At 39.4% G+C, this 245004-nt stretch overlaps 11 protein-coding genes, 2 long non-coding RNA genes and 1 pseudogene across 47 annotated transcripts in view; 7 read left to right on the top strand and 7 right to left on the bottom strand.

The window, feature by feature from the left end:
• Nucleotides 1–4586: 4586 nt before the first annotated feature.
• Nucleotides 4587–7761, bottom strand: LOC122662609 (zinc finger protein GAI-ASSOCIATED FACTOR 1-like). Of its 2 annotated transcripts, none has more exons than XM_043858286.1 (4): nt 6963–7761; nt 6468–6864; nt 6169–6347; nt 4587–5585 (listed from the first exon to the last, which is right to left on the bottom strand). In XM_043858286.1, exons 1-4 carry the CDS (start codon nt 7102–7104, stop codon nt 4729–4731), a joined length of 1575 nt encoding a protein of 524 aa, XP_043714221.1. In that variant the 5' UTR covers nt 7105–7761; the 3' UTR covers nt 4587–4728. The 2 variants fall into 2 exon arrangements, with proteins under 2 accessions (XP_043714221.1, XP_043714222.1); XM_043858287.1 differs by having other exon boundaries at nt 6468–6887; nt 6963–7084.
• Nucleotides 7762–24649: 16888 nt separating this feature from the next.
• On the bottom strand, nt 24650–58942 carry LOC122662397. 3 transcript variants are annotated; one of them, XM_043858018.1, is made up of 16 exons: nt 58804–58942; nt 57950–58164; nt 41616–41752; nt 41429–41539; nt 41210–41311; nt 40899–41007; nt 40273–40473; nt 38762–38930; nt 38471–38552; nt 38289–38382; nt 37851–37947; nt 36078–36171; nt 28654–28726; nt 25622–25795; nt 25377–25499; nt 24650–25032 (listed from the first exon to the last, which is right to left on the bottom strand). In XM_043858018.1, exons 1-16 carry the CDS (start codon nt 58814–58816, stop codon nt 24871–24873), a joined length of 1956 nt encoding a protein of 651 aa, XP_043713953.1. In that variant the 5' UTR covers nt 58817–58942; the 3' UTR covers nt 24650–24870. The 3 variants fall into 3 exon arrangements, with proteins under 3 accessions (XP_043713953.1, XP_043713955.1, XP_043713954.1); XM_043858020.1 differs by having other exon boundaries at nt 38289–38379; XM_043858019.1 differs by having other exon boundaries at nt 57950–58161; nt 58804–58896.
• Nucleotides 58943–63296: 4354 nt separating this feature from the next.
• Nucleotides 63297–64063, bottom strand: LOC122663421. Its single transcript, XM_043859130.1, has 2 exons — nt 63969–64063; nt 63297–63373 (listed from the first exon to the last, which is right to left on the bottom strand). The coding sequence occupies exons 1-2, from the start codon at nt 64051–64053 to the stop codon at nt 63297–63299; spliced, it is 162 nt and encodes a 53-aa protein (XP_043715065.1). The 5' UTR covers nt 64054–64063.
• Nucleotides 64064–69204: 5141 nt separating this feature from the next.
• Nucleotides 69205–95359, bottom strand: LOC122663418 (splicing factor U2af large subunit B-like). Of its 29 annotated transcripts, none has more exons than XM_043859118.1 (15): nt 93806–93927; nt 93503–93609; nt 77220–77345; nt 74967–75049; nt 74610–74687; nt 73296–73359; nt 73022–73089; nt 72887–72931; nt 72740–72799; nt 71923–71983; nt 71715–71827; nt 71112–71558; nt 70165–70300; nt 69786–69853; nt 69208–69482 (listed from the first exon to the last, which is right to left on the bottom strand). In XM_043859118.1, the coding sequence occupies exons 5-15, from the start codon at nt 74679–74681 to the stop codon at nt 69345–69347; spliced, it is 1272 nt and encodes a 423-aa protein (XP_043715053.1). In that variant the 5' UTR covers nt 74682–74687; nt 74967–75049; nt 77220–77345; nt 93503–93609; nt 93806–93927; the 3' UTR covers nt 69208–69344. The 29 variants fall into 29 exon arrangements, with proteins under 29 accessions (XP_043715050.1, XP_043715049.1, XP_043715046.1 ...); XM_043859117.1 differs by having other exon boundaries at nt 74610–74684; XM_043859115.1 differs by lacking the exons at nt 73296–73359; nt 74610–74687; nt 93503–93609; nt 93806–93927 and adding exons at nt 78640–78712; nt 80106–80200; nt 81949–82034 and having other exon boundaries at nt 69205–69482; nt 73022–73094; nt 74969–75049.
• LOC122663422 lies at nt 69784–79489 on the top strand. The gene is made up of 3 exons (XR_006333111.1): nt 69784–69894; nt 76667–76673; nt 79480–79489. It is a non-coding gene; the product is annotated as an uncharacterized LOC122663422 (long non-coding RNA).
• A 3169-nt stretch (nt 95360–98528) lies between the features above and the next one.
• On the top strand, nt 98529–110038 carry LOC122662571 (COP9 signalosome complex subunit 4). Its single transcript, XM_043858237.1, has 14 exons — nt 98529–98813; nt 98909–99060; nt 102279–102382; nt 102503–102563; nt 102877–102969; nt 103988–104088; nt 105142–105250; nt 106619–106663; nt 106785–106853; nt 106954–107045; nt 107164–107206; nt 108460–108519; nt 109473–109532; nt 109796–110038. The coding sequence occupies exons 1-14, from the start codon at nt 98684–98686 to the stop codon at nt 109868–109870; spliced, it is 1194 nt and encodes a 397-aa protein (XP_043714172.1). The 5' UTR covers nt 98529–98683; the 3' UTR covers nt 109871–110038.
• Nucleotides 110039–113163: 3125 nt separating this feature from the next.
• LOC122661844 lies at nt 113164–125766 on the top strand. Its single transcript, XM_043857351.1, has 14 exons — nt 113164–113826; nt 113911–113965; nt 114169–114268; nt 114412–114523; nt 114681–114776; nt 114981–115088; nt 120573–120626; nt 120725–120861; nt 122034–122601; nt 123611–123725; nt 123835–123884; nt 124379–124522; nt 124816–125166; nt 125585–125766. The coding sequence occupies exons 1-13, from the start codon at nt 113164–113166 to the stop codon at nt 125062–125064; spliced, it is 2451 nt and encodes an 816-aa protein (XP_043713286.1). The 3' UTR covers nt 125065–125166; nt 125585–125766.
• A 3272-nt stretch (nt 125767–129038) lies between these two features.
• On the top strand, nt 129039–142503 carry LOC122662183 (pseudouridine kinase). Of its 3 annotated transcripts, XR_006332987.1 has the most exons (11): nt 129039–129182; nt 129287–129412; nt 130427–130529; nt 130974–131021; nt 131572–131669; nt 131793–131907; nt 132018–132100; nt 140546–141113; nt 141983–142106; nt 142197–142219; nt 142251–142317. XR_006332987.1 is itself a non-coding variant. In XM_043857753.1 (10 exons), exons 1-9 carry the CDS (start codon nt 129096–129098, stop codon nt 142039–142041), a joined length of 1284 nt encoding a protein of 427 aa, XP_043713688.1. In that variant the 5' UTR covers nt 129039–129095; the 3' UTR covers nt 142042–142049; nt 142320–142503. The 3 variants fall into 3 exon arrangements, 2 of the variants coding, with proteins under 2 accessions (XP_043713688.1, XP_043713687.1); XM_043857753.1 differs by lacking the exons at nt 142197–142219; nt 142251–142317 and adding an exon at nt 142320–142503 and having other exon boundaries at nt 132021–132100; nt 141983–142049; XM_043857752.1 differs by lacking the exons at nt 142197–142219; nt 142251–142317 and adding an exon at nt 142320–142503 and having other exon boundaries at nt 141983–142049.
• A 4360-nt stretch (nt 142504–146863) lies between these two features.
• LOC122662068 (probable serine/threonine protein kinase IRE4) lies at nt 146864–204605 on the top strand. Its single transcript, XM_043857629.1, has 18 exons — nt 146864–147043; nt 147090–147361; nt 150249–150343; nt 150457–150675; nt 150906–152237; nt 172477–172649; nt 172760–173006; nt 183123–183215; nt 183471–183611; nt 183687–183779; nt 184303–184510; nt 184588–184673; nt 196780–196868; nt 198403–198454; nt 198584–198640; nt 201070–201219; nt 203750–203824; nt 204440–204605. Exons 2-18 carry the CDS (start codon nt 147118–147120, stop codon nt 204533–204535), a joined length of 3450 nt encoding a protein of 1149 aa, XP_043713564.1. The 5' UTR covers nt 146864–147043; nt 147090–147117; the 3' UTR covers nt 204536–204605.
• A 9057-nt stretch (nt 204606–213662) lies between these two features.
• Nucleotides 213663–214487, bottom strand: LOC122662517. Its single transcript, XR_006333048.1, has 3 exons — nt 214379–214487; nt 214275–214279; nt 213663–213893 (listed from the first exon to the last, which is right to left on the bottom strand). It is a non-coding gene; the product is annotated as an uncharacterized LOC122662517 (long non-coding RNA).
• LOC122662514 (indole-3-pyruvate monooxygenase YUCCA6-like) lies at nt 213866–227445 on the top strand. Of its 2 annotated transcripts, none has more exons than XM_043858168.1 (5): nt 213866–213974; nt 214381–214996; nt 216041–216289; nt 216958–217080; nt 227141–227445. In XM_043858168.1, exons 2-5 carry the CDS (start codon nt 214382–214384, stop codon nt 227429–227431), a joined length of 1278 nt encoding a protein of 425 aa, XP_043714103.1. In that variant the 5' UTR covers nt 213866–213974; nt 214381; the 3' UTR covers nt 227432–227445. The 2 variants fall into 2 exon arrangements, with proteins under 2 accessions (XP_043714103.1, XP_043714102.1); XM_043858167.1 differs by lacking the exon at nt 213866–213974 and adding an exon at nt 214197–214293 and having other exon boundaries at nt 214333–214996.
• A 1199-nt stretch (nt 227446–228644) lies between these two features.
• On the bottom strand, nt 228645–230027 carry LOC122661843 (annotated as a pseudogene).
• Nucleotides 230028–232874: 2847 nt separating this feature from the next.
• LOC122662515 (outer envelope pore protein 24A, chloroplastic) lies at nt 232875–236580 on the bottom strand. The gene is made up of 3 exons (XM_043858169.1): nt 236334–236580; nt 235870–236229; nt 232875–233067 (listed from the first exon to the last, which is right to left on the bottom strand). Exons 1-3 carry the CDS (start codon nt 236529–236531, stop codon nt 232987–232989), a joined length of 639 nt encoding a protein of 212 aa, XP_043714104.1. The 5' UTR covers nt 236532–236580; the 3' UTR covers nt 232875–232986.
• A 7637-nt stretch (nt 236581–244217) lies between these two features.
• LOC122662674 overlaps nt 244218–245004 on the top strand; it is a 9788-nt gene continuing 9001 nt past the window's right edge. The window contains exon 1 of the mRNA XM_043858373.1: nt 244218–244278. The gene's annotated coding sequence lies outside the window, so the exon portion shown is untranslated. The remainder of the gene's footprint in view (nt 244279–245004) is intronic.

The raw sequence follows: 245004 nt of genomic DNA, 5'->3' as shown, positions 1-245004 counted from the left end.
TTGGAGTTCACCTTGAGGAGATGTTGGCTTTAGGCCAGGAATCATCAAATACACCAAGGAAGGGCAACAACAAAGGCTTTAAAGATCTTTGACTGGGAAGAGGTTGGATCTTTATCCCCTCCATTTGGCTGCCCGGTAATTTCCTCAATTTCATCTAATAGGGGGTTGAAAATGACCACTCTACCTCCTACCCGGGTGGGGTCCACCTCCCTCTATTAGAGGGAATTGAGGAAATTGACGGGCAGGCAAATTGAGATGATAATTTTCCGGAAGAGCTTACTATGAATATCTCTCATCTGCCTTGGCCCCCACAAATAGCTCCATATGGGTTTTCAGGCTTCAACAGAAGATCAGTAATGAGCCCCAAAGGCCAAGCCCAAATCATAGAAGGCTTGGCCTCAAATAGGGGTGCAAGTTTGGCATGGTGAGCCTGAGACCGCTCAAGCTCGCCTGAGCCTGACTGGGCCTGGGTTGGGCTTTTCAACATGCGGTCTGGGCTAGGATTGAGACTTGCAAGTCCAGGTAGGACTGGGCCGGGTCTGCGCTAAAGCCTTGGGTTGACTCTGGTCCGGCCTGACCCTGTATATAAAACTATAAAATTTGCAGTTATATGTAATAATATCATACATAAGCCAATTTCTTCAATTTCTAATCCGATTTACCAAACCATGGAGGGATGGAAGTTTGGCTATTCATGAGATGTTGTCATTTCCTTTTTAATTAAATTAAAATTTTGGACAAATTTATTTCTATTAAGAACCGTTCCACCGATATGGATCGACCAATCTGATATCGATATTTGAAACCATCACAAGGATGTTAACAGCCTAGCCCATGCCTAAATGTAATTTGGATCAAGCTCATATAAATCTTAAGAGGATCGGGTTTTCTTCACCCACAGTGAAAAGAGAACCTCTTTAACCATGATATTTAAGCGTTGGATTAGACTAGGAAAGGGCATTTTCGTCTATAAATATCAAAATCGAATCGACCATTTAAAATCGCACCAAACTGAACCGAAAAAGGATCGGTATGGTTTTGGTATCTAGAAAAAGAATCTTCTTCGGTACGGTACGATTTTGGTATCTAAGACAAAACCATTTGGTACGAACCGAACCATATTGAGTTATTTATTTCCGAACCGAAGGACGGAGAATACATATGAATAATAAGTATATACTATGTATCTCAACATATATTATATATGTATCTCAAGTATCTAGATTTAGAATTTAATAAGCAATAGTGGGAGACAATTGCGTTGGCGATAGTTAATTTGATAAGAATACACATGTATAATAATTATGTGAAAAAGAACTCTGTCGGGAGTATGACCTACACCAGTATTCCCATGAGTCTATCTCTCTCCTCCACATATTAAAAAACATTTTTCATAAAATGTTCTCTAATGAATGTCTCATAACAATATTGTTCATTTCCTCTATCACCTGGGTTTCATCGAACGATCGAATGAAAATTTATTTGATGATTAATTTTTATCATCATGTTGTCCACACCACCAACTACCCATGATATGTTTAATTACAACACAGTTTGCCATTTGATTGAGTGAGCTCCAGAAAGATGGTGAGAAGTCAACAACTAACAATGGTTTTTCAATGGTTTAATGGTACTATGACATAAAGATCTTAATACCAATTTGTATACTTAAAAATAAGGACAGAAAAAAAGGTTGAACATATGTTGAATTAAAAAACTTGTAAAAATAATCCCAACACATACTGCAATTTGATGGGGTAATCTCCTGAATGATGGTGAGAAGTCAACTACTAACAATGGTTTCAATGGTGCTGTGGCATAAAGATCTCAATACCTATTATACATTTTAAAAAAAAAGGCTAAATATATATGTTGAATTAAAAAACTTGCAAGAATAATCCATCCAAACATAAACTTAATCATCCAACAATCTAAATTTTGAATCAATCCCCACAACAATGTGGTATGCTTAATCCCAACATACACTGCCATTTGACTGGTTAAGCTCCAGAAAAATGGTGAGAAGTCAACTACTTTTTTTTTTTTTGGGAAGAAAAGAAGTCAACTACTAACAATGGTTTAAATGGTGCTATGACATAAGATCTCAATACCTATTGCATATTTAAAAAAAACTTGTTTAAGTTAGTCAATCAAAACATAAACTCAACCATCCAACAATCTAAAGGTTGCTTTCGTTTTATTGTGGAGTCTGATAACTTGAAAGTGATCAATATCGTCGCAAGAGATCTCATCGATCATTGAGGATATTCGATGAGATACATAGTATCTCAAAACAATAGAGAATACATTTATAGTTAAATCACCTTTGATATATATTTTGAAGATTGCAATGGTGGGGGCACAAAGTAATGATTTTGAGTTCTCTATAAAGAAAGAACTTCGTAGAAACTTTTCCTACCTCACTTTAAATGCCGATAACTGTATCCTCTTGTGCTGTTCCTGTGTATCCAAAATCTGTTGGAGCAAAGATAAAAGATTGGTGATAAATAGCAATACAGGCCCATCCTGCTTCACCAGATTCAACAATAAAACTTCCATCACATGTTAAGGTAAGTACATCAGTGTGTGCAAACCCAAGGAATCCACAGGTTTTGAGTTTGAATCTAGAGTAGTTGATAAGGTAGAATGGGGGAAAAAGGAAAGAAGATTCTAATCCGATATCCATCGGTTAATGATAAACATGATTACATATGGATTAGGGGGATGCATGATGAGAGAAAATACATTGGTTTCTAGCTAACCAAACGAAATAACAGGTAATAGAGAAAATGGAAAAAAAAAGGCTTTTTATTAGTAGGAAAAGGATCACTAGAAAAAAAAATAGTGTTCAAAAGATCAAAAAGATAATGATCACTGAGGCATTCTATTCTCAATACTAAGAATCCAGTTGCCCGGATTCTTTTAGAAAAACAGCAAGACAAGAATAAATGTCAATTCAATTCTCATTTAGTTTTACAAAAAAAATACAAAGATTTTCAATATCAATGAAACGATTAACGATATCCTTAGTTGCAATACCCTTATTCAACAGCTGCCATAAAACAATTTAAATTTTGGATGAAACGTTAACTTCCAAAAGAGATTCTAAAGAGGTTTCCCACAAAGCTGAGTGCAAGAGCTAGATATAGTATAATCAACACAGAAACCTAGGGTTAAAGTTCTGGCCACCACCTTGGTTGTAAGAATCCCATTTTTTGCATAAAATTTTACTTGAAAAAATTCACTTCAAAAAAATTGAGATATAAAATTTTACTTGTTGAAAAGTGTTCCAATGTTTTTTTTTTTATGGAAAAAAGACATTGAAAAATTTTTCAACACATAAAATTTTACATTTACAAAGTAAAATTTATCAAGAAAAATTTTCTAGATAAACTTTTACGCCGAAATAAACGGAGCGGGACAAAATACAAAATCACTATGCTTTGCGGTGGCCAAGGGAATTTTGGAACTTAAAGAAGACATCCTTGGTGGAAATTAAGCATAGAAAGCGAGGTATTCCAATATCTATTAATCATCAACTCTGAAACCTTTGAAAAAGAAGGAATGGGGTGTATAACCAACCCAATGTAGATGCGTGGCCACATAAGAATCCACGAATCATCCAAACCGATATCGACATCCTAGTACCAATTTTCCAACAGGTCATCCAATGACAAAGAGAGAATGAAGTGAGATTTACTCTCCCAGATCCAAGAACCCCTGTTTGGGATAAGCTCTTGACTAATAATACTAGAATGAAGAAAGTATTTAGCTTGTAGGACCCTAGTCCAGAAGCTATCAAGATTAGTAGTAATAAGTCTCCATCCTACCTGTAATAAGAGGGATTTATTATGGATATGATTCATGAAACTGCATTTATTTTGGTTACATCAACCTGAAATATTTCAAGAATAAAATATCTATTAGATACTTTAATTTCTAATAATAAATTTTGATTGCAACGGGTGGGGGCATGATGATAGTAAGAGCAGCGAGAGAAGGATGGGGTTTTATTTTTTAACATGAAATTACTGTTTTACTATTAAAATATATACGATTAAAGAGCAAGAGTGAAATCAATTTTAATTTTAAAATTAAAACAACTCCTCATTGATTTTAAAATTTCTATTTCACTGAAATAAGATGCAAAAATCAAATCAAACAAGTTTCAAACTGAAAATCTCCTCATGATATTGAAATAGAAATGATACCAAGCAGTGATCTCATCCTCCAAATAACAATATCTTTATGTATAAGAAAAGAAAAACTGCCCTCCTTTGTACGCTTGTACCACATAGTGGAATAAGAAAGGAGGAAAAAAAAATTAACACTTTCCCAGTTCCCACACTCCATGTGTATCAGTGTAAGAACAAATAAAACATAAAACTTCATTTTGATTTATTTTCAAAAATTAAAAAAAAAAAAAAACTCTCCCTATCTCTCCCTAGGTTCTACCTCCAATTGCATACGAGCCTACGAGGGAACCCAAAAGAAATTCCCTAAAAAGAGGATTTTCTTTTTTAAGGAATAAAAAAAGAAAAAAAGGAACTGCCGAGGATGAAATGGAGAGAGTACTCCTACTACTACACCTACAGTGTCTCTTCTATAAAAATAAAGCTAATACACATATTTTCTTCCCTTCTTTACATCGTAATTCGTAAAAGTAGACGTGGATGTAATGATGTATACGAATACGAAACCACCCTCACTCTCCTCTACACCGAAATTCTACAACAAGGCAGGACTAGGCTTCCTCTCCGTAGCTTCAGGTCCCCACGTCTTTCCTGCCGCGCTCCCTCCTCCACCAAAAGTGGCGGCCGCCGCTGCCACGTCCAGTCCACCACCGCCCATTGACGTTATCAGAGCCGAGAACCCTCCCGTAGGTGCACCACCACCACTACCAACTCCAATGCCAAGCCCAAGAAGGTCCAGTGTCGTGGGTTTTGGCCCAAACATCGACGATGGGCCCATCATTAACTCCGTCAAGGCCGTACTACCATCGCATGGAAGCCTAAGTCCAAGCCCACCACCAGCACCACCACCACCTGCCGTCATCGTCGAGCTTCCGGGCTCAGAATCTAAGCGTCCACTACTCCACTGCAACCCGTCTTGATGCCCAGAAGACGACGATGAAGTCAATCCTAACCCACGCAGAAATGAAGAGCTCGTCGAGGCCGCCCCCATTTGGGCTGCCTTCTGAAGTAATGCCGTGGCGGACATTGCTGGTGAAGCAGCATAATGCCGGCGTTCTGTTCCCACCACTGTACCAAAGATCGTGGAACCACCGCCGCTAGAAGATAAACAGAGAGAAGTAGGCTCTACCGCTGACACCGTTGCTAGCGCTGTTGAGCGCTCCGATCGTGCCATGGCGCATATTAAATCTGAGAATGTAGATGTTTGGGGCTGTAAGGTTCCTGCACCTGTCGATGATGCGAATAGACTTGGAAATACACTCGTAGTGGTACTGCCATTGCTATTGCTGGAAATGCTGCTGCTGCTACAGCTACTGCTACTGCCAATGCTCCCGTTTAAGCAGGTAGATGGGGGGATTTTGGTAATGATGCCGCTTGAATTTCCGGGTAAATCTGTAAACCCAAAAGCACAAAAAATTGGAGAAATTCAAAGTATAAGAAACACATAAACCACCACAAACAGAGAAAGAAAGAAAAGGAGTGAAGGAAAGTAAGCTTTCTGCAAAATTTTCAGGAACTTTTTCTTTGAATAGAAAGTAAAGCCAATCATGTACCCTTTACTGCTTTCTCTCAATCACCCACATAACACAACCCCTCCCCACACTCTTTTGCTTTCTTGCTTACAGGGTTTCTTTATCGATTACAGAGATTGAATCTCCCGACTGAAACACGAAATACTCCAGAAAGTTTTTATCAGAGAGAGAGAGAGAGTTTTCTGGGAAATCCCGGTACGTGGTGTGTGTGTGTGTGAGAGAGAGAGAGAGAGAGAGAGAGAGAGAGAGGGAGGGTGTAATCCAAATTACCAGATCTCCATATAAAACAAAGATCAATACAGACAAAAAGATGGAAAAAATCGAAAGACACTGAGAGGAGATTTCGTATTTTATTTTATTTGAACAGAAACTGAGAAAAAGATTCACAAAAAAACACAACAGAAGCATTTTGAATAAATATCCTTTTCTTGACCTCTGTTTACCTGGATTTTGAATTGGCAAAACAGCAGAAACGACAGTAGAAGACGAAGGAGGCGGCGAGCAGGCAACGATCTGACGCTTACAGTCGTCTTCTGAGTTAGAATTCGGAACAGTGTGAGCTTTCGCGCTCTCCTCAGCTAAAGCATCGCAGAAAGCCCGGTGAGTGATGAAGCTATCCCTCCTTCGATAAAGAGAAGAACAAAGAAAGCAAAAAAATCACCACCAAAATGCCAACAGAAAGGGAAAAACAGTAATTGAAAGCCGAACTAAAAGAATTAATTAATTAGAAAAAGTTAAAGACCTTGAAAATAAGGTTCCGCAATCGCATCTGTACTCTCTTGTTCCACAAGTCTTCAAATGCGCCTTCCAATCGGACTGAACTGCGTATTTCTTCGAACACTTATCGCATTTCCATTTCTTCTCGCCGTGTTTTCTACAGTAATGCTTTTTAATCCCCGTGAGATCACCCAGAGCTCTAGAAGGATCGTTATGAACACAAGAAGGCTCGGGGCAGACGTAGACTCGCTTGCGGACCTCTTTGCTCGATCGTTGCCGGAGCTTCCACGGAAGGTTATGGCCGCGGCGGTGGAGTTGTAGATTCTGGTCGCGTTGAAATCCTTTGTTGCAGATCTCACAGACGAACCGGTTCGTAGCCATTAGAGTCTTCGGCGACAACGCGATAACCTCAGCATCTGGATCTGCAACAGAGAAGAAATAAACACTCAAATAAATCGGATAGTAATCTATTTGTTTCCAAGAAGCTAAGACCGCTAGAATATTCATCTATCAACCTTACCAGGCATTCCAGGAAGGTTCCGCTTCTTCTTTATCGTGGTCGTCGGCGGTGGAACCACCTGGTTACCAGAAGAAGAGACGCTAGCTTCCCCAGAAACCGTAGAAACAGCCATGGCGGAACTATTATCCAATTCAACAGGCATACCTCCCAAAATTCTACTGGAAAATCAAAATTAAGGCTGAATCTGGAAATACCGGGCCCTTTTGGAGTTCAACTTTCAGAATCCAAAAGAATTCAATAAACAAAACTACCTGCGCAAGGTTTCAGCTCTGCTCTCATCTACCAGTCGCAATCCCTGTTCTCTCCACCTACCAGTTCTTGAGTTCCTATATTCTTCCGATCAGAAATCAAAACCAAAATTAGAACTCCAGCCGTAGATCCAAGTTTCCAAAATCACCAAAACCCTCGCCAGCAAAACCAAACTCACAAAGTACCCAAAGAGCAAAAACCCTACGAACACCGAAAAGTAAAGAACCACCACCAATCTCCCAAAGCTTGAATCGAATCAACTGAATACCCAAGAAGTGAAAATCAGCGGCAAACACAGTCTGCTCAGTAAGGAAAAAAAACAAAAGTTCATCACGTTTCCGACATTTTCGATCGAAAAAACCCTGCAGCTTTGCAAATAACAACTCTAACAGACATTTGGAAATGAATCCGAAATCCAAGAAGCAGCTGCGAACAATCCAATATAACTGCCGGACATGATCGAGTTCTGGTGACCAATTCCGTTTAGTCCGTACGTCATTGCCGGAGATGAAAGCTGTAGACGGTCGGATAAGGCGGCTTACGAGTTTAGTAAGTAGCTAGCGAGCGAGCGAGCAAGCGAGAGAGTCTCCGTTTTGAAAGAGTGAAAGAAAACCAAAGCGGCGGAAGTTGACCATGGTTAAGATTTAACTAGGGAAAGTTTAACCTTGGTTAGAATGTCCAGTTTCTTTGCTGCTGGTCCAGACCCTAGAAGAAGAGGGGAAAATCGTAACCGTCCACGTGTCACTTGAACCGGAAGTCAGGAAATTTTTTGGCATCTGTCCCTAGTCACGACAACGTATGCGACTGGTGGTGTCGCTAAGTCTTTGTTGTGTAGCGGAATTTTGACAAATCCGGTTTTTTTTTTTTAATTATATAAATTGTTTTTTCTATTTAAGAAAAATGAATAAAAAAAAATGTAAAAAATTTCTTTGACTTCTGGTGAGAAATGTGAATATATGCTTTATGGTCCTTTCACCTCCTTCCTCAATTTACTGCAATGCCCTTTTAGGGTTCTTAAAAATGAGACCGGATCAATTTAAATTATCGAAATTAATCAAAGCAAATCAAAATCAATCGATTAAATAATTTATAAATTTTGGATTTTTAAAATTGTTTAGACTTTAGAGATAAAATTGACAAGATTGATTGAAACCAAAAAAATAATCGAAAAAAATTTAATAAATATGTCTCTATTGAATACTCCCTTCACGCTCGAAATTGCACCCAGTCGTGGAGGAAGGCCTCCACCCATAAACATAATTGAATCCAAAAAATTATTAGCTTTACCTTTTTATATATGAAAATTTTGATTAGGTTAGAAAATTAAACACCATTTTTTTTGTTGGTAACTGAAATTTCATTTAAATAAAATGCATGAGATACAGAAGGTTTGGGTACGATGTATCCAAAACCAAGGAGTGAAAAATTGAACACTCCGCCTTGGAATCGTCGGTGACGATATTGACGATGCCGACGATGATGACGATGAACCCACCCCTTTTTTCATGGTTCATCATTGCCCCGCCTTTTCCGTTTTCTTTGTTTGTCTGTTTGCAGGTGTTGTTGACACAGGTGCTGGTGGCACTGAGTTTATCGTCTACTCAGAAATTTCAGCTGCCGTTCAACCTTTACCATACCTATCCTATCGCCGAACGAATCTCCACTCGTCGATCCAGCAGATCCTTGTAAATCTGTTCGAAAGTAGGCTGTGGCAACGTTTCAGATGGTTTTTTAACTGTCTATCGAAGCTCCACTCGTCGATCTAGCAGAATTTTGTCTCTCTAGCAAGTCTGTTTGAAAGTAGATTGTGGCAGCGTAGCGACACGCATGGGAAGTCTGGTGTTTTTGGTCTGTTCAGCAAATATGGGCCTCCCTCTATTGGCACGTATGTGCATGCGCTTATCTTTGACTGTGTCTACAGCTTTTTCTCTAGGGATATGGTTGTAATCCATCCCCTACTTTGGATGATCCAGTCAATGGCATGTAAGATCGGATCAATTTGCACTCCTTGGTTTTGGATACCGTATATCCATACCTTGTGTTTATCATGTTCTCTATCTATCTTATGTATTTTGTTTTCCTTTGTTTGGCTTTGGGCGCGCTTTGGGCGCGCATGAATGAATAGCCTTCTTTTCTACCAAAAAAAAGAAAAAAAGAAAATTTTAACACTTTATTGGTTTGGTTTCGGTTTGGCCCAGTATATGAAAAAAATAAAATAAAAAGGAACGATTAACTTTGTCGTGTGACACATGACCCTTTTCATGGGGGGGAAAATCCAATGCCCTACACACAACAATTTTGATTCTCTCACATGTGGTGCACTGCCCAGTGCTTCCCACGCACAGCAACTCTAAATTAATTTATCTGCTCGAAATGATAAAAGAGCCCTTGATCATTTAGTGGAGCATTTTGAATTTTTTTTTTTTTTTTGGTTAGAATCAACAATTTTATTACGGATAAATCCCAGACTAAAGGATTACAAGAGGTAATGAAGGAGGTGGGGTGGGGTGGGGGGGGGCGGGTGGGAGAAAGCCATCAGAAACGGAACAGAAAAAAAAATGGAGGCATCCTTAGTTAAAAGGTGAGCCTCATGCACAACAAAACGAGAAAATAAAGTAAAGGAAACATACGTAAAAGAACAAGATACAACTAAAATATCATCTACAACGGTTATAGTGGCCCAATCCAAAGAAGACAAAAAATGCCTTAGGGCCAACACAACAAGACTACAGTCCGAGAGAACCATCAGGTGGAAAATCTGCAAGCTGCATCCTATAAGCAAAACATCAAGTATAGCCTCAACTTCAAACAAAGAGGCCGATGAACCCAAGCTAGCCTTATACCTATGCCAAAGAAGCGACCACCAGAGTCACGTATCAAAGAACCACGACCACCCCTGCATAAAGAGAGAAACCATGAACCATCATTAAAAGTAAAATAACAAGATGGGGGCGGGAGGCAGTCGGATGGGATGATTGGAAGACCACGAGGAATGCCATTAGAGATAACGGTAATCCCCAAATTTCTTTCTTGACTGCCAAATCCCTAATTAAAGATGTCCACAAAATATTAATAAGGTAATTAAAGGATAAAGAAGTGAAATTATCTTTTATATATATAATTATTTTAAAAAAATAATAATTTCACTTTCCTTGCAACCAAAAGATGCCGTCCTCAATTACTTAAGTGATGGACATATATACATATCTGTTTGAATTGGTAGAGACAAGGGAGATGCGGAATATCTTTCTTAATTTCTTTTCTGTTGGCTCATCTTTGTATTGGATATCTCAGTTAATGCTTTCTTAGGTAAAAGGCCCACTTGTCTTTTGATCCAAAAAGCCCATTTAGATAAATTTTATTTTTTATTTTATTTATAGTAACCAACGGTGACGTCGATGGGCATGTAAAGACACCATCCTTTTCTGGAAAGATGTCCCCACTCGACACACCCATTAAGGGTATTTTAGCCTCTTTCAATTCAAAAACCTACACGACCCAGATTCGAGTTGGACTGGTGAAGGATAGAGATAGTATCATAGCAATACTAATAACTAATAGGATAAATTACACATCACCCCTGGTTTTTAAATGAAACTCAGATCTCTCCTTGGTTTTTGAAAAAACTCAAATCACCCTCTCTAGAGTAATGGTGTTAGTTTGCTGTTAGTTATTGGTAAGGGTATCAAAACCTAGCTCGAACTGTTAAGACCGATCGAAACTGATCGAAAAAACCCGAGATCGAACCGAACATATCCTTATTGGATTGGTTTTGGACTGGAGTATGACGGGACCGGTTGAAAACCGGACTGCATTAGATCGATCGATAACAAACCGAAAACCGAACCGAATGAAACCGATAAGAAAATAATGAGTATAAGGTTATGAATCATTGAATTGATTTCAATATTAGTGAGCAAATTTATGGTTGTAAGATAAATTATTACAAATCAATGAGTATAAAATTATAAAAATAAGGAAATTGATTTGTAACAATGCTTGTTCCATTGATCTCCTTTTTAAATTTGGGGTTAATGATATATTTTATATAGTTGAAAAGAGAAAGAGAAGAAAATAGGCACAAATCGAACCCAATTTGTTTAAAAAAACCTGGTACCGAACCGAATCCAAACCGATATCAACCTGTTATCATAAATCGAAATCGACATGAAACCAAAACCGAGCCAAAATCGAAAAGTTCTTATTGGATTGGTCTCGATTTCTCTAAAAGCCACACTGAAATCGAAAAACCCAAATTGAAACCGGACCGAACCTACCCATTGACACCCCTACTTATTGGTGTGAAAGGACTATTTTATCCTTGTACTAAAACATTAGAATTAAATTTACAATACTACCCTTCCTTCATCTTCAACATTGGTCAAGGGTAGTTTAAGGATTTAAATTTATTTAACTGGCTGACATCATCACTTAACAATATAAAACTAACGGTAGGGATTAAATTGTCATATTGGGGTCTAAACTAGGGGGTGATTTGAATTTTTTCAAAAATCAGGGGATGATCTGAGTTTACTTTGAAAATCAGGGGATGACGTGTAATTTACCCTAACTAATAAGGTAGAACCCGATTTTTTATAGATCGACCCGGTAGGAGATTGGATCGGACTAAAAAACCATATCAGATGTCAGCACTAATGTGAACGCAGCACGTTTTTTTCCCCATCTCGAAGAAAAAGTTTTTCTTCTTACATACAATTAATAGGAAATGTCTATTTCCAACCTCCCAAGTTTTCTTACTTTCAGGTCAAAAGTTTCACTTTAGTTTGGAATTGACAAAAAAAATTGGTAAAATAATTGTTCCATAAATAAATATAGATTCTAAAATATAAATATGAGGAACAGGATCTTTTGCAGTACCCGTGGGGCGGCGGTGCACATCCAACACCACAACAGAGGCCAGGTGGCACACATGGCCTCTGCTATGCCGCCGAATGTGCACCGCCACCCCGTCAGTACTGTAGAGGATTTTAATACATAAATAAGGTAGAGGGTATAGAGCAAGATATAAAAGGGGAGTGCACCAATGAGGAATGACGAAACGGTTTCATACATAGAGAACAAATAGATCATTTCATGTGAAGAAAAAAATATGAAGACAAATGGTGTTCTGTACTGTCCCACCATCTTAGGGTTCGCAAAACCTATAAGGTTTGAGTATTTTCTCAAAATACACCGATGATACTCTCTTTTGCCAATCCATTTCATTCATTGTGGGTAGAGGAAAACTTGATCCAAACAAATATTTATAAAAGATAAACGTACAGAATGGTTTCTTGGACAATATAATTACAATAGTGCAAGTTAGATGAGACTGAAATTTTATAGATCGAGGGACCATCCCCCCTCATATGTGAAATTTCAATCTAAAGATAAAATCAATCAAATGACAAAATAAAGTTTAAAAAACCAATGAATAAAATTGTTTGTTTTTTTTTTTTTTTTTTTCCCGATAAAGAACCAATGAATAAAATTAGATTTACTGAGAAGAAATCCAAAAAATGAAAACATCGTAAAAATAATGAAAATATAGGTGGTAATTTAGTTGGAACTCGTCCTTTTCAAATTCTAGTAACTCGAATGAGTCAAACCGATTTACGACAAGTCATTTAAAAAAAAATAAAAAATGAGACCTATCATTTAGGAATTTTAACAAACAAGGCGAATGCATTTTGTTGAGCTTCTTTCCCATCAAATTCTGGCAATTGAGGGTTTCAGATTTCTGACTTGACTCAGTGAGTTTCTTTTGACTCGGGTATAAATACCGAGTCTTCTGTGATTCGGACAAACTCAAACTCAGTCTAATCATTTTTTATATTGGTCAAATCTACATTACTTTTGATCAGGTTTTGCCATATTTTGATTCAACTTGATCGACTCATTTGAGTCAGAACCTAGTTTTTCAATCATGAGGATATATGATTGAATTTGAGTACGAAAATTTTATTATGTAATTATTTCTAAGATACCAAATGACCAAATTTCCTACATCACCATTCCCTCTTTATAAATTTCATATAAACAAAATTTATATTTACAAAAGTAAGAATCAAACTTCCCCTTCTCCAAAAATCAAAAGGAGTGTACAGGGTTGGCTTCAGGTTGTTTTTTGTTTTAGGGCAATATATTGGGTTAGACTGAAACTGGACTGATATTTTCTACCCAAAAAAAAGCTAGACTGATATGTGTTTGGTTTACAAAACCTGAACCGAAACCGATAACCATCAGTCCGTTATCAGTCCCTTGGTCCTGTCTCTGTTGTTCATATATATAATAAGAAGAGAAGTAATAAAAAAATTTGAATTTTATCTATTTTCCATTTTTGTGCAAACAGTCTGTTTTGATCAGTTCAATCAATTTCGATTTTCAAAAGTTTTTCTAAAATCTAAAACCAAAATCAACATAGAACTGATAAGGTGTTCGGTCGATTTTAGTTAGGTTCAATCAATTTAATAGGTCTTGTCTCATTTTTGACAGCTCTACTTAGGAAGCAGATCCTCTCTAACGCGCATCCAACGGCTGAGAGTGCTTTGGGATGCATGTATAGAAAGCATAAGGTTGAAAACTCCAACATAATACATAATCAATTGTTCAAGTTGAAATTCACAAGCCATCTATTAGCACTCTACATCAAGACATTAACAAAGACAAAAAAGGGTAAGCAATGAACTCTGGGATGAAGCCAGGATCATTATTTGGTCCATTTCAGATGGGACTCCTCTATAGCGCAATAGGGTGTGTAGTGCACATCCAACAGCCTGTAGCGCATGGGCACACAGCCCAACACCCCCACCCATGTGTTGGGCTGCATGTCTGTGCACTGTGGGCCGTTGGATGTACGCTACATGCCCTATCACGCTACAGAGGATCCAGGCCCCTCCATTTTCCTACCTTATCTATTTCCCCAAGTTCCTCTAGTAGGGGGACGGAAATGATCACCCTACCCCCTACCTGAACACAATGTCTAGGTGGGAAAATGGACCGGGCAAGAAATGGAGCCGATAATTTTCTGACAAAGGCAAATAGTACTTGATTGGTGTCTTGCTAGTGGAGTATAGGCTTTTAAGAGGTCATGAGTTTGATTCTCCTGTCTTCACCTTAGTGCCTTAACTCCTTAAGGTACCTTTTTCCATTCACTTTCCCCCTTCTTCTAGTTGTAGTCAAAAGTCTTATGGCACAAGATAGATAGGGTAAAACAGTCAAAACCCATTTTTTACAGAAAACCAAACAGGATGGGAGTGGGCCAGTGGGGAAACTTCAAAGGGCATTCATAAATTGGAATTGGACCCCAACATATGTAGTATTAGGACTCTAGAGAGGGAGCTTTCAACAATGGTTGGTCAGCTGTAAGTGGACAAATATAGTTCAAATTTAAACATGTGGATGGCAAGGTTTAAAAACATGGAATTGGATATGATGTCACTTTCCTTGAATCCGATTCAAATCATGCCAGGACTCTAGAAATTGTTATAGAGAAGAAGATCAGTGATTTTTTTGAAGTTTTTGATGTATAACATTTGTATATATCTATTGCAAGAGTTGAGTTTCATTGATTTTATATTATTGGGAAAAAGATCTCTGTCCAAGAGTGTGGCCTACGCCAGCACTCCCATGAGTCTATCTCTCTCTTTCCCATGTGAAAAAACACATCTATCCCCTTGTTTTAAGGAGGAGAGAGATAGACACATGGGAGTGCTGGCGTAGGCCACACTCCTGTACAGAAAACTGCTTCCCTATATTATTTTAATGATAAAAAAAGAGACAATATGATTCAAAAAATGGATCAAGTGCATTCAAAGCCGATTCAAGAGAATGATTCAATAATGGGGCTAATTGGAATAAATCATGGCAGCTGGATTATCAACTTATCCAAGACTGTCTTTGTTAATATTCTAATATATGGGTGTTATCTTGGGCCAGCCTAACATGAGATAGGTTAAAGAGTTTGATTTAACTTGTTTCAATAACTCTGGAGCATTTGGTGTATCGTTCAAATACATAATATATAATTAATCATGTGACAATTATTAATATGTCGACCTGCCAGGTAGTCAGATACTAATTCTTACCTAATCTGGTATCTGTCTAAAAAATAAATTTTTAAAAAAAATTGAAGGCAAAACTGTCCGATACAGCCAGATTCGTATTAGTATCAAAATCGACATCTATCGAGACCAATATGGATCTCCATACCAATATCCATAACCATGACTTAAACCCATTTGGAGAACCGTTTAGGAAATAAAAAAAATAAATAAATAATGGGAGAATGTTCTTTGTGCTGTAGCGCAGGTTGTGCCTAGGCACATGGGTATATAAAGGGAATGCAGTTGATAAAGGAAATGCATGTCATGGTTTGAGGAAACGGCATAGGTTGCCCTGAATTGTGTGATTTGTATTGAAATCGGCAGATGACGATAGCAATTACCGGGCCATTTCACGGATCCGACCCGATTCCAAATTTCTAAAGGAAAACAGGGGTGAATCCATTCGATCCAACTCAATTCAGGGTTATTTGGATCGGTATTGAATCAATATCGGCCGAGACCATCCCGATCCTGTTACCGATTACCAAATAAAGGTGTAGGAAACTAAGAAGCTTTTCTTTTTTAGTAAGAAAACTTAGAAGCTGAATACAACCATAAATCAGGCATGTCTTACTTATCTCTCCACACTCCATCATTAATTTCATTGACTAAAAAGAGGACAACTATTTTATCTTCATCACCTATATTAAATTTATTAGGAATATTCTATCCAAAATTCAATGTTTTAAGTTTCAACCATTACTATCTTACTACATTTATATTCCACTCTTTTTTCTACCAAAAAAAAATAAAATATATTCCACTCTTTCAACTCCTTAGCTTTTGCTATTTTTGACTATTTTTTCTTTTTTTTTTAAAAGTACCAAATGTCAAGCTTTGGTCTTGATTTGCCTAATTAGCACATACCTTCCCTCATCCTCCTTTTTTTCTCTTTTCTCACCTCTAACCACTTCCCTCCTAATGCCCTATGTATTCTATTCTCTTTTTAAAGAAGAATCTAGCATATTAATTATTTTAGTCGGAAGATTAAGTGATATGCATAAAACTAACCTACCTATGGGTAGTAGTTGAGACGTGGTTCAAATCAGAGCGGCCACAGTGCAACTGCTATCATGATACCTGGTACCTCGATCTCTTCATCGCCATAAAGGGAGGACTCTCCATTGCTGCCACCATCCATTCTATATATAGGAGGGCACTATACGAGGTAAAGAGGTCAGTTAACAATTAATCACCAATCATCCTCATTTATACACCTTAACTGCTCGTTTAATTCCTAGCATATACTACTGTTGTTCGGAGTTCTAACGTAAGCATCAAAGAGCCTTCCTCGGAGTTTGCTCTGACCTTCTTTGTTGCTCGGTTATTTGGTCTTTAATGTGTAGGTCTCCCTACCGGTGTGATAATTTGGATTCAAGCAACAACATAAAGTATAGAATGAGACTTACAAATAAAATGTTGTACTTATATGGCACAAGTCCCCTTTCAGATTTATTGATTACATTGAGTGCAAATAATTAGTCCAAACTCCGAAGATATTTGTTATGTGTGTGTGTCTCGAATTCATGTATCTGTTTCGAAGATTAACTTGCTTCGAAATATTTTGGTGGCGACCTGAATGGGATTATTTCTGAGACCTATGAAGGTAGTAGAGGACTTGACCCGATGAAGGAGTATTTACATGCCTTACCCATCTTGTTGTAAAGAGAGTGAGTTTTTTAGGGTTTTTCCGACTTCGGATTTCTGGGTGAGAGTTTGTAGCGCCGTTTTGAATGTTCTTGAGAGATCTCCACATTGTATCTTTCTTCCATTGCATAGTGAAACATCTTCCGCTTCGCCCGTAGACGTATCACATCATATTGGTGTGTGAACCATGTTAAATCTCTGTGTCGTCTTGCTTTTTTTTTTTTTTTTTTTCTATTCATGTTTGTTGGTGTTTGTTTTAACAATAATTATACTCGAGAGATGCGGATTCATTAATAGCTTAAAAGAATCGCATGTTGGTCACTTCATCAATTATTTATGTGGCAAACTTCAACCCAAAATCAAAATTCCATGTGGTAAAAAAACATCCTTAAATTTTGTTGCAGACTAAATATGATGGTGAAAATTTTGTATGAAATAATATAATTTATGACATAATTAATTTGATTTATGAGACTATATATGACCTATTCAAAGTGTCCCAGATTGATGGATGGAATAGATCTACCATATAATTTATTTAAATGATTGATATCATAAATTGATGGTTGGACTAAATAGATCTACCATATAATGTATATAAATGGCTGATATCAGAGAGATCACCTAGCAAATAGATTTAAGTCTCCTGCTTAAAAAAATATTTTTCTCATATTATTAAATAAAAATTGTGTTTTTTTTATTCAAAACATCAATTATCTAATAAATTTTCACTCAATTCTAATACTATCAATGACATTGGAATAGAATTAAACTAATAATAATAGTTGTAAATATTTTATTGGATTTCTTATCAATAGAGAAATTAAGAATTATGCTTCTCTAGATGAGTAATATAAATCTCCAAAACCATAAATCCAAGTCCTAAAATTGAGTCAATGTTCTTTTGATTGATCCATTGTAAGGGTTAACTCCTACATGTCACATTCATTAGGAAAAGAAAAAGCATCTAAGAATATTGAAGAAAGTTCTCCTTCACCCAAGATGAAGGGTTCACCTACAAGTCATGGTTACTTGCCCCCCCCCCCCCTCTAGCATAATACACTTCATTGTCCCAGACACACAAGTGCAATGATGGTCATCCTTCACCGTGGCTTAAGGAAAACTCGGTCCAAGAATATTATGGTAAGTAACATTGGAAGTTTACAAGTTTATTTAAATGGTTGTTTTCTAAAACCAAGGGCGTCAATTTTGGACCGGTAAGAACCGCTTAAGAAGATCTATCAAGAATCAAGATTGTTTAAAAGCCATATATAAACCATAAAGGAAAGAAGGAACAAACATAGATATACGCTAACTCTCGTTAACAAGCTTTGTGAAGACGAAAGAAGAGAGAAGCAAAGAGCCACCAACAATCAACATTCACATTCAACAGCCAAAGAGGAATGGGGTACTTAGGGCTAAAAGCAACTAATAACTTTTGTCGATTTATATCTTCTTCCCCTGAGGTTCCTCAATAGAGATTAAGGATCCCTTCGCAGGTGCCACATTGAGGTACTAGAGGGGCCTAAAAAACAAAAGGAGAGCTGTTCTCTGTGCCGCAGCGCAGGCTGCGCTCAGGCACATGGGGGTGGGCGCAATGACCACCTTGCTCCCCTGAATAGGCTGCCCATGTGCCTGGGTGCAGCCTGCGCTGCTGCACAGAGAACATTCTTTCAAAACAAAAGTAAGTCATCAGCAAAAAAAGAGTGGGTAATCATCGGGCTTTGCCTTCTAATCTTGATCCCTTGTATACGATCCTGGTCCACTGATACTGAAATTAAGAAGGTTAGGCATTTTGAGCATAATATAAACAAGTTAGCCGAGAGGGGATCACCTTGCCTCAACCCTCTAAATGAGATTCTCCTTCTACGACCCATTAATGAGAAAATAAAATGACACAGTACTTGCACTTTAAGATAAGTTGAACTCATTTCTCTCACATCCCCAACTTAGTAATCATAGTTGAAAGGATTTCTCATTCAATTATGTCATATGTCTTCTTCATATCAAGTTTTGCTAACACCAAATTGGCCCTACCTTTCCTCTTACCCTCCATATAGTGAAATATTTCATGTGCAAATAGGACGCTCTCAGAAATGCTTCGACTTTCAACAAATGTGGTCTGCTTCTTAAGTTTAGAACCGATTAACTAATTGGGCCGATTTTGAACCTAACCCCAAAGTCTAGAACCAATTAGGAAACGTTCCAATTACACATAATCATCCCTATTTACATCCTTACCTAAAATGTCCCTCGGATGCCTTTTCCTTCCTAATGAATATACAAGAATTTTTTTTAAAGCACTTTTAATTCTCAAGAATCAAGGCTCCTCTAGATTTCTTATGTGTCTAGTGTTCTAGTCCACATTGTTTTTATAGTAGACATTGTGTTACAATTTTAAATTGCCTATACTAAAAGCTATAGTTGCAAATTCATTAGTGATGTGGGGACCTATTAAATATAAATTCTTTAATAAACTTTTGAGAATTTCTAAAAATTATTACTCAAAAGAAGTGACGAAATAAATACACCTAGTTGATTGGAATTGAGTATTATTTCAAACACAAAATTCAAGAGGAGAAAAAAAAAAAAAAAAAAAAACCTAGATCAAGCGGAAGGGAACCTTTTGTGTGCCCTACCCTTCAAAGGGAAGAGGAAAAATTACAAATTAAATTCCACACAATTAGCTATTGTATAAATTGATACAATATTACATGATTACATAATAATTATTAAAATATTATATTTTACATTGATTAACACTAAAGGGCAGATGGAAGCAACATGAACGTGTGCAAGTACACCCCACCATACCTTTATTTACCTATAAAATTCAACTGATTCTGAGTTTTATAGGTGGAGAAAAAACAAGTCAACATGAGTTTTGGCCACTAGGCCAAGTGACTGACTGAATAAAAGCCTACTTAGCGCACGAGACTCCCATTACTGTGACGTCTAAGGAGGGTCATATGTTCGTAGTCTTATCCCCGTTTTATGAAGAGGTTATTTTCCAACTTGAACCCACGAGGTTGCAATAGAGCAATTTTATCATAACGCGAAGACCCACCATCCAAATGATTGAGTATGGCCAAAAAAATTGACATGTGGCAAATCCTAAAGTGGCCGGCTTTACCTATCTATATGGTTGGAATTAGCCACATCACCAACCATGTGGCCCAAACTAATCTAATGTTTTGCCACCTTTTGCCCAACATTAGGGATTTAAAAACTAACCAAATTAATAATAATATATCTATTAAATATAAAGTAATCTACATATAAAATATGTTTTTTGGGCAAATGGTTATGAAAGATGACTTTTTTCTTCTTAATCCGATAAGAATTCTTATCCTCTCAAGCTAATTCTTATCTAATCAGTGTTCTAGGTGGGGTTCATTGTCTGGTTTCTTTAAATCTTACAATTACAAGAACTATAGCAAAGCCAATAAGACCTAAGTTCCAAGGTACCATGTGCAATTTGCCATGAGGGGAAATGATGCACCAAGCACGTGAAACCTATATATCTTGCTTTAATAAAGGTGTCAAACGTTTACCTCAAACCGTTTGGCCCGGCCGGTTCAGACTGGACCGCATTGAGCCGAACCTTTGTCAGTTTGGTTTTATGAAACCATTAGAAAGTGAAACAAATCGGACCGACCGAATCCGCTAAAAAGCCGAGACCGGACTTATAATAACCCGATGCAAATTTGAAAATAAAAAAAAAAACAGAATTTTCCTATTGATTTCCTTATGTATACTAGTAAAATCAAAATGGGACCGAAACCTCCTTAGCAGTTTGGTTTCAGTTGGATAGTAACAGATCAAAATTGATTCAACCTCATCGAAATTGGACCAAACCGACCGATTGACACCCTTATGCTATATGCTATAATCCAAATATCTAAAACAACCCCCTCCCCCCCCCCCCTCCCACCAAAATTTGGCAAAAATTCATCGGGTAGGCCATGTTGATAAGCTTATCAGGGTGACTCACCAATTCGGAGCCAAATGGTCGGATGATGTGGCAATTTAGTATTTGGATAAATAGGTCTAGGATTGGATTACTCACATGTCAAACAAACACCTTCCCATATATTGTTATACATCTTTATATTTTTCAGTCTCGTTCGTGTATGTCCATGCGCCCTCTTATAATTCTTCGATTTTCATAGTTTTATTATGACATTTGGCAAACTCTGTTTGGACTGATACTTAATATCTACGTCAAGGACCTTGAGATCTACTTATCCACAAAATTTGAATTCCATCCAATCGATATCACATGGTTTTGTCCTCGATCACAAGATAACTTAGCCCTTTTATTTCTTTATTTATAAAACAGAGACCTTTTTCCTAATGTTTAGATATGGGGTTTTTGTTCATGTGGGGGACAAGTTATTTCCCAATCTAAGAGCAAGGAAAGGATGGGTCATGATTTGTACTTGCAATTATGTGCTGGAAAGCTCAAATTCTAAATTTGGGCTTTGTTGGCAAGAACAGAGGTTATCCCATTCTTCCTAAACCTGAGAAAGAGTTTGAATGTGAGGACCATTGGAGACAACATATACAATAGGAAGGCAATGGATTGAGAGAATCCAAATCAATATAACAAGAAGACAATGCCAAAATGAAAAGAAATGAGTGAGTGAAGTAGTTGTGTGATCATCACTGAATTGATTCTCTCTTTTTTTTTCCTCTTGCTTTTTCACTGTAACAAAAGCCTGTAAGTGAGAGATTCTGGATTTGATGTATTTTTACAAGGTACCCACTTTTTGAATCACTCCATTTGTTAGATATATATATAAAAATACCATTAACCCACATTTTCTTAATCCATATGACTTAAACCTTTATCTTCTACACATAAATATGTTTCTTTTCATCATCAGGAAGACCATGAGATCTTCTCATCATGTACTTTAAAAACCTTTCTTCTCTACCTTTTCTTCCTTTCTCCCATGTTATTATGATACAAAGGTGTGGGGCCTAGATGTGCTACCTTGTGAATGTATGGGTCAATGACTACTCATTTATTTGAGTATGTTCTTCTCCAGCTTTTTTAAAAGGGCTTAGAAGCTGTGAGAGAGAGAGAGAGAGAGAGTCTTTCATATTTCCATTGTCTCTCCATTGAAAAGACAGTGACTCATCTCTCCATAGTTCATGCATATTGATAGGGACAAGGGTAATTTACTATGAAGATGAAAGTGAAATATATATATATAGCCTTCTAACCACAAAAGTGACTCCAACTAGTCACTGGTCCTATCTCAATGATTACATGGATCTCTGCCCTCAGATTCACACTTATTTTCAAATTTTCTATAGCCTCGGATAGATAGATATAAAGTAAATATATATGGTCCTGTGACCACATGATCACTTTCAGTTATGTCTTAGAAGATCTTTGAACTGATAAGGGAGGACCCATGAGGAGGCAAAGTTTATTAAAACCCCTCATCAGGCAAAATCATACATACAAGCTTTAAGGAATATCCTTAGGAAAAGAAGACTCTCAAAGACCCTAATGAAGGTAAGAAATTGCTCATTTAAAAATGGCATGGGTAACAACATTCTCATATCTACTTACATGTATAAAAGAGCAGCGATCAAAGCAAGTCTAAAGAAGTTGAATGTCCTCACAATAGTGGCTATCTTTGACGGTGGCCGCCGGGAAGAAAAATCAGAGACACACTGAATCAGAATTTGACAATCTGAGTGAAATATCAAATGCCTCAAGCCAACTAAAGCAAAGCAAAGCAAAGGAAGAGATGGTTCACTGGCAACCAGAATAAGCTTTACATGGCCTCCTCAGACTACCCTTGAATTCTATTGCTTCTAAATCTCCCAAACAATGATAGCATGCACCAAGAAACTAATACATTGCTCTTTCTTTGTACCTTTCAATAATTGATATTGCACTTCTTTATACTAGACACGTGTACCCCAAAGCAAAGCTTCTTCTTTCCCTTTTTATAACCAAAAAATAGGGTTTACTTACCCAAAAAGAAGAAAAGAGGAGCTTAACTATTAAGCAAGCTAAAAGGTTTTGCTAAGGTTGGTATATTTTGTGATTTGACATGGTAATTAACAAGAGAATGGGGTTGGCAAACATATTTGTAGGTTGGTATGTTTGCAACTAGACAATGGGGTTGACTTAAGATTTTAAAAGATTGAAGTGGACAGGTTTCAAATTTCCTTTTTAGTGAATCAGGCCCATTAAGATGCTAATTCTAGTTAAGCCAACCAGTCTGGTTAAGTTTATAGAACCATTTCCAAATCTAATCAAATTTATAACTAAGATACCTAACCAATGAAGAGAAAGCTTGAGAGTTAATGATTTCTGTAGACATGAATTAGATCATTGTAAGTCTTATTTAATTAACACTAATCACATCACTTTTAAAACCGAAATTATGTTGGATAAGATGGATCATTTATTTTTTTTATTTCTTTTCTTGTAAAAGGGTATTTCCCTACCAAAGAAGAAGAGCAAGGCTTATTATTAATCTGGAGGTCCCACCCAAATCAAAAAAGTTGTAACACCTGAATTCAATCCATTCCATTCCAGGTGGTTACTCACTTGCTCTAATCTTCTTCTTTTTCTTTTTTCTCTTTCTTTCTTTCTTTGGTAATAATAGTTTACTTTAATAGAATACCCAGAACAAAATGATCAGCATACACTAACCTCAATCCATAAAGGTGGGAGTCCACCCATAAAGCTGTTTTTTGGGCTGCTTCCCACCATGCTGAGATAGAGTGAGCTTCTCAATTGTCCCTTCTAAGGGTATTATTTAATACATTCCAAATAAAAAATCAAAGTAAGTTAGAAATGTGTAAGAAATTACAAAACAAAATCCATTCCAATCAGGGAATAGGGACCAAATCGGTCACCACTGATTCCAATCCGATTCCATTCTGGATCGGCTAGAATAGGTAAAGAAAAGCTGTCTACAAGTGACTCTAAAATCCTATTTCACACCGTTTTGGATCAACTGGAATCAGGTTCGGTCAATCCGATCTCGATTACTCAACCCCTGTTGCAGATTTCTGTAATCTTCGTCCTGAAGAAGAACCACCAGCTAGCACCTGTTTTACTGCATAAGCTTCTGCATTTTCACATTGGCCGCTTTCTGCTGCTGTAAAGTTACCTGTGCTATCTCTAGTAACCTATCCATAACTTGCTTTTGATTATCAATGTTTCTAGTCTCCATGACATATTATATCAACTATTTCTTCAGGCACTTCTAAGGCCAATGCTCTTTTGATGGTATCCCTTTTTCACAGTAATTGTGTAGAATGAACAAGAATTTTCAGATTCCAAGACTTATTTCCGACTAGCAACGAAATGAAATTGCTTTCCAAGAACTTTTTCTCACGTTTCAGGCATTACTGAAGAAAATATACGACGATCAAACAGTAGGCAATAAACTCTGCCAGAGGTAATTTTGAAAAATTCTTCCAGAAAAAGAAGATAGCAGCACACAGAATAGACAACAGGGTATTATGGGAGGAAATTGTCATGGTGACCTTGGATGGAATAGATGAGTTGGGAATATCATCAGATATAGAGTTTCAGGATATAACCAATTTGGACGGTGCAAGTATTAAGATCTGCAGATGGGAGTTCCGCATTGGATCCTGTTAGGGTCAAAAGATAAAAATCTTGGGCATTGAGACTTCATCTTAGAGTCGTTTCTTAGAGAGCATTTACTGTTAGATTCCATATCTTAATTGATTTCTGTTTCTAATTTAGGCTTTCAGCTAACTGTTTACAAAAGAAACATCTAATGGTATACAAAAATTCCATTAAAAAATAAAGGAAAAAATATAACACTATAAAAGAGAACAGATAATCATTTTTACTCAAAAACTTAAATTCAGGACCTGCATGTGCAGAGTATCTATGTTCAGGACCGGCATGTGCAAAATATCTCACCCCGCATCATATCAATAGGCGTATGCTCAAGTGTGTATCGTTCAGGACCCAGATATACACCAGTCTTCTCCAAAAGGGCGAGCCCCTCATCTCTACCATATATTGAAGCATACAGCTTTAGGTACTCGATGTCCTACACAGCACAGAGAAACAGTAAAATATAGAACATTTCTTGCATCTTTTCCCTTGCTAAAAAGTAAGAACCATCAAGGGAAGTAGGCGAAAGAAGAGGTTTTCGTTACAAGGTGAAAAGAAAATCTCTTCATCCAAGGTGATTCGATGCTAATAACGAACTCCTAGAACAGTGAATCTCATCATTAATTCCCACCAATCGAAGGGTCAGATCCCTTAGATTAAGATCTCTCTCTTCAACATGGGTGAAGGAAAATTCAGTCCTACATAAAATGTAATAAATTGGCTTTTCTTTCGTATAAAATTGACAATGTGCCCAGCCTACTGGGAACTGCTAAGGAGTACCTGTAAGCCACTAAGAATGCGCTCTAGCCTAACTGAAGCAACCGGTTCGTGTGAAGAAGAAAATACTTCACCAGGATAAAACAAGACGCCATCACCTGGGGGAAGGCCACGTCTGAATCGTATCTGCATCAGACAATTTTTAGTGGAGATGAGGCAGTTCCTTAAGGTTGATTTATATACTTATAGGCTCTTCTTTTAATAAATTACTAATCAGAGATATATTAGGAGGGAAGCCAAGCATATACCTCTGCACTAGGAACCGTTGCCTTCTCGTAACAATTGGCACCCCAATAGAGGAACCCTGTGCCACCCTCTTTCCATACTCGCCACATTACTGCACGGTGTTGTGTACCCCGCATCCCAAGATGCCAGTTAGGTTGGGGATCGGATGGGCCCATGCACACGTATGTCCACCATTCCTGTAGGAAAGAAACTCACTTCCCTCAGATATGTACATCGTACACGCTTGCACAGATTTAGAAAATGCAAGCGTGAAGATGCATGCATTTACACTTGCAACAAGCAAAATGTATCAAAAAGCAGGTAACTGTTGTACCTAAGAGATGAACAACAGTTGGGGAAGAAAGAGTAGTACCATTTGAAAGGCATGCTGACTTCAATCAGAACACCAATCAATACGTATCTCAATACCATGCATAATCAAATAAAAAAGCAACCATTTTTAAATAACAAAAGCAGTGGATTTCCAACAATGGTTAGGAATCCACTTAACAGACACACTGGCCATCTATCCCCACAGATCCCAATGTCTGAAACCATTCACATGAGGGCACACTCAACACATAATCCTAAGCAAGTTGATTGAACTGAAGATCGGATAAAAAGATCTGTAGGACACACAAAAACAAGCATAACATAAACATATATATATGTACTTTTTCTTTCTTAAATTCACAATTTTAAAATCTGATGTCCCCATGCACAAGTTTAGAACTAGCAACGTAAATATGCAAAGAAAACCCTGTTACTAATTTTCTGTCCCGCAATATTACATGCGAATTGAAAAGAGTCATTCTGTTGGAATACTGTTGTAAGGGTATGATGGGACTATCATGTAATATGGGTACTCTAAGCATACATTCTGATTTCTGATATGTAAGGGCATGCTTGTAACTTCAAAATTTAGAGATAACATAGAATTGAGTGGGGTTGATACTCCTCTAACTCATTCTCCCGAACTCTTTTCTTCTCTCCTCTCTACTCTTCTCCTCCTCCTCTCTTCTAGTTCTGGTTCAACCCAACCGACAGCAACTGTAACTTGGTATCAGAGCTTCAGGACAACAGGTTTGAGAGTCGACTTGGGAAGCTGCTTTTGTTCCCCTTCACTCTAGAAGCCTAATGGAACATAAGGTTCCGGAGAAGAGAGTAACATGTAAGATTCAAAAATGAGGATCTAAAGTTCACCGTAGGAGAAGATGTTAGTGGGATTTGGAGGTGCAAAGCACAGATCAATAGAGAGAAGCTCACCCGAAAAGAGTAGGGCAGCTCTGGGAACAAGCTCATCTCTCCCTCTGCCTCTGCAACCTCAATATCCTGTGACATTTTCTACTGCAAGAATCGTGAAATTTTTCTGTTTTTCATGCTTGGAGAATGTTATATTGGTTATTAGATGATTCTATGTAATGAACCAGCCTATTCCATTGAATGATCGGCTCATTAATGATACCCTTAGCAGTGAGTTGATACCAGATTCTGTTTCTACCAATGAAGATGTTGATACTGCTATTCCAAATGGACAAGGTGGACATCTTCAGCCAGCTCAGCAAATAAGAAGAAGCGCCAGATCAAGGAGAGAGCCGAACTGGACAAGAGATTACAATATGGCTTAGCAAGTTAGTGGGTTCCAGCTGGGATTCTGTAAGTGAGTTAGTGGGTGGGATATTGTTAGAAAAGCTTCTAGAATTCTTGATTGTTAGTAGTGAGTCATAAATAGGGAGATTGTATTCGATGAAAGCATGAAAATGAATAAAAGTTCTATTCTCTTCCTTCTTCTTTCCAGGAGTTACTGAAACTCGAATTCAGAATTTAACCTTCTATTTGTACTTCATTACAATCTATTTGCCAAGCAATGATGTTTGAAGATTGAAAAGTGTAGCAGTTTTTATTTCTACATGGAAATTTTTATCAGGTAGTAAGTTCTCTATGTTTATGGTACATTTTGTTATCTGTACTTAAGTATTCTATTGTTGGGAAAAAGATTGGGTTGAGTGTGAACTCCCCAACTGGTTAGGGTATCTAACTGACTAGCCAGCTCCCGTCGTGTACTCATAGACAATGTCTGAAATCAGTGGACCAATGAAATCTTCATCTGGTGGTACAAGTTATGTTAACCCCAGCTTGTTTGCTCCAGAGAGAAAACACCTAGATATCTTTTGTTAAGTTGGATAACAAGTATCTAGTCTGTGCTTACTCTGAAATTATCTTTGAGAAGCCGTGGAAAGTTGGGATACATAATGAAGAAATCAAGGCTTCAAGGCTCTAAGTCCCACTTATCCTACATACCAGAAAAAGGAGAAGGAGAACTCAACAATGATGACCTGGGTGATCTTTTCCATGAAACCCTACATACCAGAAAAAGGAGACGGAGAACTCAACAATGATGACCTGGGTGATCTTTTCCATGAAACCTGAAATAGGTAGACGATGGTTGATGAGGAAATCCACAGCCTAAGTACATCTGGATAGTGTTCAGAAGACATTTGACCAAGTAGGTGACTCAGCCAAAGTCTATCTACTCCATGTCTAAAACTAAAATAAAACGGAACTCTACCAATAAGACTGCCCAAAGTAAAACAATATATTACAAGATAAATCAAGTAAATAAACTACTACCAGAATTTATTAGAACAAAATCCCGGGTTGGACCGGATCCTACTGGGCTTGGGTTTCCAAACCCGGTTTTGTTGGTCCAACCACTCCAGTGCCACTGCATGAAATGGCCATTACCTAGTGCTAGTCCTGCCAATGCAGGGGTCCTTGGAGGGGTGAGTTCTTGAGTCAGTCCTAACCTTTGGCAAATTTGCGTAAAGTGGCCACCCTCAAGACTCGAAGTTGGGCATATGCCCTGGTTCAACTAACAGTATTTAAGAAGCCAGGGTAGGTGCTTTCTACTGTTTCTCACTTACAGGAGGGAAAATGTCAAGAGCCTGACATGAAAATATGTGCGTAAATAAATACCCTAGGATAAAAAAAAGCAAAACACAGCATTTGTGAAAAGAACAGGGATAAAGGGCAAAATATTTCAAAGAAAGTTTACCTCACCAATCTCTGGTTGTAATTCGGCAATGATATCTTTGGCCAAGTCCTCTCGGTTACCAAAAACCCACTCACTGCAAAGGGAAAAGGAGTATATCATCTTGTTGTAGAGGCAGATGACTGTTTTAGCTAGTATTTTAGTTTTAGCATATTAGCCTCTCCCCAAGTGAGAGAATTGACTTCCCAAGCAAGACTAACTTAAAAAGATGCATCTAATAAGGCGAACAAACAAAAACCATCTCAGATATAATAAATATTCAAAAAACTGACGCATTCATTAAAGAAAAGTATAAGATATTAAAAAATGCAACTCCCAGGGCTTCCTCAAGCAAGGAAAGTTCTTCACAAAAAATTCTTGAAAGAGGGGTGATTTTTTTTTTTGGGATAAGTAAAGTAGAAAGATTTATCAATAAGAGAGAATTTACAAGTTTAACCGAAACCATTCAAGAAATAGAATGAAAATAACCTGAGATGTACAAGCATAGCCCTCTCCCTCAAAAAAAAAAAAATAAAATAAAATAAAAAAAGGACAGAACTGGACAGAAGATAATCACAAGATGAACAAACCACGTTACCCCCCACCCCTCTCCAAAGACAACTTTTTTTTTTTTTTTTTTGGGGTGGGGTGGGGTGGTGGGGGAATTGCACCTACCTAAGCTACTAGAGCAAATTGCACCTTGAAGCAACAATTTCCTCAATTCCACGAGGAAAGATTTCCTCCCTAATCCAACAGCTTTCTCACCTCCTGCCAAGTGTTCTTTCTTTCCCTCTCCTTGGGATAGATTCCTTGGACTGCCTAGTGGGAGTTTTCTTCTTTGGAATTTCTGTTTGCTTCTGATTTTTTAATTATAATATTATATACTCTGAAAAACTTTGTGCATATAGTTGTCTCAAACAGGAAAAACAAAATTAGAAAGATCACTCACCTCTACAGCATCTTGAATCACTTTCTCAATAGGTCAAACTTCACTACCACCTTCAACAGATTCCAAATACCTGACCATTTCATCCAAACAATCATGGACGACCAATGGTGGTGGTTGAACATTCACATCTCCAGGATCTTGCAACTCAAGAGCAACAGTAATATTATCATTCTTGGAATTCTGACGTACAGAAGGAAAATTCTGAAGGACTGTTGACATTGGAACACAACATGATGAAGGCAGAGGGTACATTAAACTCTCCTACTAGAGCTCCCCCCCACTTTGACATAGATAGAACCAAAAGACAGCCATTTAGAGTATAGTAACTCTTTGATATTTCAAGGCAGGGCCCCTAAAGTACCCACGTTTTCCTCAATATCTATCTATATCCATCAGACCAAGTAACACAATCGTATTAATTGAACCACTGATCCCACATAAATCATTACCTAAATCTCCTAACATTTGGACCATATGCATCAAAACCAGTCTATTTCCTCCAATAATACCAACATCTGCAGGAAAAAAGCAAATTTAAATTTAAATTTAGATCCACAAAGGGAATATTCTTATAACCAACTCCCCCAAATGAGTTCCCTACCCAAGTAAACCCAATGTTTAAAGTATCGCACCGTCTCATCTCGGCCGATACGTATCGGTATTGCAGAGTATTAATACAATACAATGAGATATCTCTCTTTTAAAAAAAAAAAATATGGTATTGACAGTATCGCATTGTATCGGCCGATACGACGCGATATGATACTATACAATCGATACATACCGATACGATTGATTTAGGGGTTGAAAAAAAATTAAGTATCGGTACGTATCACATTCATGGAACGAGGTCTCGGTAATATCTCGTTTTTTTTAAGGTCTGAGACGAAACCTTATACGAAATAAATAATAAATAAAAAAAGACATCAAATCGACCTAGATTTCGTGTCTCGGTCGGGATCTTGGTTCGAGATCTCAGTTTGACCGAAACCAGACCAAACCTAGTTATAAAAGGCCCGTATCTCAACTGAGATCAGTCGAGATTTCAATAGGTCTCGGTAATTTCGGTGGGAAAAGCTGTGGACTTCCAAAAAATTGATCTCTCTTCCCATTTTTTTGACGGAAAATCGCCGGATTACTCCAAGAAACTTGTGGAAACATCGATCTAAAACAAGATTGCAGTGATTTAAAGAAGATTGATGTATTTACATTCCTAATGCTTACTTAAGTTGTTTTAGATTAAGTGTATGCTTTCTACTACTAAATTATGTGTAGAATAGGGCTTATTAGAGAGTGTGTGTACGTTGTAGCCTACCAACCTAGGGTCCGAAGTCAAACTCCTATTTGGACTTTGATTTTTCAAAATTTGATAGTGCCACTATGTTTAAATGGCCTAAAATAGGTTGTATACGAAGATTCATGACCTAATTACTAGGTCAAAAACCCACCAAAACCAAGCAACGAGCTCAACCAAAAAAAAAAAATGCACCAACTCGCCGAGATCTCGGCCCAACTCGATTTTCTACCTGGCCAAAACCCGGTCCAAACCGAGACCTTGAACCATGATCGCATTGTATAGGCCGATACGGTGCAATACATTGCGATACGCACATTAAAAGGCACATGTGACTTCAGAATCGTGATTCCATAAACCAGAAAGCATCAACAGCACCTGGACTAGCAAGTTTTCACCCAAAACTTCAATTTTGTGACATCTTTCAAATTTCATGCTTGGGGTTTTGATTCCTTGCTGAAAAACGAATCAAATCAAGGAAACAAACTGCACATTGGTTGAATCAAGGAAACAAACAGCAGTATTGCTTATTTATATTGTTTTTGCTCCAAAAGTGTATTTCTATGCGTATCTTGACCATTTCCATGTGACTCTGTAGTGTGTGTGATTTGTAACTCTGATACAATATGATACGTCTCTTAAAATATGTTGGATTGTATGGGCCAGAATACCATGGGGGTATTCTGGACTTTTTCCCTTTTTATTATTCTCTTTACTATGTACAGCCGACTCATTATTAGAGTCAGCTATGATGGGGCAATTCTGTCCATGTAATGTTTTATTCTTTATTATAAATATACAGCTTGGGATCAGTCTTTGATCATCCAAGCATTCAGCTCTAGTTTTATTCCTGTTAACAAAATAATCCCACCAATACGATACACGATATTGATACTTTAACCTTGGATTTTGCAACCACGAGAATGTCTAGAATGAAATCTGACTGCTAATTCTAGAGCTTGATTTGTAAACTAAGATGTAATCACTGAGAGACAAAATTCCAGCAACTAGAATATGAATAAGAACTGGACAGAAAACCAGAAACTACTAACTTGAATAAATGATAAACAGACTAGAAGAACGGAGGAATAAAAAAAAAGATATGGACCAAGCATCTTACCTGGACCCGGTTCTCGGTATGGGTTTCCAAATAGGTTTGGGATGGTTCAAGGTAGTGCACTTGCATCAATTCCCTAGTGTTGAGAAAAAACTCGTGAGAATGGAAGAATTAAAAGCTCACGAGCGCATGTAAAAAGGATGTAGGATGCACAAGTTTCCGTCACGATCAACGATGCCTTTTCGGTCTTCCAACCATTCTCAACCCAATTTAATAATGCGCCGAGGAGAATCAAACACTTCAAAATATGAACAGTCCAATAATAAGAAACTGAGAATTCAACAAATACATAACCCTCAGAGTGAATAATGATCTGGTCGTTCTTTGATAACATTTCTACCACAGATTGCGAGACAAAATTGTTGTTTTGCCCTTCATCAATAAACAACATAGCAAGCTTTCCATTGGGCAATCAAACTCTAAACTTGAACACAAAAGAATCCACAACCAGACTTGTAAGTGGAATTTCTATGGGCCCACAAATAAGAGGATGCTCAAATCGAGGGAATAATGGCAAACAGTAAATAAATAGAAATTTATGACATTAATGGTAGAATTGTAGTTATGGGAAGTTTAAATAAGAAAAACAAGGTAACAAATGGGTTGGAGGACAACTTGAAAGTTAATAAAAAAAAAGGGACAATTAAGAATATGGGTAGAGGGGGTAATTCTGGAAAAAGGAAAAAAAAAACTTAAAAACTTAAAAGAAAATAGGACGTAAGGGGGAGGGCACTATGGGAATAATGGGGTGGAAAAGGGCACTAAACGTAATAGAGGGGCAGACGACTTCGACTGGGAGTCTGCTGCCTCTGGAAAACCAGAGAAGAAACTTAGGAGGCCAGCAGGGACTTCAACTTCGATTAGGAGTGCGAACCAGCGGTCACTGTGAGAAGTTGGGTCACCTTCGACTTCCGGAGAGTGAGAAGGGAACTGCGACGTTGGAAACCAGGTATGATTCTTCCTCTTCTTTTTTTTTTGCTTCTCTTCTTCTATCTTCTTCTCTTTTTCTTTTTTCACTCGATGAAGTCCTAAGAGGGGAAGGGGAGATGGTGGGTTGGGGTTTACTGTGGTTCTTCTTTTTTTTTTTTTTTTTTGAGGGGGGGGGGGGGGCGGTAACCAAGAAGGTTACCTGTGGGAATCAGAGGGAGGGGTTTTTTATGGGAATTGACGGGATGAGGCTGGTTACTAGAATCAAAGGAAGGGGTTAGGGTAGGGTTTCAGCGAAGGGATAGGGCTGGCGGGTGATAATGCAAGGGGAGGTGTTGTGTGTTGACTGCTCTGTTCTAAACAGTGTCGCTTTTTTTCTTTTTTCTTTTTTTATAAACTGCTGGTAGATACTGCAGAACAACAACGGGAAAAAGAGATTAGGGAAGAAGAAGAGGTGAGAGAGATTGGCAACGAAGGGAATGAAAGAGGTTGATGGGGAAGGAGACGGATCCTTCGGCTCCGATACCAAATTGGTGGTGGGCTGGATTGGGGGAGAAGGGGAATTTGGGAAGAAATTAGAGTTGCAGAGGGAGAGAAGAAATCGCACAAGAAGAGAGGGGGGGGGTTGAGAGCTCACACAGACGCACACAGCCCGCAGGCTACTCCAACCATAACTGAACTATTCCATTCTATTCAATCTATTCTCACGTTGGTTACAATGCAAGTATTTAAAGGGGAAAAACAAAGATAAAAACCAATGATTCAACGGCTACTGGTTAGATTCTAAAACTGAAACTGAAATAATTTGCTATCTATCTCTTACGTATCCTACACAAATTAAAAGATTACATAATACTTTCCCAAATAAAATAAACTTCCTAAAATCCTACTAGAATAAAATCCGTATTTGGACCTGGTTCTCGGTCTGGGTTTCCAAACGGGTTTGGGTCAGTCCAAGGTAGTGCACCTGCATCATTATCATCTCACCAAGGGTTGCACTGCATCCCACAGCAGTATTTGAATCTCACAGAACATATGGAGGCAAAGCCAATTTTATTCAACTTGTAAAAACCATGGGGGCTTATGAAACCTTACAATACTTATATAGAAACTGAAATAAGAAAGAAATAGGAAACTTTCCAATGTAGGAATAGGTGTCCCACATGACTAAAACTCTTTCTTATCTAATTAGTTGGAAGTCAGAATAGGTGTCCCACATGATTAAAACTCCATCCAAAGTAAGAATAGGAGTTCTATTCATACAAAACTTATCCATCCTGAACAAACCAGGAAATAACAATAATAACATAATAAATAAACAACCCAAACTGCACTAAGAAAGTAAATCCCGTATTCCTACCTTCAACCCATATTTTAGGCCCAGTAAAGTGGTATATTTCCACTAAAATAAGCCCATCCGTGTTTTATCTGTGTCAGTTTCAGTAGGTTCTTCTAGGTAAAATATCATTAAATATGCTGAAGTTGCACAACATACTGATGAGATCAGCCCGTTCCTTGGCTGATGAGCTATCAAGGGGTTGGGCAGTTAGACAGTCTAGGCAACCTCCGGTAGTTGTTTTTTTTTTTTTATGAAAAGGAAAAACTTTATAACTAAGAAATAAACAGAGTATTTACCCTTCTGTAGTTGTATATATATATATATATATATATAGAGAGAGAGAGAGAGAGAGAGAGAGAGAAAGAGTTTTCTGTCCGGGAGCATGGCTCTTTTGCCAGCGTGGGGGCCAATGGGAGTGCACGCAGAAACATCAACAGGGGTGGGATTCCCCCCCCCCCCCCCATTCCCTTTCAGTTTTTCCCAATGAGTTGGAAGCAATTTAGGATGGCCTAGAAGAGACTTCAAGTAGAGATTATAAGGATCGCCACACAATCAGATTCAAGAAACTGGGTTGAATACATAACAGGAAGAAAGCAGGCTCTTTGGCAGACTTGGTTCGTCCTTAGTGAGATTGGTAGAAAGCTTGCTCTGTTACAGGATTGGTTGGTCAAGTTTGTTCACAAAGAAGCCAATCGGCTGGCAGTCTCCTATCGAAATTTCAGGGTAGCATTGGTAGGGTTTGCTACAATATGGATGATGCACCCAATGAGATTCAGCAATATATAGTAGGGAACTCAGGTCACGTAGATATCCCAGGTGTAAACAGGGGGGTTTCACCCTTGCTTCCCCCCCTCCCCCTCCTCCCCCACAACAGGTAGTTTTAATTTTTATTGATATAAATATAGTTCCTTCCTCTTCCAAGGAAAAAATGACGATAAAGATCTACCAGAGTTTGCAACTAAATTTAACCCTACAGAACAGGTTAGGGAAGGAGGGATTGATTAATAGAGTATCCATCTTTTGGGAAGACCTGTCCCAAACATAGTTCAAAAACTCGCCAAAATTACGTAAATTTCGATACGTCCGAGACAAACCAGGAGGCGAAACCCAAAATCAGCACTGTTTCGACGAAATTTCGGACATTTCGGCTGTGCGAAACTCAAGGAAAAATATACTGTTTTGGCGAAATTTCGGTATTTAGCTCAAACAGCGTAGCAATATGGGGGCATGAGGATCAGAGAGTAAGCAATTCTTTAATTCACCGTCTCAAGAAGATATTTATTCACCACTATTGTATCTGCATAGCTTTCATGAGATGGAAATTCAACCAAAAACAATATTTGTAAAAGCAAAACAGCCACAAATCAAGGCCTGCCAACTGATAGTCCAAACGTTTTAACGGTCTAACTCCTGTTCTGACCACACAAAAAATGGGGGGAAACACTAAAAGAGACAAAGCAGCAACAACAATCATCAGTTGTCCGGAAGCCAGGCTGCTGGCTGTAAGTGATCTGAACAATTTGACCACCATCTCAATCGCCAACCAACAATGCTTAGAACAGTGGGAAAAAGATAATCAAGCAGTGCATAGAAATGAACAATTGGAAGCGCTTAGATATAATCAAGCAGGTAGTCTGATAATCAAAGAAATAAATAATAGTGCATAACAACAAAAAGCTTTCTTCCATTTATTTTCCTCAAATTTCAATTCCAAATTCCCTTGCAACAAGAGCGTACAAAATCAAATTCAAATTAATGTATCTCTCTTAAAGAAAACAAGAATCGCTAACAAATAGAATTGTGAAAATGGCAAAAAAAGTACCTTGTGCAATATATTTGAGTATGTGGCCGCAGGAAACTTGGAACTTTTACAAAAGCCTCAAAAGCAGTAGGTGCAAGAGGTGCATCACTTGGCCCTACATGGAAGAAGAGACCCGTCTGAGCATACCAGAAAAAGTAACTCCAGTATCAGATCATTGCTAAACAGGAAACATCCCACAACTAAGGTACACACCTAAAAACCCAAAAAGTAAACAATCAAAAAATAAACAAAAATAAAGCCTCAACTAAACTTATAGTGAGAGACAACATATCCAGTCAATCCAGAAAGAGCATGCAACGTTGGCACCTAATTAGGGGAGGGCCGGTTCAGAGGAGAGAGGAAGCTGGGAAAAGTCAGAGTTGCAGGGGGAGAGAGGAGAAATCGCATAAGAAAGGGGGGGGGGGGGGGAGAAGTGTGCACACGCACACAACCCTTAGGCTAATCAAACAATAAACTCAATTCGTTCTTCAAATCTATTCAATGATGGGGAGTTACACCATATATAAAGAGAAATAAAAGAATCCTAAAAATAAAGACTAACTTTCTAACTAGGAAACTAATTCAAATAAGGAAACTAAGAACAATTGGGAAACTAAATACCCTACGTAGCTAACTTCTAAAATAAAGAGAATAAAATAAACTAAAAGACATTATTTCCCCAAATAACACAAATTCCTAAAATCCTAGGTGCCATTGCCCAAGAGCAAGATTGGAAGTCAGTGCTCTTGATTTAGTAAAGGAAACTCACGGATGCAACTAGTATGGCTTTTGTGAAGTCTACGAAAGGCAAACATTTTTTACAAACACAACAAGAAGTCAACAACAACTAAACCTTGTCCCAACCATGGTACAAAATTTCACGAAATATCGCCGAAATTTCGGTATATTTCGGTAATTTCGACACTACCGAGACGAGATGGGCTTCCGAAATGAAAAAAGTTCAAATTTCGGCGAAATTTCGGTATATTTCGTAGAAATACTGTGTATTGAGTAGTATATTTCGGTACATTTCGGTAAATTTCGTAGAAATACTGTGTATTGAGTATTGAACTATTGACTATTATGAAGTTTATGAATTATGACTTATGCACTTATGACTTTATGAGTTTAAACTAAAGGCTACATTTGACTTTATTTTTGTTTCATTACTTTGTTTAAATTTCTTATTATGTCTTTTAGTACTTAAACAATATGTATTTAACTATTTTATACAACAGGGTCCGAACATATACAGTCAATCAAAGGTGCAAACCCAAAACACCAGTTTGAGTTCATTTTTTTTGCAATATGAAGGTTTAAATGTGTTTATTTAGCTTAAATAAGGGTGTCCATGAAGTATCAGGCCTAGATATGGCCAAATACCCACCGAGATGGACTCCCGAAATATTGCAGAAAAAATGCAATATTTCGGCGAAATTTCGCCAAATTTCGGATATTTCGGATATCTCGGTAGGCCCGAGATACCGATATATCGCGAGATATAGTACTATGCTCCCAACTAAGCCTTTTTTACAAACTATCTACATTAATTTGACAATAAATGCCAGTATACTTATCATGCAACCAAGCTAGCCTTTTGGTTATGCAAATCAAAAGATGGTAAATAGAATTCATGCTTCAAAACCCCTTGCACATGCATCACATGGATGCTATATGTGCAAGGATCCTAAGGGTTCAATAAATTTCAGTCAGCCAAAGAGAGGTTTGAAGTTCAAAAGAAAGGGGGAGGGTACTGGTGCTTATAGTTAGACACATATGGTAGAAGATTCTTACCAGAGTAATAAGTAGTTAAAACACGGGCATCAGGAGCATACGTCCGTATCTCATTTGACAAGTTGCGTACAGAATTATAATTATCCAGGTTCAATGGCTGAAGAAAGTTGTACAAGTTAGATCATCAAGAAAAACATAAAATGACAGATTTAGAGTTGGAAGGTTTTGCATAGTCCCTCCCCCCCCCCCTCCCCCCTCCCCCCTCTTTTTTATTTTTTACATGCTATAGCAATGAAGTAAAAAGTATCAAAAAGGTACAATCAGAAAGAATCACCAAAAAAAACAGTACATTGGTTCAATTTTCTGGGTAACATTAATTGTCAATCAAACCAAGAAGCCACAGAAACTTCTCCCAGGTATTGTGGTCACAAGCACAAGGTCATGGATACAACATAAAAAGAACCCTTTAGGGGGCAATGTGCTACAGCATGCTCATACCTCGTCCCACAGGTAGAAATAAGCTTTCTTCCAGTGAGTTTTTGTCTTCAAGATATCGACTTCCTTCCTCAAGACATCCTTTGCTGAATCACTACTGTTACATGTCAACAAACCGATGGTAGCTCATCAAGATTCATAAAAATAAATATCATACAGTATTGTGTGTGCATGTAATTGCATACCCAGATAGTACTGGAGCATATGGCACCGCATATGCTGCTAATCTTGGGTCCGAATAATATTCTTCTGCTTTTGGGTGATCAGCTACAGAAGCACCAAAAAAAAAATTATGGCAAAAAGAGAATACAACTGAATACGTATGTAGACAGTCCAGAACAATAATGTCTAAGGCAGCATGAGTTCACATTATTATCAGAAGCTTCTAATGAGCAGAAAAACCAATGCCTATCATTATATCAATAAAGTAGTGTGAAAGTCAACCATCTTAAAGTAGAACTCTTTCACCTACTCACCAGGCCATGGGCAGGTGTATGCCAAGACACGCATGCCATCACCCCATCTGCAAAAGTATGGACTAATTCTATATTGAAGAAGCCACTTGAAGTGCTCATCCAATGCTTCATACCACTCATCACTACCATGTCTCGCACCGAAACGATCCTCGATCACAGTTTCAGATATCTTAAAGTTCGTTAAAGAAACAGACACAAGCACCTTTTTTTAACTAATAGACAGATATACATTATGACCCTCTCCAGATCCTGCAGTGGAGGGAGCCTCGTAGGGTACGCCCTTTTTTTAGACAGATATCCTGGACAATTCATCTTTAGAGATAAGATAATCGATGCAGTGATAATCATCATAATGTGTCTGAGAAACAGCATATGTACTAAGAATCCAGAAGACTGACAGTGGCCTCCAACAAGAAATAATTCAAGCAGTATCAACAGGAACCAATGGGGATAATGCATAATTATAGTCCTCATCCAACAGCATATTAATGGACAAATTTTGTCAGATGGAGACAAAAGTAATGGGAGAATGAAACTTCCTAAATCTGCATCTGTTTTCCATGACCACTATAGTGCCCAGCCTTGTTAATATTGCCACTGATATGGAAAGGACATCGGGTCAAGAAGACTGACTGGAATTTCCTAGTCTTCTACTAGTTGCAATCATGAGATTGACTCATTCAAGACCTAAAGTAGAAAGAAAGCTCCTCTATCTTTCACTATCAACATAAAGAACACAAATTTGTTCTTGTCAGTATCTTTTCATGAGATATTATTTCTTTATCCAATGAGTTTCCCTTTCTTTTACACAATTTAGTAGTCTTATGAAGATACCATTGTAAATCAACCCAGGTCTTGATCTATATAATGAAATTCATTTATAGTTTATAAGTTATGAAAATTTCTGTTAGTTATTTTCGAATCAGAGGTAACTGTTAAGGCTGTTAGTTATTTTGGTATCAGAGCTAATTGTAGAAGTTTGGGGAGACTTAACATTTCATTTATGTAGGACCCAGGCATGGGTTGATTACAACTGTATCTTCATAAGACTGCAACCACCAAAAAACCCTGACAGAGGAAAAATACTTCAATCGAGAAGGCACAATACATGGACAGAACATTTATACACATAGAGGTGGAATTCTTTTCATGAATGGAAAAGATATAGGAGCAGTCTTTCTATTTTGGATCATGCATGAATCTATCTCCCAATTGCAAGTCATAACTGGAAGAGATCAGTCAGTCTTCAACCAGAATTCCCTCCCTTATCAGCCACCTCGTTATCTCCCATGATGACCCATGAACTCCAAATAGCCTGTGTAATCCAGATTACACATGTGGATGCACAAACATATAGATGTAGAACTACTAGTTCAAATAACCTATCTGCAAACATTAACTAACAAAATTTCAGTTAAATGATCTACTTGTGTAATATATAACTTTATGCAGCATCCCTAGTAAACGTTTTTAATTCCTTTTGAATCAATAAATTTAACGATAAAAGATACACCAAATACAGCTGGAAGTGACGGTGTCCGAGGAAGAACAAAGTCCCAAACAGTCACACTTAATCTCAAATTCACTGAAAGGCTTGTGAAAGCATCTTCTTCCATCATATCCATTGGCCCATTGTCTGAAGAGATATCAGTAAATGTTGGAGACAGAATAACTCTCCTTAAAGCTGTACTTATAGATTTCAATCTTTCACCCTATAAAAAGAAGAACATTACTCCTTTCAGCAACCAATAATACCCAAGTACCTGAATACATGATTAGCAGATCTCAGACAACACTCAAAAAGATGGGATACTTAATTTGGCAAGATACACACATTTTGCTTGCGGCATCTCTAACTATTCGGTTAGCATCTTTCACTTAATGAATCATGCGTCTTCTTGGGATTGAGAAGCAAACATTTTTCGCTCTAAAAAAACTGCTCCACAAGAGCAAAGGGAGGGAAATCAAAGTATCACTCCCATAGATAAAATTTTGCTTGAAAAACACTCTTAGAGAATTTTAAGAGATTGCAGGTGATTGCTTTGGAAAAATAGAGTGACAGCAGATTCCCTTAGTTAGAAAACCCAAGGTCCAATAAGAAATCATAAGTTTAAAAATCAATAGTTTCCAAACCCACCACATTTTCCACGGGTTTGTGTTCTATAGATTCCACAACATCAAGACAGTTCTTGAGTTCTCCAAATATCTGATGTTTCTCGTCTTTCGCCAGGAATGGTGCCGAAGTCCTGCAAGTAGAAAGATTGCATAGAAGTAAAAACCCCAAGCATACATAAGTGGATGGATGAACTATGAAGAGAAGCATAAAGACCTTCTTAACAGATGTTAACCTTGAAATTTCAAAATTCTATGAAACCATTAACAAAAAAAATAATTTAACAGCTTCATGGTACACAATAGAACTAATATTTAACTAAAGTAGAGTATCACTCTGCTTCTGCCTTCACAGCTGTAATGAAGAACTCTCCTTCATATTGACCAGGGGGTTGTTCAGTAGGAACATCAATTGAAACCCAAATTGCTGTTGTTTCTCTGCAATAAAGAAGCTGTCTTCATTAGTATCAGCAAAAAAACACAGTTCAGTAGAACTCAACTCATCTAAATGGTAATACTACAACAAGAATTCTCAGACCATCACTTGAACAGTACCCAGGGAATAGGGTGATTTGACTGACTGGCAGATCAAGGGGTACAAGAGCATCAGGCACACCTAAGATTGGAACCACACGCCGCATAATCACTGATTGTCCAACAACCAACCTGCCAATAGACACAATCAGCGATTCTATGAAGGGAGATAACAAAAATAAAAATAATGAACCCCCAAGAAACTAACCTCTCACCAGAAGTAGAGCATAGATCAGTACAGCGAACTAGTACAATCCCTGCAATACCAGGACGGCCCCAAGAAACTTTGGGGCGTACAGCAATTTGAATGCTTTCCCTCTCATTTCTAGCTGCCAGTAGAGATATCTACAAGGCAAATCAAACTACTAAAGCTTGAAACCATAGACAAAGAAGAAAAAACTTACAATAAACAGAAAGAAGTTTATAAAGGAAAAGGACAAAACTTTACACTGTAACACTGTATATCGTACTATTTTGTATTTTCATCAAGAGTCTTCAGCTTTTACATGCTTACTATATTACGACCCCCACCCAACAATCCTCTACAGTCCACCCTCCCCTCTTTGAGTACCAAGTGGCAGGTCACCTGTGTATGAAATATCTTTTTGTTTGTTCCTTAAGCATTTTCATGACTAAAATAACCTTTTAAGATCTTTAGTTTTGTCGTATTTAAACCCACACATTTAACTACGAATGTTTACTGAATTTGGTACTGATGAGAAAAAATTGATTCTCACGTTTTTCTCCTTAAAAACTTTAATTTCTCAAAATTAATTAAATTTAGAATCTAAAAGAGAAACGTATGGGTCTTACATTTAATATTTCAGTCCCTACATTCTGTTGGCCCTACCTTCCTAACATTCCCGTCAACTTATATGTTTCCTAATATAAGTGTATCCATTGATAATTTACAATAAAAAAAAAACAACTTAATATTTCATTCAAAGCATTGAAAATTAACATACAATATTTTTTAGGGAAAAAAACCTCTATATTTAATAAAATAGTTTCAATGACTTTACAATAAAAAAACAACTTAATATTTCATTCAAAGCATTGAAAATAAAAAATAAAATAAAAAATTTTAGGGAAATAAACCTCTATATTTAATAAAATAGTTTCAATGACTGAATGCATAATTGCATACTGTCAAAAAATATGGACACCTCATACTGCATATTATGGTCCATAGTTTCCCATCGGTTGCTACATATCCAAAGTTTCTAACAGTATGCATTTCAGTCATTGAAAGGTCATTGAAACTATCACTTTGAATATTTCCATTTTCCTAACTTTTTATCCTAAATTTCTATTCTAAAATGCAATACTTATTTGTCCTTTTTTTTGGGTTTGGGGGGGGGGGGGGAAAGGAAATCAACACAAATTAAGAAAAGAAAGAAAAACAAAACAGAACCCCAATACCCCAACCACACCACTCCAGGGACAACAAACCAAGTGAGGAACACTACAATTGCTTGCAGCACACGTGCAAGCCAAACCCACTTCCAAAAAGCAACTCCAAACCAACCCGCCCACCCTCCCCTAACCAGGGAAAAAACAAAGAATACAAGAGAAAGAAACCTGGAAAGAAAAGGGGATTAAGAGCTAGCTTTGTTCCCCCGCCCCAACAAAAAAAAAAAAAAAAAAATTCTTATTCAAACCACCTCCCCTTTTCTTTCTCTCATACATTTTTTAAATAGTTCTAAAACTCACCTCGGAAAACTCAAGAATCTCAAGCTACTCGAGACGAGTTTACATACGAGACACAGAATATGCACTAACTCAAATATCTCGACCGAAATTTAGGTGAGATTCGGTACTTTGTATTGTCTCGCCGAAATTTCGGAAAACTACTACATTCCATAGTATAAAAAAGCACCAACTCGAGAGCACACTTCGAAATTTCGAAGTGACTCGACAAAGAAGGGGTTTTTTGTCTAGAGAAGGGGGAAAACCTTGTTTCTTAACTTTTTGGCCACATTATCACTCAATAAAATTGGGATACACTGCCACATCACTATGAAGAGATCGATTGTATTGTTGAGAGTTGGGACATGGAAGACGAATAAAGTAGGGTGTCAATGACTAATGTAATGTTCATTGTTGGGTGTCTATGTAATATGCATTGTGAACACTTCACATGGAGGAGTTTGCAATAGAAACTTTAAGTATTTAACTACTTCCTTAATAATTATTCAATATTATGTGTCTTCATCCATTATTGCATAATTTACTTGTTTTACTGGCCAATTATGTCTCATATTATTCAAACAATGTGTAGAATAGGCAATATTACATTAAGAGTTCGGCCTTTACTGCCAACCAAGGGTGCAAATCCAAGACACCAAATTGGGTTTTTTCTTCAATTTGAAATTTGAAATATGTTTATTAACCCTAATACAAGCTTCCCTTAGCACGGGGTAAGAATGAACAAAAGGCAACTAACCAATCTCTCTTTGCTTTGAAACTAGATGCCCGGAGATGTTTGATTCGTAGGGCGGGGAAGAGGGTCAAAAAACGAAAACCAGGCCATAAGTTCAAGATTCGGAGCCAACTATGACCATTTGCCCACCGAAACATCATTCCGAAACCTCCTCCCCAAAAAAACAAAGCACTGTCCCAACAAGATCTCGACCTGGTCGAGACGAGTTGTCGAACTATGATGTCAATCAACCGTATTTTGTACTTACAACAGAAGAAGAAGAAGACCTAATTAATTCCCATAAACCATTGACACAGAAAGAAAGCAGATTAGTGTTTGTGGACCCTAAAATGATTGTACTTGTGCAATTAATAGTCGGGCACATTATACTATGTCAGAATCTTAAGTTCAAGTAGAGCATAAGACTAACTACAAGAAAACTATAACCACTGATGAATCTCTTAACAATCTCGTTAAAAAGATACTGATGGAGTTTGAAGCATGAAGAAGAGAAGAGACAAGAATTACTGTTCATGTGAACATTGTCACAGCCCATATTGCCTTGATGGGAATCCTTCTAGAAGACCCAAGTTGAAGACTAAAACACTGTTCACGTCACTGTTCAGCAGTGTCAAAGCCAAAATTTGCCTTGTTTGGGATTGATTTTTAGAAGATCTTGTGGACCCATCAAGTGGAGGAAGATTCTATATAAATGCTGCCATAGTTTAGTTTCTATTTTCGGTTTATATTAGGTAGTTTCTAATTTTTACCAGTTTCTAATTTTGTTCTTTGCATGTTGGCTGAACTATAAAGCCTAGTTTCTATTTTCATTAGGTTTCTATTTTTATAGAAGTTGCTATTTCTTTAGAAGTTACTATTTCTTAAGTTTCTAATTTTGTAAGCTGACCTATTCCATTAAATAGGCAGCCCCCCTTGTAATAGAAACAGATTTTGGAGAATAGAATTTTCAGGCTATGTAGCCATCAATTATGGGAGAATATCCGTATTTCAACAGTTGGGATACCTGTGGGTGAGAGACCCAGTAATGTAGCTCTAAATAGGAGGCAGTACTACTAGAAGGAGGCAGTCCTACTAGAGGCCAGGTGTACAATGGTTCTGAAATTGACCAGCCGATTGGGGCAAAGTAGGCTGATTTGGCTCAAAATTAGGGTTAGGTAAGGGGAATGAGTGAATGTGATATATGAAAATGATGGGCAGGTCTAAAGGAACCTAATGGTATAGGTTTTAAATAGGTTTAAACAAAAAATTAAAATTCTGAAATGCTAGGGTTAGGGTTTCGGGTTTTGGGTTTTAGAATTTAGGTCAAATTTGGGGTTTTGAGTGGGATCTAAGGGCTCGGGCTGAGGTCGAGTTTTCTAAACAGGGAGGAGGATGTTCGACTGTAATATGAAGGTTTTCTGATGGCTGAATTGGGTTTTACAGAATTTAGGGTGTTTTGGGGTTTTATGTGAATGAGGGGAATTAGGGTTTGAGTGATGGGAAGGAGCAGCAGCTTGGATCGAGTATAGGGGGTGTTGAGGAGAAGCTGCGGTCAAAGAATGAGAGGATTCTGATGAGGAATAGGTCTGGACAGAATTAAGACTAACTAGGGTTTATGGGAATTCAAATTAAAAATAAAGGGATCAATTGGGGGGAAGATGCTGGTTAGGGTTTAAAGGATTCAATAAAATAAAAGGGGAATGATGGGGATGGACTGTAGAGGGCTAGGAGAAGAAGGGAATGACTGTAATTAAATAAATAATTTACTTGTTGAAGGAGTTCTTCAATGGAGGCAGCAACGATGTGATAGAAAGATAGAACCAACTTCCAGCTGAAGAAGATCCTCCCAACCGTCACGGCGTAAGGAGTCAACCGGATTCCACCAGTCCCTTTCCACCTTGAGATCCACAAAGATGCACACTCACAAAGGAGCAAGAAGCAGCAACAATGGCAGCCAACAAGCAAAGCTCCATTTTTTTAATTCAAATAAACTGTGGGGGAGCCTCCCACGTTTTCTAATTTTATAATAGAGGGCCAATAGCCAAATCCTAGTATAAAATAACCTCTCCCTTGATAAATCATGGAAGGGAAGGAATTAAAATTAAAGCTAATAACTTAAAGCAGTAAAATGACCTATCTACCCCTAATAACTTAAATTTAAAGACACTTAGCTAAAAAACTTAAATTGACCCTATTGAACCAATTGGATGCAACCAATTTAAACTGGTTCAATTTAACTAACAGAAAATAAACTAAGTATGGAATGGAAATACTAGAATGTAAACCTAAGCTATGGCTCCCTAACTAAGCCCTAATGTGAGGACTTCTTCTTCTTCTCCTTCTTCCTACTTGGTGCTGCATCAACTCTCCCCGACTTAAAAGCATTCATCTCCGATGAATGGTTGGAGATCATAGAATAGTCATTCAAATCAAGATCAAGTCTCTTAAGATCATCCTCAGTAGATGGCTCAAGCTTGTAGGTGGACAGCAGCTCTTTGACGGATGGAGAAGGCTGGAATTCTGGCTGGACAGCAGTCTCTTGAAGCATCACATGAACAGCTCTTGGATCATTACCTTCGTCTTCAAAATAAGCAGCCGCATCTTCATCATTATCAGCAGGATAAGCATCGAAACCCTTTTCTTCATCATCCTCGTGGGCTCCTCCTTTTTCAGCCACGTTGATGGACTTCTTCTTGTGTGGGCAGTCCCTAGCAATATGCCCCTTGTCTTGACAGTAGTAACAAGTGAAAGGGTCATTACATCCCATAGAAGCTTTGTCCTTATCATCAACACGTGGTGGAATAGCAAGGCGAGAGGTGCTGCCTATAGAAGGACCCTGTCGTGAGGTGTTAGTGTTGATGTAGGCCGGCTTGGAAGCAAAACCCGGCTGTTTGCTTGAAGCTAGTAGCTCCTCTGCTTTCAAGGCCTTCTCAAAGCAATCTCGAATGTCTGTAACTTCAACCACCCCAATTGCCCTGTTGATCTCACTTGTCAAACCCAACCTGAACCGGGAAAGCATCAGGATGCCCTCCTCCCTAATGCCAGTGCGAGAAGAAAGGGCATCGAATTTCCTCATGTACTCAGATACAGTCATGGTCCCTTGGCGGAGGGGGTTGAATTGATCCTGTAACTGAGACCTGAAGTGCCTTGGCAAATATTTCTTACTCAGGTCGTATTTCATGTCTTCCCAAGTGCGGGGTGCAATACCATCAAAGTCTATCTTTCTTTCAGTGGTTCTCCACCACTCATGTGTTGGTCCGACAAGTTTAGTACGGACTAGCTTCATTTTCCTCTCTTCAGACAGATCATACCAATTAAAATAATCATCTAGGGCAGCAATCCAATCATAAAATACCTAAGGGTTAGGATCACCATCAAATTCTTTCAACTCAAGCTTCACCTTCCGATTGTCACTATAGCACCGATTAGGACCCTGGTCTCCAGTGAAGTAGGATCTCATGTACTCCTCAAAAGTAGGCCGGCGACCTCTATTCCTGTCCCAGTCTGCTCTATCTCTGTCTCTGTAACCTCTGTATTGATCTATGTATTCCCGGAAAGGCTCACGGGTACTCTGGTTCTGTCCCGATGTTCTCTGTAACGATCTCTGTCATCTCTATCATCTCTGAGTCTACCTCTGTAATCTCCGGGTTCATCTCTGTGAACTCTGTATCCATCTCTGTGATCTCCGTAATCTTCTTTGAGATCCCCATCTCTATCAGGTAGTCTCTGCACCACTGAATGGAGTCGGTACCTGTCTTCCTCAATGGGTAAAGTTGCTTTCCCTATCAGGAGGGACTCTCTGTTCTTCCAAGTGTTGTAATCTAGTCATGAGTGCAACAGTTGCAGCTCGTTGGTCAGCAACAAGTTTCTGGAACAATTCTAGCATTGCTGCCATAGGATCGGGTGGGTGTGGCAGCACTGTATTGAGCACTGGATTGCCATGTTCATCCATGGTTCTGATACCAAGTTAATATAGCTCTAAATAGGAGGCAGTCCTACTAGAGGCCAGGTGTACAATGGTTCTGAAATTGACCAGCCGATTGGGGCAAGGTAGGCTGATTTGGCTCAAAATTAGGGTTAGGTAAGGGGACTGAGTGAATGTGATATATGAAAATGATGGGCAGGTCTAAAGGAACCTAATGGTATAGGTTTTAAATATGTTTAAACAAAAAATTAAAATTCTGAAATTCTAGGGTTAGGGTTTCGGGTTTTGGGTTTTAGAATTTAGGTCAAATTTGGGGTTTTGAGTGGGATCTAAGGGCTCGGGCTGAGGTCGAGTTTTCTAAACAGGGAGGAGGATGTTCGACTGTAATATGAAGGTTTTCTGATGGCTGAATTGGGTTTTACAGAATTTAGGGTGTTTTGGGGTTTTATGTGAATGAGGGGAATTAGGGTTTGAGTGATGGGAAGGAGCAGCAGCTTGGATCGAGTATAGGGGTGTTGAGGAGAAGCTGCGGTCAAAGAATGAGAGGATTCTGATGAGGAATAGGTCTGGACAGAATTAAGACTAACTAGGGTTTATGGGAATTCAAATTAAAAATAAAGGGATCAATTGGGGGAAGATGCTGGTTAGGGTTTAAAGGATTCAATAAAATAAAAGGGGAATGATGGGGATGGACTGTAGAGGGCTAGGAGAAGAAGGGAATGACTGTAATTAAATAAATAATATACTTGTTGAAGGAGTTCTTCAATGCAGGCAGCAACGATTTGATAGAAAGATAGAACCAACTTCCAGCTGAAGAAGATCCTCCCAGCCGTCACGGCGTAAAGAGTCAACCGGATTCCACCAGTCCCTTTCCACCTTGAGATCCACAAAGATGCACACTCACAAAGGAGCAAGGAGCAGCAACAATGGCAGCCAACAAGCAAAGCTCCATTTTTTAATTCAAATAAACAGTGGGGAGCCTCCCACGTTTTCTAATTTTATAATAGAGGGCCAATAGCCAAATCCTAGTATAAAATAACCTCGCCCTTGATAAATCATGGAAGGAAGGAATTAAAATTAAAGCTAATAACTTAAAGCAGTAAAATGACCTATCTACCCCTAATAACTTAAATTTAAAGACACTTAGCTAAATAACTTAAATTGACCCTATTGAACCAATTGGATGCAAACAATTTAAACCGGTTCAATTTAACTAACAGAAAATAAACTAAGTGTGGAATGGAAATACTAGAATGTAAACCAAGCTATGTAATGTAGCTCTAGATAGGAGAAAATCCCACTAGAGGCCAAGCAATAGGATCTAAAAGGGCTGCTGGCTTGATTGGGCAGAATCACGGTTTTTAGGTTAAATTCTAGGGTTAGGTATGGGGGAATAGGGTAATGTACATCTGATTTTAATAGGCATGCTTAGGGAAGCTATTAAAACAGATTTTAATAAGTTTTGAATCAAAATTTAAATTTCAGAATTTTAGGGTTAGGGTTTGGGTTTGAGGTTTTAGGATCTAAGTTGAAAACTAGGGTTTAATGGAATTCAAGCAAAAATAAAGGGGGATCAATTGGGGAAGGGAGTAGAGGATTAGAAGAAGAAATTAATGAACAAGTTGCAGCAGAAATCCACTAGCAGTAGCTTGGACAGAAATGAAGGATAGAACCACCTTCGAATTGGGATCCTCTCGGCCGTCACGGCGCAAGAAATTGATTGGATTCCACCAATCCCTTTCCACCTTGATAGAACCACAAGGATGCACACTCACAAGGAGCACAGGAGCAGCAAAAATGGTAGCCAACAAGTAAAAGCTTTTTTCATTAATCAAATTCGTGTTCAATGCTGGTCTCCCTTACAAACTTACATAGAAGATTCAAAAATAGACTTAGACACTAAAAAGGAATGGCCTAACCCTATCCCTAACCTACTAACTAACTTAAACTGACTAGGAAACTAGAATACTAAAGGAAATAGACTCAAAACATGGCTGGACTTATAGAGTCCTAATCCAGCCCAACTTACACCACATGACCACTTAACCAAGTCACATGATCACTTAAATTGAACCAATTGGATGCAACCAATTTGAATCGGTTCAATTAAAAAACATAAAAATAAACTAAGTATTGGGCTAATCCCGTATGCAACCTATATACCCCTAGTTTAGGCTCATTAAAGTGGCCTATTACATAGAAAACCCTTGGGATCAAAGGCCCAACATGTATATAACCCAACCCTAGACCTATTTCTAAAGAAATAGGCCAATTTCTATGATGAACCTGCATCACTATGGCTCCCTAACTAAGCCCTAACGTCAGGACTTCTTCTTCTTCACCTTCTTCCTACTTGGTGCTGCATCACCCAGTCTGAGAAAGCCATCCCCTACCCCCTTCTTCTTCTATCTTCTCTGTCTTCTTCTCTTTATTTTCTTATCCTCCCTACCCTGTTCGATCCCCTTTATTGCTGCTGCCATTCAAAGGATATTGCAAGTGCTGTGAGGACCTCTTGAAGATCAGAATCAGGAAACAAATAAGGTCCAGACCTGTTGCGGTTGTGACCAATCAATTGAAGGCTACTGGTGAACCTGCAAGTTGATCTGTTGCTGCAACTTCTGAACCCCATAACTCCACAACCCCCCATCAGAACCTGCTGGGTTTTGGAGCATAACATCACACCATCAATCCCTCCATTCAATCCCAATTCTGGCCCATTCTGTTGGCTAGATTGTTCCATAACCCAAAACCTTCTATTTTCATTCCACCATCATAACTTCACACCTGTCCATCAGAACCTCACCAAACTTGCAGCAAAGCCTTCCCTCAATAGGCCCTATACTCGATCCAAACTTGAGCCTCAAGTGGTGGCAGGTTTGGCCTGCAGAATTTTAGCTTCTAATTTGGTTTTGCTGCCACATCTTCCAACTCAACCACCAGAATCAATTGAAACTTTCAGCAGTGCTTCTCCTCCATACAAGCACCCGATCCAAGTTTGGTTGAATTCCATTGGCTGGTTTGGCTTGATTTCCTAAGACTTTGAATTTTGCCTTTGTTTCTAATTTGGCTTGTGGGTGTTACTTGGGACTAGTATTCTAGTCATACATTAGATACAACAACAACTCAGCCTTATCCATAGTTGTCATGGCGTCACCATGGCATCCTGGCGCTGGAGAAGCATGCATATCGACCTACGCCATGGCGTCTTGTTTCTCTTTTCCTCTTCGATTTCTTCTTCCTGTCTCTCTTTCCCTCTTCAATTTCATCTTCTTTTGCCATTGATGTTCTCTCTGTTGGTCGGTGACTGCAACCCTCAATAGAATTGTTTTGAACCCTTTGAGAGAGAGTCGATTGGGCTTGAGTTTTGGTGCATTGAATCACCACCCTAGGGCGATCCTTACCTTAGAGGTTCGCACCCAAAAGCTTTCCTTGCCCTGAGATTCAAACCTTTGAAGATTACTTGCAACTAAGAAGTCGCCAGATCTGATTCCAGGGATTAAATACTCCTTGTTTAGTTGATTTCTGTGATGAGTTCTTGCTGGAATTGATAGAACATGATGTGGCGATGCTTCGCCTGAAGATTTAGACTGGACCGAGAAGAGTTGAAGGAGTTATCTCCTTCGTACTGCGCTGTTTTCCGTCCCAGGCTGAAGTCATAAGGTTGAAGACAACCATAATCTGATCGTGGGTTATTACAAACCCTTATTTTTGTCTTTTTCCTAAAGTACCCTTCTCTTCTTTTATTCCCCTTTGTCCATACTTTACACATCCCTCCAAGTTTACCCTTAGTCATTAAATCAAAACCCTTTTATGCCCTTTCTTAGATTCTACTGAATTACAAGATTTCCATCCTTAAAACTTGAGAAACAATAGAGAAAAAATAAAACATGGCTTGAGTATACATCTATTAAAACATTAAAAAATAGAGAAAATAAAAAATAAAACATGGTCGACATGATCGCCATGGCGGGTGTCGTGTCGATATATCGATCAGACACCCCTCCACCGACTTGGACCGCCATGACACCGTGACAACTATGGCCTTATCCCAACTATGGTCCACATGATCGCCATGAATACGATTGATACTTATCGATACCATGAATACGATCGATAAATAGATTCGTGGGTGCATTAATACGTATCGATATGTATCGATACATACATAGTTGTCAAGGCGTCACCTAGGCGTCCAGGCGCTTTGGTTCCCTTGGTCGCCTATGCGGGCGCCTTGGTCCCCTTGGTCGCTTGGTTGGTGTCGCTTTGCTTTTTTACCCTCTCCACCGCCTTGGGTCGCCTACCGCCGTGACAACTATGGATACATATCAGCCTATATGGTTCGATACATACCGATACCATTGATACATTCCATAAGAAAGCCCTTTTAGTGTTTATGAATGATACTTGTTATATATTGCTTATTTATATTGTTTTTGTTCCAAAAGTGTATTTCCATGTGTATCTTGACCATTTCCATGCGTATCTATAGCGTTTGATACGTATCTCTGGTACGATACAATATGATACGTCTCTTATAATTACCCTACGATACGCAATACATAATCCCCCTATTTGGGCCTGCGGCATCCTTGTTAGCTGTTATTCCTGTTAATCATTGACTCTTTGCTGGAACTGTTACTAGCCTATTGTAGATAATATTGAGGTTAGTTTACTTTGTATTCTAGGCTTACATTACCAAGTCTCCCTAGGAGAAAGACGTTTTCCTTTCGATTCCCCTAGTACCTCTTTAGCCACCTTCTTAATACATGTAGACATCTTGTTCCCCATCAAATTAGTATCTCCCTCCAAGTCCCACTTTCTTTGTTTGACCACTTTGTCAATAAATGACTTTAAGGAGTTTCCTTTCAAGTTCCACCACCTTACCTTAGGGCAGATAGGCTCCCCTATCTTACGATCCTGCATGATGAGCCGCATATCCATGACCACTAATCTATGTTGGATGGTTAAGCTCTCCCGTGGGATAACTTTCAAGTCCTTACAAAACAATCTGTCAGACCTTCTAGTTAGGAAGAAATCTATTTGGCTATTATGATGTCCACTTCTATAGGTGACTAAATGTTCCTCTCTCTTTTCAAAGTAGGTGTTTACAATGGACAGATCATAAGCAACCGCAAAATCCAAAACTAAGATACCCTCCTCATTCCTCTCACCAAATCCATAACCTCCATGCACACTTTCATATCCTCCCTGATCTCTCCCTACATATCCATTCAGATCACCCCCTATAATAATCTTTTCTCCTTGACTAATATCTTACACTAATCCATCCAAATATTCCCAGAATTGTAACTTGCTACTTTCGTCCAATCCTACTTGGGGAGCGTAAGCACTGATAATATTGACTCTCTCTCTTTCTCTAACACAAGTTTGATAAGTATAATCCTATCTCCAAGTCTTTTAACATCCACTACATCATTCTAAATTTAAGAAGATGATACAACTAAATTTACAACAAAGCCTGTTTAGTAATAGGCCAAATAGAAAGAGAAAGAGAAAGAGATAAGCTCATGTTCACCATGAACAAAACACTTGGAAGAGAACCATTCCCGTAACCATTATCAAAAACAAAATCACTCCACCAATGACTCTTTGGAACACAATAATAGAACCCCCTAATTCCCTACCCGAGACCGACTTTTCTGACTCTTTAGAAGACTAGCTAACATGACTAAAGTGACGTTTTGCAACTCCCTAAGTGCTTACCCCTTTGAACAAAACTACAAATTCAAGAGAGGGAAAAAGACCAAAAGAAGACTCGTAATCTAACTAGAATTCTAAAACAAAATTCCATCAATGACTCAAATCCCTTCAGAAAGTTGGTCATAACTTTTCAAATATAGCTCAGAATCGCAAGAACTTAGTCTCATGGAACAGGGCAACTCAATAAGCTATCAAACTGCACCCAAATTATGCTAAAAGGATGAATTTGATAATAAAAAAAATTCCTAATTAAAAGTGAGAAATAACTAATTTTCTATAAATCACCAAAACAGATCATCCAATGGTCTGTAATCAGCGATCAAACTATAGCAATTTTTCTCTAGGATGTTCCCACATCACAAGGATCTTTAAAGCTTGAACTGATCCAGATGACTGGGTCCAGTTGTGAGAAGTTCTGAATTTAAGAGCAAAACATGTATTAAAAATAGAACTGATCGCAACTCCATAGTTGTCAAGGAAGGGCGACTTGGTCGCCTGACAACTATGCACAACTCACATTACCAGTGATTAGGATCATTCACATAAACTGGATCCAAGAGAAAGAAAATTTTAAGTATTGACTTTTCTGCATAATTATTAAGCTTCCCACATCTTGATACTTTCTCCTGTTCTATACTTGCTAAACCATAAGTCCAGCATAACAAAAAACAATATGTTTACTTTCATTTGTGATTCCTCCTGTTCTATACTTAATGGGGGGTCAGAAAGGAGAAAAGAGAAGCTTGGAAGAAATCAGAGTTGCAGGGGAAAGAGAAGAAACCATGGAGAAGAAGAGGGGGGTAGGAGTGCACACGCACACAAATTCAAACTTCAATTCATTCTTCATTATCTCCAATGATGGGGAATTACATCATATATAAAGAGAAATAAAAGACTCCTAAAAATAAGACTCACTATCTAACTAGGAAACTTATTCAAAATAAGGAAGCTAAAAACAATTGGAAACTAAATTCATAGTAGCTAACTTCTAAAATAAAGAAAGAATAAAATGAACTAAAAACATTATTTTCCCAAATAACATAAATTCCTAAAAATCCTACAAGATCCAAACACACAAACTGGACCCGGTTCATCTCCATCTGGATACGCAACTGGGTTTGGGTCGGTCCAAGGTAGCGCATCCGTTGGGTCGGACCGGTCCAGGATTCTCCTACATCAACTCTCCCGGAGTTCAGAAAAACTCGTCCACGAGTTTTGTAGAACAATAGAATCAAAATCGTGTGATCGACGCCAACTATCAATCCATGCTCAACTTGTATAAAATCCACGAGCCGAAATTCTTGGTTGAAGTAACCATGGGAAAGCACATAATCAAATGGATCAACTACGCAATCAACCGTCACGATTTTCTTGATGTTCATCAGCCAACGGCATTGCCTGGATTAAAATCTGATCATGGAATTTCAATTCTTCGATCGGACCGTTGATTTCATTGTGAGCTTCAACTACCTGGGTCGAAATCTGATCATGGAATTTCAATTCTTCGATCGGACCGTTGATTTCATTGTGATCTTCAACTGCCTGGGTTGAACTCTGATCATGGAGCTTTAACTCAGCCTTCAACAATTTATGGTTTGCTTGAAGGGCTGTTATGGCTTGGTTGTTGAAGTATACTGGGCCACTGTTCATGACTCATTGAGGTAGTAGATTTAAAGAGAAGAAAAGAAGTGTGGTGTAACGATGGAAAGGGAGGGGTAAACCTGGAAAGTAATAAAATTAAAGGAGAAAAGTGAAATGAGAGAGAAAGACGGGGTACTTTTGGAAACAGAAAGGACAAACTAAGTAGGAACAGAATGGAGGGTGTTTTTTATGGTTAAATTAAGGACAACTTAGAAATAAAGGAAGTTAAGGGGTATAATGGGTAAAAAAGGGTCTAGAAAATTTTTTTTTAAAAAAAACCTATCGTTAAAGTGCAATGGGAAGGAGTAGAAGTCGAGTTGAGGTTGTCTTCTGCCAGTGACAACCAGCTGAAAACCTGCAGAGGAATCAGTGGAGAGTTCGACTTTGACAAGGAGAGGTTGTGACTTCGAAGATGAACGCCGATGGAGGAGATGACTGTGGCCAGGAAGAGGAACCAGGTATGTAATAAATTTTTTTTCTGTGGATTCTGTCTCTCGCTCTCTTCTTTTCTATTCTCTTTTTTTTTTTTTTTCGGTTGCTGATGGAACACTGAGGTGAAGGGAAAATCAATTGGAGTTGTGGGGGAAAAAAAAAAGAGGCGGTGGTGTAACAGAAGGGGGTCTGGGTTTCTGGTTCATGTTGAGGGATGGGTGGGAATTGAAGGAACGTTTCATAAGGAAAAAGGGCGGCGGGGGTGTCGCTGGAAATCGACAGTGGGGTTTTTTTTTTAATTAATATGGAAGTGAAGGATGGGGTTGAAAGGTCACGGACAGAATGAGATGATGACGACAATGATGGGTGATACGCGGATGATTTGGGGTTTTACGGGAATCAAAGGGAAGGTGGGGTTGCTGCTGGTGTTATTCGGTCACAACCGCAGAGAAAAGAAATTAAGAAAGAAAAAAGAGGACGAAGAACAGAATGAGGAAAAGAGAGACTGAGAGGGTGACGAATCAAAGAGAGAGAGATTCACCCAGGTTTGGGCTCTGATACCAGATAAAGGGGGTTCGGAAAGGAGAAAAAAGAAGCTTGGAAGAAATCAGAGTTGCAGGGGGAAAGAGAAGAAACCGTGGAGAAGAAGAAGCAGTAGAAAAGGGGGGGGGGGGGGGGGGAGTGCACACGCACACAAACTCAAACTTCAATTTATTCTTTATTATCTCCAATGATGGGGAATTACATCATATATAAAGAGAAATAAAAGATTCCTAAAAATAAGACTCACTATCTAACTAGGAAACTTATTCAAAATAAGGAAGCTAAAAACAATTGGAAACTAAATACCCTAGTAGCTATCTTCTAAAATAAAGAGAGAATAAAATAACTAGAAACATTATTTCCCCAAATAACATAAATTCCTAAAATCCTATTAGATCCAAACACTCAAACTGGACCAGTTTCATCTCCGTCTGGATACGCAACTGGGTTTGGGTCGGTCCAAGGTAGTACACCAGTTGGGTCGGCCCGGTCCAGGATTCTCCTGCATCAATACTTGTCAAGGAAGGGCGACTTGGTCACCTGACTCACCTGACAACTAGGCACAACTCGCATTAGCAGTGATTAGGATCGTTCACATAAACTGGATCCAAGAGAGAGAAAATCTCAGTTGTGGCTTTTTTGCATAATTACTAAGCTTTCCACATCTTGATACTTTTTCCTGTTCTATACTTGCTAAACCATAAATCCAGCACAACAAAAAACAATATGTTTAATTTCATTTCTGATTCCTCCTAACCACCCTCCATTCAGTGATACCACATATGACAACACAGGCAAAACTCTTTCAGTAATAGTTCTTCACTTCAAATTTTTCCATATTGTGGGACAGAATGTAAACTGTTAGACCATTCTTTGGAATTTACTACCATTACTTTGATTCTCCAATGCTTAAAATAAACCACCTCCTTACCCAACCCTTAAAATAGACTCTTCCCATAATTAATTGTCATTGCCTATTCTAATCAGTTACCCACCATGCAAGCTTTGCCTTTCATTTTGTTGTGGTTCATGCATCATCAAGGCACTGAATGAAGTGCAAAATCACCCGCCTGGGGAAGCAACTTGATCTGCTATGCAACCACAGGATTTTATAACAAACTCAAGAACTTCTTTTTTACCTTTGGGGGGGTGGGATCAAGAAATTCTTTTTACCATCCAAACATTATCAACTAACACATTCTCACCCATCAATTCTTGTGGACACACCTCAAAACAGGTATTGAATGACTAACAGCATAACTTCCATAAACACTAGATCTACTAAGAAATCACTTAAGTACTCGATCTTCACAGAACAGGTAGAGAAATATCTAACATGTTAAAAGCACCAAATCCTTTTCGGCTAAGCTCCCTAAATATTGTAGAAATGCTGAGTTTCTGTAAGTCCCTGGGAACAACCAAGTAATGTGGACGACTGAGGTCCTACATGATGTAAGGGCCCTACAGAGTTCTAATGCTGATAAGCGCAGAAACACCATATTTTCACGATGTGCTTTCTATGAATGTGTATGTCCATACAATGAGCAAAGTCAGCTATGTGAATGTCCATAGAGTGACCAATGCATAGACAAATTGCAGTCCCTCCCCCCCCCCCCCCTCCTTCTTAAGCATGCAGCTTGCTGCTTGTAAACATGTGAGCATGTGAAGCAATTATGCAAAACCACTATGTTTTCTGATCATAGGCTGGTTACAAGTTCAGGCATATATGAAAATAGGATATATCTGGATACCAACAAATAGACATAACATTATGAAATATTAACAAAAGGTCTGAATTGGAGGAAAACTAAATTGGATCCTGCCAGGTGCAAAGGAAAGAATATGCAGACAAACTTACAGGTTCCAAAGATCGAGGGGTTTCTTGTTGTCCAACATTTGCGGTGCTAGGCATGCACCACACATGCAGTAAATCACCAGATGGGACCTTTGTAGGATCAACTGATCCACCGAGAAGATTTGAACCATGTAAGCCACCATCATTCCATCCATAACCTGTCCCTCCTCCAGCAACGCCTTCCACTGGTGGTACACCATCCTGAGGATTTCCTCCTCCTGAGTAGGACAATAAAACAAAACATAGATTCAAATTGGTCCTCAGAGTATTCAACCCAGGCTGCAATAGAAAGCATGAAGAATTGCCCCAAAAATATCAGAATCAAAATTTGACCCTCCAGCATTATGAAAATAAAAGTGACGACTGTTTGGTCAAAAATGGGTTAGAATATACTTTGAGCGTCACATATTGAAAACCACTTGGTCATTTTCTCACCTCAAAACAATTGAACAACAACTGAGTTCCACGACTACTTGTTCAACTAGCATCAAAATAAACCCCCCGAAAATACACAAAACGCTTGAATAATATATAACGGCACATACTCTTAAGAGCACAGGATAACATTAACTGATAAACCAGGGAGCTGTCAACGGCTATCTAACGAAACCACGTTAACAGAAGATCAAACATTACTGTGACCGGTGAATTATCAGATTCCATGACGAACAAATAAAAAGTAAGGATCAAATCCTACAAAGAATGATAATAACAAGCAAAAACCTAAAAGGCCAAAACCTTGAGAGACAAACGATAATCGGAGTGATTATTAGTGTACAATGACACCAGTAACGCATCATTAACCAAAATACTGGATTCTAATACAAGCACAGGAAGGTAGGGTTGTACTGACGGACCTGTGAATTCCATTTTTTATTTTCTGCTGGTTTTTTTTTTTCCTTCTTCTTCTTTTCGAGTTCCCTCAGTTGCAGAGTAGCAGCTTCCGACCTCCTGTTTTGATGCCGGCGATCGGTAAATGATTTGTGTAGTTTTCAGATTTTATAATTTACTTAAAAAATTGGACAAAAAGCTTTCGACGGTTTTTTATAATATGGAGTTTTTTTATTTATTTTTTTAATATGGAATTGGAGATTGGAAGTGGGCCATTAGAGCTTGAATGGGTGACGGCGTGATTGCTGTGGAGGGTCCGGACTCCCCTGTCTGTGTGGTTTAGTGGGAGAGGGGGTGGGAACCTCCCCTTCACAAGAACACATATGGTTAAAAATTGGTTCTCTTGTAGATAATAGGGTTGGAAGGTATGTAGGAATCAACTGCTCCTCTTTGGACAATTCTACATATTTCTAGATTGAATTTTGTGAAAGAAATCTTAGAGTGTAGGGGGTAGCTGGTTACTAAAATCAGTTTTTTGTTTTTAGGGAGCTGATTAAGAATAAGCGTTTTAAAAGTTGCGCTTGTGATTATACTCTATTAAATGCATACCGATCCGTACGTTTTGAGCGTTAAAGATTATTCTTTTAGTCCTATTGGGGGGGGGGGGGGGGGGGGGGGGGGGGGGGGGGGGGGGGGGGCGGGGGGGGTGGGTTGGGTTTGTTTTTTTTTTTTTTTTTTTGGGGGGGGGGGGGGCGGGGGGGGTTTGTGGTGGGCCCCATTCCAGAGTCTGAAGACTGGACATAGAAGTGGTAGTAGGGAATAGGGATCACCGTCTGAAGACAAGTGTCAAACAGAGCAAAGGATAAAAAAAAAGCACCAAACCGGAGATTTCATTAGGGTAGTAGGCTCTGTTTGGTTGGCAAGAGAAAAAAAATACCAATTTTAAAGAGATTGAGTTTCATGTTCGACTAAGTAGCTTACAATAACACCTCCATTGGTTTCTCTCTCCTCCCATAATAAGGAGACAAATATGTAATTTCATTGAAAAAGACCGCTGCTTGGTCGTGTAGCATATATATTAGTGTGGGGATCAATGAGAGTATATGCAAGGGCATCAACATGGGTGGGATTTTTTATTTCAATAGGCGGAGCAATAATTTCGCATGCTTTTGTGTCTGAGTACAGGGACAATCGACCAAGCAATGTTCTTTTCTCATTTAAATATATATTGGGAAAAAGATCTTTGTCAATGCAGCCTACACCCAGACACGTGACCACACGAAATGACTGTCCCTTCCTCTTGAAATGAGAAAATCACACCACCATTGATGCGCCAATGTGCACTCTCGTTGGCCCATGTGCTTGTGCAGGGGCCACACAACCTAGCAGCGATATTTGTATACATATATTTGTCATCAATATAATTCAAAAAAGAGGGTTCCCTCTCTCCATGAATACATAGTGCAATCCCCTTGTTATCCTTTATGTACGCTTACATAAGTGTCAGAGCTTATTACTTCTATTGCACAGTGGGACATTTCAAAGTTAAGAAATCTTTTCCATCATCATGGAGTGGAGGCAATTCTGATGATCACATCCAATGGGCATTTTCTTTGTAAAGTATGCCTATAGACTTGGTGCAACCCTCTCCCCCTCCTACTCAATGTCAAGCTCCCGGGTTGGGATGATCCCCCAAGCTACTAGTGCAGAAGATTCTATGGAACTCTGAGGTCCCCCGTAAAATTCAAAAGTTTGTGGTGGAAAGACTGCATCAATGATCTTGGAGTAAATGTCAACATGAGGCACCAAAAATATTGTGATTTCATATTTGTGCTCTTGTTGTGATTCTAATACAAAGACTCTGGAGAATGCTCTTATCTTTTCTCCTCATGCTTAATAGGCATGGGCAGCCTCATGTGCATCCATGCTATCGACAACTTATCCTGGGTGGACTTTCTTTGATTGGGCTCTTCATTGAACGCATCCTCTAGATTTGAAAAAGGGAGTAAAATGTATGTTTCACAATTCACTTTGTGGCTGAGTGGGAGATCTGGAAGTTCACAAATACTATGTTCTTCAAGAGCTCGGTCCTAGCTTTTCAGCCTGGGATTGTTGTGGTCAACCGTTTTGTGTATGAGGTGGTATCTGTTCTTGTCGGCCACTTGCCTCCTCTTCTTGCCCCTCTAATGCTCCCACCCTTATTAGGGTTGTGGGATTACCTAGCTCAAGCAGTTTTCATGTTTTCATTGATTCCTCTTTCTCCCAGCATCCCCGTGCTATACTTTGGATGGTGATGGTATGCTTGTGCTGGTGTTCCTTAGTTCACCTGTTGTTGGAGAAGCTTTAGCCATACCCTCATATGGGTATTTGAATGTCCTCTCTTTCATGAGGATCTTCTTAATATTGTCGCTACTCTTTTGCTCAATGATGCTTACTCTCGTTCTCGAAGTTTTCAGTGTAAAACGAGAAGAGGAGGAGAAGGTTCCCATGACGTTAGTGTGGAGAGAATTTGTATGCCACACCAATGCTAGTGCGGAAAGCAGTATCTTTAACATAGGCCTACATAGTTAGAGAACTTAAGAGAAAATAATAAAGAACCCTATGTAGAGGATAATAATACTCTAGCTCCGTGACAATTACCTAAAGACCCACAATAACCCTATAGGGTTTTAATATGTTCCCCAAAATACCCTATTGATACCTTCCCATGCATATCTAAAACCCCATACTAAATAAATTCCAATTATCCGTGGCTGAAGGAAAACTCATCCTCAGTTAAATTCGTCTTGTTATATGATACTAAACTCCACTCTTAGTACATGTTTGGTAAGCTTCCAGATAGCTTCCAAGAAGCTTAGAAGTGTAAAACCAAGTAAATTACAATGTTTGAAATCTTTACTGCATAAGCCCAAGAAGCTCCGAAAATGCTACTTCGGAAAACCCCAGTAACATTCTTGTGCTTCAACCGTTGAGAATCCAGAGACACATTTTTATACTTGTAAAGCTGACTTCTCAAATCCCAAAAAACAAAAAACGAAACCCGCTTACCCAAATGTGCCCTTAAAGAATCAATCCAAGTTCATAATATACTATCGAACATAGGACAGCTACTTCCCAGGAAACTTTTAATTGGAAAAAATGTATCCTGGTGCGGTTCTCAGTTCTCTTCATGTCATTGTCTAACAATTTGGTAAAATATTAACAAATCCCAAAGACTGGATCCTGATGAAACCAGATAATACAATAAAGGGGGGTAAAATCGCCCTTCCATTCTAGCACTAGCTTCAGTGACCAGGATTACCCACCCATTCCAAGCTGACCCTTGAGATGGCTGAAAATAATAAAAGGGGTTAATCAGACAAGAAGAAACCAAGCACTAGCTATCACAAATTATTGGGAAACACTGAGATAATGATAACATGGCACATAATGGAAGCTACAGGATGCAATGAAATCATACAAGTGAAGCACATAAAAGAGGTTTAACCGGAGTAAAGTTTAGAGTGAAAGCTGAATGGGAAAATAGCAAGTCTAAATGGCTCCCGCAGACAAGATATTAAAACATTTGCCTTTGATTCTGTTCAACTATCTAAGTGTTTGTTTCAAATGAGCACTGTAGACATCTACTTTACCGCCGCTGGCGTGGGGGGGGGGTGTTGACAATTTCACCAACTAATAGGCCATGGTTATATTTAGTTGTTGAGCATATTGTTGACATTAGTATCAATGTAAATATGTAATCTCATCCGAACAATACAGATTATTTGGTTTCCACTTGCCACAAAACAAGGATATGGAAGTTCAAACTCAGTTACATAACAGCATCCTTTTCAGGGCTTATGCCATCAAGTGTTTTAGATATTCATTCCTAGTTCAGTAACTCGTTATTTTTCTCATTTATAACTCAACTCCCAAATAGAAGCATCAACCTCTGTTACTTATAAGTGGGATATTGAAAAACAATCAGTACCATCCAACATCCTTAGAGGTCTACAGATGTTTGCTTTTAATTTCTTGGAATAACTTGTCGCTGACGGGTGGTCATTTCCTGTCATAAGAAAAGACAGGACACCGACTTTGATCAAGGTAACATCGATTCCAGTTCTCATTGAGCAGAAAGAAATTATTTTCATGGACTCAAAGTTTTCTTACTTGATTTAGCAAAGAACATGCATACTTAAATGCCCACCTCATTCTCCTAATCATTCTAAAGCATTCAACCCCACCTTTCTTACATTTAAATCATCCAAGCATGAGAGTTACTTCACAGGGGGAAAATATTCTCCCAAATAGACTTCTAATGAGATCTAATGTGTTTGTCCAAGTAAAGAAATCTTGGCATTAGTGGAAATCCAGAAGTCAAATAGAATGATACAAGCTTCATCAAACCCATGGACTCGCATTTCAAAATCCTAAACTGAAAATGACTCCATGAAATTAATAGTTGTAGCCATAAAACCCGAAAAGGAATATGTAAACTGACCTCAAGGAATCTAGCAAGGGAAAAAGGAGTAAAATATTACCTTCTGTAGAACTCAGCTGCGGATCGTGATCCATTGTAGAAAACAAACCATAGCAGGATGATCACCAATAAATCTACAGTAGTTAAGAGCTCACAACCATAATAACATCAAATCCCCAACTCCCCCCCCCCCCCCAACAACAAAAAAAAAAGGTTTTATTCTTAGACAATTGTTGGCGACCAGAAATGATGAGTCATTCATGACATTAGCCCTTAAAACCTACAATTTCTCTCAGATATCTTGTGCATGATATTTTTTATAAGTTATAAAAAATCCAAATTAAGACCTCAAAATGATGCAACAGTTTAGGGTTGCCTTGCTAAATTCCAGCTAGGCGGTCGTGTTCAATTTCATTATGAGGGATCCTTTTTGTGTTTTTCAATAAGAGTGGGCCATTAAAGTGAGTTTAATCATATAAGATGTATAGTTTCACTCAGGGTTAAGTCTGAGCTTGAGTAAGCTGTGAGTTATTAAAAGGTGGGCCTCATTGTGTTTGGATCATGTTATATATTTCTGCACTCCCCATGGGAACAAATTGGAAGTTCTATGAAGGAGGATTTCTGAGAAGTACCAAATTTTGGTGCTCTCAATCCGAATACTAGACTCAATTGAGCAATTATAAAACCTTAAATAACTAATTAAAAAGAAATTTTAACATTGAAGGATACTAAATAAGTAACGCTCCCACCTATCCAACATGTACATTCCAAAAGTAACATTGTACATGTAGATCTTGCGTTGAATCCAGTTCATGGCTTGAAACCTAGAAATAAACATATAGATCATAGAAAATGTTAATGAACTGTTATAAGAGAAAAAACCTACAAACATGAGGATCCACAATCCTAGACTAGAAACAACGGAAAAGAAAGAAGGACCAAACAGATAGAAATCGATGACTAGAAAGAAAGAAAAAAAAAACAAACAAAGAAAGAAGTTACACATACTTGTGCTATATCTTTTGATGTCTTGTTTAGCTGCATGAGATCTATTAGCCTTCCAGTTTTCATTCACATAATAAATCTACTCCTCTATAAACGATGTTTACAGCCTTCTTTGTTAAATAAGCAACATTTAAATTGGAAATGGATGTAGTGGCAACAATGATTTTATAGTGCTAATATGCAATATATATATATATATATATAGTGTGTCTAAAAAGAAAACAACAAATCCTCGCATAAAGAAATATATAGCTGATGAAAACTAAAATTGTAGGTAGCTACATTCCTTGATAGATTTTTAAAGGTCACAAACCTAAAATACAGATTCAGTACAAAGCAATGCACCACCAATTCAGCTCACGCGACATAGACAGGTTAAAATCTATTCTCCATGGTTCAATTATTTAATTATACCTTTTACACAATGGATCTGTCATACAATACCACATAAACACCACATGGGGGAAAAAACCAATAATAAATCAAACATGTGATTCCAATCTATCAAAACATACATTTAATGCACCTCTACTTTCTAATTTCATCATTTCCTTCATGAGTAGCTATTGGTCTATGTTGAAGGGCACATGCTTGAGGTCTCTATTGAATAGAACATGCTTGAGGAAATAGAGGTGAAAACTTATGTTTACTCCTAATTCATTTTAAAGAAGCAAGACATGTTTACAACAACAAAAACAGCAATTCAACCTTATCCCAACTAAATGGGATCAGCAATGACAACATGGAGACTTATATACAAAATATGATTTTGCAATCCCATTACATGATGACAGCTAGGGTCATATTCCATTACATTAGATGCCTAAGTAACACAAATATTAAAAAAATTACTCTGTCAAGCAGCTATTCATCCATTTTACGAATAATGTTAATGACTTGTTAATATTTTGCAATTTTACAGAAAATAAAAAAAAAGAGAGTAAATGGCCATCAGAAGTGCTGGTAAACATTGATAACCATTTAATACCCGTTGCTATCAGAAATTCATAATTGATAGGAAAAATAAACTCCACACCAAGCATAAACCAGAGAAAGTATTTGCAAGTTTTTCATTGCTCTCTCTCTCCAAAGCTATTTTTCATAGCATCTTAGAAGTAAATCTAGTATGCAGAGTATAAAAGGGTTAATGCAAATAACACCAGTGATGTTCTTCTCTAATATCAAACGAACACCACAGGTGAAATGTGGAATAAAAACACGGTACAAACGCCGAAACAAAAACAAAGACAGGTAAATTACTAGGTCAGCCACCAGAATCTATTCTTACTACTTTTGTCTTTGATCAGATGATCAGATTCGATCAAGTTTCAAAAACTTGACTGAAACATACCTACTACTCGTATGATGCATAAATTGAATGAATAAAAACAAAGAAATATTAATATCAAATCAATAAAAACCTAATCAAAAAGGTGATCATTTTCAAAACAAATGACACCCAAGCAGTTGAAACTTGAACAAGAAACAAATTCTATACCCAGGACTTCGTCTCGATCTCCCAATTCTTCTTGTTTCCCCTTGTACCTCTGTCTTCTTGCTGTTAGAGATAATCTGAATGAGTGAATCAAATGAGTTCGTGGAGTCGAGAGAAGCTAGAGGAGACAGAGAGAGCATAAACGAAACGAAACTTTCTCATTCGGATTCACGCTTTGAAATGGGACATGGATCCGACAATTGGAGAGAGCATGAGAGAGAGAGGATAAGAGCAACAACACGATCTCGGCGGTCTGGAGGTGGAGTGAAAGCGTGTAAAATGATTCTTTGGAAAATGAACATAGGTTTCCGAGATGTTTCAATAAGGCTCCGTTTGGTAGCTCTCATTCAGAATATTTTAGAGGAAAAATAAAATTTTGAAAAGTAAGCACTTATACAATTCTTTGACAAAAAAGCCTGTTTCATTAAATTTTATGGGAGAGAGGGTTGAGCACGCCGCTCGCTGGCTTTGAACTAACAACTGTGTCCAATGGATAGAGCGGGAAGGGTTGAACACAATGCCGGCTTTTTTTAAAGCATGTTATGTTTTAACTTCTTTATAATATCCAAGTGTTGTGGGTTCATGTGTTTCATTTGTTTAAAAGGAAATTGACTTATCATTCTCCAAAAAAAAGAAATTGACTTATCATTTCCACTTTTGGTTTTCCGTGTGGTGGAGCTTCCCACCCCCTCTTGATCCTATCTTGGCCAAGCTTTGCAACCTCAATTTGCTTTTTGAGATTAAACTCTTTTTATGGTGTTGTAGTTCAAATGCCTTGGCACTCAATTCGTTATTGTGTTCTTGCCATCTATCTTCTAATCTTTTATGTCCATTATGTAATCTTGAACTAGCAATGGTTATCTATATTTTTGTTTTATTGATCCTTCTTAGTAGCATGTTGGCAAGCCTCCACTCTTTGCTTGGATTCTTCAAAGTTTCATTGTACCTAATTCAAAATTTGGTTAATTTTCATATTTATGAAGCTTTAAAGACGTTCTTGATCTTACTAATTTTAATATTCAATGGTCATCCTTGTCATGTAAAATTTGGAAAACTCGGAGTCGAGCTGTATTTAGTCATGTTCAACCCTGCCTATTAGTACTTTGACTGTACCCAAGTGATTAAGATAGCCCTTTTTGCTATCAGATGAAGTAAAGATTTTGTACATACCAAAGACAATGTAGATATTTCTATCTTCTTCTAGTTAATTTTTTTTTTTTTTTAATCAAGAAAAAAAAAAAAAAAGTTATTGAAGGACGATATTCTTTCCTTGTACACTTTTTATATGTTCTTCATACTACTAATAGGTTAGCACATTTTTTAGCCAAGGGTGCCTCCAAATTCAAACTTTGTTAAATTTGGTGACCAAACATGCCTCTATTTTTCGTATTTCCTTCTCTTGTTGGCAAGAGTTGTTTCTTTGCTGACTTCCTTTAAATAAATTTTTTCTCTTGTTGCTCTCATTTTTTACCCTAGCTTTGGTATTTACTTTATTTTTTATTTTCTTTATTCTCTATTTTCTTTATTCTCATATTTATTTTCTAAGTTAAAGAGAAAAGATAGCAAATATGATGCTTGCCGTTGCCGGCCTTCTCGAAGACATGATTCTAATGTTTTGTGCCGAGGACATTCAGGTTGGGCATTTCAGACATTGAGACACCTGGTAGTTCCCTTGACTCTCCTGAATTGAGATATATTTTTTAATTGAATTTGTCAATTTTAATGTTTTTTTTATTGTGGAGATGAAAATTGTATTTTAAAATGAGAGTGTATGTGTGTGGTGGGTGTACACACGCCTGTTCCTGTCCTTGTGTGCATGTGCATTGCACATTTACACGTGTGCTCACGTGCATTACCTGGTCGCATGACCCCTGCACTAGTGAGGGTCTATGGGAGTATGCACGCAAGAAGCATGGGAGATGGAGTTTCAGCCTTTCCATAGGGGCAGGGTGATCATTTCACGCCATGTGTCTAAACATAGGTGCCACACGTCCAAGTTGCGTTCTTTTTTCCTTTAAACAGTGTGTATGTGTGTGCCTACTTGCATGTGCATTTGTGCGTGTGAAGCAATGTAAATTGGTAGATTGTTTAGAAATTGGACCCCAATCATTCCAACCCATTTCACACCATCCATTGGATGTAGTCCCCACATCCCATGGACGGTGTGAGATGGGTTGGGGTAGTTACCTGCAGGGGAGGGGATCTAGACTCATGTTTATCATTAGTTCTTTACATCCAAGATTCGGCTCGTAATTCCGACTTTTTCGATGTTTTGGATATTATTGAGTTCATAATATGATTACTTATTAGTGTCAATATTTGTGATGTTTCCAAGAGTCACAAGACACTTCTAAATCATGAACATTTTCATGATGTTTACTATCTAAACTGTTAGTTTCTGCACAGAGTTGGGAGAATGCATAATGATGATTAGAATATACTAATACACATACATGGACATTCATAAGATACTTTAGATGCCAATACAAAGGGGTATTTAATTAAAGGGAGAATGTTCTCTGGGTTGCAGCGTAGGCTGCGGCCAAGCACATGGGCCTGCCACTCAGGGGGGCAGGGTGGTCATTGCGCCCACCCCCATGTGCCTGGGCGCAGCCTGCGCTGCGGCACAGAGAACAACGCCCCTTAATTAAATTAGCATCTTAAAATATTTTACCTTATAATATTTCATAATTGTGGTATTTATCATCTTCTCAAGACCAGACTAAGACATGCAATATCTCAAGATACTAGATTTGATCATGCATTAGGGCTTACTTCCAGTTAAACAAATTATTTAGGCTCCATATCAAGTGGCCATTTAAGCACAGATGATTTAGCTCTTTTTCTGACCAAGCATCTCACCCCCAAATGGATTCATGAAAAGGAAAAATTCCAACTGAAAACCACAATGTTCTCCACTTGCACACCTGAGTTGCAACATATTGTGCCTCCTCCACTAGATTAACGCTTGACCGCAAGTGTGTTTGACATTGCCTACAAGAGATGTACAACTTCACGAAAGAAGCTTGACCGCCATCACCATCCATGTGTGCTTCAAAATATGTTATAAGAGACTGAGTTTTCAGTTGGAGATAATCATTTACGTAGAGGGTTTTCTAAAACCCTGCACCCTCTGTTTTATGAAAAGAAAGTACTAGCATTATATCTGGGCAAAACCACCATAAAATACCAAAACGAATGGTAGATTGGTTTCTGAAAGAAACCTTCATACAAAGTTGACAAAAATTGACAAAGGCACCTCTTTCAGACCTGTAATGTTCGAAAGTAGTTATACAATGCCTCCTAAATATTCAGTGTTCAACCTGCCAAATCACCAGTTCACACGACTAAATAATGGTGGGTCAGTGGGTGTTCTGAAAAAAGACTCAGAAACCTAAGCTGCACAAGTTTTGCTCAAAAAAATCATTTACTAAACTATCGAGTCTAGCTAACAGAATTCAGAAACCAATTTACTAGTTGAAATAATATGCTTATCTATCCAAACAGGAAAAAGAAAATTATGTCTTTAGATCTTATGTTACAGTAACAAAATTTGAGGGAAAGTGAGTTGCAAATTCTAGAGAGAATGTTAGAGTGAGCAATAACTATCCATCATAGTCTCCCTGGGAGAACTTGTCCTCTGCATAAAAGTTGGCGGTGACTAAATTCCTGCCAAATCTCCTTCCATTCAACCCTTGCCTGGCTTTTGTGGCTCCATCTGTATCAGTATACTCCAAGAACACCTGTGAAGCAATAAAAACTAGTAGTCAGTATTATTTCTTTTTCTTTGCTGAGGCTTCAATAAAATGACTGCAGTTGAGACCCCTCAGAAACAAAAGGAGAAATGCACCCTTTCTAATAAAATATAGCAGCGTCCTCTGTGTCTCGGGATCATGCATATAGATCAGGATATTTACAATAACATACAGCATCTTCAATGCTATGCTATCATAGCCCATCACACAAAAGCGAATGGACCAGGATAGCAAATGTATATTACTGCAATTATGAAAAAGAAAAACTACTAACAAAATCTCTCCACGAACCTTCCCAACACCTGGAGATAACTCGCCATTTGGTCCTGGACGTGGAATGACTACATTCACCAGATTCCCTGCAGAAGCAAAATTAAAAAGAATTTTCAAGTAATCCCAAGTCACCAAAATGAATTTTGGGTGGGCGGATGGGTTGGGTTTTTTTTTTTTCTTTTTATTTTTTTGAGGGGGGGGGGGTGAGAACCAATTTTAGATAAAGACGGAAAGATTGGATCTTCAGCATGTGGGTTAGGCCTGATTCTCTATAGTAGAATGTGGTACAACAAAAGGCTGTAAAACAGACAGATATAAGATAAAGAAGATTAATATCTGGGAAATGATTTTAAAAAAATATATACAGAAAGAAGTGATCAGAATCATGAGAATTCACCATATTTTCCGCCTTCTGTTCTCATGTCCTCCATTATGTCTTCATATTCCTCATCATCCTTCAGTTCATCTGGACTAACAACCTCTGTTAAGCTTATAACCTTGGTAGGTAGTGCACCACCTTGAAAAACAAGTCTCTGCCAAAGTGAAACCACTCATTAATAACCCCAAAGACCGGAGGCTTAAAGCAAGTTTCTAAATGCACTTCTACAAAAAGTTATAACCCAACATGAAGAATTAAAAAGGCTTAGACCGTCCATAATAATGGATAAATATGAAAGACAATTGTTCCTTACCTGCAATGCTACCAGTTGCTGCGCCTGCAATAGTATACTCTCCAGCTCAGGTTTGGGCTGAGCAGCACCCTGGTTTGCGCGTCTAACAGTGAGAGTTTTATCACCCATCTTTATTCCATTGAGAGCTGCGCAAACAATGTCAGTCACTGACAGATCTTGATACACACAAAAAGCATAGCCTTTTGAGTTCCCTGTTTCCCTGTCCTTGACAAGATCAAAACCACGAAGAGGTCCAAATGATTCAAAAATTTCCCGTATCTGTGCTTCCGTGAAATAGTATGGAAGACCACCCACAAAGATGCGATCAGGACCCTCGAGTCCACCAGCAGAACCTGGTGTTAACCCAACGGCAGCTAGGTTGAGATTGGGATTGGGTTGACTTGGCCCAAGTGCTGCAGCAAGAGAAGGGTTGTAATCATTTGGCCTCCTCACCTTCACTGGGGTGCCCTGTCAACACACAAGGATCAACATAAAGAAGTCAAACTATCAGGTAAATGAAAACATGCACGGTTTGAAGTCATTTTGACTTCACCACGGGGGATATTCCAAGTAATGAAGTGCTCTTATGGATTGTTGATTGAGACAGAAACAAGTTAAAGAGGCTTCGACCGTCCATAATAATGGATAAATGTGAACAACGATTGTTCCTTACCTGCAATGCTACCTGTTGCTGCGCCTGGAATAGTATACTCTCCTGCTCAGGTTTGGGCAGCGAAGCACCCTGGTTTGCGCGTCTAACAGTGAGAGTTTTATCACCCATCTTTATTCCATTGAGAGCTGCGCAAACAATGTCGGTCACTGACAGATCTTGATACACGCAAAAAGCATAGCCTTTTGAGTTCCCTGTTTCCCTGTCCTTGACAAGATCAACACCACGAAGAGGTCCAAATGATTCAAACATTTCCCGTATCTGTGCTTCCGTGAAATAGTATGGAAGACCACCCACAAAGATGCGATCAGGACCCTCGAGTCCACCAGCAGAACCTGGTGTTAACCCAACGGCAGCTAGGTTGAGATTGGGATTGGGTTGATTTGGCCCAAGTGCTGCAGCAAGAGAAGGGTTGTAATCACTTGGCCTCCTCACCTTCACTGGGGTGCCCTGTCAACACACAAGGATCAACATAAAGAAGTCAAACTATCAGGTAAATGAAAACATGCACGGTTTGAAGTCATTTTGACTTCACCACGGGGGATATTCCAAGTAATGAAGTGCTCTTATGGATTGTTGATTGAGACAGAAACAAGAATATACTACCTCAAAAATAATACCATCCAAGGCCATTGCATTACTAGCCTCCTCAACAGACCTCATCTCAACAAATGCAAACTTCTTCTCATGGTTGATGTATACATTAACGACAGCATCTCCTGAAAAAAACAGGTACCAAAATATATGAATTCAAAGTAATCTACCAAAGGGTGTGGGTGGGGGAGGGGGAGGAGGAGGGGGCAAGAATTCAAACCTGGTCCGGCAGAGTTTCCTCCAATTGCAGCCATAACCTGGCTGAAGAAAGTTGCCACTGACTGAGGAAACAACAATATAAAGATTCAGTAATCAATCATCCAGCTTGGATAATCTAGACTTTGAGCTATCAATAAGTTTAACAATGCTTCAAACAAGAACTGTTAACCATGCTGAAAAACCACTGATGCTTTTGAGAGTAATTATGCAGATAAACTGAAAGTGACAATCGTAAGTGAACAATAACAGGTCACAACATCTGGCTAAAATAGTAAAGAAGATTACAAGTTCTGGGAACTACTGTTAAGTTCCAAAGGGACTCAACAATATGTTCCAGGACAGTCAACCATCTAGCTTCCTCAACCTTAAAATCTGAAGTTTAAATGGATGAGATGCTGATTCCGAAACAGTGACAACTATCCACTTTCTCAAAATTTAACATATTATTGTTACGATAGAAAAACGATACTGATTTCACAAGTAAATAAAAGACTGAACTTATTACAGAAACAATGACATAGGAAAATGCAAATGATTCATTGAGTCTTAACATACAACAACAACAGCAACAATTCACACAAACTATTCAAACTATCTTGTGCAGTTTGACCCTCAGCAGTTTATTATTTCCTTTAACAGAAACTCTGCACCCCATTAAACCAAACAACCCCCTCCTATCCACAACCACAAATCCAAAAAAAAAAAAAAAAAAAAAAGAGAAGAAGAAGAAGCCAAAACAACCACAACAATTCACAGAAAAACAGCCACAATACAAGAACAACAATTGGACTAATGGCAACAGTCAAAGGATGAATCACCTGTTCATTTGCAGAGGGAGGAAGGCCACCAACATAAACCCGCCGAGCATGTCTCGTTGCCTAAGAACAAAAGAAAATTTGACACTTAGCCATCAAATGTTTCAAAGAGGGGATGAACTACACCCATAAAGTACTAATACATCATACCTGCTGAGTCATTGCCTGAGGGTGCATAAAAAGTGGGGTTGCCAGCTGGACACATCCAGAAGCATTGAATAAGAAGTTCACTGATCTGATACATTAATATAAATATCACAATAATGTTAAAAAAAATTGACTAACCTGTCCAGGAAACTGTAACATGTTTGGAAACGTTCCAGGGATGGCTGGAGTGGCCCCAGTCAATTGACCTGAAAAGGCCAATTAAATTAAATAGTAGTGTAAAGGAAAAATTAAGATCTATTTGATTATGAGTGACAGATCAATATGCACCTCCTCATCTTCATATGTGCTCAACAAAATAAGCATGTTCTAGCCTCTGGTAATCAAAATATATCAAGGAGATGAAATGAATATAGCATTTTCAGGTACTGGAGGAAATATTCGTAAAGACTACCAAAAAAGGCAATAGGTGCCGGTTCAAGACGAACAAGAACCATCAAACCGGTGCATTGAATCCTCCTGATGCAGCTCCAAGTAGGAAGAAGAAGAAGTCCTGAACTTAGGGCTTGATTAGGGAGCCATAGATTAGGATTATTATTCTCCATACTTAGTTTATTTTCCTGTTTTTAGACTGAACCGGTTTAGAATTGGTTGCAGCCAATTGGTTCAATTCGTCTAATTTAAGTAAAGTGTTCCTATTGGTTAATAGGTCCTTAAATCCTATTGGCTAATATGAAATCTTCTATTAAATTAGTTGTTTTAAGTTAGATATCTTTTAACTTAAGTTAGTAGGGTTAAATAGGTCTTTTACTGTTTTAAGTTATTAGTTTTAGTTTTAATTCCTTCCCTTCCACGATTTTGTGAAGAAGTCATTAAGTTGTATTAGGATTTGGCATAAAGCCATATTACAAATAAAGTAAATCATGGAGGCTCCCCCACATTGAATTTTGAATAAAAAAAAGACTGTTTTGCTGCTGGCCGATTGTTGCTGCTGCTGTTCCTGCTCCTTTCTGAGTGTATATCCTTGTGGATCTCAAGGTGGATAGGGTGGGTGGACTTCTGCGACTCCTTGCATCGAGAAGATCGGGAGATTCCTTCAATTTTCAAGCTGCTGCCGGTGGATTCCTACTGTAAATTTGAAGTTTAATTTTCTGTTCCATCCATTTTTCTTCCCCCCATTCGATCCCTCTTATTTTCTGTTTGAATTTGTAAAACCCTAGATCATCTAAGCCCTATCAGCAACAACCCCTTATCAGAATCTTACCAAATTCTGATCACAGTTCCCCCTCCATCAGTCCTACACTCGATCCAGACTACTACCCCCATCCTTAGTTCAAAACCCTAAAATCCCCTCATCCCCCATAAACCCAAGAAACCCTAAATTCCTGTTTAGGCATAACCAGCCATCAGAAACCCCCCCCTGCTGCAACCGAACCTTCCCCCCAGCTCCTCTAATACTCGAACAAAAGCCCTACTCCAATCTCCAACTACAAACCCTAAATTCAACCTATTTTCTAAAACCTAAAACCCGAAACCCTAACCCTAAGATTTCAGAATTTTAAATTTTTGTTTGAACCTATTCAAAACCTATCCCATTAGCTTCCTTTTGACCTGCACACCATTACTAAATAGAACCCTAGCTCAAATCCCTAATCCTAACCCTAATTCTGCCCTAGTTTACCTATTCTTCCCATCAAACCAGCAGCCCCTTTTAGATCCTATTGCTTGGCCTCTAATAGGATCCTTCTCCTATTTAGAGCTACATTACCTCCTTGTACATAAAAGCTACAGAAGTCGGCTCACGCCCATTGGCAGCACAGTGGGACAAGTAGCCCAACATTGCCTTCTTACAACAAAACATAAACATAGAAACAAACACCAAAAACAAGAACCAACCCAAAACCATTCAGTTTCAGAATTAGTTCATGAATATAAATAAATAAATAAAACAACAGACCCCAATCAAGAGATGGCAGCCTGGACTTGCTACAACTATCAATGTAAAAGCAAATGAATATGGCTTACCAACCGATACCAAGCAACTTGATACGACTCTCCAAGCTAAAGGAAAGAAATAGATAGGCAGTGAAACAAAGGCATAAGTTAGAAAAGAAAGACCATGCACCTGCAGCAGCGGCGGCGGCGGCAGCAGCTCCTGGCATCAATGCAGTTGTTGGAGGTGTCATGTCAAAACCACTAATCCGTTTGCTTCAATGACAAGTTAAATTATCTAGTTAATCCAGAAAAGAGTTTTGATTACCATAACGATGAACGGAAGTGATGCAGATTCATCATCAAATAGGGCTTGTTTCATTGGGAATAAGTGTAAGGTTGGGATATATATATGTTGGGCCTTTGTTCCCAAGGGTTTTCTATGTATTAGGCCACTTTAGTGGGCCTGAAATAGGGGTATATAGGTTGCATACGGGCTTAGCCCAATACTTAGTTTTTATTTTGTGTTTTTAATTGAACCGGTTTAAATTGGTTGCATCCAATTGGTTCAATTGGTTTAATTTAAGTGAAGTGATCCTATTGGCTAAGAGGTTCTTATATCCTATTGGCTGCTAGGGAATCTTCTTTATTTTAAGTAGTTTAAGTTGTTTTAAGTCATTAGGACTCTATTTTGAGTCTATTTGAGTTTCCTAGTCAGTTTAAGTTGCCTAATAGGTTAAGGCTAAGGTTAGGCCATTCCTTTTTAGTGTCTAAGTCTATTTTTGAGTCTTCTATATAAGTTTGTAAGGGAGGCCAACATTGGACACGAATTTGATTAATGAAAAAGCTTTTGTTTGCTGCCATAGCTGCTGCTCTGCTCTGTTAAGTGAACCTTGTGAGTAATATCAAGGCTACCTTGTGGGTAATATCAAGGTGAAGGGATTGGTGGACTCCGACTCCTTGCATCTTGTAGATCGGGAGGTCCTTCTTCTAGTTCTTCAAAGCTGCTACCATTGAAGATTTAATCTTCCAAGTAAGTAGTTTATTAATTCAGCATTTAACCTTCTTCTTCTAATCCTCTAACCTAAGCTCCATCTACTCCTATTATCACCCCTTCCATTAATCCATAGATCCATTAGAACCCTAAAACCCTAAATCCAATTCTGCCCTAAATTGCAGAATTTTGTAACTCATCCAAACCCTAACTTCTTTATACCAAAATAACCCCCTAGACCTGCCCATTAATACCCTATAAACCTCTTTCCTAAAATCTGCCCCTAAACCCTAGATCTTACAAACAGTCCATTTTCATAAGGCATCCTACCCAAAACCCTAGAATTCCAACCTCAACCAAATTTGATCCAACTTATACCATTAGACTCATAAAATTCTGCAAATCATTACCAAAAAAACCCTAAGTCGAAACCCTATTTATAACCCTAATTCTGCCCTAATTAGCCTAAGCTGTCCCAATCGGCCAGCCTTGTTAAGAGATCCTATTACCCTGGTTCCTAGTGGGATTACTCCTACCTAGGACTACATTAGGAAGACTACTAAGATACATAGATAATTATTACAATTTAAACTTAATATCATAGGTGTTGGTCCTAACAAAATATATCACTTTATCCTTCAAATGCATCAGACATACTCATCCCCCCCCCACACCCACACACATACTGCACACAACCCCAAAACAAAGTTTTTGGACTACTGGATGGTAAGTCAAACCATAGTCAAACTATCCGGTCAACAGTCTGCACTGCCTGAAATGAGTATTATTTCAAGGACCAGAGGTGTTTTGAAATCTAATGACTGATCGATAGACCATCAAGTATGTATTATTTTTCCGGACAACAGGACCACAAGTCCTCCTTCAAACCAGACAGATAGACCATCAGTAAGTGGACCGAACCGGACAAAATGCGTTCAAGAAGGAGTAGTAAGAGGATTTGAAGCTGAACTATGCACTAATGCAAAACTCAAACCATGAGTGGACCACGAGATGGGAGAAACATTAGGCTAGAAAAGGCAAATGGCTGGCAGAGTTTTAAATAGATTAACCAGAGGTAAAATTATACCAACCTCGAACAGTTACAATGGGAGTCTTTATCAGAAGAAATGGTAAAGGAAATAATGACAAGTGCATGCATACAAACTCTCTCCAGGAGCTCAACTAAATTAGCTAATGTATTTCTCAATCAACACAGCTGCTAAGACGTAGTGTAACACAGACTAGTTTATCATGGAAACCAGTGCAAAGATGTCAACAATGGGGCCCCGGGTGTCACAATAGTCACGATTGCTGAACCACTACAAATCAGTGAAGGTTGGATACAAAGTACAAAGCTTATAGAATAACATACACTAAATTGGGTAACAAAGAGGCATAGATCCATGCTCAACCTGAATCAACAGTGAAATGAACTGTGACATGTAAGGTTACCTCTTTGATCTTGACCAGGATCGAGATGGAGAACCAGATCTTGATCTATGATGAGATCTACCCTTTGAGCGAGATTCAGATCTATGCTGATTCCGCCCTTCTCGATCTCGATCATAGTCTCTACGCCTGCAAGATATATTTAAACAATAAATCATAAAAAGCATTAACATAGCATTTGACTAGTCAACAGACTAGGATACAAGGAATGATTAAAAAAAAATATTAAAGGAAGAAGATAAGGAACTAGAATGGCAAAGTCAAACCAATCAAATCTACTTACATACTACGATCCAAAAACTTCATACGTATAGACATACGCCTTGAGATTTTCAAAAATGCATATTTGGAAAATACAGCTACATGGTATTCTCTAAAATAATATAATGCTCAAAAGTTGTTCAGCGAAATTTCTAATAGCAACATAATATTCAAGCACGGAGGTGTACCATAAGGAGAGGAGTGGTTATATTTAGTGGTTGAGCTCATTGTTGACAATTTCACCAACTAATAGGCCATGGTCATATTTAGTTGTTGAGCTCATTACCTATCAGTTGACAATTTCACCAACTAATAGGCCATGGTTATATTGAGTTGTTGAGCTCATTGCTGACATTAGCATCAATGTAAATATGTAATCTCATCCGAACAATACCGATTTTTTGGTTTCCATTTGCCACAAAACAAGGATATGGAAGTTCAAACTCAATTACACAACAGCATCCTTTTCAAGGCTTATGCCATTAAGTGTTTTAGATATTCATTCCTAGTTCAGTAACTCGTTATTTTTCTCATTCATAACTCAACTCCCAAATAGAAGCATCAACCTTTGTTACTTATAAGTGGGATATTGAACAACAATCAGTACCATCCAACATCCTTAGAGGTCCACAGATGTTTGCTTTTAATTTCTTGGAATAACGTGTCGCTGATGGGTGGTCAATTCCTGTCATAAGAAAAGACAGGACACCAACTTTGACCAAGGAAACAACGATCCCAGTTCTCATTGAGCAGAAAGAAATTATTTATAAGGACTCAAAGTTTTCTTACTTGATTTAGCAAAGAACATGCATACCTAAATGCCCACCTCATTCTCCTAATCATTCTAAAGCATTCAACACCATCTTTTTTACATTTAAATCATCCAAGCACAAGAGTGACTTCACGGGGGGAAAAATATTCTCCCAAATGGACTTCTAATGAGATCTAATGTGTTTGTCCAAGTAAAGAAATCTTGCCATTAGTGGAAATCCAGAAGTCAAATAGAATGATACAAGCTTCATCAAACCCATGGACTCGCATTTCAAAATCCTAAACTGAAAATGACTCCATGAAATTAATAGTTGTAGCCATAAAACCCGAAAAGGAAATATGTAAACTGACCTCAAGGAATCTAACAAGGGAAAAAGGAGTAAAATATTACCTTCTGTAGAACTCAGCTGCGGATCGTGATCCATTGTAGAAAACAAACCATAGCAGGACGATCACCAATAAATCTACAGTAGTTAAGAGCTCACAACCATAATAACATCAAATCCCCAATCCCCCTCCCCCAACAACAAAAAAAAGGTTTTATTCTTAGACAATTGTTGGTGACCAGAAATGATGAGTCATTCATGACATTAGCCCTTAAAACCTACAATTTCTCTCAGATATCTTGTGCATGATATTTTTTATAAGTTATAAAAAATCCAAATTAAGACCTCAAAATGATGCAACAGTTTAGGGTTGCCTTGCTAAATTCCAGCTATGCGGTCGTGTTCAATTTCATTATGAGGGATCCTTTTTGTGTTTTTCAATAAGAGTGGGCCATTAACGTGAGTTTAATCATATAAGGGGTTTAGTTTCACTTAGGGTTAAGTCTGAGCTTGTGTAAGCTGTGAGTTATTAAAAGGTGGGCCTCATTGTGTTTGGATCATGTTATATATTTCTGCTCTCCCCATGTGAACAAATTGGGTTCTATGAAGGAGGATTTCAGAGAACTGCCCTGAACATGTACTTCTTTTCTTCTCTCTAAAATATTCTGTAATTCCTTCTTCACATCTTTAATGTGTTTTCTAATTCTCCTATTCTGTCTCTACACCAACCCTCACATCACCCACTCTTCTCATACTGTTCTAGAACTTAGTACTGCTATCCTCTATTTCCCTTGTACTGTTCTGTGCTTCCTGTAGACAGTTCTGCTGTTTTTCCTCTTCTTCAATCCTGTTCTCATGAACCCCTTACTCTCCAGTTTCCCCCATCCATAACCTAACCTTAGCAGACATTAAAATCTGCAACCTTCTTGTAATGATTCAAACAATTGGAGAAATCCATATCCAATTTCACCATCCTATGCCGCAGAACCCAAACAAAACCCTTTTTTTTCCCCCTTTTATAGCCAAATCCTCATTAAAACCCTCATTACTGATTTCAATTACTCTATTTCGGAATTCCAGAATGGCAATAGAGCAGTCATAGCTTTTATTCAATTTCTTTGATCTCTTTAATTCTCTATATTATCAAATTCAATGTATTGTTATCTCCCAATCAAAATCTTTCTTCAAATTGCAAGTTTGAACCCTAATTGTCCTAATTTTCTACGACCCAAGCTATTCTGCAGGTGTTAAAAGGATAATCCTCAACCATAGACACTTTGTGATTCCCCAATCCATTCAATATCACCAATTTATGTTGAACACAAAAGACAAACAATAAAGTTGATAATAAATTCCCAGAAAAAAAGTAATGGAAAGGGAGGAAATAATAAAGAGTTAGATATAGCTCTTATTTTAACTATGAAGATTCAAATATCAAATTTTGGTGCTCTCTATCCGAATACTAGACTCAATTGAGCAATTATAAACCTTAAATAACTAATTAAAAAGAAATTTTAATATTGAAGGATACTAAATAAGTAACGCTCCCACCTATCCAACACGTACATTCCAAAAGTAACATTGTACATGTAGATCATGCGTTGAATCCAGTTCATGGCTTGAAACCTAGAAATAAACATATAGATCACATAAAATGTTAATGAACTGTTATAAGAGAAAAAACCTACAAACATGAGGAATCCACAATCCTAGACAAGAAAACCGGAAAAGAAAGAGGGACCAAACACATAGAGATCGATGACTAGAAAGAAAGAAAAACAAACAAACAAACAAAAAAGTTACACGTATTCGTGCTATATCTTTTGATGTATTTTTTTGCTGCATGAGATCTATTGGCCTTCCGGTTTTCATTCACATAATAAATCTACTCCTCTAAAAACGATGTTTACAGCCTTCTTTGTTAAATAAGCTACATTTAAATTGGAAATGGATGTAGATGCAACAATGATTTTATAGTGCTAATATGCACTATATATATATATAGTGTGTCAAAAAAGAAAACAACAAATCCTCGCATAAAGAAATATATTGCTGATGAAAACTAAAATTTTAGGTAACTACATTCCTTTATAGATTTTTAAAGGTCACAAACCTAAAATACAGATTCAGTACAAAGCAATAAGCCACTAATTCAGCTCACGTGACATAGACAGGTTAAAATCTAGTGTCCATGGTTCAATTATTTACTTATACTTTTTACACAATGGATCTGTCATACAATACCACATAAACATCACATGGGGGAAAAACCAATAATAAATCAAACATGTTTTGTTCATCATGTGATTCCAGTCTATCAAAACATACATTTAATGCACCTCTACTTTCTAATTTCATCATTTCCTTCATGAGTAGCTATAGGTCTATGTTGAAGGGCACATGCTTGAGGTCTCTATTGAATAGAACATGCTTGAGGAAATAGAAGTGAAAACTTATGTTTACTCCTAATTGATTTTAAAGAAGCAACATGTGTTAAAATAAATAAAATAGATAATGACAACATGGAGACTACAACAACAAAAACAGCAACTCAGCCTTATCCCAACTAAATGGGGTCGGCAATGACAACATGGAGACTTATATACAAAATATGATTTTGCAATTCCTTGACATGATGACAGCTAGGGCCATATTCCATTACATTAGATGCCTAAGGAACACAAATATTAAAAAAATTACTCTGTCAAGCAGGTATTCATCCATTTTACGAATATTGTTAATGACATTTTAATATTTTGCAAATTTACAGAAAATAAAAAGAAAGAAAAAAAGAGAAAATGGCCATCAGAAGTGCTAGTAAAAATTGATGACCATTTAATACCCGTTGCTGTCAGAAATTCATAATTGATACGAAAAAATAAACTCCACAACAAGCACAAACAAGAGAGAGAAACTATTTGCAAGATTTTCATTGCTCACTCTCTCCAAAGCTATTTTTTTCATAGCATCAACCTCTCTCGATGTTAGAAGTAAAACTAGTATGCAGAGTATAAAGGGGTTAATGCAGCCAGTGATGTTCTTCTCTAATATCAAACCAACACCACAGATGAAATGTGGAACAAAAACACGGTAACAAACGCCAAAACAAAAACAAAGACAGGTAAATTACTAGGTCAGCCACAAGAATCTATTCTTACTACTTCTGTCTTTGATCAGATGATCAGATTCGATCAAAAACTTGACTGAAACATACCTACTACTCGTATGATGCATGAATTGAATGAATAAAAACAAAGAAATAGCAATATCAAATCAAGAAAAACCTAATCAAAACCTAATCAAAAAGGTGATTATTTTTAAAACACATGACACACCTAAGCAGTTGAAACATGAACAAGAAACAAATTCTATACCCAGGACTTCGTCTCGATCTCTCAATTCTTCTCGTCTCCCCTTGTACCTCTGTCTTCTTGCTGTTTGAGATAATCTGAATGAGTGAATCAAATGAGTTCTTGGAGTGGAGTGAAGCTAGAGGAGACAGAGAGAGCAGAAAATGTTACGTAACTAATTACGGTTATTTATTTATATTAACTAGAGTAAATTACACAGACGTCCCCTGTAACTGCTTAATTTAAGGGACACCCCTGTTTTTGCAAAAACTTCACAGAACTCCCCTATTACACAAACTTGGTTACACTTGACCCCACTTCGTTTGAATTGTTGTTAAGTGATGACATCATAGAAGAAATAAATTTATAATAACTAAGTTAACCTTACCTGAAAGTTACATTACCCTTTTACCCTTATGTTTACCCTTACCTCCTCCTCCTTCTTCGCGACCGCCCATCGTAAGACTCCAACCACCCTTGCAGCCCAACCCCAACCCCAACCCCTGTCAGCGCCATCATTGCAAGCACCAGTACCCACCCCTGTGAAAAATGCTTCTCTAGACAGGAAAAAAAGAAAGAAAGAAATGCTAACATGATTTTCGTGTGAATTTCCTATCTTCCAAAGCCTGTATTACTTCCACATCACTACTAATTTGCAAATCAAGAACAGATGCCCTAAGAGTTCAATATCTCTATAAGACCTGGATAAGAAATTCGTTGATGAATTAAGGCCAAGTATGGGAATAAACTATGAAAAATGTAAACTCGGTTCTTCAATTTCTAAACAAACTTTGATGTTAATGTCTTCTCAATTTGGAGATTCCATATAATTGAACTGTTTAAGAGCTGAATTGCAGTTTAAAAGTTAGAGATAGAGAGGGAGAGGGAGAGAAGGGAGTCACATGCTAGAGGACGAGAAAGGTCTCTGAGAAAGAGCTTCGACCCTCTCTCGTTCATGGCGTGTTCACACCCTAAATTGAATTATTTTTTTTTTTTCAATCTCTTCTTCCCAAACCCTTCCTATGTTCCATTAAATCACCTTTGGACCTTTAAATCTATCTGGATTTCAGAGTTGCAAGGGAAAAAGAAAAAGGGTAAAAAGAAGCCCAACCCTTATCTATTGATTATGCTGCGAATCATGGAACAGGAGGTGAATTGGGATGAAAGGGATGAAGAACAAGGGTTGGGGGTGGAGGTGGGGCGATGGATTGCACCATCATCGTACCAATACGGCAGTTCCCCGTCATCAATTTCTTCCCTTTCAACTCTCCTGGCCAACGACGAAGATCTCCACTCTCATTTCACTCATTTTCACTCAAGTGAGAGAAGAGAAAACTTGGAGAGGTGGAGAAGGAAGGAGAAGACCCATTGCTGTCTTCTCCTTGTTCTCTCTGTCTGTAATCTTCGACATCGACAACTTTAGTTGCGTTTTCGGGAACTTGAGGAGTCGAGACATTTACTTTTGTTGTGCCTTAACGGAATTTGAAGAATGGTTCTGTGAAACCCTTTCCATTCTCACGGGAGGAACGTATTTCTCATCTGTTTCATCCTTCTGATTCTTCTTCTTCTTCTTCAGAATCTTGTGCTAATTCTACTAACTCTGGTGTCACTGATTGCATCGTCTTCTATCCATCCAGAGTTGGCAAAGTTGTACGGCATTTGGGTGCTTTCTTTCTTTACTTATGAGTGGGTTTTATGTTTCTGTGTTGAAGGAAGACAAAGGAAATCAAACCGTGAAATCGTATGTGCGTAAGTCAAAGCAAAGAAGGAGAAAGGTTTTAGATGTTTTAAGTGTTTTAGGTATAAGGGTAGTAGGGTCATTTCATTATTCAACTTAATAGAGTCTAACGTTCTTTGGTCGACTGTAGTTTTTAAAGCATCAGGGGTATCCCTTGAATTAGGCATAATTACAGGAAAGATTTATATAATTTATTCTATTATTAGTTAATATTGAGTGTGAGTTAGATAGGATAACTATCATTGTTGGTGGGTTAGTTATTTAGATATGGAAGGAATCATGAGTTGTAAGTCATGTAACGGCTATGCAGTCCAATTTAATAGTGATTATGAATGAAAAGCCAAACAGATTATTAGAAAACCCCATATTTATCTCTCTCTCTCTCTCTCTCTCTCTCTCTTTTCCTTTCCTATATTTTCTTTTTTATTTTATTTTATCTTCAAATTATCTTGCACGTATCAAATGACATCAGAGCCGCGACGGTGGATTCATCCACTGTCGCGGTGCTATACAGGAATATCCTCCTATGTTCTACGGCAACGAACGTACAAGATGAAGAAAAGACTCTCCATCTTCCTTGAAGACAAGGACAATTTCAAGGGGAAAAGAATTGTTAGGTACCTAATTATAAGGTTATTTATATATATATTAATTATTATTTTATATTTATTAATTATTATGTGTGTGTTGTGCGTGAGTTAATATTGAGTGTGAGTTAATTAGGATAACTATCATTAGTGGATTAGTTATTTAGATGTGGAAGGAGCCATGAATTGTAAGTTATGTAACGACTATTCAACCCTATTTAATAGTCCTTATGAATGAAAAGACAAGCATATTATTATCTCTTAAATTACCTCTTAAGAGTTATCTTGAGAAGAGGATTGACAGTCTCCTAATTATCCATTATGTAATCTTTTTTCTTTTTTTTTTGGTTGGAATCCATTATGTAATCTTGAACTAGCAACGGTTATCCATATTTTTGTTTTATTGTTTCATCTTAGTAGCATGTTGGCGAGCCTCCCCAATTTGCTTGGATTCTTCAGAGTGTCATGATACCTATTTAAAAAATTTGTTAATCTTCAAATCTACGTACTTTAAAGATATTATCGATCTTATTGATTTTAATATTCAGAGGTCTCGTGATCAAACCTTTGCCGCTGCATAATTTCTTGGGGTCACCCACCTGAGGCTCACTAGGGTCTAGAAGCTCCCGGTTCGTGCGTGGCGCGGGATTCATGTACGAGCCCAGGGAAGATTTAGTCGGCCTAAAATCGGATACCCCTCCTGTCTCCAAAAATAAAATAAAATATTCAATGGCCATCCTTGTCATGGAAAATTTGGAAAATTAGGAATGAGGCTTGACAGTTTTCCTACATCTCATGTTGTATGTATTCTGATGGGGCATAGCCCTTTTCTTCACATGTTGTGGATGATTTATTTTCCTTGTTCTCTGACTTTTCTAGTGTACATTTTTTGTGTTCCTCGTACTATTAATAGGTTAGCATATTTTTGAGCTAAGGGTGCCTCCAAATTCAAGCTTTGTCGAATTTGGTGGCCTAACATGCCTCTGTTTTTTCGTATTTCCTTCTCCTGCTGGCAAGAATTGCTCCTTTAGTCACTTCCTTTAAATAAATTTTTTCTCTTCAATAAAGGAAAAAAAAATTTTCTCGGCCAATTTCATGTCTTTGGTATTTACTTGGTTTTCTTATTGGGATGCATGGGATCCTATGACCGTATGATGGTGGAAATCAAAGAAAGATGGTCCCATATTTTGAATCTCTTTTTTGCTAAAATAAATAACTATATAATTTTTATTTTTATAATATTTTTTGCCAAGGAGATTCAGGTGGGCGTTTGAGACATTGAGACACCTGGCAGTTCCCTAGACTCTCCTGAATTGAGATATATATTTTAATTGAATTGGTCAAATTTGATGTTTTTTTTATTGTGGAGATGAAAATTGTATTTTAAAATGAGTATGTGTGTGGGTGTACACACGCCTGTTCTTGTCCTTGTGTGCATGTGCATTGCACATTTGCGAGTGTGCTCACGAGCACTACCTGATCGCATGACCCCTGCACTAGTGAGGGCCAATGGGAGTATACATGCAAGAAGCATGGGAGATGGGGTTTTAGCCTTTCCATGGGGGTAAGATGATCATTTCGCGCCACATGTCTAAGCTTAGGTGTTATACGTTCAAATTTCATTCTTTTTCCCTTTAAAAAATGTGTGTGTGCCTACGTGCATGTGCAAGGAAGCAATAATACTGGGAGGCATAAATTGTAGATTGTTTAGAGATTGAATCCCCTCCTCCGCAGGTAACCACCCCAACCCATTTCACGCCATCCATTGGATGTAGTCCCCACATCCCATGGACGGTGTGAGATGGGTTTGGATAGTTACCTACAGCCTACAAGGTAGGGGATCTAGACTCGATTGTTTATCATTAGTTCTCTACATCCAAGATTCAGCTCGTAATTCCAACTTTTTCAATGTTTTTGGATATTATTGAGTTCATAATTCGGTTACTTATTAGTGTCGATTAGTAATTCCGACTTTTTCAGTGTTTTTTAGATATCATTGAGTTCATAATAGAGTTACTTATTAGTGTCAATAAATATTTTCGACTTTTGGATACCATTGAGTTCATAATATGGTTACTTAACAGTGTCAATAAGTAATTCCAACTTTTTCGGTGTTTTTGGATATTATTGAGTTCATAATATGGTTACTTATTAGTGTCAATATTTGTGATGTTTCCGAGAGTCACAAGACACTTCTAAATCATGAACATTTTCATGATGTTTACCATCTAAACTGTTAGTTTCTGCAGAGAGTTGGGAGAATGCATAATGATGATTAGAATATACTAATACACATGCATGGACATTCATAAGATACATTACATGCCAATACAAAGGGATATTTAATTAAATTAGAATCTGAAATTTGACATGTAATTAAATAAACCATATCTTCTATACCCAACAGTCGGAAAAAAAAACAAAACCCTGTAACATCAACTTACATGTGATTGCTAGTGAAGTTTTATTTGTTTAATGAAGATATCATTACAACCTTTAAATAAAAAAACCCCCAAGAGTAGTGAGAGCATTGACCAGATTAACAAATTATTTAGGCTCCATATCAGGTGGCCATTTAAGCACAAATGATTTAGCTCTTATTCTGACAAAGCATCTCACCCCAAAATGAAAAGGAAGAACTCCAACTGAAAACCAAAATGTTTAACACTTGACCGCAAGGGTGTATGACGTTGCCTGCTAGAGAAATACCAACTTCACGAAAGAAGCTTGACCGTCATCACCATTCATCTATGCTTCAAAATATTTTATAAGAGACTGAGTTTTCAGTTGGAGATGAGCCTTCACGTAGTGGGTTTTCTAAAAACCTGCACCCTCGGTTTTATGAAGAGAAAGTAGTATCATTATATCTGGGCAAAACCACCACAAAATACCAAAAGGAGCGGGGAATTGGTTTCTGAAAGAAAACTTCAAACAAAGTTGACAAAAAATTGACAAAGGCACTTCTTTCAGACCTGTAATGTTCATAGGTGGTTATATAATGCCTCCCCAAATATTCAGTGTTCAACTGCAAAATCCAGTTCACAAGACTGAATAATGGTGGCTGTTCTAAAAAATTGTTTCCACATGTGATAGAAGACAAAGGAGGGGGGGAAGGAGGACGCTCATATTTGTAGCATCAGAAACCTACCTAAGCTGCACAAGTTTTGCTCAAAAAATTCGTTTACTAAACTATCAAGTCTAGCTAACAGAATTCAACCACCAATTTACTAGTTGAAATAATATGCTGATCTATCCAAACAGGAAAAAGAAAATTATGTATTTAGTTCTTATGTTACAGCAAGAAAATTTGAGGGAAAGTGAGTTGCAAATTCTTGAGAGAATGTTGAGTGAGCAATAACTATCCATCATAGTCTCCCTGGGAGAACTTGTCCTCTGCATAAAAGTTGGCGGTGACTAAATTCCCGCCAAATCTCCTTCCATTCAACCCTTGCCTGGCTTTTGTGGCTCCATCTGTATCAGTATACTCCAAGAACACCTGCGAAGCAATAAAAACTAGTCAGTATGACTTCTTTTTCTTTGCTGAGGCTTCAATAAAATGACTGCAGTTGAGACCAGTCAGAAACAAAAGGAGAAATGCTCCCTTTCTAATAAAAAAATAGCACTGTCCTCTATGCCTCGGGATCATGCATATAGATCAGGATATTTACAATAAGATACAGCCTCTTCCATGCTATGCTATCATAGTCCATCACACAAAAGCAAATGGACCAGGATAGCAAATGTATATTATTGCAATTATGACAAAGAAAAACTACTGACAATCTCTCTGCACGAACCTTCCCAACACCTGGAGATAACTCGCCATTTGGTCCTGGACGTGGAATGACTACATTCACCAGATTCCCTGCAGAAGCAAAATTAAAAAGAATTTACAAGTAATCCCAAGTCACCAAAATGAATTTTGGATGGGGGGGGGATGGGTTGGGTTTTTTTCTCTTTCTTTTTTTTTTGGCGGGGTGGGGGGGTGGTTTGAGAACCAATTTTAGATTAAGACAGAAAGATTTATGGGATCTTCAGCATGTGGGTTAGGCCTGAATCTCTATAGTAGAATGTGGTACAACAAAAGGCTGTAAAACAGACAGATATAAGATAAAGAAGATTAATATCTGCGTAATGATTTAAAAAAAATATATACAGAAAGAAGTAATCAGAATCTTGAGAATTCACCATATTTTCCTCCTTCTGTTCTCATGTCCTCCATTATGTCTTCATATTCCTCATCATCCTTCAGTTCATCTGGACTAACTACCTCTGTTAAGCTTATAACCTTGGTAGGTAGTGCACCACCTTGAAAAACAAGTCTCTGCCAAAGTGAAACCACTCATTAATAACCCCAAAGACCGCAGGCTTAAAGCAAGTTTCTAAATGCACTTTCTACAAAAAGTTATAAGGCAACCAGCATGGTATTATAACCCCACATGAAGAGTTAAAGAGGTTTAGACCGTCCATAATAATGGATAATAGTGAAAGACAATTGTTCCTTACCTGCAATGCTACCTGTTGCTGCGCCTGCAATAGTATACTCTCCTGCTCAGGTTTGGGCTGCGAAGCCCCCTGGTTTGCGCGTCTAACAGTTAGAGTTTTATCACCCATCTTTATTCCATTGAGAGCTGCGCAAGCAATGTCAGTCACTGACAGATCTTGATACACACAAAAAGCATAGCCTTTTGAGTTCCCTGTTTCCCTGTCCTTGACAAGATCAAAACCTCGAAGAGGTCCAAATGATTCAAGAAGTTCCCGTATCTGTGCTTCCGTGAAATAGTATGGAAGACCACCCACAAAGATGCGATCAGGACCCTCGAGTCCACCAGCAGAACCTGGTGTTAATCCAACGGCAGCTAGGTTGAGATTGGGATTGGGTTGACTTGGCCCAAGTGCTGCAGCAAGAGAAGGGTTGTAATCACTTGGCCTCCTCACCTTCACTGGGGCGCCCTGTCAACACACAAGGATAAACGTAAAGAAGTCAAATTATAAGGTCAATGAAAATATGCACGGATTGAAGTCATTTTGACTTCACCACAGGGGATATTCCAAGTAATGAAGTGCTCTAATGGATTGTTGATTGAGACAGAAAAAAAGAATATACTACCTCAAAAATAATACCATCCAAGGCCATTGCATTACTAGCCTCCTCAACAGACCTCATCTCAACAAATGCAAACTTCTTCTCATGGTTGATGTATACATTAACAACAGCATCTCCTGAAAAAAACAGGTACCAAACTATATGAATTCAAAGTAATCTACCAAAGGGTGGGGGTGGAGGAGGGGCAAGAATTCAAACCTGGTCCGGCAGAGTTTCCTCCAATTGCAGCCATAACCTGGCTGAAGAAAGTTGCCACTGACTGAGGAAAAAACAATATAAAGATTCAGTAACCAATCATCCAGCTTGTATAATCTAGACTTTCAACTATCAACAAGTTTAGCAATGCTTCAAACAAGAACTGTTAACCACGCTGAAAAACAGCTGGTGCTTTTGAGAGTACTTATGCAAATAAAGTGAAAGTGACAATCGTAAGTGAACAATACCAGGTCACAACATCCGGCTAAAATAGTAAAGAAGATTACAAGTTCTGAGAACTACTGTTAAGTTTCAAAGGGACTCAACAATATGTTCGAGGACAGTCAACCATCTAGCTTCCTTAACCCTAAAAACTGAAGTTTAAATGAATGAGATGCTGATTCCGAAACAGTGACAACTATCTACTTTCTCAAAATTTCATATTTATCATAATGAAGTAATTAGACGTAAGCTTACTTAAAAATTTCCCAATTTCATATTCTTTGGTTATATATCAAAAAACCGCATGCTCAATTGCCGAATTTGGTTTTCTACACTAGCAGAGTTTCGCACATGATGGCAAAAAGAGAGTTTAATATATCATTGTTACGAAAGAAAAACGATACTGATTTCACAAGTAAATAAAAGATTAAACTTATTCCAGAAACAATGAAATAGGAAAATGCAAATGATACATTGAGTCTTAAGTTCTTAACATACAACAACAACAATTATTCACACAAACTATTCAAACTACCTTGTGCAGTTTGACCCTCAGCAGTTTATTAATTTCTTTAACAGAAACTCTGCACCCCATTAAACCAAACAACCCCCTCCAACCCACAACCACAAATCCAAAAAAAACGAAGCCAAAACAATCACAACAATTCATGGAATAAACAGCCACAATACAAGAACAACAATTGGACTAATGGCAAGAGTCAACAGGATGAATAACCTGTTCATTTGCAGAAGGAGGAAGGCCACCAACATAAACCCGCCGAGCATGTCTCGTTGCCTAAAAACAAAAGAAAATTTAATACTTAGCCATCAAATGTTTCAAAGAGGGGATGAACTACACCCATCAAGTACTAATACATCATACCTGCTGAGTCATTGCCTGAGGATGCATAAAAAGTGGGGTTGCCAGCTGGACACATCCAGAAGCATTGAATACGAAGTTTACTGATCTGATACATTAATATAAATATCACAATAATGTAAAAGAAATAGACTAACCTGTCCAGGAAACTGTAACATGTTCGGAAACATTCCAGGAATGGTTGGAGTGGCCCCAGTCAATTGACCTGAAAAAGCCAATTAACTTAAATAGCAGTGTAAAGGAAAAATTAAGTCTATTTGATTATGAGTAACAGATCAATATGCACCTCCTCATCTTCATATGTGCTCAACAAAATAAGCATGTTCTAGCCTCTTGTAATCAAAATATATCAAGGAGATGAAATGAATACAGCATTTTCAGGTAATGGACGAAATATTCGTAAAGACTACCAAAAAAGGCAATAGGTGCCGGTTGAAGACGAACAAGAACCATCAAACCGGTGCATTGAATCCTCCTTGTACATAAAAGCTACAGAAGTCGGCTCACGCCCATTGGCAGCACAGTGGGACAAGTAGCCCAACATTGCCTTCTTACAACAAAACATAAACACAGAAACAAACAAAAAAACAAACACCAAAAACAAGAAACAACCAAAAACCACTCAGTTTCAGAATTAGTTCATGAATATAAAAAAGTAAATAAAACAACAGACCCTAATCAAGAGATGGCAGCCTTGACTTGCTAATTCTATCAATGTAAAAGCAAATGAATATGGCTTACCAACCGATACCAAGCAATTTGATACGACTCTCCAAGCTAAAGGAAAGAAATAGATTGGCAAAGAAACAAAGGCATAAGTTAGAAAAAAAAGACTATGCACCTGCAGCAGCGGCGGCGGCAGCGGCGGCGGCAGCAGCTCCAGGCATCAATGCAGTTGTTGGAGGTGCCATGTCAAAACCACTAATCCGTTTGCTGCAATGACAAGTTTAAATTAGCTAGCTAATCCAGAAAAAAGTTTTGACTACCATAACAATGTACGGAAGACTACTAAGATACATAGATCATTATTACAATTTAAAATTACTATCATAGGTGTTGGTCATAACAAAATATATCACTTTATCCTTCAAATGCATCAGACATGCTCTTCCCCCCCCCCCCCACACACACACACACACTGCACACAACCCCAAAACAAAGTTTTTGGACCACTGGATGGTCAGTCAAACCATAGTCAAACTATCCAGTCAACAGTCTGCAATGCCTGAAATGAGTATTAGTTCAAGGACCAGAGGTGTTTTGAAATCTAATGACTGATCGATAGACCATCAAGTATGTATTATTTTTCCGGACAACAGGACCACAAGTCCTCCTTCAAACCTGACAAATGGACCACCAATTAGTGGACCAAACCGGACAAAATGAGTTCAAGAATTTTGCACTAATGCAAAACTCAAACCATGAGTGGACCACGAGATGGGAGAAACATCAGGCTAGAAAAGGCAAATGGCTGGCAGAGTTTTAAATACATTAACCAAAGGTAAAATTACACCAACCTCGAACAGTTGCAATGGGAGTCTTTACCATAAGAAATGGTTAAGGAAATAATTACAAGAGCATGCATACAAACTCTCTCCATGAGCTCAACTAAATTAGCTAATGTATTTCTCAATCAACACAGCTGCTGAGATGTAGTGTAACACAGACTAATTTATCATGGAAAACAATGCAAAAATGTCAACAACAAGCCCCCTGGGTTTCACAATAGTCACGATTGATGTACCACTACAAATCAGTGAAGGTTGGATACAAACTACAACGCGTATAAAATAACCTACACTAAATTGGAAGGAGGCATAGATCCATGCTCAACCTGAATCAACAGTGAAATGAACTGTGACATGGAAGGTTACCTCTTTGATCTTGACCGGGATCGAGATGGAGAACCAGATCTTGATCTATGATGAGATCTACCCCTTGAGCGAGATTCAGATCTATGCTGATTCCGGCCTTCTCGATCTCGATCGTAGTCTCTACGCCTGCAAGATATATTGAAACAATAAATCATAAAAAGCATTAATATAGCATTTGGCTTGTTAATAGACTAGGATACAAGGAATGATAAAAAATAAAAATAAAAGAAGGAAGAAGATAAGGAACTAGAATGACAAAGTCAAACCAATCAAATCTACTTACTACGATCCAAAAACTTCATACGCCTTGAGAGTTTTCAGCAATGGATATTTGGAAAATACAGCTAGATGGTATTCTCTAAAATAATATAATGCTCAAAAGTTGTTCAGCGAAATTTCTAATAGCAACATAGTATTCAAGCACGGAGGTGTACCATAAGGAGAGGCGTACCACTTCTTCTAAGCCTCACCAGTGCAGCACAAGACCCACAAGGATGGCTTTTTGATTAAAACAAAAATTGATAAATAAAAACCCATCAATATTAGCCAAACTCAACTAAACTGCATGTTGAGTAGCAATGTTATCTTAAATTTGTTACTGTAAATACTGCATCAGTTTTTAAGACTCTTATTCCACAGTGAAAAAAAATTTAATTTTATCTCTTCCGCATTTTCTATATATGCAAGTTGAAACATGTTGATCTCTAAGATATCAGACTGGAAATGTAACAATGGATCTGACATAACAGAATATAATGCAGTTAAAAAAAAATTCACCATCTCCCCCACCCCAAACAAAAAAGGATCATTATCGTAAGATCATTTTGTACCAAATGTCCGGCATTATGATGGACCAAATGCATAAGGCCACATGCTGCCAACTTTTCACAGCACAAGGCTGCATCTCACAAACCTCAATCATCTACCACAGGCCTTTTAAAATCAATTACCCAGGTATTTTTCTTTAATGCTCACCTCAAGGATTAAGGCTTTTTGAAAGTGAAGAACAGAAAATCATAATGAATCAAAACGTAGAATTTCATCATGTACTTCTCATATTTATGTTATTAACAGACAGCAACCTACAAAAAGAGAGAGAGAAAAGAGAGGGAAAGGGGGAATCAGCAGAACGCATGGATGCCTTCTCCCACTTAACTATCGAAGGGTCAGCTGCACAAAAGAGGGTTCCAGAAAATATAACACCAATTTCAGTCACTAAAATAGCTAAAATACTCCATGGGAATGGATATGAAACTGGAACAAGGTTCAAAATCATACCTCTCATAGTCTCGGATTCGGTGATGATCATCATCGTCATCTCTATCTCGACCACGGTCCCTTCTGTCACTCCGTTCCCTAAAGTGGTCTCTGTGCTGACGATCACGGTCTCTGTCTCGATCCCTTTCCCTGTCCCTGTCCTTTTCTGTGTCCCTTTCCCTGTCCTTATCCCTCCCTTTTTCTCTTTCCTTGTCCCTACTTCTTGAAGACTCTCTCTCATAATCACGTGAACCATGCTGCAATGAACCAATGCATTTGTCTTGTAGCATCAATAAGGGTCGAAAAACACATGGCAAAATGATTATGTTCTAACATTAAATGAATGGAACAATTCAAATCAAAAAGTATAATCTAATAATTCAGATATATGGTTTGACATTCAAATGTTTCTTCAGAACAATGAACTTACTTCAGAATTGAAAAGAAGAGGGAAAATTAAATGTTAGATGAACACACATCTAATACATGTTACATGTAATAAATACAAGAGCGCCATATTCAATAGCAGGTACAATAGAAATGGATAATGATTGTAACACTCTTAGGAATCCTGATCGAGGTTCCCTCAACAACAATACCTACATGATTAATGTGTAGGCAGTATGAGAATCTGTCATGTGCTAACTTAAACATGTTTGACAAATCAGTTATTTTACTCCGTAAAAATCCGACCCAAAAATTGGTAAAATGTGAAGAGACTAAACAACAAGTCTTCCCCTTCCACAAAAGCTCCTCACTCATTCATATAAAATAAAGATCAACACCGTTCTCGGATTTGCTAAATTGAAAAATCACAGTTTTTTCCTTGGTATTCCCACGAAACATTAACAGAAATATAGGGTATTGGAGAACAGGAGAAATAACCAAAGTCCGAATCCAAAAATTCTAAACCAAATTGTGACCCTATTGGCAACCCTAACTCTTGTAAAACGTTTTTACATACAAACTTTGTGGGGACAAAAAAAAATATCTTGCTCTGGTTATGCCAAAAAACCAAATTATACAAAAATTAGCTCAAATAATTTGACAAGTTAAACCCTATGTTCTGATTAAACTGTACACATAAAAGAAACTATCATCCAGAAAGCAAATCAACAGTTCAGTCGAATTACGATAAGAAATCAGCAGTGCCGACTACCGAGTACAATCCAAAGAAAATACCCCAGAATAAAGAGAATAACAACCCTATTGTGATATAATTCCTTTAAGATCCACTTTTTCATCCCTCCGCAGGATGATGGATAAGAGGGAGCACCATAGAGATAAAGAACAAAAATTACGAAAAACTACAAAAAAATAGACGAATAGATGGAGATACCCGAGACTTCGAGTCACTATAATCGTCCGCACCGCCGTGACTGCTAGTCTTCTGTTGGGGTGACGAACTGTAATCGTTGAGCCCTTCGCCATTACCGTCGTATCTTCCCCTGTAATCCGGCATTTTTAACCTTCTATTTCTCTTCGACTTCTCTTGGTATGATCGCTGGTGTTAATCACAGAGCGAAATCTGGCGGAAAAACCTGAAGAAATTTTAGGGCTTCGGAGAAGACAGTGCTTTTACTTCTTATACGAATGGAGGTTTCAACAAAGTTACCCTCTTTATAGCAGGTGTGTAACTTCGAATTGAGCCCGGCTCCACCCCCATCGTAACTTTTTTGTTTTTTAGGTGCAAACCCCCACCGCAACTTACGCGCTTATTGGATGATGTGAGTTTGTGGAATAATTATCACCTCCAATTCCCCCAATTCCTCTAATGGGGGAGTGGACCCCATGTTGGGCAGTGTTTTCGGATAGAGGTAGGATGGTCATTTCTACCTCCATGTGAGAAATTGGGGGCAGAGAATTGGGGAGTGGACCCCACCTTGGGCAGTGTTTTAGTTAAATTTCGAAAGCAAAATCTAGTAGTGAGAGGATGGTTCTAAGTATTGGTATCGTATCGCTCGTATCGGGCGATACGTATCGATTTTATTATATACCGATACCAATATCGTGTCAATACTGTATTAGTATCACGGTACAAACAATGGGTAAAATGGTCATAAAACTCATTTTTTAAGGAATTTCAATGGTAATTTGTCCGATATACTATCGATCCAGGCCGATACCATATTGGTTTTACGTGTTGTCGATACTCATTCCGATACTGTGCACTAAAACCATGAGTGAGAGAGTGTTGTCAAACGATCAGTTAGATCCGATTTCGGTGTAGGAATGTGAGATAAACTCAAATCGTTAAGAAATTTTGGTTTTCAGTCTGATACAGTTTTGGTTTATTTCAGTTTTTCAATATCAAGTTACTAACGATTTACATTGATTTGTTTTCAGACTTGTATCAAATCCTACATTCATAACCTTTAACCTTTAAAGATTTGGTAAATGTATTGCGAAGGGAGGATAACTAATATTGAAAACAATGGATAAATACAGTTTGTAGTGAAATCATTCTTACAACTCAAATCATTGTTTATCATTGTAAGAGGATAACTAAAATTGAAATCAATGGATAATTAATTGGTGAGAAGACAACTAACATTGAAATAAAAAACATAAGTCTTATTATTGCATCGTTTATTTAATTGTTCAACTAATTTTGTATAGTCAACAACAAAATCAATGGAACTATTGTTAGAAATTAATTTTTCTATTCATAATCTTATAGTCATTGATTTGTAACAATTCCCCTTGTAACTATAAATTTTCTTTGTTTTTGTAACTAGAAATTTGCTCACTAATATTGAAACCAATGGATAACCAATTCACCAATTCATAACCTCACACTCAATGATTTTTTATTGTTATCATTCAATTCGATTTTCAATTTGGATATTGGCCAATTCAGTGTGGTCCGGTTTTAGTCAATCCCATCATACCCCATCGGAACAGTTTGATTCGGTCTGGGTTTTTCCATTAGTCTTAACAGTTTAGGCTACGTGTTGACACCCCTATTCTCTGTAAGTGGACAAGGTTTTCCCTCACCATGCGGTGAAGGAAAATAACACGTACACATCATCTTAGGGTTCACAACCCCCTTACAAGGTTTTAGTATGTTTCCTAAAATGCCTTTCCATGCAAATCGTAGTCCCGCGGTGAATGAGAGGCTTAAGAAAACTCAATCCCATGTAATATGAATTTAAAGTTGGACCAAGTTTTCATTCAACCAATTTCAATTCACCGATACAGGTTTAGATGTAAGGGATATCGGGAGGGTATTATTGGTATAACATACTTAAACCTACAAGGTTTACGAACCCTAGAATTTTGGGGGGATCAGACTCCTCTACGACACAGTGGTACACCAAACATATTGTGGCAGGTACCACAACTCGCCACGTGGATGAGCTCTCATTTGGACGGCCTGGATCAAGTTGGAAATCTAGATTTCAAAATCCACAAATCCACTTGTACATCGCATTTGCACCACGCTTAGTTTTCCTAGCTCGATCTAGGCTGTCCAAAGGGGAGCTCATCCACGTGGCGAGTTGTGGTACCGTATCACAAGATGTTTGATGCACCCTTGCGCGTAGAAGAGCCCAATCCAACTTTGGATGGTGGAGGAAAACTTTGTTCTTTTGTCCAAAGTTGTAAAAATATACAATAACCCCAAGGGATCAACTCAGTTGGCAAAAAGCCAACTCCTCAAATAATAGGTCATGAGTTCAAACCACCCTGGGGCATATCCCCATCCCCTATCCCCCCCCCCCCCTATCATAGCTCTCCAATTCCAAAAATAAAAAAAATATACAATAAATACCATTATATTGCATGTTAATATTACATTAAAGCAGCATATTATAATGAAAATCTTTTGGAATAAAAATCGAATATAGGTAAGTCAATCCAAGACTTATTTTCACTGAATAAGCACACGCTTGTGTTAATTTTCTATATCACTAGTATATATGAAAACATAAACTCTATTTAGTTGCAAGAAAAATTGAAAAGGAAGGAAGTGAAAAATTTTAACCTAGAAAGGAAATTTTTGTAATTGATACCAATTTTCATATATGGTTATGAAAATTCCTTTTACTTTGTAAAGTTAAAAAAATATATATATCTAAAGTGTATCATTAATAAACACTAAAGAAAAAACTGAAGTAGTTTCATCCTATGATGTATATTCTCGTAATGAGGAGAAGCTAATATTGTCTACCTTTTTTCATCTGCCAAACCTCAATTTTCATGGTTTAATATGTGCAGGAAGTCAGATTCTTGGAGTAAATTTAACAGGTTGATCTTATATTTTTTTGTTAGAAGGCAAGTTTATTTTGTTTGTTAGAGGATATATTAAATCGTCCCGTTGCCTAGAACCAGAGTTAGTTAGTATTCGTACAGGTCTTTAGCTTGTCTCCAGTCTAAGGTTGAAGGTGAAAGAAATGTGGTGCTCGAATCAGCGGATCGCCGATCATCTTCCATCTCCAACTACTACTCCTTGGCCTGGGTCTATAATAAATGACTTTTTGTATATAAATACTATAAGACAGGACATAATGTTTAGTACTAAAGGGGATCCTTTCTGTTTTGCGAAGAACTATATATCTATGTATCTTCTTCCTAGTTTAATATATTTTATTTTCTCATAAAAAAAAAAGATAATGGTCCTCAAAATTTTCTTTTTAGGTTTAACTTTCATTGCAACCAAACGGAACCGTAAGGATCACGATATGAAAGAATGACACATACCGTAGGTGGGTAGCATCTAAACGCCTTCGACGTCTGGGTATCTGGAAGGCAGAGAGAGGAAGGCCGGAAATTATAGAGAGTTAATAGGGACTCTACAGCTTCACTCGAGGTTTTGAGGCAAAAGCGTCACCATAACCGACGGGTATAAAAACTAGGGTTTCGAGTTGTACGACCTCGACGACGATCACTCGGCAAGCCATGGAGAGTGCCCTCGCGAACGCCTCTGCGATCGGTGACCAGAGGCAAAAGATCGAACAGTACAAGCTTATACTATCGTCTGTTCTCGCATCCAACGACATCAAACAAGCAAAGAAGTTTATCGATCACAGTAATACTTTCAATAGCCCATTTGGAGTTGGTTTTCAGTTTGTTGATTTCAAGTTTCTCACTAGTTTATTCACGGTAATATTCATTGGGTGACAGTGGTATCCGACGACGTTCCCCTGGTGGTGTCCCGACAATTGCTGCAGACTTTTGCGCAGGATTTGGGAAGGTTGGAACCCGAGACCCAAAAGGAGATTGCGCATTATGCTCTTAATCAGATTCAACCTCGAGTTGTTTCGTTTGAGGAACAGGTCGGTATCAAACCCTTTTCTTCTCTCGTCATTTATCTAGTGATAAGGTTTATATTGTTGCTTGAAGTCTATAACTATGCATACATTGTTGTAATTCGTTGTCCAACTGTTTATGTAATAGAGGTTGTGGGTGTTAGCTAAGTTATTTTTCTCTTCCCCGTCTCTTGGTTGGGCTTGCTTTGATAATACATGCACTTTAGTCAAAATATCCATGCTCAGTCGATGTGCTGGCCTGATCACTTGGGCAATGTACGGTGACTTACGATGCTCAGAATTTTAAAAGATGAAGAATCGATGCTTTTACAACCTTTAAAAGTTTTTGAAAAAAAAAATCTCTAAAATTGTTCCGAGGTCATGCAGAAGAAGTCCCCAAGTATAGACAGGAACATGAAGATTCAGGAGAAAAGTAAAATAGAAACAAAGAAAACTGGGCGAAGCTATCCGTAATATGACGACTAATTCAGAAGGGAAGAGAAAGAAAAATGTATGAACTAGAAAGGTATACTCTTTTTTGAGTTTAAACTGGAAAGGTAAATGAAGAAATAAAACAGGGCTCACACGATTCTGGGAAAAGTAAAGGTTAATTAAGATATGTCGTACTCAAATGGTCACTAGAGATGAATTTCTCAAGATTTGGTCTGTGGACATGTACACCAGTGTCCTGTATAGGTACAGATTGAGGTGTCTGCCATGGGCACTGGTTTTAGTGATGAAATGAAAAACTTTTTGGTCTTCCTCACCCAGAAAATATAGACACACGTTGCTTTAATTGGTGAGAACAACCCCCACATCCTGGCACTTGAAGGAAGAAAAGTTATTTGCTTAACCTTAAAAAATGGATCCCTCTGAAGTTTTATTCATAGTTTAATGTTATGGTTTATATTTTCTTTTTCTCTCGGTAGTATTTTGTTTTATTTATTTATTTGCATGTTGTATTTATAGAATTTATTACTTCGGGGAGACATCATGAATGGGAAAAGGGCTATGTAAAGTTTATTGATCAGTTATTAATGGTATCCTAATCCCCTGACAGTATTGACCCGGAATCCAAAGGAAAACCAGAACTACAGGGTTAGGAAGAACCGGATTTAGAGGGAAAATATGACACTCATAATCTGCTGGTCAGATGGACCAGATATTCTTGTCGAAGGGTCTATATTTGGAACAAAAATATAACCTTAACATAGGAGAATCCACTGGTCAGATGGTAAGTTATAGCCAGATATTATTAACTTACTAAAAGAGTGATCCTCAGTCCTATAACTATTTGTGCAGAACAATATGTAGGGCATGATGTGATCAGGAACCCATTATGCTGCTGGAAAGAGTGTTGAGATGCTGGGCTGCAACTTAATTAATAACTGAACTCAAGAAGAATATCAGAACCAGAATAAAACTTAGTAATGATAAAGAAAGCTGAAGTTGTAACAATTTTAGCATTCATTGTGTGACAATATCAATTCTAATAAACCAGCAGTATTGCAAAAGGAAGAATACGATGGAGGAAGAAGAGAGTTTATGTATTGGTAAAAACAGTACCGTGAGTGGAGGATATGCCCCCCTTGTTTACTTAAATAATAAGAGATTACAACCAACAGAATAACTAGAAGCTTCCTATCCTAGTTACAATAGGAAACTACCACAAACACAGAAATAGAGACATAAGCCATCTAAAAGACTAATAAAAGAAGCAAGGTAGTAGCATAAGTTACCGTCATCAGTGTTCTTGACCCATATGTACCCCCATGGTACATATGGGGCATGTACCCCTTACAACATAAATTGGTAATTTAACACTCCCCCCAAGCTGGAACGTATAGGTCACACCCATGCCTAGCTTGGAACAATTCTTATGGAAAGCAGGTCCAAATAGAGGCTTGGTATATATATCACCAAGTTGATCAGCGAGGATACAAAGGTGTAATGATGAGTTTCTTCATGACAACACTCCACACAAAGTGACAATCAACCTCGATGTGCTTTGTCCTCATGAAAAACCGGGTTATTGGCGATGTAGGTAGCAGCTTGGTTGTCACAGAACATCTTCATAGGTTGGTTGACTAGAAAACCCAACTCTTGAAGTAAAGATTTTAACTGCATCAACTTAACTGCAGTATGAGTCATAGCTCTATACTCAGCCTTAACACTAGATCTTGCCACAGTGGTATGTTTCTTGCTACGTCAAGTGATTAGATTACCACCCACAAAAGTACAAAACCTTGTGGTAGACCTTCTGTTACTATTGGCACCAGCCCAGTCAGCATCAGAATATCCTATCTGATCAACACACTCTGATGAGGACGATAAATGAACCCCTTTTCTGCAGCCCCTTCAGAAATTTCAGCGGGTTTTCGAACTATGATCCCATATTGAATGAGCCCCAAAAATTTTCTTGTTTTTAAAGAAATTTTAAAAATTGTCAGAACTCATATCTTTCCATGCCCAAGGTGCATATTTTTAAGATTTACTGCTATCATGATTCATGCATTGATGTGTTTTGTTTTCTCCTGTCCCCTTTTTTGGGCCCAGTCTTATTCTTTTAACTATATTTCTTGTGTCTATTTACGTTTGTAACAATTTGTTGTTACGTGTTAGTTAATATGTAGGTGTTGTAATACTTTAATGATATGTTGTAATGCATACATGTATGCATGAGTGGTAGCTAAGCTATTGTATGAGAGTCATCTGTTGCATGGGAAATTATGTGCGGTGGTGGTGTGGTTATCTAGTAGTGAGTATGAGATAGATGGTTAGTAGAACTGTAGAAGTGGTGTCATCGTGTAGGTTATGGTAACTAGGTAGTTATGGTCATGATCAGCACTAAGTAGTTATTGTATTCCTATTTAATCTATTACACTGAGAAGAAGATATAACCGTTGAAATCCCTAAATTATCTCTTGTGAGATGAGTTAGGCTTCCTCACTCAAGCCAGACGTCTGGCTTCGTTTGTGAAGCCCTATTTTCTCTCTTTCCCTATTATCTCTCTCTCATCTCCTCTCTCACTGCGTGTAACTCTTGTTCATTTCAATTGATCAAGACATTGATGGAGCTGAATGTATTTATTTTGCTTCTGGGCCTCTGCCTTAGGGATTATGATATTACCAATAAAATATTTCATAAAAAATGAATAAACATAATTTGTAATAATTTGATTTGTTTCCTTAGTAAGCTGAATGCATGTCTGTTTCAGAGTTTTTCATCTATTTGTAAACCTGCAGGTGTTGATTATCAGAGAGAAGCTTGCGGAGCTGTATGAATCTGAGCAGCAGTGGTCAAAAGCAGCTCAAATGCTTAGTGGCATTGATCTAGATTCTGGAATCAGGTAAGAGAGTAAGCTTCTTGTTTTTATTGATCTTGGGACCAGATATATTGTCTGTCCCTGTTGCAACCAGGTAACTTTTAACCATCTGGTCTAATTTACTGTCCTTATATGTTGTGCTAGGATGCTTGATGAGGCCTACAAGCTATCCAAATGCGTACAAATTGCTCGCCTATATCTTGAGGTACTTTGACATTGTCAACCGATGAGAATTTCTTATCAGAAAGATATTTTAATCAGACTAAGCCAAATTTTAAATATGTGGCTTCTTCAAGAAAATGGTGTGTGTTTTTTTTACCTCTTCAATGTATAAAGAAATTTATTAAAACTCGAAGGTCGAAGCATACATGTCAAGGAAGAAGAGAACTAGAATGCCTCCAAGGAAGGATTGCAATACTAACAATTGTGATACCGGAACATCTGAATTCAGGCTTCTTTTTCTGAATTGATGATATCAGAGTGCGACTAGGTTGACTGTTCTTTCTTCTTTTTTGCAGGATGATGATGCTGTAAATGCGGAAGCTTTTATCAATAAAGCTTCTTTCTTGGTTAGCAATAGTCAACATGAAGTGTTGAACTTACAGTACAAGGTCAGCATTCTTTCTCAGCTTGTTTTGTTTATTTTTGCAGTTGAAAGGCCTCTATTTTTTCTTTAGGGGAATGGAGGATTATGATCACCACCATTGGATGTGGCTTGATCCTCTATTTTGGACCTTTGATTTGTATGCTGTAACTTAGTTGTATTGTAATAATGTAGGCTAGACGCATAGCATAGACTGATAATTAGTTCAGGTATTGTTAATATTATAATATTTTATTGAAGTTTTTATTAGTGAGGCCATTGATATCCCGTGTAAAGGGATTTTTTAAATATTAGATCTTAGCTAGTTAGTTTTGTTTTGAGTAGCGCGAAAGAGTCCTATCAGATTTCGTTTCTGTTTTGGGGTTTTATTTGTTAAGAAAGTTAAGAGCTCTGATAGTATTTTCTAAGTTAGTTTACTTATGTAAGGAAGTTGAAGTTAAGTGAAATAGAATCTGTTTTCCTTTGAAGAGATGGAAACCTTCCAATCATCAGTTTATGAATGAGATATTTTTTTGAGAATTCTTCTCCTCTATTCTCTTTCTTCCACATTACTGTTCATGGTATTGTTCACTCTCCTTTTTCCTGCCAGATCGATCTTCTGCTCTACCCCTGCTATCGGTCTGTTTTCTTTCTAGGCAGCAGCTTAGTTGCTTTCTTCTTTTCTCTCATCACAAGCTGCTGGAGTATACAAACTAGCAAGATTCTCAGTCCCTGCTTTGTCAGGAAAATATTTCAGATCTAGGCCTGTGGAGCAGCCAATCAGATCTTTGATTCTTAATAATTGGAAATCTAGGTTGGGTCTGCATTAGGGGGGGGGGGAGGATAAAATCCTTGTATTATGTTTGTAAAACACGTTATTCCTTTTTTCCCTCTCCATTTCCAGGTTTTTTATGCAAGGATTTTTTTATCTGATCTTTGATTCTTAATAATTGAAATCTAGGTTGGGGCTGCATTAGGGGGAAAGATGAAATCCTTGTATTATGTTTGTAAAACATTTTGTTCCTTTTTTCCCTCTCCATTTCCAGGTTTGTTATGCAAGGATTTTAGATTTAAAGCGGAGGTTCTTGGAAGCTGCTCTACGTTACTATGACATCTCTCAAATTGAAAAGCGACAAATTGGAGATGAGTATGTACTTGTGCATGTAGTTCTGAAAAATTTCTTTCTAATGTTTTTTATGTTAACAATTGAAGACTGCTTTTAATTCTGAGTTGATTTTGATGTCACATCAAATGGACATTGTGAGAAACAACACCTTCCCCCACCCCTGATAAAAGGGGAAGAAGAAGGGTTGTGATGTCTTACAATGGAATGCTTTTAGTGTTTTAAGTCCTTTGTCAGCTGCATCCTCCAACCCCTTTAAGAATGTGACAACAATCTTCTTTCTTGTTCCTTAGTAATAACATTATGCAATTGCTGAAATGAATCGACTTCGAGAAACTATTTAGATATCAAGGGAATAAAGGAGAAATAGAAATAGAGTGCATGAAATAGATGAAGCTGAAGGAATTTGTTTTCCTTATTTTCTGAGAGAAAAGTAAAACCGATTTTTCTCTTTGGAGAACACCCGATAAAATTGGAACAATATAGAGAAAATCCAAAGGATTTCATATTAATATTTCTCAAAAAAGCGAACTGTTCACTGAGAATGCTGAATACTTTACCCATTGACTCTACAAAACTATACACCCATATTTACATTCCAATAAGACCTGGAACCCAAAAACCCACTTTTCCTATTTACAAATTACCCTCAGTTATAAGGAAAAGAACAGAAGTATCCATTTTTTGATCTTATACTCCATGATTTTTGCCCTGTTCACCCCTTCATCCATAAGATATTACTGTTACCTATTGGATTGGAAATGGAAACTAGAACTACAACAAAACAAAGAAAAATAACTCTTTATAGAGAATACTAGAATAGGATGGTGGGACAGTTATTTTATGGAGAATTATGAGTGTTGACATGTGATGGAATTAGTTTCTTAAGGTGGATAGGGACTCTATCTGGGGTCTAACGCTAGGTTCATCTCCTTTAATGCATGATTTTCTATATTCAGTGAAACAGCATGCAATACCTTTATTGTATTAATGTGTACACTATTTGATTATTTGTGTATAACTGTATATGCACATATGTATATATCATATGCCTCTTTTTCTCCCCATGTACCATAGGTGGATAGATGAGGATGCTTTGGAGCAAGCTCTGACCGCTGCTGTTACATGCACAATTTTGGCTGCTGCTGGTCCCCAACGTTCTCGTGTTCTTGCCACTTTATATAAGGTATACACATTTCAGAATATTGTTGACAAGTCAAGTTTGCATTCCATTTCTTTAGAATGTTCTGAAATCTGGAGTTAGTAGCCTAATGCATGATGTGGTACTTGAATTGCTTCTTGGCATGTAATAAATACAACTCAACTCAGCTTTATCCCAATTAAATGGGGTTGTTGGCTGCATGGATCTTTTTTCTCCAATCAACTCTACTCAAAGTCATACTTGTTACCAATCCAAAGCTATGCATGTCTTTCCTCACCACTTTTAGTGTCATTTTAGGCCTATCCCTTGCTCTTGTAGTTCTTCCAATCTGAATCATCTCAGCTCTCCTTACTGGAGCATTCAAAAAAGAAATTTCTATGTCCTCTATTTTTCTCTCCATTCCCCCAATGTAAATTCTCTATGATTTCATAATTTTATGTAGTTACTTAGTGTTACCTCCATGCATTCATATATCTTTTACTGAGTTAATGTGTATTTTTTTTATTTCATAGTTCATACAAGTTAGATTCTCCTGTCGTGCTGGGTTGTGCCTCTTTCCTCTTACTATCTTTTATCTTTTATTTCCATCTCTCATTTGGCATTTTCTATTTTTCATTTCTCTTCTCTTGTCCCATCTGTTCTTTCCTTTTTTTGTTGGAACTCAGTTTTCCTTAATTGGTTTTGTTTGGATTCATGTAGCCAACCCCATTAAGTTGGGATAAGGCTGAGTTTGTTGTTGTTGTTGTTTTTCATACAAGTTAGAATTCTCATGAGTTTGCTCTAATCTCTTGAGCGATAATTTGGTTTCTTCTCAAAGATGAAATGAATGCCACCACCATGGGCACTCTCTGCCTTGAATGAGAAGAAACTCATTAGTGGTTTGCATAGGATTTGTTTCTAGAACAACTTTAAGCTTGTAATTAACCTATCTTTGCACCCATACATGTCCTGTCACACCCATGACCATGTCTCAGTTTTGCTATTATTAATTATAGTTGGAGTCAATGCCCATAATCTCTAGAACACTCCCTTTTTATGGTTAATTGCTGATTTGTGCTGCTCTTTTTATTATTATTATTGGGGGAAGAGTTTTCTTTCTGGGAGTGTGGCCCCTGCGCCACCATGAGGGCCAATGGGAACGTGCTTTGGAACATCGACAGGGGAGGGATTTCTGTTTTCCATGGGGCGGGGTGGTCATTTCGCCCCACAATGTCTCTAGGTTCTGGAGCCTTGCTCCTGACAGAGTCCTTTTTCCCTTATTATTATTAATTTGATTTCGATCCACCCATGGCTTTTGAAATTTAATTGTACAATATATTATGGATGCTTTGATATGTGAAATGTAGACACCTCAAATGAGATATTGATGCTGAAATTGGGCCTTATTGCCAGGATGAACGTTGCTCAAAGTTAAAGATTTACCCAATATTGCAGAAGGTATAATCTTGCTTGTATTCTCAAAACTATGTACTGTTGCAGTTTCTGTTTCCCTTCATTTGGTTGTTATCTTTAAGGAATGTTGAATGTGGAATATGATACCCTTATATGAAATCACCAGGTGTATTTGGAGAGAATTTTGAGAAAACCAGAAATTGATGCATTTGCTGAAGAACTAAAAGCACATCAGGTTTCCAATCTTTTTGGCTTCTTCAGTTTCAGCTGCTTTATTATTGCTTTGACCTTTGAGAGCAAGATATGGTAATTCTCATGTTGTAGTTTTCCAACAGAAAGCACTTTTGCCAGACAATTTTACCGTGTTGGATCGTGCTATGATTGAACATAATCTTCTTAGTGCGAGCAAACTTTACACAAACATAAGGTTGGAAATATTATGCTGATGCTTTTCATCCTTTGATCTTTTCTTAATACTAGTGGTTGGTATAAATGCATTTATAAGTCCACTAATTCTTTTTCCTTTTTCATTTTGTAACTGGTAGCTTTGAGGAGCTTGGCACATTGTTGGGTATTGCTCCTCAGAAGGTAGCATTTTTACCATTATGTTTTGTTGATTATCTGTTCCTTTCTTTGAGGATTTTTATTTGAGGGAGAGCAGATGCAACACTGTCATTAATGTGATAAATGTTGATCACCTATACTGGCTAAATAAATTTTGTTTTATTTTCACTTCCATTCGGGGTTAGCAACACACTTAGACATTGAAAAGTCAACATGTTCACATGTAATTTTAGAATCTGCTATTAATAATTTTGCTTTATACCTTGTAACCTATCAGTCTTCAGATTTTAAAATTTTTATTATTGTTATTATTCTTTATTTGATCGTTAACTTGACCACATGTAGGAGAGGGGATATCTCCCTTCTCTTGGTCTACCAATAGGTAGTGTAGAAGTAGAGCTCTATTTGGTTATTGGCTTATTGCAGACGTATTTATGTTGTCAGATACAGCTTCTGTGGTTTTTGTTAATCAAGAGGGACATAACTTTATAATTCCATCATTTTACCTAGATATCTTTAATGAGAAACATGGGTGCAGAACCAATAAAGATTTTAAACTAACAAATAGTTGGCTGTCGCTCAAATTAGTTTGGAGGGGCTGAGGATCCATAACCATTCCAAAGCCTAAAAGATATTGTGGCTAGAAAGAAAATCAAAGTGGTCTTGCATTTCATTATATTCATGTTCAGAAGATTGTTTGATGTTGAAGCATGGCATCCGGGGGAACGGGTTTAAAGTTTCTTTGCATTGCTTAAACTTAAAGGCTTCACTTCTCTTCAAAGTTTTTTTTTTTTTTTTTTTTTTTTGATGAAACACTTCTCTTCAAAGTTGAAGCATCATGCAGTCTTGAAGTCTGGCTCCGGAGCAGTTATTGGAATTTAAGCTGGCCTTACAAATAGACATCAAGTTTGTGCATTCTGATTCTCTGAATGAATGAATCATTGAGTTGTGTCCCAATGTCTTGATTCTCTTTATCGTTTCTTCAACTTATGGGGTTTCAGTTATCGCTAAAACGCTGCTCTCAAAATATTAGATGGAATCTAAAATCTTATTATCTGATTGGTCTTTTAGTTAATAGAACTGAACTACCATTTTTATTTTTGTGACAATTTGAACTGTATTCAAGTACCTACTATGCATACAATTTTTGTAACACGTGTAGGTTTCCTTTTACAAATATATGTCAGAAATCATACTTGACATGCCAGAAGCTGTATCTGTATCCAATTTCTAATTTCTATATGATCATTAACTTTTCATCTCATTTTTCTTGACAGGCTGAAAAGATAGCTTCAAGAATGATATTAGAAGATAGAATGAGAGGATCAATTGATCAGGTTTGACTTGCTTCTTATGATTGTAGTGCAATCTTTGCGGTTTTGAATCTTGAACATGGATTCGTTTTGATGAGGGAATTGCCATCCACAAATTTTGGGAACTCTCGGATGTTGTCTCATAGGGGGTGAGGTTCCAACATGCCCGTGGTGGGCAGCATTTCCGACATGCCCCAATGTGGCCGTTGATTTGAGTCTGGGTTCAATCTGTTTATCTTAACCGTTGGGTTTTTTTCTGCCCTAAGACGTGCTTCTTCTTCCTCCTATCCAGTTCCCCTAAAAGAGTGACTCCAATCTCCTTTTTTTGTTTTTTTCTGTCTTCACCGGCAACCTGAAAGCCTGTCTTCGTCCTCTTCTCTGGCGGCCTGAAACCTTATTCCTTAAGCGTTGAACCTGAGATTGTTTTTGTGTGTGTATTGATGACCATGTTAGGGCATGTTGTAAGCCTTCATATTGATTTTTTTTTTTTTTTTTTTTTTTGGGGGGGGGGGGAAGGGAGTGTAGGAACCTTTTTCATATCTGTTATTGAAGAAGGATAGGGGATGAGCTGCCCCACAAGGCCACAATAACTAACTCGCTGACATTTCTAAGACCAAACATGGAGCCACATACTAAGATGCAGAAAAGAAAAAGAAAAAAAAGTTTCAAGCACAAAATTAGAAAAGTGAGACAGCTCTTCCCTTAGTTTTGCTGATTAAGGCCCCTCAAACTGGCTATTGATCCCATTAAAAGCAAAAGGATGGCCAAAAATGAGGACTCTATTAATCAAATAGAGTATGAGAGGTCGAACAATGATCCTGTTGAATCAACAATTGATTTTTTTTCCATGCTGTTGGCCAAATGCCCCATAACTGGGTATTGACCTGGAAGCCTCGAGTACCCTACTGACTTTCCTTTTCCCGTTATTTTTATGCACAAGAGCAGTATTGATTGAGTTGACGAATCCCCAATTTCAGGTTGAAGGTGTCATACATTTTGAGGATGACACAGAAGAGCTGCAACAATGGGACCAACAGGTATGCCCTTTATTTTTTTTTTTTGAGGGGGGAGGGGTTGGTGTGGGAGGGTGGGGTAATTTGCAGTTTGAAGGGGTTTAGTGGGGGATTACAATAAACTCTCATATCTAGTCGATACCATGTTGGTCTCACTTGGGGGGTTGGGGAGTGGGTGGATTGGTAAAATGAGATGAATACTTTGAGTGGAATTGAAGTCCATCAATTTTCATGCTTCTTTCTTCATTCTTTTCTGTTTTACTATAGTTTGCCATTGGATGTTACAGATTGTGGGACTCTGTCAAGCCCTTAATGACATTCTGGACAGCATGGCGAAGAAGGGTCTGCCAGTCCCTGTTTGAACTGCTTCAGGGCCTCAGTGGTGCCAAGGGAACCAAGGGAAGATTGATAGGATGAGTGCCTGGCTTGAGATTAAACTAGATATACATGTGTAGTTTAAGGACGTCACATTTTTCTTATTTTTTGTAATTATTTCAGTTTTGCATCTTTAATCTTTCATGACAATGCGAGATCCTCCGCCCTCAGTAGCTTTTGTTTTCTTTATGAAGCGGATCCAAGTTCATGAACAAAAACAATCACAAATGCCGAAATTCCATGTTTTTTTTTTTGGTATTTGGGATTGTCTGAAAGACTCCTCTATAGGTGTATTTAGAACTTGTACTTTTTTCTTGATTTTCTGTTTTATTCCCAATAGTTCTGTAAGTTACGGGTAAAGTAAGGTTTTAAAATTATTTGAAAGTGATTTACCATCATGTCACTTATGAGTTGTCATTGTTTTGCATTTTTTTAAAAATATATATGTGAAGTAACATGTTTTACCGGCACTAAAGGGAAATAGTATGGTGAATAATGAGGGCAAAATAATTTCACCAAAGTGGGTTAGTAACCAATTTTATCAGTGATAAACCAGTCGATTTCTCTACCCTTCACACCAACCGGCTTGATTTGGTATGATTTCTTTTTCAATTTCTTTGATTGATTTTTATTTTAGAAATTGTTTGGTTTGATGTTTACACTTTATTTTAGTGAAATATAAATCAAAAGAAATACGTTTAGGCCTATTTTAGAATTTCTATTTTATTTGATTTCTATCTTGCTCTTTAATGAACTCATGGTCAATATGATGGGTGAAGTAGTGATTTCATGTAAAAAAAGTAGAATACTACCGTTCTTCTCTTAATGGTTGCACTACTGCCACTACCTTTGCCATTGCCACCAACTACTGCTACTATTACCATCACTCTCTTCGAAAGAAATATGGAGAATCCATTCTTAGAGATTCTACTACCAAATAGATTTCTTATTCTTGAAATATTTCAAATTGATGCAATTAAATCAATTTCAAATTTGTGATAAAAAATCCATTTGTTGACTATTTTCTTGAAAGCAATTTGAAATTGAAATAGAACTCATGCCAAATGAGCCCTTAATTTTGGTCTTTGACCTAGGGATGTAAATGGATAATTGTAATCTGAATCCGCAACCGTACCTGTGTAGGGACATCCATATTCGTTTAGAGTTATCTAGAAAAAAACTGTCTAGAAAAAAAAAAAACGAATACTTAAAAATAAAAAATTAAGTAAATAATGATCTTGAGGATTCAACAGGTTCTAGAATATGAGGAAAAAAATTGAATAAATATAAAAGAATAAAATTAAGTAGCATAAAAATAAAGTAAAAAGAAAATCATCTATATAAATAACCAACTCGAATTAACATCTACGACAAAGAGAAAGCTGTGTGCACTTAAAAATGCAAGCATGGTATGGGGAGGGAATTTTTTTTTTTTTTCAACAAGAAAATTATCTACTCGATCCGACCAGTTTCGGGTTCAAATCCCAGGCAACCCATTATTATTTGGAATTTTTTATTAAAAAAGAAATCCAATCTGTGGTCTGAAACACCATAATTGAGAAAGTCAGCTTCTGCATTGACAAATTAATGGACCCAATGCCGATTCACCAAAGCTCTGTTGAGCAACCTTCTAATGAGGTTGTCTGCCTGCCGGTTAAACCAAATGAACAACTCCATGAGCTCCACTTCAGTTATGCAGTTGCGGTCATACTTCCTTCACCTAAACTATAACTTAATTTAACGGCTCTTTCCAAAAGGCGTGAATGCAAATAAAAAACATCTCTTGGATAAGCTTAGAGAATCATGGTCTAAGAGAGATGGATTGAGAGTGAATTGTATCCGCCAGGAGGAGGAAGGTCCGGGTTACATAAGGCAGAGATGTAAACGGATGGTCGAAAAATCGAATACGATCCGCATTTGAATCCATCTGAATCCGTTTAGAGGTATCTGTATTTAGCTAGAGAATATTCGAATCCGATCACATCCGATCCGTATCCAAGCCGAATCCGATCCATTTACATCCCTACTTTGGACCAACAAAACTATTTCTCATTAACATGATGATTGATGAAATAGCAGTTGAAGGACAAATATGTAATTCAATGCTCATAAAAATCTTTAAAACTCCTCCCGTTAGCAACTAACCGAATTTACTAACAGCAGAGTTTAAGTGTTAAATAGTTTGGAAAGTAAGGTAGTCCGTGTACTTTTAAGAAACACATGGGGGGAAGTGTAATTTAGCCATTCATGAAGGAAGGTCCGTGTAATTAAATGATGATTTAGCCAATTTATCTATCAAATTTAGACTTGGCAAATAAAAAATGAAACCCTAAAAGATGTATCAAATTGTCATGGTACCCACTTTTAAAGCACCACGGAAATTTGTTCTGAATGAATTATTGTTTGGACCAACGGTTTCAAAATTGGGAATCGAATCAATGAATAGATTCAGAATCAACTATGATCGATCTCAATTCTAAACGATTTGACATAACTGATTCATACCAAGAAACCCTAGAATCTCTGTGATTTCAGATTGGAGGATCGATTTTAGGCTCCTTCAATTATGGGAATCGAATTGGAATTCACAGGGCTGATTCATACCAAGAAACTCTAGCGGATTCGTTTAGTTTTCAGATCAGAGAGCTGATTTTAAGATCCTCTAATGCCAAAATCGGATTGAAATTATGGTTTTAAAAATCGGGAATTGGAGATGAATCGGTTAATACCTATCCTAACCGTTGCTTTCTGAATTGGAATTGGATTTGAATCAGCCGAATCCTAGTAATTTTCTTTGTAATTCATCTTGAATTGGATCGATTCCTGAATTTGACTCAATTTTCACCATAAAACATCTTAGATTCCCGATTCCTAAACCGCTCCAGGCCGAATCTGAATCATCTCTAGCCCATTCCGATTCCGATTTCAAGTTTTAAAACCTGGATTGAAATTAACAGGGCCGATTCAATCCCCGATGCCGTGTTTGAGATGTAAATGGTCATAGACTCATAGGCGCCTCAAAATTCCAAAGGAATTCAGATCGTGCCATGGACAGCCCAACTCGGTGTTGCGCAAATTCGAATAATTTGGCGCCAAATTCACTCCGTTTTCGCTCGATTTGTTTAAAATATTCAAACTTTTTCTTTCTCTCTCATGGCCTCAATGCCTCTTCCCGCATCTGAATTCTGAATACAAGATCGGGCAATTCAGATCTCCGAAGCATCAGTTTTTCTTCATTTCCACTCTAGTACGTTTTTTTCTTTAGTGTAGGAATACAGGGATGGAGAGTGATGATGAGTATGATCTCTTTTCCCCTCTTGAAGGATCTCCATCTCCAATCCCTCCAAGTAAATTTAAGCGCTTGAAGAAAGCAGTCAGGGTTTCGAATCAGAAGCGTGCTTTAGAAGAGCAAACTAATCTTGTCTCTGCTGTGGATTTTCTAGGTGGGGTAGATACCGAGTCTTCGCAAACCCTACATGGCGGGACGTCAGTGGATCCAACGGCGGTTGCATTGGAACCTGAGGGGTTTGACGACCAAGAAGATTTAGATTCTGGTTCGGATGGGGTAGATATTAAGTCTTCGAAAACCCTAGATATTGGGAAATCAGTAGATCCAACGCCGGTTGCATTGGAACCCGAGGGTTTTGACGACCAAATGGATGATCGTTCTGAACCTCTTAGAACCTTTGACGCTGGAGAGGGATCTTATTTGGGCGCTTCAGATGCTGACATCGAAGAGGTTGACGAAAAAGGAGATGAACGAAGTACGGGCTCGGGAGAGGAGATTGGAGGAGAAAAGCCCTTAGAGATGAATATGGTGAAATCTTTGAAGAAAAGGCCCAGTATGGGTGGGTCGAAGGAGAAGAAAAATAAGAAGGCTAAGACTGTCGGTGATGCTGGAAAGTCAGAGGCATCCACTCGGGCCAAGAGAGGGCTAGAAAAGGTACGTACTGCAAATCGAATTTTCATTTATGTAAGGGTTCGTTTTGAATCTCGCCGTTTATATGAGCTGTTTGTAATTTCTCAGGAAAGGAATGCCCTGCTTGGGGAGCTTCATGCCGAGTCTCAGAGAATATTACGAGGTATATGATGCATTTACAGTTTTTTTAAGTTTTCGGAAGTTTCCGTTTTACAGTCCCCTTGTTTGAACTTTGAACCTGGAAGTTCGCAATTAAAAAAATAAGGAAGATGAAAACTTTGATCTCGAATTTGTTTATCAACAAAGGTGAGTATATTAAATTCTTTGCTTCATCTATACGGTTGGAAATTTTTTTTTTGGTTCCAGAAACTAGAAATGCATCGTTTAAGCCAGTGCTGCTTGTACATAAGCCAATATCTTCAATTTTGGAGAAGATCCGACAAAGAAAGCTAGAGGTGTCAAAAAAGTGAGTAGACTCAACCTAGTAAGCTTTACCCTGAGCTACTTAGGATTGGGTGCTTGAATTCTACATACAAATTAATTTCCTCAAAAGCTTCCAATCACTACACTTACGTTTTTGTTTTTTTTTTGGTTTTTTTTGGGCACCAGAGCTTGTTATATGAACAGTTATGAAATTCTCGCTGATGCTACTGATTATTCAAGAGATAGTACTCTGGGTCCTAATACAAAACGTGTTAAGAGTGATGCGGGAGAAAAAGGGGTGCGCCTCCTAATTTTATGCTCAATCATTTAGATGTTGTCTTGTTTCCTCTCTCTCTCTCTATATATATATATATATATATATATATATACATATACACACACACACATATTGTCTTCTCCTTATTTTATGATTTCATGGCTCGCCTTTGCATCAGGTGAATGTAGAGAGTAGCTTGGATGCTGATCATGCGAGTAGATCCATTGACCACATGACTCTGTCAGGCCAATGTGAACATATCCTCCATGATGTGGTGAGTATGCTTCTCATATATGTATCCACAGTGAATTTCAATAAATTTTGTTCAATCTCAACAAAGTGAAGATGGCATGTCTCCAGATAATAGAGAAATATTTCATCATCTTTGTCATTTGTTTGAGATTTATTATACCACTACAACTGTTATTATGATTATTATGATTGTTTATTTAGGAATATTTTATCATTAATGTTTCAGGGTACAGCCACACACCTGACTAATGCAGGGGGTAGTCTAGATTCTGGTCATATGAGTGAGGAAGGGCTGACTCCTTCAGGGCAATGTGAAAATACCCTCCACACTGCGGTAAGTAAGCTCTTTTTTTTTTTTAAACTTAAATTTCAGGAAAAAAAAGGCAATGGTATTTGATACACCAACTCAATATAGTATTCTTATGAGGAAGAGACTTGGAAGCGGTTTCTTCTTTTCATTTGCATAGTTTTTGCAGCTTGGTTTTCTGGGCACAACCATGTTGCATGCTGTAGTTTTGATGATAATCATGTGAATGGATCTAGGAATCTAGCATCTGTGTGACTTTTTAAGTTCCTTTTGAAAAATATCCTCCCCTAGGACCCCCACATGTCAAATGAGGCACTGTTAGTTGGATTTGGTTGCCAAGTGAAGCATTAAATGTCTATTGTCACACCCCGGCCTGGTTAATAAGGGCCAAGTGTGACTGGATGTCTCTGACATCCAACCAATCCCCTAGGATCGCAAGTGTAGTACTCCATTTACAAACATGTCTCACAAATACAGTAATCAGAGGCAGCGGAAACAATTTAAATAATAGAGGTAACATCAGTAATAAGAGAAGTCTAAGTGATATTTCATTGATATAAAGGATAAAGTTTGTGATACAACTATACAGTTTTCAAAATTATCAGAAAGTAAAACTATACAAGAACTATATTATAACTATACAAAAGTGTTATAAATACAAAAGAGTGGGGAGATAGCCTGGTCTGTCAGGCCGAGATCAAGAGAATGCGCAATCATCACATGCGCACGAAGCATCGTGCACTCCAAACTCCAGCGCCGCAATTCTACCACCAGAATTAACTAAGTCATCTAAAAAAAAAAAAGGTAATGTAGTCCTAGATAGGTAGGAGACCTACTAGGAGCCAAATAACAGGATCACATATCAAAAGGGGTTGCTGGTTCGAATGGACAACACTAGGATTTAGGTCAATTCCTAGGGTTTGGGTTGGATATTGGGAAAGGGGTTTATAGGGTATTAATGGGCAGGTCTAGGGGGTTATTATGGGATAAAAATAATTGGATTTGGGAAGGTTTTAAAATTTTGTAATTTTGGACAGAATTGAGTTGCAGGTTTTGGGTTTTAATGGAGTGGAGGAATGGAGGGGTTATAGTGGAGACTAAGGGCTAGGGTTAAGGTCGAGTGTAGGGAATGATGTGGGGAATGTAGGTTGGAAGTAGGGTTTGAAAGTGAAGGCTAAATCTGGAGTTATGGGGGAATCCTAGTGGAGGTAGGAATGCAGGTTTAATGGAGAATTAGGGTTTGATGGATGGAGGGGACTGTGGATTAGGTCTAAGGAAGAAGGGAATAACTAAATTAACAAACAACTCACCGGATCTGCAGATCTGCAGTAGCAACAAGTTGAGGAAGCTTGATTGAAGAAGAAGAAGGACCTCCCGATCTACAAAATGCAAGGAGTCGATCGGAGTCCACCAATCCCTTCACCTTGATATTACGCACAAGGTAGCCTTGATATTACTCACAAGGTTCACTCAACAGAGCAGAGCAGCAGCAATGGCAGCAAACAAAAGTTTTTTTATTAATCAAAATCGTATCTAATGTTGGCCTCCCTTACAAACTTATATAGAAGACTCAAAAATAGACTTAGACGCTAAAAAGGAATGGCCTAACCCTATCCCTAATCTATTAGGTAACTTAAACTGACTGAGAAACTAGAATACTAAAGGAAATAGACTCAAAACATGTCTGGACTTATAGACTCCTAATCCAATTCAACTTACATCACATGACCAATTAAGTTGTCACATGACCACTTAACCAAGTCACATGATCACTTAAATTGAACCAATTGGATGCAACCAATTTGAACCGGTTCAATTAAAAAACATAAAAATAAACTAAGTATTGGGCTAATCCCGTATGCAACCTATATACCCATATTTTAGGCCCATAAAAATGGCTTATTACATTAGAAACCCATGGGATCAAAGGCCCAACATGTATGTAACCCAACCCTGGACTTATTCCCAATGAAACAAGCCCTATTTGGTGATGAATCTGCATCATAAGGATATCCACAGGGGTGAGCTCCACTGAGCCCAGCAAGGGAAACACACAAGCAAGTGTAAATAGTCCATGATGCATGTCTAGGTCTCATGAGGTATAAATGCTACTGTAGTAGGTATGATATTCCCAGTCACGGAATGAACTCATCGGTCTTCCCAAGAATACTACTCTACTACGGTGGGGACCCGCCAGTTCCGGAATATACACATCAGACCTTGACGAATCCCCAGTGATAACCCTACTGTTGTTCCCGTTTCGGTATGTATTCATCAGACCTGGGACAGTGAATGACATTCCGGTATTAACCCTTCAGACCTGCCACGGGTTATCCAACAGCTCAACCCCTGTTGGTAAAGGTCGTAGCATTGCGTTCATGCCAATTCTAACCATATGCATACTATCATGATGACATGAATCATAATAGATAATACAATAATTTTGTCCAACATCATCATCATCATAATAAATTCCAAGAATTAAGTAATAAATGCAATGCAATATGGAAATGCAACCTAATATCATGCACATCTAATGCAAAGAAGTTAAAGCTAACAAAAATACATGATCAGTGTTATTAATATGATGCATGACATGGCAATCATAACAAACCGAAATTAAATATCACAAACACGCCGAAATTAAAGTCAAAATCCCCTTACTTGATATGATTGACTAGCCTAGGGCAGTAAAATTCCAGCAATCCAGTCAGAAACAGTCAAAGACAGGTTAGAACAGTCCTAAAATAGAACAAAATATCACATATTAAGGTCAGAAGTAAGCTCAGGTCAAACCCAAGCATTGAGGGGCATTTTGGTCCAAAAATATTGGATCGGATTCAAAGGGTAGAATTGGGGGTTTTGTTTGTAGGCCCTGGATCTTGACATGCAAGGGTCCAATTTCACTTTTTAGACAATTCCTAAGGTGGGTCAATATAAATTTCAGGTTAATTCCAAAAACCACAATTAATTTGGGGGTTTGGCCAAATAAACCCAAATTACCATCCTAGGGTTTAATGGAATGTATAATTCAGCTGTAATTTGGTATGTAACATGTAACACATAAGTTATAACAATAGCTTAACCATAATTTGGTTCGAATCAGGGTTAAATCATAGGATTTGGCTAATTAAACCTATTAATATATGGTTTAATGGCTGAAATGGGTTTAGAACCCAAGTAGGGACAAGAGAATAGAGAAGATGAGGAAGAGGACAACATACAATTCACAACCTAATTTCATGTCTGAACCACCATTGGGTCCAATTTGGTGTTCTAGGCCTATTCTAAGATGGGTCATGTCCATTTAGTGAATCAATTTCAGAATTTTGGTTCCAATTTGGGGATTTTTGTTATTAATTCCAATTACACATTTAGCGTTCATGAATTAGGCAATTCAGCCAAGAATTGGGTTCCTAAGATGGGGATTTCAGGTCACATCCACATCTGAACCACTAATTGGTTCAAAACAGAATTTGATTGAGCATAATTTAGTTAATAAAGCATGTTCCTAAGCTTTAATGGCAGAAATGAGTTTAGGCTGAGATTAGACTGAAATTAGACTGAAATTAGAGAAGAAAGGCATGGGAGCAGCAGGGATCTTCAAGGTTTACCTGAAATCAGCAGTTAGAACAGTGTATAATCAGCTTTGGAATGTGCAGCAGGGTGTGCAATTGAACTTCAAAGCTCCAATTTCAGGTAGAAGATCAAAGCCCCATGGTATAGCCCTCTCTTCCTTTCTTGTTTTCTTTTTTCCTTCTTTTCTAAGCTTCCCAAGGCTGGATCGGTTTTGCCCAATTTGGTTTTATGTTTTGTGATTTATGAATAGTGAAATGACATATATATATATAGTGCTTAAGTGAAGGGCTGTTTGCTTAATTAAAGCTAGAATCAGTTTTTAGAAATTAGTTTTTAAATCTGATTTTTAATAGAATTTTGTACCTAATAGTTTATTCTAATTATATAATGATGTCATATGACATCAGTGGTAGTCCGGGTACAAGTAACTATTGGAAATAGGATTCCCCACTGGGGATGTGGGTCCCACAGAGATAAATTACTAAATTGCCCTTATAAACTCTATTTGGTCAATACAATACATTATAAAATACAAACAAATCGTACTTACAATAGGTTTAATTGACAGAGAGGTTCTACATGCTGTCCAGCCAGTAGATCCAACATAGGTAGCTTTGGTGCGGGGTACCAGCGGGCTCCTCTGACTCCAGAAGAGCAAGGTAGTTGGCTGTTCGAAATGCCCTTTATAGACGAGTCATGAGATTGGTCTGAATTTCTTAATTGAGACAGCCCAACACTTAGAGACTAGCTTGGGCAATGAACCAGAACCTGAAACCACACAGGTTCCAAAAGTTCAAATTTATTGCGGGTTTCACATCTATTATAGTAGGACAGTTTTAAAATCCTGTCCTTGTGGGCAATGGGTTCTATGGATTACAAAGTGAGGCTTGATCTACAGATATGAAAGCTTGTCTCACATTTATTAGGACTGACAAGTAGAAAGTAGGTAGAGAGAAATAGGGATTGGAAGATAAAAATCTTTAAGTCTAGGGCAGGATTCAAGAATTAGAAATTTAGGGAAGGGAGGAATCAAACAAAAATGAAATTTGAAATGATGCAACAAATAGATGAATTATAAGGAGGGTTGAAAAATCTGATTTGCATCACCAAATAAGCAGGTAGATTTCATTAATTGTAATTCTGAAGAAAACTCGCACGTTTGAAAACCAATCTGTCACTCTTGAGTTGAGAAATTTTTAAGATTTAAAAAAAAAAAACAGAAAAAACAGCCACATGCCTGAAAGATCTAACCTGGAAATTTGAATCTAATTCAAGAAACTCACGAAGAACTTGAGTAGAAATAGAAACAACATTGAAGCTTTTGCAGCAGTAGCAAGGAAAGCAAAATAACAGTGAACATCTATATCAGACCTGAGGTATAGTGTGCATTGGATTTTTCCTATGAAATGTGGCCGTCAAAGTTGAATATCTTCCAACAAGACATTCAAAAGAATCATCCTTATTTCCTTGGGCTGGGGAGTGGAGGGACCACATTTCTGGGATTTTATTTTGAGTCCTGCCACTTGTAGTAACGTGATGAATAAGTGATAGCCTCTTACATCAATATAAGCTGCCATATGTAAGGTACTACAGTAGCCCAAATTGGACTTGAAATCCTGTTCTGTAGGATTAAAATGGAAATGCATATGAGCAAATAGCCTTTATTGGGGGTATCGTTGCATGTATTACGAACCAAAGTCAGGATGGATTTGGTTTATTTCAGTTTGTCACCAGTTTTTTATTTTTGTGTGCTTTGAGCTCCTACTTGTGAATATATATGTTCCTTGCTAGAGTATTTATATCCTGATGCTGCATGAGTTCAGGATTTTTTTCAATGGATTAGGTTGGGTTGGTTTGAATAAGCCTAGCAGCTATTTGGCTGTCAATGCTTCAGCTTAGTTCTGCTAAATGGTTGTATCTGTGTAACTGCAGGCTTTGGATGAAGGATCTACACATGCATTTCGTCCTCCTGTAAATGACACTCAGGTTTGCTTCACTCATTTAATTGTTTGAGGCAATTGCAATTTTAACAAATGGATACAGAAGAAGCTTATATTTGGGATATTTGCATGTTTTTGTTACAGGATATTTTTTGTGAATCTCAACCATGTGATGGAGATGATGAACAACCAATGAGTCAGTCTGCCAGTCCTCTAGAAGAAGCTCTTGCATCGTCAGTGGTTCCCATGAACTTAAAGCTAGATTCTGTTCCTGATGATCTGTAAGTGTGGACTTTTCTGTAGGCTTTTTTAGTTATCTTTTCTTCGTTGCAAACAATGAATTGATGATAAATAGATTTCCTTCGTTATTTTACTGATACATAACCCTGTGAAGATGCTAAACATCACAAGTCTTCCAACTTTTGTGCTGTTCTTATGTGTTTGAAGTCAATCATTGCAATGAAATCTGATGTTGCTCTGCGGAGGTACAGCTTATTTTTTGTTTTTGTGGGAGTTTAGTTTATGCTGTCTAATTTGTTCTGAACTATGGAGCCACAATTGAACCTGCTTCATTTTGCTATTATGTTTGATCATTCTTGTTACTTACACCTCAATTTTTTTAATTTTTTTTTTTTGGAATTTGTGTGGTTAGTAAGGCTGGTTTGGGCTTTACTAAAAAAAAAAGAAGTAAGGCTGGTTTGGGATCATCCTGGAACATCCCAACAGTGAACATTGTACCGTTTGGGATGTTCAGGGGATGTTTCAGGGACAATCTTGAACCAGCTCTAAATGATTGATTTATGAAGAAGAGTGACACATACATGGAAATGTAAAATGCGAGAGTTTGGAAACAGTTGACTTTGGCAACTTTATACATCTACTAAGGCTCCATCTGGCTGGAAGAACAGGGAAGGGACGGAAAATGAAATTTAAAGTTTTAAACCAAAGTAAATGGATATTTTTGTAATCATTAGAAACAATGATTGTGTGACTAACTCAAGGTCTTACTAAACATAGTAATTTAACATTTCAAACTAATTTCTTGGATTTCAATTAGATAATATGACAAGGTTATGGAATCTATTTGAAAAGTTTAATAGCGTATTTGGTGGAATTTTAAGTTGCTTACCGTCATTATTATAAAAGGTTTACCTCTTACAACCAAGAGGAGCCTAAATGTTTTTTTTTCCCCTGCTGTTGATTTGGACGTCATTCTACATTCTCGTAAAAAAAATATTTTTCCTGCTGTTGTATTGGAAGTCATTCTACATTATCATAATAATCTTTTCATTATTTGTTGTTATCATTGTTACCAGTTTGTTGGTTGTACTGATACAGAGATTCCCTATATAATTTTATTACTTATCTTTTGTCTTTATGTTTGGTAAATTTACAAGTGTGCTGATTATTCTAGTCTCCATGAGAGTCTATGCTGATTGCTAACTTTATGCAGTTCTGATGATGATGAGGATGACAACAAGGAGAACATTGAACCTTATCCACGGAAACAAGTTACTGTATGTTTGTCTCCAAAAGGAGATCCTGTTAAAGCCTTTGTTGATGAAGAAGCAGAAGTGGAAGATGATAGTGACAATGACCTTATGCGATTCCAAGAAAATGAAGAGGATGGGGAAAATGAAGATGAGGAACTCAATGATCTTATAGTAAGAGGATACCGAGAGAAGCCAATAGATGGTGAAATGCGGAATCAGCTTCATCAGAAGTGGCTTGAACAACAGGATGCAAATGAAACAGATAATGTTTTGCAAAGGCTGAAAGGTGGATGGAAACAGCGAGAACCAATAATGCTTGAAGATGAAGAGGAAGATGAAGAGTTTGGTGAGGATTCTCTGGATGGTGTACCGGATGATCTACTTCCATCTAATGTTGTCAAAGCAAATTCAAAAAAATTGAAGCAGATGATTCCCGAGATGTTTACTGATAAGGATGATGTTTTTTTGTCCTCTGATGATGAGGAAACAGAGCAGAGTTTACATAAACAGCGGCTACTTGAAAAAATTGTAAGTTGTTGACAGCCTTTAGGCATTGGATTTATTGAATTTTGCACTCCATTGCATACATATTCTTGATTGAATAAGCCTTTAATATTCTCACTGTTTATAGATAGTTTATCATGTCTTAACAGGTGTAGCAAGCTTGTCCTTTTTCAGTATACAGTAAATGATATGTGAGGGGTTGGCTAGTTGAATTGCTTGAGACTCTTTTTTCTCGCTTTCTTGTTGATGTTTTCTATCCCTTGGGGTTGACGTATGTTACACATTTTACCCTCACAATACCTGTATACCATAATGTTATGGCATTTCGTACCCACCTCCAACTTGCTTTTGGGTCTCAAACTGTTCAGGAAGATGGAAGTGTCATACTCTCACATGGAGCCACCCATGTGGCAGTGTTGCACTTTAAAGTTAACCTGAGGGTTCCTTATGGGCCTCATACTGTGATCAAGTTGCCAAGTCTTCACTCAGCTTCAAAAGGTAAAATTAGGATCCATTCAGTGTCAACGGGTTTAGATTTTTGACATTAACATGCCATTTTCTTTACATAACCAGTCATAAACGTCCACTGAGAGGTAGTAAATCGATTTTTGTTCTTGTCACCTAAACACCAAGAAAGTATTGCAAGCAGCCAAGATATTCAATTTTAAAGTAATTGGCAAATGGGCATTCAGATCAGAGATGCCACTGCATTTACTCTGAAATTAGAGGAGTAAGTTTGCTCATGAAGTGTGGAAAACAGTTCTACATGACTTCTAAAACCGTAACAAGCTTGGAATGAATGATATTTATGTTCCTGATTGAGTAGTGCTAAAGGTTGTTTATCATGTGTCAACAATTTAAATGAAATTGAGGGGATGACCAGTTGAGTAAACTATATCTTTTCTCACTTTGTAAATGTTGATTCGTCCCCCCCCTCCCCCTCTCCCTTTCTTCTTTCCACACAACTTAAAACTGTCACTCTTTTTTTTAATACTGGTTTGGAAGACTAAGTGAAATTTATGTTATTTAACAGGAAGATCAGGCCTCATTTTTGTCTCCAGCGGAGGATGAGAGTTCCAGAGAAGTTTTTGGTCTTATAAAGAAGCTGAATATCGCTCCTGAAACCAAGAAAAAGCCTAAAGCCTCATGTATAAGCTTTTCACACGGGATTTCTGTTTTTCTCTTCCCCCCTTTCCCTACATCTTGTAAATTGCACTTGATCATCACTTAATGTTTCTTATCATATTTCATTTGCAGCTTCCTTTGATATGCTGGTCACTGGAGGAAACAGAAACAATTCTTCAAAGGTCAATAATCTGCACCAATTCGTATTGAATTAAGAATTAGTGTGTCTTAATGCAATCAGTTGAATTGATCAATCGAAATCTGACAACAGTAAGGTTGAACTAAATGTCATATATCGAGTGCAACTAAACAGATTTTATTAACGCCCAATTAGAGCTTTTCATCTGCCTGATTACAGTGATAGTGCAAGTGCTGGGCTGGAATTATTGAGCTTTGGTGAACTCCCTTTTGTTTCACTTTTTGCTTTTTTCTCCTCGGGGAGAGGGTCTGGAATGCAGACTGGTTAGTGGTGAATTGTTGTTAAGAGGGTGGATGAGGTGATGATGGGTCTTGAGCACTAATTCCCACACCACCCTCCACTGCTCTCCTAAGTAGGGTACAATCTTAAATTTTGGAAGAGTGTCCGTGGTACATGTTTTTACTTAGTTCACTCATAACACAACCTGTGCTTATTCCTGCTGGTATTTTTGCAATTCTGAATTGACATACGTTGCAGTCATCTTTCTTGGGGCGAGCGCCGAGCATCTCTTCATCATCGTCCCATAAGCATGGATCAAGCACTAGCCGATCTTTTATTTTTGGACGGGATGACAGCAATAGTAGGAGTGGAATCTCATCATCAGAGGTTTCTTCAGATATTGTAAGTTCCATTAGCAGAAGAAGATTGAGCTACAACTTATTTTAGATGGTTTTCCCACTACTACCTGGATTCTGGATAATTGAAATCATAATCTGCAAAATAAATGGGTGAATCACTTGAAATTTCTTCTAAAGGCGTGCTAGCTCTCTAAGACTCAGCCTTTGTTTTCCATAAATTGATCTGCTTGTTCTTGATTGCATTTCTTGCTGTTTGCTGAATACTGTATTATATTTTCATCTGCACATCTTTTCCATTTTATAATGTTATTGTTCTTTCCAAATTACGATCTGCAGGGTCTGAAAGAAAAACAGTCAACTACAAATGCATCAGCTAAGTATAGTAGCTCTCAATCCAAATCCAGTTGGCAAAGTGTAAGGACTGTAACCGAAACAGTATCAGGTTCTTCACTTTTTGAGATCCTGAGGCGCTCCTCCATGGAGTCAGATCACAGTAGTAGGAATAATTTGGTTGGGCAAACACAAACTGTTTTTGCTGCATTTAAATCTGGAAAGAAGGCGATAAAGATAGAAGGAAGAACCTAATGCTGATGTAAATCTGTATGTGCAATGTCGTTAAGGTGGGGGTTAAAAGGCTTCAATGTCTGCACTTCATGCTTTGAAGTGGGTTCTATCCTGTGTATTAGTGGAATTTAATCTAGTGATGTTTCTCCTTAATGGATACATGTATTTCATATGGTTTAATGTGAACTTTTGTTAATGAATAATTTTTTTTTTACCATCGTCGATTAAATCTGCAATTGAAGTTGAAAGCAGGTTAAGTAGTTGGCCCAGACTACCAAATTGTGCCAGACCATGATTTTGAGGGGCTAAATTACACTGTTTAGGCGTTAGGCAGTTCTTAGAGGTATTTTTTCTTTTCCTATCTTCTGCTTATACTTTTAATGTTTAGTTCATGTTGTCTTGTAATTGTGGCGTGGGTTCATGCCGTCTGCCCTGTAGCCAATTGCATGCCTTTGCTGGGGTGTTTGTTGGGTCTAGTTGGTGATGCATAGATTGTTTGTTGCCCATCCAACCAAACTCTGATTAATATAGACAACAAAAACAAGTCTTCAGATTTTGGGAGAAACAAGCAATGGAAAATCAGTTTTTATGCTAAAATTTCACTTCCGGGGGCCTTATTTACCATAAAATAGTTGGAGTCTTTCCAAGTTAAATCCAAGTAAAATGCTCTGTTTATTTCTCAGCAAAACCCTTTTTAAGTAGAATCCTCCTTTTTTGCACTAATATTACATAAGAATTTTCCTTTTATATGATTTTTACTTGGAAATGAAATGGAGTGAAAAGGAATTCAAATAAAACCTTACTTCTGTACTAATTTTGATTGAGAAATTTCCTTTTACATATGGTATTTACTTAAAGAATCCATCAGTGCAAAAATGATTTCTGAAATAGAATGTAATGGATCTACAAAAATGCATTTCTCCCTTTTAAATTTCTAACATTATCCCATTTTATATTTTCATGTGTAGGTTCAATTATTACTGGTAGACCAGAGTACTTATGGGCTGAGATCTGCTTTTTTCAGCTAATCCATAATTCAGTCAGTAGTCTTTGGCATCCTGAATTGAGCTCCTTTCCAGAGAGCCCAGCACGCCCAGGGAGCATCCAGCCGTTGGGCTGTGCCGCACACATCCTAGGCGTGCGCCGAGATGTGTGCGGCACAGCCCAACCCTTGGATGCCCATTGGGCACTCCCTGGGCGTTGAGGTCCCTGGAGAGGAGCCGGATCCCAGGAACAGGAACCGAGTCCAGCAAGCCATTTGCTGCACGGTTGATCTAAAACCAATGGGAACTAGTTTTCTGTCCAGGAGTGTAGCTTATGCCAGTCTCCCATGTGTCTATCTCTCTGCTCAAAACAAGAGGGCAGATGTGTCTTTTCATATGGGGAGGAGAGAGAGATTCATGGGAGTGCTGGCAGAGGCCACACTCACGCACAGAGTTCTTTTCCCCAAAACTAATTAATCATTATTTTCCACTGAAGCTGAATTCGTCTTAAGCTGATCACTACACAAAAAGATACTATAAACCAGAGTACTCATGGGTTGGTCCTGATTCTGAGTGAAGCCTCAAACTTTTTTGATTCCCTAAGAACCACATTGCCTGATCTTGACATAGAAAGCGTGGTTTCAACCTTAAGCAGGGTTTTAGTAATCGATATTGGAATCAGTCTTTGCTGATATCAATCCGATACCGATCCGGATCAACTGATCCAGATTGGCTGTTTTAACTTTGTTTTCATCAAAAAATTAGTTTTTCTCCATTTTACCCCTACCTGTACCGATCCACTAATATAGGATCGGTCAGGGATTAGTAGACCGATACCGATACCTTTGCACCTTTAGGGTTATGAGTTCAACTCTTAAGCACCTTTAGGGTTACCTACTGAAAGTGGTTTCATTTTTCTCTTAGACCCAGTTTTTCCTGGTTCATGTGGATTGTGGGGTTTCTACCAAAAAAAATAAAATGTGGATTGCGGGGTCGTGCATTGACCCATGGTTTACCTAATATATCTATAAAATATAAGGGAAATTGCCTAGATATATGAGATCAGAAAAATAATTACAAAACAAGTAAATTTGACTTTGGTTTACTTGTTTTGTAATTCTTTTTCTTATTCCATAAATCTAAAGAAATTATCGCCCCCAAACAAAAAACCTGTTTGATACCTTATTATACTCATTAAGTTGGTCGGATGAGTCGTACACAATTGTTCTCCTTTGGGATATTGGGTATCACTTGTATCGGTCCAACTTATACAAATAAAAGACTCAGCAGGTGGTGGAATTTTTTTTGGAAATTTTCGATTCTTCCAAAATTTAAGACTTTCTTTTGGCGTGTCCTTATTGCAGGTTTACCAACTAGAAGCATTTTATCGAAGTGGATGTCTATCAATCCTAATTGTGCTCTGTGTGAAGCCCATGAGGAATCCATCTGGCATATCCTTGTTACCTGTCCGGTGGCAAAACATATTTGGGCTAGTGGAATGTTGGGCCTCAGAACTGAACTTTTCACATCTCGCTCTTTTGAAGCTCTTTTGAAGAGCTATGCGTCTCTTACACCTCTAGCCATTTTCTGGATAAAGCCTCTCTTAGATGGTTTTTCTCGATTTTTATTATAATTTGCTATTTTATTTGGGAGTCCATAAATAAATTGATCTTTCGAAAAGAAAAAGTGAATCCTTATAAAACCATAATTCTCATCAATAGGTGGATCAACAACCTTAATATCCCCCCCCCATCCTGATGATTTGGTTAACATAACCTCCCAACCATTGTACTCAGTAGTCTCCTACGGTTATCTACTCTGATGATCCTATCTTATGCTGTGCAGGAACCTTCACCCCAGCTCTGAACAAGTTAGCATGAGTGTTTTGTGTCATTCTGCAAGGGAACATCATTTTGGCAGAAACAAGAAGAATGATAGCACACCACGGTCTCGAGCCAGAACTCACGGCAATCAGGAAAGACATGCAAAAGGCGAGAGAGTCACATTACGATCCTTAAGAAATTTGGACATCTAGCCAGGAATTACTCCTTTTTGTTCCTCAGCCAAAAACTAAACCTTGGCCTTTGGCTTTTAGTCCCCCACCTTATGAATAGTTTGGATGACGTAAAGAATTATAAGTTTGTTTTTTTGGCAGGGAATACCGAATGCCCATGTTCTTTTGGGGTTATCCCAAATGCTCTGCTTTAATTTTGCTGACGTGGACCTGGTTGTACCTATTACACCTATTAATTAATTAATACATTTTCTTTCTTCCATTAAAAAAAAATAAATAAAAAGAAAATTCAATCTTGAATTTTGCAACTCCCATTGCATACAGAGAGTAGTTACTCTTCGTCTACCGTCCTCTCACAAATATTTTTTATTTGGATTGGGGATTGTAGCTAGACTACGTGGTCGCACTGTGCATACATGGCCGTTACTATGCTGCATGCTGCACACAGCAGTGCTCTAGTTACAGCAAGGGATAAAAATTCCCAATGAAAATCCACACGGGGGCATCAACAGGGGTAAAATTTTCACATTTCATGAGGTAAGAGCGCTCATCAAGGTATTGGTTTCGGGCCCATTATATGTAACTGATCCCGTATCAGTGGAACAATACGGTTCAAAGGTAAAACTGTCAAAACTAATTTTTTAGAAAAATCAAGGGCAAAACTGTCTGATTTGGGGCCAATTCGTATCAATACATAGCGTACCAATTTTTAGATGACCGGTTCCCAATCTGATACCGTGCATTAAAACCATGTCTATCATTTCATGACGACTTGATAGAAATTGTCAGCGTAATAACAGGAAACGTATCCGGATCGGTACAGTTCATTTGCCCAAAATCAATAGAAATGGGCAAAAACAAAGCCCTTAACGGCTTAACGCCAAGTTTCTGTATAACTTGATCTAAAATTGGCTGAAATCAAAATCAGTGATTTCGATCCGAATCGGCCGATCCGATTTTCAAACCTGGCCATGATGGATCCATTTTATGAGTGACCAGTGCTCAGTAGTGAAATTGCCACTCGGAACTTGGGAAGCGTTGCAAGAGAGAGGAAGATGGAGAACAGTGCAGGGAGGCGACTGAACACTCTTATTCGACATCTCTTATTGCAAGATAAAGGTTCTGTTCAGGTTCTTCATCCGGTAAGCTTCGTCGTTCGTCTCCCAAATCTCACCCCCCCCTCCCCTTTTTGTTTCTTTGTCTACTCTACTTTAACCTTTTTCGTTTTTGAATATTTTGTTTTCAGAATGGATTGAGTGGGGAGCGATTGAAGCATGCGAAGTCAGATCCAGTAATCATAGGAGGGATGGTTTTAGACATCCATGCTTATCCTTCTATCCCTGCCATTCCCAGAACCACCACTCCCGGCAAGGTATTCTTTTCTGTTAATTTCTCCTTTGAATATTTTGCCCATTTTCTTGATTGCAATTACTAGTTAATCTGGTTCATAAATACTGTACATTTAGAGCAAGCCGTAAGCAATGATATAGATTATTGTGATCTTAAACAAAAGAGGGTGGTGAAGAATTATTTTCGTATCCAATGTGAATTGATGTTAGCTGAAAACCTAACCCATTCACATAAATCCACAGGTGATTAACGATCTTCTCTCTCTTTGTTTTTCTGAATAATACTTCTTTCAACATCCCTCCACTGGTTTAGACTAGAATCCACGGACCCTTCCACCACTTGAACTGTGTAAAGCTCACTGCTCTCTTTATATGGTGTATGAAACGACCGTCTGAGGAACCAAAGGACTACCCTAGTACTCTGTCGATTCTCTCTCGTTCTCCACTAGACTGACAATGCAGTGATACAGCTTGATTCCTCGCATAGATTCTCACAATCAAAAAAGCTAGCTTGACTGCGTTTGGAAGTAGAGATTGATCCTTGAATCTTGCTGAGACTTGATTATTAGATGCTTCTTTGGCAAGCATGTCAGCCACCTGGTTGCACTCTCTACATACATGAGACATCGTAGCATTTAGAATATTAATTTTGATCTTTAAGTTCTGGCTTTTTCCTGGGATCATTAGACGAATAAAATTTGGTCTTGTGGCACACATACAAAGATGGGAGATAAGTGGGAACACTAGAAATGCAAACCCAAGTTGTCCCCTCTGTTTTTTTGTTTTTCCGTTCGGCATCGGTACGGGGCAACACTCATTGGTTTTGTGGTGGTTTCTTCCATCTGATGAATGCCTATTCTCGGGATTCTGATGGCTTCAATTTCTGAAAGGAAGTTGATGACGAATAATCCAGATGTGAGATTCAACTTTCACGCTGCCAGGAAAAAAAGGTGGTGGGGGGGGGGGGGGACAAAAATGGATGGATTATTTGTTATACATCTTTGTTGTTATTCTTACTCTCAGGCTTTGCTGTTCAGGTTCACTATGTAGTTGGTGGAGTTGCAAGAAATGTTGCTGAGTGCATGTCAAAACTCGGCACTAAGCCTTTCATGATTAGTGCCATTGGACCAGATATGGCAGGTGACGTAATTTCATTGTAAGCATCATTTAACATTTTTACTTTTATAGCACTGCACTACAGGCAGTTCATGTGGTGCACGTGTGCCTGATGGTAGTCATTGTTCAATAGTTCCCACCTTGGTGATCTCCCAGTCCATCTTCAGATAAATGCAACCGTCATCTATTTATTTTTTGGATTGCGGAAAAAAATTGTTGAACATTCAGGACAAAGCATAATTTTTTAGTGTAGGATCATTTCATTGGTTTAAAAATTGACCTAGAATATCTCTCAGGTGGGACAAAGGTTGATCCCTCTAACCTGCATCTCTGCCACATATACAACCATGTGTTGTCAGATGGTCTGGTATCCATGCATTACTGGTCCATTATTATATTTAGCCTATTGTATTATTTTGTTTCCCCATTTCTTCTCAAACTGACAAATTTGATTATTATTTTAAATAGGAAATTTGTTATTGGAGCACTGGGAATCTGTTGGACTTTGTACAGAAGGTAAATGCTGTCTCTTGAATATAAAACTTAATCCTGTATCCCATGAGCTTAATGCTTACTGAGTCTCTTAGCCATCAGGTTGGAACTGTACCTTGTGATTTCCAAGTTTACTTGGCTTAGTCTTTGATTGGTAACTTGTAGATGAATGTAGCTACTTTCATTGATGTTTAACTTCCGCAAAATTTGGTTGAATAGTAGAAGTGTATTCTGAGCTGCTCACCAGGAAGCCCACACTTCCCACTGCTCTTGAAATATTGAAAGAAATATTATTAAATAAATAAGAAAAACTACCAAGAAAAGGAACAATTTCATTTTAAGACCTACACTACTATAAAGGGTTTGTTCTACATATTCTTCTGCTGAAGAAACTTTGTATTTGACTGAGCTTTGATGAGTGAGAACAATGTTCTTAATGAAGTGCCTGGCTCATTGGCCATTGTTGCTCCTGAGATGAGGTTATGAGCTCAACATTTGTCAAAGAGTTGATCTTTATATGCCAAGTTAATATGGGAGTTTATGAGCATTCTTCTGTTATGTTTTCTTTGAACAGGCATTCTAAAGGGTCAAGGTATTGAGACCCCTGTTGTGTGCAATGTATTTGATGTCAATGGAGAGTTGGCAGCTGCAGTTGCGAGTGTTGAAGCAATTGTAAGATGTCTTCAATTGATTATGCCATTGCATTATAGGTATTGGTTAATTTTCATGATGCAATACAAGCTTGAAGATGTTGCCTAAAACTCTTAATTTGCTTATCGTGTGGCATTGGTACAGGAGAAATTTCTTGCTAAAGAATGGATTCATCAGTTCACTAGCAATATTCGTTCTGCTCCCATATTGATGGTTGATGCAAACTTGAGTCTGCGGTCACTTGAAGCTTCCTGTCAAAGTGTGTACTACTATCTCTATCATAGAATTATCTACTTATATTCTTGTTTTGGTAAACAAATTGTAGGATAATGATAACACGGTCTTCATTTTCCTGGTAACTTTTCTCAGTAGCTGCTCAATCTGGCACTCCTGTGTGGTTTGAGCCTGTATCAGTTGCAAAATCCAAAAGAGTTGCCTCTATCATTGAGTATGTGAGTGCTAAGTTTCTTGCATGTGATTATGTGAATTCATTTTCTTTTATTAAGGTTGTGCTAGAGGAGAAACATGGTCAGTTCTTGGGAAGATTGAACATTTCATCTTGTGAGCCAAACTTAGCATGGGGTCTATGACCCACCATTTGATGGGTCCATCATTGGATCTCATACTTTTGATTTAACAGCAGAAAAGAGTGAAAATTCTATTCTGAATTATTTAGATTTAATAATTGTGATGCTGCAATCCCGGGTTCGAAAACCCCGTTTGGGATCGCTATGGGTCCACCCAAGTATTAAACAACTCAAATAATGAGTTTGATGGCAATCCTGTAAATAACTCTTCAGTTTGCAAAGGGGAATGGCAAGGCTGTAAATAGGCAGAATTTTAAAAGGCAGATTGGTAATTAGATAGAGGAATGGACAAGAAGGAATTAGGAATTAATAGGGGTAAACCTGGAATAAAAATAAAATAAGGGAAAAAACAGAAATAAGAAAGGAGGGGTAATTTTGGAAACAAGAGATAAGTAAGGAATAAGACAACCACAAATTGAGGTTGTCTTCATCCTCTCAAGAGCAACCAAGGCGGAAGGGCAGATCTGGTTCTACGGGAGAGAACCCACTCAAGAAAACTCGATTTGACCTGAAATTTGAGGCACTGTATCGCAACACCAAGGGTTACTGAATCCAACAATATGTCCCAAGAGATCATCTAGGGAGTTGAAGGGATGATTCTGAAATCAGCCTGGGTGGTAGAAGATGAACCAGGTCTGAACTTCTAGAATTAAAAAACCTAGCAGGCTTTCAGACACAGATTCAGCAGTCTGATTCACCCTTGTATGTATGACTTCTCTGCAAAATTTTAGGTTCAAAGAAGAAAGGATGAAGGAGTTTGGTCCCACCCTTTGAAGCCACATATAATCCCAGAACAGAATAGAACAGGGGACATGATTGTAGTATCGCAAGAAGAGAGGAAGATGGAAGAGAAAGAAGGAACTAATATAGGAGACAGCCAATAACTTGGTGGAGTGGAAGAAAGGTTTGTATCGTCCTGACCTTCCCTTCCCTGTCTGCCGGCCACCATGGCTGGCCGCAGGCCTCCCTGAGGTGGTGCCTCCACTGCTCAGGGCCCCCAACTCCCAACCTTCTCTCCCCTCCCTCCCTCTCCATCTCCTTCCAATCCCCCTTTGTCCCCCCACCATGCTACCCATGTCGTCTCCCCCCTTCCCAAGGTGGGGGGGGGGGGACTTGGTCTGATCTTTTCTGTCAGGCCCAAGCACTCTCTGGAGAGGGTCTTCAGCTCCATTTTGTTTCACCCTCCATTAGTGGAAACTTAAAAATTGCAAGCTGCCCATATGAACTCCTGGACAATGAAGCTAACCTTTCTATCTCTTTGGACGACCACTTCATCAGAAGCCGACTTCCATTCAATATTATGAAGCTTTCTCTCTAAATAGTGGAGAGCTCAAGGGCAAATGAATAGTTGCATGTGAAATAATGGATTCTTCATTTTCAAATTCTCTGGGGAAAGAGACAAGCTGCGCGTCCTTGAAGGTGGTTTATGGCAGGTTAGCCGCAAACTGATCATCCTCAGACACTGGGATCACCGTCTGCAACTTCACAAGGTTGACCTAACATCCATTCCCCTTTGGATCTCATTATCAAGGCTACCCTTGCACTTTTGGTACTCTGAGGGTTCAGCCATGTTGGGTCAGTTCTGGACACCCTACTCTATTCAGACGGTAGAACCAAAAAGAAAGTTGCGTGTATCTGTGTAGACATACCAGCTGAAGAGCCCCTTCCTGCCTCGATTATTATCTCTGATGGTAAGGGCTTCATGTTTGAGCAAGATGTTCGCTACAACTGGAAACAACCGCACTATGCTGTGTGCAAAGTCTGTGGGCACGATTCCACTCGATGCCTCCCTTAAAACCCCCGCCCCTGATGACCACCCTTCTGCGTCTCCTATGGGGGATACAACCCTTGATAGTCATTCTTCTGTGCATAGAACCCTCGTCTCCATTTCCTCAACCTCTAACCTTGTATTCAATTTCATACTCTTTACCTTGCTCCCCCACCCCCTTCCTATGATCATGGAATGAGATCTTGGTCGAAACCATCCGAAACCACCGAGATATCTCAGTTTTGCAAGAAATCGAGACGAGTTAAGGTGGGAGTTTAAAAAGTATAGGGTTTCAGTTGGTTTCGACTGGTTTCATTCGAAACTGGTCAAAACCAGCTGAACCAACCTGAACCGGCATTTAAAAGTGACAAGTTTCGATTGAAACACATACTGTCTCGGTGGGTTCGACATAGGGAGTGGGAGTTTGGCTCAGAAGTGTGGATTTCTTCTTACTGTTTATTCGTTTGGTGCATCTACAAGGTACATTAAATTTCTTAATCCATTGTTTGAACCTCTCTTCTCAAAGGTGATAGTGTTTTCTACCCAAAAATCAAAACTTTTGTACAACACTGCTGAATACATGGTAGAATACATTGTTAGCACCAATGGCCTGATCTACGACTCTACGGAGTCGGATTTTTTTTTGGTAGGCTCCGAAATATTCAGTGGTACGCAGCTCCTGGATTGGACCCACCAAGAAACTCCGCATGGAATTGAGCGAGTGTTGAGCACCTTATTGTTTTATTTGGATAACATGTATTATTCATTGTTCTTGTAAAATTTTATGTGAACTAAGTATTTATGATACCAGATTTAGTGTATCCTTCAACGTATACTAGTAAACTTGGGTCAATAACAACAAGTACTGTTTTGAGGTTTTATTTTTTGGGTGAAATAGTTCTTGCATTGTGTTTAGAATGTCAAAAATAGGTTGTGTACAAAAAACCATTTTTGGGCCTCGAAACCACAGTCTCGAGTTGGCTGGGAAAAAGTCCAAGATTTCAACTTGTTTTGGCCATATCTCGGTTTCAGGCTGGTCCAAACCAGGTCGAAACCCGATATTTAGAACCTTGGCTATGGTTATCCCCTCCCATTCTCCTATGCGTGGCCGTCATAAGAGCAGAAGTTGGCTTCCTCTTTGTCTTTGGGAGCAGCCTACCTCAGGTTCTCCCAATGGTCATGATGTAGATCCAAGCCTCCTCGAGTTGAAGAAACCACCCTAAGCATAGGGTCATAGTATGATAGTAGGAGCCTTAGATTAGTTCTATACTTAGTTTTATTTTTAAGTTTTAATTGAACCGGTTCAAATTGGTTGCATCCAATTGGTTCAATTTAAGTTGGTCTAGTTTAAGTGATTTGATTAAGTATCTTTTATTTTAAGTTATTAGGGGTAGATAAGTCTTTTAACTCTTTTAAAAATTTAAGTTGTTTTAATTAGGTCCACCCCTCCATGATTTAGTGAGGGAGTGTTTTGTTTAGATTGGGATTTGGCCTATGGCCTTCTATTATTAATATAAAATCTTGGGAGGCTCCTCCACAGTTTAGTTTTGAAAAAAAAAAAAATTTGTTTTGCTGCTGCTGTTGACCTCTACATGAGTTTGCCTTGTGAGTAACACCAAGGTGAAGGGCTGGTGGATCTCCAGTGACTCCTTGCCTCTTGTAGATCGGGAGGTTCTTCTTCAAAGCTGTCTTCAAGGTTGCTGCCATTGAAGATCTTCTTAGATTAGTAAGTTATTTACTGTTTCAGCATTCCCATCTTCTTCTTAATCCTCCCACCTAACCCTAATCGATCCCCATAAACCCTAATTCTTCTAAAATCTGTCCAAACTTATTCCTCCACTCAAATCCATTCAAACTTCAACCACAGATCCATTACAACCTCTCCTCCACTCGACCCAACCTACAGCTCTAACTGTGCATCAAAACCCTAATCCCCTCATTCCCACTAAACCCAAAAAAAACCTAAAATACAGAATTCATACTTAGCCATCCATTCCTCATTAAACTTCAATCGAGTCTTCCCCTCACTGTTTAGGAAACTCGATCCCAAGCCCAGGTCCAAAACTCCACTCTAGACCCTAATTTCAACCTAAATTCTAAAACCCAAAACCCGATACCCTAACCCTAATTTCTGAAAATTTTAAATTTTGTTCAAACCTTGTTCAAACCTACACTATTAGCTTCTCCTAGACCTGTCCATTAAAACCATATAAGATTTAACCCCATTCCCATAAACCTAACCCTAGATTTGACCCTAAAAACCCCAATCTGTCCCAATCGGCCAGCACCCTTGTGAGGTTCTGATCTACCTGTCTCCTAGTAGGTCTTCTACCTATCTAGGACTATATTAGGTCATCCGGCAGTCCTCAGCATCCTCCATCGGTCCCCCTTCTATAGGGACCGATGGTCCATTCGCCTCCCCCTCTCTGCAAGTTGAGGGCTTTTGTCCCAAGGTTGCACAAGTCTCCAGGATTACCGTCCCTCCTCCCCTTGGTCCCCTTACCAGTCACTTTCAGCCTGATCTATTTGTTTCCAGGGAATAAACGCTACAATTCTCCTCGTCACCTCAAGTAGCTGATTCCCCTTCTCTCTCCTCTACCCCCTGTTGTGCTTTGCTCCTCGTTGGAGTAACCCTACTGAGCCTATCATCTTGCAATCAGACGGTCCCATCCGCTGCAGCTCTCTTCTGGGCTTTTGACGATTTCTCTTACCTCCCATCCTCCCTCTGCGCCTCCCTCTCCTCCCATTGACTTTTCGAATACGGGAGTTAACTCATGTTCAATCCCTCGATCCTCCCTCACCCCTCTTGTCTCTTCCTATCGCAAATCCTAGGGTGGGTCCCCCTCCTATCTTTCTTCCCTCTTTGGCCATCCCTTGTCCAACTCGTGATCATGCTGGCCTTAATGGGCCAGCCCCTTTGCTCGGCCTGCTAACCTCTTCTATTATCCCTCCCAGCCCATCGACCTCTTCCTTTAAACCATCTAACGTGGCCTGTCCTTTTTTGGCCCTTATCTCTGCCCCCTGGCTTGATCCCCCCAGCATCCCAGCCCTCAGCCCATCTCTCTCCCTCCAATCCCCTCCATCCTCCAATTGTCCTTCAGAGGCCTCACTCCCCCTTCGTGTTTACATCGGTGTGACACTAGCTCCCCTCCTTATCTGAAGAAGCGGCCCTACATAGACTATTCCTTGCCCAACAATGAGAAGATTTTGCCTCTAAGCATGGTTATCAAAGATCATGCCCTCTGCCGGGACATTTCAGGTCTTGCTACTCCTAGGTAGCATGCTTTTGTCATGGTTGGGTCTGGTTGTCATGTTGTGGTCAGATTTTTCCATTTTTTAGTGTGTTGTGATGGATTGGGGCTCTTCCCCTTCCCCTTTGCTTGCCCTTGCCTTTGTAATGGCAGCGTCTTGTAGCTTGTGCCCGTATGTTCCCTCCCTCGTAATGCAGGTTTATCATCAAATTGGGTTTCTTTCCCTAGAAATAAGTCTAGGGTTGGGCCTTTGATCCCATGGGTTTCTATGTTACAGGCCACTTTAATGGGCCTAAAATATGGGTACATAGGTTGCATACGGGATTAGCCTAATACTTAGTTTATTTTCATGTTTTAGTGTTTTAAATTGAACTGGTTGAACCACTGTCCAATTTAAGTAATTTTAGAATATTCTCTTAGGATAAAATCTTTTTAACTTAAGTCATATTTTAGGGTCCACACCTCTACACGAATTTTAGAGGGATTGTTTTGTATTAGGAGTCAGCCTAGTGATCAAACTCCTAGGCTGAATAGGCTGAATAGGAATTAGGCCATTGGCCATATTATAAATAAAGCAGATCGTGGGAGGCTCCCCCACAATTCAGAATTCAAAAATTAATCTTTTGCTTGCTGCCTTTGCTGCTGCTGCCTTGCTCTATTGAGTGTTGCCTTGTGAGTTATATCAAGGTGAAGGGACTGGTGGATCTCCAGTTGATTCCTTGCATCTTGTAGATCGAGAGGACCTGCTACTTGTCTTCAAGCTGTTGCCATTGAAGACCTGCAACACCAAGTAAGTGGTTATCATTAAGCCATCCCCCCTTCTTCTTCTAATCCTCTAAACCTAGCCCCATCGATCCCCCTTGTCATCCACCATTAAAACCCATCGATCCATTAAACCCTAGACCTTCACAAATCTATCCAGCATTATTCCACCATCAGAATCACTTCAAATTCAACCCACAACATCCCTAGTACATCCCCTCCACTCGATCCTAACCCCAGGGCCATTCCATCAGCTAAACCCTAATTCCCCTCATCTCCATTAACAACCTAAAACCCTAAAAATCCATCTAGACAAATCCAGCCATCAAAACACATCCCAACTTTGGCCGAGTATTCATCTCTACCCTTAGATGACTCAACCTGAAGCCCTTGCTCTAATTCCGCCTCTAAACCCTAGATTTCTTAACTTCCCCCTTTTCAAAAACCCAAAACCCTAACCCTAGTTGCTGCCCTAATCCATGTAACCTACTTCTAACCATTCAAAACCTATAAAACGTAGTTCATTAGACTCCCTTACACCTGCCTAGCTTTACCATATAAGATACATCTCCATTACCCTAACCCTAAAATTGACCTAAGACCTCAATTCTGCCCCCATCGAACCAGCAGTTTAGTAGGTCTTGGTTGTCTGGCTCCTAGTAGGTTTCCTACCTATCTAGGACTACATTACCTCCCCCCCCCCTCTCTCTCCTTTGCTTCCCTTTTGAATTGAATTATTTATTCATCCAAAAAAAAAGGGAGACAGTAGGGAGCTGGAACGGAGAAGAGGGGGAAGGGATCAATGTGAAGAGAGACGGAGATGGGGACTGATTCTAGAAAGAAAAGAATCGTACCTGAGAGGGGAGTTTTCTAGTAGTAGGGAGGAGGAAGGAGCTAGAAGACTTACTGATGCCAGGGGAATTTGAAACACCCACAGGAAAGGAAAACAGGCCTTAAGGGGCCTTGGAGGCAAATAGGCCTTAAAAGGATTTTTCTTATGCTTTTCCAAACAGGCCTTAGTAGCCTGTTTAAGTGAATAGCTGCTGGGTCCACCAGTCAAAACCTTGGGCTAGCGGTTGGCTGGATAGTTAGTTGCTTTTAAGTTCTTTTAATACCTTTTTATTTATTGTTTTAAATTGTAATAGGGCTCCCCCACATTAAAGAGTCCTTTTTTGGCTTTTAATTTATTGTTCAATTTGTTGTTTTAAGTTGTAATATGAGTTATGACTCCCCCACGTTAAGTTGTTTTTACTTGCTTTTTTTAAAGACTTGTAAGACCCAAGGTTCCCCCACGATTTTATGAATACAGAAATTTCTTGTTTTCTTCAACGTACCTGCTGTGAGACTCAGTGAAGGGTGGGAAATCCTTAGGATCAGTGGGATTCTGGTCCAGGTTATTGGTGGTAAGCCATTGGTTGCTTTATCCTCTCTGTACTCGTTTGCTTCAAGTAAGTACTGTTTCTTGCTGTTAGTGTTCAAGTTTGCTGGAGGATTATTTGATATGGATATTTAAGGGTATTATGCTACTGTTATTGCTGATTCAATACTGTTGATAAAAGCATTAAAGTTCTAGCAAAAGGAACCACCACAAAACCCGGTGTCAGCCCTGTTTTGGGCTTGGTTTTGCTGAGATTGATTGTGGGGATTAAAGGGTATCTGACCATTAGATCATCCCCATCCTTTGAGGCTTTAAAGGTCACCTTAGAAGAGCCCATCGATCTTCAGGCAGATCAGAGGGTCAGAGCCAGGGTGAAATTTCTCCCAAATCTGTACCCTTGTGTTTCCAGGTATGGTTCTTTTCTTTGTGACTTCAATCCAACCATTCAAACCCCGCAGTATTTTGGGGTTTGGTTAGTCTATTGATTTGTGAATCTTGGTCAAAATCTGAACTCATCAGAAAAGGTTGACTTAACTTCTGTTTGGGGCTTACTTGTGATCTTGTTACGGGTGTGTGAAATTCTGAATTTAGGGTTCATTCTTGAGCTATCTCCTACCACTTACCGGAGAAAGAAGGAAAGAGGAAGATAAAATACAAACACGATGGCCAGCAGGCCCAGGCCCATGCCACACCAAGGCAACTCTGACCAATTTCGTTAATTCATTCAATCTTTATTCTTGAGAATACCGATTACAATGTATGAATTGGATGCTACCAACTGACATTGAATCTACAATGAAACAAGAAAACTGGAAGATAACTCAAACAAGGGAACAGAATAAAGACTCTGCCATGTATCTAACTCTATCTAAAATTCCCATATATAAAAAAAAAAGTAAATAAAAGTTACAAAGTAACCCGAGTCATGTGCATGGCCTTGTTTGGATAAAAATTGGTTCAATGAAGAACCAGACCCTTTCCTCTCCTTCTTTCTACCTGCATCATGTGATCAATAGATCACTCAAAAATTGTGGCTAGGGGTTTTTTTCATTGTCAAATGGTTTGTGGATCTTGACTCCCCCTCTTGTGCAAAACTTTGTTTTTAAGCTCCTGCCTTTTGTTTTGGTGATTGATTTTGAGTTATGTTACAGGTAACTTTCACTTCACCTAATGAAGATGAACTTATTGCAATGGCAAATGCTGTGTCCAGTGAGGATTTGTTTTCTCCAATTCAAAGGGTGGATAATGATGGAAGTACACAGTCTATAGAATCTTTTTTCTTATTACTTAAGCCAGCAATATGGGTCTTACTTGAAAAAGGTGTTAAATTAGTTGTAGTGACTCTTGGATCAGATGGAGTGTTCTTATGTTCTAAAGGTGGAGCAGAGTTTACGACTGTTGATTTGAAGAACACTGAACCAAGTCACTTTGGGAAACAGCTGAGTGAAATGGTGACCTTGAATTGTCGAAATCAGTTTGTTAACACTGAGAAGTTCAACAAGAGTAGCTCTCATCTTTCTGTTGTGCATTTTCCTGCACTTCCTGCATCAGTTATGAGGCTTACAGGGGCTGGTGATTGCTTGGTTGGTGGAACTCTAGCATCTCTTTCTGCTGGTTTAAACATGATGCAAAGTATGGCAGTTGGTATAGCAACTGCAAAAGCAGCTGTGGAGACTAGGAAGAATGTACCTTCTGAGTTTTGTCTAGCTACAATCGCAGGTATTTCTTATTTTAGTAGTTTCTGTTCCATAAACTCAGCAGCCAAGAAATACAGATATCTGCAGAATTTCCATGCAGCCTTGCTGCCAAAATCTCTTACATAAGATTGTTTCTTTTGAGATCGTGAAGAGACTCTGCAGTTAAGATAAATCATGCCTGTGTACCAAAATCATTCTCTCGACATGCTTCTGTTATATTAATGATATCTAATTCAAACTGCTAACACTTCCCCTCAGATTTAATATGCCCAATTATAGCCACTGTTGACCAAATGTATGGATTAATCTTTTTCATATTAGAACAGATTTCAATGGATTACTTGATTTATTAGTTTATAATAACCTCAAAAAACAAACACGAGTTTGGTACCTCTAGGAATCTGGAAGAGGAATAAGACCATATCTACCATTATCTAGGCTTTATATTGCTTGGCACTTTTAGCCGTTGAGTTACCTTTGGGGTTTGAGCCCTTTGAGTGAAAGAAATGACAGCTTACAAGTTTTTATTTGTCTATTATGTTTTTGCAAGACAACATGGCTTGATAAAATGGTGGGAACATGAATTAATAGCAGAGTGTAAGAAGAAATAATTTTATAACCGACTGAAGTGCATTATTAACTATTGCAATTATGTAAAATAGTAATGGGGTGCAGGAGGGAAGCCACGTTCTATTAAATATTGCTGAAACTTAAAGAGAAAAATAGCTAGTTATTTTGGTGCTACAAACTGTTGATTGAGAATCTTGTTGTGGACTTGCTTGGTCAGGATGTTGATGGTTGATCCAAAGGTCCCAAAGCAATTTTTTTTCATTTTGTTCTCCTGTTTTGTATGTATGTAGCTGAACTATTGCTTGATGTGTTTTGATGCAGATGATGCGAGGAGAGTATATTCTTCGGCAAGGGTTGTGTTTGATCAATCAGTTGTGTAAATTATCAGGTAATGCATCAGCTTGAACTCTTGTTTTAATTTAAATGTCTGCCATGTAGGTGTTAGCCATTATCCCTGGCCACTTTTCCTTTTTTTGTTCCCCTTTCTTTTTGGTTGGGGGGAGAGAGAAGAGCATTTTCATCTGTCTGTGCACATGTAGCTAGCTGGGTTGGGCCTCACCATTTGAGGTTTCCTGTGTAGAAGCTCACCCGAGCCAAAAATTGGCCTGACTAAGTGAATTATTCTTTCTCTTGATTAGTTGATTTATTTGCTGTGTAGTCTTTGTGGTCCTTGAGAATGGAGAAATGGATGCTAAATTCATCTCAGGAGAACCTTTCGCTGAGTCTGCCTGGAGAGCTCTGTGGTGAGAGGCATATAATGGTGGATCACAATCCCTTGTCTCATTGTATGTGAACTATGTCTTCCATCTATAAATATAATCAAATTTTAATATTTATGATAACTCTCCTTGGTATTTGCTTTCTTGGCAGTTCATATTATTGGTTTTGAATCTCACTCATGTTAACCACAAGACAGGAGTTGACAGTAATCAGAATCATGAACTTGACTCTTTTTAACTCATTTTTCGTAATTCGCTGGACGAATTACAGAATGGCGGACACGAGAACTGTTCACCTACTCTCAGGTTTTTGTTTTTGGATCAACAGATAAACTTCAAACATGCTGGTCATGGTGGATGATGACCTGCCACTCATACTCTAATTTTCATATTCAGACTAGGTTCCAACAACCACCCACCATTACAGAAAGAGGGTGAAGGGGCAGAATGCAACACGCCTTATTAGAATGGAGAATTTTGGATTATAAGGTGGTAATGTCATGACAGGGACCTTCTCATAATGTAAAGACCAAAGTATTATCAATCGTCAGGACAAATGTCATGGTTTAAGTGGCTGATCTCATGTACTCATTGAACTGGCTACGTCACCCAGTAGAAAATAAACATTAGGGCACAAGTGGTGGTGGTGGAACGCCCAAGTGTTGAACTTATTTTTGAATATTTCTTGGCCACCCAATTCCAGATACACGCATCTGGTTTGTGTTAGGTATGATGATGCCTTTTGGAATAGATTTGATAATGAAGTGAAAATATATTTAAGGTAAGGTTTGAAGAATGAAATGATCGGGGTTGATAGATTCAAATCTGATTCGATCTGAATCAATGATTCCATTTTGACTTCTCAAAGCATGTTGATGTATTATATATATATTTGGGAAAATGTTCATCAGGGGGGATGCAGGCCATGCCAGACACATTGGGGTGAAATGACTGCCCCGCCCCCATGAAAGGTGTAAATTTTACCTTAAGGTATCAGCAAGCACGCTCTCCTTAGCTCTGTCGAACGTGTGGCCCTTGCGCGCCCCATAGAGAACGCTCTTTCATTATCCCATATATATATAAATATTTTTTGGTTGAAATGGACATATGGTGTGATTGGTGACCATTTGAGGAGAATCTGGAAGTATCACTGGAAGGGTATTATATTTAAGGGAGAATGTTCTTTATGTCGCAGCGCAGGTTGCACCTAGGCACATGGGCAGCCTGCGCAGGGGGGCAAGGTGGTCATTGTGTCCACCCCATGTGCCTGGGTGCAGCCTGCGCTGCGGCACAGAGAACAACTCCCTTATATTAAAATTGAGCAACGCTAAAAGTATATTAGCTTTTGGGTGCACTCATGTCAGGGAGAGAATGTGGGGTCATTTTCCCATTATTTTTGTTTTTCTTTCTATTTAATGGGATTCGCCCCAAAATCTGTTGAAGGAACTAAAATAGCCATGTGCATACCTAAAATGACTTTAAGGAAAATGGTGAGGAAAGACAAATATAGAGGAGGCTTTTTTTTATCAATTATGATTTCAAATAAAATTGATTGGAGGGTAAGGATTTACGTAGCTGATCCCATTTAGATGGGATAAAGTTGAATTATTCTAGTTATAGTTTTGCGAATCACCTCTGGATTGCTTCAATAGATAAGACGATTTGTATCGGAGTCAGTGGAGAGCGATATCGATTCTAGGGTGATCCGTATCTATGCATGGTGAAAGTTAGATCAATCCAGTGTCTCTATGCGTTCACATAGGGTTTAAAGAAGCTTGAAAAGTCACTCGTGAAGAATATTACAAAAAAATTAAGATTAAATGTATGGTGTGTACACTTGGGATATCAATGGGAGATGACTTGCAAAGGAGATTTCAAACATATCCAATAGTTAACTTGTCAAATCATCAGTCCATTTGACTAAAATTACACGTTGATTAAAGAGACTCTGGTCAACATGTGATAGAAACATTCCTTGAAGTATTTACTTTTTTGGCCCTTATTATGAAGATTTTATTTACGAAAGAAAGTTTTTTGTCTAGGAGCATAGCCTACGCTAGCGCCCCTTATGTCTATCTCTCTCCTCCCATGCCCTAAAATGACCTATCTACCCCTGAAATAATTCCCTTATGGGAACAATCATTTGGTGTTTCCTGTTAGCGTAGGTTACGCTCTTAACAGGAAATACTCTTATTTTATTAATAAATTTTATTTTTTGATAAGAATGTTGTTTGGTTGCATGGAGTTTGCGGCTTTGCACTCAAACACAGGAGCACACAAAATTACCGACCCACCCCCATAAAATAAAAAATCTCATCCATGCTCTGCGCGTGCTCTCATCAGCCCCAACATGCAACCAAACCCTATTATTTTTTGTCCTTTCCCTTTGTGATATCATTTTTTAGGGGAAAAGAACGCTACATAGTCCCATGCAATGTACGGCTCCTGGACCTAGACACAGGGCTACTCAAAATGACCATTACACTCCCATGGCAAAGCAGAAATTCCTAAGGGTGCGGCGATCACTTTCACTTCATGCAACCCTATGTCTAGATGCAGAATCGCACCCCACGCTACCTGGTAGCTTTCTTTTCTCTTTCCCCACTTTTTATTAGAGGTCAAAGTCAAAGGCTGACTAATTCTCACCTCCCAAACCCAACCGACCAAAGGTGAAGCTGAAGTCATTTTTACCCAAAAAAAAAGCTGAAGTCATGGGCTTTTGACTCTTTCTTCTATCTGACTTGGAGGGAACACACATTGATAGTGACTTAGACGAAGCTGTTAGCTGTCTAACCAACAAACTAATGTAACATTTCATTTTGGTTTCCTTTGGGACATGTTTGGTTGGATGTTTATCGTGAGAATCTGAATTATATATATAATTTAAGTCCATTCTTATAAATATTTATTTGATGTTAAGTTCCTAATATATCAAAGGGTTTCTTTAATGATGATGGATATGGGTTTGTGGGACAAACTAAATAAATAAATAGTTAAATAAAATAATGGAAGTAGTTTTCTATTTGGGAGTGTAGCCTATGCCAACATTCCCATGTGTCTATCCCTCTCCTCCTCAATACAATGGGGTAGAGAATGGGGTAGAGGTGTCATTTCAAAAAGGGAAGAGAGAAATAGACTCGTGAGAGTGCTCGCGTAGGCCACACTCCTGGACAAAGAACTTTCTCCCATAAAATAAATAAAGAGACAATTTTTTATAAAGAAATAATAGTTAAATAAACCAAAATAACATGTGTCTCAACTCTCAACATATCTTTTAATAAATTTCAAGGGACTTTAAATGATTTAACTATAATCTAAACAAAATTAAGATGCAATCTAGTATTCCATTAGGACATGCCTTCCACCCCATTCAATATAGTTCAATTTAAAACCATAAAGTCAAATATTTGTTTGATGTAGGATGCTTTACTTTGTTATCTTCTTTTTTTTTTAGTGGTAAAGAGAAAAATCAATAAATAGAAAATAAAAATATCTAAAAAATTCATAAATAAGAAAATTATATATTAAAAAATCAATGTTTTACTTTGGATTAAGTTTCCCTACCTTAACCGTCGTGGAATCAGACTCCCATGGGTATGAATGATTGGAGGCCCGATATATTTGACCGTTGATTTCCTTCACCAACTTTCCAACTTTAACTTTTGTATCAATTAGTATAAATAATTGTTAAAAATATCCAAACACTACCTTTATGCCATCTTATATATATATATGTTTCTTATAACATATTATTTAGAAAAAAATCCAATTTGGAATAATTATTATGGACCCTTTAGTAATTTACGTGCTTTAATAACTAAAACATTCTACTTAAGAAAAGTGTTGTAATACCATGATTCAGGTTTATATACATTGACTTCAGTCAGATTTGTCAGAATCAAATAGAATCCAATTTATGGATCCAGATCTTCTACGATGCGGACTGTCCGTCCTATCGTACTGTGCAGACACAAGACGGTGCACATTGATCGCCTTACCCCTGTCTAAGCACCTTGCCTGAGTGGGGGTAAGACAGTCAATACGCGCCACCTTGTGTCTACACAGAACTGGCAGGACAGAGCAGCACGCCGTAGAAAACCTGTGTTGCCAATTTGTTGCAATTCAGCTCACTTTATTTATTGACAACCAAACGCAACCTCAGAAAATTTTTTCCTATTCTAGAAAAGAAGGGTCACATTCACAAATCACAACATGTCAGATGACCGTTGCATTCGCCTTAGGGGTTCCACGTGTTCCAACTTTAACGCTCATGTGAAAGACACGTGGCATAACGGTTAGCCTCGGAGTTCGTATCTCAGGGTTATCCACAACTCCAAATCCTCTCAACTGTTCCGTTAAAAAACAGACTTATTCGTTTTGTTGGCCCCGCGAAGTTACTTCCATTTTCCCGCTCTAGTGACCTAGTCTCCTTCTCTCCCTCCCCCTCTCTCTCTCAAAACGAAGCGAGCGAAGTGAACAAAGTCTAAATCCAATCTGAAAACCATCGTCAAGCTCTTAACCTCTATTGTCTTTGCTGACGCAGTTAAAAAACGGCGCGATAAAGAGCTTTCTTTCAGCTCCAATCGATTTATTAGGGTTTAAATTTTTTTCCCCTTTCGATTGGTTTGAGTTTCAATACAGTTGAAGAAGCTCGTTTATGTTGTTTGGCATAAGAAGAAAAACAGATAATTAGGTTTTCAGTTTTGTTCTGAAATTTGTACGGAGGAATCAGGTTTAATGTCGGGTACTAGTAAAGAGGACAAAGATTCGCCCGTGGAGATCGGTATTCCGTCGGGACTGAATCGAATTAAGACTCGACGAGCATCTTCTTTGAAAGATGGATTGGGTTCCAAAGCTGATAGTTTGCGTTCGGGCTTCGATTCCCAAACTTTTGAGAGATCCTCTAGCAGAGTTCCTAGGCCCCAGGCGAAGCAGAAAACTACACAGGAAAAACATGGAAAGACCGATGGTGGTAAAAAAGGTTCGACACCTCTGTTCACAGTTGTATTGTTTAGGGTTTCTCTCTTGTGGAGAATCTGGAGTAATTTGATTATTTTTTTAATCCTTATTAAAGTTATCTTAAGATTTCAAGTCCTATATCGAGTTACTGCAATAAAAGATTCATCTGAAGGACTGTCTGTTGATTGTGCAATTTTGGTTATGTAAATTATTGAAAAAAGATGTTATTTTATTCTCCACAAACATTCAAGTTATGTATTGCATCCATGTAAATGATTAGGCGTTTTATGGAGATTACCATTTCTTTTCTCACTTCTACAAAATGTGATTTAGACTCAAAATTTGATCCTTTATATTTGTGAGTTTGAGAGATTTCTGTATTATTTTCTGATCTAATACCTTGGGTTTGTCTTCCCTTGCGGCTGCATAATAATACTGTAGTGGTAAAACATGCAATAGTTGTGATCTCCAATTTTTTGGCTTTTTGGCTCCTCGAAAGAGTGTTTAGACTTGGGGACAGTAATGGCTAGCTAAAATTCCAGTCAGATGCTTAATATTTTGTTGGATCGGTTGTTTGGGCTATATTGGTCAGTATGATAGACTCTAGATGCTAAATAAGATCCTCCTTTGCCATCTTCTATCTTTGAACTCTCCATTTTTCTGCTTTCTTCATGCCACTCTACATGGGTTCAGGTTTTGTGGCAATGGTCCTTGGCTGATTCCGTATTGTGAGTTGAAAAGCATCACCAGCTGGGTTTAAAGGAAAAGGACATTGTCCCAGGCACTAGAACTTGAATCTGAGGTAACTCAATAATCAGCATCACAAAAAAGGAAAATTTAAAAAGTACAAAAATATTGACACAAGCAAATTTGTCATATTTTTCTTATGTCCTGTTATGGAATCAGAATAGAGAAAAAATAGAAACCTGGAAGGAAAATCAAAAGAGAAAAGACAAAAGGCAAATATGTAGTAGTATGGCTGAAAGCTTTATTGAAACATTACAGAGATGAGACTTCATTTTATCCATAAATGTTTAGTAATCTAGCAACCATAGACATGTGTTATCTTGAAAGTACAGGAATTCATTGTGAATTTTATGCTGGATCATTTAGTATTAAGATATCCTTCAAAATTATCCCACTAGCAGTCCAGATTACTGGAATATTCTAGTTTGGTGCGTCTATTACATGATATGGAGAAAATTAAGAATAGCTTGAAATTTTTTATTCAGCTCTCCTAAGAAGTACGTACCAATAAATCAACGCTACTTCGACCAACCAGGGATTGTCATTAACTATTCAGAATATTATGCAGAGCTGTTCTATGTGTCACATTGTTGGCTAAACTTTGAGTTGATGACTTTGTGGATTTACATCCTATATAGTCTTTGACTGCCAATGACCTTGCTTGTGCTTGGCCAAAGCTTGTGTTCGTAGAATGTTCCTTGATTTAGATGACTTTTTATTACAATCTTCTACTTCGTATGCTGTTTCTTTTTTGTTTAAAAAGAACTTAGGTGATTTCTTTGCTGGGGACACCAAGAAAGAACACCATTGTAGAAACATAATCCTATAATGATGCAGAAAATGAATGGAAATAGCAAACAACCACACACCGCAAAGTTTTATCTGGTTCAGCAAGATTGCCTACATCCATGGTGAGATGAGAACTGCTTCACTAACAATGAAGAATGAGAGTTACAGCCACTCATCCTCACGCTTCCTCTTGATCGGAGAGTACCCTCGCCACAAATTCATAGCAAAACATGAACAGGTACAGTTTACGGAAATACCCATATAACCTTAAAAAAATTTCTTCGGAGCCTGATGCCTCCAAACCCCTGCATGGACCCCCAATTCGTCAAGGCCCCAGTAACCAAGATGACATGCAAGCCCTTCAGGCTTTTAACGGCCCTTCGGAATCAGTCCACAAACCCATGCGACAGAATACAAGATATCATACCCCCAACAGACCATATCAGCTAGAAGATTCTATGTGGATCCAAGGTGGGTGTTTGGATTTAGGTTATTTGCTTGAGGTAAATCTTGCTTTTGTGGGAAGTGGAATTACAGAATCACGAAGGATCCTCTCATAATTTAGGACACGTAGTTGGGATAATCAACTATGTTACCTACCTGAATATGTGTTTTTTTTTCTTCCTGGAAATGCCAACCAAGTCACCCTGGCTTGTCCTTGAAAAAGTATCCATTGGTTCATATTTATCATTTCCTCAGTTTGATGTTCGTTCGTCTTTTCTCAGTATCTCCAAAGGAGAGACAATTCTAAAGTGTTCAACTTCATCTCAGACAGGGATTTTTTGGAACTTAGGATTCAGGTTGGAGTGAAAGATTGTTGAATTATAGGTGGCAGCTTCCTTTACTGATTTACTTCTGTGGGTTTTCATTTCACAAGATGAATGGAAAGGGTTGGACTTCCATGGGAAATGGTTCATTCTCTTCTAAATTCTTTTCCACCAGCCTTCGTCTGAACATCTTTTAGACATAAGATCACTTGGAAGGTCTCAGCTTTCCCAAAATGTGGCTACTGGGTGGTAACCGTCAACCACCTCCTCTTCACCTATTGCAAGTTTGCCAGTTGGATATCCCACAAATCCTTTAGGCTCTTTGGCTCGACTCTGGTGCACCAGATGATGTTGGTGTTATGCTTCTTTTAACAAGGGGCAAATTTGTAAGAGTATATACTGTCAGCGATGATATGGTTTTAATGTGGACAGAAAGAAATGTTAGCATTTTCTATGATCATTTACTATTTGACTCACCGCCTCTTCCAATGTAGCATGTGTTAGGCTTCTTGACTTCCTTTTGTGTTCTTATTTTTATCATCAGTGCTTTAATTATTCATTAAAATAGAAACACTTGGGTGACATCTGGTTGTCTAAATTCTACAGGACATCATAAAGGGAGTAAGATATCTAGATGGTTCAGTTCATATCTCACCAAGGATTCCAATCAAGCATTTAATGATATTTCTCTGAATGCTGAGGTAAGACTTCATTTAGCATTTGACAATCATGAGTTACCCCATGATATATCACAAAGGTTGTATGCTTTCTACTGATTGAAAGTATTAATCATGGCCTGCCTCCAATTTGGCAGGTCAACTATTCAGCTCGTAACTCACTTGATAAGGAAGTTTTTGTTGGAACTAAATATCACACAGATCAGAAATATTTGACTGGAAAGAAATCATCAATGGAGAGCACATCCGCAAGAAAATTACCAAAAGGTCTAAAAAGCTTTTCCCATGAATTGGGACCAAAAGGTGGTATTCGACCATCTGCTCAGCCCCGAGCCCACAGCTATAATGATTTGAAGGTACTACTCAATTGTTAATTGGCTCATGCAAGATTTTTTTTTAACATTGAGATTCAAATACACCAATTTTAGTTTATTTGAGTTGGTGCATCTTTACAGGCAGACCTGCTTTAGTTTCAATATAAATTAATTTAAGTATGCTTGACCTTATTCAGTCATCTATTTATTTATTATTGTGATCTCTGTAGTTTTTTTTTTCTCCTCATCATTTGGCCTGAGTTGATATTCAGGAGCTTTTGGGATCTTTGCGTTCAACATTTGATACTGCAAAAGAAGTGGTTAATGTAGAGCTGGCTAATTTTGAAGGGGACCTTGTAGATATTCTAGAGAGGAAGGGCTCCTCATCTCCAATAGGGCATAAAGTAATGGAAGATCTTCTGATTCTTGCCAGAAAATGTATGGAGATGACTTCCTGTGAGTTCCGTACAAAGTGTGAAGGGATAGTGCAGGATCTAGCTGAGAAAAGGCAGCATCATGAAGCAGGATTACTGAAGCAGCTCTTCACACGTATGCTTTTCATTTTGACTCGCTGCACAAGGTTGTTGCAGTTTCAGAAAGATAGTGAGCCAATAAATGAGGATTCTCTTCATAGACTTAAGCAATGTTTCGATAGTATTCCTGATGTTGAAATGCAGTGGGTACCCAAACCAGGCAGTTCAGAATATGGTTCAGGTAGCACTTTGAAACAGAAGGACAGTAACAAGCATCAATTGCAGGGAGAGGATAAGGTATATACCGTCCCTGAGATGACATGTTCTGGATATGAAGAACAATTAGATGACAGCCGCACAACTTCCAAAAAGCCTGCTGCCTTAGTAAGGAAGTCATTATCTCAAAATTCACAGATTGATGTCCATTCAAGTGAAAGTAGCATCTTGGAATCTGATCCATGCATCTCTGCTCCTCGAAGAGTGAAAATTTTCTCCTCATATGAAGACGATACCGTTCAACAGTGCCATAAAGCTGATTATAGTTTACCTGGAAAGTTAATTCGAAAGTCCAGTTCCAGTTCATTTCATGAGCAACCGCAGTCTTCTGATGAAGCTGACTCTGTTATATGTCGGATCTGTGAGGAAACTGTTCCAACTTTACATTTGGAATCACATTCCTACATATGTGCATATGCAGATAAGTGTGATTTAAAATGTTTGGATATAGATGAACGCCTCTCAAAACTTGCAGAGATATTGGAACAAATTGTTGATTCCTGCAGTATGAATTTTAATCCATTCCATAACAGCCCTGATATTTCAAGAGTACAAACTACAAGCTCCTTAGTTGGATCAGAAGGTCATTCTCCCAAAATAATTGAGTGGCACAACAAAGGAGTGGAAGGAATGTTTGAAGATCTCCATGAGATGGACACAGCTTGTATAGATGATTCTCATCTTTCTGCTTCCAGTAATTTGAAGGGTCAATTTGGTCTAAAGTTTGGCTGTGGTGCTCTGTCATCTAATGGAAGTGTCACATCATTATCCTCCACAAATACCCCAATGGCAAGCCATTTTGACTTGTTCTGGTTAGAACACAACAATCCCTCTGAGCCAGAAGATGTGCAACAGGTGAGTTACCCAGGTAGTGATTGGAATCCCTTTTATATCCAGTTGCCTGCATCTATTAGATTTGCCAATAATATGCATATTAAGCCATGTTTTTGAGAGTAATAATATTGCTCTTAAGCTCTCATTCACACAACTTAAATAAATATCTTTGGACCTGAATAATTACTTGAGTGCTCCATCGTATTGATGAAACATTATCTGTCCTAGAACCTCAAGAGTGATTTGTACTTGGTGCATTGTAGCCCAAGTCATATCAACTAGTAGGGTCCATTGCTTGCTGAAAAGAATTTGCCTGGAGCCTGGATACAAGAGGGATGAACTGTGAACCAGTAGACCCAGCTGATAGCAAAATGAATTTCCTTGTGTTGTCTTGGTATGCATCTGAATGATATTCATGAATCACACAATATTGAGTTCACAGTGGAAGTGGCATGTGATAGAAATCAAATTTATTCCATTTCAATTTATTATTTCTCTTTTTTCCTCCATCCCTGGGCAAAAAATTTGTCGCACTTTATTTCTTGGGATACCCTATGTTTTCTTCTCCTTTGTCTTGCCTGCTTATCTTGTTATGATGGATGGTCCTATGAGGTCCGTAGGATTATCTTGCTTCATTATTAGAATCCAGGCAATGGTTTTTTGTCAAGGATAAGGGTTACCTGTCTAGATTTAATGTATGTAGAGGCTAAGGACTGTGACTGTATTGTGACTCAGCCCTAGTATTACCATATTTGTAATCCATATCCAATCTATAAATAATAAAGGGCCTCTGTCACTACCGACAAGCCAATCATTCTCTGGCACTTCTCCTCTCAACTTTTTTTTTTCATCAGGTATTGTTACTGAAGTTTCAACGTATTGTTCAGCCTGAAACTCCCAAGCTTTTGATGCATACTCTGATTGGATTATCTTGCTTCATTATTAGAATCCAGGCAATGTTTTTTGTCAAGGATAAGGGTTACCTGTCTAGATTCAATGTATGTAGAGGCCAAGGACAGTGACTGTATTGTGACTTAGCCCTAGTATACCGTATTTGTAATCCATATCCAATCTATAAATAATAAAGGGCCTCTGTCACTACAGACAAGCCAAATCATTCTCTGGCACTTCTCTTCTCAACTTTTTTATTTCATAAGGTATTGTTACTGAAGTTTTTAACGTATTGTCCAGCCTGAAACTCCCAAGCTTTTGATGCATACTCTTATTAAATTAACTTCCCCTTTAATCCTTCTGCTAAAAAAGTGTCCCAGTGCACGAGGCTCTCGTTACTGTAGGTTCTGGGAGGGGCAAATGTACGCAGCCTTACCCCCGCTTCGCAGGGAGGCTGTTTCCATGTTTGAAACCCACAACCTGATGGTTGTGATAGTGAAAATTAAACATTGCGCCAAGGCTCGTCCACTAAACCCTTTAATCCTTTAACTAAAGGTATTTTGTACCAAGATCTGAAATGTACTGCTTGTATCTCTTCATGTTCATGTGATGTAGATCACAGGTCCATGTGTAGTCACAGGAACAAACTCCAAAACCAGCCTAGTGTAGTTGTGGGATTCAACTGCTGTGAGAAGCAGCCTGGTCTGATGATGTGGCGGGTTTTTGTTGGTTCGAGGAGCATCTCATAAGGCAGCCCAAGTCCAGATTGCGTGGAGAAACATGAAGAAGAAAAGATCAAAACACTGTTCATGTGAACAGTTTCACAGCCTATATTTGCTCAGTTTGGGAATACGTTTTAGTGATCTGGTGGGCCCAATAGTCAGCTGGATGAGATCAGTTTGAAGACATCAAGTGACTTGGTCCCCAAGTCTCTACTGCTGCAACTTCAGATCTCTACATAAGGCCACAGAATCAGCCCATCTTTGGGGTAATGATCCCCTATCTTTAGATCATCATTCGATCCAAAGTTAAGCCCCATCTATTGGCTCATTCTGTCATATTTTCAAATTCTGGGTTTTCTGGTTAAAGAAGCCTGCGGCCAGGAGAGTTGGTTGCTGCCTGGGTTGTTATTTCTACTACGGTTGATTATTTATAATTGATTGCTGCCTGGGTTGTTATTTCTATTGGGGTTGATTATTTATAATTGGCCTTACATTATCATGCCTTTCTATCAAGATTTGCAAGTTAATATATTGGGCTTTATAAATTGGTGGAAATTGGATCGCGATTCAGCTGTGAGCATGAGGGACCCATGAATTGTGCCCTTAATATTTTAGCAATTAGGTAACTGTTAAAGATTGTTCATGATGGGGGGGGGGGAAAGTGTCCCCATCATGCAGTGAGAGTTATTTTTATTTTCTTTCCTTCATTCTACAGAGACATCTATTAGTAGGATTCCTACTTAAAAGTATAAACCTGTTAACTAAATATTATAAATAAAGGTAGTAGTCCATGATAGAACACACCGACTGAATCTATCGTGGTTCAGCACGTATTCTTTCCCATCGTTCTCTCTCTCTCTCTCTCTTCTCTTCTCTATAGATTCTAGTTTGATTTGTCTTTGGTTTTTTCACATGGTATCAGAGCAATGAAGAAGAAGAAGAAGAAGAAGAAGAAGAAGAAAATCTGAAACCCTTGTTGTTGAATAATGAAAACTAGGATTTATTGTGCACGAAGATTGATGCTGCTGAAAAATAAAATCATACCTGATGAAGAAAATCCTATTCTAAGCAGGTATGAACAAGTGCCTAGTGTACTTGGTAGCATGTGGTGCCTGGAACCCCATTGCTACCAGGTCTTGGGTTCAAGCCACCTGGTTCACATCTCCCCTTCCCCCATAGAATAGGATAGAGTAGGACCGATCGAAAAAAAAGAATCCTACTCTAAGTCTAATCGCTTGCCATTTTGATGAATATAGTCTGCCCTTTTGCTGCCACTGCCCCAAGTCTAATTGCTGTTTGAGAGAGCTCTATCGACTTGAACAGAACTAGGTTAGCGCTGAGTTGATGAGAAACAATTTGCCGCAGAGGAAATCTCACCTATGGTTTTGATGAAGATGTGTGAGATTGCAGAGGCATAACTCGGTTCCATCATAAAGAGTACCGCTGGCTGAAATCCTGTCCCCTTCGTATGCGCTTAGAGGATTCATCAGGATAAGCACTTCTGGTAATCGAACCTGCTGCTACTGCTGATTGAAGAACTGATATGGCTGCTAATTGATCTCCTGTTGATTTGCTAAAGACAGTGTCTATTGTTGACCTTCTGATTAATTCTGGTTATGTCTTGAGGTAGGAGACAGCCGGTTCATCCACTGCTGAATCGATTCCCCTATTCCTCTGCTAGTTTTTCTGGTTACGTCTTGAGGTTTTTGTTTAAGGAGAGAGGGGTGGGGGTGTTAAGAATAGTAGTTTCAGGGGTATTCTTGTACATAACCCCATGTTTTTTATGTTTCTTCTGTTATTTGTATAAGGCCAGGGACCTCTGTGTAATTACTCATTCTTTTCAATATAAGGAAGTTAGTCTCTAGTTTGAGACATAACACATTATCCCCAAATCGTGTTTGCTCCTCTCTTCTTCTTCCTTTCCAAAACTTAACATGTTATTAGAGCATCTTGCTCCTGGAGTTTGAAGGTGATAGAAGGCTGTTTGGAAGGTGAAGAGCAAATCCTTTCCCTTGTTTCTTGTTGGTCTTTGAAGGAAAACCTAGATACCTTCTCAGATCTGTTTCTCTCTTGTTTGCAATCCAAATGGAGAGCAACCAAGTGCTCTAGTTTCGTTTGGATGTCCTTTTTCTTCCATTTGTATCCTCTCAAGCCTCTTGGAAACTGCTAAGGGTCAGAATTGCATTTCGGCCAGGCCATTTCTGCTCTTTTTTCCGCCAGCCAGAGTTGTTGATTCGACAGAGCTCTTCAATAGAGCTTGGTTTGGGAGATTTTTCGGGCTATCTACGATCGTTTCTTGGTAAGGGAGGTTATTCCTTTTTACTCCGTTGCTGTTTGATGATTGTGTGAAGTTCTACAAGCTATTTTAAGGTTTTTTGGTCTGGTTTGTCTCTGTTTTTGCTGCTGTTTCTTGAGAACCAACTGTTTTTACTTGCGGTGTTGTTGTTTGGCCCCCCAAGGGTTTGCTTTGAAGTCACAATGGGTGAAAAAACTGTTGAGACATCTGAGATCCCAACTGTTGCAGCAGCCTTGCCTTTAACCCCTTCATATGAGAATGCAAATGTTCAGCTCCCCATTGTGAAGCTCATAGTTGTCATGGCGTCGCCATGGCGTCCTGGCGCTAGAGGAATGCGCATATCGAGCTACGCCATGGCGTCCTGTCTCTCTTTCCCTCTTCGATTTCTTCTTCTTTAGTTTTTTGTTTCTTCCCCAACCTTAGACCCACTCCCTGTTTCCCCTAATCTCCTGTTTTAGCCTTGGTTTCTGAATTTTTTCTTTCTGGGCAGTACTACCAGATTCTGGAAAGCCATCATAGGTTCCTTACACAAACATTGACTGGTTCTTAGATTTGATCCATAAGTTCTTTTCTCTTGGGCGATCCATACCTGGAAGTTTCATATCCAGAAGGCTCTCTTTCTGTGAGATTCAATTTTTCGAAGTAACCTGCAACTAAGACTTCCGCCAGATCTGATTTCAGATCTCACCATTCGGTTGCTAGCAGAATTTTGGGGCTTTTTCTTGTTGGGATCAGCAGACCTTGGTGTTGCGATTTTGTTCCAGAAATTGCAGGAAGAATCGTCTTCATAAGAAGGAGTTTCCCCTGCTGGAACTACCCCAGTTCACTGTAATGTAGAACTGGAATGAAAGTTCAACCAGTCCCAACACAGGATCTGAATCAGGGGAAAAGAGGTTCAATTCGATGGGGTTAAGGCTGTGAGGGTTTAATAGGATATGGTATAGTTCAAGGGTGGGGGTAATGTAATTAGAGGGAAATAGGTATAAGGAAAATAGGGAAGTCAAGGGGTGATGCAACAGATCTACAACAAGTAGTAATGATGAGTTTCGACTGAAAATAGAATGTCTCTAATGGCTGGAATGCTTGAGAAGAATGATAACAATGATTGAAGAGTAACCTCCTGGGCTTCCCAACGCAAGGAGTCAGCTTGGATCACACATCGGCTCCATCACCAAGGATCAAACACCATGGATTTACTTCAAAAGAAAGCAACTGCTTACAACAATATTCAATTATCAAAGTTGTTCCTTTTAGCTGAAAACAACCTTACATATAAATAGAAGCAAAAGCTTCCAAGAAAGGAAATCAAAACCCAACTTTCCTAATACTTGACTTTAGGAAACCTTCTACCAAACTTTGAATTATTACCACCAACCCCTACCTAACTTTGACATTGGAGCCTCCCTTTGACAATGGAGCCTTCCTTTGACAATAAAACCCCCTGTTAATGACAATACCTACCACCCACACATAACACATGAAAAAAAATATAGATTGACCAAACTCAACTTGCATGGGTTGGGCCTTAGTCTTGGGCCTAGGCCAAAGCCCATTAGGACTAATAAAAGTTGGGCCTATGATGTTGGATTTGATCCACATCAATAATTCTAGCCCATTATAGGTCAATAGGCCTAGCCCATTAAGGTTGGGTTGATCTTCATCACACAAGCAACAACCTTCTTCTTTTTCTTCCTTGAGTACACCCTTGGTTCTGCATCACACCGCCTCTCTGCCTCTCTTTCTATCGTGTTATTGCAAGGTTGAAGAAGACATTAAGTCTTTAAAATGGCAAGTACGGACAACTTATATTATTTATATAAAACCCCCTATATTCTCTATTGCTATTCTGTTTAGTCCATTCACTTTTCTCTTTAACTCCATTAAATTACAGTTCTGCCACTCCTTTACAACTTCAGATTAATTACAATTCTGCCATTGCTCTTATAAATCTTGATTTATCTACTAGTTTGCCATTCAACTTTGGATTTAATTTCAATTCTGCCATGGCCGACATGATCGCCATGGCGGGCGACGTGTCGATATATCGATCAGACACCCCTTCACCGACTTGGATCACCATAACAACTATGGTCAAGCTTGACAATCATAATTACTTGGATTAGTCACGGTCTATGAAGCTCATTCTTCGGAGTAGGGGGAAGTTGCGATACATATCTGGGAGCTTTAAGGCTCCTTCCTCCACTGATCCAGGTTACTCCAAATGGGAAACCGAGAACTCCCTTGTGATGACTTGGCTTATTTTTTCGATGAAGCCGGAGATTGGAAGAAGGTTTATGAGCAAGGAGACTGCCAAAGACATTTGGGATAGTGTTGCTCGTATTTTCGATAAAGTGGGGGACTCTACAAAGGTTTACCAACTTCTCCAACAGATTGTTAGCTTGCGCCAGGGGGACAAAAGTATCTCTGAGTACTATAGTCTTGTCGTGGGACTTTGGGAGGAGTATGATCACTATAGAGACCTCCAACTGTGTCCTGTTGATGAGCCTAAAGTGCATTAGTTGTTTGAGAAGGAGAGGGTCTTGTTCCTTCTTGGAGGTCTTAACCCTGAATTTGCACCTTTAAGGGTGCGGATCCTTGGCTGACCAAGTCTTCCCTCCCTGGAGGAGGTGTGTGGTTATCTACAGAGTGAGGAGACCCGTAGAGGTGTTATGGAGACCCCCCCACTGTTGAGCGCTCTACTCTTGTTTCATCCACTCCTCAGGACCGTACTCCCTTCACTAAGGAGGCTGGTAAAGATTGATTCTCTTGTGACTATTGTGGCAAGTCTGGGCATAAGAAGGAGTTTTGCTGGGATCTTCATGGGAAACCATCCTCTACTTCATCTGGAGGACAGAAAGGACAGAAGAAGAATGGGCCTAAGGCCCACGTTGGAGTTCATGAGTCTGATCCATCCTCCCTCTCCAAGGAAGACATAGCTGCTTTTCGCCAGATTGTAGCCCACTTGGATGGTTCCTCCTCTACTGCTACCACTAGTTCCACTGCTCTACAGGTCTCTACCTCTTCTGGCACCACTCCCTGGGTCATTGACTCAGGGGCCACAGACCATATGACTGGTAGGTCTCAACCTTATAATTCCTACTTTGTTTATTCTAGGAAAGATAAGGTAAAAATTGCTGATGGTTCCCTTTCTTCCATTTCGGGTAAGGGAGATGTCCAAGTTACTCCATTTATCCCTTTGAAGTCTGTCTTTCATGTTCCCAACTTTGCTACTAATCTTCTTTCAGTTAGCCAATTGACTAAATCTTTGAACTGCTTTGTCACTTTTTTTCCTACCCATTGTCTCTTTCAGGATTTGGTGACAAAGAGGGTGATTAGCCGTGGACGTGAAGCAGATGGATTATATGTTTTGGACACTTGTGCTTCCCTTGTTGCAAAAGCTCAATCTTATGTGTGTGGGCAACATGGTGGACGTACACAGGAGGATACTTTGCTTTGGCATCGGCGTTTGGGACACCCTTCTTTTTCTATTATGAGGAAACTGCTGCCACATTTATTTATCTCTTTTCCTGTCAATCATGTTTTTCATTGTGAACCTTGTCTTTTTACAAAAAGTTGTAAGACAGTTTATCCATCTTCTGGTAATAGATCTATTTCACCTTTTCACATTGTGCACACTGATGTTTGGGGTCCTTCCCCCGTAACTTCTTTACGTGGCTTCCGCTATTTTGTCTCTTTCATTGATGACTTCTCTCCAGTTACTTGGGTTTTATCTCTTGAAACAAAAGAGTGATGTCTATGCCGCGTTTAAAAATTTTTGTGAGTTGGTGTATACCCAGTTTCAAACTCGTATTCAGATTGTCCGTTCTGATAAAGGTGGAGAGTATATGTATGGTGGTTTGGAGTCCTTTTTTTCTGACCATGGCATCATCCATCAGGTGGCTTGTGTTGATACCCCTCAACAAAATGGGGTTGCTGAACGAAAAAACTGCCACCTATTGGAAGTGGCTTGGTCCCTTTAGTTTACAATGCATGTTCCAAAAACCTTTTGGTCCGATGCCTTACTCACTTCTGTCTTTGTTATCAATCATATGCCCTTCAGTGTCTTGAACTTCAGAGTCCCTCTTGATGTCTTACCCTCACTTTCTTCTTCTTTCTCCCTTCCCCCAAGGGTATTTAGTTGCATCTGCTATGTCCATATTAGCAAATCTGCCCGCACTAAATTGGATCCTGTTGCGTCAAGAAATCGTTGGGCGGTCCTGCGAGTGCCATCATCTGCAAGAGGACCAAGGGGTCACTAGAGTGAACCGATGTGGTTTCGGCCTAGGACTCTCCGATGCCAAAGTTAGATCTCCTGAGCAAACAGATGAATGTAGAATTCAATATGAGTTTAGATGTCCCCTTTGATGGTGGTGTACCTTTCCTTTTATAATGGAGTATGATGATATGGAGAGTCCCAATTTGATGGCGAGTGTGCCGTTGAGTGGATAGAGGCCCTGGGTAGTGGGGCTCTATCCTGATTGGCCATCTCCCCGCGGGAGGGAGTGTCCTGGTGGTATCAAGATCCTTCGCGGATAGATACTCGTGTGTGGTGATGACGTCATTAGTGCTTGAATCCGTCTGGGTGACGTGACTTCTAAGCGGTGGCCCAGAGTCCTGGTGGTGGCATAAGTCTGTAGTGACACGATTGGGTCATAGACGAGTGGCCTCGATGTCCGTGTACATCACGTCTGCGTCTACGATACCTCGCCTGGGTGTGAGACCATGCCTGGGTGAGAGGCCGCGCCTGGGTGTGAGACCACTCCTGGGTGAGGCCGCGCCTGAGTGCAGACCGCACCTGGGTGAGGCCGCGCATGGGTGAGGCTGCGCCTGGGTGCTGGCCGCTCCCGGGTGGGACCCCCGATTGGTTCTCCTTGGTTCTGGAGCGGGTCGCTTTGTGACACGTGGCAGCCGCTGACTGGTTCAGTGAATCTTGGATGTATCAGATCCTAAGGCCTTTAAGTGCCTCTTTCTTGGGTATTCCTCTACCTCCAAAGGATACACATGTTATATCACCCTCCCACCCGTCGATGGCTTCTCTTCAAAGATGCCCATTTTTTTGAAACCATCCCGTATTTTCAGTCACCTCTTCAGGGGGAGTGTTCATCCCTTGGTGGTGAGGTTGAAGAGGTTCCTGAGTTTGTTTCCTTTCCTTCCTCCTCTCTTGTTCCTATTCCCCCTTTTCACATTGACAAGGGAAAGAAAAGTTCTGTGGATACTCTTGTTGAGGGGGAGAGTTTTGTAGATACTGTTGTTGAGGAGGAACTGCCTTGTGCACAGGTGAACAGAGAACAGAAGGAGCTACTGGTGTATACAAAGAAGATCGGCAGCCAAAATCCTTCTTCATGGCTTCCTATAAAGAAGACCTGCCAAAATCCCCTTTCGTCTCCTCATCCTGAGTCTTCATCCATTGAGACATGTATAGCTCCCTCTACTTCCACATCCTCAGACTTAGATCTCCCCATTGCTCATCGCAAGGGAACACGGGCATGTACTAATCCCATTGCCAAGTTTGTCTCCTATGATTCTATCTCCCCTACAGACTGTGGCTATCTCCTCCATATCTATTCTTAAGAATGTAGCAGAGGCTATGGCTGATCCAAAATGGAGAGAAGCAATGAATACAGGGATGGTGACTCTTGAGAAGAATCACACTTGGGATCTTGTTGAACTCCTAAAGGGGAGAATTCCTGTCGGATGCAGATGGGTATTCATAGTCAAGTTCAAGTCTGATGGTACTGTGGAGAGGTATAAGGCAAGACTGGTTGCCAAGGGCTATACATAGGTCTATGGCATTGATTATCAGGAAACCTTTGCTCCAGTGGTCAAGCATAATTCCATTCGGGTACTTCTCTCAATGGCTGCAAATCTTGATTGGCCATTGTACCAGCTTGATGTAAAGAATACATTCTTACATGGTGACTTAGAAGAAGAGGTCTATATGCACTCTCCTCCTGGGTTCAAGCATCCTGGTGGCAGTGGAAAAGTGTGTCGTCTTAGGAAGGCTCTTTATGGCCTCAAACAATCTCCTAAGGCTTGGTTTGAGAGGTTTAGACAAGCTATCCTACAGAATGGATACACCCAAAGTCAAGCCGATCACACTTTGTTTATACAAAGGAAGGGTAGCACTGTTACAGCTCTTATTGTATATGTTGATGACATTGTGGTAACGGGAAACAGTGAGGCTGAAATCTCAAAGCTTAAACTTTACTTGGCTCAACAGTTTGAGATCAAAGATCTTGGTCTATTGAAGTATTTTATGGGGATTGAAGTTTCAAGATCCAAACAAGGGATCAATGTTTGTCAAAGGAAGATCTACTTACAGAGACAGGAAACTTAGGACCGGTCTCCTCCCCTATTGATCAGAATCACAAACTAGGGGAAGATTGTGGTGAACCTCTTGTAGATGCTGAAAAATATCAGAGATTAGTAGGCAAGCTAATCTATCTTTCCCTTACCCGACCTGACATAGCTGTTGGAGTGGTAAGTCAGTTTATGCATGTACCCAAAATGGGACATCTTGATGCAATTTACAAGATCCTCAGATATTTAAAGTCATGCCCTGGAAAAGGTCTTCTCTTCTCTAGAAATGTTCACTTGAGGACTGAAGCATACATTGATGCTGACTGGCCTGGATCTATTTTTGATCGAAGATCCACTTCAGGATACTGTACTTTTGTTGGTGGAAATTTGGTTACTTGGAGAATTAAGAAGCAACCTGTGGTGGCTAGGTCGAGTGCTGAGGCAGAATTTAGAGCCATGGCTCACGGGGTGTGTGAAATCTTGTGGTTGAAGAAACTTGTTCAAGAATTGGGATTTGAGACTGTTAAACCTATGAGTTTATATTATGATAACAAGGCAGTAAGTATTGCCCATAACCCAGTGCAACATGACAGGGCAAAGCATGTTGAGGTTGATAGACATTTTATCAAGGAAAAGATTGAGTGAACGACCATTTGCACTCCTTTTGTGAAGACAAATGAACAAGTGGCCGACATCTTCACCAAAGGACTTAGCGCTCATCACTTTGACTGTTTGTTGAACAAGCTGGGCATGTCTGACATATACCACCCAGCTTGAGGGGGAGTGTTAAAAATAGTAGTTTCAGGGGTATTCTTGTACATAACCCCATGTTTTTAATGTTTCTTCTGTTATTTGTATAAGGCCAGGGACCTCTGTGTAATTACTCATTCTTTTCAATATAAGCAAGTTAGTCTCTAGTTCGAGACATAACACATTCTCCCCAAATCGTGTTTGCTCCTCTCTTCTCCTCTCTTCTTCTTCCTTTCCAAAACTTAACAAGGGGTCCTTCTAAACTCTTTTTAGTTTCTTGGGGAGATTTCTAGTGAAAGAAAATATTTAAAGAAATGCTGGTAGCTTTAGGCTTACTGCCTTCTCTGGAAATAGTCTTCCCTCCCTTGCTGCATCAGTAAGGTACGGCAAGCAACAACTAATATACTGTTAGCAATAAGACTGGGGCCCCTTCCCCTGTAGTAAAGGTGCTACTTAGCTCTACTAGCTCAGTCAAGTGAAAACCAGAGTTCGGGGCCTCTCGGCTCTCATGACCCAATCGGTCTAAAAGGGCATGGCATGTTACGAGCCGGCAATCTTTGAAAAAAGAAAGAAGCTTCTCAGTTTGCTAGTTGTACCTTGTGAAAAAGACTTCTTTTGTGGAATTAACCATTCCATTTCTTTTAGAAAGAAATTCTGTTCAACTAAGCAAATATGACATGGTTACAGGAGTCTATCATCGCATATAGGCTTTAAGGTAGACAATTGATGTTCATCCACTGCTGAATTGATACCCCTATTCCACCATTGGTTTCATCCAATGCCATTGTTTTTTTAATTCTTGGAGTATTATTGATTGGGTGGGCCATAAGCGATTCAAGATGGATTTTGGAACCCCGGTAATGTAGCTCTAAATAGGAGAAGGATCCTATTAGAGGCCAAGCAACAGGATATCAAAGGGGGCTGCTAGTTCGAATGGGCAGAATTAGGGTTTTAGGTCAATTTCTAGGGTTAGGTTTATGAGAATGGAGCTAAATCTTATATGGTTTTAGTAGGCAGGTTTTAGGGAGTCTAATAAGCTAGGTTTGTTATGTTTAGATAAGGATTTGAAATTTCAGAAATTAAGGTTAGGGTTTCGGGTTTTGAGTTTTAGACTTTAAGATGAAATTAGGGTTTGGGATGGGAATTTGGGGCAGGGCTTCTGACCAAGTGCTATGGGCAATGGGAAGGGTGCTCGGTTGTAATATGGTGTAATTCTGATGGCTGAATTGGGCTATACAGAATTTAGGGTTTTTTTTTTTTTTTTTTTTTTTTTGGGTTTTACAAAGACAAGGTAAATTAGGGTTGGAGTGGGAGAATGGGGCTGCAAGTTGGATCGAGTGGAGGGGATGTGGTTTGAATTTGAAATAATTCTGATGGTCAAATATGGTTGGGCAGCAAGATCTAGGGTTTAATGGAATTAGGTTTAATGGAATTCAAACACAAAAATAAAGGGAATCGATTGGGGGGAATTAGAGGATTATAAGAAGAAGATACTGTAAATTTAAATAAAGAAGAAGAAGAAAGAAGAAGAGAGAAGAAGAGAAGAAGAGAGGAGAAGGAAGAAGAGAAACTGCACAATTGGGGTTCCAGCAGTAACACTAACTGCCCCCAAAACATAATATTAATAGGATAAAACAAAAAAATACACAAAGACAAAACTACCCCCAAATATAGAGAAATCGTGAATAGGCTAGCGTCAGCCTATTCACGATTCCCCTTTCCTCCCCCTTACTCCTAACACTCCCCCTCAAGCTGGAGCATAGATGTTAATCATGCTCAGCTTGGTACAAATGCAATTCACTCTCATACTTCCCAAAGACTTGGTGAACAAGTCAGCAAGCTGCTCCCCAGTGCGAATATGGCGAGGGGAAATAATCCCTTGCTGCAGCTTCTCACGAACAAAATGACAATCGACCTCAATTTGTTTCGTTCTCTCATGAAACACCGGATTCTCAGAAATATGAATGGCAGCCTGACTGTCACACCACAACAGCATAGGAGAATCATCACCAAATCCAAGTTCAGTCATCAACTGTTTAATCCACATTAGTTCACAAGTGCCATGAGCCATGGCCCGATACTCCGACTCTGCACTAGACCGAGCTACTGCAGTCTGTTTCTTGCTCTTCCATGAAACTAGGTTCCCTCCAACAAAGACACAGTAGCCTGAAGTAGACTTTCGATCAATAGGAAATCCTGCCCAATCCGCATCAGTAAACCCTTCAATCCTTTTATGACCATGATTAGAATACAAGAGACCATGCCCTGGATCCTTCTTAGCATATCGCAACACCCTTATAACTGCCTCCCAATGAGCTGTCCTAGGGGAGGACATAAATTGCCTCAGCACACTGACAGAGAAAGAGATGTCAGGTCTAGTCACAGTCAAATAGTTGAGTTTCCCTACAAGCCTTCGATATTTTTCTGGATCATCCAGAACATCCCCATCCTCTACCATGAGTTTCACATTTGGATCCATTGGAGTATCCAAAGGCCTAGATCCCAATAACCCTGTCTCTGAGAGTAAATCAAGCACATATTTTCGCTGTGAGAGAGAAATCCCTTTCCTTGATTGAGCTACCTCAATACCCAAGAAGTACTTCAGTCGTCCCAGGTCCTTAGTCTGGAATTGCTGTCCCAAATATGTCTTCAAGCTCTTAATACCTGAAGGGTCATCCCCTATAATAACAATATCATCTGCATAAACCACCAAAAATATCTTCCTTGCATCTGACTGCCTGAAAAACACTGATTGATCACTCTCAGACCGAGTCAAACCAAACTCCAGCATAACATCTGTAAAGCGGCCAAACCAAGCTCGCGGTGACTGTTTCAGCCCATACAAAGATTTCCTCAGCTTACACACCTTACCAGATTCCCCCTGAGCAACAAAACCAGGAGGTTGCTCCATATACACCTCCTCAAGGAGGTCCCCATGCAAGAACGCATTCTTGACGTCTAGCTGAAATAACGGCCAGTGATGTATAGCAGCCAAAGAAATCAAAATGCGGACAGAAGTAAGCTTTGCAACTGGAGAGAAAGTATCCAAATAGTCCACACCATATACTTGGGCATAGCCCTTAGCAACAAGATGGGCCTTCAACCAAGCCACAGACCCATCTGGATTAACCTTCACCACAAATATCCAGCGACAACCAATAGCAGACTTACCAGATGGTAAAGAAACAAGATCCCATGTCTGATTGTCCTTCAGAGCGGATAACTCCTCAGTCATGGCAGCCCTCCACCTAGGGTGAGCCCAGGCCTCTACCACCGACTTAGGAATAGGATAACTGTCAATAGTAGACAAACAAGCAACAAAAGAAGAGGACAAACGAGCATAGGACACAAAACGATCAATAGGGTGTTGGGTACAACTACGTACCCCCTTACGGGTAGCAATAGGAACATCAAGATCAGAAATAGGAGGTACAGTAACAGAGGAGGAAGTGCCTAAAGTGGGATCTGAAGGCGAGGATAACGTGGTAGATGGTGCTGCCTGGGTACTGTATCTCTCCATAGGTGTAATGCGATGTGTCGGTGCATCAGGCGGGCGACGACGAAAAACAGCCAGTGGTTTTGTCGGAGGTGGCACCGGAGGCACAGGAGAACAAGTATCAACAACATAAAGAGGGAGATCATCGTCCATCTTTGAAGTAGGCAGCGAGGATGCAACAAAAGGAGTAGATTCAAAGAAGGAGACATTTGCGGTAACAAAGTACTTTCGCAAATCAAAAGAATAACACCGGTAACCCTTTTGGGTTTTAGAATACCCCACGAAAAGACATTTAAGAGCTCTAGGATCCAACTTAGAGCGACCAGGACGATGATCCCGAATAAAACAAACACACCCAAAAACACGTGGTGGTAAGACAAACAATAGATGGGAAGGGAACAACAAAGAATATGGAATGCCACCACCCAAAACAGAAGAAGGCATGCGGTTAATAAGGTAACACGCAGTCAAAACAGCATCAGCCCAAAAAACCTTAGCCACTTTCATCTCAAATAAAAGAGATCAAGTAACTTCCATCAAATGTCTGTTCTTCCTCTCAGTTACACCATTTTGTTGAGGTGTATCCGCACAAGAGGACTGATGAATGATCCCATGTTGAACCATAAACTCATTCAAGGGAGCAGAAAAATATTCTTTTGCATTGTCACTTCGAAGAACTTTCAAGGAAGTAGTGAATTGATTCTGAATTTCAAGCACAAAAGTACAGAAAATGAAAAATAATTCAGAACGATCCTTCATTAAATAAATCCAGGTAACTCTGGAAAAGTCATCCACAAAAGTGACAAAGTAGCGAAAACCCAACATAGAAGTAACAGAACACGGACCCCACACATCAGAATGAACTAAAGAAAAGGGTTGGACAGCCCTGTTACTGACTCGAGGGGGACAACTTACACGGTGAAGTTTCCCAAACTGACAAGACTCACACTGCAAACTAGATAAGGACTGAAACCGACTATCTAAAATCTTCAAACTTTGCAATAAAGGATGACCCAAACGACAATGAATCTGATGAGGAAGTGCCACACTCGAACATGCCACAGTGGATGCGCCGTCAAGCAGATACGGCTCCCCAGCTACGCGACCTCTACCAATCGTCTTCCTCAACTGGAGATCCTGAAACTCACAATAATCAGGAAAAAAGGTAACCGAACAATTGTTAGCTTTGGTAAATTTGCGAACAGATAATAAATTGAAAGGAAATTTGGGTAAGTAAGAAACGGAAGACAACGACAAAGAGGGGGTAACATGCACAGTGCCTGTACCCCGAACCTTAGCAAGTGACCCATCGGCTAACACAACATTGGAAGAAGATTCATGAAATGAAGAAAAAATACCTGATGCTCCAGTCATATGGTCTGAAGCACCCGAATCAATGATCCAGGGACGAGAAGTAGATGATAGGCATGCAATAGCATTACCTGGCTGAACTAGGGTAGCAGTGGAGAATTGAGATGACTGAGAATTCTGAAATTGAGTAAACCGCTCATAGTCTTCTTCAGACATAGTCACTGTTTTACCCTCAAGCTTAGAAGGAGGGGTAACCACCGGATCACTGCTGGCGCAAACTGAGGTGGTTTACCATGAAGCTTCCAACAAAAGCGCCGAATGTGATCAGCTTTGCCATAATGATGACAAGTGCGCTCCTGTCTTGAAGTCTCTGAAGTACCAGGTGTGGGTGCTTTACTGTTCCCTGACCCACGACCACGGCTACCACCACTGCTGCCCGTACCTGTCCCACCACTGGACCCACGGTTGGGAAAGGCTGCAAGGGCTGAACTCTCATTACCATGAGAGGAATCTTGGCTGTTCTCACGAGAAACCCGTAAAAGTCTTGAAAAAGCTTCTGAAAGTGTAGAGACTTTATCCCCACCGAGGATTTGAGACCGTACTGGCTCAAATTCTTTTCGAAGTCTACCAAAAAATACCATAACAGCCAGCTGCTCTCGCTGTTGCTGCATCTCTTTCACATCAGATGTGATAGGAAGAATAGAATTCAGCTCCTCATATAGTCGCTTGAATTCAGCAAAATATTGGGTTACAGTCAGAGTCTTTTGATCCACTTTATAAAAAGCCTGGGATAAGTCATAAATCCGAGACAAGTTGTCCTTCCTAGAATAGAGGACATTCAAGTAGTCCCATAACTCCTTTACTGTGTCAATGTGAGTGACCAGGTTTGCAATCTGATTATCCATTGAGTTCAACATCTAACTCAATATTCTTGCATCCACCGTATCCCATGTTGCCTCTCCTTCAGGCTTTGGTTTTGTGAGATGATCCTGTTGTTCACGCCCCGTCAAGGCCAATTGAACCACCTTTTACCATTGCTGAAAATTAGAAATCCCTTCAAGTTTCCTTTCGGTAATACAATGAGAAGAGGAGGACAACTCAGTCACAGTGGTCTTTGCATCACCCATGCTTCACTACACAAGTTAAATCTTCACAGAGAAGTCCCGGACAGATTGAAATAAATGGACAGCAATCACTTCTGAAATTATGGACAGCAAACACTTTTGAAATTATAAACAGGGCAGCCACACTCAACAGACACGAGCCAGCAGCAAGTAATAACCAACCTCCAGTCAAGAAACTCACAAAACCAGAATCGATCTCACCCTTGGCACATACCAAAAATAAAACCACAAAACCGAGACCAAAACAGTCTTCACTTCATCCAATTCCTTCAAACACACCCACAAACAAGAGAAAAAAGACCTAGTTCTTAATTTGTGCCATGAACTAGTCTTCAAATAGTCCCAAAAAAATACAGCATAGTGCTGCACCCCATCAACAGAAAAATAAGAGAAGCTGAGAGTCCTTCAAATCTTCAAAACTTGTCAATCTTCAATTGTAGGCTGTAGGAAGGAGACAAGGAGATTCACGAATGCTGTAGCAGTGTCTATCCTTGCTCTGATGCCATGTAAATTTAAATAAAGAAGCAGAAGAAAGAAGAAGAGAGAAGAAGAGAAGAAGAGAGGAGAAAGAAGAAGAGAAACTGCACAATTGGGGTTCCAGCAGTAACACTAACTGCCCCCAAAACATAATATTAATAGGTTAAAACCAAAAAATACACAAAGACAAAACTACCCCCAAATATAGAGAAATCGTGAATAGGCTAGCGTCAGCCTATTCACGATTCCCCTTTACTCCCCCTTACTCCTAACAGATACTAATCAAATTGCAGTAGAACTCCACTAGCAGCAGCTTGAAAAGGGTTGAAGGATAGAACCACCTTTGGATAGGGATCCTCCCGGCTGTCACGGCTCAAGGAGTCACAGGAGATCCACCTGCCCTTCTTCCTTGATAAAATCACAAGGCAAAACACTCTAAAGAGCAGTGGCAGCAACAATCGGCAGCAACACATTCTATTTTTTTAAATTCATAAACTGTGGGGGAGCCTCCCATGATTTCAATACTTATAATAATAGGCCAAAGGCCAAAACCTATTACAAATTAAACACATCCTTCATAAATTGTGGAAGGGTGTTGCTAAGCATAAAATAACTTAAAACTTAAAGTAAAAAGACCTAATTGTCCCTACTAACTTAAATGAAAAGCCACTTAACTAAACCACTTAAATTGAACCAATTGAACCAATTGGATGCAACCAATGTGAACCGGTTCAATTAAAAATCAGAAAAATAAACTAAGTATAGGAAATACTATAGTGCAAACCTACTCTATGGCTCCCAACCTAAGCCTAGGAAATACTATACTGCAAACCTACTCTATGGCTCCCAACCTAAGCCTACTTTCATGGCTTCTTCTTCTTCTTCTTCTTCCTTCGGATGTGGGCACTTGGTTCTGCATCACCCGGATTGCATTATTTGGTATTAATTCAATACTATTCGTCTATTCTACCATTACAGCATTACTCTTATGAACTTCAAAATATTTACTATTTTGCCACTGAGCACTTGATTTGAATCTTCTCTTGCTTGGGTGGCCCATAAGTGTGGCCAAAATTCACAAAATTTCATTGGTTGTATATTTGCAATTTTATTGCTTTAGTGGGCCCCAGATCACATCAGTTTGGGGTTGTAATTTTGGGAAGATTGGTACTTGCATGGAGTGATGTTTACTGTTGCTATTATTGGAGATTATTTGATCAGTTTGTTTAAATCTGGCCTATCTAGTATGTTATTTGCTACCGTGAGAGGGAGATTGGATATTATTTTATTAGGATCTTATTTGTGGCTGCTCTTGATTATGGGATTTATGTGATGCTCATCCTTCGTTGTGCTGGTTATTGCTGCCATATGATGGTGGATTATTCTCTATTGCATCCTCTGCATTATTTGTCCACGTGAGGGGGTGGTTGAAGATTATTGTTATTAACTGCTCAATTCATCAGCTGAAGATTATTATTATTTTGTTCATGTTAGCTACTCGTGTCCTGAACAACAATTTCATCTATGAAGATAATTATTTGTGGTATTCAGCAACAATGCAATTTATCTGTGGTCCACAACAACCTTATGCTGTGTGGTTCCCAACAACCTTATGTTGAGTTATTTGGTCTCCAACAACCTTATACTGTTACTTGGGAAGGTTCCCAGCAGCCTTATTTTGTTACTTGGTTTTCAGTAACTTATACTGCACTTTTACCAATGGTTTGCAGCGACCAAGTTGCAATTTTATCTGTCTTCTTTATGGAGATTACTACCTACTGCCTGGCTCCCTTGAGAAGGGCTGATGTTGATGTTTACATTTTACGCTGCCCTTCCCTAACAGTTCGAGCTTTTAGGTGAAACGGTAGCAAACATGGTATCAGAGCAGGGAGGTTGTGTTCGACCCCTGGGAAGTGCATCGGAAGGTTTTTTTCCCAACATTTCTTCTTCCTAGGTACCATGTTATCTTGGCCACGTGCAAGGACCATGTGATCTTGGCCTGCACGTGTGGAGGAGTGTTGATGTATATATTTTACGCTGTGCTTCCCTAACAGTTCGAGTTTTTAGGTGAAAAGGTAGCAAACAGCTTATGATGTTGTTGTTGCTAATATGATATTTTGGATTGCTGATTGATGTTCTCTACCATGTGTTTCTTCGTTGTTGGCTAGATTTATTTGACACGAAGATTTTTGTCTACCATTGCTGCAAGCTGGGGCCTTGTGATATGTATATACTCTAGCTTGAGGGGGAGTGCTAAAGATAGTTCACGATAGGGAGGAGTGTCCCCATCGTGCAGTGAATTGAATCTCTTAGAGTTGTTTTTATTTTCTTTCCATCATTGTACTTAGACATCTACTCTAAGTAGGATTCCTACTTAAGAGTACATTACCTGTTAACTAAATATTATAAATAAAGATAGTAGTCCATGAGAACACACAGACCAAATCTATCATGGTTCAGCGCATCCTCTCTCCCATCGTTCTCCTTTTCATAGACTCTGGTTTGCTTTATCTTTGGTTTTGTCAACAGTAACAAGTTACTAACTAATTGCTAATGGTTATTTTAAACTAGAAAGTCACTGATTGGGATCATCATCCTATAGATATGGGAATGGGTTAGGTATTGAACTGTGTTCCCATTATATTTATCCAGCCATTATAATGCGGAGAATTTCAGAATTGGTTCCACTTCCTTTCTTCATATAACTATTCAAAGTTTGATTCATGAAGGTGAAATTTGCATCTTTTTTACCGTTGGGCGTTCAATGGTAATTGTTTTAACAAATTATATGGTTTTGTTGTTAAGTATTGTTTGACCTTCCTATGTGAGAGCTATGTTTTACACCATACTTGAGGAGTTTGTATGCTCTAATATGTGAAACTTTAATTTGCAGACGACCGACCTTGCAGACATTTCCCGGTGTGTGGCTAGCACAGATCTTGCAAAAGAAGGAGCTTCTGAATATTTGCTTGCATGTATGGAAGATTTACAAGATATTTTACAGCATAGCAAGGTGAAAGCTCTTGTAATTGACACGTTTGGGAGCCGAATAGAGAACCTTATTAGGTAATTTTTGGAACTGACTAATTTAGGAACAATTAATTTGAATCATGTTTGAAGCAGCCCTTTGTTGATTCTGACTTTCCCTTTCAACACCTGTGAAAAATCATACCCAGAGAAAAGTATCTACTAGCTTGTGAGTCGATGGATGGAAAAAGTGCCAAGAGTGAAAGCAAGTATAAAGAAGGTGTTGGATTCGCAGCAGATACTGCATCACAGATTAGTGCAATCTCAACTCCTGTACATCCCTCTAACAGAACAAAGATTGATGACTTTGAAATTATGAAACCCATTAGCCGTGGTGCCTTTGGGAAAGTCTTTCTTGCACGAAAGCGAACAACAGGGGATCTATTTGCAATAAAGGTGAACTCTGTCATGTGATCATGTCGATCCTCTATTCTCCCCCTGCCATTCTTTATTATTTGCTTATATGAGTTAAGGTTGTCTGTGTAATTAAGTAACGGTCATGAGCGTACAACATTACAAACTTAAAGGTCTTCTTTGGGCATTGAAGTGTTTTCCACTTTTTCATTTTACCCTTTTCCATTTATTATTATTACTGTATTCAATGGTTGAGGACCAAAATCTACCACAATATCTTATAAAATAATTAAGATCAAAGAATGAACAAGCATTTAATTTGGCAACAAATTTATGTGGTCCAGCGATTGTTGCTACTTCCAAGAGAATGAGGAGGAGAAGGTTTTCACATGTCAAAACATTGCTATTTGTGTGTAGGGGATTAATATTGTAACTGTGGTTTGTTAAGGTCACCCTTATTCTTTCTTTTTCCCTTCCCGTGTGTGTATAAGCTTTTCAAAAGTTACTTTTAAGGGTTAGTTTAGTCATTGGGTTCTTAGGTTTTTTTCTTAATGCATTTATTTATTTATTTTATTAAGTATAGCTGTTTGTTCTTTTTAAGTAACTTAACACCTCTATGAGTATTTTTATTCACCCAAAAAAAAACACCTCTATGAGTATCTTTAGCAAATCGTGATTGATTTTCATATTTGCTCCTGATTTTCTTCTATTTATTGTAAGAGAATTCATGGCAAATCTGGTTTTTCTATTTTTAGTATGCATGTGGTATCCTTAATGTGGAAACAACCTCTCTGCGAAAGCAGGGGGTAAGGCTGCGTACATTATGACCCTCCCCGGACCCCACAGTGGCGTGAGCCTCATGCACTGGGTACGCCCTTTTTTTTTTTAATGTGGTGTCCTTTATGTGGTGGTTCTTTAGTTATTTAGTTGGGTCTTTTCTGTTTTTTAATCTTATTAGGGGTTGGTTAGTTGTACTCTTATGTTTTTTTTGGGGTGAATAGAATAATTCACTACCAAAGAGAAAAAAAAAAACAACAGCCCCAGAAAAAGGGGAAGAAAGAAGAATCAAAAAACATAAAAGGCCAAAGCCTCAAACAGAGGAGGCAGAAGCTCGAAGAGAGATAGAAGAGATACCCCAGGAAGCAACAATAATCCTGTTCCTTGGGGAGTCATTACAAATAGAGGGAACAGCCAAAGAGAGCTTGGCTTTAATTTCGAAAGAGATGGAATCACAAATCTGTGCCAAAGTCCTGGAGTTGGAAGTCCATTTCCTGATATTACACTCCATCCAAATATGATTGATAACCGCACAAAAAGCCAACTTGCCAACCGAGTCGCAGATAGTAGAACCAACAAAAGTCATATCAACCCAGATCCATTCTTTGTTGAAAGAGAGAATTCTCCTACTTCTAGGCCAGCATTTTGTAAGGATGCTTTTCCAGATGGAAGCAGAGAGAGGGCAAACAAAAAAGAGATGGTCAATATCTTCCACAACATTCCAACAAAGACCACACATAGGGGAGACAACGATTTGGTGATGGCGGAGAAAGGACTGCATTGGAAGGCAGTTGGAGAGAGCTCTCCAGGTGGTGAAGCAGTGCCTAGGGATGTGATGCTTGAACCAAAGAATGTTCCTCCAAGGAGCCAAGGAACCTCTTGAACGGATAAAATTTCAAGCAGCTTTAGAAGAAAAGGAACCAGATGTGCTTGGAGACCAGATAACAAAGTCTTCACTCCCAAAGGGTCTTCTGGTGATAGAAGACAAGACACTCCAAATATTGGTGAGCGCAGGAATGAGAGAGCTTGGAGGAGTCCAACCAGCAGGATCTAAGATATCAGTCACCAAAGCTTGCCTAGGAAGACCAGAGCTACAAATAGTTTTAAAGGTAACAAGATGAGCAAGGATTCCCATAGGGTGCCAATTATCCAACCACAAAAGAGTAGATGACCCATCACCAATACAAGAACAAATAGCTCTAACGACATAAGGGTGAGAAGCAAGGATTTTGCGCCAAACCCAAGAGGCATCAGACAGGATAGGGACTGACCAAATAGGATCCGAGCGAAGCAATCCCGAGTAAATCCAATCAACCTAGATACTTCTCTTTTTGGAGGCAATCTTCCAGATTAGCTTAATAATTCCAGCCTAGTTCACCTCTTTGATTCTCCTAATACCCAAACCTCTTTCTTTCAGAGGAAGACAAACTGAAGCCCAGCTGATTGGGCGAAGAAATCTGGAGGAGTCAGAGCCTTTCCAAAGAAAAGAGGACATGAGGGACTCCATGGTCTTGACTGCAGATCAAGGGAGACCATAAATGCCAGACCAATAAATATAAGATGACTGCAAGACAGATTTGATGAGAATCAATCGCCTTGCATAGGAGAGAAGCTTGGCTTTCCAAAGCTGAAGCCTTTTTCTGATGAGATGTAACATAGGAGTGCAGTGATGAGCGGAAAGCCTAGCCAGAATCAGGGGCAAACCCAGATACTGGACAGGGAGATGGCCAACAGAGAACCCAGATATATCAATCAAAGCCTCTTTTTCCGCTTCAGAGACCCCAACAAGGAAAAGAAGGGACTTTAAAGGGTTAATATGAAGCCCCGAAAGATCTTGAAAGTGCTGCAGGCAATACATGATATTTTCAAAAGAGCTAATTGAGGCCTTGGAGAAAATCATGAAATCATTTGCGAAAGCCAAATGGGAGAGCTTGAGAGCTTTGCACTTGGGAATAGGAGAGCTGAGCTGTTGATTAGTACAAATTTGGATGTGCCTAGATAAAATCTCCATAGCCAAAGTGAAAATGTAGGGAGAGAGCAGACAACCTTGGCAGATACCCACCAACGAAGCAAAATAACCAGCCGGGCTACCATTGATCAGGACAGAGAACCTGGGAGAAGAAAAGCACTGGTGGATCCAATGTATAAAAACAGGAGGAAATCCCATCTTAGACATCACCTTGACTATAAAGTCCCATCTCAGAGAATCAAAAGCCTTGTGAATATCAATCTTCATAAGAGTAGTAGGGGAATGATTTTTCCTTTCAAAGCCTCTAACAATCTCACTACACAGGAGGATATTGTCCGAAATATTTCTACTCGGAATGAAGGTTAATTAATTTTCACTGACAAGAGTGTCCACAATAACCTTGAGCCTGAAGGCAAGGATCTTGGCAATGAATTTGTATAATAGATTACAGAGGGCAATAGGCCTAAAATCCGCCATCACTGAAGCACCTTCCTTCTTTGGAATTAGACAAAGAAAAGTGTGGTTAATCCCTTTAACCTGACTGGGATTAAGGAAGAAACTCCTAATGGCTTTTATTAGAGCATCCTTGATAATATCCCAGGAGGCTAAGAAGAAGCCCATGCTGAAACCATCAGGACCAGGAGCCCCATTCACCTTCAGAGACCGAAAAGCAGCAACAATTTCATCTTCATTTGGGATGGACTGGAGAGAGGAGACGAGCTCAATGGGGACAAATTTATTGAGCAAGTCATTTGGGATAGGACCCGAATCAGCCATAGTACCACTAAAAAGATCTTTGAAATAATTCGCAGCCATATCTTTAATATCCTTGACTCTGGTAATAGGGGAACCATCGGGAGCCATGAGCTGCAAAATGGAGTTGATATTTGACCTCGATTTCAAGGAACGATGAAAATAAGCAGTATTAGAATCACCCAAATCCAGCCACTTAATCCTCAATTTCTGCTTAAGAAAACTCTCCTCTTGAGAAAGCAAAGAGGACAGCTCTAAAGAAGCCACTTTCTCATCTTCGACAAGAGACCCATTGAAATTATCAGATTGGAGCTGAATCTGAATAGAGGTAAGCTTCTCCTTGCAATCTAACACATTCTGAGAGATATTCCCAAAGATGTCATAATTCCACACTTTAAGAGCAGCCTTCACATTGCGGAGCTTCTTGGCAAAAGCAATAAGGGGGGAAGAGAAGGCTTGAACAGGCAGATTTCAGGCTTCCATGACCGTAGATAGGAAGGATGGATGAGTCGCCCACATATCAAAATATTTGAAGGGTTTGGGGCCACAAGAAATAAGCGGCTGAATGTATAAGGAGATGGGACAGTGGTCAGAGATACCTGGAGGATCAAAAACTGCATGAGAATCTGGGAATGAAGAGAGCCAAACTTCATTAACAATAGCTCGATCAAGCTTGCAAGCAATGTGAGCACTACCCACCCTTTTGTTGTTCCAAGTGTAAGTTGGGCCAGTCCATCGAAGATCATTCACTCCAATATCCTCAAGGCAATCATTGAAGGAGTTGACAGAATCCATATCCAGATGATCACCACCCTGCTTTTCATGGCCAAATCTGATCACATTAAAATCACCTCCCAAACCCCAAGGAAGCGAGCCACTCTGATCAGCAATAGTGCGCAAGTCAGTCCAAAGAGAGTCTCTCAGCAGGGACATTGGAGCCATAAATAACAGTGAAGTGGAAACTAAACTGGCCAAGGCAATCAGCAAAATTGAGGTGCATGAATTGGGCAGAGGATTTAAGGAGAGAAATATTGATTTTGGAAGGATCCCAAAGGACCCAAATTCTGCCAATTGGTTAGAGGGTTTTCACCATACCAATACTTGATCCTTGATTTCCAAGGTAGCATGCAAAGGTTTTGACCATTGGAGCAACCAAGAGCAATCTAGACGCTGCAATGGATGTTTGGGAGTGGCAAAGATCCCATCTTGCATTCTTGTTGGCTTATATGAAGTGTCCAGGCAACATAGGTTGCAATTATGAATAGATTTATTCCAAACAGGGGAAATTGGCTCATGGCAACCGTTTTAAACTCGAGGCAGAAGCTGAGCTGAGATTTTCTTTTTAGTTCTTTTAACTCATAACTATAAATAGAGCCACAACTTCCAAATGTTGGCAGCGTTCATGAAATAAAGTTTAGCCTTTAGTGGTCCTTACCAGCCTTTTCAGACTCTAGGTAGCAACTTAGGTGAGATCTTCTTCTCGCTACTTTATTCATCTTTGCTGTTCTAACCAGCAGTCCAATTGGCCAGATCAGCCCTCCTCACGGCTTAAAAATGATGGATTAAGTAGATAACCTTTTCTTAATAGGGCTGTCTATCTAATTTTTTCCCTTATCCCTACATTGTAGTTCAAGACATCCATACAATCTCCTTGGTTTTAATTGAAAAGCCATCCTGGAGTAACCCTTTGCTATCTCTTCCAAGATGCAAATCTTTGATTCCATGTCCCAGATCCTTCTTAATCATGTCCTCCTTTATCCATCCCTGTAACCTGGCTTCATTTTTTGCATAAGATCAACTTTGTTTAAAGAACCAAGCATCCTTGGTGCTATTCCTTGCTGCTTGCCACTTGAGGCACAATTTAATCATCAATCTGAATGATCTTGCCCTTAACTCTGCACTTCTTTTTGGTATAACTTACAATATGGTCTTGACTCATTCATTCTAAATCGGTCATTTTTTTAATTATTTTGCTGGCTGGATCGTAACATGGCATTGTAAACTTCTAAATTGCCTTCACCAGTCCAAAATAAAGGGAACCCTTTCTTGCTCCTCTCTCCCCCATTTAAGTATCACCTCTGACCTCACATTGCCAACCACTCCAAAACTCTTCATAATTCCCGTCTTTGTGCTGAATGCAAAAGAGATGCTTTATAAGTTACTCATTCTGTAACTCCCATATCCAGCTTGCTATAGAGTTCAGGAAGCTCCAGGTATGTTCATGGTTGCAATCAGGTGATAAAGATGGATCCAAGCATAAATGGAAAAATAACTTTTATAAACCCAGAGGCCTTGAAAAGAAGAACAGATAGCTGAAATCACAATAATAGATTGTTATGCATCACACACTTAAGAGACCTTGACTAAAATTATAGTCCAAACTTGACATGGGTAACACTCTTCTGGAGTATTTCTTAATCATAGTTTCTATTTCAAGATCTAATTAGTTTTATTTTCTGTTTAGTTTTTTTTTTTGGTTTAGAAGATTTTATTTCCATGTAATAAGTCCTTGCTGCCATGTGCAACACTAATTCGGGATTTTGTTTCCTTTTGTAACTTGCAGGGTGGCATCTATATTATGTAATGAGTCTTTGGACTCTCCTCATGATTTGATGAAATAATGAAAGTTTGGTTTTTAACCATGGCTGTGAGATACAGTGAAGGAGAGAGTCCTTGAGGTCTGTGAGAGACATACCAAGGCCATAGGTGAGAGGCCTTGGTCATATCTCCTTATCTTCTTCCTCTTTTCTTGCAATTGATTCCTCAAGTTCCTATTTTACTTCTCTGTGGAATACCCATCCTCTGAGAGGAAATCGAAGGCCTTTGTTACTGTTGGAGTTGCTACTCGACCCTGAGAAGACTGTTGTGTGGCTGCTTCAACAATACCTGATGGAAGACTGAAGACCACATTCTGCGGGTTCACTGGATAATGCTCCATTGCTGAGAATTTAAAGCTCTTTATTCTCCAGACTGAACCATTAGATCCAGTCTTGATGCAGTTAAGATTGTCCAATTGGGTCCATTGAGCCTCAGAAGACTTTATTTTGGCTTGTGGTTGGATTCTATAGACTTTGGGCTTATTATTTTTGGGTTTATTGATGTCATGGGCTTAATTTATAAGCCCATAAGGTGCCAAGGTGGGGATAATGTTATTATGTTAGTACACGGGATTAATAGTTAAATTGAGTGTTTGAGTTAGATTAGGATACTTAATAGCTAGATAGAATTCTGTTTTGAGTTTATTGAATGTATTAGAGTGATTAGGAGTGTCCTTTTATGAGTCAAATTAGGAATTTTAGAAGGTCTATATACATGTAATCAATCAGCAATTTTAGAAGGTCTATATATATATATATATATATATATATAGAGAGAGAGAGAGAGAGAGAGAGAGAGAGAGAGAGAGAGAGAATTCTGTTTTGAGTTTATTGAATGTATTAAAGTGATTTGAATAAAGAATATGTTTTTTTTCTAAGAGTTTTGGTGTTGTTGAGCAGTGCATATGGGATTGGTATCCCAAACATGATTTCTTCTCTTCTCTTGTATTCTCTTCTTCTCTCTTCTTCCTCCCAAGAAGATCGATCTCATCTCTCTTCCCTCCCCTTAACAACACAGTTGCTTCCTTCATCTCAGATCTGATCATAGATTTGATTAGTGGGCCTGCTTGCATATGAGATTCTTAATCTAGATTTCCAGATTGCATCAATTGGTATCAAAGCTGAACCTAAGGCTACATCATGTAGGTTGATCAATACGATTTACTCCTTTCGATTAGAGATGGTTTTCGTAAATTGCAAACAACACTTCTTGATTTGAAGATCGGTTGTTGGGAGCTTGCCAATAATAATAACCGCTTCTATGATTAGGTGTCAAGTATGATACAATTTTCAGGAGGAGGTTCAGATATGGAAGAAAATGTGAACAACGAAAGCGGTGATCAAATTGAAATACATTGTCCGATCAAGGTTGCAGTTGAAGAATTGGTCGACTGTCCGAATTCAGTTATGAAACCCTACGATCAAATTCCCATCGAAGAGATGCCGTTTGCTAACGACCATTAGAAGATCAGGACGATCGATCATGAGGTGCGTTGGATCATCGCTTCATCAAAACTGATGTTTGTGGATGCCGATCAAGTGGTGCTGATTCTCTCGTTTTACAAAACTCGAGGTCGAGTTTTTATCAACATCGTGAGAATTGATGCAGTTAAGATTGTCCAATTGGGTCAATTGAGTCTTAGAAGACTTTATTTTGGCCCATGGTTGAGTTCCATGGACCCTTGGGCTTATTATTTTTTGTTTATTGATGTAATGGGCCTAATTTATAAGCCCATAAAGTGGGGATAATGTTAGTCTACAGGATTAATAGTTAATTGAGTGTTTGAGTTAGATTAGGATACTTAATAGCTAGATAGAATTTTGTTTTGAGTTTATTTACTTTATTGAGTGTATTAGAGTGATTAAGAGTCCTTTTATGAGTAAAATTAGGAATTTTAAAAGTTTTATATATATGTAATACATCCCTCATCAATTAGAGATGATTTGAGTAAAGAATATGAGTTTTTTCTAAGAGTTTTGTTGTTGTTGAGCAGTGCATACGGGATTGGTATCCCAAACCTGATTTCTTCTCTTTTCTTCTTTTCTCTTCCTCCTCCCAAGAAGATCGATCTCCTCTCTCTTCCCTCCCCTTCCATCAATCTGATTTCTTCCCTTAACAACACAGTTGTTTCCTTTATCTCAGATCTGATCATAGATTTGATTATTGGGCCAGCTTGCATCTGAGATTCTTAATCTGGATTTTCAGATTGCATCAAGCCCGAATTTTGGTCTTCCTTCGATGGTGATTCAGTCCTGATCCAAAGGCTGGATTGCTTTGTGTCTATGAGTTGCTATTTTGTACTTTACTTACTAATTTTGAAGACCTGTCATATCTTGATATTCAGCCAACAGACTAGGCTGAGTTTATTAGGAGTTCTTCCAGCTTAAAGGCACTACACTCGAAAGGAAGATCTACTTTGTCCAAGGTGTCAACTGCTAATTCTGAAACCTTGTCAGATATCAGCATCCAACCATCAGATCGGGCTGAGGTTTTGAAAAGTTATTCAACACTGAAAGACCTACCTTCGATAGGTATATCATTACCATCAGAGTGGGTTAGTTACTAAATCTGAATTAGTTACTATTTCTGGGTGGTGTTCACTTTCTGTTCAGCCAACTGTAAAGGCTTCTATACTATTTTGTTGCTGTGACAGGATACTACCTTAGAACAGATTCAGATCATTGTGACTTAAGTGTCAAGGTCCCTACTGACAGCATTATTTGTCAGAATTTGTGGTACTGATGTTAGAGTTGGAAGGTCCTAACGTAGGTGGGTTGATAACTGCCTACTTGAGTCCTAGCTTTACATTTGACACACTTACCTCTCCCACACTCGCTCATTTCTTTAAATTTCTTTCCTGCTCCTCTGTTCTCATTTCTTCCTTTGAACACTTCTTTTCCTTTTCTCTCAAGTCTCAATTGCGCTGAGGCTCTCATCAAAAGTGATCCGCCCGATCTGAGAATGTCTGCTTAAGCCTTGAAGGTTTTCATCTCACTACTTGCACAAATACAAGGCTTTTTCTGGGGATTTTTTAGGGTTGCACAATGTGATTCCCCTTGCTTTTTCTTTAATTCGCTAATTCAGGAGAGATTTCTGTTGAAAGTAGCATTAATTGGAACTTAGAAGAGTTTCAGTGGTTGGATCAGATTGGTTAAGTTCGGCGTCAAAGGATTTGTATGCAATTCGGTTTTGTTTGTTTGTTATGGCTGAAATTGTGGAGATTTTCGTTCGAGGACTGGTAATGGTTTGGCATGCCCTAGAAATAAGAATCTGATGTTGTGTCTGGACCTCTTGAAATTTGACTCCTTGCTTCCAAGCCTGACTATGCATCGTGGCTCAAAATTTTAACCGAAATGTCAAAATTTTGGCGATATATTGTGGTTTCGACATTGATCGAAATGATATGGCATGCGAATTGAGGGATCTTCAATGTTTTGATTTTTTTACCAAAAAGAATCATATTGAGGTGCCATTTCGGTGTGATATTTTGGTTTCGACCACGGTCGCAATCCCAGTTGAAACTGAAATCTTGAACCTTGCTTTGTATCTCACGTCAACTTGTTTCAAGGTGCTCCAATAGGTGATCATGCTAATTAAGTCTTTCATTTTCTTAGGAATGGCTTCCACAAACAAAGAAGGTTATGCCAAAATTGTAAAGCATTTAATGAAGAGTGGATTTGGCTTTCCTTCATAGTAAACAAGTGTTTAGGCTGAAATTTCCTCCATGGTATAGGAATCCATGATGTATATTTCCTTGTTATCGAGAGTAACAAATTTTTGTGTGAATTTCTTGTACCTTAGCAACAAATAAATCATGATTTATTTGACTGTACTAGGAGTCTCTAATCAATCGTGCATTAATGGTTTTTATGAGCTCATAAAATTAATTATTGGTTCATTGTTGAAAAATATTCTGAAAATATCCCTCTCTCTTTTGAAATGTATAAAATCCACGGCATTCTACTGATCATTTGATTTTTCTCTGGAGCTTTGATTATTGGTATCTGTTCATTAACAGTATTTACATTTCTGAGGGGATCTAAATAGGTTAATGTGTGCAGGTACTCAAGAAATTGGATATGTTACGGAAAAATGACATCGAGAGAATATTAGCAGAGCGTAACATATTAATCACAGTTCGAAACCCCTTTGTGGTAATTCTCAAATTTTTTCTTCGCCCCATTTCTTATGTATTAGCACCTCCTAGAAATGTCAAACAAATTTTTTTTATTGAAGAACTTGGAGGTAATTTCCATGACATAAGCTGTCCATCTGCTGTTGTGCTCCTTGATGTTGGGTGCATTGAGCTTCCATCCTAAAAGTTTGACTCTTTGAAGGAAGGTGGTCAAGTTTGTCTGTATAGATTAACACAGTAAACAAATAATAATGCTTGAACAATGATTCTGTAGGTCCGGTTTTTCTATTCATTCACCTGCAGCGACAACCTGTATCTGGTTATGGAGTACCTCAATGGAGGTGATCTGTATTCCTTGCTAAGAAATGTTGGCTGCTTGGAGGAAGATGCAGCTCGTATATATATAGCTGAACTGGTCTGTTCGTAACTTATTTGCATTGGCAGTGTGCTCATTTTGTTATTGGCCTTATAATAATTATCCTTTGTATAGGTTCTTGCTTTAGAGTATCTACATTCTCTGGGAATCGTGCATCGTGATTTGAAGCCAGACAACATATTAATTGCGCATGATGGGCACATCAAGGTCTAGCATATAAACCATAAACATGCTGAATTTTCATTTAACTTGCTTAAATAATACTAATATTTTGCTGTTGTATGCTCTAGAACAATTTCACCTTTTATTTTTCTTCCTTCTTCATGACTTACTTTTTGATAGTATAAACTGGTCTTGATCAAACATATACCTTTAAAAAGAGTGTCCCAGTGCATAAGGCTCCCGCTACTGCTGGGTCTGGGAGGGTCAAATGTATGCAGCCTTACTCCCTGCTTTGCTGGAGAGGCTGTTTCCAAGTTTTGAACCCGCAACCAACAGGTTGCAATTGCGCAACGGTTACTACTATCAAACATATACCTTTATTAGGTATTTTAGATCTTAAGACAATTATAAATCAGGAGGATGAAACATCAATTTTTTTTTGTTTTTATGGCATGAGTTATTCTTAGTACTTGTTCTTGTCTAGCTTCTTACATAGTGGGTATGGACATTGATTTGCATTCACAAACTTGCATCATTGATATACCCTGATTGTGTTCTATCTTACCAGCTTACAGACTTCGGACTATCAAAGATTGGCCTTATGAATAGCACGGTTGATTTGTCTGGATCTGGGACAAATGGGACAACCTTATTCAATAGCAATGACCTGCGTACTTCTTTCGAACATGCTCATCAAACAGAGGAGAGAAATCGGAAATCAGCTGTTGGCACACCTGATTATTTGGCTCCAGAAATTCTTCTTGGAACTGAGCATGGTTTGGACAAAATCTGCATTCCGGTATTTTCCGAGTATACTGGACAGATGAAGTTACCTCCCTGGGCATTCCTGCAGGTTATGCTGCAGACTGGTGGTCAGTGGGAATTATCTTATTTGAGCTTCTAACAGGAATTCCACCTTTCAACGCTGAGCGTCCTGAGGTATTACTGACAAACTTGAATAGTCCTTTCTTCATTTAGATTTCACAATTTCGTTTCCTTATATATTCAGATATTATGTTAACATGTCCTAACACCCCCTCCGGAGAAAAACAATAACATATAGATACATTAGAATGTCCCTGCCAAAAAAAATAAAAAGTTTTTGGCTTCTCTAAATTCTCACTTATGCTTGAAGCACTAAGAATAGCAAAATAAATTAAATCCGATGAATTTTATCATCTGATGGTTGAGGACAAGGAGTTAAGGACAACATGATAATAGGAAAGTAAAAGAAGACATTTTCACCAAAGTCATGATGTGGAAATGGACCCTCATCAAAGTCAACAAGTAAATGAAGGGGAACAATGTTCTGACATAAATCACTCACACAGAGGCCCATACTCCCAGTATGCTGATCAATATTGGTTTATTGTTGTTAGATATATGGCCAGAATACCGTGGGGGTATTCTGGACCTCTTTTCTTTGTTATTTTATTAGTTTTGTATTATGTGGTTTAGTCCCACATTGCTACCGTACAGATGTTTACTGTTTTATTACTCTTATAAATAAAGAGTGCTTGGGATGAATAGATCATCCAAGCTTTCCCTAATTTTAAATCTGTCCACATGGCATCAGAGCAGATTTCGAGTTAGGGACAAAACCCCTCCTTCGAATTTCAGTTTTCTTCTCCCTCTCTCTTTCGATCTTCTTCTCTTCTAGTTCTCTCTTTCTTCTCCCTTGTTCTCCATTCCCATATAGGGCAGCACTGATGAGGTGATCATACAATCCAGTTGCTGCCCCCATTACCTCTTTTATGCACTATAATTCTGCTCGATAAGGACCTGCCAAGCCTGTTTGCGATATTGGATCTTCAGTTTTTTTGGAGCTTGCTTCTGCAACAACTACAAGGCATTAACTCCTTCCTTTGAAGACCACAAACTGCAGCAGGATTCCTTTTTTATTGGTTCAGTTCTTATCTACAGATTTGAAGACCTCCTTGAGATCGATCCTACTATCACAGGGTTTTTTTGCAAAACCCTGACACCTATCGATCTTGGAGTTGTTGCAGCCCAGTGTTCCTGATTTTTCTGCAGGCTGTTTTTTCCAGTATAGAGGGTTAATTGACCTCAGTTGAAGCCATTTTTCTGCAGAATTTTGGACTCCTTATTATCCTCATCGATTTCAGCAATTCAGGTCTTATCAAAAAACCCTGACATTATCGATATAGGACTCTTCACTGCTGCTGTCTCTGATTTTTTGGAGTTAGTTCAGCCTTCACTTGAAGACATTATTGGACTTCTTTACTAGCAGTATGGGTGACTCTCTCGATTCTTCAGCTACTTCAGATCAGCCACCTACCGATGGTCACCACAAGACTGACTACCACAGCTTCACACCAAATCCTATTAAACTTGATGGCTCGAATTACCTTTTATGGTCCAGATCTGCCTCTTTTGCCATTGCTGGCCGTGGTCTCACCAGCCATATTAATGGCACTAGTGTTCAACCTACTGCCCCAGGCCCTGCTCAGGACAGGTGGCTTGCTAATAATGGTGTTCTCATGTCCTACTTAATTGGTTCAATGACTACTGATTTGCGCATAACTTTCTTCTTCTAGACACTGCACTGATTTGGGCTGCTTGCAAGGAAACCTACGGGCAGCTTGGCAATGATGCCCAGGTATATGAACTTAGGCAGAAGGTCCTCCATACCACTCAAGGTGAACTTTCAATTTCGAAGTACTATGCTACTCTACGCAGTCTGTGGCAGCAATTAGACCACTTCTCTGACTTCCACCCGTCTATAGTTGCTGATATTGCTTCCTATAAGAAGCATGTGGACAAGATCAGGGTCTATGATTTTTTGGCTGGCTTGAATGTGGAGTATGATCCAATTCGTGTTCAAGTGTTGGGCCATAAGCCTTTTCCCACACTCGAACAATCTTATGCATTGGTTTCATCTGAGGAGAATTGTAGGGCTGCCATGTTGCACCCGCCTATTACTGATAGATCAGCTCTCAAGGCTGCTGCCCCGGCCCCTTCTGTACCTAGTGGCACTGCTTCTCTTGGTGATTCACTCTAGGGATGTTGTTTGTGAGCACTGCCACAAACCCTATCACAACAAAGAGAAGTGCTGAAACTTCATGGGAAACTGGCTGATTTTGAAGCTAAACGGGCTGCCAAGACAAAGATAAAGACAAAGACCAAGGCCCATCAGACTGAGACTGTTACTGCAGCCCCTACTACTGACACTGGTCTATCCCAGGATGATCTACAGGCCCTCCTACGTATGCTCAGGACTTCCGCTGCTGCTGCCTCTACTACATCAACTACTGCCAATTCCTCAGCTCCTTCAGGTTCACACTTTGTCCGGTCAGGTATTCCATTTGTAGGTCATTGTGCTTCTGTGGCTTCCCATCCTTGGATCATAGATTCGGAAGCTACAGATCATATGACCGGTTCCTCTAGTCTGTTTCACAGATATTCTCCCACTTCTGGGAAAGATAAGGTCAAAGTGGCTGATGGGTCCCTTTCTTCAATATCTAGAAAAGGACTCATCAACTGCACTTCCTCTCTTCCCTTGTCTTCTGTTTTACATATTCCTAATTTTACTACTAACCTTCTTTCCATTAGTAGTATTACTCGTGATCTTAACTGCAAAGTCACTTTTTTTCCATCTCATTGTGTGTTTCAGGATCTGGACTTTGGGAAGACGATTGGATTGGGTAAAGTGCATGGTGGTTTGTACCTGCTTGATGACGGTCGCTTCTCTTCACCACCATTGCCTTCTCCGCTGCATCAGAACTCCTTGGTCTCTTCTGAACTTTACCAGTGGCACTCTCGGTTAGGTCACCCCCCTTTAGGAATTTTAGCTCATTTATTTCCTAGTTTGGTCACCCTACATACTAAGGATGACTTTTTTTATGAGGCTTGTGTTCTGGCCAAACAGACACGTTCAACTTATCCTATTTCAAATAAAAGGAATTCTTCTTGTTTTAATTTGGTACATTCTGATGTTTGGGGCCCTAGTCGCAAGCCCTCTATTTCTAGTCATCGCTGGTTTGTCTCTTTTATTGATTGTCATTCTCGGAACACTTGGGTATATCTTTTGCACACTAAAAATCAGGTTTTCTCATGTTTTCAGCATTTTCATAAGATGATTCAAACTCAGTTCCAGGCTACTCTCCAAATATTGAGAAGTGATAATGGAACCGAGTTTACTGAATCACAATTTCAAAAATATTTGGCTGATCATGGCATTATTCACCAAACTAGTTGTGTTGATACCCCTGCCCAGAATGGTGTGGCAGAAAGAAAAAACTGCCATTTGTTGGAAATGGCCCGGGCTTTGATGTTTGCGAGGAATGTTCCTTCTCAATATTGGGGGGATGCGGTTCTCACTGCCGCCTATCTCATCAATAGGCTCCCTTCTCGGGTTCTTAATTCCCGTACCCCCTCTGATATTTTACTGGGCCATTCCTCCTTTATTGTCCCTTCCAAAGTATTTGGGTGTGTGTGTTATGCTAGGGATACCAGATCTCCAGGCAAGCTTGAGCCTCGTGGGCTTCGTTGTATTTTCTTGGGTTATTCTCCAACCCAGAAAGGTTATAAGTGTTACCATCCCCCTTCCCGTCGTACCTTGGTGAGTATGGATGTTGTTTTCCATGAGACCCTTTCTTATTATTCTTCACCACCTCTTCAACGGGAGAGTTCTAATGAAGATGTGCCCTTTGAAATTCCTCCACTAGAGGTTCCTCTGGCTACTGTCCAACCTCCTTTGACGGCACCCACGGCTGCTGCCCAGCCTCCTTTGACTGATGCCCAACCTCCTTTGGATGATGTCCAACCTCCTCGCTGTTCCTCCCTCACCTAATGGGAATCCTTTACGAGGGGAGACCATAGAAAATAGTGTTGTTAATGTTCCTATTCGGGGGAGCGACTCAGTCCGAGAGAACTATTGGTGAATTTCGAAGAGAATTGACAATTCCAACATACTCACCTACACAAGGGGTAGAACCAACAGAGGGCAGTTGCAATCCACTTTAGCACCAATACCCATCCAATTGCCGGCTCCAGATCCAGATCCTCCATCTCCTGGTAATCCCTCTTCTTCCGACCTACCTATTGCTCACCACAAAGGTACTAGGACTTGTACTTTACATCCCATATCTCGTGTTGTTTCTTATAGTTCTCTTTCTCCATCTTTTCGTGTTTTTGTATCTTCTCTTTCTTCTGTTTCGATTCCTAAAACTTGGCAGGAAGCATCTACAGATGGAAAGTGGAAGGCAGCAATGTTGGAAGAAATGAGAGCACTACATAAAAATAATACATGGGAGCTTGTGACTCTTCCTCCGGGAAAGAAACCAGTTGGATGTAGATGGGTCTTCGTGGTCAAACAGAAGGCTGATGGTTCGGTGGATCGATATAAGGCACGTCTGGTTGCAAAGGGGTTCACTTAAACTTATGGAGTTGACTATCAGGAGACCTTTGCACCAGTGGCGAAGCTCAACACTGTCCGGGTGCTATTATCTTGTGTTGTAAATCTTGGGTGGGATCTTCAACAGTTAGATGTAAAGAATGCCTTCCTCCATGGGGAGCTTGAGGAGGAGGTATATATGGACATTCCACCAGGCTTCTCTGATGACAGGACCAAGGGCAAGGTTTGTAGACTGAAGCATGCACTTTATGGGCTGAAACAGTCACCTAGGGCATGGTTTGACAGATTTCACAAGGCTATGATTTCAGCAGGTTATAGGCAGAGTAATGCTGATCACACTTTGTTTATCAGACGAGTTGGTGACAAGGTAACTCTTCTCATAGTCTATGTGGATGATATTGTGGTCACTGGTAATGATGGTGATACTATCGAGGATTTGAAGCTCCTCCTTGGCGTGAGTTTGTAAGTCGAAGATCTTGGTACTCGAAATATTTTACAGGGATAGAAGTTAGTAATTAAAATTTTTTTTTTAAACCATTTAATAGCTTAGATGCTTTGCTCCAAATCACATACACTAAAGAAAGACTATTGCTATCAAGCTTGATGAAGCAGTTAGCCTATCATTTGATTTTTACTATTGCTTTCAATTATTTGATAGGTTAATCTATATTTTCAATTTTTCATACTTTCATATACACTAATGGATATTAGTTACACTTTCATGAATTAAACCATAGTGGCATAGTATATTAGTAGTAGTGTAGTACACTTTCATGTTGATTTTTGATGTTATAGGACATATATTATACCATACTAAATGACATTAAAAATACGAAAAATAAAAAATTAAACATGGTCGACATGCTGCGCATGGCAACGCCATGGGGGCGACATGTCGATATATCGACGTGACACCCTTCCACCGACTTGGATCGCCGTGACGCTGACAACTATGGATGGTGATACTATCAGGGATTTGAAGCTCCTCCTTGGCCGTGAGTTTGAAGTCAAAGATCTTGGTACTCTGAAATATTTTCTAGGGATAGAAGTTGCTCGCTCTTCAAAGGGCATCTTTCTTTCTCAAAGAAAATCCCTATTCCTCTCATATGGATGCAGTCCGTCGTATTTTGAGGTATTTGAAGTCTGCTCCAGGAAAGGGAATCCTTCTATCTCCCACGGGTCACCTTAAGATTGAAGCCTATACTGATGCCGATTGGGCTGGTTCTCCTGACAGGAAATCTATCTCTGGTTCTTGTTCCTTTGTTGGTGGGAACCTTGTCACATGGCGTAGCAAGAAGCGAATGTTGTGGCCAGGTCTAGTCTTGAAGCCGAGGTTCGTGCGATGGCCCAAGGAATTTGTGAACTCGTGGCTTAGAGGATTATTACAGGATATCGGTGTTGCTGTCCATCTTCCCATGATGCTTTATTGTGACAATAAAGCAGCCATTAGCATTGCTTCATAACCCCGTCCAGCATGATCGTACTAAACACGTGGAGGTTGACCGGCATTTCATCAAGGAGAAGCTTGAGGCCGGCCTCATTTGTGTTCCTTTTGTGAAGTCTCTCGATCAACTGGCTGATGTGTTCACTAAGGGACTGAGTAGCAAGATGTTTCATCCTATCTTAGTCAAGTTGGGCATGCATGATATATATGCTCCAACTTGAGGGGGAGTGTTAGATATATAGCCAGAATACCGTGGGGGTATTTTGGACCTCTTTTCTTTGTTATTTTATTAGTTTTGTATTATGTGGTTTAGTCCCACATTGCTACCGTACAGATGTTTACTGTTTTATTACTCTTATAAATAAAGAGTGCTTGGGATGAATAGATCATCCAAGCTTTCCCTAATTTTAAATCAGTCCACAGTTGTCTACAAAATCACAGCATTAGTGTTGAATGTTCATAAATTCCATGCTCTTTGTTGCTTTACTTTATCCATGATGAGCTTAGCATGTGTGAATTGCTCGGTGAGATTGAGGTCGGACCAGTGGAGTTCGCCTGTCCGCATTTCATTGAAATGGGTAGAACATCTTAGTATTTTACTCCTTATTCCCTGGGTGGGAGGGAAGAGGAAGTTTGGTTTACCCGAAGAAAGTAAGTTTTCTAACTTTCAGTATGTCGCTAGTGGACAAAAATTATACATTTGTTTCCTTGGTAGGTTTTCCTTTCCTATTGTCTTAGTTTAAAGTAGGGTAACATGATAATGGTTATCAAGAAGGCATCAGCTAGATATTCTTCATGATATCGTTCTTCCAGAATCAATGATGAGTGGTTAGTTGTTGATGCCATCTGCAGCTTCCAAGATGCTGGTTTTTCACTGATCTTGTTGATCCCAAACATTTGAAGAGAAACCTATGTAGTTCTTAATCCACCAAGGTTCATCTTCAACCTAAAGTAGATTGATTCTGTAAGGCATCTAGGTCTATATCTAGGCCCCCTTTTATTTTGATAAAAAGACAATAAGATCTTTGTTAATCTTGAAAATGGTTAGGCATCACTTGTTTGCCCTTGCCTCCAATTGATTTGAAGGCATAAGCAGCAAATTGTGGTCTATATTGGAGAAGCATTATGCCATAATGAAAATCTCCTCTGTTGCAAAACACCACCACCACACCCCATAAAAGAGAAAGAAAATTGAAGATATGATTTGGAACCACCCCACTAACTCTGGCCCATCTTTGTGAGAGCTTATAGCTAAAATAACTAAAAGATCCTGATTACGAAGGAAGTCCTCAGTTTGGATCCTAATTGACCACTTGTCCTTCTTTGATTTCCCTATTTTGGCTAGGAGAAACAAGATGGATGATGTTGTAGGGAGAAGTTGGGAAAGGTAGGATGAGATTGCAAGTGTAACTCACGGTTAATTTCGAGGATTAACCAACCTCCCAATTTAGACTAAGAGTCTTGATGCAATTCAACTCCTTTTGCCTTTTCCAACTAAGTGGACTCTTTCTTGTCTAACGTTTAACTAGGAATTTAAAAGTCTAATTCAAATAACAACCCCACTAAAACAGGAAACCAAGCCACGTATCATCCCTTCCCCCTAAGATTCAGCATTGTCCTCAATGCCAAAATCGAGAATGCTTCTTCACCCATGATCCATTACCACGTCACCATCATCCTCGTCTTCGCAACAAGCCTCAATTCAAAATAGCTTATTGCAACGATGTCCATGGAAGAACTTATTGTTGCAATTATAACACAGACCCTGGGCACGCCGCTCTTGCAATTCGGCTTGGTTAATTTTTTAACCGGAGTTGATGATTTACTGATAGAATCTTCCTTGCTGTTCATAGGCACTGCTTAGGATTCATTGCGAGCTTTTTACAATCTAGCCAAACCGATTGCAGATGATAGTGATGTGAGTTGTTTAACCTGCACATCGGTTCTGATGGATTCTCGTAACCCACTGACGAACCAACTAACCTGTCTAGCTTGTGGAAGAAGCCCAACCTTGGAAAGGAGCCGTTCAAACTAGTTTTGATAATTCCGCATCGATCCATGTATTTTAGTGTTTTTTATCTCATGGATTTAAGATATAAAGTTGGAAAAGGAAAAAGGAGTTGAATTGTATCAAGACTCTTAGTCTTAATTGGGAGGTTGTTTAATCCTTGAAATTAACCTTGAGTTACACTTACAATCTCATCCTACCTTTTCCAACTTCTCCCTGCAACATCATCCATCTTGTTTCTCCTAGCTAAAGTAGGGAAATCAAAGAAGGACAAGTGGTCAACTAGGATCCAAACCGAGGACTTCCTTTGTGATCCTATCAGCTTGGTATTGGAGCTCCTAGGGATGGACTAGCGGGTTGAGCAACTGGAGATTGTCGTGCAGTCTTTTCATCTAGCCAAAAGGAGATGATGAACCAAATGACAGAAATGATCGAGAAGCTGACTGCCCGGATAGACCAACTAGCTACCCAATCCAATCGAGAAGTGAATGAAAATGTAGGCAGCCGAGCTAACAGAGGACGAGGCAATGGTAATGGCAGCTAGCACCATAATGGCTCTTCATCGTCATATGCTCCTAAGCTTGTGAAATTGGATTTCCCACGCTTCAATAGCGGAGATGATCCCACTCTGCAGGGCAGGGCAAATTTTTTCAATTTCAGGGGATCCTTACGGTTGACCGAGTATCTTTGGTGTTTTTTCACCTTGAAGGAGATGCCCAATTATGGTTTTAACTGCTGAAACAAGAATCGCCCACCATAACTTGGGAAGATTTCAAGGAAGGACTTCATGCACGTTTCGGCCCCAACCAATTTTGTGACTTCTTCGGCGAACTCAGTAAATTGCAACAACATGGATCGGTGTGGGATTACCAAAACCAGTTTGAACGGCTCCTTTCCAAGGTTGGGCTTCTTCCATAAGATTGACAGGTTAGTTGATTCGTCAGTGGCCTGTGAGAATCTGTCAAAACCGATATGCAGGCTAAACAACCTACATCACTATCATCTGCAATCGGTTTGACTAGATTGTATGAAGCTCGCAATGAGTCCCAAGCAGTGCCTATGAACAACAAGGAAGATTCTGTCAGCAGATCATCAACTCCAGTTAAAAAAATTGACCAAGTTGAATTGCAAGAGCAGCGTGCCCAAGGTCTGTGTTATAATTGCAACGATAAGTTCTTCCTTGAACATCGTTGCAAAGCTATTTTGAATTGAGGCTTGATGCGAAGACAAGGATGACTGTGACATGGTAATGGATCATTGGTGAAGAAGCACTCTCGATTTTGGCATTGAGGACGATGCCGGATCTTAAGGGGAAGGGATGTTAAGTGGCTTGGTTTCCTATTTTAGTGGGGTTATTATTTGAATTAGACTTTTGAATTCCTAGTTAAACGTTAGAGTTGAAAGAGTCAACTTAGTGGGTTGCTATGGGGTTGTGCCAAGGTACTAAAACTCGGGTCTCGATACCAACTCGGCCCTTGGAAAAACCGTCGAGTCGAGATCTCGCCGAGTTGGTGCATTTTTTTTTTCGACTCGCAGCCTCAACTCGGTGGGTTTTAGACCTAGTTTGGGTCTGAAACTTTGTATTCAGCCTATTTTAGGCCGTTTAAACACAATGACACTATCAGATTTTGCAAAAACAAAGCCCAAATATGAGTTTCAATTCGGACCATAGGTTGGTAGGCGATGACATACTAAAATACCCTACTCTACACATAATTTAGTAATAGAAAGCAAGCAAAACATTCAATTAATAGCTAAACAACTTAAATAAGAATTAGAAATGTTAAAGTGATACATCAAACTATTTAACAGTGTTACAACTATCATCACATAAAATGACTTTGAATCAAGTATTCAGTCCCTGCTAGTGTCACATAGTCTTCCCATGACACAGTGTTGTTGTAATGTTGCATATAGTGCTCCACAGCAAGCATATAAAAGTTTTGTCGAGTTAGGTAAGTAAATACATAGTAGATGGGTCATTTCCATGGGTCAACCCGAGATCTCGCCAAGATATGTCGAGTTCTGTCGAGTTAGGTAAGTAAATACATAGTAGAAGGGTCATTTCCATGGGTCAACCCGAGATCCGAGATCTCGGTGAGATATTGCACTTTTATGTACCGTATGCCATCTTGTCTCGGTTTCTCAAAAAACCAAGAAACTCGCCGAGATCTCACCGAGTCGAGACAAGTTTTAGAACTATGGGTTGTGCATGTGTCTTCATTAGGAGATCTAGACTTTTAGTTTATTGGGTTATACCAAGTCTTTAGGAGATTAGTTTGGAGTAATTTTTGTGAACGTGGGAGTCTCTTACATTTTAGTATTTTTATCTCATGTATTTACAATGTAAAGTTGGAATAGGAAAAAGGAGTTTAATTGCATTAAGACTCTTAGCCATAATTGGGAGGTTGGTAAATCCTCGAAATTAACTGTGAGTTACACTTGCAATCTCATCCTACCTTTCCCAACTTCTCCCTGCAACATCGTCCATCTTGTTTCTCCTAGCAAAAATAGGGAAATCAAAGTAGGACAAGTGGTCAACTAGGATCCAAACTGAGGATTTCCTTCATGATCCTATCAGATACGTTACTTGTAGTTCTGATTATGACTTGGTAACTTGAGCAGGCTAATTATATCTAGAGTTCTGCTTTATTCCTTACTAGTAGAAGTTCAAAAGGTGTGGGGAATTGCACCTTTGAGGCTACCTTGAGGGACAGCTCTAGAAAGAACTTAGTACCATAACTTTGAAGGCTCAAACAGCTCAAGGCTCATGCATATCGCAGTAAATTTCACCTCGCTGGTGCCTTATCTGAAGTTGTTTGCAGTCTTTGAGCACCATCAGACCACTTAAATGTTTCCGTGGTGACAACTAGTTGATCAACTTGACTATCAACGACTCTCTCAACTGCATTAGGGTACAGTCGCTTGACATGTACTAGGTAGGCATTGTAAGTGGACTAGTTGCCCTTTTTTTCTTTTTGTACTTCAGAGTTCAAAGAGGAACCTAGAAATCGTAATGTTTATCAGTTTATCTCCTCAATGGAGCATAAATAAGTCATTTCCTTCAGAAGCCTAAATTGTATGTGGCATTCTACTAGATTTTAAGTATTACTCAGTTATTTATGTTTTAATATAATAGTATTCTATTATTATTCCAGCCCCACCTTCCCCCCCCCCCCCCCCCAAAAAAAAAAAATATATATATATATATATATATATGGTAAGCGAGGAATGCCTTTCTTGTCTTCACTATGAGGACCTAAATATCTGTTGTGTAACAGATTAGTCGGTATCCAATTTTTTTCTGGTGTTTTCTATCCAAAAGCATTACTAGTTACAGCATGTGGTGCAATTTAGAGATCAATTTTGGTTGAGATTGGACAGCTGGGAAAGGTTCAATAGGTGGACATATGATTGAGTTTGGCTTGGGAATCTAACAAATGGCAAACTATGGGTAGAAGTATAGAACTATAACATCATTCCATTACTTATTTGATGACGGAAAAATTCACAAGAGAAATTTAAGAGGGGGGCATTTGATTGAAATGAGCCATGAATTTACACATAATCCAAGGGATGCCTTAACTACAATGGTCAGATTGACCGTGTCAGTCCTCAATGGGGATCAAAGATTACATCCCGGTGACGAATGCCTTCCTTGTCAGCTGGATGAGGAAGCATTTTCACCAATAATGATGATGATGATAATGTCTTTATGAAAGGTGTAGAAGTTGATCCGTATGGATGATAATGTCTTTAGTGGCAGGCATATAAAAAATTTAGATGTGTCATACTCTGGTCATTGTACTAACCATAATTTTTAAAACTGGATCAAACCAGCAGTCAAACTGGAAAAACAGAAGTGCCATATTTTTGGGTTTGCAGTATTCCCGGTTTTTTCTTTGGTTTTGCATCAGAACAGCTGAAAAACTGGAAAAAAAGGGGAACCACAGCCTTTTTCAGTTCAACCTCCTGTCCAGCTTCAAGAACTATGATACTAACTATTAATTGATGCTGTGCAATATGTCATGTTAAAATGTCATTGAGTTTTTTCTATTTCTTTATTAGGCAACTTTATTTAATCGATATTCCAAGTTTTCTTCTAATGATGTACCATTGTGGAGTATGGACTGATGTTTCTGTTTGTAGCCTTTTGTTGGACAGAACAAGGGACTGGATGCTTCATTAACCTTTCCACTTTTTCTTGGCTGCACAGATAATTTTTGAGAACATCCTAAACGGGAAAATCCCTTGGCCTTCTGTTCCAAGTGATATTTCATTTGAGGCCCAAGACTTGATTAACAGGTCAGTTACAACAGCAGTGGTAATTTTTTAGACTTGTGTTTCTGTCCGTGTTTCTAATTATTTGCCTAGCTTGTCCCATAAGGATTTGGGTTTGCCAATGTTGTAACATGATAATAAGTATTGATACGTACACACCATAACAGTCTGACTCACACAGTTCTCACCTTAGGAGACAATGCTGATATGATAAATTAGTTGCCCCAAAGGAATCTAGTCACAAAATTAGTTCCATAATAGAAAATAATTACCTAAGCGGTCCACTGGTCCCACCATTTTGAGCCACGTGGATAGGTAATATGGTAATTCCAATTGTTGGATAGAGAGGACATGGTCCGGGTTAGCAACATGTTAAATTTCAGAGCCTAATTCAATCAAATACCCTTCCATATATTGGCATGCATCCCCATGTACATCTATGCATGCCTATGGTACTCCAACGGTCCGACCAACACTATGCACTCGCCCATGGTCCTGGATTTTCAAGCTCTATTTTGTCATATGGTAAACTCTGATTGGGCTGAAATTTGACATGTGAGAAAGGGGCCTATGAGTATACCTGTCCACAAAAAACTGGGCCCCATCTGATTTTCAATGTTTAAGACTTTTAAGGCCATTTCAGTAAAGCTTCATAAGTAGATCTTGTAGGAAACCTTTACCCAAGTAATTAATAATATGTATGGTTTGTCTATATTTACATGTTCAGTATGCTTCTTATTACTTTTTACCTATTAATATGTTATTGTACTTGCCATTGATGATTTGAATAAAAAAAATTTGCTGCGGAATAAATTTGAATCTTCTTGACTTGTAGCAACATGCTTTAATGACATGTTATCATTATTTATTGTTTATTTTTGTATTATGCTTAAAAACACTGCTTTGCATGTATAAATGCATATCTTAAGCGTATCCAGCACCTCTTAGCGTCTCTCTGATATGTCTCTGAGATGTTTCTCGTATCCAGCTTCCTGATATGCTGTTTGATACCGACTGTCAGACACTTGATACCTTGTTTGCAAGACTACAGGGAGAGTCCTGTTCAGTAATAAAACAAATTAGAAGAGAAAGGCGGTGGCCAGAAGAAGGGAGAATGTGGTTGGATCATAAATGGACATGAAGATTCAGTGACAGAATGTCACCTTTGGTTGTCATTTGCTTGATATTGTTCACTTCCTGCATATTTTCATTAATATTGGTGTGAAAACTATGATTGATTTGTGAACTTTAAGATAAGGGCTGGGGTGCCAATAGGTTGGGTTTGGGTTGGGCACTTGAGTGTGAGGTTTATGATTTGATACTTCCTAACCTTCATGTATTCATACATTTTTGGGTATTCGATAATGGACACAAATAGAATCAATCCCTGCTTAGGTCCAACATTTTATTGTGAATCACACTTGTATATTGATGGTAGATGATCCTTCGAATCTCCCACACTGCTCCATTAGTTTCTCTTGATTTTGATATACTACAGAATACATCTTCAATATATAGTGTTGTTTATTTTACTGTTTTGAATATTTTATTCTTGCAGGTTTCTTTCTCACAACCCAGACCAGCGCCTAGGAGCAAATGGAGCCCCAGAGGTCATCTTCCACCATCAGTGTATCTTGCATTGGTCACCAACATACTTGTCTCGCCACTGCACCCTGTAGTCTTGAAATAAAATGAATAATATGCTGCAGTTTTCATTCACTGTTTGGACTTTGTTACAGGTAAAAGTGCATCCATTCTTCAAGGGAATCAATTGGGACACCGTTGCCTTACAGAAGGTAGGGATGTGCGCTAGTAATGCTCTTGTACGGTATACTGGTTTTGTGGAAAATCAGAAAATCTTGAATTCAAGCCTTCCAGTGGTAGTTCCCTTTAATCAACTACTAGATCATTGTTGACTGTGACAAATAAATTTGTTATCATTTCAATCTCAGAATGGATCTGAAGTAGGTAGATGTGCCTAGTTTTCTGGCCCAACGGTGATTTCTTTAAGGTAGATCATCATTTTATATAGAAGCAGAAATATGATTAGATCAGCTCAGAAATCTGTCTTTTGATGCTAGATATTCGTAATAATTAGTTGTTATGAGGAAATAATGATGGTCATCATTTGAATTATCATGCAACACAAGTCATGCTATTGAACAGAATGTTGGAAATTAAGAAACCTGACTTATATGGAATGACTGTGAGTGTGTGACATAGATGAGCTACGGTGCATGAATGTGGGTGCAGATGTGCTAATCCGACCTGGAACAAGGTGTCTGACTCAGTGAATCCCAATTCCCAATTAATAATAGGACACTAAAGAAAAAAAGGTTATACAAATTTATATTTTTGTATTTTATAATATTTAATGCATATCACATTGTAAACCATTCTACATATGTGATCAAAGAGGTCAAAGTATTTTATATCTGCTTGTGCAATTTACATTATTATATATTTTTAAGGGTAGTTATTATTGTAGATTGTGTGGCACTCTTAGTAATTTCTTCAAGTCCCTCCCCCTTAAAAAAAAAAAAAACTGTTCTTTAATAAGTGAAAATTACATATTGTAAAGGACAGAAAAGACCTAACTGTCAGTGTGCGCACTTGTTAGATGTGGTTTTGATTCTATTTTCCAATGTCCAGATACCATAAGAAATGAGGATGTTGTGATGAGTGTGAAGACCATATTTTGCAATTCAGCATATAGCAAAAATCCAGAATGTAATCACTTGAGCTGTTTGGCACGTAATCCTGGATCCTGTTTCCAGGATACAAGATTCCCTGATGTAGGATAGTTTTGATGTACAATATGCTATACATGAATCTTAGTCCTTGTGATTGAGAAATTCATTTGGGTGCTATTGAAATCCAAATGGTATTTACCAAAAAAAAAAAAGAAATCCAAATAATATTGCCCTTCTGTCAGTCATATCACTTCCCTATATTGAGTATTTTTTATTTTTTTATTTTTTATTTTTTTTTTGGGGGGTGGGGGGTGGGCGGGGGGAGGCACAATATTTATAATTAATGTAGATTCCTGGGATTGAAATCCCACCTATAGACCAGAACAGGATCTGGATAGGGGTTGAGACCTTATTCTGGACCTGGATCGTTTTCTGTATCTGAATCCTAGGATTTAAATCCAGGATTCTATTCCAAATTCACCCACCTTGGATCCTATGGAATCCTGATCAGGATTACTATCCTGGTTTACAATGCCAACGAGCCTGAGGATTAAGGATTGAGATTAGATTTTGGATCATTCCTGAGCAATACTGATCTGATCCAGGGTGGATCAGTCAATCCACACATTCAATCAGCTAATCCATTACAGATCCGATCGGTCCCATCCAATCCTGATCCCAATCAGGGTCATCAACCTTGAAAACATGACAGGAATAGTTTGGGTATCATTTGATTTCATGGACTGAAGATGTGATACAAATATTTCAGTATGGAATAAATGAACCACAAAAAGTTCATCTAAGAATTATTTACTTTTGATACATTCCTAATTGACAATTTTGGATCAAGTTTTTAAAGGATTCTATCCAATCAAACTATTGAAATATGTACAGTATTAAATGTTCCAAAAGTACCTGAACTTCATATTGGAGCTGTATAATAATGATATGACAAAAGGCTGATTGGACCCAAGTCTAAAAAAATGTATGGGAACTTAGTGGGTACTCTGTATGGAAAGATGAGGGAAGGTCAATTGAGATGATATGGTCATTTGCAACATAGACCAATGACTGTACAAATGGCTGGAGTAACTTGGTCTAAATTGAGGGCTTTGAAACAGAAGGGGAGCATACCTGAAAGAACATTGGATGAGGTAGTAAAAACTGAGTTAATGACTCATGCTTTGACAGAAAAGCTTCACCTAGATGGCTAGATAGAGGAAATGTTGGCATAATACTTTTCTTCATTGTATTGCAATCTGTCCAGTTCATCATAACACCCTTAATGTTGCTTGGTTGAGACTTTGCATCTGCATTCCCAAAAGATGCGGAAAATCATATCATCTTCTTAGTGTAGTTGAAGTTAATTATTTGAAAATCATTGGTGTATTTGTATTGAGAGTTCATTATTTCTTACTTATGCATATTCTCTTTCAGTTTGATTCTTCTTTAGAAAGAGGAAGAAAAAAAAGTTTTAAAAAAAATCTCATTTTTCTTGTCACCTGACTTTCATTTTTCGTTTTTTTCCTCAGTCTGTCTTCTTACCAAACCCTGAGGGTGCAGATGACACAAGCTATTTCATGTCAAGGTTTTCTCAAATTTCTAACGGGATACAAGAGGACCAAAACTGCAGTGATTCTGCCTCTAATACAACTGATTCTCACTCAGACACTGGAGTTGAGGTGAGTACATTTAATGTATGAACCAACTTCTTAACATGATTAAACAACATATGAGGATAATCTCTCTTTAATTTAATTGGTGTTGAATTTTTTTCCTGAGGTGGGTTACATAATAGATCACATGATGCAGATCAAATAGTTACAATAAATCCACTTTCCTCCTCACGGGAGGATTTCTCAAGTGAAGAGGGGAAGAATTTAATAAGTTGGTTGTTTGGGTTCAAATTAATGGGCTTTGGGTTTTTTATTTTAATGCTCTGGTTTATAAAACATAATAATAGGTTTAAGTGGTTCACACTAACTTGATGTTACTTTTGTCTGTATTTCTTTTATTTTTCTATAGCCAAAATAGGAATCAGAGATCAGATTAGTCAACTTAAGATTTCTAGTTAGAGTATGATGTCTACTAACTGATATCTGTTAGCTTAATATAGGCCTGGATAATTAGATGTTATGTAATGCAGGCCCCGTTTAAATTTGGGCGAGGTTTTAGTATACGTTTAGGTTGGGCCTTAGTTTTTTGGGTGTTATTATTGTGATGAGTTGAATTATAAAGCCCAAAAGTGGGGGTTTAAGGGGTTTCATGAAAAATATTATTTTTATTGGTGGTCCCATGTTTAGAGTCAAAGCTTATCTTAGCTATACAAGAGTCCTATTGTTAGTTATTTTAGATTAGTAAGAATTTTATTAATTTTAGTGTTCATTTAGAGTAAGAGAGTAATAAGGAGTCCTTATGGGAGTGAATTTAGGAATGTTGAAACTTAAAATTACAAATATGTATCTACCCCCGCCTACAATTTGGAGTTAAATGGATATCTTTTTAAATCGAGTGCCTTGCTGGTTTTACTCTCTTCTCTTAACTTGGTAAATGGTAAGAGACTCCTCTCTCGTCCGCACCTCATGGTTACTCTCTCATTACTTTTTCTCTTCAAATCTCTACGCTCATTATTTTTCTCTTTCTCGATTCCCACGGTAGGAAGTTTTTTCCCTTTCTCTTCTTCTTCTCTTCTATTAACTTATTAATTACAAATCCTATTTTAAGGAGATTTGATCTCTTCCCTCTCACAATATTACCTGTCCTATTCCCCCTCTCTTTCCTTATTTTCACTGCCATCAATCCATCCATCGATATCTTAATCATGATTGGTCATTCCTTAAAGAGTAAATTTGGAATTTCAGATATTAATATCTGTTATTATTCCTCATTAATCTGAACCATTAGATCTAGATTCAGATCTAGCCGTATCAACCATTAGATCAAAATCAACCCGTAAAATCTGCATTCAGATCTGGCCCATATCTAGATGTCAGATCGGAATCTCTTTCATTTCTTTCGTGGGCCAATTACTTGCAGGCTAATCAGGTCTTCCATCAAATCTGATCGACCTGCATCATTATGTTAGGAATTTATGAGAAAACTGGCAACAGTTTTACTGAATTGGTCTCAAGGAACGGATTTACTTGATGGTTCACCTGGTTGTGCCACGTGGAGGGATGATGTGACAATTCCGACTCTTGGATATTTAGGGATCGGAATGGGTTAGCCACATGTTGACTTTCAGACTCAAATTAAATCGTATATCCTCCAATTTGTAGGCCTTTTCCCTCATATTTCAGATGTCCGTTCTTTTCAATCATTTTCATGGGTTCACTTTTTTTTTCCCACTGGATTTTCAAAACTTTATTTTGCCACTGGGCCAATTCCATCTGACTTGAAACTTTGTGTGATCATGGGACCTCGGGCCTTCCTCGGTGGGCCATCCAGGAAGACCACTGCCTTTGAAGTCCAGTTGGTTAAACTAAGTTATATTGTTGCTGCTGTTTATTTATGTGAGTGGCTGTTAAAATTTCCTAATACTTTTGGTCTCTGCGAATCCCTATCCAGGTCAGGTTTTTTTCCAATTGAGTTGGCCTATCTAGCCCCTCAAATCTTTTATGTTTTCGGTCATTTTTTTCCAAATCTTGCAATTTATCAAATCGTAACGGTTTCTTGAATTCATACCTTTTAAGTAATTGTTCTTTTATTCTTGAATTCAGTTCAAGAAACTCAGTCCTTGATCAGATCCCTATCTTCCTTACAAGATTCGATATTTATCAATGAATGCAATCAAACTATATTGTTTTTTGTATCTCAGTCTCTTGTTTATTGGTGTTCTTTCATCTATAATGATTTATCTCATTGTCCATAACCCTACACCTTCCTGCTACTTGGTAAGGTGGGAGAAATCTCTCGCATCCAAATTTCTGAAACCTGGCCCCATTTACCCATTCGTTTTGCCACCTGGTGGTGTGTTGCTGGTTCAACCCATGGGTAACTGCTGGGTTGAATAGTGTTGCATTAATAGTTTGTCATTTGTTCAGACTTTGGTCGAACTCATTACTTCGGTTGCTCTTGATGAATTACTTTTGTTTTAATATGGCCAGCCTAATCATAAACAATTCTCTTGCAATGTTACTTAAATATCTGTTCCAGCAATTCTGAAGTAAATATCAATCTGCTAGATTTGACGATCTTTCTTCTACTTCACAGGCAGATGAATGTGGTGACCTCGCTGAGTTTGAAACATCCCCTCTAAACTTTGCATTGATTAATTTCTCTTTCAAGGTAAGGCTTGTCCATCTCTTCAAAAAGAATGGGAAATCATTAAACAATTTAGTTCAAGAACATTTAATAAAATTTGTGCTCGATGGCACTTATGCTGTCAAAGCTTGGTCTAGTTGATTTTAAAAGGGTGATATTCCAATGATGCTAGATCAATCAATTCAGTCCAAGATATGCATGTCGAAGTTATTAAGATGATTCAGATTTGGGATTTCTGCATATACTGTTGTCAACATTGTCGGTTCAGCTTCTGTCCAACACTCTTACTTGTCTAGATAGATCTTCAGATAATGTGCTTGTGTTGCAGCGTTAATGTAGCTCCAGATTTTCCAGAAGGAAATGGAGCAGGTCAAAGAGCCTTGCCTCACCCTGCTGTTCCTCTATTGGTTAGGGTACTATATGATCCTTATTAGGGTAGGATTGGTGGTATTTATGATACCCTAGGGCCCTGCTATTTCTTTGAAAAATTGTGAGCACCATGCATGTTTGACAGGGTGGGGATTGGGTCAAGAGCACTGTTTTAATAGGGTTGGTATAGTTCACTGAAACACACCCTGTTGTCTTGTACCCAGAAAAAGATAATTTTGATTACTACTGATGAAAATATTGTCTTTGCAGAATTTATCACAATTAGCAACAATTAATTATGATGTGCTCTTACAAAGTGGAAAAGACACGTCAAAGTGCTCATCCCCTGCAAGAGGTCCTAATTGATAGTAAATTGCTTTTGTAGTGCAGAAGTTGTGTCTTTGTATTTCTTCTCTTTTTAGTCATTACTGTATTTTTCCATAGAAACATTAAACAAGGAAGAGGGCATTTTTTGGTTTTTTTTGGGGGGGAGGGGGGGGTGGGTGGGTGGGGTTTGGTGGTAAAAGAAAATAAAAAGAGATCAATAACAAGTGGGAGAAAACATGTCCTGCTTTTCCATTCCTATTAATGAATCAGAAAGCATATGCAATCTTTCATGATCTGACACTCCTCTAAGAACTGCCAATGATTTATTATTTATTGGTAGAGGGATAGGCACACTGCCGCATGCGGTAAGTTAGTGGGCCAGTGGGAATGCAGGACGGGGCATCTGTACAGTAGGGACAGGGAGTCATTTCAAAGGGGAAAGAGATAGACACAGTGGTCTATCTTGCTGTATACCAGCGGTGTGCCCAGTCTTTTACCTTATTGCAAATATTTAAACAGTTGGGAATTATAGTGATTTATACTGGATAATGTTTTTAAGCCGACCTATTTAGTTTGGATAAGGCTGAGTTGTTGTATATTGTATAATATATTTACTTGTGCATATTGGTAATTGAATCCATGTAAGGTGCTTCAATGCCCTTGTCTGATAGGAATTGAGATCTCCACCTAATTTTGTGAGAGTTTGATTTCTATTGAGATATAGGAATTAGTTGCTTTCAGTGAGAATCTAATCTCCCAATTGAAATGCTAATTATCTTGAGTTAACAGCTTATCAAATTCCTGTTACTTTCAACCTAGCCGTGTTATCCATTTCCTGTGCCTGTTTGGGTATGTGGTTTCTTTTTCCTATTCTGTACTTTACTTTTTATTTTTTTATTTTTTTTTGGTGGGGGATGAAAGGTGGCAGGTGGGATTTGAGTCCTCTGTAACTCGACAGGAAATGTAGCGCATCATCCGATGGCCCGCAGTGTTTGGGCACGCAGCCCAACACACAGGTAGGGTGTTGGGCTGCATGTCCAAGCACTGTGGGCCGTTGGATGTGTGCTACACTCTTGGTCACGCTACAAAGGAGCCCAACGTGTGGAGGGTGGGGGATTGTTTAATAACCATCGATAGTTTAGTATAGCTGATAATTGATTGCATCCCATTTATGGATCAATTCAAGGGATATGGTTAAAAACAAAGGGGGTTTTGTTGTAGCAGCACCTTTTGTGATAGTATCATAGCTCAACATTGGCCTCTACCTTCTCTGTGCTGGTGTGCCTTCTCTTGAAGAGGATCATAGTCCACCATTGACTGGTCTAATGTAGCAAACTGCCTCGGCTAAACGATTGGTACGAGTTGACTCGCTGTTGCCTGGATTATCATAATGCAGGTCCAGTTTATGATTTACTTTTATGAGGTAAAAACTAAAAAGAGCAATTTGGCACATTACCATCCAAATATCTGATATCTACAATCTAAGGAAAAAATAAAAAACCATGGAGAAGCTAATAAAAAAAAAAAATTTAAATATTTTGAAAGTGATTTACCATTATGTCATTCCTAAAAGTTGAAATTTTCATGCACATTTTTCAAATACATATCAAATGTTAGGATTTTATGCTGAATTCGGGTGTCTTTCCCCAGCTTCCTCACCTCCCTCCTTCCCCCCCAAAAAAAACCTTTAAAAAACTGTGCATATCGAAACAAAGTGGTTAAAGAAAAAAAAATATATGAATTAAAGGATGCCCTATTGGCCTATTTGATCGCCCACTCCTTCATTAGTTGGAAATTGCACTCTAAGCATCGTTGCAATCCCTCCCCCTGAATTATACTTAATAACAAAGTATGCCCTTTCTTAATTGGTTATTAGTTAGTTATTTGAAATACTAAAAAGTACTCTTACAAGTAGCCAATTGGTTGGTTACTGCCCAAGGTTTCAAGAATAGAGAAGGCGCTCTGCAACTTACTGGCGACAAAAGTTCCCATTTGTTCCTTGTTACTTATCTGTCATGGCCACCGGAGATCCTCTTCCGGTGGTCCAGAATGGAGGTACCCCTCATCCAATGTCGGTTAATGATAGGGTGGAGGGACAGAATGCTCCCACATGGGCTAGTCTCTTCCCGGGTGGACAGATCCGTGCTGGTGCTGAAGATATCCCATATATTGCACCGGAAATTGCCCGTTGCTGTGTGGATGATTTATTGCAAGAAAAAGAGCGTTGGAAAGCGGCTCTGGTTGGGTATGTGTTTGGACTTAAGCCCTCCTTTGCCGCTACGAAACGTTTTGTCAAGGATAAGTGGTCTCATATAGGTGCCGTTGAAGTCTTCTGGTTTGAAAAACAGGGATTTTCATTTTTAATTTTCAAGTCGCTGAATTAAACCACCAAATTCTCGACGAAGGTCCTTGGTCTCTGGGTGCGAGACCTTTAATCCTTCGTCCATGGTCACCGGATATTTCACTCACCAAGAAAGAGGATACTCAATTACCACTGTGGATCAGATTATATGGTCTTAACCTTCAGTTCTGTAATCGTTCACTTAAGAAGAATTGCTAGCGTGCTTGGCAAACCAATGTGCGCTGATCGTCGAATCCTTTGCCAGATTTTGTGTTCTCATCAATGCTGAAGATGGCCTCCCATCTACAATTTCAATTGCCCTTGAAGTGGGAATCGGAAATCAGATCAGATCGAAATCGATGGTCACTGCTGCTCCTGATTTCTAACGATTCAATATGACCCATTCAATGATCAAAACCCTTAAATTGTTGAAATTTCAGATATAAGTGCCTATTCCAGAGGATTTGGAACATTTCTGAGGAAGGAGAATTTTATAATAAGATCTAAAACATTGGAAGTTGGAATGTAGAAGAAGGAAGGGCTGAAAGCGAGTCAATATTTAACTTCTCAGGGAGTAAAAGAAGAGAAGTATTCCGGCGATGATAACTATTCGTCGTATCCCATTATGAATTGGTGATGTCTTCTTCTCTGTTGTCTCTTTCATTCTAACCAATTTGAGGGAGGCATTATTATGAGTAGCGTTGCCTTTGAATCTGGCGAGGCGAGTAAGACACCTGCCTCCAACCTCGTTTTCACCAAAAACTTCTTCTTCTTCTTTGGCAACGTGAAGCCCTCTAGGAATTAATTCTCTGAATCTTCTTGTACTACTACAAGAACTCCTACTTCGTTTTCCATCTTGAAAAACAGAAATTATTAATTTCATCGAATCCCTTATGGTATCATCGTCCATTTTTGTTTATGCAAATAATTCATGGCGAGGCAGCCTTTGTTCTTCTTTGTTGGGATTCTGGCTGTACGACTCCTCTTTTATAACCTCCAAATCCTCTCTCTCTCTCTCTCTCTCTCTCTCGCTATTAATAGACACAACTAAGAGGTGCTTGCAGCCCAAGATGTCAATCGATACGGTTTTGGGATATTGGTAAGGTTTCGGTTCAATACGGTTCATTGCACATATACTCCATATTGATATCGTATCGAATATTGATTTGGTATAGTTATCTTATACCGATATCGTATCGAATCGATCCAATATTATTAGGTACTATATCAAATATTGATTCGGTACAGGTATCTCATATCGATACCATATCGAATTTATTCGGTACAAAGTATAGATAATTCGGTATGAAAATAGTTTTGGTATTCGGTACTTGGTACACATTGACACCCTTAACGCCTTCCAGGGTGTTAAAACCAGGAATCAATGATGGAATCAGTCTCTGCTGATTTTGATTCAAATCGGATCAGAATTGATCGAAAGAATCTTAGACTTTGCCCGAAAGGTAGAAATGAAGGGAATCTTGGTGTGAATATTCCAACACAAAATGATAGAAATCGGGATTGATCCAGACCGATTCTGATACAAATCGACTGATTCACTGAATTTTGAAACACTAGTTGTGCTTGCTCGTCTTGGTGCCTTCAACAGTCAACAACACTCAAGGAGGCTTACCAACCTCCTCAGGCGGAAATCCCATCGATAGCTCACAGGCGCCTATTTGTTGACAAATGTAAAAACAGTTTATCGCAATTCGAATCAAACTGTTTAGGTGCTGGAATCATCAAATTATTTATCGATTTGTTTAAGGCCTGATTTGTTATTGGAGTTTACATGGTGGTTTTTGTTTCAGAAATTATTTGATTTGATTTGTACACTTTATTTTAGTGAAATAGAAATCAGATGGAATAAAAATTCTGAAACAACTAAAGCAACTGTTTCAATTTTGAAATTGGAATTGGAATTGAAATTGATTTCATTCTTGCTCTTTAAATAGCACATGGTTAATTATTTGATGAGCAAATCAATAATGTCATGTTAAAAGGAAAACGTCACCCTTCTTCTTCTCCTAATGATCTCATCACCACCCAACTCCAACGCCGCCACCTCCACCTCCACCTCCACCTCCACCCTTCTATGGTGGCTTTCTTGACATGGTCATGAGGATCATGATCATACAAGCAAGGGATGGTCAACTTTTTATTGCCAACCAAACCATTGTCATTACCATAGTGTCAAGGGTCAGTTTAGTCATTCAAGTAAGTGGACATTCACATTAAAATGGCAGATAAGTACGCTTTTTGGAGAACTCTTTCATTATTGCCAAATGTATGTGGTCACCCTTGTTGCTCTCTTGTTACATAGACAACTACCTAATAGTACTGCAAATGCAGTTAGCAAAGCATGAGACTCAAAACCAGAATTGCATGACTAACAAGAAGAAGTTGTAATGTGGTGATGATGTTGTAGATATATATATATATGTGATTGTAATTAATTACCTATTTAAAGGAAAAAAAGATGAGTATGCAACTTTATACACAAGATTAGTTCTATAAAATGGATTAGCAAATGTTCTCTTGGTGAGTTTTTTTCTTTCTGGTATGATCTTGATGGTGAGTTTTAAAAGCAGAAAACAAGCTTTTTAAAGAAAAATCAAATGCCACCTTGGCATTTACTGCACTTAAAATAAAATTCTACTCTTTTGATTGGTGATAATTACAATTTAATATTGTCTTTTTAGGTGTTTTGAAGTGGAAGACGAGTCAGACAATACCATTGTATAAGGAAAATGGTAAAGTTATAGAAAAGAATGAAAAATAATGAAAAATTCATAATAATTTTTTTGATTGGATCTAGTATCCTATTTTACAATTATTATTAATCAAGGAAAAGAATTCGTGATTAAAAAAAAAAAGAAAAGATATGCTTTGATCAGAAAAAAATCGTAGTCAAAATATTATATTTTTATTATTTCTTTTTCGAATACGGATTTTGTGGGTAAAGAGAAATCAAATGGATCCAATTGAAGTTTTCTGATCAATTGTTGACTTCTTTAGTTAGTTTTAAGTTTTGTTTAAACAAATATTAAAGTCAAATCCCCCCCTCCCCTTAAAAAATCATAAAGTCACATGATTTGACTTTTGAGTTCAGAACACCCACCAAATTAAATAGTGTATTAGATGTAAAATTTTGATCAAATTTTAATTTAATGTCGATCAGCATTGAATCAAACCTAAAAAAGAATTTTTTTTGTAATCATTACCCACATGATTATATTACTAACTCCAAATCATTCTATATTTAGTTATAAAATTTCATTATCCATCTAAATCTCTTGGATTTGAAAAGTAAAATAAAAATTACATCTAAAAGCATCATTACTAAATATGGGAAGAAACTTTAGTAGTTTATACAATCATGTAGATAATGATTACCAAAGTTTCCTTTGTAGGTTTAAAAATTCTCACTTCCTTTTCTTTAATTCCCTTGAAACCAAACGGAGCCTACATGATTGTACCTACGTATTTCTTAGACAAAAGGAACTTCTCTCTAAATCTATATCTCCGGTGTATAATTTTCCCCAACCTCAAACAAAGAAGAACCTATGAAAATTATTATTATTATTATTATTTTGGGGTTGGGGGGGGGGAAGGTGGAGAATCTTGGGGTAAGTATTTTTTTAATCTGAAAAACAATTATATGAAAACATTTGTTAGTTTACATGACAAGATCTATGTTACTATGCTTAGGGGGTTTCAAAGGGTATATTTCCTAGGAAGACACATGCATAAACCAGCTACAGCTTTTGCTTTGAAACTTGAATAGTAGAAGCAATTCTAGGACAATTTGCATTTGTTACAGGTTGCTATGTATGGTAATTAGGTTAGAAGTCTCACTACTCACAAATTAGATTAAGGAGGAAATTAACTATAGTTGTTCAAGTTCAATGCTCTCTAATATTGCCAAGAACACATTGGTTAAAAATATGAAATTTACCAAAAAAAGGAAAATATAAATGTAAAGTCCTATTGGAGAATTCTCCTTGATGAAAATCTTCCAAGTCATAGAATTCTTTTAAGGTCATTAATTTGTAGCTTTTTAGCTTTCTTATGGAATTGAAATACTAACAAGGCAGGATCTTGTTTCTCTAGAACTCTTAATTCATATGGAACCATATGAGGTTACTTGTTAGCAATGGTGATGCTATTTAAGTTAGGGGAAATAGATGGTTACCATCTTCAAAGGGTTTGATATGATTTGAGTCCCTTATTAGGACAATACCAATAAAAAAATGTTCCTTCTAGTTACATACAAGGTATGGATTGAACTTTTCCTGTTTGGGAAGAAGAGATTGAAAGTGTTGAGCATTTGTTATTACCCTCATTCAATAGCAATACAGTTTCTTTCCTCACTAGTTCTCAAAACCTATATTTTTGGGAATTATACTATTGAGATGGGTGGAAGTGGTGATTAGAACCACCAAATGATACATCTTAATCTGAAATTAAAAGTGCCTTTACTAGTATTTGTTGGGCCATTTGAGTTTTAAGAAACAATTTTTTGCTTTTAATGGCAACCAATGGAATCCACAAACTCTCATGTAAAGCTTTGACTATGACCCTCCATTCTCTTCTTAAGGAGGGAAATCCTTTGGAAATTACCATGGTAAGAGGGTCTCTTAGTAGCATGGCATTTGATGCCAAAAAAAGAAGAAAACCTTCCTAGAACTCCATTAAAGGAAAGGAGAGAGAGGAAATGGACATAAGAAGCTGTTGGTTGATTATGCATCCTTGAGTTAGTGCCAACTTAAACTAATTAGGTATTAGAGTTCTAGACGATGTTCCTAAATAAAAGGCTCTTATATAATGATGTAGTTGACGAGTTGTATATGTAGAATGATGGAAAAATGAAAAATCCCACATCGAGTTTTAAAGCCGTGAATCCCACCTATCAAAGTGGACAATATTGTGTCATCCATGAGACTAGATTCATGGCACTTCAATATATAACTAAGATTTATAACTAATGTCCTATCAATTATTATTAGGCAACAGAAATTCTCTCTATAACCTAAGTCAAATAAGGATACAGCTAGTGGGGTCATGGTTAGTAAATTTAGGAATTATTTTCCCAAATCAAATTTTCTGAATTATCTGATTCAAATCCTATTTGGTTCCAAAGGTTTGAGAAAATTACATTAGTTTGGATACTTGTGAATAAATAGGTGTTACAAAAACCTAAATGAAAATTTAATAGAAAAAAGAAAGGCAGACTTTAGGCACATGTTTCTTCAAATGTAAATGATTAATACATGGTTGAGGAATCAGAATCTAATAGGACAATTAGAGTCGTAATTGGCCGAGCCCGATCTTGATTGTGGACAATTCCTGCAACTCTCTTTTGAATTGCCCATGATTCATGTTTGATCTTTATCTTTTGTTATTTTCTATCTTGAGTCTGTAAAATAACTGAAAATCAATAAAACTTACATCTTACAGCAAGATCCACAAGTTTATAGAATCAAAAGTTCCCCAAAAAAAAAAAATCACAGCTTTAAAGAAATCTTAACTTCTTCTAGATTCCAATTTTAGGGTTCCAATCAATTCAGGTCGATTCTGATCTAAGTCTGACCAGAATTGATGGAGGCCCAATCCCATGTTCGATCCTGGGATAAAACCTTGTGAATTTATCTACTCCGGACAAATCGAATTAAACCCAATCTTTCTCTTTTTTCCAATTTATCGGACCCCAGTTTCTCTTCATCAATGATGAAGAAAGAATCTCTTCAATCATGGGATATGGCCCACTGAATGGACTGGAGAAAGGTATTTCTCTCTCTCTCCCACAATAGGGTAGTTATGTCATTTCATAGAAGGGAAGAGAGAGAAACAAAGAAGCACTAGCATACACTACGCAGCCTGGCAGCATTCTTTCTCCATAACAATAATATGGCCTTCATAGTTATTTCACCCAATATCATGTTACCGATAGTTATCATGCTAAAATTATGAAAGAATTTGGTCTTTGGACCATACGAATCGGAACCAGATCAGGTGAATTGCCCGATTTAAATAGGAACCGACGGCACTTGATCTCGATCCTCGTTGATATTCTTCCCCCTTTTTTAGAATCAGTGGTGAATCATGTTTGGTCTTCATTTTGGTCCATTGTATTCCTCTTTTAGTCAGTAAAAATAACAAAAAATCAATGAAACTTACTTCTTGTAGCAAGATCCTCAAATTCATTGAATCAAAAACTCACTAGCATCACGTAAGTCTTCACAAAGGAACATTACGACTCCAATATTAATGCGTCTCCAAGCATCGCAACTGCAGTTAAATGGGCAACTAGGAATCAAAAACTATTTTTCAATCTCATGTCATTAGGGTTTTTGTGGTGCAAATTTACAGCCACAAAAATGTTCTCTCTCCATTTGAAAAGGACCTCATCTGACAAGAGATTAAGGTGTTAGGCAGACACGGACCACTTCAATAATGATTAGAACAGAAGTTCACAACCTAACAACAGGAAGGGAGTTGGAATGTTATCTCTAAGCAACCACAACACGCAAATATAAACCCAAGATTATTTGCTGAAGCCAACCAAGATCCTTAAATGGAATACAAACTTTTCTAGATTCTGCACTAGTTTAGAAGATTTGCTAAGTTTATAAACTATCACATCACATCCTTAATTACCAAGATTGTCTACCACTTTGATTACAACTTTGTTAGTTTATCAAAACACATGCATAAACAACATGAATGATGCCCATTGTAGAAGAAAATTCTCGGATTAATTAAGATTCGCTCCTTTAACATCAACTTGGGAGGAGCTACTGTTCAAAGATAGGCCTTCAATGTCACCTAAAATTTTCAGAGACTACAAGAAAACTTCTCTTTTTCTCTCCCCCCCACCTCTTACCCATTGTTTTATTAAGGAAGCTTCACTTCTTGGCAATAAATTTTCAGTATCATTATATTCTCTTGTCAATACATCTTTCATCAACTTCAACTGAGCAAATTACTTCCCACTCTTTTCGCTTCTTAATATACATTGACAACCCAAGCTAACAGGTAGTATGCAAATTTCAGCTCCAACTCTAAGTGAGATTCAGCAACCATATTCTGGATTTGCGGTTAGCTTTCTTATTCATGTACAGGATTCCTCCAAAGGTGGGGAACCCATCCATAATATTAGTATCTTTTCCTTTTTCTTCATGCTATAAAGTATAAATATATTTCATTCCTTCTCTTTCTTTTCAGCCAACCTCCTTGGGATGCCAAGAAGATATCTGCCTATTTTCTTCATGACCACTTCTTTCTGATTTTTGTTCACTAGAGCTGCCAAAATATCATCTCTCTTTCATATACTAAAGTTTAATCTGCTTTACTCATCTGGAAAATTAGAGAAAGATATTTTTAACTTTGAATTGTATGTTGCTCTTTCTTTTCTGTTGTTTTCCTGCTTGTTACTCTCACTTCACTAGTTAGGGAAAAATTGAAGAAAGGAAAGACAGTCCAACCAACAGGAAATTAAAATCTGAATACTTCTAAGGTTTAATGAGGTATTCTTTGACAGGATGAAGTCACAATTAAAGTGTGTTTCGGTTCCTGGAACTGTGATAGTTGGTGCAGGGCCTTCTGGGCTAGCCACAGCTGCATGCCTCAAAGAAAAAGGTGTCCCCTATTTGATACTTGAAAGAGAGAACTGTTTAGCCTCCCTATGGAAACTTAAAGCATATGATTGCCTAACAGTTCACCTCCCTCGGAAATTCTGTGAGCTCCCTCATATGACATTACCACCAGATTTTCCTGCATTCCCAACAAAATTACAGTTCATAAGCTACTTAGATGCCTATGCTAAGCACTTCTCTATTGAGCCTGTGTTTGGGGAGGAGGTTCAACAGGCAGAATATGATTCAACCATGGGATTCTGGAGGGTGCAGACCCTGAGGTACAGATTTTTTTGTCGCTGGTTGATTGTGGCAACAGGAGAGAATGCAGAACCTATATTGCCTGAGATTCCTGGGATTTCAGATTTCCAGGGGGGATACCTCCATTCTAGTTTGTATAAAAATGGAGCCAATTTCAAAGGTGAGAAGACTTTGGTTGTTGGTTGTGGGAACTCAGGCATGGAGATTAGCTTGGATTTATGTAACAATGGTGCCCAGCCTTTCATGGTAGTAAGAAACGAGGTAACATGCTATTTCTATTGTTCATTTTATAATAATAATTAGCTTCTCTTCATTCCTTGCTTGTGATTTTAACTACCCCATTTCTTTTGTATTCTTGTTTTGACTAGAATGAATTATAGTCACCAAGTCAGGTGGCCTGATACTAGGACCAGTGAATTTTATAATTGGCTTAATGTTTTGCACTATTAAACTAATTTCCCAAACCACCAATCATTTTGTTCTTTTCTTCATCAGGAAATCATTTTGCACCTTCTTTTTTTTGGTATAACTTTCTTATTTTAATATTTGTTTTGAGTTTGGTGTTTTCTTTGAATTTGTAATTCTGCACTCCATGATATTCTTTCAACTATATTGTCTGTCTCCTGCTCTTTTAGATTTGAACTTCATGTCCAGTAACATTCACTTGTATTTGAAATTCATGACAAGCACTTCATGATCCATGTCCATCTTTTCTACAAAAGAAAGGGTTCATGAGCCCTAGTCCTTTAAGCACACACCTGTGTGGAGTAGATCATTCAACAACTGCGGCACAAGTAGACTTGAGTCCAAAATCCATCGAAAAAATCCTTCCCAGTCGACGGGACTCTACATGTGACTGGGAGTCTATCCCTTGCTCGGGCATAAGCCCTTACCCTGTCGGTCTTGAAGTGATACTCATTTTTTTTATCTCATTATGACTTGGTCATTTGGAAGAGATTCTTTCTTGATCAGAATAATGGAATGGAAGGCACTACAAGAAAGATTGCATACTTATTTCATCATTACTTCAGTATGCAAACTCTTTTCTTGCTGTCAATGCTAGCTTCCAATTTTTGTTTTTGTTTTATACTTTTAAGATCTCTTACATTTTTTTTTTATTTGGCTTCTTTTCTAAATACACAGAGTTGAATGTATGGCAATCATTGGAGTAACATTTCTTTCCACATCCTTACTTTTCTCCCTCTGAATTTTATTGGTTTTACCATGGCACTTCATCCTAGAAAATCTTTCTATGATATTTCATTTCCATTCATTTCTAACTGGTTTTAATATACGATCTTGCAGTTGCATATTTTGCCCAAGGAAATGCTTGGGAGATCAACATTTGGTCTGTCAATGTGGTTACTTAAGTGGCTTCCTCTAAGGATAGTTGATCGGTTTCTAATCCTCAGTTCGCGGTTAATTCTTGGAGATACACGGCAATTCGGTCTTAGGAGACCCCAAATTGGGCCCCTTGAATTGAAGAAAACTACTGGAAAGACCCCAGTTTTGGATGTTGGTACTTTAGCCAAAATCAGGACTGGTCAAATCAAGGTCCCTAGTCCCCACTAGTTTCTGTTAATTAAATATTTTCTTCACTGTTGGAGTTTATTGGGGGAAAGAATTGTTACTAGTTCTAAATGTCTCTAATGGTTGGTTACTAACACATCCTATGGTATTACATAAAAATGAGACTACTACTTTTTCTTTCAGAAAATTGAGTTGCAGAGGCTCAAGATTTCAAGACAAATAAATTTGGGGGTTTTGGGTGTGGGTGGATTTCAAATTCCTATACTTACCCAATTAAGTTCTATGCTACATTCACTGGGATTATGCATGATATATGGGCATCAATGGGCATCAACAAATTGGGATGTTGGGCCAAGCTCTGACACCAAGAACAAAGATATAATGAAATAAATGATTAAGTAGTTCTTTGGAAAAGATCTTATGAAGGGAAAGTTAGGTCAATTTTGTTTTTTTTTTCTTTTTTCTGTAAAACCATCAAGTGTACTTCAAGACAAGATGACATTATAGTCTTTCTAATATACAAGAATAAATTTTTAGGAGTATTTAACCATGATTTAGACGGACAAAATAAAGGATCAAATCCAAAAGAGGAATCTCAACACAGAAACAGGGGAGCATGACACGAATGCTTATGTACAGGAAGGCATTCATGAGTTGCATTGTTAATGTCTCATTCTTCGTGGTGTCTCCAGGTTGTTCCTGGTATACATAGACTCACAGCCAGAGGCGCAGAATTTGTGAATGGAGGAGTAGCAGAATTTGACTCGGTGATTCTAGCTACAGGCTACAGAAGCAATGTACCTTCATGGCTAAAGGTAAAATGGAACTAACTTGTATATAGTGAAAACAGAAATGTTTCAATATCATCATTCCAGAACTTGGTGACTCAAATCTTTGACGGGGCACTGTCCTAAAATATATCCACTAAATAACCTAAATTATCTAATTTAGGGCCTAAACCATGGATGGAAAACAAGAAAGAGGATATGTTGGTAAAGTAAAGTTGATATTTTGGATAGTCTTTGATACATCCAATATTCATCGGGCCAATCAGTGGCCGCCACGTGTCACAGGGCGACCCGAACCAAGGGAAACGAACCAGGGTCCCAATACCCGGGCGCGGCCAGCACCAAGGCGCGGCCACACCCAGGCGCGGCCAACACCAAGGCGCGGCCACACCCAGGCGCGGCCTGCACCCAGGCGGTGCGGCTCGCACCCAGCGCGGCCTACACCCAGCGCGCCACACCCAGCGCATGCTCCGCACTCAGCGCTGACTCGCACCCAGCGGCCTGCACCCAGCGCGCGCCTACACCCAGCGCGGCCACACCCAGCGCGGCTGCACTCTGTGCGCGGCCTACACCCAGCGGCCACACCCAGCGCTGCCTCGCACCCAGCGCTGCTTCGCACCCAGCGCCGCCACACCCAGCGCGCCTCGCACCCAGCGCTGCCTCGCACCCAGCGCGGCCACCACCCAGCGCGCGGCCACACCCAGACGCGGCCACTACTCAGGCGCGGCCTCACCTAGGTGCGGCCACATCCAGGCGCGGCCTCTCACCCAGGCGTGGCTACACCGAGGCGCGGCCTCACCCAGGCGCGACAACCACCCAGGCGTGGCCACATCCAAGAGCGGCCTCTCACCCAGGCACAGCATCGTGGGCACAAACGTGAGGTGGGGGCCACTCACCTATGACCCGATCGTATCGCTACAAGACTCATGTCACCACCAGGACTCTAGACCACCGCTTAGAAGTCACGTCATCCAGACGGATTCAAGTACCAAGGACGTTATCACCATACGCGGGTATCTATCCACCAAGGATCCTGATGCCACTAGGACACTCCCTCCCACGGGGAGATGGCCAATCAGGATAGAGCCCCGTTACCCAGGACCTCTATCCACTCAACGGCGCAATTGCCATCAAACTGGGACTCTCCACACCGTCATATGCTACTATAAAAGGCAAGGTACACAACCCCATCGGGACATCTAAACTCATCTTGAATAATCACTATTCATCCTTTTGCGCCAGAGATCTAACTTTGGCATCGGAGAGCCCTAGGCCGGGACCACACCGGTTCTCTCTGTTGACCCCTTTGGTCCACTTGCGGTGACGGCACTCGCAGGACCGCTCGACGATTTCTTGACGCAACAGATTGGCGCCTCAGGGAACGACGCTAGCCATTACGACTACTAGCTCGCTTCCATACTCATTCAATGGCACGAAGGAAGACTACCACCACCAACAACGGAGCAAGGAATGGATCACCACCCCCAGAGGGCTCTCGCCGCAGAGCCAACGACAGACCATGTCCCTCTGGGAGGAGGAGATCCCCTTAATAACCGGGGCGTGATCGCCGAGCCCAACAATGACGAGGCCAACGATGTGGTGGTGGAGGTGACACTTGACCCCAATGCTCCAGCCCATGTGGGTCGATCAACGACCGCAACGGCAGATCCTCGGTGAACAACGACTCTTTCGAGAATACCCAGGCGGCGACATCTCACCGTCGGAGGACTTCACCAAAGCAAGGGTGGAGTCCATACCTCAACAAGAGCCAAACCCTAGGAGATCATCTCCCGGGGCGCGAGATCGAGAGACTGCGCGACGAGCAACCCCACTCCGCACAGGGGAGCCTTCCCAAAGATCCCAGGAGAACAAGAGACCTCTCACCACGGTCGAACGTGGGAGGACGCCAACACCCGGGCGAGGTGTCTAGCCCGCAGAGATCGGTCCGGAGGTCTCGTGTTCGACTGGACGACTAGAAGAAAGTCACATACCACGACGAAGCCACCCCTTCACCTTCACGACAGGATTCATCACGGCGTGACCATTCCCCATCCTACCAACACTCAAGGCGGGAGGGGACATCCAGAGAGAGCGTGAACGAGGTCGCGGCGAACGTTCGGCCAGCGTGGGGGCGTATACGGGACGAGGAGCTCGATCAAAGACTCCGCGACCTGGATGAGAAGTCGGAAGGGTTGAAGAAGCAAACCAAAGGCGAGACACATTCCATACCTGGACAACACCCCTTCTCGGCAGAGATCATGTCACCACACTACCTTCCGGTTTCGACTACCCACCTTTGAACTCTACAAGGTACCACCGACCCTAATGACCACATCAACTACTTTAATGGCATGATGACGCCGTATGGGGGTCGGACGTGGTATCCTGTCGGGCATTCCCTGCGTCCCTTAAGGGAGCAGCCACATCATGGTTCTCCGTGCTACGACCGAGATCTATATGCTCGTTGCGAGCTATGTGAACAGTTCGTCACCCGTTTCCAAAGCGGCGCAAGCGTAAGAAGACCACCGTCAATCTACTAAATGTGGTACGTAACCTGGGGAATCTCTCGGGAATACGTTACGGTTCACCAAGGAGTCCCGGAGGTTCGAGACTTGGATGACCGACACGATGCAGCCCTAGCAGGAGGTATTAGGGACCTGGACTTGATCAAGGACCTGGCACGCCATGAGACCAGGACTATGAAAGAGCTCCTGGAGCGGTGCAACGAGTTTGCAAATATGGCCGAGGTACTACAAGCTAGAACAAAAATAATCGAGGCCAAGCCACGGACAACAAGAGGCCAGACACTGATGACCGCAAAGAGGGTAAGAGGTCGAGGACAGAGCGCCGACAAGAGCAGAGCGATCGCCCATCCAGGAGGACAGACCGCGCCCGTAGAGAAGTGAGAGGAAAGCACCCCGAGTTCACACCATCGAACACCACCAGTCCCGTATACTCATGCGAGATCCAGACCGTGACCTACTCCATTGGCCACGACCCATGCTAGCGGCCAGAGAAGCGAAACCCTAACAAATATTGTCTCTTCCACAAAGAGAATGGGCACGACACGAGGAGTGCTATCAATTGAAGAGAGAGATAGAACAACTGGTAAAAGCAGAAGCTTGAACAAATATGTGAAGGGGAGACGTGACAACCGCTCGGGCCAAGGAGATAGAGGTCGCGACGGAGACAGAGTGGAGCCGAGACGAGAAGAAAGAAGAACGGATCGAGAGAGAGCCGCCCGTAAGAGCGGAGAGATGCCACGGAACCTAGTGGCACCAAGGGACCTCCCATCCTCACCATACTTGGAGGACCAGGGCAAGAGTCCACCGTAAAGCTAAAGCTCATGCCAGGTTCGTGGGAGTGGCAGAGAAGCCCAAGAAGATAGCCAAGATCGAGGCGGTGATCTCCTTCTCGATGAAGACTTGGAAGGACTAAACTTCCCGCATGAAGATGCCTTGGTAGTACAGTGGAGGTAGCCAATCGACCTGCACACGTGCGATAGACACAAGGCGTCGTTGACGTACTCTCCTTGGACGCCTATCGACGATTCGGGTTCGGGGACGACCACTCAAACCAGAGCCCACTTATCTCCATGGATTCTCGGTGCCACCGCCTCCATCGAGGTACCATAGAGCTACCCGTCACCTTCGGGTACACCCTCAACAAGTAACCATCATGGTAAATTTCATGGTAGTCAAGTCCGTGGTGTCCTTCAACGGCCTCCTAGGGCGACCATCACCGATGCACCTTAGAGGAGTTATATCACCACTTCACGAAGATGAAGTTCCCCACCGAGAATGGGGTAGGCGAAGTCCGAGGAGATCGAAGAAAGCAAGGGAGTGCTACGCCACCTTCATGAAAAAGAATAATGGCAACACCGTGGAATGGCACTCTGCCTAGAGAGCATGATCGATGACCAAGAGATGAACTGACGGAGAGAAGGGGAAAGCCAGGGGAAGACCTCATCCCATGGCCCCTCGGCCAGACGACCCCTCCAAGGTCGTTCAGTCGGCTCTTGCTAAGCAAGGAGCGAGAAAGAAGGGCTTGGACACCTCCTCCAAGCGAACATGGATGTCTTCGCATGGTCGACCTCCGACATGCCAGAATACCACGCTCCATAGCGGAACACCGACTACATGTCGACCCTACCAGAAGCCCGTTCAACGAGCGGCGTAACTCGCCCTCGACCAACAAGCGCAATCAAGGAGGAGGTCGAGAAGTTAAGCCGATCGGGGTTCATCGAGAAAGGAGAAGTTCCCAACCTGGCTCGCCAACGTGGTCATGGTACCAAAGCCAAGTGGGAAGTGGAGGATGTGTGTCGACTACACCGACCTGAACAAGGCATGCCCAAAAGATGAGTACCCATCGCCCGGATCGACCCATCGACGACGCCACCGCCGGCCATGAGATGCCGAGTTTCATGGACGCCTACTCCGGATACAACCAGATCCTCATGTATGAGGATGATGAGTCTTACACCGCATTCCGACGGACAAAGAGAACTATTGCTACAACGTCATGCCGTTCGGGTTAAAGAACGCAGGGCCACCTATCGGAGAATGGTCAACAAGATGTTCGAGGAGCAGATTGGGCGCAACATGGAAGTATATGTGGATGACATGCTCGTGAAAAGCGTCCACACCAACCAACACCTGACCGACCTAGAGGAAGCATTCACAGATCGAGGAGGAACCAGATGAAGCTAAACCCGCAGTGCGCCTTTGTAACGTCGGGAAAATTCCCGGGGTTCATGGTCTCGGTCCGTGGAATAGAAGCCAACCCATCCAAGATCAAGGCCATCCAAGAGATGGCACCTCCTCGAACGGTTAGGGAAGTGCGAGAGGTTGAATGGAAGGGTTGCCGCCCTTTCCAGGTTCGTGTCACGATCGAGTGATAAGTGCTTACCATTCTTCAAAATATTGAAGAACCTCCAAGCCCTAAGGACTTCACATGGACGGAAGAGTGCCAAAAGGCGTTCGGAGAATTGAAGGAGTACCTAGAGAGCCCACCCTTGCTTGGGCGACCGGAACCTAACGAAGAGTTGCGGCTCTACTCGGCCGCCACCCCTGTCGCGGTCGTGCAGATCGTCTAAGGAAGAAGACAAAGTCCGAGGCCCATCTACTACGCCGCCATGTCCTCGATCGATGCAGATACCAGTACACTAGGATCGAGAAGGTAGCCTATGCATTGGTAATGGCAGCCAGGAAGCTACGACCATACTTCCAAGCCCATACCATCATAGTCCTCACGCACTACCCCGAAGAAGATACTACACAAGCGGACGTCTCCGGGAGATTGATAGCATGGGCGGTGGAGTTAAGTGAGCATGACATCGGTTCCAACCCAGACTACCATCAAAGGCCAAGCCTTGCGACTTCGTCGTTGAATGCACCTTACCAGAGCAGAGCCAGGAAAAGAAAAAAAAAAAGGAAGAGAGAGAGGCCAAGTGGCTACACAAGAGGCCATGGCCAAAAGACCACGACCAAGAGGCCACGGCCAAAGGGCTATGGTCGTCACCTATCAAGAAAAAAAAAATAATATTTTGGGTGCCATCCGTCAAAGGCACGCCCAAAAGCAAAGAAGAAAAGAGAGAAGAAAGAAAAATAAAATGGGGGTCTTTGGCCATGGCCAAGGACCACAATCGAAAAACCATGGTAGAAGTTCAAGGTTCGAGGTTCGAGGTTCGAGGTTCGAGGTCCGAGGTCCGAGGTCGGGAAGTTCGAGATGGTTCGAGTTCTAAGGATCGAGAATGCAATCGTTGATGCACTGTCCAGTGCTAGCCAATGATGAACTCGTAAACCTAGCCAATGCAAGGTACGTGGAAATATTACATGAGCTAACATGCCGAGAAGCAAGTTAATGAGATTGAGGAGGGGCCTAGCTAGATGGACCCTATACTCAACTACCTACAGGACGACGCCTTACCGTAAGACAAGGCCGAGGCAAGGAAGGTCGGATGAGAGCTGCAAAGTACACCGTCCTAGACGGGTATCGTACAAGCTGGGGCAACAAGACCACTACTCCTGCCTAGGACCCAAGGGGACAGAGTACGCCCAGCCAAGTCCATGAGGGGATAGGTGGAAGCCACATGGGGGACGAGCCCTAGCCTACAAAATCCTCCGCCGGGACTATACGGCCACGAATGCAAGAGGAGGCCATCCAATATGCCAAGAAGTGCGAGCAATGTCGGTTGTTCGCCCAAGACCCCATCTACCCGCCACCAAGTGACATCAATCCTCAACCCCATACCTTTGCCATGTGGGGACTAGACATCTTAGGCAACTTCACCGCAAGACCAGGAAAGAAGTACCTGGTCGTCGCGATCGACTACTTCACAATGGAAAACAATTCAACAACCCTAAATTCCAAGCATTCTCACGGCTACAACATCGACTATCGGCCGTGTCGGTAGCATACCCACAGCCAATGGTCGTGTGGAGGTCACCAATGTAACGCTACCGAAGGAGTCAAGAAAAGGCTAGAAGGAGCCAAAGGCAAGTGGGTAGAAGAGCTACCAAGCGTCCCGTGGGCATACCAAACTACGAGACGGACGCCCACAGGAGAGAGCCCATTCCGCCCAAAGATATGGCACAAACATTGGCGCCGTAGAAGTCTCGCCCCATGTCCCATAGGGTTCTCGCACTTCAATGAACGCACCTATGTCGACGATCGCGCCGAACCTAGACTTTATAGATGAGGTCCGTGAAAGAGCACTACTAAGGAACGTCGCCTACCAAGAACGCATCGCCAGTGACCATGACGCAACAGGGGTCAAGGAAAGGCTATTCCACCAGGGAGATTTAGTACTACGGAGGGCAAGTGCATCACAGCCCACGTATGCGGGAAGTCGTCACCCAACCGGGAAGGACCCTACATAGTCTCCAAGCAAATACGCCCAGGGACCTACCGCGGAAGACTCCGGGGGCAAGAAGGTAGACCGTGCACTGAACTCACTATACTTGAAGAAGTACTATCGCGAAGTAACAACAATGAGTTTGGCACCACCAACAAGAGTAGTAGATGGCATTACGGCTTTCAAGGATGAATTGAAAAAAATTCGGAATACTCGCTTCTTCTACTACTCAACGAGGCTTCGTGCCTAAGGCGATATGCCAACATTGAGGCTTCGTGCCTAAGGCGATATGCCAACATTGAGGCTTCGTGCCTAAGGCGATATGCCAACATCGAGGCTTCGTGCCTAAGGCGGTATGCCAACATTGAGGCTTCGTGCCTAAGGCGGTATGCCAACATCGAGGCTTCGTGCCTAAGGCGGTATGCCAACATCGAGGCTTCGTGCCTGGCGATATGCCAACACCGAGGCTTCGTGCCTAAGGCGGTATGCCAACATCGAGGCTTCGTGCCTAAGGCGGTATGCCAACATCGAGGCTTCGTGCCTAAGGCGATATGCCAACATCGAGGCTTCGTGCCTAAGGCGATATGCCAACACCGAGGCTTCGTGCCTAAGGCGACATGCCAACACCGAGGCTTCGTGCCTAAGGCGATATGCCAACACCGAGGCTTCGTGCCTAAGGCGATATGCCAACATCGAGGCTCTACGCCAAGGCGTTAACCCACCAAGGTCCAAGGATCACCAAGGCACGACGCCACTACCAAAATCCTATGACTATCAAGGGTCGAAAGCATCAACGCGCAAACAATCACCAGGAGACAATGCAATCAATATCAAGGCGACAAGGATCAAACCATATCAACATCTAAAGAAAGAGTCAAGGACATACAAAAGTAAGCATCACAATCCAAAAGTTATCATCAAAAAGTCAACATCCGTAAAGAACATCTATAAAATCGGGGCATCTAATGGAGGAGCAAATTCTCCGATCCGTAGGAGACATCATATCGCCTCACCGGACAAGCAACACTCTCCTCCGGTAAGACGGCACCCTCTCTGTCACCACAACATCATCCTCGGGAGAGACACGAGCCACTATAGCAGCCTCGTGTAGCAACAGAGTGACCTCGGGAACCTTGAGAAGTCATAATCACGGGTCTTCTCCAGGATGCGAACCGCCAAGTCCGAAGAAGTCAAGACGCTAGGAATGAAAGCCAACTTACTCCTAAGGTCACCAACGAATAGAAGCTCTGAGGCCCTACGATTCCTACCGGGTGGAATCTCCAGAAACCTCCTCCTCCCCTTCACTACCAACAGGGGAAGGCAAAGAAGAAAAAGTATCCGCGGGGAAGAAGACTCCTCAAGGGATCCAACCACGACCGCAATGATCGTAGTCATTAGGTGATGACATGGATAAAATAATGAAGCGACTAGCTACTTGCTCGAGCAACGATCTCCCGACAAGAAGCCAAAGAAAAATGAAATGAAGACCACCTGCAAAGTATAAACAGCAGATCCATCACGAGATAAGAAGAAGGGGAGTGGACAAGCATGAGGGTCCATCACACCCACACCGTGGCCACCATAGGCGCGGCCTCACACCCACAGCACCATCCCAGTGCGCACCTCACACCCAGCGGCGGCCACCCAGCGCCGCCTCACGCAGCGCGGTGACCCAGCGGCCTCAAGCCCACAGTGCGGCCACCCAGCGCGGCTTCGCTCCCAGCGCGCGGCCTCACCTAGGCGCACCGCATAAAGAAAAAAAAAAAAAAAAAAAAAAAGTGTAGGAGGTAAGGTTTGAACCCCAACCTCTCCTACCTCATTACTAGAGTTACGGTGTAAGCCCCGCAAGGAAAGTCCGTTTGCGCGGACCCCTCACTATGCATCTACTCTCTTGGACATCCTATCCCAAGAGAGTGGGGGCAAATGATACATCCAATATTCATCGGGCCAATCGGTGGCCGCCACGTGTCACGGGCGCCAACCAAGGGAAACGAACCGGGGTCCCAATACCGGCGCGCCAGACTAAGGCGCGCCACACCCAGCGCGCTAACACCAAGGCGCGCACCACACCCGGCGCGCCCGCACTCCAGCGCTGCTCGCACCCAGCGCGCCACACCCAGCGCGCCCGCACCAGCGCGACTCGCACCCAGCGCGGCTCGCACCCGCGCGGCCTACACCCAGCGCTGCCACACCCAGCGCGGCTCCGCACCCAGCGCGCCTCGCACTCCAGCGCGGCCACACCCAGCGCGGCCGCACCCAGCGCGGCCCGCACCCAGCGCGCCACCACCCAGCGCGGCCACACCCGCACGCTGCCACTACTCAGCGCGGCCTCACCTAGGTGCGGCCACATCCAGCGCGCCTCTCACCCAGCGTGGCTACCGAGGCGCGGCCTCTCACCTAGGCGCGGCCTCACCCAGCGCGACAACCACCCAGCGTGGCCACATCCAGGAGCGGCCTCTCACCCAGGCACAGATCGTGGGCACAAACGTGAGGTGGGGGCCACTCACCTATGACCCGATCGTATCGCTACAAGACTCATGTCACCACCAGGACTCTAGACCACCGCTTAGAAGTCACGTCATCCAGACGGATTCAAGTACCAAGGACGTTATCACCATACGCGGGTATCTATCCACCAAGGATCCTGATGCCACTAGGACACTCCCTCCCACGGGGAGATGGCCAATCAGGATAGAGCCCCGTTACCCAGGACCTCTATCCACTCAACGGCGCAATTGCCATCAAACTGGGACTCTCCACACCGTCATATGCTACTATAAAAGGCAAGGTACACAACCCCATCGGGGACATCTAAACTCATACTGAATAATCACTATTCATCTGTTTGCGCCAGGAGATCTAACTTTGGCATCGGAGAGCCCTAGGCCGGGACCACACCGGTTCTCTCTGTTGACCCCTTTGGTCCACTTGCAGGTGACGGCACTCGCAGGACCGCTCGACGATTTCTTGACGCAACAGTCTTAAAACAATTAGAGTTGAGTAATCGGTATCCTTTTTTGGACACTGGCCCATCCAAGATGCCGGATACCTATTAAATTGTTTGGAATGGACACCATCACACGCTCATAACAAAGAATTCAAACATTAGAATGCTAAGTGAAACTTGCAGACATCATATTTCACATTTCACAATAAAGTTTTTGTACAGATGCATTCTTGATATTGGTGTTACCTCTGCTTTGTTTGTTACTTTTTGTTTCTTCTCACAAGGAGGAAGAGTTCTTTAACAAGCATGACGGATCTCCAAAAACACCATTCCCCAACTGCTGGAAAGGCAAGAATGGACTATACAGTGTAGGCTTTAGCAAACAAGGCTTGCAGGATGCTTCTATAGATGCACAGAGAGTTGCCCAAGACATTGCAAGGCAATGGAAGTCCGAGACAAAGCATTTGCACTTCGATTACCACATGGAACGAATCGTATCCCACCCACGGCTCCACGCACATATTTCTTCTATCTCATCTCTTCGTTCAAGACTTCAAGTTAATCAAGTTGGTTGACACTTTGAAATTCATCTGTCATGGCTTAAAAAGGGATCATTGTCAAACATATTTCTTAGTTGAGCAATCTGAATAAGAGCTCTAATCCATCTGAGCAACAAATCCTTGTAAAGAATCCATCTTTCTGTCATATGAAGTCATATAAAAGTAAAATTAGTGTGAACTGAGAAGGATCCTGACTTTCTCGATTCTCTTGCTTCTCCCAACTGTTACACCTTTTTTTTTTCACTACCATAGAACATACAAGCATTGTCTACCATCCAAAAGAGAGAATAGATCATCACCAGTTAAGTTACCCCATCCATAATTGATCTTAACGGATTGCAGGGGTGGGAGATAATGTTTCATCACCGAGTTGTGGGGATTAGGGCTTAGGAGACACACCTTGGAAGACTTTACTGTTCCTAGTTTTCCAGATGTTCTGGTTCTGCCACATCACGGAACAGAGAAGAAGGTTTCGTCCCAACTAAGAAAAGGGTTCTGAAACCAGCTAAGGAACCTCTGAATCAGCGAAGTGCCATCATCTTCCACCATGGAGTTGGTAAGCAGTGCCAAACCACATCAGCTTAGCAACTAAAATGGCACCCAAAAGCTCAATTATCTCTGACTTCCCTTCTTCACAAAGTGGTTAAAGATTTACGTATCCATCGTTGCAGTTCGCTCGCCTGCAAATTCGAATGGGAAATTATCAGGGCCACCCCTGACGTTTGCCTATATTTTATAAGGCATACCCACTAACTAATTCCACATATATCCCTTACCGTTAGTTAGGAACAGTTAAGTAGTGATGTCATCCATTTAATATTTTTTAAAAGACATTTCTACCCTTCTTAATGAGAATTACCTAATCTACCCCTTCAATTAAAACACCCATAAACCCTTCTTCTTCACACTCACCGACAACTGCAACCTACCGTCTTAAACTAAGTTCGGCGATGCTTCTTTCTTGAACAGAGCTGCCGAGAGGAGCAAAGTCAGCTGTGGCGTCTCGGAATTATTCGATTCCTTCCATTGAATTTAAACTGAAAAAAATAAAAACTAGAGAGGTGGATACTATGATCCGGAATCTCTCTGCGTTCTTTTTTAGAACCTCAAAAGCGGAGGAACCCCCACCACTTCCTCTCCTTCCAACTTTGATTCATTCTCAATTATAGTTAATTAGTTATTCTAATCTGCTTCTTTTTTTTTTCTTTCAAGATAAAATTATTTATTATTAATGGACACTGATAATGCTTCCACCATTAGAATCAAGTTCGCCAGAGCTAAAGCTTGGTATGGTCAAAAAAGTGGAGTGCCTCGACGAGGGGTTTTAATCGGATGATGTGGGGAGCTTTAGAGACAGTGGCGAAAGAACCGCCATCCTCGACGTGGGCTTTTAATCGGATGATGTGGGGAGCTTCAGAGACAGTGGCGAAAGAACCGGCGAACCGCCATCCTCGAGGTGGGTGGGACTGGTAGATCACAGGAATCGAACGGACCAACTTCGTCGATTACAATATATTCGTAAGGACGGTTTGTCCTTGTCCCTGCTCTACATTCTCCATCATCGGGGTATCGATGATGATACTGCTACTGCTGACAGTGGCTGGTAGTACGGTTGGAGTGAGTATCGTTGGATATGTCGACACCGAGAATCCTATGTTGCAGTTCACCGCCGGCGGTGGTCAACTGCCTGATTGTGTTTTCTTGGTGGATGACTTCTTGTTCTTCACTTCCCGACCCCCATGAACTATCAACCAGAAAGATTAAATCAAATTAACACAGAAAAAGAGAATAGATTTGCTTGATAAGATTTGGGATTTAAAGGGGAAAAATTGACTTCAGAGGTAGGGTCATGTCGAAGAGGCTAGATCCCGACGTCTACGATTGAGGTTGCTTCACCGGAGGAAATACTTCTGGGCATGACTGGCGATCTGGGTTGGATTATGAGTCTTGACAAAATTTCTAGAGATACCCCTCCAATCTCATTTCCCAACCTTCTGGAGACCTAGTTGTAGCCATTGTTGCCGCAGTGAGAACAGTAGGGCGACATCTTTCTTTACCTGTGCCGTCTCCGATAGGTTTTCCGGTGTATAGAGAGAGGAGAGTGGGGGAGTTCGTTTGCAGACGGAAAGGGACGGGTGGAGAGAAAAGAGAGAAATACGGGAAAGAGGGTCAGGGTAGAATGAAATGGGGGAAATTTAGATGTTGAAATACAGCCGTTGGATTATGATAAATCACGTGTAAAAAGGTGTATTGGTCAAAGAAAATTTTTATGTTAACACCGTTAAAAAATGGGTAATGGTTGATATTATGATAGTTAATGGGTGTTCCTTAAAATATAGGCAAACATCAGAGGGTAGCCCTGATAATTTCTCAATTCGAATTGATATGTATTTAAGCGAACATAATTCATTTGCGGGGTGAACCACTTGATTCCCCGTAGCTTCTTCCAGGAAGACTAGGGGGTTGGAATGTTGGATGGAGTTCGGATGAAAGAGCGTTGGGCTCCTCTCTAGCGCGACAGGGATTGTAGCACACATCCAATGGCCCTCACTGCTTGGGCATGCAGCCCAATACTGCGGGCCGACGGATGGTGCGCAACAAACCCTGTCATGCTACAGAGGACCCAAATCCAATGAAAGAAGCCTATACTCAGGGTTTAGAAAATCGGTTGAATCAACCGAGACCGATCCCCCTGATTAGAAGTGTGGTCATGTAGAGTAGTGGAAGGGTGCTGGACACGAAGAGGGACAGGAACAACGACACAGCTCTAGAAAGAGAGCAATCCTGGAAGCATGGAGTGAGGAATTGGTATCGGATGGGCCGATCCATATCAAGGTTCTAAAACTCGAGTTTCAACTAGGTTTCGACCAACTAGAAATCGAGTTCATCTCGGTCGAAACCTAGGACTTTCTCTAAGCTAACTTGAACCTTGGTTTCGAGGCCTAGAAATTGTTTTTTTACCCTGATTCTTGTTGTGCTACCCATTTTGGACATTTTAAACCCAATCCATGCATTAGTTTCACATAGAGAACACTAAAAATATTACTTATGGTTTTGATCCAAGTTTGATATTGTATATTATTCTTGGACATGATATATCTAATAAGGTTTGATCAACACATAACTTCTTCAATATAAATGAGATTTAAGCAATCTTGGATTTGTTAGAAAACTTTGTTTTGATAGCTTTCCAACAAGTCCAAGATTACTTAAACCTGTTTTACATTGAAGAAGTGATGTACCGATCAAACTTAATTTGGTATATGCGAATGCTGTCAAAATCGTTCTACATGAAAATATTTTTTGGACATCAAAATCAGTGAATATTTTACCGTACTTTTGGTTTTTAGCAATGTTTTACCATATTAAGATTTATGAAATTTTTAGATTTAAGAAAAATCTCAGTATTAGAAAGTTGAAAATTACACTTACCATCGAAAATCCAATTTTTGTTCTTGAACTAGGGAGTTGATTTTTTTCCTTTTGAAATTTGTTTTGTAATTATTTTTATTGGATTCAAATAGGGGGTATTTGCTTATTTATGAATAATATCTTAAGTAAATGAAATACAAATACAAAAATAACATAACTAATTAGTGTCTATCCAGGTTTTTGGCTTGGTTTCTGGCAATTTCTGGCATAAATACTTGTCTATCCTAGTTTCAAGTCAAGTTTACCTAGTTTCGATGGGCATATGTGTCGAAACCACCAAAATATGGTCAAAACCATCGAAACCCGATCAAATCCTGGGATTTTATAAAATCCCCCCTTCAACTCGTCTCGAAAACCTGCAAAACCGAGTTAACTCGGTGTTTCGACAGGTTTTGATCGAGTTGTTCTTCCATGATCCATATCAGTAACCAATATGAATTGAGGTCGATACCTGGGCGATCCTATATCTACGTATCAATACGTACCAAAGGTAAAAACTAAAAAGGTTTTAAAAAAAAAAAAAGGGCAAATCCGTCCAATCTAAACCGATATAGGTCGTCTCAATAGGATCAATATCGTCCGAGATCAATATTGATCCCGATATCAATTACAAATCCCAGCCTAAGAAGGATGTGGCAAGACGAGGAGGGGGAACGGAGGGAAGGGAGACGGAAATGGGCGATAGGGGTGTCAACCGATTGGACCAGTCAGTTTCGATCAGGCCTAATCGATCTCCACCAATTTAAAGTCTTGCATTTTTTCTTGTCGTTTACCGATCCATAACTGGGTGTAGATTAGTTGGACTAATAGGGCTATAATGTAACTAATTGGACCATAGATGATCCTTAAACGGGTCATAAACGAGCTATAATCAAACTAAATGAGCTTAACCAGGGCATGAATGGGCTATAATCAGATTAAATGAGCTATAATTAAATTATATGAACTTAAATAGGCTAATGAGGCTATAAGCGATAGAACATTCGTCGGGCCACTGCCTTGCATCGGGAACGCCCACTTATTCAATTCTTGGGCACAATAACATTTAATAATCGAACAGGCCGGTCGAAGGCCTCAACCTATCGGTTCAACCATAGGGGCATGGAAGAGGGGAGGATGCAGGAGAGGGAGAGAGTATGTAGGGTGGTGTGTTGCAGCAGAAGAGGGAGGGGAAGAAGACAAAGTGGGCGCAAGAGGGGCAGCTAGAGAGAGAGAGAACAGAAAAAAAAGGGGGCAGGGGAGGGACGAAGGCAGGGGCAGTTGCAGTGAACGCTAGGGCGGGGAGGACAAGGATGGGAAGAGAGGACGAGGAGGGAACGAATGGGAGAGAGAGACAAGGGAGTTTCTTCGATCAATTCATTTCCACACAGTCGTCCTCTGTATTTGCAACGTATCCTTCATTTCTTTGATCTCGATTTGCCTTGTTCTTCACATCATTTTCCTTTGTGTTTCTGGTTCTATAATGGGATGTATTGGGTGGGCAAAGTCGTCATATGTGACAGAACTTGGCTGCATTGTCTGTGAGGAATTGTCCGAATTTGGGCCTGGCAAGGATGGCTGGTCTAGAACAGTAGAACCCCTCTCTCCTTGCTACTCATTCTCTCGCTATTGCTGGTCATTGCATCATTCCCATCCTTGGCTGGAACGAAGATGATCCTTCCATTGTTGTTGCCTCCCACTGTAGACGGGGGATCTACAGGCTACAGTGTTTCGAGACAGCTTGTAGACAGCAAGGGGAACTTCGCCGAGAGGGAGAGGGCATTGCAGCTTGTGTCGAGATTTCGTAGGAGGAGACTTGGGTGTGTGTGTGAATAAGCCGATTCAGAAAATGGCTGGGTTGGAATCGGGTAGACCTGATTCTGGTTTTTTGCAATCACCCAAAAAAAAAAATTCTTCACTATAACAAGGTCCATACATGTGATATTTCAACAATGCAAAGAATGCATTCACATTCCATTCAAAGAAAAAGCCTTTAATGCTGCCACTGGTTGGTGATCAGCCCTCAAAGGGAACTAATAGGAAGTACTGAAGAGCAATAAAGAAACCCAAAATTATTGGAAATAAAACCCAATAGAAACAGTGTGTTTGTATGACAACGTAGGAAATTTTCAACAATTAAAACCAACTAAAAAGAAATTTCACATCTCAAGATTCCACATACTCTCAGCAATTATTTTCGGCCTTTTAACTTCCTCTGCCAGATTGAGAGATGCTGATATCTGCAGTTGGTTTGGGGGGGGGGGGGGGGGGGAGGAAGTTAAATATCCTCAAAAGAAAAATTACCTTCTGAAAAGAAGACTTGAAAGGATATCGTCTTGCCCATCAGTAGTTTCGAATAGCACATTATTCTTGTCAAGATCGAAGATCCTAATGACAGTTTAATAATAGGGAAGCGCAGAGTTCAAGTCAGGGTTTAAAAACTCAGAATCAGGATCCAGATCAGTCCATGCGAATTCCGATCCAGATTGTCCGGAATTGGGACCCGCCTCTGCCTATTCGGATCTGGATTAGCCAATCCTATCCAATTTTTCAATCGCTGCTTCAACTTGAAGTTAGGCTCCTTTTTGCACTGTTTATCTAATTGTGTCGGGGTTAGTGTTAAATATAGGAAAATTGGACATCTTAGTGCCAGTGCTGTGGAGCAAACATCTTATTATAGGTTTTGCAGCTGCTTCAACTTAAAGTTCAGAAACTGACCTGTTTATGGAAGAATGGAAATATAGAAGAAGAGACGGGAATCCACCTGCCGAAACCTATGAATCCACACAGCATCAATTAGAAAACTGAGAACTTTATTTACCGTAAACGGTGAGGAGGCTCAATACATATATTTAGACTTCTGAAACAGACTTTCCTAATCCTTCTCTAAACTGGAAAACAAAAATAACAACAGAAAAGCCACATGCTATGCGGTTTTTGAATTCCTACTAAGACTAGGACTCTTCACTTGGGCATAAAACTTCAAAGAAAAAATACAAATGAGATGTAAATTCCTAATTAGACTACGATTAAAGACAAGACTCAAAACAGACACTAACTTAGAAAATTGACCCCGACATGGGATGAATTACACTAAAACTAGAAGCTGATCTACCCATGGGATAGCCCCCTCTCTCCCTACCCTTAGCTGCTTCATACAGTGTTGTGTGCGCTCCATAAATTGAGAGCTTAGACTACACCCTGAACCCCTAACCTTGCCCCTCAGCCCTCTACAGAAAAGGAATGACAAATTAAATTGCCAAACTTCACTGAAATGAATGGAGTTGCACAATGAAAGACTTCTTAGCTGACTGGAAAGTCCATCATATCTATAAACCAAGAAACCAAGACAACACCTAGAGGCACCTATGAAATCTTACAAGAATCATAATGATTGTAACAAACCTGCAGATTATGCAGAGAGAGGTTCCATCTTCTTAAGAAAGAAAAAAACTTTAAGGAACTTGTAGAGAAATATCATTCAACAAAAAAGGGGATTTGCAGAGAAATATATATGTGAGAAAGAAGTGGAATGCCAAGTCACTACTTGATAGTCTTAAGTGCAAAAATTAGATACATATTTGTCATAAACAGGTATAGGACAGCAGATATGTACGCAAAAGCAACTTTCTGTAAATCAATGTGTTCTGAACGGGGTGTTTCTTCACAGTTTCTGTGTGATGTTGGGAAGAGCATGTTCAAGAATGATATATGTACGTAGCGAGTGCGGGCGAGAAAGAGAGAGAGAAGATCATCTCTGATTACCAAAATTTGCTGTATGACAGCATTTTCGACATCAAAGTTGTTATTAGACAGCAAACAGCAGGGCTGGATTTCAAGCTCGATGCTAGAGCATTGGATGCCAAAATGGATACATAGAGCTCTGTTGATAAGTTATGGAGTGGAAGAGTGTTTACTTGAAGATCGGTAGAATTTCAGGCAATAATAGTGCCTTCTGAAAGCAATTATTTGAACATTTAAAAAGACCATAAAGGGACACCAATTTAAAAGCTGTATACACGGCTGAACATTAGCAAAGTCAAGGATAAGGGAGTTGATCTGAAAGGCCATAATATGGGGCAAAGGTAGGGAAGACAGGAAACAAACATCATGCGCCATGTAATAAAACTATCATAATGCTACATGCATAGATGAGATATTTAAGCTTGACAAAATAAGTTCGTTATTGATAATATGGAGAAGAATCGCAGATGGAAATAAACATCACCTCCAACATGTAGCTGGAGCAGGTACCAGTAAATGTGGGGATCTCTAAGCAATACTGATAAGTCTAAGTTCTAAATTTCACAATTTGTCAAAAAAAAATACAGTTTTGGTTGGTTCTTCTAAGACCGCAAGATGTTTTGCATATTTTGGAACAGTTACATCAAATTATGGTAGCATGTAGTCTATGACAGTAAACTTCATTTTCTTGGTCTTTTTTAGGTCATCAGAGTTCTGTTAAATGAATCTTGAGTTATATTGGAGTTTTAGTAAATTATTTTGGGATTTAAATTTGACTACAACTACTTTTGCTTAGAAACTATAACTTATTTGAATTTCTTTTTAGTCACTTAATAGTATCCAAAGGTCAAATGACTCCAAAGGATTTCACATATAAACGACATATGTGCTGATTTGGCACGCAGATTGGAAAGAAATAGACTAATAATCTGACATTAGGAAACTACATTTTAATTTCATAGTCATGGGATCACTTGGTAATTATGAAATGTCGGACATCTTCCACTAAAATTTGTAGAACAAAACATTCTTGTCTTCAGAACTTATGTTATCTGAAAAACTGACATTCTCTACCCAAGTGTAATAGAACACAAATTTTTCTCTGAAAATATTTTCAATATTTGACATTACAAATTTACAACAAATGAGCCTTCATTGAAACGTGTAGTCACTATGAAGCTCCTCGCCATTGAACATGAAGGAAATGAACTCCAGCAACAAAAGAATTGGACACTAAAAAGAGGTGCAGGCTCAAGCTTTCAATAAAAATTCTAGAACGCTACGGGAAAAGTTTGTACCTTGAAAGACCCGTTACTCTTGGAATCTCTCCACCACTCCAGGCCCATGACCTTGTCGGATGTCTGATACGAAGCCCTAAACACATCGTCCCCATAAACCCTTTGTGACAACGTAAAGTCCCACGAATTCTTGGCGAAATCGTAGCACTGCTCAAAGGTCCTGATCCCTCCATGCACATATGTGTACTTCAATTTGCAGTTCCCAGAACCCAAAACATAATTAGCTGAAACTTTGTTAGCTGAATCGAAGACAATGGTGCCATCGAAAATCGTCCGGTTATCACCACGCCCATGAATGTAAGTCAAATTCAGAGGTTTATCCGAAACCTTAATCGTGTTCATGAACAGAAACCTCACATCCTACGCGGGTAAACAAAATAAACAAAAAAAAGGAAAATTTGAGCGCTAAAAAACCCTAGTTTTCTTCTCTTGCGTAAACCTCAGCTTCGAGGTTTAAGAATTACCTTTTCGGGAACATTGTAATCGACAATGAAGGAGCCGGGCTTTTCAAGAGAAAGAGCGAGACCATTTAAGCTAGGACCATTGACGACCGTGGCGTCGGTCATGGAAGCACGGAGGTTAACATCGCCAGCGTTAATGGCGAGAGTTGCAGAGGAAATGCTTTTTTCGGTACCGTATCTTCCCCTAATAGTAGCCTTCATCTCTCTAGACGCTTTCACTCCTGATACGTGAAGCAAGATAACGAAAGAGAAAGCGATGACGGTTCTTCGCCGCCTTGTCTTTCTATCACTCTCTCTTTCTCTCTCTCCCGCCGTCCCCGCGAGCGCGCGCACGCCTCCTCTTACACCCGCTTATGTGTCTCTCCGGTGAGAAGAACACTTGGCTGGAGTTCGTGAGTCACTCTCCCAGACTCCCTCCCGGATCTTTATCGCCCCCAGTACTGGGGGCGGTCAAGTGCCATCATGCGGCTGGGGCATCACCCATGTGTGCATGGTGGGGCCACAGCCCACTATGCACACATGATGGTGCCCCAGCCGCATGATGCAAAATTGACCGCCCCCAGTACTGGGGGTGATAATTTTCCCTCCTAGTCCCTAGTAGTGGAAAATTAGGATCAGGATTGTCTCCAAGGGAGTTCACATCGTCTACAGTTCCTTGACCGGTGCGGTTTCCTAGTGCCTCTCACAAGGGGGGGTGGGACCCACCCAGGACACCTGACCCAACACTCTGCCTGGGTGGGGTCCACCCTCCTCTTGTGAGAGGAACTAGGAAACCGCACTGGTCAAGTAACCGCACACTAAAAAAAATTCTCTCCAGGGAGCAAGTAACGCGCCTAGGGAGCTGCCAGCCGTTGGGCTATGCGGCACACATCCTTAGGAGTGTGCTGAGATGTGTGCGGCACGTCTCAACCGTCGGATGCCCCCTGGAAGCACCCTGGGCGCACGCCTCCCTGGAGACGAGCTAAATTGGGAAAATCACCGCCTCTAGTTTTCTGCCCGGCCCAGTTCCCCAGTTCCTCTAATAGGGGGTGGTGGATTCCACCTGGGCAAAGTGTTTGGGTAGGGGTAGGGTGGTCATTCCAGTTCCCCTTTATTAGAGGAACTGGGAACTGGAGGTGATAAAGATCCCCCTAATAGTAGACTAGTAGTACTAGTACCTACCAGTGGAGCGGTGGATCGACCCAGAGTGGGTCGGGTCGAGTGCTTAGACTACATTGCAATAAAGCGAGAGATTGGATGCAGGGGCTATAGATGCTTTCTAATGTAAATGTCTAGTCAGCCAACAAGTCTTTGCATCCAAGTCATTCTTTGTGATGTTCTTGTACTCAAGTACCTCTTTTTTTTTTTTGAGAAAATTACAAGATTAGCTATTTTTGGGTTTTCATTTATTCCACCCTATGTTTGAGTTAATAAAAATAGACAAAAACAAGTTAAGGTTTATAAAACTGGACAAAATATTGTCTCTCCCTCCCACATTTATTTTTTTAGACATTTTTACCCCTGTCATTGCCTTCTCGCCCAGGCATCCTCCGTTCCCTGCTACCCTACCCTTGTCCCAGCCACTGCCATTCTCTGCTACCCCAAGTAATAGAGGGAAAAAAAGAGATTTTTTCAGAGGGAACCTGCCGAGGAAGGAAGGAGAGTCATTATTTTGTCTAATTTTGTAAAACTAAACTTGTTTTTGACTATTTTTGTTCACTCAAACATAAGGTGGACGGTTTTGTAAATGAAAACCCAAAAGTAGCTAATCATGTAATTTTCCCTCTTTTTAGTAGGGTTTTGATTTCACATTTCATGGAATCACTTGTGTTGCCCCCTCTTAAATCTTGCCCTTCTAATTTCGTGAGACTTGAAATTGAGTGAGAACATACTTCATAATTTAAAACTCTATATTGGGACATTGGATTCTAGAACTTTAGGACTGTTCTTCAAAACATCATGAATGTCAAGGTTTGTGGCAATGTCTCATGGTTACTTGTAAATTTCAAGTTCTACTTGATGGGTCTTTAACTGAAATTGTTAAAGCACTTGGAACATGAGCATGTTCCAAGAGGATGGTGGTTCGAATCCACCAATGTCTTTTTTATTCAACTGTTCATAACATAATCAGTTACGACAATAATCCACACATGAACCCAATTTTAATGGCATTTTTTTAATTTGAAATTGAAATGGCGATTATGTCATATTCCATAACAATTTTTTCTTCAATGATTGGGGTGGGAAATTGGGAATAGAGAAATCTTTTCATTGCCTTTTTGTTTTTTCCTCAATGCAATTGAGGTGGTGGTATTTTGCATGATGGTCTTATTCCCTGTTCACGGTTGAAGCTATTTAAAGACCCAAATTCCTTTAGCTACAGAAGATTGTTGTCATTTCTTATAGATATTGCAAAAGATAATTCCAGTAATTTCTTCTCCCTTCGGCTTCTTCTAAAAATTAAAATTTGTAATTTGCGTTAAGGTTGGTTAAGGGGTCAATGGCTTTTACAAGTGTTATTTGGTTTAGTAATGAAGATAATGGCATTACTATAATTGTTGGTAAATAAGCAAGAACATGTTTTACCAAACGCCATAGTTGTTCCATAACTATTCCCAGAACAACTGTGGAACAGATTTGCCAAACAGTCAATTTTATTTTTTTTTCCTGGTAGAAAAGAAGGCTATTCAATTACATGCAAAGAACATTGTTCCAAGTCAAAAATAACAAAAAATGTTCATTGAAAAGAGCACTCGTTCTAGAACATTACCAAACATAGCCTAAGTTGTTCCATGAAACAACAACACAAGTCTGAGGTGTTTCATAAATGACGTTCTACAGACTAAAAAGCTGTCCGATTCGTTCTTTAGGAACAAAAAACAAACCATTTTGACAAACATAATTTGCCTGTTGTCCCGTTCTCACAAAATGAAAAAACGGAAAAACCTGTTCTAAATAACATTACCAAACACAGCCTAAGCATATTTCGAACCATGTTCATAAGTGTTCCATTTCTTTTTCCAGCTTTTATCAACCAAAAAAATATATATATATATATCCAGCAATGTTATTTTGATCTAGTGATCCAAGCATTGGTATATTGTGCTATAATACCTCGCTCTTATAGGAATCGAGCAAACGGATCAGGCTTATGTCCAGAGTTTGTGTACCTTCTATCGTATCCATAACTTATGTCTAGTCTAACAATTTTATCATCTTGTCAATATGTTTCTCTAATTCTAACTCGTAGTAAGCTTATCAATCGGTACGGTTTCGATACGGTATTAAAAATAGGTATCCAATATCAATACCATACCGTATCATTTAAGAATATCATTTTCAATATCGATACCGTACCATTTCAGTACGGTTTTGGTACGGTATGAAAACGGTATAAAATCTGATTAATAAAAAAACGATATTAAAACTGTATAAATTCGATATCCATTTGGAGAATCACCGGTTCATTGACCAGATTATCAGAAAACATATACATTAGATCAAAAGAGGAAATGAAAATTCTTTATTAGGTTAATTAAAAAGAAAAAACTTAAAAACTTAAAGAAGTTAAATCCATGGGATTATACATAATTCTAATCTGAAAGTTTCTTCTTAGAATTTTAAAGAAAAACAAAACTCAGATCCAAGAAGAAGTCTAAAACAAGAAACCGGAAAGAACAAGCAGATGCAAACGACATGAATGACGGAGAAGAAGAAGAAAACCATACCAGTAAACTCAAGTTCAACCTTCTTCATAAATTGAGAGAGGAGACGTTTATGAACTTGAAGAGTCAACAGAGCTACGCTCCCTGAGACTGCGAAAACTGCCATGAATCCGACTCCCGTGGAGCTTCCCATCTCTGGCTCTGTTTTCTTCTTTTGTTGTCTCTATGAGGAATGAGATTTCTTTCTCCTCTTCTTCGTCTTCTTCTTCTTTTTCTTCTTCAAGTCGAAACTGATCAGATCAGGCCTCAGACATCGGAGAATCCCTCTTTTAAAGAAAAGATTATGAAAGTAGAAGCGCAGCAAAACATCTTAGAGACAAATCAGGTAGGAGAAGGAGAAGGAGAAGGAGAAGAAACACAACAAATGAAAAAGGGTAAGGTGCACTCAATCGAGGAGGCTCTGCAACCTCTGCCGGAGTGCTTCTCTGGGCGCCGAGAGGACCAGGAACGGTGAAGGGGAAAGGGCCGAAAGGAATTAGGGTTGGTTTTAGCCTTTTACTTTTAGGATTTAATCTTAGCCGTTTAGATTTTAGGTGTTTGTTTTTGTTTTTTTTTATTTATTTTACTAGTATACCCTCTAAACGGTACGGTTTCGATACCATTTCGGTATAATGGTACGGTTTCGGTATGCATCGATGGTATTGTACCCAATATCGATACCATATCGTACTATGATCAATATTGTTTGATCATACTGTACCATACCATTTTTGCAACAGTGCGATTTGATACGATTTTACACGGATGGTTTTAGTTTCGATATACGATTTCGGTTCCAAATTGACACCCTTAGTCTCGTAGTTCTTAAATGCATCTATTGTTTCATGATTGTGAATTAGAAGATAGAGATATCTTGTATAGTCATCTATAAATGAGATAAAAAATCTCTAATCATTTAGACATGGTGTAGAAAATGGTCCAAAAATGTTCGTATGCATGATCTTGAGTGTCTTAGTTCTCCTTCTAGCACCCCTTTGTATTCTTGTTGGTCTACTTTCCTTGAATAGAGTCCGTACAGACTACCAAAGTCAATAAATTCAAGAGTCTCAAATACTCCATTAGTTACTAATCTTTTAATTATTTTGATAGATATATGACAGAATCTATAGTGTCGTGACTTAGAGGATTTCTCATTTACAATATTAATTTTAAGGAAAATTATCAACGCTACCCCCTAAGATATGCCATTATTTTAATGCAACCATACCATGTATACAAATATCAGCCTTAACCCATAATCTAACGGCGTTAACTTTATGGAATGCAAACTAAATACCCTCTACACTAAAACATTAAAAAAAAAAACAACCCAGTCTCTTTCAACACCATCACCTTATAATTTGCAGGTCTCAGAGTTACATGGTTAAAGAAATACCTTCTAACCAAATGGCTCTATACAATGGATTTCTCAGGGATCATGTGCAGCCACAAAGGATAGGTTGCTCGTATTAGATCTCTCTGCAAGTGTAACCATCCATGTGATTAGTCTCTCTGATTCTAGTTCTTAACTCGGTTTTGTATATAGATGGAAGTAGAGGATCCTCTGCTCTGTTCTAACAAGCCATGGGAAGAAGGTGGGTGATGGTGGCAACCATATGTTTGGTTATTTTATTTGAAAGGGTAGAAGATTATTTTATTTGAAAGGGTAGAATAGATAGTTCATACATTGATAACAGCAAAATTGTCTTTTAAAAAAATTAACCTGCTGACATCATTACTTAACAATTAAAAGCCCCGTTAGATTCGGGGTTAAGGTTGATATTTGATACTTAGTGTGATTGCAATAAAATAATGACATATCTCAGGGGGTGGCAGTGATAATTTTCCTAATTTTAATGCTAGTATCAATAGATGAAGACAATAAATTACTTTCAAATGAAAAATTTGAATGCACTAAATATAATCCACCCATCAAAGATCCACAATCAACATTAACATTGTTCTTTTAACAACTTAAAAGTTGTACTCGTAAATTGAAATACATACATATGATGTCAACTTAGACACTCATAACAAATTCTTCGAAAATGATAGAACGTAAAAACATGTCTAAATCGGACCCTGATCTCCTATGGTGCGCTGCCCATAGTGGCGTGCAATGATCGCCTTACCCCCGCTTTGGCAAGGCGCTAGGCAAGGGGTAAGGTGGTCATTATGCACCGACATGGTCCGCGCCGCTCTCGCTACTACGAGCAGGCGCACCGTAGAAGATCTCGATTGGTCTAAATCCAACATATAATCGAATTGCAAAACTTTTTTTTTGGTAAAAATCGGATTGCAAAACTAATATGTAAATTCCAATAAACTCCACTTGAGAATACATTCAATTGTTTGAAAATATGCATCTTTCAATTTCCGTCATATACTACTTTTTCTACAGAAAGCCCTAAAAAAATTGGCCATATAAATTGTAGGGAAAATTACTTGATTAGTCACTATTAGGGTTTATGATTACAAAACTAATCACTCATTGATTTAATTAATAAAATTAATTAAACTGTTTTGAGTTTGGGTTTACAAAACTAGCCAAAACAGTGTGCAATGCTCTTCTTTGACAGTTTTACCCCCTCCCTCCTCCTCCTCGTTGCCACCCCACCAGGCACCAGCCATGTTTCACCCACATGGCCCCACTTGCCTCTACCCCCCTTCTTCTTCTTCCTCCTACCCCTTGCAATCCTCTACCCCATCACGAATGTATTCTTCTTTACGGATCGTCCCGCAGAGATAATAGTGTCTTCCAAAGAAAGTGCTGCCTTCTCCATGTTTGATTAAAGGTTCATGTAATTGCTTAGATTTCTTTTGTTTACGCTCGGATCGCAAAGCTTTGCAACATTTCAATTAAGTTCATGTATGCGTCAATTTGTGCCGACAGAAAAATATTTTTCTTTCTCGGTCTCTTAATCTAGTTATTATTTTGACATTCCAGCAGTAATGGCATCCGAACTTGTGCTTGGCATCAGAAAATTCCAAGAACTTCGAAGAAACAAGGAGGTCGTGGCAGTAGTGATAGCAAGCGCAGCTGACAGAACAGGGCTACTTCGGGGACCGCCTTCTCCACTTTTTCTTCTTCTTCGAGACCATTGCCCTCACCCACCCTTCAAACCAATTAACCTACCACCATGCCAACCTCCACTACCCAAAGCCCTGACCCCAGCCCATCCGCATGCCAGTGCCCAAGCCTTTGCTCCCGCGGCCCCATCAGCACACTCCTCCCCACGACTCCATCAGAGATCGATTCCTCTACCCCATTCCCAACACCTCCCACCCAATCCCATCCATCCCCACCTCTGAAAGCTTCCTTGGTCGCTACTGCAATAGAAGAGAGACAGTGAGAGATAGATAAGATGTGAAAAGGGTAGAGGATTGTAGGGGGTAGGAAGAAGAAGAAGGGGGGGGGGGGGTAGAGGCGAGTGGGGTCGTGGGGGGGTGTGTGGGCACGAGACATGGTTGGTGGGGTGGCAACGAGGAGAAGTGGAGGAGGAGGAAGAGAAGAGGGGTAAAACTGTAAAAAGTTATCCTTAGATGAGCAATGGGAACTGTTTTGGCTAGTTTTGTAAATTTAAACTCAAAACAGTTTAGTTTTGTTATTTAAAACAAGGAGTGCTGTTCTCTGTGCCGCAGCGTAGGTTACGCCCAGGCATATGGGGTTGGGGGCAATGACCACCCTGCCCCCTGCACAGGCTGCCCATGTGCTTGGGCGCAGCCTGTTGCGGCACAAAGAACATTCTCCCTTAAAACAATTAGTGGTTAGTTTTGTAAACATAAACCTAATAGTGGTTAATCAAGTAATTTTTCCTAAATTGTAATTCTCGAATAGGCACGTGGCACACCACCCTGTGTGCGGTAGGCAAGCGGGCAGCACCAATTGGAGCATCATACATGAGGGATAAAGGGTCATTTCAAAGGGGGAAGAGAGAGATAGACACCGTGGCCGTTACCGTGGGATACACAGGCAGTGTGCCAACCTTTTTCCCTTGGGGACCCACCCTAAAAAATCTTAAAAATTTTCCGACAGGTAACTGGACCGTGACGTCACAACGCGTGAGATTAGTGTTTTCAAACGGTCCCGATGAGGCGATAATCGATTGTATCGCTTTCCCGCCAAAAGCATTTGGCGCCAGATCTCCACCATTTAAGCGTACATAACCTTGCGTTTACAATGTCTTACAGTCTCACTCCACGTCTCCACTGCTAGTCTATCTTTCCCTGTGTCCGATCCTTGACGGCGGAGCGTTGAATCTCAGGTGAGTTCATCTTTGTTAATTCATTCGGTAAAAATTTGGAAGATTTTTGTCGATATCCTTCATCGATGATTTTAAGCGTCGTGGGATGAGAATCTCTATACTTTTATTTCTCCTTCTATTGCTGCTGATTCATTCAAGTAGAACTCGTTTTGTAGATGTTAAAAATTTTCACCTTTCCTCCTTCAAATCACTGCGATTAGTTCCATTGCGCCTTTTTTTTTTTTTTTTTTTTTAAACTTTTAAGATTTAATTAATGAATCACAAGTTGCAGTGTTTAGGGTTTTATTTGGTCTATTAATGCTCCGCTAGGTTTTATCATTTGTTACTGGAGATTAACATGGTTTCCAGTTCTAGTTATTGTGGAGTTAGGGTTTCTATAAACGAATTATACCATCTTGTGTTTCTTACACTGTTTCGTCTTAAATGGAAATGTAGCAATTATGTATGCTAATGCTATTTCTTTCTAACACAGTTTGGAGGAAAATGCATTAATTTGATCAAGGATTCAGGTCGTGTTTATCCACAGAAGGTATCACTAAGTGCAAGTGTTTGAGCAGCCGTGAGCTTGTTGATATTGTACTTAACTAGAGATGATTTTTTTTTTTTTGGGTGAATAAAATTACATTAAAGAAAAGAATAATACATCAGTCTTGATGACAAGACTAGGGAAAAATCCCAAATGAAAGAAGCAAAAATCTCCTAAAGATGAAACATCAAAATCAGGGG

Source organism: Telopea speciosissima, chromosome 5, assembly GCF_018873765.1.
Source record: "Telopea speciosissima isolate NSW1024214 ecotype Mountain lineage chromosome 5, Tspe_v1, whole genome shotgun sequence".
Classification (NCBI taxonomy): domain Eukaryota; kingdom Viridiplantae; phylum Streptophyta; class Magnoliopsida; order Proteales; family Proteaceae; genus Telopea; species Telopea speciosissima.
Note: the sequence above shows the minus strand (reverse complement) of the source record. Positions and strands in the feature narration are given on the sequence as shown.

What these genes read in the sequence shown, in the direction of transcription:
- LOC122662609 (XM_043858286.1), bottom strand. Translation starts at nt 7,104, where the DNA reads ATGCCTGTTGAATTGGATAATAGTTCCGCCATGGCTGTTTCTACGGTT. An exon ending in TGCGGAACCTTATTTTCAAG is followed by an intron (nt 6,348 to 6,467) that starts GTCTTTAACTTT and finishes TCTTTATCGAAG; the next exon opens with GAGGGATAGCTTCATCACTC. An exon ending in TTTGCCAATTCAAAATCCAG is followed by an intron (nt 5,586 to 6,168) that starts GTAAACAGAGGT and finishes TTGGGTTTACAG; the next exon opens with ATTTACCCGGAAATTCAAGC.
- LOC122662397 (XM_043858018.1), bottom strand. An exon ending in ATACACCTGCCCATGGCCTG is followed by an intron (nt 38,553 to 38,761) that starts GTGAGTAGGTGA and finishes GTGCTTCTGTAG; the next exon opens with CTGATCACCCAAAAGCAGAA. An exon ending in ATTTCTACCTGTGGGACGAG is followed by an intron (nt 37,948 to 38,288) that starts GTATGAGCATGC and finishes AACTTTCTTCAG; the next exon opens with CCATTGAACCTGGATAATTA.
- LOC122663421 (XM_043859130.1), bottom strand. Translation starts at nt 64,053, where the DNA reads ATGAACTGGATTCAACGCAAGATCTACATGTACAATGTTACTTTTGGA. An exon ending in GTGGGAGCGTTACTTATTTA is followed by an intron (nt 63,374 to 63,968) that starts GTATCCTTCAAT and finishes TAACTACTGTAG; the next exon opens with ATTTATTGGTGATCATCCTG.
- LOC122663418 (XM_043859099.1), bottom strand. Translation starts at nt 95,246, where the DNA reads ATGCCGGATTACAGGGGAAGATACGACGGTAATGGCGAAGGGCTCAAC. An exon ending in CTCAGGCAATGACTCAGCAG is followed by an intron (nt 72,800 to 72,886) that starts GTATGATGTATT and finishes TTTTGTTCTTAG; the next exon opens with GCAACGAGACATGCTCGGCG. An exon ending in AGGAAACTCTGCCGGACCAG is followed by an intron (nt 71,828 to 71,922) that starts GTTTGAATTCTT and finishes TGTTTTTTTCAG; the next exon opens with GAGATGCTGTCGTTAATGTA.
- LOC122662571 (XM_043858237.1), top strand. Translation starts at nt 98,684, where the DNA reads ATGGAGAGTGCCCTCGCGAACGCCTCTGCGATCGGTGACCAGAGGCAA. An exon ending in TTGTTTCGTTTGAGGAACAG is followed by an intron (nt 99,061 to 102,278) that starts GTCGGTATCAAA and finishes GTAAACCTGCAG; the next exon opens with GTGTTGATTATCAGAGAGAA. An exon ending in TGTTGAACTTACAGTACAAG is followed by an intron (nt 102,970 to 103,987) that starts GTCAGCATTCTT and finishes CTCCATTTCCAG; the next exon opens with GTTTGTTATGCAAGGATTTT.
- LOC122661844 (XM_043857351.1), top strand. Translation starts at nt 113,164, where the DNA reads ATGGAGAGTGATGATGAGTATGATCTCTTTTCCCCTCTTGAAGGATCT. An exon ending in GTCTCAGAGAATATTACGAG is followed by an intron (nt 113,966 to 114,168) that starts GTATATGATGCA and finishes TTTTGGTTCCAG; the next exon opens with AAACTAGAAATGCATCGTTT. An exon ending in CAGAGGTTTCTTCAGATATT is followed by an intron (nt 124,523 to 124,815) that starts GTAAGTTCCATT and finishes TACGATCTGCAG; the next exon opens with GGTCTGAAAGAAAAACAGTC.
- LOC122662183 (XM_043857752.1), top strand. Translation starts at nt 129,096, where the DNA reads ATGGAGAACAGTGCAGGGAGGCGACTGAACACTCTTATTCGACATCTC. An exon ending in ACTTGAAGCTTCCTGTCAAA is followed by an intron (nt 131,908 to 132,017) that starts GTGTGTACTACT and finishes AACTTTTCTCAG; the next exon opens with TAGCTGCTCAATCTGGCACT. An exon ending in TTGCCTCTATCATTGAGTAT is followed by an intron (nt 132,101 to 140,545) that starts GTGAGTGCTAAG and finishes GTTATGTTACAG; the next exon opens with GTAACTTTCACTTCACCTAA.
- LOC122662068 (XM_043857629.1), top strand. Translation starts at nt 147,118, where the DNA reads ATGTCGGGTACTAGTAAAGAGGACAAAGATTCGCCCGTGGAGATCGGT. An exon ending in GGGATCTATTTGCAATAAAG is followed by an intron (nt 173,007 to 183,122) that starts GTGAACTCTGTC and finishes TAATGTGTGCAG; the next exon opens with GTACTCAAGAAATTGGATAT. An exon ending in ACACCGTTGCCTTACAGAAG is followed by an intron (nt 198,641 to 201,069) that starts GTAGGGATGTGC and finishes TTTTTTCCTCAG; the next exon opens with TCTGTCTTCTTACCAAACCC.
- LOC122662514 (XM_043858168.1), top strand. Translation starts at nt 214,382, where the DNA reads ATGAAGTCACAATTAAAGTGTGTTTCGGTTCCTGGAACTGTGATAGTT. An exon ending in TCATGGTAGTAAGAAACGAG is followed by an intron (nt 214,997 to 216,040) that starts GTAACATGCTAT and finishes ACGATCTTGCAG; the next exon opens with TTGCATATTTTGCCCAAGGA. An exon ending in ATGTACCTTCATGGCTAAAG is followed by an intron (nt 217,081 to 227,140) that starts GTAAAATGGAAC and finishes TCTTCTCACAAG; the next exon opens with GAGGAAGAGTTCTTTAACAA.
- LOC122662515 (XM_043858169.1), bottom strand. Translation starts at nt 236,531, where the DNA reads ATGAAGGCTACTATTAGGGGAAGATACGGTACCGAAAAAAGCATTTCC. An exon ending in ATTACAATGTTCCCGAAAAG is followed by an intron (nt 236,230 to 236,333) that starts GTAATTCTTAAA and finishes TTACCCGCGTAG; the next exon opens with GATGTGAGGTTTCTGTTCAT. An exon ending in AGAGTAACGGGTCTTTCAAG is followed by an intron (nt 233,068 to 235,869) that starts GTACAAACTTTT and finishes AACCAACTGCAG; the next exon opens with ATATCAGCATCTCTCAATCT.